Source organism: Sciurus vulgaris, assembly GCF_902686455.1.
Source record: "Sciurus vulgaris genome assembly, chromosome: X".
NCBI classification, from domain to species: Eukaryota; Metazoa; Chordata; class Mammalia; order Rodentia; family Sciuridae; genus Sciurus; species Sciurus vulgaris.
This window is the reverse complement of record NC_136471.1, coordinates 125,592,268-125,846,578: the sequence shown is the minus strand read 5'-3', so window position 1 is coordinate 125,846,578 and position 254,311 is coordinate 125,592,268. Positions and strand designations below refer to the sequence as shown.

At 40.3% G+C, this 254,311-nt stretch overlaps 5 protein-coding genes and 1 long non-coding RNA gene across 15 annotated transcripts in view; 4 read left to right on the top strand and 2 right to left on the bottom strand.

Moving 5' to 3' along the window:
* Nucleotides 1–12,843: 12,843 nt before the first annotated feature.
* CTPS2 (CTP synthase 2) lies at nt 12,844–114,120 on the bottom strand (the record flags this gene model as incomplete). Of its 6 annotated transcripts, none has more annotated exons than XM_079123150.1 (21): nt 12,844–13,775; nt 14,741–14,851; nt 21,017–21,034; nt 26,698–26,842; nt 32,457–32,553; nt 34,387–34,442; nt 45,816–45,912; nt 72,083–72,126; nt 72,217–72,279; nt 75,018–75,112; nt 76,263–76,351; nt 81,780–81,912; nt 87,513–87,664; nt 91,585–91,665; nt 93,105–93,188; nt 93,334–93,450; nt 100,791–100,891; nt 102,851–103,021; nt 106,424–106,459; nt 108,211–108,415; nt 113,847–114,120. In XM_079123150.1, the coding sequence occupies 20 exons, from the start codon at nt 114,063–114,065 to the stop codon at nt 14,782–14,784; spliced, it is 2,073 nt and encodes a 690-aa protein (XP_078979276.1). In that variant the 3' UTR covers nt 12,844–13,775; nt 14,741–14,781. The 6 variants fall into 6 exon arrangements, with proteins under 6 accessions (XP_078979276.1, XP_078979281.1, XP_078979280.1 ...); XM_079123155.1 differs by lacking the exon at nt 113,847–114,120 and adding an exon at nt 113,463–113,828; XM_079123154.1 differs by lacking the exon at nt 113,847–114,120 and adding an exon at nt 109,615–109,638.
* S100G (S100 calcium binding protein G) lies at nt 52,651–59,497 on the top strand. 3 transcript variants are annotated; one of them, XM_079123303.1, is made up of 3 exons: nt 52,651–54,113; nt 54,721–54,864; nt 58,029–59,497. In XM_079123303.1, the coding sequence occupies exons 2-3, from the start codon at nt 54,730–54,732 to the stop codon at nt 58,131–58,133; spliced, it is 240 nt and encodes a 79-aa protein (XP_078979429.1). In that variant the 5' UTR covers nt 52,651–54,113; nt 54,721–54,729; the 3' UTR covers nt 58,134–59,497. The 3 variants fall into 3 exon arrangements, with proteins under 3 accessions (XP_078979429.1, XP_078979428.1, XP_078979427.1); XM_079123302.1 differs by having other exon boundaries at nt 54,643–54,864; XM_079123301.1 differs by having other exon boundaries at nt 52,651–54,864.
* A 5,195-nt stretch (nt 114,121–119,315) lies between the features above and the next one.
* Nucleotides 119,316–147,153, top strand: SYAP1 (synapse associated protein 1). The gene is made up of 9 exons (XM_079123237.1): nt 119,316–119,641; nt 125,171–125,289; nt 126,291–126,357; nt 132,308–132,381; nt 134,501–134,640; nt 141,236–141,384; nt 142,834–142,892; nt 143,343–143,490; nt 145,409–147,153. Exons 1-9 carry the CDS (start codon nt 119,449–119,451, stop codon nt 145,534–145,536), a joined length of 1,077 nt encoding a protein of 358 aa, XP_078979363.1. The 5' UTR covers nt 119,316–119,448; the 3' UTR covers nt 145,537–147,153.
* Nucleotides 147,154–172,467: 25,314 nt separating this feature from the next.
* Nucleotides 172,468–223,747, top strand: TXLNG (taxilin gamma). The gene is made up of 10 exons (XM_079123198.1): nt 172,468–172,626; nt 194,808–195,114; nt 198,411–198,502; nt 204,933–205,103; nt 207,893–208,087; nt 211,593–211,712; nt 213,382–213,456; nt 216,465–216,557; nt 218,881–218,976; nt 220,167–223,747. The coding sequence occupies exons 1-10, from the start codon at nt 172,525–172,527 to the stop codon at nt 220,494–220,496; spliced, it is 1,581 nt and encodes a 526-aa protein (XP_078979324.1). The 5' UTR covers nt 172,468–172,524; the 3' UTR covers nt 220,497–223,747.
* Nucleotides 223,349–249,146, bottom strand: RBBP7 (RB binding protein 7, chromatin remodeling factor). 2 transcript variants are annotated; one of them, XM_079123229.1, is made up of 12 exons: nt 249,035–249,146; nt 247,861–248,005; nt 241,197–241,342; nt 237,169–237,342; nt 236,052–236,167; nt 231,488–231,648; nt 230,531–230,657; nt 230,338–230,415; nt 229,484–229,560; nt 227,180–227,237; nt 224,561–224,671; nt 223,349–223,809 (listed from the first exon to the last, which is right to left on the bottom strand). In XM_079123229.1, exons 1-12 carry the CDS (start codon nt 249,129–249,131, stop codon nt 223,741–223,743), a joined length of 1,359 nt encoding a protein of 452 aa, XP_078979355.1. In that variant the 5' UTR covers nt 249,132–249,146; the 3' UTR covers nt 223,349–223,740. The 2 variants fall into 2 exon arrangements, with proteins under 2 accessions (XP_078979355.1, XP_078979354.1); XM_079123228.1 differs by lacking the exon at nt 249,035–249,146 and adding an exon at nt 248,823–248,973.
* Nucleotides 249,139–254,311, top strand: part of LOC306650879 — a 72,679-nt gene continuing 67,506 nt past the window's right edge. Inside the window, exon 1 of one of the 2 annotated variants that reach the window (XR_013761049.1) lies at nt 249,139–249,252. This is a non-coding gene — a long non-coding RNA (uncharacterized lncRNA). The remainder of the gene's footprint in view (nt 249,253–254,311) is intronic. The other variant, XR_013761050.1, reaches the window with a different exon arrangement.

Genomic DNA, 254,311 nt, shown 5'->3' with positions numbered 1-254,311 from the left:
AAGAAAGAAAGAAAGAAAGAAAAAGAAAGAAAGAAAAAGAAAAGAAAGTAGGTAGTAATAATAGTTGTTATAGAAACTAGTTATCTGGAAAGTCTCCATTTGTCCCTCTAGATCTACTTGTCATCCTTGTCCATCCTGTTCTGTCCCAGATCTTTCATAGAATGCATCAACTTGTTCCCTTGTCCTACAATTTTCAAGTGAGTTCAGCCAATTAGAGGAACCAGAGAGAAAGGTGACATAGAGGCATTTATTGCCCCAGCTCCTCCTCTGTCTGGTGCCCAGGATTATCTATATGTCCCTCTAAGAGATAACCATAGCACCTGTTGTCTTGCCCTTTATATTAGTCAGCATTCTCCAGAAAAAACAGAAGCATAGGAGATTTCATATATATTTCATTTTCATATATATATATATTACATATATATATATAGAGAGAGAGAGAGAGACAGAGAGAGAAAGAGACAGAGACAGAGACACACAGAGAGATTTAGTATAAGGAATTGACTCCCATGATTATGGAGAAGTTCCAAGATCTTCAGTAGTCAAGTTGGAGACCCAGAAAGTCATAGTATGATTCTAGTCTGCATCTGAAGACCTGAGAACCAGAATCAATGCTGTGAATTTCAGCCTGAAAGCCAGTAGGTCTGATATCCAAGACAAGTCAAGATTTCAGTCTGAGTCTAAAATCCAGAAAAGATCCAGCTCATAAACTCAGGCAGGAGGAATTCCCTTTTACTTATTTTTTGTTCTATTCAGGTCTTCTATTGATTGGATGAGGCCTACCCAAATTAGGACCATCTGCTTATCTAGTTTACCAATTCAAATGTTAATCTGATCTAGAAATACACTCATGGACACACAGAGATAGCATTTGGTCAAATGTCTGGGCACCATGTGGTCTAGTCACCCTCTTCTGTATATATAGGTACTCTCTGGGTTCTGGTAACCATTTCATCCCCTTGCCCATTAAAATCTAAAATATTACTTGATAATATTTTATATGTTAAAGGATTGGTCCGCAGGGCTATATTCAGGGGTGCTGTGAACCATTAAGAAGCAGGGCCTAGGGCTGGGGTTGTGGCTTAGTGGTAGAGCACTTGACTAGCTTGTGGTAGGCACTAGGTTCAATTCTCAGCACCTCAGCACCACATAAAAATAAATAAAAACAAAGGTTCATCCACAATTGAAAAAAAAAAAAAAAGAATCATCCTTTGATTAAAAAAAAAAAAAGAAGAAGGCAGGGCCTAGTGGAAGGTCCTTAGGTCATTGTGGCATACCCTTAAAGGGAATAGGGAGAGCCCCATCTCTCCATGTATCTCTGCTTCCTGGTTCTGAAATGAGCTCCTACTACTGTCTTTATCAGAGGCCAAAACAATGGGCTACCTGATCTTGGATTTGAACCTCCAAACTGTGAGCGAAATAAAACTTTTCCCTTTACAAGTTCATTGTCTCAGGTATTTCACTGTAGTAATGCAAAGCTGATTAATATATTACTTCACTGTGCCTTGTTTTCCTGAACCTATATCATCATAAATAGTCCTGTGAGTAACAGTATTCCATTGTCCCACTTAAGTATGATTACACCTGTTTCTTTCTGGACCCCTGATTGATACTCATTTTTAATTTTTAATTATTAGTAGCTATAGTTAAAATTCCTAACATTATAAACTATATGAGTTCATTGGCAAAGAGCTTTTTCAAAAGCAATGCAATCATAGGCCAGTCGAATAATAGAGGAAGCCTTCAGTATACAGTCTCTCCCTCCCTCGCCCTCCAGGAGGAACGTCCAAGTAAAACCAAGGGCAAGAGGCCAGAGGAAACTTCAATTGCTAACACCACAACAGCCATGGTATCTAGTCCAGGATCTTTGAACTATAGTCTGGCCTCAGTGTCTTCTTCAGGACACAGATGGTCACTGACAATGCAACATTTAAAATTCAAAATGTGAAACTCAGAAGAATGAAGCCATCTGGTCCATATTATGTTGTCCAACAATTATAAGTAATGTGAGCTATAAATACAACAGGCAAAAGGAAGCAAACAAGAGACCATTAATCAATACAGACAGTTGGTGTGAAATACAACGACTCAAGGGTATTTACACAAACACAAAAATTCCTTTCTCAGGAACCTCTTTACAAATGATGGGCTAAAACGGGCCTAGATTGAAGTATACAACATGCCCATGCCCTTCAGTCACATAATTTCTCTGAACTAATAAGAACCTATACGAGAATTTCATACAGAGAATGTTGATGTTGACTTTTAAAAATGCACAGTTATACATGAAAGGAAACAGGCTCAGCCATGGGCCTGAATCTAAAGTAATTTCATAAGGTCATATCATGAGGACACTTTAATGGAGAAGACCCTAAGAAACTAATAACTTTTGTCATCAGGCCCACCCACAAAACCTGTAGGAGCTTGAATGAGAAAATAACCAAAATGGATCTACATGGCCAACAGTCTCCTTATATCTTTGATTACCTCCCAGACCCCTCAAACTCAATATATCTAAAATTGAACAAATGCTCTTTCCTTCCCAGTCCAGACCCTCTCGTGTCCTAGACTCCTAACATGAGCAGCTGAATGGATAATGATGCAGTCATATAAGAAAAGAAACCACATTTAAACCACACGGTTGATTTCTCAAAATGGCGAGTAGAGGGGAATGGATTATTTGTTCTCAATTCTTCCTTCCTTCCCCTCCTTTACCAGGGTTTATTATAGGCAGAGAATAAATCCCAACACTCACTTATTTGGAGCTTGGACACTATGACTTGTTTTAGTCAATGGAATTAAAGCAGAGGCCTTAATTGTGCTCACATGGTCTGGCGTGGCCTCCTTTTTGCACTTATGCCATTGGCCTCAAGAAGGATATGCCCTGGATATCTACTAATGATAAAGGGAGCAGACCAGAAACCAACATGCAGCCAGAAGCCATGTCCTACACAGCAAAAACCACCTGCGATCCATAAGTAAGCAATAAACACAGGCCTGGGGATGTGGCTCAGTGGTACAGTGCTTGCCTAGTATGTGCAGGGCCCTGGGTTCAATCCCCAGCACTGCAAAAAAAAATTATTAGGGCTGGGGATATAGCTCAGTTGGCAGAGTGCTTGCCTCACATGTACAAGGCCCTGGGTTCAATCCCCAGCATCACAAAAAGAAATTGCTTATTTAAATTAAAAAAAATAAATGCTTGCTTTTGCAAGCCATTGAGATTTGAGGAATTAATGTGCCATTATTACAGCAAAAACCTGAATAACACAGGTTTCTTCCCTACTTTGGAAAAACAAAACAGTAAGTGTATACAATAATCTCTCCTTAGTAGTTCAGTGCACACATACACATACATCATTACTCCCCTGCACACATTTTGAAAATGCTATCACCTAATAGCACAGTTCTCACAGCCAAAAATGAACAGATCTTTCTACATTTGGAGACAACCCAAATCACAGCCAGTCTCCCAGCCAGCTCCCAACTCAAATATCTCTTTGGTGATATCGTGACTCAGACAGGACAAGACATAGTTTCACCAGATTTTGCAATTTGTGGACTGAATAATATTCAATATACAAAGTGAGGAAAGGGGCTGAAAAAGTGCAATAAAAGAAAAAACAACAACTCAATCATGTTGACTCACTTCCCTGGCAGTGGAGAAAGGTCCTGGGTCAACTCAGGTTATGTCCATTGAATTTCCTTTTCCCAGAGTCCTCTAAGGCCTGGGTACTATACCACCTTAGCAGCCCATTTCCAAAGGGATTAGGACTGACAGACTCTTGGTATGTAAGATCATTGGCCAGCATGTAGTTGGTTAATGAAACTATACATCTGTCTGGTTCTCTGCATTCACATGGACCATCTTGAACCAAAGCTTAGCTCTCTTTCATGAAGCACTTGAGAAAAGCAGAAAGAAGTAGCCTAGTCTGGGAAACATCTGACATTATTTTTTATACTGGGGATTGAACCCAGAGAAGCTCAACCATTGAGCCTCATCCCCAGCCCATTTCTATTTTTTATTTTAGAACAGGGTCTCACTAAGTTGTTAAGGCTGACTTTGAACTTGTGATCCTCCTTCCTCTGCCTCCCAAGTCACCAGGATTACAGATGTGTACCACTGTGGCCAGCAACACCCTGACATTTTTATAGGTGGTAACATTAGGAAATAACCCCTAGTGTGGTTAACATTTTCATCGTGCTTTATTATAGCAAAATGGATGGCTCTACCATTCACTCTACAACTCAACCAACTCCACATTCTACTGTCTTGCTTGCAAAAGCCCTTTTCTAGGTACAAATTTTTTTCTTTGTTCAAAAAATACAGGTTTGTGTAGAAACCTGTACAAACACAAAATAAGGAAATTATACCTAATCTACCAGTCAGATGTAGCACCAATAATATTTTCTTTCAATTGATCCTTTGTTTTATGCAAATAAGTTAATATTGTCTATATTATATATTGTATAATATATTATGTAAATAAGTTATTATACATACTGCAAGTTACTCTATTTTTTCCTAATATTGTAGATATGGTCTACAATTTATGCATTGTTTCCTTTTTCTTTTGTTTCAATTTTACCAGTTTGATCACCTAAAAAGCCAGTACGTTTGTTTTGCATACTTAAAACCTCAGGAATTAGCTATTATAAATGCTCAACAAATGTTAGAATTCCTAGTTCAAGTCTGTTCTCTCAAAATAATGTATGATTAAGAAATTGCTGCAATTACCTATTTGATTATACATTTTCATTCCAGACATGCAGAGTAATTCAAAGAAATTTTCATTTCCTTGGGTGACTTCCTCTTTACTGGTGTTATTTCAGAGAAAGGAATTTTAAGTTCAGTCATTTAACTCTTCCAAGATTGCTTCAGTAACTGTTTAAAGTGAATCAATGTACATTTCAGAGTTCATATTATGCACTGAGACGTTAAATCTCAAACTCTAGTGTACATAAGAATCACCTTATTAAAACAAGGATATCCAAGCCCTGCCTGTGGAATCCCAATTCAGTAAGTCTCAGTATTTGATTTTCCAATTAGTTTCCAAGTGATGGTGACCCTGCTCATCCTCTCTACTATGAGTAACACTGTACTCAAGTACCTGAAGAGGAGAACCCAAAGAAGAAAAATTCTTGCATCCATTCTTCAACCAAACACTTGAGAATCTTCTGGATCAAGTGCACTGTGCTAGGGACAGAAAGCCCTTTTAAGAATTGTATTCTTTTCAGTCAGGTGCAATGGAACACACCTGTAATCCCAGCTACTCAGGAGGCTGAGGCAGGAGGATTGCAAGTTCAAAACCAACCTTAGCAACTTAGTAAGATCCTGTCTTAAAATAAAAAGGATATAGTATGTCCCAGAGGCTTAAAAAATGTATGCTTTTCAGAGAAAAAAGGAGCTATTCATTTTTATTTCAAGCAATATTTATGGAGCACATACTGTGTGTCAGCCATTGTTCCCAACAATGGAGATGTGGTTCACAAACAGTATGAACAGCTTTGATGAGGTCATACAATGAATTAGAGCCCAAAGGAAGGATCAGCCAGTTCAGCCTTGACCAAATTAGGGGACTGTGTGTGAAATCTTCTACAGGAGGGAGACAATGCTTGAGCTTGTGATTTTTTGTGACAATTGTTTGTGATGATGGTATTTACATACTTTTCAATAAACTATCCATCTCATTTCCTTTTGCATAGTTTGACTCCAATTATGCAAGCCCAGCAAAAAAATTAAAAAGCAAAACACAATAATTTGATTGTGCAGATGGTTCCTTTTCTGGCAACAGGATTAGAAAATCTAAAAATCCACTACAAAATACTACTAAATGCTGAATAATGTATTACAAACATCCTTGTAAATGCATTTCTTGGTTTCCAAGAAAATAAAGCTCCAGGATATAGGGAACATTCCTCAACCTTATCTGACAGCAGTCGCTGACACCCTGGTCTAAGTAAGCCAAATGATATGGACAGAGAAACTGAGGTAATGGTAAAGACTTGCCATGGAATGAAGGTCTTTGCAGTTGCTGAGGCTGAGTTAGGAGCTGAGGGGAGGCCTTGCTTTATCAAGCATCCCAGCAAGCTGTGATGTGAGTTCGCCCATGCTGCCTTGCCTCATGCTGTGTACTGGTGCTTGCCAACCCCCCAGTCCTTTGTCTCAGACCTGTTGCTGGGCAGAGTTACTTAGGCATACTTGGTTTGTTTACATTACCTCCATGTATAGTTCACCCATAGGCTGATTCTGTTATGCTTTAACAAGTATGTTAACCTGACTGGATAATGTGCCTATATATGTCCTGTACAATCCTAAGTAAAACTAGATCTGTGCCTTCAGAGCCCAATCTCCAATATCTGAGTGCACTGGGGTAGACATCGTACATCCTCACCCTCAGCAGACCCCCATCTCTGAACATCTACACCAGGGCTCCAAACAGAATATGAACTAAAACTCAAAAAGTAAACACGAGCCGGGTGTGGTGGCACATGCCTGTAATCCCAGTGGCTCAGAAGGCTGAGGCAGGAGGATAGCAAGTTCAAGGCAAACTTCAGCAACTTAGCAAGGCCCTAAGCAAGCTGGTGAGACCCTGTTTCTAAATAAAAAATAAAAAGGGTTGGGAATATAGCTCAGTGGTTAAGTGCCCCTGGATTCAATCCCAGTACCAATAAATAAATGAGTAGCATGAGTTGATACTGCAGCTACCTTCCCAGAGTCAGAAGTGAGAACAAATAAAAGGCTTGTTGTGCCTGTTCCCAAGAGATCTCAAGTCTTAAGGTGCCAGAGCTATTCCTCACAGAAACAGGAAACATGTGTTGGGGTTGGGACCCCAACCTATTTCTGCCTAGAATCAGCCCAAAACACAAACACAAGAGTGAGACAAAGTGGTGACTTTCAGTGAAAAAATAAGTTGGAAAAGTCCACTAGACATTTCTCAGCAAAATTATTTTTAATTTATTTCATATAACTATTTTACATATGATTTATACTTTTATCACTTTGTCTTTGATTAGTATCATAAAATAGAATTTATTAAGGTTAAATAAGCTATGGCAAGAAGGCTTAAAAAGTTTTCAGCAGCCAGATTGGGTCCCTTGTGAAAGGTCACTTCCAGGTGTGTCTCTTGGAGGGGGAAAAGATGCCTTATTAGAAAAAAGGCATTTTCAGTTATGTGATGAGTTTATGTTACCTTATTTATCTACTTCACTATTATATTTGCACCTCAAATGATATATAGTTAAAGAAAATTTCAGGTGCAGGCAATAAATAAAATAACTTGATTGGATGGGTTCCCAATTTGTAGGCATTCTGCATTTTCTCACAGCTGTGGAATCCCAACAGCAGTTTTGCCTTCAAAATAAACCTTTTTCCTAGAGCTTAAATTCTAAATAGTTTAACCCTTAAAGTGCTCTCATAGCTGCCTTCCTGAGTTTCTATGACTGGCATAAAAGTGCAGGTGCAATCAAGGAAGCAAAGAAAACAAAAATACTGTTGAGTTTACCAGACTTACACTGTACACCTAATGTGGTAATTTAAGTTACATGTCACTTTCCCTTTAATGCTCTTTCTAAACTCTTATTTCTGCCTAGAGCCAGAACTGGGTTTTAGGTTAGGCTGTTTCTACAAGACCAGAAAGACACCAAGACAAAATAATTGCTATTCCAAAATTAGCCAATCCATATTGTGTGGCTTCAGATCAAAGAGAAAATGAACTCAAAAAGACCACCATGCCCTGACTGGGTAGCAACTATCATATTGGAGGCTATCTTCTACCTAATTCAGTTCAGTATTTTTCCAGGGCAGCTGTTTTAGTCAGCTTTTTCACTGATATGACTGAGGACTTGACCAGAACAACTGTAGAGGAGGAGAAGTTTATTTGGGGGCTCACAGTTTCAGATGTCTCAATTTGCAGACAGCAGGTTCCATTTCTCAGGGCTCCAGGTGAGGCAGAACATCATGGCAGAAGGGTATGGCAGAGGGAAGCAGCTCACATGGTGATCAGAAAGCAGAGAGGGAGGCTCTACTCTCCAAATACAATACATACCCCATAGCCACGCCTCCAATGAACCACTTCCTCCAGCCACACCCCACCTGCCTCCAGTTAACCACTCAGTTAATCCCATCAGATCAATCCACTGATTAGGTTAGGAATATAACCCAATCATTTCTCCTCCAAACCTTCTTGCATTGCCTCACACATGAGTTTTTGGGGGACACCTCACATTCAAACCATAATAGCAGCCATCTTGGCCAGGTAGTTGGCCCTTGTCTGGGTCACTGTTACCTAAGGATGAAACCCTATCTCTCTCAAATGTAAAGGCATCTGTTCTCCATCAAGGGGAACTTTGGCTACCAGCTTCTCAACAGGTTTTGAGTTTGCAACATACAAAGCAGAAGATAAGGTTATTTTTGACCTTGTATACTTCTAACCAATAAAGAGAAGTTACATTTTATATATATATATATATATATATATATATATATATATATACACACACACACACACTCCATACTGTTGTTACTAAGAATGTATTCTGGATTGGATACTATCTTAGTTTGGGCTGTTGTAACAAAATATCAGAGACTGGGTAGCTTAAACAACAGAAATTTATTTCTCACAGTTCTGGAGGTGTTGAAATCCAAAATCGAAATGCTAGCAGACCTAGTGTCTGATGTGGACTCTTCAGGTTTGCAGATGGCGACCTTCTCCCTGTGTCCTCCACATGGCAGAGAGAGCAATTATCTCTCTCATGTCTCCTCTCATAAAGGCACTAATGCCATCATAAGGGTTCCACATTCACTACCTAATTACTTTCAAAGGTCTCACCTCCAAATACCATCACAATGGGAATTAGGATTCAACATATAAATTGGGGGTGGAGGCACACATATTCAAGTCTACAGCATACACCAAGCTTCCTACTTCTGTGGAACCAGCCACAGAATATGGAGTATGGAATGAGAGTGAGTAAGCTCTTTTTTGCATCAACCAACCCAGATTATATATCAAATGTAAAACAAACTTCCGACAGACATTAAATATCACTTCTAAATTAAGAAGCACATCATTTACATAGACACTTGAAGGATTTTCTGCTCCACAATTACGGTTTGCCTTAACTGACATTTTAAAACAACTTTGATTGGGTCATTAACATCAGAGAATCCCAGCTGGCTACAGGCTTCCTAGGTTACCATTATTCTGTTTGAGATTAGAAAAGAATCATACTAACGTATAGTTATTGACTATCAAGCCAGAACTAGTCAAGAATCAGGACCAGTATAAAAAAGTACCCCCCCAAAATGGGGGGGGTGTAGTGCAATTTGCAAATTTTAAAAGTTCCCATTTTCATATCAGGACTCCATTTCCTTTTGTTCATTCAACAGTTAAATGTCCTGCTATTATTTTTATAGAATCCTGTCATGAAACATGTCACAGTTCCACCATCTATCCAGTTATATCCTTGGTCGAAGCCTGCCAATCATTCTTGTGCACTGCTTCTCTCAGTAACGTAGAAAACCTGACATCCACATGGTCACTTCTTCAGTAAGATGCCATGCCATTATTCTATTCCTCTACTGAAGCACTCCTGAGACTCAGGTATCACTCACGTGTGAATCTCTACCTGTCCCTCATACCAGACCAGACAGGGCTATAAGTCACCTTTTTATTCCACAGTCTAGCCCCATACTGGTAAAATTGACTCAAAAAATTGTGGATATGGCTGCAGGTGTAGCTCAGCTGTAAAGTGTTTGTCTAGTATGTGCAAGATCCTGTGAATTTCAACAATGATAATGATGATGATAATAATAATAAAGTTGGTGAATTGAATTACCCACATGTTTCAACGCTTCTTAATTTAAAAGTTTTATTTTGTTTAGTCCGAATGACCAGAAGGGACAAATTTTCTGATCAAAGGTGACTCTTGTCAGGGAATCTGGCTGTTTTCCGAACTATGTCTGAATCAAGGACAAGATATAGAAGTAAAACACTAGTGATTAGATTTTGTTTATTCTCCTTCAAATGCAGAAAGTACTCATTACCTGAAAATGTTCTTAAGGGGTTTCTGAATGAACCTGCTAAGTAAATTTGCCGTTCAACAATCATAAGGTTGAGAATGGTAGATATGTTAGAATAGCAAACCCAACCAAGCAGTGTCTTTGTTCCCTTCAAGAACACTATTTGAGGCTGGGCATGGTGGTGCATGCCTGTAATACTAGCAACTGGGGAGGCTGAGGCAAGAGGATCACAAGTTCAAGGCCAATACTTAGCAACTTAGTGAGACCCTTGGCAATTTAGCAAGACCCTGTCTTAAAATTGTTTTACAAGATTTTAAAAAGGACTGGGGATGTAACTCAGTGGTAAAAAGTACCCCTGTGTTCAATCCCCAGTACAAAAAAAAAAAAAAAAAAAAAAAAAACATTTTGCCTTTCAGTGAATTCTAAGGAAAAGAGAAGTAATCCCTCTCTCAAAAACCACAAGTAGTGTGATTGGAGTAGGGTACCTTGGGTGCTACTTGAAGCAAGATGACAGATAACCAAACCAAATAGTAGGCCTCATACATGGCCCTACTACACAGGTTTCACCCCCTGAACAGAACTTATGAAGGGTCCCATGTCATACGGCTTACATTAAATAAGTTAGTGGGCTTTTCTTTTGTTAATCTGTCATTGTTATAGAAGCCTCAATCATGAACCTAAATAGTTTTCCTCCCCTCCTCATTTCTGCGTATCTTCCCTCACTTTGCACAGCTGCAGAATCTCAGTGCTGGAGGTAACACTGGTGAGTGCCAATGTCTAGCACCAACCTTAACAGAGGATAGATCTGCATGGAACTAGGACTTATTTCAAAAAACAGTGCAAAGTCAGAAATAAAGTAGCAAAAGTGACCATTAAGATTGGCACTAGATGGCTTGTGAAGAAAAAAACAAAATGAATCTCTTCAGCTTCAGCCCAATCCAAACTTCAGTGTAGTATAGGTTGAGGCTGACAGCAAGCAGATGACAACACAGTCACTGAAACAGCATCACCACCCAACCAACTGCCTTGTCAGGGAAAGTCCATCCCCACTGGGTCTCATACCATCTTGACATACTATGTGACCAGGCACACATTTGGGTAAACCATTTACCCACTTTACCCAGGTAGCCTTCCTTGACTCTCCAGCTTTTCATGGGATCCCATTTTACACTCTCTCACAAGTCCCTTTGTCCTTGTTCTTTGACACTCTCAGCTCCCTGAACACATCACAATTATAATTAGGTACTTATTTCTCTATAGATTTAAAACCTGCCTGCCCCGAAGAGACAGTCAAGTGCAAGAGGTAGGTGGCTCTCCACTACTTCCCGCACCTGACACCATGCCTGGTTCACGCTGGGGGCTTAAGACAAATTTGTTGAATGAATGATTTGTAGTGACTTCCTAGGAGCTCTTGTCCCTCTGTTGCTCTGGTATTCTAAGCAGCCATGCTACAATTGTTCTGCACTTTGCTAGATTCCAAGTTCAAGGAGAGTTTCCAAAAGAGAGAAACCTCATGTACTAACAACAGAGAAGCTAGTTTATTGTTTCTTAAGTGCTCTCTGTTTTGGACCTATTTACATACATCATTGGTTCAAAGCAAAAGCACTTTGTTATAAGTGACTTTAGAAGTCCTAATCATTAAAATTGAAAACTTCCATTTAAGCCAGACTACCCCTTTGTGATATTAAAAGTATCCCCTCTGTGCTTCTATCCCTCTCTCTATGAGACCTATTCTAGCTTTTAACCTGGGCTTTTCATTCAGAGCCTCTTATGATCTTTGAGCTATAATTTTCACAAGTGGGGCCCTGAAGCTCTTTCTTGTTTACCAGAATTGTTCATTTCATTTCCGCATGTATTTGGTAGATGGATTTCCTGTAACATCTTACAAAATAATGCTGTAACACTTTGTATTAAAAAAAAAAAGTTGAAAGGACAATTAAAAAAACAACAAAAAAAATAACAGAGCAGTTGAAATATTTAAATTAGTATCAGAAAGTTAAAATGTAAAAACAGGAAGTACACTAGATGAGAATGTTGTGTATCAGGGTCAGGACTGAGGGAAACGAAAAAGGTATAGGACCGTTTTTGGTTTTTTTGTTTGTTTGTTTTGTTTTGTGTGTGTGTGTGTGTATGTGGTGCTGGGGAATGAACCCAGGGCCTGGTGCATGCAAGGCAGGCACTCTACCAACTGAGCTACATCTCCAGCCCACAGGACTGTTTTTATGTTTAAAGTTGTTTTTAAATTTTTCAATTATCTTAAAATTTGATATTTTGTTCACTGTGGATATTTTTCCTTCAGTGCTGGGTATCAAATCCAAGGTCTTGTACATACTAAGCAAGCACTCTACCACTGAGCTACTTCCTCAGCCCTAATTTTTTATTTGATTTTGATTTTTTTTCAATACTGCATGAAAATATTACTGATTGTTCCTCAAAAGTTAAATAGAAATACTATATAACACAACAATTCCACTCCTGGGTATGTACCCCAAAAGAATTCAAAACAGAGCCGGGCGAGGTGGCACAGGCCTGTAATCCCAGCAGCTCAGGAGGCTCACAAGTTCAAAGCCAGCCTCAGCAACAGTGATGCCCTAAGCAACTCAGTGAGACCCTGTCTCTAAATAAAATACAAACTAGGGCTGCGGAGGTGGTTCAGTGGTTAACTATCCCTGGGTTCCATCCCTGGTACCAAAAACAGAAAACAAAAAAACAGGTGTTCCAAAATATATATGCATGTGAATGTTCATAGCAGCATTATTCACAATAGCCCAAAGGTGGAAACAACCAAAATGTCCATCAACAAATGAATAGGTAGATTGTGGTAGAAATATACAATGGAGTTTTATTCAGTCATAAAAAGGATTGAAGTTCTGATACATGCTACAACATGGATGAACCTTGCCAATATTACAGTAAATCAAAGAAACCAGACACGAAAGGACACATTCTGTATGATTCCACGTGTATGAAATATATGGATAGGAAATATAGGATAGGAAAATTTATACAAATCAAAAAGAGATTGGTGATTGCCAGAGGCTGCGGGGGGATAAGGAGCAGCTGCTGATGGGTACAGGGATTTATTCTGGAGCAATGACAATGTTTTAGAGCTAGATAAAGGTGGTGGTTGCACATTGGTACATGCTACTGCATTATTCACTTTTAAATGATTAATTCTGCTATGTGAATTTCACCTCAATTTAAAACTTTATATATATTACTGGTCTTGATTCCTGAGTTTTTCGGATGTTGTGTCTGAGTTGAGTCCCTTTCTTGCCACTCCAAGTCTTCAACCTGCTAAATTTCACTTTTAACTGGAAATAAGCAGGGTGAGAAATTGAAATAATCTTGGTCCATATATGAAACTGTTGCTGAGTTCCAGGTAACAAAACAAATCATTTTGACTCAAAATTAATTACAGCATGTGCCCTGCCATATTACACAGGGAACACCCAATTACCTGGATCTTTGCTCACTGTCTTGACATCATGATGTGCTGGACAAAACACAAACACACCTTCTCCCCCATTATTGTTGCTAGGAAAAGTTTAATTAATTGTGGAAATTTGTGAATACCAAAGGCCACCTATGGAGGGCAAAGAAAACTACCCCTTTGGTTCTGGTTCATGGAAGTAAACATTGCCAAATTCCCTTTGAGCCTTTATATCCCACATTTGGAGAACAAAGCGATTCTTTATGAGTGTGGTGATTTCTTCAGGTAATTCCTTCATCTTGGCTACAATTACTTCAGAGGCTTAAAAAAAAAAAACACAAGTATGAGCCACATCAAAATAGAATAACACATGTCCTTAAAATACCTCTGGATAGCCTTTACACCATTTTGGCTTGCTCCTAGAGGCCAATATGTTTGAGGCAAACATAAATGGATACACCTTTGCTTCCCCCCATGAACATTCATAGTCTGTCCGTCAGACAAATATGAAGGGAGCTCATGCTAGAACAATAAACTCATGACAAGTTTTCCAAAAGCTTCTGTCACTACTAAAGAGCAGTTTATCCAATTCAAGTCCTGCCATAACCCCTAGGGTACTCCCACACAATATCCACCTCTGAGTACAAATTTAATAATGCTATCCTGGCAGTTATCCTCTCTCATAACACATAATAGAGCCATGGGGAAAATAAGCTGCCCTTGGACACCAAACCCATTTTTGGCATCTCCCTACAAAGAAATAAAATGCTATTTTATTTTATACAAATCCGAGAAAATCTGCTTTTCAGGGAGTGACTCTGACTAGGGATCAGCAAAATGACTTTGTAAATAAAGTTTTATTAGCACACAGCCATGTCCATTCATTTCTGTATTGCCTCTGGCCATGCTCCTACTACAATAGCAGAATTGAGTAGTTGTGACAGAGACTATAAGATCCACAAAGCCTAAGAGACTTACTATCTGGACTGGCCTTACAGGAAAAAGAAAAAAACTGTCAACTCCCAACCTAGATCATTTATTACTCTACCCCCTCAGTTCTCCAGGTACCCAATTATAGGTGTACCTGTAAATTCTTGACCTTGGATGCATTTCATTTCCCCAAATACTAACTCTTGAGAATGCCAGTGGTTGAGTCTATCATATTAACTCTACCAGTCAAATAGAAGCATACTAAGGGAGAAGGATCATGAGACACAAGTCTTGTAATGTTCCCAACCACAGGTGAAAGCTTATAAGATGAACAATATTCAAAGTTTCCATCTTACCCTTTCAGGCAGTTCCCGTTATTCTGAATCATGTATTAGTTTCAGCTGATTTCCAACTCAGCTATCCTTGGCTCTGAAAAGCTGTCATCACTGGCATCGCTGTATCTATCACTAGATCAAAAGAGGAACTAATTTAACAAGGTGTAAAAAACAAAAAAACCCCAGGCAATTATTCAATTTTCAATTCCAAACATTTCCATAATTAACCTCTACTCAGAGAAAATATTAGGAAATATTCTATTATCACTTTCTAGTCACTACATAAAGAGGTCTGTCCAACCACACATAACAGCCTCCTTCTTTGGTCAGAGAAATTGATTACTTGCTTTCATAGAAAATTGGAAGTTACTTATTTGGAAAATTTAGAAAAGCATTTCAATTTAAGATGAAATCTATAAGCTTCTGAAGACCACTGATCACTAGTGAATTTCAACAAAAGTCTTGATTTCCCACCTGTCTCCTTGCCTAATGTTTGCCGTCTACTAGAGTTGTTCTATTAATAAATTGATTGAAATAAAAGCCTGAGTTGATGGACCCTCTTTATTCTCTGTGAAAGTACTCTTGTCCAACTAAGGGCTAAAGTTAAAGCCCTTAGTTGAGCCGCATTTAGTCCTATTCTCACTAACCACAATTTCCTCAAGTGCACAAAATATTAAATGGATGTTTAGAGCTCTTTCACTTTTTGCCCTTCTAATGACATCTGTTCCTTTAGGCAATGAAGGGAGTCCGGGACACACTACTCCAGAATACCACACCTTGGCAGAGCGGCAACATTAAGCTGAAGGATGCTGAGAGCATGTGCTGGAAGGTCTCTTGGACCTTTCCTGTGCTCTGGCCCTGAAGCAGGTCCCCAGTGGAAAGGAGCATCCTTCTCTCAGAAAACACTGAGACAACCCAAATAAATACAATTTTCTCATACTAGACAAAGGTGCCAAAAATATGCAATGGAGAAAAGATAGCCTCTTCAACAAATGGTGCTGGGAGAATTGGAAATCCATATGCAACAGAATGAAACTAAACCCATATCTCTCACCATGCACGAAACTAAACTCAAAATGGATTAAGGACCTCGGAATCAGACCAGAGACCCTGCAGATTATAGAAGAAAAAGTAGGTCCAAATCTTCACCTTGTTGGTCTAGGACCAGACTTCCTTAACAGGACTCCCATAGCACAAGAAATAAAAGCTAGAATCAACCACTGGGATAGATTCAAACTAAAAAGCTTTCTCTCAGCAAAGGAAACTATCAGCAATGCGAAGAAAGAGCCTACAGAGTGGGAGAATATCTTTGCCAATCATACTTCAGATAGAGCACTAATCTCCAGAATCTATAAAGAACTCAAAAAACTCTACTCCAAGAATTCAAACAGTCCAGTCAACAAATGGGCTAAGGAAATGAATAGACACTTCACAGAAGAAGATCTACAAGCAATCAACAAACATATGGAAAAATATTCAACATCTCTAGTAATAAGAGAAATGCAAATCAAAACCACCCTAAGATTCCATCTCACCCCAATTAGAATGGCGATTATCAAGAATACGAGCAACAACAGGTGTTGGCGAGGATGTGGGGAGAAAGGTACACTCATACACTGCTGGTGGGGCTGCAAATTAGTGCAGCCACTATGGAAAGCAGTGTGGAGATTCCTTAGAAAACTTGGAATGGACCCTCCATTTGACCCAGCTATCCCACTCCTTGGCCTATACCCAAAGGACTTAAAATCTGCATACTACAGAAATACAGCCACATCAATGTTCATAGCTGCTCAATTCACAATAGCCAGACTGTGGAACCAACCTAGATGCCCTTCAATTGATGAGTGGATAAAGAAACTGTGGTATATATATACTATGGAATATTACTCAGCCATAAAGAATGATAAAATTATGACATTTGCAGGCAAATGGATGAAATTGGAGAATATCATGCTAAGTGAGATAAGCCAATCTCAAAAAGCCAAAGGACGAATGATATCGCTAATAAGTGGAGGATGACACATAATGGGGGGGAGGGAAGGGTTAGAGTTAGGGTTAGGGAGGGGGGCAAGTATGGAGGAAGGAACTACTGTATAGAGGGTAAAGAGGGGTGGGAGGGGTGGGGGGAAGGGAAAAAATAACAGAATGAATCAAACAACATTGCTCTATGTAAATTTATGATTACACAAATGGTATGCCTTTACGCCATGTACAAACAGAGAAACAACATGTATCCCATTTGTTTACAATAAAAAAAAATCCAGAACATATCAAAACAAATCAAAAAAAATAATAATAATAAAAAAATAAAAAATAAAAAAATTAAAAAAAAAAAAAAAAAAAAGAAAACACTGAGACACAAAGAAGAACCTGGAAAAACTGACCTTGCTAAGTTTCCCCTGGTTCATTACCATGACACTATACTCTTTGCCCTATTCTATTTCTCCATGACTCTCCACTCTTCATTATGTGCTAAAGAAAACACCAGGGGTGCTGGGCAAGATGGCACATGCCTATAATCTCAGTGGCTGGGGAGGCTAAGGCAGGAAGATTATGAGTTCAAAGCCAACCTCAGCAACTTAGCAAAGCCCTAAGCAACTTAGTGAGATCCTGTCTCTAAGTAAAATAAAGAAAAAACAGAAAAAAATGAAAATACTAGGGTTTATCTGTTTGTTTGGGTCTTCATTTCCTTATAAACACTCCATGTCACATAAAACTCATATTAGATAAATGTGTGTGCTTTTCTGTTGTTGATCTATCCTTTGTTATAGGGGCCTCAGCCATGAACCAAGATGGTTAGAGGGAAAGATGGTTTTTCCTCCCCACCAGCCATGTAAAAAGACTAGAGAACAGTAAACACAGCTGCATGTCCCTGATTCCATTAGTCAAATGCCATCCTTTTCTTTTTTCAGCTGCAGGATGACTTTTGCCTCTGTTTAAGGACGTGATTCCTCTCTAGATACAGAGCTGTGCTTGTCTGTGTGCTTGAGATAACAGTAGCTCCTCATTACATGGGAATGTGTCATCTACAGTCAGCACATTCCACAGGGAGCTTGAACTTGGTGGTCATTAGGACTAGACATGCGTGTTAGCATAAGACCCAGGGAACACCAGCAGTACACAAAGTGCTAATGTACTCTCTAAACTCACCTTGAAATCTTATGCACTACAAATCATATTTTCACAATGATTTATGTATCAGCAGCATGAAAGTTTTCCATTCCAACAAACATTCTCATTTGTTCAAGGGTTTTGAGTCACATATAGCATTCAGAATAGAACCCATTATTGACACCTGTCACCATGCTGGGTTCCCTTAGAAATACATCTTCTCCATCAGTTACCTCTGCAATTGAACTTTTGCTCTGAGCCATGGGCTCTGTTTGGGTTTCCTCTTGCTTGGTTTAAAATAAATCAGCACATCAATGAACTCCACTAGAGTTCTACTGATCTGTGGAGATGTCATTGCCAGGAAGTGTTCCATGCATGACCCATCCCTAACCTTGGCCAAGCTTTTGCTGATTGGTAGCAATATAAGTGTGAATTTCATAACAGGTGAAATCCCCCTCACTTATTCTTAAAGGGAACAATCAGAGAAACTCCAACAGGCTAGAAAACAAAGATTTTACTCTCTACATATTGAGTAAATATCAATAAATAGATAAAGCAAATCATAAAAGACCATCTATGTTTTCTGGTTTGCATTCTCACTGTCCTCCCTGACTTTTGGAAAAAAAAGTAGAGGTACAGAGGCATTAAAACAGGGAGAGGAGATAGAAGATTAAGAACAGATAGAAAAACCCAGGGTTGGGTGGTGCACACCTGTAATCGTAGCTACCCTGGAGGCTGAGGCAGAAGGATCTCAAGTTCGAGGTCAGCCTGAGTAACTTAATGAATGGGAACTTATCTCAAAATAAAAGGTAAAAACAGCTGAGGGTGTGGAGCTCAGTGGTAAAGGGCCCCTGGGTACCAAAAAGAAAATAAAAAAGGAAAAGAAAGTGTTGGCAGAAAAAAAAGATATGTTAGATAAGCATTAAAAAAAAATCCTTAAAATCACTAAAGTAGAAAAATACCGCCTAGTTAGATTTCAGTTCAGGAAAATCATTTCTGTCACATAGAAATAATCATTTAAAAGGAAAAAAAAGGTTTAAAATATTTTTTACAAACCTAGCCAAAAATTTGATATAACCTCTCCCTATTCAAATGCATGATCCTTCCTGGTTCTAGGCTTCATTTTGTTGTCACAGAATTAGCGAAGGAAGGGAATTTAGAAGTTGTGAATACAACTCCCTATGGGAAAAGAAATGAAGGCCAAGGGTGTTCAAGTGACTTACCTAGAGCACAGCTTGTTTGAGTTGGGACTAGAATTCCCATACTAACCCAGGCCGCAAGTTCAGGTCTAAGCTGTGCTGCAGTGGGGCAGCAGGGCCCACCAGAGCATGTCACCTGACACTACAAGTGAGAAGAGGCCAAGGACCAAGGGAACTCCATTTTCTCAGGTGTCACATCTTACATACACTTCCTTCCCTATCTCTAAGCCCTGAGAGAAGCAGGGTGGGTTCACATTTTTCCTCTCATATTCCCCCTCACACTGCACATGTTTATTTATTTACATAAATAAATACTATTTATTAACCATGTATCTTTGGACAAGGTAACTTGACTCCTGAGACCCAAGAAAAAGTGGCAAGAAAAAATGACGACTTCACCAAAATGTTATGAGGGCCAAAAGAGAATGTATAAACTTGCTCTGAAAGTTACACAAAAATATAAGTTGCTGCTATTGATAAGGGTTATATATTCATAATGATATCTCCCACAAAACTCATGACATATAAAGAATCAGCAAAAACTGCTAAGTGCATGTTTTTCAGAATTGCTTCCAGTACCAAGTGTAATTCCCTACCCACATTAGCCAATGGACGTGGATGAGTCTGTTTCTAATCTACTGGTTCTCAAGTCTATCTGAAGTCTGTCTGCCCTGAACTCTGCTAATACATCAGAATGGCCCAAACTGAGTATAACAAAATGAGGCTTAGCTTGAATTTATGCATCTCCAATGCTAATGATTGTGTTCACTAATTTCCTTTCACATTTGTTGAGAGACCGGTGGTGGGACGATAAAATAATCCATGACACTCAGGAGCAGAACTACTAGAGCTAGGGGTGTAGTTCAGTGGCAGAGCATTTGCGTGGCATACATGAGGCACACAGAACAAACTTAAAAGAAGTAATAAGCTAGATTTATCTGGGTATATTTTCACTTAATTGGAGACTTACCAGCTCCATCTTAAAACTAACCTATCTTTTTGAGTAATCTCCATACACACACAGACATAGTTTCTCACTGGGAAGAATTATCAGATATTAGAATTAAACTCTATGAAGTGACACAAAATACAGACACTTCACCTATGCCTTGTTACATTTGAGGAGGGGAAAGTTTTAAACCCGAACTGTTCAATACAGTAGCTACAAGCCACAGTGACTATCTAAATGTAGATCAAATAATATTAAAAATTCCATTCCTCACTTGCACTATTCAATTGCTCAATAGCCATATATGATTAGTGACTGCCATACTTAATAACACAGATTATTAAGCATTTCCATCATTCCAAAAACTTTTAATGGATAGTAGTGATTTACAAGGAAATGAATAATGAGTTTTAAAAAACAAACTCCAATCACCATGCAATGGTCCTCACTGTTTGTAAAGGTCTGGTTACCTATAGTTAATTAAAATCATAGCAAATATCTCTCACACATGCACGTGCCCTCCCCAAATAGTAGAAACTCGCCTTTTAAATAAGTATCTCACAGGACCATTTCTCCAAGACAAAATGAAAATCAGCAGCAGTGACTCATAGGAATCCGTACCCTCATGTCACTAGCCTGACTTACAAAACTCCACCACAATGGTCTGCACGTGGTTGAGAGACAAAAGGCTTGTCATAGTCAAGCATATCTGTCATAGTCAAGCGTATCTTTCCTGACTCCTAATAAATCCCCATTATAAGAAAACATATTCCAAGACTCTAGAGAAAAGGTATAGTAATGCCTCATATAACCCACCTTTTGTGCAACCCCAAGGCAGTCATTAAATCACTTCTTCTTCATTAACAGAAGGAGGTGGTTGGAATTTAAAATTTTTTTAATGGCACAGTTAGGATTCCCAGCATGCATGAGTTCCTACAATACTTTCTATCAAAATCCATTTCATGTGAAAAAGCATGTCTTAAAAACACGTTGCCATGCACACAGTTTTCCCCAAAGCATTGTTACTGCTATACTTACTTCCTTCTCAAAGGGCCCCTGGAAGCCATAAAATATAAGAGCAATGAAATAAAAACTTAGTATGCTTTGAATGAGTTTTGCATTTCATAGTAAACAGTAGAATCAACCCAGGCAGGGCATTAAAAGCACAGTACTCTGTATTACTTTGAACTCCACTCTGGCTGGCCCCACATCATCAACGCTGGAGTTAATTATCAGTCAATATATAATCCCCAAGGTAAGGTGCACTCAAATGTGATTTCCTTAAAAATAATTTACCCAAAAAAAAAAATCTCCAGGTATGGAATTGAAGTCAGTTGGGGGGGTAACAGTTTTAAAAGATGTTTAAAACAACTGCTCAAAAGACAGCAAAAAAGAAGCTCTTTTTTGTTTTAATTTTCAATTCTCTTATGCTTGAAATACAAAAAGGGGAGAAAGTAGTATTTCGATAACCATTAAAAGTTCACAAAGCACCATCTCAGCTGTTCCTCACAGCCAGCCCTAAGGGTGAAGAGAGGTAACTTGGACAAAATTTCCCAGTGAGTGATAAAGCCAGAAGTCAAATGCATAGTACTTGCTCTATTTGTTGATACTGTCCCCACAGAAGTAAAATACTTGCACCATATATTGCAATTACAGCCCCAGGCAACATCAACCATGCAGCCTAAAAATGTCAAAAAGCAAGAGGATTCCAAGTTTGAAATGGTGGCAGAAATTGAACATCAGATTCATGCAGGGGAAAACGGCATCTTACTCTGAGTCAGCCCAAATGGGGTAAGCATGCCTTAGAGGGAGAAATGCCACTCTGCCAAAAACAGAGGGCCACTCTTGCCTCCATGCCCACCTGAACCATTCCCATGGGCTGGCATACGGAGAGGATACAGATGGGTCTTCCCCTTTTGCTAAGCAGTTTAGGAATATATATCAAGAGCCAAGAGGCATTAAAACCCTCTGGGGAGTGCAGAGGACTACAGTTGTTTCAAATGGATTTATGTGCATTTTATCCTATAAGCTCAGGAAAGCCATTGAGGGTTTTAAGCTCCAAAATAACGTGGGAAGATCATTCTGATGGCAGAAGATGGATTAGGGGGAGGAAAGCTGGAAGCACAGAGACCAGGTAGGAGGCTATACAGTAGACAGGAGACAAAGGAGATGGAAACTAAGGTAAAAGAATTATAATATCATCATCATCATCATCATCATCATCATCATCATCCCTATTTAAGTGCCCACCATAGACTAGTCTAAATTGTTTTCTTACAATTACATGAGACAGTCTCCCTCCACCATACCAGCAACGTATAATACCAGTACAACCATGCAAATTTGGGACAAATTATACTTAGACACAAGAGGAGAGACATCACCAAACAATTACAATGCTTTATTTAATGGACCACAATTTCCCATGGATTTATTCATTCTAAAAATGGTCTAGCCAGGTACAGTGGTACATGCCTGTAATCCCAGCAGCTCAGGAGGCTAAGGCAGGAGGATCGAAAGTTCAAAGCTAGCCTCTGCAACTTAGTGAGTCCCTGAGCAACTTAGCGACACCCTGTCTTAAAAAATAAAAATTTAAAAGAAAACAAGATGGGGATGTAGCTCAGTAGTTGAGTGCTGCTGCATTCAATCCCTGGTACAAAAAAAAATAAGGTCTAATGGTATAATTAATAAGTTACACTTAGGCAAAAAAAGACTTAGCATAGCAAGGCCTGAGGCTGCCATCTTTAGAAAGTCCAGCAGGGTTGGTCATTGGCTGGTGTCTGTAAATGTGCCTTTCAGAATGTATGGTCCACTACTAATTGATTAAGATCCTTTTGCTGCATCTAGGTTGTTTGTACAAACAATGTGATTTATAGTGAACACAATTTTCCTTCTAAGAGTCTGAAATCTAGGGGGTTGCTATGCAGAGAACCTCTATGTGACCAGACCTCAACAAAATCCCTAAAGACACACTTCTCTGGGCAGAAATGCCATGCATATGTTGCATTCAGTGCTGGAAGGAGGGTCAGCTCAGTGTGACTTATCACAGGAGGGAGGGAGTAAGCACAGGAAACCTGCAAATGGATTTCTCCAGGCTCCACTTACATCTTTTCCCTTACTGAACCCACTGTGCATATTTACTGCATCACTGTAATATTAGCTGTGAGTTCAACAATATTCTGATTCCTTCTTGAGAATCATCAATGTGCAGGTAGTCTTGGGAGATCCTCAAAACCAGACTTGGTTTGATTTTGCCTGTACTTTTGAGTAGCTCACAAAAACATAAAAAATACTACCCTAAAACTATTATGTCCTTGAGCAGACCACTACCCATCTAAAACCAGACAGAACTGGTTTTCATAACTGCTCTTTCTGGAGATTATGGAATGGTTGACAAGTTAGCTCACCAGCTCTAAATTCCAAAAGAATATTTTTACTACAACTTCCCTAGTGCTCAAAGATAAATATTCTCCACTAAGCAGCAAGCAGGGGTTATGGTTCAGGTGTTCTTACTCAAAGTCAAGGACTTTTACACTCTGTATCTTAAAGATATCACTGTCCATGTGCCATACAGTTGAACATCATCAGAGCAAATTTCTGGGAAAGGAAGTCGTTATTTTAGCATTTGTTCTAAGGTCAATTAGAAGCAGTAATCTTGTTTGAAAGAAATTTAGCTCCAACTCAGCTCACATTAGAGTCTAGCCACCAAAGCAGTCATTTGCTTTTCAAAGTACGCTAATCCAATCGAGCTGGGCAGAGAGGAGCTGAAGTCATCCTGGTATCTGTCTCTGGATTAATTCATAGTCACCATTCTTGGTTGGGAAACCCCCTGCAATGTGTCAAGATCAGACTAGACTACATCCATCCTTCCCTGCCACCTGTATTTACTACTTTAACGGGTAATAAACAACCCCTTGTGCTAGGGAGCCAGGGAGACAAAGATAAATAAGATACTGGCTGCCTCTAAGGAATGAGCCAGTTTGTGGCTGATACGTAGGAATTCTCTTGCAACCAAGGAAGCCGGCAATCAGCTGGGATTCCAATTCTATGAGACATACTGCATCCTGTTCAGGAGTCACTAGCAAGCAGAAAGTGCCAGGAAGTGTCCACTGAAGATGGCCAACCTCCATGCAGGAATTGGCAGGCCACAGCACACAGGTGGGCAACCCACACACACCAGACAACATCCATATATTAGTTAATGCTTGCAAACAGCTAGATGGTTATGAGTGAATAATTTCTCCCAGCCACTAATTCACTCCACTGTCACCCCTGCCCCTTTCAAGTGTGACAACCTGAAATAATAGAGACAATAAGGTGGCTGTGAAGAGTCACAGCACACATATGATGCCGGACCACATTGGAATTTTCAATCTGCTGCATAAGCTGTATATCCTGACAACCCAGGAGGGTTCTCATGCAGAACCTTAGCACATAAGCCAGAGAGTGTGGAGCCACTTGGTTGAAGCAGAGAAGAGCCCAGGGTGCCTTCAGCCCACTCCTCATGGCAGCCCAGACTCCAGCTCTGTGGGCAAAGCTTGAAAGAATGCAAGTAGCGATCATTAATTCCATAAGGCATGCCCAGCATGCAAAATATGTAAAACATTCCCATATAAATACACAGGTAAAGGAAATGCTAGAGAGCTGAGAGCTTCTCCCAGCAAACAATGGCATTAATAAGCAGGCTCAAGTAACACGATCTCACACATACACCCATGCATGCAGCCAGGCAGCCCTCAAAAGTTGTTGGCTGGGATGAGGGCTGGCAATGGCAATCTTCTAAACAACACATAGGATTATCATGGTAATAACCCTTCCTAAGTCTATGATATCCTGGTTAGTTCCTTTGATTTTAAATTTTCAACATACATTATTCTTAGATGACAAGAAGTAAAGAGATAAATTCTCCCCTAACTCATATTTAAATGTAATGAAGTTTTCATGAAAATCCCTAAGGAATTTTTTACTTGAACCTGATCTTAACAATCATTTTACAATTCACCCGGAAGAATAGCAAAATCTATTTTTAAAAACTGAACAACAGAAGTAGAGTCGGTGAGGTCTTCCTTTAAAATAATGCTCTGACAGTGAAAAGAACAGTAAAGGTTCAGGTATGAGAAAGAAAATCATCATTTGAACAAAAGAGAACTCTCTGAAATGAAACCAAATTGCCCAACTTACAATTCACAGGGAGCAAAGGGGGAGCCAGATCCCTACCTCAAATGCTTTGCTAAAAAAAAAAAGTCCATAGGGCTGGGGAGATAGCTCAGCTGGTAGAGTGCATGCCTCACCTCACAAGCACAAGGCCCTGAGTTCGATCCCCAGTACCGCAAAAAAAAAAAAAAAAAAAAAAAAAAGTCCATATAGATTATATATTCAAACCATAAAATCAAACCATAATAGTGTAAAAGGAAAACATCTGTGTTATTATTTAAATAATCTTTTCATAGGAAAAGACTTTAGGCATGATACTAAAGATAGAATCCAGAAAAGTAAAAGACTGGGCTACATAAATTTTTATAAAATAGCTAGGCATGGCAGTGCATGCCTGTAATCCCAGTGACTCTGGAGGTTGAAGTGGGAGAATCCCAAGTTGGAGGACAGCCTCAGCAACTTAGCAAGACCCTGTCTCAAAATCAAAAAAGGGTTAGCAATGTAGCTCAGTGATACAGCACCTCTAAATTCAGTCCCCAGTACAAAAAAAAACAAAACTTCTTACACAAATTTTTGCAAAATCACACAAAGCCAGGCACAGTGGTACACACTTATTATCTCTGTGCCTCAGGAGGCTCACAAGTTCAAAGGCAGCCTCAGCAACTTAGCAAGACCCTAAACAACTTAATAAGATCCAGTCTTAAAAATTGAAATTTAAAGAAAAAGGGCTGAGGATGTGGCTCAGTGGTTAAGTATTCCTGGGTTCAATCCCCAGTACCACAAAAAAGTAGAGAGAGGCTGCATAATGTCCTTATTCAAAACTCCTTAGGAAGGATGAAAAGTTCCATTAACAAACCAAAAAAAAAAAACCAAAATCATTTTGTAAAAAAATTTGCATGCAATCTAACAAAGGACTAATTTTCCTTATGTATAAAGAAGTTACCAATCAGTAAGAAAAAGAATACAATAGCAAAAGGGAAAAGGGACAAAGGAACAGAAGAGTTATTCATAAAAAAAGAGCCAAGAAATGAATATGATATTCATAAATACTTATTAGTCAAAGATCAACAAAAGAAAGTCTCATCTTTTCACTAATCAAAATGACAAAGCTTAAGCCAGGCATGGTGGCACACACCTATAATCCCAGAGGCTTGGGAGGCTGAGGCAGGAGAATTGCAAGTTCAAAGCCAGCCTCAGCAACAGCGAGGCACTAAGCAAGTCAGTGAGACCTGACTCTAAATAAAATACAAAATAAGGCTGGGGATGTGGCTCAGTGGTCAAGTGCCCCTGAGTTCAATCCTCGGTATCAAAAAAAAAAAAAGAGAGAGAGAGAGAGAGAGAGACAAAAAATATACGAGATAATAGCCAGTGTCAGCATGATTTGGAAAGCTGGCATATTATTGCTATAAACATGATTAAATTATATTGTGAAGAGAAAAATTTGTTATGGGAGAAAAAAACTGATCCTTTACAAAAAATGATGTAATGACATTCCACATTTTTAGAAACCTAAGATGCTAGTAAATGTGCATCTTGGGTCCTTGCTAGAGCAGTGAGCTGGTTACCTGGAGGACAGTTTGCATCCCTGTTGCAGGTAGGTATTCAGGTTCCCAGTTGCTGCAAGTAAGAGCCCCAAGTATGGAGGGGAAGGCTTCATCGGCCTAGAAGAAAACTCAGGATGGAATTGGACCCCGACAAAATATGGATGATCTGAAATGAGAGCAATCAGGATGTGATTGAAGCAGACAAATATAAGAACTGCTTGAAAGGTCTTCTTATCTTTGAATAAGAAAACTCATTAAATGCTAAGATGATTTTTTAACTTGTCATCACAGTTACTTTCATGATCCATTTCTGGAGAAGAATTCTAAATATAAAGCACAGCTCACTTAATTCAGGATTTTATCTGTGGAAGGTGTTATTAGCAAAGCTAAGTGATAGTTTGTGAGCGCCATGATGAATTGTGCATTCCCAAAGTCAGCCTCCTTCCTGAAGGCCCTCTGCAGACTTGTGTTGGCTCTGCTTCCATGGTACCCCCTCAGACTGTAGGCTAACCCTGGGTCATTCTTTCTCTTAGATGGCTTGAGGCCATTTCCTGTGACAGCTCCTTCCCTGAGGGAAGGGTCCCCTGGGATAAACAAGCACAATGCTAACCCAGTGGGCTGCCCCTGGGAAACAGCAAGGACAACTGCTTTTCTAGTCACAGCTTTCTGCTGGGTATTAATCATAACACCATAAAATGGAACTGGTACTCATATTTCAGTCTATGCCACCTGTCACTTGTGATAAAGTCTCTGAGTGATGAAAGGATGGCCTTTTAACATGTTCATGGTAGATATACCTCAAGGTGGCAAGAGTTCAAGCTCTTTTCTTCTTCCTTATTTGTTTCTGTATTGGGCAAACCTTCACAATGAGCATGTGTCACATTATCATGAACAAAAATTAAGCTATTTTCATAACAAGGGTTGTAAGAACCCCCTATGTGAGTAATTCAAGTTCTCCCTCAGATAATAGGAACAGAAAAGTAGCTTTTCCCAGATATCTGGAATCCTGTTTTGAAATAAAAAGAATTAAGAGGGTGACACTTCCAAATCTGGGTAGAAATTTTCCAGAATTCCATATTCTCCCCCCCCCCCACCACTACCACCAATCACAACTCTAAAATACTATGTTTACTTCCACATCAGGGAGCATATAGATTGAGCATCTCTCTCTAATCCTATAATTACCATTAGAGCACAGTTACTATGCTGTATTTCCAAATTTGAAAAATAATTTCAATTGCTGTATGTATCAAACTGAAGATAATTAAATAAAATGCTTTGTAGGGGGAGTAAAATAACTTCAAAACTTTTAATGAGATGTTTCATCGGGCTAGGGAGAGCTCAGTTGGTAGAGTGCATGGGTTTGATCTCCAGCACCGCAAAAAAAAAAAAAAAAAAAAGAAAGAAAGAAATGAGATGTTTCATCAAGTGGTCTAACAATCTAGTATGGAATCAAAATCACAAATTCCTGTCACCCCAGGAGACCCAAAGCTACTGTACAGTAATAAGGAAATGATGATGGAACAAAAATATCTACTTCCTAAGGTTATCATTTAAAGTTTGGCCCTACAAAATGGTAGCTTCTAGTAACATATGGCTATTTACACTCATTAGAATTAATTGAGTACATTTCAAGTGCTCAGTAGCCACACGTGGCAGTCAACATACTGAACAGGAAAGACTAGTTCTATTACAGCATTAAGTTCTACAGGACAGCTCTGATCCCAGAAAACTCCAGTGCAGAAATAGTCTGTATCTAAGAAGAAGCCTCCCTGAATTAGAAGGACACTCAGGTATGAAAGCTTTGTCACAGGAATAGTACCTGGTCCCAGGAATGCATCACTTTAAGAAAAGAAGAGAAATTGTCCATATTTAGAGAAGAAATTAAGCAATGTAGCTTTATATTTAAATCAGGATAAATTTTATAGCATAATATCTAGGGATGTCTTGGAAAGAAAGCAGACAGTAATTGTGTTTTGTGGCACTACAGATAGAAGCTGAGAAATGGATCATGTCATAGCCAGGGACAGAATATTTGAATAAACGGGTCATTGTTCAATCACTCTATCCAAAAAATTCTCTACACCAATATGAGGAAAAACTAAAAAGTTTTTGTTGTATCAGCCAGATAAAGTACCTTTAAAATAATGTTCTTAGGGGCTGCAAGGTGAGGGGTGGCTCAGTGGTAGAGAACTTGCCTATCATGTGCAAAGCCCTGGGTTCCATCGCCAGCACAGCAAAATAATACCACTAAAAATAATAGTGCTCTTAATGACTTTAAGCCAATTTCTCACATTATAAGAATCTCAAGCTTTGTTGTTCTTCTTAGAACCCTTTAGGAACAGTGGGGATCCCAGAATGTGCTTCATCTTGGGAATCTTCCTTCATAAAATAAATTTCCTTAGTCAGTTTTTAAAAATCAGAAGGTTTTACAGTGGCTCTCATTTTCTTGCCAACCTGCATGAAATTTGAAAGCATCGATGGAAATCTAAATCTTCATGATGAAAGAGGACTCTCAGTATTTGCAGACAATAATAGGAACAAGGTGAATTAAAGAGAATGAGTACTTGAACAAAGTAAACAAAAAGTAATTTGTTTAAGAAATTCTCTGCCCTCTCACATGCTAGAAGGACTTTAGAGGCTTCCACACCAGTGATTCACACTTTAATTCTAAATGATGGCATTATTATCAGAAAGTCTCCTGGAATATATCCTTCCTATTCTAATTCAAAACTCTAGGCAGAGCAAGGTGTGGTGGCGCATGCCTATAATCCCAGCTTGGGAGGCTGAGGCAGGAGGATTGCAAGTTCAAAGCCGGCCTCAGCAACTTAGTGAAGTCCTAAGCAACTTAGCAAGACCCTGTCACAAAATAAAACATAAAAAGGGCTGGGGATGTGGCTCAGTGGCTAAGCAACCCTGTGTTCAATTAGTTAAAGAAAAAAAATTTTAAAAAAACTCTAGGCAGAGATTGATAATCTTAGACTGAGTAGTGTATGAAGATGGAGGCGGAGGCGAGGACCTGGTCTTACTCCAGCCCTGCCAGTGCCTAGCTGGAGGACTCTGGGCATATAACTCTTCTCTTCACTCCAGCCTCCTCTATAAAGTGAGATGAGCATCACTGCTTAGTAAACTACATAGGCATAGGGACTTCCTGATAAAGGGTCCAGTGACAAACATCTAGTGAGTGCACACCAAATGTCCATGGCTTTCCTTCTTCCAGGGTCCAGGTAAAATGCTACCATGTTCAAAGGAGGCTTCTCTGACATCAGTTCCCCTCCTGCCTGGGAATCCTCAAGTACTCAAACAGATTAGAGACAGAAAGGGTAAAGAACAGAAAGGCACTAGAAGTAGAGAACAGTGACATGGGCTGAGATGGGGAAAGAAGTAGTAAGGTTACAAAGACAGTTTGAGAACTAAAACATAGAGATTGAAAGGTGGACTCTAGGATATCATGCTACCATTTTTAGAGTACCACATACATAATTAGCACTCCATAAATAAGAGAAGTTGTTCCAACAAATTAGTGTCACATGCATTGCACCAGTCAGGGCCTTGTCCTTCTCATTAGGAGTTACTAGAGACAGGGAGGGGCTTGAGGAGACTGAGCTGGAGTCACATGCACTGGGACTATGTGGCACAAATGGAAAAGTAGTCTCAAACACTTTTTTTCCAGAAACAGACTACAGGACCCCACAATTGATTCCAGGTTGTAAAGGGGAAGAAGAGATAACGGTCCAACCAGGGTAAAGGTGCCTCCCAGGGACATTTGATGATGTCTGCATATGCTTTGGAATGTCATGACTAAGGGAAAAGGGGTACACTCTACTACTGTCATTGAGTTTTAGAGGCCAGGGATGCTGCTAAATCCCCTAAAGTGTAGAGGACAGTCCCAAAACAAAGCCGATCTTGCTCCAAATGTCCCTGGTGGCCAGGAGAAGAAACCCTGGACAAGAAGACACCTTCACAGGAATAGTCAAGAGAGTGTGAATTTAGTTTAAAATAAGTTAAGATGGAAGTGCCAAGAGAACATCCAGGTAGACAAACGGGGCAAGGAGTCACCTGAAAATTTTGAATTCAAGTTTGTCAAGTGAAGTGCACACGTGCAGGTCTAGACTAGGAGTCGACAAATATATCTGTAAATAACAAGTATTTGAGGCTGTGTTGGTTATAAGGTCTCTTTCCCAACTGCTCATCGCTGCCACTGGAGTATAAAAAGCAACACAGACAAAACATAAAGAAGGAGCATGGCTATTGTCAAGGGTCAAAAAAAAAAAAACAACAACAACAACAAAAAAAAACCCTATCACAAAGCACTCTGAATGGAAGGAGATGGGACAGGCCCAGAAGCCAAAAGGTCACTCTGGCTTTCTCCCACCTTTCTGGTCATAAACTCTGCCTCGCTGTGTTACCCTGCCTGAAAGTAGGTCTGAGACCCTCATTCTAGAGGGATCCTGCCCTACATCTATGGAGAAGGAATGATATACAGAGAGGCCAGGAAGAATCTGAAGACAGGCCTTTTGGGGTTTGTCCCCTCAGCCTATCACCTTAGATCAAAATCTTTTGTCCAATTACATTTTCACGCAACTATCCATGCATCATTGAACCTAAGCATAACAATAGACAGTCTTCCCTGGGTCTTTGGGTCTTTGTTTCTGAAGGTTCTCATGCCATGTACAAGTTTAATTAAATAAATTTATTATGCTTTTCTCTCATTAACCTTTTGTTATAGGAGTGTCCACAATGGGTGAGGAAAAGGTACCACTTTTCTGCCCCTATGCTGTGTTCCAATAAAACCTATTTATGGACACTGAACTTGAATGCCACATAATTATATAATTTTCATTGTCACAAATATTATTCTTTCATTCTTTCTTTTAGCCCTTTAAAAATGTAAAAAAAAAAATTCTTAGCTCATTAGCCACACAAAATAGTCAGCAGGCTGGATTTGGCCCACATGGACTAGAATGTCAAAGAGCCAAGGACAGCTGTGATCATGGGCTCACCATGTCCTTGCAGACCTGCATGTCTTATCAATAATAAATATATGCTTTGTGCCTGTGTTCTCAGGGGTGGCCCAGTCCAGCCACAAACAACTTCTTCAGTGCTCTTCCTCAATAGAAATCCAATCCCTTTGTTTGTGCTTTCTTTGGTCTTACAAAGAAGTCTGGGTGCACTGATTCAAGTTCAGAAGTAAAATGGCTGGCCCGAGCTTGACCATTGAGCATGAGCAGTAGGGAAAGGACAGAAAAGGAGCCAGGCTCTTTATACAATGGCAAGGTGGCCATTCATCCTCAAAGAAGGCAAAGAAGCTTAGTGTCAGTTAACAGTGAGCTGTCTGCTTACACACAGGAGAAACCCCAGAACATGTAGAGGGGGACAGAAAAGAAGCCTATATAATGGTAGACCTATATAATGGTAGACTCGGAAAATACATCATTTTATGGTAGGTTCAGACTAATAGACCTCCAAATCTTTAGGACTAGAAGCCATCAGTTTTTCCTGCACTCCATAGTTGCACATTTCTTTCAAAGGCAAGAGGAACAGGAACAGCAAGAAACTGGATCTCAAATTAGTCTGTGGTTGACAAAAGGCTATTAGCTCATCACAAGGCTTTTCAAAAACAAAGAGCCCATAGACTGGGGCTGTGGTTCAGTGGCACAGTGCTTGCCTAGCACTGGGTTCAATTCTCAGCACTACATAAAAATAAACAAAAAAGTAAAGGCATGCTGTCCATCTACAACTACAAAAAATTTAAAAACAAAAACAAAGAGCCCACTTACTTGCCAGTTCAATGATTTCCATCCTCTGCCCATCAACATCCTGACCAACAAAACTTAGGTCTTTCTGCTCAAATTGGTTAATCAGGTTCGGGTTCACCTGGAAATACAGGAAAGTAAGTGATTTTGTTTTGTTTTTGTATTTCTGTTGTTCTTTATATATATATATCAGGGATTGAACCCAGGGGCCCTTAACCACTGACCCACATTCCCAGCCCTTTTTTATATTTTAGAGACAGGGTCTCCCTGAGTTGCTTAGGGCCTCACAAAGTTGCTGAGACTGGCTTTGAACTCAACTCTCCTGCCTCAGCCTCCTGAGCTCCTGGGATTACAGGCATGCGCCAAGCTAGGAAAGTTAAGTGTAATACAGATAAATCGGTTTATGAAACAATTCTTTATTGTTTGGGTGGATTTTTCCATTTCATGGGTACTCTAGCACTTAATATCTCTACTTAATACACAAAGCCTAATTTTTTTTACAAAGCCTAATTTTAAACTCATGATGAACCTGAGATATTCAGTCTAAAGCTATCACTTCAATGTGGGAGACCCACTTTCTATCACTCAAAGATGAGATTCAAAAAAGTAGGACTATGACACAGATATTCTAACATGGAACCTCAAGGCTAGCTAGTTATAACCTGTACCTGCTTCTTCCTTGAGTGGTGTGTACTTAACTATCTTTCTCCAAATCATAAATTTGTTTGAGGATTGAAACTCCTCTTTTCCTTGGACTTGGGACTCTCTCTGTTCCATTCCAGAAGTCAACCCCAATCTGTCTAAACCAAATAAGATAAACCCATCCCTCTTGGCAGATGAATGTTGCAAAAACCCAGGTTTAAGCCAGGTGCAGTGGTGCCTGTAATCCCAGTGATCAGAAGGCTGAGGCAGGAGGATCACAAGTTCAAGGCCAGTCTGGGCAACTTAGCAAGATCCTAAGCAAATTAGCGAATAAAAAATAAAAAGGGCTGAGGATGTAGCTCAGTGATTACATACCCCTGGTTTCAATCCCCAGTGCCAAAAAAATAAACAAACAAAACCCAGAATTAAACCCACCAGTGGGTTAAAATGGTTATTAATTCACAGACTGGTAAAGTAAACTAAGTTGACCCAATCAGACTGAAGAAAAACTGCATGTCATCTCAGCTGCTGTTGGCAGCCATTTTGCAACTGTGAGGGAGACCAGTCAGAGGGCAAAGCAGACACATAGAAAAGGGTAGGGCCAAGAGAACCAAAGAGATGACAGGAGCCGTGACTATATCACGCCTGTGCACCCAGTCTCTGGACTATCTGTTACTGAGATAGCACGTTCCCTTACTGTTTAGACTGGTCTGGGTGACTAACAGAGATTTCTGCTCATTACAGCCAAAAGCATCATAATTGACATATTAATTAATCCTGGTACAGACAATCCACAGTTCTGGGCACCTGTGCTTCTCATGTGGCAATCTCAACTACTAACTACTCTTAGTCATGTGACACTAAACCACATGCTCAATGTAAGCTGCCAAAGAGGTTCCCAAGTCTAGACTCTACCATCTATATAGGAACTCATCCCTATCCCAAAAGACATTTGGTCGCTCTTTGATCTAATACCCTTCACTCAGACATGGAAAATAAAGGGCAGGGGGTTAAGGAAGGGGACTAGAGGACTTATCTTGCTCTGGAAGAGGGTGGTTGAAGTTAACAGAGAACCTGATATGCCTGTGTGCAGGCTCTGAAAGCTTTTGCCTCTGGAAAGCCAAGGAGAGAAGAGTCTCCCACCCCACCCACCTCCTCGGGAAGTGGGAGGCTGTGGGAAATCTGGCATATCTTCCCTGGCCCTTTGGATGCTTCTGGGCTAGATAATTTCTCCTGAGGGCCTGCTTATAATCACTGGGATTCCTCACATGAAGCATCCATGTTGCACAGTAATTCTGTGTGAAAGGCATACCTCATACCGATGTCTGTGTCTTTCTTCTATAAAAGGAACATCACCATAAAGTTTCCCTGTAAAGATACAACGGTGAGATTAACATTGGTGTAATAAGTTTCAGAAGCACATTCATTGGCACATGTATGAAGGAAGTCTCTCTGATCTCTCTCAGAAGCCTAAGGATGACCATACTCTGAGTGACAATCTAGTTTTTCTTCTCTTCTAGTAGAAGATAGTGATAGCTACTTCAAAACGCTGAAACAGTTCTTAAGTAAGCCATTGTCACTGCATTGCCTAATGCAATTAGGGAATCCTGCTGTGACACTAGGATACAAGCCCACCATGGAATCCAGCAGATTGTAGAGGATCAACCATGGTCCTCCTTTAATACTCCTGCCCAAAGGACTGAAAAACTGAGTAATCTCCATTGCATTGCTTCTGTGTGCATTCACCACAAAGCTCATCTTATAATAAAAGAACAAAATGAGCCAGGCACAGTGGCGCATGCCTGTAATTCCAGCAGCTCAGGAGGCTAAGGCAGGAGGATCTCGAGTTCAAAGCCAGCCTCAGCAACTTAGCGAGACCCTGAGCAACTCAGTGAGACCCTGTCTCTAAATAAAATACAAAATAGGACTGGGGGTGTGGGTCAAAAAATATGACAGCAAAGGACTTGCCCAAACCTCTCCCTACCCCACCCTGCCCTGCTGGGCAGCACAGTCCATTCTGGACCACAGGTTTCTGCACATCTGACCCAATGCTTTCTCCACAATGCCAGCCACTTCTGTTTTCACACAGTACTGGCCACATTAGTTTACACCCCACCTTAAAAACACACTTGTCCTTTAACCCTGAAATTTGACCTCTGGGCTTGGGTGCTTCTCAGTGGTAGAGCACATGCCCACCATTTCCAAGGCCCTGGGTTTGATCCCCAGCACTGCACACACACAAAAGCATCTAGCAGAAGTAGATACACCATGTTGTTATAAGTGGTCCTACAGATGGATTTGTTGAGCCCAAGTGCCATAGTATGTCCCTAAGCATAGGGGTAAATCTCAACAAAATGATAATTTTCTTTCTCTCCCAGTCTTTTTAGAGACAAAATAAAACACAACAGAGATTAACTGTACATAAACTTAAGGTTCACTTAAGAAGTCTCAGCAGAGCTTTAGAGAAAGATAGTTGATACAAGTCCTAGGACCTATAAAAATGCTCCCGATGCAGGCAGCAAGATACCAGTGATGCACATAAGAGGGTTATTAGAAACAAAAGCACTTTACCAAATTATACCATCTTTTTCTCTAGTTTGCTACTGGTTAGAATCTGTCTCATACATAATCTATTTTTAACTCATTAATGACCCTGCCTATACCCACCCTCATGTTATAATCTAGCAACTGAACCCAATTTATTACTGTCTCCTTTTTATTTTTTTGTTTTTATTTGTGGACAATACCAGGGATTGAATCCAAGGGCACTTAACCACGGAGCCACATCCCCAGCCCTTTATATATTTTATTTTGAGACACAATCTCACTAAGTTGCTTAGAACCCTGCTAAGTTGCTGAGGCTGGCTTTGAACTTGTGATCCTCCTGCCTCAGCTTCCCAAGTGACCAGAATGACAGGTGTGCACCATCACACCCAATGCTATCTCCTTTTTAGAACCAAATTTTTCCCATGAAAAAGCTATGCAAATTTAAAGGTGGAAACAATCCAAATGCCCATTGTGGTTGAATGGATAAGCAAAATGTGGTATAGCACGAGGAATGATGGCACACGACTACAATCCCAGTGAAGGCTGAGGCAGGAGGATCACAAGTTCAAAACCAGTCTCAGCAACTTAGCAAGGAGACCCTGTCTGAAAATAAATAATAATAATAATAATATAAAAAGGGTTGGGGACATAACTCAGTGTAAAGCATGCCTAGATTCAATCCTCAGTACAAAAAAATTATTATGGTAAATTTTACTACAATTAAAATTTTTAAAAATAAAAATCACATAGCTTCAATCTTGCCCTGGCTTTTCTTTCTCTTATGTTCCAGAACTGCTCTCTAAAATCCAACAGGTCTGGTCTGCAGGTGCAATCTGAGTAACATCCCCACCCCCTCTGTGACCCCTTGTCCAATTACCTGCTCTTCATCTTCAACAGAGGCCCCCTGCCCAAGACAGAATCCCCCACTTCCTCTCCCACATTCACACCCTTGAAGCTGTCACCCACATGTTGGCAATTCCCATCTGCACCTTCTGAGCCTTATCTTTCACCTGCTTCCACATTTCCTGTTTTCAGGGGGCTGCAGGAAATAATCCACATCCTCTACAGAAGACAAAAATCACTACCTGATGGGCTTCATTACCAAGTTGCACAAACATCTTGTAACTGCTGCACCCAGTGTCTTAATTTGCTTCTCTTTCAGTCCTGTCCAAAACAGTGCCCTATGCAATTAGGCATTTTAGGAGTTCTCTATGCACCTTCAATAATTTGCTGCTGTGTTGTCTAATTCAGAGATCCTAAGAGGTTGCCTTGGGTGCAGGTATTTGGTGTATTGATTTGCATAGTGTTGGCAGATGAATAATTTTTTTTTCTTTTGGCACTAGGGATTTAACCCAGGGGTGCTCAACCACTGAGCCACATCCCCAGTCCTTTTTATGTTTTATTTTGAGACTGGATCTCACCAAGTTGCTTAGGGCCTCGCTAAGTTGCTGAGACTGGCTTTGAACTCACAGTCCTGGCCACATTAGTTTACACCAGTCCTGAGATGCTGGGATTACAGATGTGAGCCACTGCACCTGGCTAATATTTTTAAATTTTAAAAAATGGGAAAGAATTTGATCAAACTATATCATAAGCATTATGAATATGCTACAATAGAACCCACCATTCTGTATAATTAATATGCAGCAAGAAAAAAATTAGCAGAATTAAATAAATATCAAGACATTTCAAATGAAATTCCAGATTTCTAGATTCTCTTAAGTTAGAAGACTGCCAGCAGTGAATCCACAGTTCTTTATGCAACTATCTGTGTAGCAGTTACTCCTTTCGTAGGGAATGTGTTTGTTAATTTGCCCCAGTACCCACCATTCCTTATTGCCTCTCTAACCATGAGCGCAGGGTAGCTGTTGACACCCACTGTGCTTAAGCTGTGTCATCTCACGCCTGGCTGCCTGCATTCCCCACCTGGCCCCACTAGTCCAGCTGCTCAGCCCAGTGTGGATTCAGTGCTTATGTCCCTCCTTAAGCCATGCACACAGGTGTAGACTGGTTTTAGAAGGGGCCCAGGAGTGGAGACTTGACTTTATACACACCTTGTCTCTCTTCCCATAAGACACTCCTACTGAAACTGGTGAACCTTGTCTTGGAGCTCTTGGCAAAAGGTGGCTTTCAGTTCTCAGGGCTGTTTCCTCTTTGATTAAGGTCCAGCGATTTGGTATCATGAGGCGACCAAGAGTCAGCTCAGTGACTTTCTAACAAGTGGTCTGGACAAGGGACTTGATTAGATTCCTTTCTCTCATGTTTGGGTTCTAGGGATGCTGAGATTTATAACTGAACTGCTGCCTGCAATGACTTTAACTCCTGGTGCTTAGAAAGCACAGTCCAGGCCAGCCACTAGCTTTCTTCTTCTTTCCTTCTTTTGGATATTATTATGTCATTTCTCCAATTTTTATAAAACATTTTTTTGTTTTGTTTTCTTTTTTTTTGAACCCAGGGTTGCTTTAACCACTGAGCTACAGCCCCAGTCTTTTTTATTTACTTTTTATTCTGAGACAGGATCTAAGTTGCTGAGGCTGGCCTCAAACTTGCAATCCTCCTGCCTCAGCCTCCTGAGTTGCTGACATTACAGGCATGTGTCACCACAGCTGACAACTCATTTCTTTTCAGTATCTAAATTCCTCCTTTCCCAATTTTATTTTTGTGATCTGCTTTCATCTCAATTTTCAAGAATAAAACATCTTAGTTACAACAATAGAATCTTTGCTTTTGAATCCACATTATAGTTTTTTGTTCTTTTTGTGGCCTTTATCTCATTTTCTTTCTATTCAGTATTCTTAATTCATATTTAGCATCTCTTTTCTTAGCTTCATTAATTCTTCTGATAGTGCATATTGGCAGGAGGGAGAGCCAAGAGACAAGAACAGAGGGACAGAGAGAGAACCTGCAAAATTTAGGGGATCCCTGCTCCCCCCTCCTCACACCAGCCTCTTCTCCCCTCCCACGACTGTAGGAGAACCTCCCCTCTCTTCTGTGGTGCTGGGGACCAAACCCAAGGCCTTGCATATGCTAGGCAAGCACTTAACACTGAGCTACACCCCCAGTGTGACTTGCCCCCATTCTTGGTGCCAGGTTACAAACAAGTCTGCCCTGAGCTTTGAGAGGATCACAGGTCTATATAAGTCCTTCACATTTACCATCCCATCAGTTGCACAGAGTAGTGCCTTCTCTGTGCCAGACAATGGTCTAGGGATTCACACAGAAGAACCCCAGTGAGGCAGGCACTCTTGCTATCCCATTTTTCAGATGTAGAAACTGAGATGCAGTAAGAGTAAGTAGCTACACACAGCTAGTGACTGAGAACTGGGCCCAAGGGACCTCTGGTGAGCAGTATGGCTGCAGGGGCTGAACTCAGAACCAGTGCAGTCATTGCCATTGGTGAAGTGATTAGGAAGTACCAGTCTAGTCCTGGGAATATAAATATCATCTACCAATAGGATCAAAGGAGCTGTGTCCCAGACCTTGGAGCCCCCATATTAACAAATACACTTCAGCAAGTGGTTTCCCCAGGAAAAGGCAAGAAGCAAAGAAGAGAGCCACTCTCTGGGGTGGATCTGGGGTCTGTGGCATACTCCTCTCATGAGTCCCACCACACTCGTTCCTAATTCATGTGTCAGCACAGTGACAAATTCCCATGGTATGGACTTCTAAACCATTTTGTAAATCACTTCATTAACCCAGCAAAGGTTGTGTGTGTGTGTGTGTGTGTGTGTGTGTGTGTGTGTGTGTGTGCGTGCGTGCGTTTTAACTTTCTAATCACACCAGAAATTTGAAGCTGTTTATCTGTAGCAGGGCTTTGATAAGAGGAAAGAAAGCAAAAGCAACTTTTCTAGTCCCTGAAAATTTGTTCTACTTTATCCCCATTTCTTTAGGCTCTTTCAAATTTTAGATTTGACCACTTTGCATTTCCAGGGCCATGAATGTTCCCCAGACCCTTAACACTGGGCCTCACTCAATACCTTCCTAATTGACCTCTTGCTTCTGTTCTTTGAGAACAAAAACCTTTTTCTCTTACAGTAAAGCAGAACCAACCATTTTAGTCAAGTTCTTCTCCTTCAATGAGGAAATGCAGAGAAGGTTCCTGAAATGCACAAAGTCTTTTCTTAAAGCATTTGATTTTCACCTGCCTTGTCCAGATGGCTTCGCTGATCTACACCCTACACTCATGTCACACTCTGGTGGTATCACCCTGAAGAACTCTCCTCGGCCTCTTCTGCGAGCTGCCACCTGCCTGCATCAAGTCTCAGTGGTCCTGTGTGTCTGCCCTGAAGATGAGGGCCATTTTCTCAGAACTCTGACAGGAAATCATCGGTCTTGGTCTCCAGTTGTATAAACTGCACTGGACACCTATGAAGGGGAAAATGGTGTCCACCTTGCTTTTAATGACCCCATGACCCAGTACTGTGCTTAAGGGGTGCCCATCCTATTCCCCCTAGAGTCCTCAGGCCCTCTCTACACCTCTCTTCACCCTTCCACCCCATGATAGTCCCCTATTTCTAAAGGTTAAGGACACTTACCATTTGGGTGCTAGTTTGGAAGGCGTAAGTATTTGGGAGCTTAAGTTAGGTTGATGGTAACCAGCATCCATACTTAATGCACATGAACAAATTGTGCAGTATTCAAACCTTTTCACTGAATGGCCCAGAAAATATGTTCTTTCTAGAACAAATTAAGGCTAGGGTCCGTAACATTTTAGAGGTACCATTAAACATATCATCAAACACACTCTGAATGAACCCCAAACCTTGTCTAAATTTCTTTGTGCTTTATTATGTTCTCATTTCCTGTGCTCAGTTGAGAGCCAAAACCAAAAATTATAAAGTTTAAAAAAACCAAATTCCTCAGTGCACCTCTGCTTCCCCTATCACCTAAGCCTAAGCCCTTCCATCTTGATTTCGTATTCTTCAAAGTATCCCAGTTCACACTTAACTGCTCTGTGTCATTTCTCCCTGCTTTTCAAAAGTTATCTAACGAATCAATCAATTACTGGTGTCACTATAAGAATACATGTCATGTCCTACCACCTAACTTGCCTGATAAAATGTGGGTTTTTTTGCTTCTTTTTTTATTTTTATTTATTTATTTTTTTGGTACTGGAGATTGAATCCAGGGGCACTTAACCACTGAGCTACATCCCCAGCCCTTTTATTTTTTATTTTCAGACAGGTTCTTGCTAAGTTGCTGAGGCTGGCTTTGAATTTATAATCCTCCTGCCTCAGCATCCCAAATCACCAGGATTATAGGCATGTGCCATTGCACCCAGCCCAGATAAAAAGTTTTTAATTGAGGTATAATATCTATGCAATAAAGGGGAAAACATCCAATGAGTCTAACAATTGCAAGATGTGTGTTTTAAGAGTGACATTTTGGAGAGTGATTATAACAGTAGGACTGTGGAGTCAGGGAGCTTGGCTCAGTGGAAGGCTAGAAACTAATGGGGGCAGTATCCCAAGTCCTGTTCTTAACTCTTCCAACCTACCAGGTGCCCCTTTGTCTCTCAACTTTCCACTTGCCCTACCAAAAAATAAAAATGTTGGATCAAATGGCTTCTGGAAGACCTCTTGGTCGTATTCTCTGTCACTAAATAGAAATATGTATGCTGGCAAATACACAACCTGGGAGATGTGGTCACTCAGTTCTCTCTCTTGCTGCCTCTGCCATGTGCTGGTTCTTGGTTCAGACCAAGATTCAGCAACCTGTGGCCCAGCCCACCGCCAAATACAATTCCCCTGTTTTTGTTTGACCCTTGAACTAAGAATGGTTTTTGCATTTTCAAATAGTTGAAAAACTTCAAACGACACAGAAAATTATATGACATTAAATGTCAGTGGTCATAAATAAAGTTTTATTGGTACATAGTCATGCTCATTCATTTACAAGTCATCTATGGCTGCTCTCACACTGCAATAACCTCAGCCACAAATGTTTATTACCCCAGGGTAGTAAATCCCAGGTTTAGGTGATTTAGGTAATGGGCTTTGGCCAGGTAGATCTCTCCCTTCCCATGTTTAAGTGCTAATGAAAACCCTAGGCCTGGGCAGTCTACACACGAGTAAATCAACATTTGGGAGAATAGAGTTTCACTCTGTAGCAGTGAAAAGATATGCAAGATAAAGTACAATCATAAAGGGCTCCTTTTGTTCTTGCTAACAGAACAGGAAGAAAAGTAATAATGCCCCAAGAAAGACTAGGGAAAGCAGGCACCCTAGCAGAGCTAATGTCATTAGGAACTGACTCACCCCTTCTTTCAAACAATCTGGCAGAATTATCAGTCATAAAAGTGTTCATACCCTTCAACTTAATAATCTAACTCCTGGAAATCTAGCCTAAGGAAACATTCAAAGGAACAAAAACATCAACACCATGTCAAGATGTTTGAATCAGCGTTTTTCTAATAAAATGCTGGAACCAATCTGAAATGTTTATCAACAGGAAATGAATCAGTAGGTTAAGAGTACTTAACTCAATTAAATGCTATGTGCCCAGAACCAGGCACATGTCTGTAATCCCAGCTACTCAGAAGGCTTAGGCAGGAGGATCACTTGGGCCCCATCCATTACAGGCCAGCCTGGGCAACATAGCAAGATTCCATCATGAAAAAAAAAAAAACTGGTGATTTGATTCAGTGGTAGAGCACTTGCCTAGCATGTGCAAGGCCCTGGGTTCAATTCCCAACACAAGAAAGAAAGAAAAGAAGGAAGAAAACAGTATATGCTCAAATAATGGACATGAACACCCTCATATGAAAAAGTTCGGCATAATAAATAAAGTTTAGAAAAGACCATGGATATACAAACTTAGGTAAAGGGTCATAGATATACATTTATAAAATTACCTGATTCCTTTTTGTTTTTTTTTTTTTTTGTTTTCAGTACTGGGTGTAGAACCCAGAACCTAGCACATGCTAAGCAAGTGCTTCACCACTGAGCTGTATCCCCAGCCTTCTTTTAAATGTTATTAAGAGACAGGGCCTCACTAAGTTACCCAGACTGATCTTGAACTTGCAATCCTCCTGCCTCAGCCTCCTGAGTACCTAGGATTACAGGTGTGCATCACTGTACACAGTTAAAATATCTAATTTCTAAAGGCCCTTAAACCAGCTTTGACAATTCCACACATATTGTCATTAATCCTTTCACAAGAAAAAGCCTTTGTAAACAAAGACAACACACACAAATGGAACACAGAACAGGAGTGAGCTTCCAGGAACACATTTCTTACAAACAAAGCAAATGATAACTACCAGTACTTTTGTTCAAATCAATTTATACCTATCATCTCCACCTCAGAAAAAGTGAATTTATAGTTTTCATAACCCTTAATTGGCTAACAGATGACTGAAAAAAATTAGGAATTATTCCTGAATATATAAATTATAATCACTCTGGTAATCCAGCCTTTATGTCTAGTAATATCTTCAGGCCTTGGTTCTGTTTCAAGGCAGTCTCTTTGACTAAACAACTCTTTTCCTTCCTGTTTTTTCATTTAATACAGAACATTGTAAGCACTGGCCTATAAATCAAAAAATTTTAGTATCTTTATTTTATTTATTTATTTTTTGTGGTGCTGAGGATTGAACCCAGTGCCTGGCACATGCTAGGCAAGCCTCTACCACTGAGCTACAACCTCAGCCCTCTATAAATCAAATTTAAATTAAAAAAATAAACAGCATCAAAACATCAAGATGCTTTCTATCAAAATTTCAACATTTCTACAAGCAACATAGGCAAATATATTTTGTTCATGCCACCCTTGCAAAAATGTGCTGACTAGAGAAAAGGCCTACCACACAAATTTGCCAACTTGGGAACAGGGGAGATCCTACAAAAGAAATGTGTCATCTTATTAAAAAAAATAAAAATAAGATGCCACAGAAGAAATATGCCCGCTGGAGGCAGAGGAAGCCCACAAAACACTACGGTGCTATTTGGGTTTATATGTCTATGATCCTTAACAGAGCTGTGCACAGTGTTCATATTCTTACCCCCCAACACAACCTTTTCTGGAGACCTATGCAATCCAGTCTCCCATGGGTGGAAAGGCAAAATCCTATCCTTTCTGAGGTCCATAGGTTCATGTATCACTTGCCTTTTGCAAACTAAGAAGCACAGTCTAAACTTAAGGCAATATAATTCAACAAATTATTGCCTGACAACAACCCAAATGTCCATAAGCTGATGAATAAATAAATGAAATGTTATGTACCAACAGAACAGAATATTATTCAGCCATTAAAATGAATGAAGTCCTGACACATGCTACACTGTGGATGTACCCTGAAAACATTGTAGATGAAAGAAGCCAGACACAAAAGACCATCTACCATAGGGTTCCATTTACATGAAATATCCAGAATGGGCAAATCTATAGACAGAAAGTGGATCAGTGGCTTCCAGAGGCTGATGGCATAGGGGTGGTGATGGCTAGGGGTAGAGGCTATTGGAGGTCATGAAACTATTCTAAAATTGACTGTGGTGATGGTTGAAATAAAATAAGAATATAATAAAATCCAGTAAATTGTTCACTACTACCAGATGAGCTGATGGTATGTGAATTATATCTCAATAAAGCTGTTTAAAAAATGTTTTAAACAAACTTTGGTGCCGTATTTAAGATTCACAAAAATCATCAACATTATTTTTATGTCTACTGTAAAGAAAAACAAATATTAAATCAGTCTTATTTTCATCACCTTTAAATATATTAAATACAATGCTCTTTTTAAAAAGCTCGGTACAATTATCACTGAATCTTTTATAGTGGATATAATTTTAGAACATTAATTTTTTTTTCACTAACCCTTTTTTGTCACTTAGGCAACTATCTGAACAAAGTTCCAAAGTATTTGAAAACATCTAAAAGCCAAAGAATTGCTAATACCCACAAAGAGGAAAAGATTCTTATTTTATAAAGAAAAACACTAGTCACTTAAAGAACAGTGCTTGAATCAAACAACATTACCCTATGTAAATTTATGATTACACAAATGGGCCATGTACAAGCAGAGAAACAACATGTATCCCATTTGTTTACAATTAAAAAAAAAGAAAAAAAAAGAACAATGCTTCTTAGCCAAAAAAAGAAAGGTATTCACTTCAAAACTTTTTAAATTTCATTCTTGCCAGGAAGAATTACGTTCCTTAGAACCATTATATTCATCTTTAAAGCAGAAGCTCATATTTCCGGTCTTACTCCTCCTGTTAGTTAAGAAGGCATTTGTCTAAGGTATTCTCTTCTTGTTTGGTTTTGCGGAGCTGGGGATCCAAAGCAAGGCCTTTCATGTGCTAGGCAAGCGCTCTACCACAAAGCACCAGGCCCCTAAGGTATTCTTATAAATTCACAGGAATGACTCTGGATGTCTGAGATCCTTGGGCAAACTTTCCTCCCCCATGCTGGGAATAGTGAGGGAATAGAGGAAGATATATTTAAAATTTTTAAAAAGGGGGCTTAAGGATGTGGCTCAGTGGTAGAGCTCCTCCTGAGTTCAAGTCCCATACTACAAAACAAACAAAACAGAATTTTTTGCCAGTCACCCCAAAATCCCCTGCATGGCTATCCTAATTGCTATCTCCTCCCTCCCCACAAAAGAGCCTTCTACAGCCATCACTTCCTTATTTTGTCTGGTATGGGGGAATGGAAGCCAGGGCCTTGGCACGATAGGCAAGCACTCTCTCTACCACTGAGCCATACTCTCAGCCCAGAAGAAATATACTTCTGAGACATATAACTGCCTTCCTAATTAGGATGTTCATTAATGAGGCACCCAAGGTCAGTCAGATTGGAACAAGGAGCCAGTTTCAATGTAGTAGAGAGAGCTGTGGATTCAAAAGAATTGAGTTTGAATCAGAGCACTCTCCCCAAGTCCAAGTTCATCTCCAAGTACATTGGTAACTCACAAAATAGCTCGCTGAACAAAGTGTCTTGCAGTTCAAATGAGAAGGAGCATTTATGTTGTGTTCTACCAAGGCCTGCCTGGCCACAAAAGAACCTTTCCAGGGACAAGAATGCCCAAAGCAGAGGGGCCAACAAGAGCAGAAGGGACAAGCAAGAGATAGAGTAGAAGGTCCAGAAACTGCTGGAAGACACAGGGCTGAGCCTCCAAAGTGGGCTGATTCCTGGCACAGCCATGAGAACATCGCCCAATGTCTTGTAAAATAAACCACCTAGAAAACTTACTCAATATTGAATTTTCAGTTTTGAAAACAGTTCTTCTTAGTCCCAGTCTCATCGTTCCTCCCAAATTGCCAGGGTTGTGTTCAGGCATGTCAATCACCTTAGAAAACAAAACAAATTCAGTTTTACCATTTTGTAAAATTATCATTTCCCAAATTTCAAGCGGTACTTGTAGAGAAATGGTCACTGGGTCGGCATGTTCCCTAACATATGATATCTGATCAGTTCTTCAATGTTCCTGTTCAAAAGCAGTCATCCTTCACACATGCCTCACACTGTGCTTCCATTTCATCTCTGCTTCTCATCTTTCATTCAAATCACTTGTAAAAAAATTATCAGGGGGCTGGGGTTGTGGCTCAGTGGTAGAGTGCTTGCCTAGCATGTGTGAGGCACTGGGTTTGATTCTCAGTACCACATTCAAATAAATAAATAAAATAAAGGTCAATCAAAACCTAAAAAAATACATATTTATTTAAAAAATTATCAGGAGAATCCTTATGACCTCCTTCCTGCTGTCACTAATTCTGTCAGTTCCAGGCTATGTTCACTTTTCAAGTTCTGGGCCTCTGAGGCCTTCTACTTTGTTATTCATGTCTCTCCCGGGATAAACATCTTCCCATCCATTGCCTAGTATGTTCCCTAAAGACTTTCCATAAGCAAATCTGTTAGTCCTTATAGAAAGGTAAACCAGAAGTGTCTTATTTATAGAAAATCACTGGAAGAATTCCTTTAAAAAAATAATATAGTAATATCCATTCTAGCACATTCTGTGGGTCAGGAACCTAAGTAGCACCCTTGATCTCTCCCTCTCCCTTATATACAATCTATCAAGTCCTGTTGATTTACCACCTCCAGACTCTCTTGTCCTAAATGGAACCATCCTTAACCCTGAGATCAAGGAGCTGTAGCCTAGTCACGGCCCTCTCTGTGCAGCCTCATAGAACCAAGTTCCTTCCCATTCCTGACCTTCTCAGTCTGCGTCTGATAAGTGTTTTGTGTGTGAGACTGGGGTGGCTTTGTTTTTCATCTCCATTGCATTCCTGGTCCCTGACATATATGGATCTGGAACATGGTATACACTGAATGAATGAATGAACTCAGAAAAAATAATTTCAGATTCATCTTTATGGTTATAATACAGAAATTCAGAAAAAAGTGACTTTTAAATTTTTCATCTCTTCTCGTTAGTCTGGTCTCTGTTTTCTGGGTTCACTATGATCTCATTGTTTTGTTTCATTTTTTTTTAAGTTGTTAGAACAGATTACAGTTGGGTCAATTGACATGTGCTAACGGAATTGCTTGGGTTTCCCTTATAAAAACTCCTTTTCCTCCCCCCCCCCACCCTAACCGTCACATATTGCTCTACTGGCATCCCCAACAACCAGAATTTCCTGAGGCAAGAATTTTCTAAGAAAATAACATCTTATCAGTGCCCCTGATAGAACCATTTGAACTCTGTGTCCCAAGCAAGCTCCAGGAGTCACTGAGGAGAAGAGGTGGAGAAAAATCTAGATTGCATCCCGCATTGGATGGAGTGCTCCATTCAGAACTGCTCTTGACCTTGGCATCTCTTCCCTATCTTCTTTGGTTGACTAATTGTGGCTAGATTACGTATTATTGGAGTGAGGTGAGAGAGGGCATTGGCTTCCAGTTTATGAAGCTGAGCTGCTTATGAACACCCAGCCTATGTATTTTCTAGGAAAGAGCAGATAAGACCACACCATCTGCCAAGGACTCACAAGAAGTCCTAAGTGTATTCAGAGTCTCAATTTCTTTTAAGTTCCATTTAAATTCAGACAACCAAAACCATCTTGGCAGACCATGACAATAAACTCCCCCGGCTTCCTGTTAAAAGTGTGCTGTGTGGTGCACACCTGTATTCCCAGCGACTCAGGAGGCTGAGGCAAGAGGATCGTAAGTTCAAGGCCAGACTCAGCAATTTAGTAAGACCCTAAGCAACTTAGTGAGACACTGTCTCAAAATAGAAAATTTAAAAGGGCTTAGGATGTGACTCAGTGGTAAAGCACCCCTGGGTTCAATTTCCAGTACAAAACAAAAGTGTCCAGTGATTCTCCAGTCAATTCACCCACCTTACTTACTTAGCTGGGTCCAAAAACATAGAGTCTTTCAATGTGTGTTCAGTTATTGGGGAGTTTGGTCTTCAAGAAATGCTCTGGTCTGAACCATTGAGAATAGATAAAATTACCCAACTAAGGTCAGGAAACCTATCTTTGTGCTTATTTGGAATGAAGTTAACAGATATCTCCAGACCAGCAAACATTTTCAAAACTGAAGTATGGAGGTGGGGAAGGAAAGAAGGAAAAAGCAGTGGACACGTAGGTCATTAAATACTAAGGCCATTAAATACTCCTACAACATGGGAAAACTTGAAAATTCCTAAAAGAAAAATGTGACAATGTTATTTAGAAACCTGGAGATAAATACCAGGAGAAAGAGCTAGAAGAGTTCCTATTGGAACTGTTGGCTTTGCCCATAATATTATTTAAATGAAAGTAAAAGTTTAAGGCACAAAAAATGAAATGTGTTACTAAGGCCTTACATAAAGATATTAGTTCACACTAGCCACACTGTGTTCAGAAGTAATAAACATGACCTTCTCCCAAAATGAGAACAAAGAAAGAAATCCCAAAGGGTACCAACTGCAACTACAGTGCTGCTCTGATTGCAGTGTGCTAACACAGGAACCAGTGGAGAAGGAAACGAGCAGAAGAGACTGGGGAGAAAGGGAAACAGGTTCTCCTCTCCAAATGAGGCCTTGAATAGCAGCGAAAGGAGAAAAGCAGAGTGAGGATTGACAAGAAAGTTACAGGGAAGGCGGAAACAGGAGGGGTCTCTCTGGGCTTCTCGAGGAGGCTCATCCAGGATGCCCATGATTTGGTCAGAATTTCTCATGTGTTCCTCAAGTATCCTACAAGGATTCCCCAACCCATTCCTTTCCTGCTGTCCATTAGGTTTTTCTGTTCCTTTTTGGGTTTTCAAGTCTTACACAGGCAAAGAACCTCACAGTTATCAAACAACACTACTAGCTCTAAAGATGTGCCTGACAGCCTCTTGTGTTATAAGCAAACTGATTCAGCAAAAAAGAACCGAAGCATCTTTATTTCTTTCATTCCTTCCACAAAAAGCCTCAGCTGGGAGTGGTGGCACACGCCTGGAATTCCAGGGGCTCAGGCAGCTGAGGCAGAAAGATCACGAGTTCAAAGCCAGCCTCAGCAACTTAGTAAGACCCTAAGCAACTTAGTGAGACCCTGTCTCAAAATAAAAAATAAAAGGGCTGGTAGAGCACCCCTGGGTTCAATCCCCAATATCAAAAAAAAAAAAAAAAAAAAAAAAAAGCCTAGGAGACAAGAGAACATCAAAGTTTCAAAAACACCTATTTTGGGCTGGGGATATAGCTCAGTTGGTAGAGTGCTTGCCTTGAAAGCTCAAGGTCCTGGGTTCAAATCCCCGGCACCACAAAAAAAAAAAAAAAAAAAAAAAAAACACCTATTTTATTTTCGTGAGGTGATCAAAGAACAGAACTTCAAATATGCTATACAATTATTCCCAACATTTCCAAAATGACCCAGACTTTGCATCTAAAAAAATTCCTTTCCATTGCAAAAGGATTGTCTTGACCCCTCTAATTTGGCTGAAATACTGACTGTCATCTGTTCTCCAAATATGTTCATTCTTGGAACTGAGCCAAAGAGCATAAGAAAAATAAAGAAGGATCAATAAGTAATAAAACTTTAGATGTAAAACCACCACATGAGGATAAATATGATCCTAACTAACCTTTGCCAAAGTTTTCTACAAACCACAATAAAAGTGTAATGGGTTCAAGTCCTTACTGCACCCAGGTATCTTCAACAGCAAAGTGTAAGGAAGAAAGAAAAAAAAGTGTAAGAAAGTTAAATTCTCTTACAAATGATGCAACTCCTAATGGCAATGTGTATGGGGCCTATCTGACAGAGTTGTGGTCCTTCCCTCCCTTCTTTGCCTTTGGATATTTCACTGAGGGACAATGGGAAAGCTTAACGACTAGCAGACCATTTTCAGTCTCAGGCAAGACACAAAGTGATTTTTTCCGACTTTTTAGTGTGTTCCTCAAGTTTGTTTACAAGGATTCTCCATTCAGTTCCTTCCCTACCATCCATTAGGTTTTTCCTGTCCTTCTTTTCTTTCAAGCCTTACTCTGATTTTGATTCTTTATGAGTCCATATTCAAGTTGTGCCAAAAATATGGGCTAGCCTTATGTCAATGATATGTTACCTAATACTGCTTTGCACAGCTAGCTCCAGCAGCCTCCATCACTACAGATCAAATCTAAACTGCTGGGTGGCACTCAGGTCTCACCTCATACATGAGCCCAGCTAGCTGTGCTCTCCTTACGGATTCTAACATGCTGTCTACCTTGGCTACACTGGTTCAATGCCAAGAGCTCCTCCACTCCTTCCCACTACCCTGTGACTCAAAAACCACCTCTTCAACACTTTTCTGAAGGCACCTTCTCCCTCCCATTCCACTAAAGCCCATGCCTCGGGGGTACTCTCCAGTCCACCTTATTGCTCCACAATTAATACTATTGCTCTGCTCACCCTACCAAATAATCTATAATCTATACATTGTTAACTCATTTTCACTTAGCCCCTGGAGAAGGCTGATTAATGCCTCCCTCCAAAGATGTCCATATCCCAGTCCTTGGAACTGAAGAATCTGTGACCTTACATGGCAAAAGACTTTGCAGATAAGTTAAGGGTCTTGGGCCTTCTTGCTGTGTCATAACATGGCAGAAGGCATCACAGGGGAGAAAGAGATAAAGAGGTTAAATTCATCCTTTATAAGGAACCCACCCCTGAAATAGAAGATTATCCTGGATTACAAGAGTGAATCCAATATAATCAAGTAGGCCCTTAAAAGAAGGAGACAAAAAGGTAAAAATCAGGGAAGGTGACTTAATGACAGGATCAGACAGAGACTAGAAGATGCTACCCTGCTGACTTCGAAGAAGGTGGGTAGAGCCCATGAGTAAGTAGCCTCTGGAAGCTGAAAGAAAACAAGCAAACGGATAGAGCCTCCAGAAGCAACACAGCCCTGCCAACCCACTTTATACTTCTGACCTCCAGGACTGAAAGAATTTGTTTCAAACTACTATGCTTGTGGTAATTTGTTACAGCAGCAACAAGAAGCTAATACGTTATTTAGACGTTTCTGTAGACATCCATTTCATAACTTTGCTGTGAGGATTTCATGATGTCACAGGAGTCGGATGCCTAGGGCAATAGAGTGCCCATGGTAAAAATAAACCCTCAATAAGCATTGGCTATAATCACAAGGCCTCTGGAACTCAATCACTGAGCATGAGCACAGGCAGGCCCAAAGGCAGCAGACTCACAGCCCAGGCAAAGGTTAGAAGTAGAAAAGAAAGTGAACGCTGTCTGAGGGTCTAGGGAAGGTGGGCACCAGGTATGGGGACAGGTAAACTGTCCCTTTTAGGGATAGCTGAAATTTAGTATTCAAGGTCATTTTAAACTTCAAGATAAAGAGATCACATGATAGCATTCCACACCTGTTTTGTTTTGCAATGACTGGATACTAACACTGTACCCTCTTCTCGCATGGCTTTTTCAGGCATTGCATACTGTTGACTTGGAGCAGAATAACATGGCCATGGAAGCTTGTGACACCCTGAGCTTTTAAAATAAATGACTCTGGGTTTTCCTAAGGAAAAGTTAAGTCTGTTCAAAGATCAAGCAATTCAGCAGCAAGGTGATAAATAACCTTTGCCTCTCCATTTTTCCATTACCAACCCTGTACCTGTCATTCTTTCCCCTTCTCGCATTTCAAAATGCACTCTTGTGAACACACCCTGCATTTATCGCTTGTCTCCATATATTTTTAGTTAATGTTTCATGAGACTATCTATTAGTGGATTTTGTGTTTCTGACTGTAGGCTTACCCTCGTGGTTTTAGGTTTATGGGTAAAGAGGTGTCACTGGAAGAAATGAGCAAGCAAAACTGAGAAGACCCACAGGTTGTTTTTCAATTTCGGTTAGCATTTGCTGCTGTATAAGTTCTGACAAGCTGCACCAGGCCCATTTTAATCAGGGGTCTTCCCTTGAAATGAGAGATTTGTAACCTAAGACTGTTAACTGATAAAAGTGCTTCTTAGAATGTGTGTGTATACACACACACACACACATATGTTATATATATAAAATATATATGTATATATATTACATATATATATCATCATATACGCCATGTGTCATGTGTTATATATTATTATGTTATTTGTCATATAATCTATTAAGATTATATAGTTATTGGGCTGAGGAGTGTGGCTCAGTGGTAGTACACTTGCCTAACATGCATGAGGTCCTGGGTTCAGTCCCCAGCACCACAAAAAAATTATCTAGCTATTAAAATCATTTCTTCAATATAGACACTAGAAGAGAAATATAATAACCACCCTATCAACTTTAGCTCACAAGTGATCTTTTGAAAGGACAAATGATCTTAAGATTCTATTTCAGCAATTGGGGAGATCTGAATATGGCCTGTGATAATGGCATTGCAATTATGTGGGAGCATGTCCTTGTGCAGGGGCGGGGGACATATGCAGAAGCATTTAGGGGGTAAGTACATAAATGTTCACAAATGATTCTCAAATGGTTCATGGTGGGGAGGGGTTGGTCCAGGGAAAGAGAAAGCAAACATGGAAATGTTAGCAATTAATGAATCTAGTCAAAAGGTAGATTGGAGTACCAAGACTGTACTATTCTTGGTACTTTTATTGTAGACTTGAAATATTTTTAAAGAGATGTTGGGGGAAAAAAGATAGTTCTTGATACGGTTATTCACAAAAGCCTACTTCCTCCTAAGAGAACAGAGCCTACATGTAAAAACATCAAAATTTTTCTAAAATCGCAATTTAAAAAGCACTGTCAAAATCAGAATATTCTTGTGTAAAATGTTACAACTAAAAACACAATTCCTGTCTTAACTCCGACCAGTGAGTGAACACATATTCTATACTGGTGCAAATCAGAGTTTAATAATCTGCAATAAAAATAATAATATATGCAAGACAGAGAAGACACACAGAATGATAAATACTTAAGACTGGTAGGAAGCTTTTAAGGAACTCAAGATTTCATGTTTGTTCTCCGATGTAAAGAAGGCTCTCGACTTTTAGAGCTGAAAAGAATCAGGAAGAAATACAATCTGATAGTTCAAGCCTCAATTTGTAGGTGATATAATGCAGGTCAGAGAAAATTATACCAGTGTGGAAGTGTACAAGTGTTTAAAAGCTGTTAAGTGCTTTTAAAGTCGACCCAGAACCCCTTCCTGTGACTTATAATCAGTATTAGATCAATGTCCCCTGGAAATGGCCTACTTATTTCATGGAACTCTTTCCAATAGAAATCAATTTTGTCTACAATGTTAAATTCTGGCAGTTCCAAAAAAGTTTGAAGGATTTCCAATTGTATTAGAGTAGGCTGAGGGTTTTCCTAAGTTTGTAGAATGATTCCCAAAATATACTTGGTAAGGAAAAGGCTAATGAAAAATAAAAAGCAGATAATGAGAACAAGGAATAATGAAAAAGTTGAAAAACTGCCGTGTTACTCAGTAATCTTGCTTTGTCAAATAAAACCCCACATTACTAAGTATCTCCTTCCCATTTCTTAAAAGTGTTTCTGAGGCAATACTTCCATTCATTTATTCATGTATTGAAATATTTAAATACCTGTCTTGTTCAAGACATAGGTAAGGACTTTGAGGGCCATACTATAATTTTTTATTAGCTTCATGGTGAAGGGCCATACTCTAATTTTTAAAACTATGTAACATTACCCTTCTGTGATAGCATTTTTTTTCTGGATATGAAGAAAGTAATTTTTTCAAGCCTCAAAATGCAACTAAATTGAAAACAATCCTCCATATTTAACTCAATCTGAAATGTGAACTGTGAGCAAATACCTTCATTCTACACTGGAAAACACACCTAAGGGAGACAAAAATCCAAGCTTGCTCTTGGGACTCTGAACCATTAATCAATTAACTGTTGAGGTGGCCCTATTATTAGATCTTGCCCTTAATTAAGAAGTTCATGCAGACTTAAGCTTAGGTTTCAAAAACCATTAATAATTACCCTTAAATGGCAAACAAAAGGAAAATTTCATAATCAGGGTGGTGTATCTTTAAAGACTATAAAAGTCACAGGATCCTTCTCAACTCTTCACGAGTCTCTGATTCTTCTAGCTGCTGCACTGTCCTGCACTGTCAGGTGACAAGGTTAGTGTGATTTTAGTTCCACCTAGAGCTCCTTCTGCTTGCAGGAATACTTTGCTTCCTTTAAGAATGGTGTTCAAGAAAGTGGTCTGGAGAGAAAGTGGGTCGTGCCATCTAAGGATATTAGAGGCTAGAAGCTGAGGTCAGGGATTCTTCAAGACTGCAGCCCAGAGTACAGACTGCGGACCTGAGAAGGGAATGTCATTAATTACTAAGAAAAATGTTTATCTCCAGGGATTATCTCCTAACAGATGTATTCTAAGATGGATATTTAACATACTATTGAAGTTTGTTTTTTGAAGTGCTGGGGATCAAACCCAGGGCCTTGCACCCATTTATAATTCAAAAGCATTTAAATTTGTGCTAATTTCTGTTATGCACTTAAATTTGCAAGTGCTTTACCACTGAGCTTATTCCTAGCCCTAACATTGTTTTTAAGACCCACTGATAATTACTAGTGTCATTGCCATGTTCCTACCCTGACCCTCTCTTCTTCTCCTCTCCTTTTTCTTATTCTCCCATCTCGACCAAGGGAAAGGCCCAGTAGAACTAAAATTCTGCTGATAACACTCAGAATTTTGGTTAAGTTAGTTTCCTTCCAAACTTACAGGACACCAAAATGAGTTGCAAAAAGTCTCCCGAAGAACTGAAGAGCATTTTTGAAAAATATGCAGCCAAAGAAGGTGATCCAGACCAGTTGTCAAAGGATGAACTGAAGCTATTGATTCAGACTGAACTCCCTACTCTGCTCAAAGTGAGTACAGGTCTACAGAGCCTTTGAATGATCTTCAGATGATGGGAGGGGCCAAGGAGGAAAAGAAACTCTGTGCAGGCACTTCCCCTAAAGTCAAGCAAGCTCCCTGAAAGGGAGGGCACAGCCTTATACCCCTCCCACAGCCTCAGCACAGAACTCTCCATGGTAAATGGGAGCAGTCATTAAGCACTTTGGCCAAGTCACCATGCAAATCCGCTAAGACCTTCGGCCTGGTTTCAGCACCTCTGTGCCAGGCTTTAGGAAAACAAAGAGGACTGCAAAATAATATTTATTGGCCTTGAATGTGCATCATTGTTTTAATGTAGACTCCCTCAACAAAACCAATACTTCCTTGGGGATGTGCTAAGAAAACCCAGCTTCAGGCTGACAAACTGCCCTGTTGGCACCCGCTTATATTTCAAAAGCATTTAAATTTGTGCTAATTTGTGTTATGCACTTAAATTTGTGTTAATGAGGCAACCATGCACTTCTAAACGACTTTCCAGAAGAAACTAAATTTCTTTGGCTATCAAGATTCACATCAAAACCATCCCAGAGTTGACAAAATCAAAATGTATCCAGAGGCAACAGGGGATAGGGAAAGGTTGATTCTCTTTGCTCTGATATACTTTCCTTTTGTTAGAGAAAAAATGATTATGACACTTGCTAAAGATGGTAAGGCAATTACTGGGGGTGAGGGAGGGAAACAGGAAAAGTATGGGGAACACCATGGGGTCTTCAGTGGAAGAGTGAGACCAGTTCAACTTAGGACTCCAACAAGAACAAATGGGGGTTTATAACCAAGGAGAGGGGTGGGGTCAGTAGATGGAAAATACTAATGAAACACCAAGGATAAAGATTTTCTGGTAAAGTGACCTGACAGAATTTTTGCTGAAGGCAGGCCAAGTTAACAAGACGCCCAGGGTAATCAGATCCCAAGGGCTGGGGATTTTCCCTAAACTGACTTAGAAGCTTTCTTGCTAAAACTAGATTCCCAGAGAGGGAAGCTCAAAACCAGGCTCAGTCAAGCAGAAGACTCAGGGGAGGTTGGCTAAGATTTGGTTAGGGATAGAGTCTTTGTCTTTGTCCCTTTGCAACTAAACATAACTGTGCAGCAGTTACATCCAATTCAATCAATATTTAGCTAGAACTTCAGAAGAAGGCATTTGCTTCAAGTATCATTGCTTTCCAGGTTTTAATTGGAAATGTCCCCTTCTGCCACTATGGCAGTTGGAAAGACTTCTGTTTGTAATACTAAAAAAAAAAAAAAAAAAAAAAAAAACACAGCTGAATTCAACATTATAATATGATGTTTCCTCATTTTCTTGAAGTTGAAATATAAAGCAACTTGTGTGCATGTGTGTTGCTGGAAATTGAACCCAGGGTCTTGTGCATGCTAAGCAGGGACTCTAACCTTGAGCTACACCTCCAACTCCTAAAATAACTTTTTTGTGTGTGGTAACACAGATCAAACCCAGGATCTTATGCACACTAAGCATGTGCTCTACTACTGATCGATATACCCAACCCTAAAATAACCTTCAAAAACAGTAAAATCACCAGCAAGGAAAGATGATTCTTAATTAAAAGAAAAAAAACTTTAGAGTTTAGAATTTTTAAGAACCTTAAATTTTTCTAAAAGCAAGAAAAACAACAATCTAACAGGAAAGCCTAGGCAATTAAATGAGTCGTTTTGAAAGGTAAGACTCACCAGACATGGTGGCCCATGTCTGTAATACCAGCTACTCTGGCAGCTGAGGCAGGAGGATTGCAAGTTCAAGGACAGCCTCAGCAACTTAGCAAGACCCTGTCTCAAAATAAAAACTTGAAAGGGTTGGGGATGTGGCTCAATGGTAGAACGCCTCTGGGTTCAATCCCCAGTAGCACAAAGAGGAAAAAAGGTAAGACTGATAAATTTTTCTTTATTTTATGTATTTCCTACAAAAAGTGCATAAGACTATCATAATTTGGAAAAAGGTAGGAAGATTAATAGTAAGTGTTAAAAGTCTCCTTACATATTCCTGGTTATATTTACTAAGGTTTTCCAGCTATACTCTGTTTTATCATCACCTTATATGGTTTAGAATTTAGTAAATGCTTTGTATTTATAAAACGTGTTGAATAACTACCTTAGAGTTTGGCCTTGCAATCCCTCAAAAGGTCAAGTTTCTTTGTAGGACTTTAAAGGATTAAAATACATCTTGCCTGTAGCAATCTGTTGTATAACAAAGTAAATAAACTTGATCTGTCCATTTAAAAATAGTTAATATGGTAAATTTAATGTTTTTAACCACTATTTTATGTATATGTACCTATAGATATAGAGAGACAGCCAGTGTAATTTGAAGCTGACATAAACCATTATTTCAATAGGTTTTCTAAGTATTATTTGGCCACAGATAGTCTCCTACCTAAAATTTCAGCAGTAATGGCTTTAAGATTTGAGTTTTATGGCAGAGACCAAAAAAATGAAGTCTGCTTGGGACACTACAGGAATATCAGTGGTCACAAAGCTTGAACATGACCTCATAGGACATCTCAAGCAGCAGTTCTCAAGCCTGGTCCTGGACCAGCAGCATCAGTTCCACCTGGGAACCTGTTGGAAATATAGATGGTAGGCGCTCCACAGGGTTAGTGAATGACAAACTCTGATCACCATGAAACCAGCCATCTCTGCCTACTAAGGTCAGGAAGCCCATCAGGTGACTCTGATGCATGCTAAAGCATGAGAACTGGTGATCCAAAGTCATCTTGGATAATCCAGAGGCGTGCTGCAGCCCAGAGTTTAGGAAAACCTCAGGTGGTAGCTCTTTACAGGGTTGGGGTCTGGGGTCAATGTCTGAAACCCAAGCCCTCGGCAAACTACTATGCATCCTGGAGAAGTCATCAGCTGTCCTGAACCTCAGTTTTCTTACCTAAAAAGTAGATCTCCCCTATAAGGTGACTGAATTAAAAGAAAAAAAAAAGGTACCTAGTTCTATGACATGGACCAATACTATACCTAAAGCTGGTTTTTCCACACCTAACCATCAGTAGCATGTGACCGGAAACTCACATAGTCTTCTTGGAAAGAAGACCCAGTACCAATAATTTCAGAAAATGTGTAGTAGTATCTGATTCAGCTTTTCCCCCTCTCTAGTCTGATCCTTTTTGTCTAAAACCAGGGTCCAAGCACCATAGACGACCTCTTTAATGAGCTGGACAAGAATGGAGATGGAGAAGTTAGTTTCGAAGAATTCCAAGTCTTAGTGAAAAAGATATCCCAGTGAAGAAGCAAACAAACAGCATCCTGAGCCCAGAATGAAGAGCACCTGGGATTCTATCTGCCATGGAATCCCCATATTTCTGGTTGAATTCCTCACAATTATAATGATCTGGTTGTGAGGTCCATTTACTGTCAATAAAGAAATTCTTAGACATGTCTCCCTTTGTTGAGTACTGACTCTCTTAATAAGTAGATTAAAAAGTAGTCTTAGCCTGACTCATCAGCTTTTAAGATTTTTTAAAATGGAGCTGGAGATGGGGCTAGTGGTAGAGCACTTGCTTGGCATATGCAAAGTCCTGGAGTTGATCCCCAGCACCACACCAAAAGAGAGAGACCCAAAATAATTTTGTGAGCTTACCAAGACCACAAAGATGGTGTCAGGGACTTGAAAAGAATCCTGGAGTGTCAAAGCAAGGCCGTCACTCCATTTTTCCCATGGAATAACTTTGCTCCTTGTCCCCCAACTACTCAATGTTGGCGTCATTTCCAATTTTAACTCTTATTTCATGTTATTCAATAACCAGCAAGGAACGGACTTCAAAAGCAGACACTTGTCTCTGAGTCACCTCCCAGCCCTCATTGTGCTTTTTGAAGGAATGACCCTCAAGGGAACAGAAGGAACACAGGACCAAGAGGCAGTCACTCTGCTCCTGAGAGGTGGCCTCAGGTCTACCAGTCTAACATCTTGGTTCTAGAAAACAACATTCTGAACAATGTTCTTTCAATCTTTTTATTTTTAACTCATGCTGGGAGCCAAAATTGCCAAGCTCCACTTTCTGTAGAATGCATCAGAAAGTTATGGAACCTTCAAAATGTAGAAAATAGTAATAATGAATGTTTTCCAATTGTATAAGCCCTTCAGAAGGTTGCTGTATTATCCTATCCTAAGCTGAGACTCCAGGGTTTTTTTTTTTTTAACCTAATGAACTTAAGCATATACTAGGTGTATCAGTCAAGATGGCTGCTGTCATTTACACACACACACACACACACACACACACACTGCCCCAGTAGCTTAAAGACCCTCAGAGGTGGCCAGTGGAGCACATGCTCATGTTCCTGTCTGCCCAGCAAATGGCTAAGTGGCTGCCTGGCAGGAAAGGGACCTGTCCAAGGGCTGGACAGAGCTAAACTCATCTCTGGTAAGCTCAAGCTCACAAAGAGGAAAGTCCAGGTTGATGTAAGGATCTGTAACAAGGAAGGGCAGGGGAGGCCAATTTGGCCAGGCACAAGAGGAGTAGGTGACAGTGACTTAGAAGGGAGAAGGAGGGAATGCATTTAAATCTGCTTAAATATATGCTAGAAAAAAATCTCTGTAATCACACACTAGAAACTAATACCAATGGTTACATATAAGCACAGGGCTAGGCAGATGGGGACAGGGATAAGATAAGAGAGCAACTTTTCTCTTGATATCTTACTGTATATTTGGATTTATTTTCCAGTGCTGGGGATCAAACCCTGGGCCTCGGGCATGTTAGGCAAGTACTCTACCACTGATCTACATCCCCAGCCTCCTGTATATTTGGATTTTTGAACCATAGAGATGTGTTTCCTATCCAGAAGAATAAATGAAGTCAGGCGTGGTGGAGCATGTCTGTAATCCCAGCTACTCAGGAGGCTGAAGTAGGAGGATCTCAAGTTTGAGACCAGCCTCAGCAACTTGGTGAGCTCCTGTCTCAAAATAAAAATAAAAAGGGCTGGGGGCGTAGCTCAGTAGTAGGATAGTTGCCTAGCATGCAAGAAGCCCTGGGTTCAATCCCAAGTACTGCAAAAGAAAAAAAAGGAATAAATAAAAATTTTCAATTGAAAGAGGACATTTTAAAATCCGGAGTTGATTTTCATTATAAGCTTCTCTGTACTCTCTTATCTGCAATAGTCAGACAATACAAACATTGATCCAGGTACAACGATGCATGCCTGCAACCCCAGCAACTCTGAAAGCTGACGTAGGAGGATCACAAGTTCGAGGCCAGCCTCAGCAACTTCTGAGATACTGTCTCAAAAAATAAAAGGGTTGGAGGTATAGCTCAGTGGTAAAGCACCACTCAGTTAAGTTCCCAGTACCACACACAAAAAACTATCTAAATTTTGAGAGAAGCATATATCTGTAGAGATTTGGAAGGAAAAGATATAATTAAGGAAGTTTCCCCAAAAAACAAAATGGAATTTATTGGAAACCATTTCAAACATTCAGGACATAAGCAGAAAAGATTCTGAGATTCTCAGGAAAATGACTTCTAACCCTTCCACCAAGAAGCAGAAGAGATTTTTATAAATAGTTGAGGGAATATTTAAATACAATTTGTATCATTCTAACTCAACACAGGAGCATTACATTATCATACCCCTAAGCATTTCTAATAACTAATTATATCTAACTGTAGGGAGATCCCTAACAGTCCTAACTACCTCCCCATTTGGAGGCTTTTAGGTTGTTATCATTTCTGATTCTTCTTAGTGTTATAATGATTACACCACTGTCATTTGTAACTCTTCTAAATGTTATAAAGAGTCCTTATTTATATTTCTGTCAACATTTCATATTTCCTTAGGAGGATCTCTGAGAAGCAAATGTCTGTCAGAGGGTGAGGATATGGGTATAGTGTATGAAACAGACTACCCAATTGATTGGCCAATAGGTGCTATGAATTCACATCTTTTATTTGTTGCTGGTTTTGTGTATATGTGTGCATATGTGTGTGTGTGTGTGTGTGTGTGTGTGTGTGTGTGTGTGGTGTGTGTGTGTCCTCTTTGTGATGCTGGGGATTGAACCCAGAGCCTGGCCATGCTAGGAAGGTGTTCTGTCACTGAGCTACATCCCCAGCCTTGTTGCTGGTTCTAATAGAAACTGTCAACCACTTCACCATGAAGTTTACTATTGGCTATTGTTTGCAAAAGATTTTCTTTATCAGTGAGGCATAGTGGCACACACCTGTAATCCCAGCTATTCAAGAGGCAGAGGCAGGAGGATCACAAGTTTGAAACCAGCCTGAGCAAACTTAATGAGACTCTGTCTCAAAATAAAATTTAAAAAGGGTTGGGAATGTAGCTCAGTGGTAGAGCACTTGCTGAGTAGATGCAAGGCCCTGGGTTCAATCCCCTGTACAGAAATTTAAAGAAAAAACAAGGATACTCCTTCCCTTGCTTAGAAAGTGTCAGGGATTGGGGATTCAGCTCAGTGGCAAAGCACAAGGCCCTGAGTTCGGTCTTCAGCATCAGCCCTGAAGAAAAGAAAAAGGAGCACCAGTCTAATCAGGCATGGTGATGCACACCTGTAATCCCAGCAGTTCAGGAGGCTAAGGTAGGAGGACTGCAAGTTCAAGGCCAGCCTCAGCAATTTAGCGAGACCCTAAGCAACTTAGCAAGACCCTGTCTCAAAAGGAAAAAAAAGGCTGGGGATGTGGCTCAGTGGTTAAACACCCCTGGGTTCAATCCCCAGTACCAAAAAAAATAGAAGTACCAATCTCTTCCTAGTATATTATGAGACTGTGATCACTGGGGTGTGGATACTGTAGACTGTCGTTTGCACATCTATGGGGTCTCTATCTTTTGTTCAGTCGATATGTGTTAATTGATCCAATTCCCAGAATAACACAGTCTCCAGTATGATTGATTATTCTCTAATGCTGTTAAATTGAACACTAGAATATTTTAAGATTTTACAGCTTCATTCCTAACTGACATTAGTCCACAGTCCGAGTGCTTGTCACTTGCTGTGTGTACTTCATTAGCTGTGGTATCTAGGGCATGCTAGCTTCCCATTTTAGCATAGGGCCTATGTATCATTTAGCCCCTCCCAGAGTACCATTTCAACTGGGATTTGTAGGAAGCACCAGGAGGGGAGTATACAGGGAAGAGGCAGCAGTGGCCATTCAAAAGAAAAAAAGAACACCCCCAGTAATCACATGGTGTCCATGTACACACACACTGTGCCTCACATGGAAAACCAGGAGTGAGGAACGAAGGGTACACTGGCTTCAGAACATGGAAGTCCTTGGCTACCATGCTAAAGAGTCGGCCCAAGGCCAGAAAGGGAGCAGAAGGTGTAAAAGTCACAGAATGGCATGAATGTGCTTTAAGATGAGGTAGATGACAAATTTGAATTGCTATTATCAAGAATACAAGCAACAATAGGTGTTGGCAAGGATGTGGGGAAAAGGCACACTCATACATGGCTGGTGGTTGCAAATTGGTGCAGCCACTCTGGAAAGCAGTGTGGAGAATCCTCAGAAAACTTGGAATGGACCCACCTTTTGACCCAGTTATCCCATTCCTCGGTTTATACTCAAAGGACTTAAAATCAGCATACTACAGAGATACAGCCACATCAATGTTCATTGCTGCTCAGTTCACAATAGTTAGATTGTGGAACCAACCAAGATGCCCTTCAATTGATGAATGGATAAAGAAAATGTGAATATTATTCATGATGGCATATCATTCAGCTATAAAGAAGAATAAAATTATGGCATTTGCAGGTAAATGGATGGAGTTGGAGAATATCATGCTGAGATAAGCCAATCCCCAAAAAACCAAAGGCCAAATGTTTTCTCTGAGAAGTGGATAATACATAATGGGGGTGAGATGGGTAAGAGAAGAATGGAGGAAGGATGGATTGTGTAGACGGATGAGGGGTGGGGACGGGTGAGGGAAGGAAAGATAATGGAATTAGACAAACATCATTACCCTACATACGATTACGCAAACGGTGTGACCCTACTTCATGTACAACCCAAGAAATGAAAGTTGTACTCCATTTGTGTACAATGAATCAAAAAATAATAATTAAAAAAATTTAAAAGAAAAGATAAGGTGGGTGCCATCAAAAGTCTGCAAGGGTGTGGAAGCCAGGACCATGCAGGGGGCCTTCACAGCAAGTGGGGCAAGAACAGGGGCAAGATATAGGAAACAGACAGGAGAGACACTTTCTCTGATTGACTAAGATTTGCTGGCATGAACAAATTATTGTTTGAAGTTTAATCTTCATAAAGGGTGAAAAATGAAGCCAGCACAGTGGCACATGCCTGTAAATTCAGCAACTTGGGAGGCTGAGGCAGGAGGATTGCAAGTTCAAGGCCAGCCTCAGCAAATTAGCATGACCCCATCTCAAATTTTAAACAGGGCTGGAGCTATAGCTCAGTGGTAAAGTGTCTTGGGTTCAATCCCCAGTACCAAAAAGAGAAGAAAAGGTGAACATGAGTGGAGTGGTAAGTGCATACGTGTTCATGTTGTTAGCCTTCTTGGCCTCAATTCCCAACATTGATCTGATCTCCCACATCACCAGAGTTCACCTATATTTCCCCTTAAATCAACAGTCTAGCATTTTACCAGTCACCTAACTCCACTCCTCACTAGACTACAAGCTCCACCAGGGCAAGAGTCTGATCTGCTCTTTCACTGACGTATTCCCAAGTCTAGATTGGGGCCTGGTAAGTAGAAGGAACTCAGTAGGTATTTTCTGGTTAATTCTTGACTATCTAGTCACTAAATCTTGTTGATTCTCTCCACTCTGCCAGTCAGATCACCAGTTACTGTGACTCCTACTCTGGCCCAGCTCCTTAACTTGAAGATAGAAGCTCCCAGAATCCTCACCCATGTGCTGGAGTCTTTTGTCCCCCTCATCTGACAAGCGCCCATGCCAGGTGAACCTTCCTACAGCACCTGTTCTATGGAAAATCCTGGCATGAGCATGGTATTTGTATAAGATGATGTCCGAGGTGACAGAAACTATCTTATTAGTTCCTTTTTGGCTTCAAGTTAATTTTGACACTGATACTCCTGGACTTCCACAAATCAGCACCAATATCCCTGAATTCCTTATAATCCCTATAGGAGATGTGTGCTTCTGCCAAGTCTCTCACTCGTTCACGGCCAGATCTTGCATATTCCAGCCTAGCACATGTCTCCCCTCCTTTTTATAAAGTTCCCAAGCCTTCAACAATCTTCCCTTCTTATTCCAACCCACAGTATTTTTTCCTGACTGAATTCTTGAGAATGACATAAATGGTCACTCTCTGGTCACTGTCTGGCTGATGGAATGGAAAGAATGATCTACCTGCACTGTCCCAATACCGTGGTCACTAGACACATATGGCCATTGATGTATAAATTAATGAAAATTAAATAAATTTAAAATTCGGTTCCTCAGTCAAACTAGCTACTTATCAAGTGCTCCATATGTGGCTAGTGGTTCCTATATTGGATGACATAGATAGAACATTCCATCATGGCAGAGAGTTCTAGTGGACAATGCTACTAGCATTAAAGAGGGCAGACTCATATACTGCCCATACATTTGGTTATTTGTTTCTCCAGTCTGTCCTAAATCCTCAGCTAGACTGCAAGAGGAATCATAAATGCAGTTCATTTGTAATACACTGTATTTGGGACTTCAGTGAAGCGAACAAGTTCCAAACACAGTGATTTTTTTTTTTTAATAATCTCTTTCCACTAACATTCAATCATTTCTACTGCAAAAAAAATCTTTCAAGAGGTTGAAATACCTATTTCTAAGGCATTTCCTATTGAACTCAAGGTACAAATGCTTTAAAATACTTTAGATTTGAAGTACTCATTTAGTCACTCATTTTTTTATTCACATAATAAATTACCCTTGTGATTCATTAATGGGTGCTCACTCCAAGCTGCACCATCTCCTTTCAAAGAGAAGACTGGGGGCAGGGTGGTGAAGGCCAGGAAAAGATGCCCTGAGCCATTAGGGCAGAGGCCATCATCCTGGAAAGGAGAATGTTCCTTTTTTTTTAAAGCCCTTTTAGGAAATGATTGACAAAAATTATATACATTCAAGATGTACACCTTGAGTTTTCATATACACATAAATTGTGAAATGATTACTAAAATCAAGCTAATATCCATTATCTCATATAGTGGCCATTTGTGTGTGTGTGTGTGAGCGTGCATGTGTGTGGCAAGAACACTTGAGATCTATTAACTATACTCACCAGGGCTGTGCATTGGGTTTTCAGAATTACTCATCTTATAACTGCAAGTTTGTTCCCTTTGACCAACATCTTCCCCATTTCCCGCTCCCTCAGGTCCTGGTAACCACCCTTTCTACTCTGTTTTTATGAGTTCAATTTTTTTTTATATTCCATATGTAAGTGAGATCATGCAGTGTTTGTCTCTGTGTGGGTTATTTCACTTAACATAACGTCCTCCAGATCCATCTACATTGTTGCAAATGGGAGGATTTCAATCTTTTTAAAGACTGAATAAAATTCCATTGCATATATATAGTACATTTTCTTTATCCATTGATGGACATGTAGGTCAATTCTACATCTAGGCTCTTATGATTGATGCTGCAATGAACATGGGAATGCAGACATCTCTTGGACATACTAAGCTCATATCCTTTGGATATATATCAAGAAGGAGGACTGCTAGATCATATGGTAGTTTTTAGTTTTAGTTCTGTTTGGTTTTGATGGGTTTTTATTTGTTTGTTTTTGTTTGGGGGGATTTTTCTTCAGGGGGGCACTAGGGATTGAACCCCTGGCACTCTTCTACTGAGCCACATTCCCCAGTCCTTCTTATTTTATTTCTGAGACAGGACTTTGGTAAATTGCTGAGGCTGGCCTTGAATTTGTGATCCTCCTGCCTCTGCCTCCCAAATAGCTGGGATTACAGGCATGCACCACCGCACCCAGTTATTTTCAATGTTTTGAGGAGTCTCTACACTCTTTTCCATAATGGCTGTACCAATTTACATTTCCATCAACAATGTGCAAGGTTTCCCTTTGAGGAGAATTTTTCTTTCTCCAGGTAGAAGGTGGTTACCTCAGTCTAATATCAACTCAGAACCTAACATCTCCAAAGAAACATTATCGAACAACTATTAGGTTCCAGGACAGGCCCATAAAAGGCTATTTCACCACATTAGAGCTGAATTCTTAATAACTGTTTTTATGAGGTGGGGGTTTAGCCCAAACTCACTTCAAAATAACTTCTATAAGATCTTTTGTCAGTTGAGAAATACTTTAATGTTCACAAGGCAAATTAGTCCCCAGAGTAATAAAAGTTGCCTAAAAGGTAACTCTAAATGGGATCTTGTTTTTAAAAAATATCTCAATTTGCATACCACATAAAGTTGTTGAAAATTAAGGAAGAGGAAAACATTTCAAACACGGTTTTAAATAAAGGCAAAAATGTAATGCATTCATTATGCTTAATGTATAACATCAATTACCCTTCACCTGAATTAACTTTTAATTATAAGTGACTATTTCACAAATCTACCTCAGATATAAAATTAAATTAACTTTGAAAGTTAAGTCATACTTATGATAACCAAAACTGAAATAATCTCAAAAGTCACAGTCTCAAGTATCTATCTGCATCTTATTAAAGTACTTCAAATTTCTTGCTTTTTCTTACCAATACCCCTATCCCAGTATGCACATGTGTGTTGCTGTGTTTTGCAGTTGGAACACCCTGTTTTTGGGATGTTATATCTTATGTAAATTAAGGGGGTTTTGTTGCTGTTTTGGGATTTGTTTGTTGCAGTACTAAGGACTAAGTCCAGGAACACTCTATTGCTGAGCACCGTCCCTAGTCCTTTTTGCTTTGTTTTGTTTTAATTTTAATTTTTTTTGTTTTGAGACAGGGCCTCACTAAGTTGCTTAGGGACTTGCTAAGTTGCTGAGGCTGGCCTCAAACTTGTGATCCTCCTGCCTTAGTCTCCCAAGTCACTGGGATTACAGACTAATGCAACTGCACCTGGCTTGATTATTCTTTTCTTTTTATTTTTGAGCTATCTTTTTCAACAAATGAAGAATAAATGGTTACAGTTAAGCAGATCTACATGTCTAAACATTAGATTGAGATCACTTTTCATTTATTTACCTCAATGCCACAAGTCCACAATGCCATACACTACCCTATAAACGAACAGAAGAGATCTGAAGTCAAAGTCAAGGTCAACCATGTCTGCAACTGATATGGGATTGATATAGATAATGTAAGTCAGCTATGTTCTTCATAATCATCATTTAAAAGGCAGCTCAGACTACTCTGAAGCAATTCTAAAGACCAGAGTTGATATAGAACCTAAACACACTGCAATATCCCGGAACCTGCTATGATAACTTGTGGATCAAGCAGAGAAATGACACAATAAGATAGATTTTACTTACTCTTAGATGCAGTCGACCTTAACCCTTAGGGAACATTACATTCCTTCTTTTATATGTATAAGAGTCACCTCCTCTTAGATCTGTTCTGGGTGCCAGTATCTCTCTGATTTCATAAGCAACCATAACATTTATCATTCATGCCAAAGGAGGTTCACAATGGCCCGAAAAACAGATTTTAGCAGCAAACAAACCCTACAAGAGTCTCCAAATTGCTTACTTTTTTAGCTAGAAGGGCAGAATGACCATGGACCACGAGGTTATTGTGATTTGCTCAAGTAAAGTGGCTTCCCAGGCTTCCTGGTGTTGGTTGCCTTGTGATTCTGCCACCTAAGTCTTTTTCTTTAATAACGCTTCTCACCATCAGTGCGAACACTGGCTCTTAAGGCTATTTTTCTCCAGCAAACTGATTGCAGGCCATAAAGATGTTCAATAGCAATTAGGTTTTATTGTTCTCATCTCACTTATGTGTATAGGAGCCATCGAAATGTAAAATGCACATAGCCTCCGACTTAGCAATTCCCCTTTGAGGAATTCATCCTGCAGATGTGTTCACATGTGGGTGCGGGACACATGTATGCAGAGACTAATTGGCAGCATGATTTAAAGTTAACAAAGCAAGGGGCAAAACCTGAATACAAGATGAATTTTAAAAAAACTGATGTATCCATAAAGCAGGGCAAGCTGGGAAAGATTCATTGTTGTGGGGCAACCAGGACAAAAACCAAGGTGATAACAATGTCTCAAGCTTACTAGCATGGGCGAGTTTTTAAAAGGGAGGACAGGGATCAGGAGTTTTGCTCAATAGTAGGGCACTTGCCCAGCATGTACAAAGTCCTGTGTTCCATCCCCAGCACAGCCAAAAACAAAACAAAACAAAAAGCCAGGGAATATACATTCATACACAATGTGGGTGAGTGATACACACACACACACCTCTGGGCCACAAACAAAAGAAATGGATAAAGGCAGTTGCCTCTGGGGAAGGAAACTGAGGTGACACGGAAGCTAATGAGAGGTAGTTTTATACCAAGGTTTAACTTTTTTTTTATTTACCCTGAGTTTACAATTTTATTAATGAGTGTACACACGTATGCACGTGCATGCACACACACACACAGAATAAAGAATAGTCATCAATGCCAGGTGTGGTAGTGCACACCTGTAATTCAGGCTATTCAAGAGGCTGAGGCAGGAAGATCACAAGATCGAGGTCAACCTCAGCAATTTAGCAAGACACTCTCAAAATTTAAAAAAAAAACAAGGGGGGGGCCCGGTGCTGGAGATGTAGCTCAGAGCACCCTGGGTTCAAGTCCCAGGACCAAAAAAAGGAGGGAAAAAAAGAAAGAAAAGGCATCAAAGAATTAGCTATGCCAAAGTTATCTAACAGTGGCACCTACTGGTGAAATCATATCTTATCTCAAGGTATATCTTTAAGAAAGCCATTGTTTTCCTGGTATAGTTATTTCAGCTATTAGTCAGGAAATGAGTTTATATTAAAGCCTTCATAAGGAACTCTTGCTGGTGTTAGGCCTTCTTTTTTTTTTTTTTTTTTTTTTGCAGTGCCAGGGATCGAACCCAGGGCCTTGCGCTTACAAGGCGAGCACTCTACCAACTGAGCTATCTCCCCAGCCCTGGTGTTAGGCCTTCTGAGCATAAGATTTGAAAGTACCATCTGGCTGGGAAGTTATGGCTCATTATGATTTGAATTCAAAGGTATAAAAAGGCATGAAGAACCAGGACTGGTGCATGCCTATAATCCCAGTGACTAGAGAGCCTGAGGCAGGAGGATTGCAAGTTCAAGGCCAGTCTCAGCAACTTAGTGTGGCCCTAAGCCACTTAGCAAGACCATGTCTTGAAATAAAAAATAAAAAGGGCACAGGATGTGATTCAGTGGTTAAGTGCCCCTGGGGTCAATCCCCGATACAAAGAAAAAAAAAAAAAGGCATGAAGAATATGTCTGTATCCTTCCATGGGGTGATCTCCAGCATATAATGTTAAGTGGAAAAAGCAAAGCAGGAAAATAAACATGGAGAGTTTGCTATCACTGATCTAAGAACAGAGAAGTCATAGGGAGACATATGGGTCTTACTCATATTTTTAAAATGGAAAGATAAACCAAGAAAAACAAAAGAACTAATGGTTGTCATTAGGGAAAGGAGGGAACAGGTACAGAACTAGATTTCTCTAAGTCAGCAATTGTCAACGTGGACAATTCTATGCCTGCCTCCAGGGGACTAGAGGTATTTTCAGTATTGGGGGCAGGGTCCTACTGGCATCTAGTCCCTCACATACAACAAAGAATGATCTGACCCAAAATGTCCACAGTACAAATCATATATCTGAAAAGGAACTTGTATCTAGAATACATAAAGAACAAATTACAACTCAATAATAAAAATTAAAATAGCCCAATTTGAAAATGGGCCAAGGATGTGAATAGACATTTCTCCAAAGAATTCATACAGACGGCCACTAAGTACCTGAAAAAATGCTCCTCATCTTTGGCCATCGGGGAAATGCAAATCAAAGGCACAAAGAAATGCCACTTCACATTCACTGGGATGGTTATGATGGAAAAGACAGACAGTAACAAGTGTTCCCAAGAATGTGGAGAAATTGAGACCCTTGTTCATTACTGGTGGGAAGTAAAATGTTGTAGTCACTTTGGAGAACAGTCTGGAAGTTCCTCAAAGGATTAAATATAGAGTTGCCATATGACCTAGCAATTCCACTCGTGTCATGAAAATAACAACATAACATAACAACTTGTCCATGAATGTTCACAGCAGCATTATCCACAATAGCCAAAAACTGGAAGCAACCCAAATGTCCATCAACAGATGAATGGAAAAATAAATGCATATGTCCATATGATGGAATATTCATTAGTCATAGAAAGAAAAGAAGTGCTGATACATGCTGCCACATAGCCAGACACTGAAAGCATTAAGCTGAGTGAAAGAAGCCAGGCACAAAGGTCACATATGAATTATTCCACTTATGTGAAAGGACTAGAATAGGCAAATCTATAAACATAGAAAGTAGATTAATATTTGCCCATGGCTGGGAGTGGTGGAGGACAGGAGGCTTGGGGATGTCAACTATGTGGTGGGGGGGGGTCCTTTCAGAGTAACGAGAATAGTACAGAATTGATGCTGTGATAGTGACACAGATCAGTGGATATGCTAAAAGACATTGCAGTGGGGCATGACAGTACATGCCTATAATCCTAGTGACTCAGGAGGTTGAGGCAGGAATATCACAAGTTCAAAACCAGCCTCAGCAACTTAATGAAGACCTAAGCAAATGAGCAAGTCCTTGTCTCAAAATAAAAAATAAAAAGGGTTGAGGATGTGGTTCCATGGTTTAGCACCCCTGGGTTCAATTCCCAATACCAAAAAATAAAATTAAATTAAAGACATTGGATGATACATTTCATATCATCGTAGCATGTGATGATATCTCAATAAAGTTATTTTAAAAAACCACAACCCCCTACATCTACATGATGTAGAACCCCGTGATTCTACATCATGTGCAACCAGAAGAATGAGAAGTTATACTCCATTTATATATGATGTGTCAAAATGCATTCTACTGGGGCTAGGGTTGTGGCTCAGTGGTAAAGCGCTCACCTAGCATGCATGAGGCCCTGAGTTCGATCCTCATAAAAATAAAATAAAATAAAGGTATTGTGTCCACCTACAACTAAGAATTAAAAAAGAAGAAAAAATGCATTCTACTGTCATGCATAACTAATTAGAACAAATAAAGAAAAATTACAAATTAAAGAACACACACTCACAACTGGTTTGTGAGTAGCATGTTCTATTAGCGGCGGGTGCTAAGCAGCCAGGACACAGTGGTACGTGCATAGTCAACTAGTGACCAGGCAAACTCAGGCAAGGGCAATCGTGTGGAGCATGCCTTATTAGCAGTGAGTGTGACCAAAGAAGGCAGAGGCAGGGAAAGAGCCAAGGTCAGGAGAGGCTTCTCAGGATGAATAGGAAGTTGCTGATAACCAAATTGTTGTTTTACTTAGATTCTTCATTGATTTTTATTGAGATTCCAGGAGAAGGGGAATCACAAGATGGGAGACATCTCAGGCTACATGTGTTCAAACATCAAACTCAAAGCATGGGAGGAATGGGGATGCCATGGGACAAATGAACAAAGCAGCATGTGACAGGCTTTGGGGCCCAGCCAAGAAGCCTGGACTGAATATTTTAGGGGAAAAGGAACTGGCGGAAGATGAGGCCCAGCAGCAGAATAGTTGTCACTTTTGTTTTAGAAAGATAGATGGCCACCAATGTGGAAAATAGACAGACTGGGGACGAGTCTAGAGACAGGACAGCTCATTTATTTATATTAACTGTTATAAATTGTTGTCACAGTCAATTTAATCCTTTCCTAAACATTAAGCTTGAAAGCTGCTGCAAAGAGAAATCAGTCCAGGATTGTGTCTTTTCTTCAAGGCACAGCTGACACGATACACAACTGTGAACAAAGCAATTTGATGTAGAAATAATAGATAACAATAAATTCATATAAAATTTTAAATGTTCTGGCACTGTGAGGAAAAAAATAATAATTGCCCCTTATGAGTTTCTGGCAAGAGCCAGAAATGAAATGACAGTGACTGGACCCAGAAAGATCAACAGGCTGGGGATGTAGCTCAGTGGTAGAGTGCTTGCCCAGCAGGTGGGAGGCCCTGGGATCCAGTCCTGGTACTGCAAAAATAAAATAAAGTAAAATATCCTGGAGAATATTCCAGAAAGATAAACAAGTCACTTACCATAGGAACTAGGGCATTTGGCTCAAACTCTGTGGAATTAGCATCTGAAAATTAAGAAAAGAGTTCAGTAATTTACCAATATTGCTAAAAATATTTAAGTGATATCTTTTTTAATAAATGTTTATTAGATTTACCTTTCAAATTAAGGCAGTTTCTTGCAAATTCTATCACTGCTAGTTGCATCCCAAGGCAAACTCCTATTTTAAAAAGCACACATATACAGAAAATGAACACATTTTGTATTTATTCACATTTTCTATTCACTAGTATGCTGCCTGTCTCCTCCATCCAGAACACAGACTCCAAGAGAGCAAGACTGCCTGTTTTGTTCCCTGCTGTCCCCTCAGTGCTCAGAACAGTCCCTAGCAGAGTGAGGAGGGGGATTAAACTACCAAGGATCTTCCAAAGGCCCAGAGTTGAGCAAGAAGGCACTGGAGGGCAGAAGAGGAGAGGGCAAAGGTCTAGAAGCTTTCCACATCTCTGTCTAAATCGAGGTAGATGTGTGGGCTGCAGGGCCATCTCAGAGGGCCTGATTTCTTCAGAGAATATTTAACAACAGCAGTTTAAAAGGAAGGCTCCCTGGGCTGGGACTTCACCTCCCTCTTAAGATTTCACAACCAAAACACAGGCGTGGCCTGAGGACAGCCTCAGGCCAGTCAGAGGGCTGGGCTAGGAACTAAGGAGCCTCAGGCTGCTGATCTGCAGCGCAGTTGTGGGGACTGGCTCCTGCACAGTGGGTGTGAGCATGGCAGATAGTAGGGAAGGAGACACAAAATGGAACTGAACAGGGGACTCAATGGCATAAGGCTGAGGCCTGTGTCACCCAAGGCCTGTTGCCACTGGATGCTCCCAAATCCATCTCCACATTTACTATAACCCACCAATTCTCTCCATTAAACAAACACCAAACTTCTATTTTAAAAAGCACATATATAGAGAAAACGAACACATCCCAAAGGTTTGGGATGTGGCTCAGTGGTAGAATACTCTCGCCTAGCATGGGTGAGGCCCGGGTTGCATCCCAGCAGCAAAAATAAATAAATAAATAAATAATAAAAAATAAAATAAATAAAATGCCAAGAAGCATTGCAGATGCTGTTATAGACACACACAAGTTATCCAGGGAATGCAAAGCAGGAAGAAATCAATACAAGGGGCATGCCAGAACAAAAGTCGATAAGCGGGAAACAGCTGAGTGCCTGAGGGACTCCGGAACAAAAGCAGATAGGCAGGAAACAGTTGAGTGCTTGGGGGACTCCAGAAAGTTCCATATGGCTGGAACGTAAAGAGCTGCTGTGTTCAAGAGAAACCTAAAGACTCATAAACCATTCTGTACAGTGAAAATTATCTTAGAAATATTAATCATGTTTAGATGGAAACCAAGCTTAAATAGAAACCTCAAAAGAAAACAATGGCCCAGATCAGCTTAGACCAAGGTAAAATGAAACAGGTATCAAGATAACTAATCTTGTCTATTCTTTGTGAAAAGGGATCCCAAGAGGAGAGAGTCTAGGAAGTTAATCACAGAATTTGCAATGGGAAAAATAGTCTGCTGATAGTAAAAGGCAGCAAAATCTGTCCAATCGGTTCATAAACCTGTCAGAACATCCAAAGTACAGTGGGAAACTGGGCTTCTTCATGCTCCTACCCTCCACCCCCCACCCCACCCCCGCACCCCCGCCCCCGTCAGGATCCGCAGCTGCAGGGCTGCCTTTAGCACATCAACATCCCATTTCATCTGCTTTCCTGGTACAGAGCCATGCTTTGTAATTTGAACAAGAGCATTAAAAACACCCAACTCTATGCTGGGCATGGCATCTACTGTCTCTAGTCCCAGCTACTTGGGAGGACAAGGCAGATTGCTTGAGCCTTGGAATTTGTCTCAAAATAAAAAATAAAAAAGGGCTGGGTATGTGGCTCAGTGGTTAAGCGCCCCTGGGTTCAAACCCTGATACCAAACAAATAAATAAATATAAGACCAGAGGTGTAGGTTGGTGGTAGAGTGCTTGCCTAGCCCTGAGTTCAATCCCCAGCACAAAAAAAAAAAAAAAAAGAACCTGACAATCAATTTTTTTAAGAGTTGTTCCTATGACATTGGTCGTTCTTTCCATATTATCCTTTCAAGAAATGAGCATATACGTTTCAACTGAAACACTTCTTAACAGAAAGATTACTATGGAGTTCCATTGAATGGCTTTTTGCTTGACATGGCAAGAGAACCAATGAGGTGGGAGTCAGAGAAGGTAAGAGCAGTACAGACTTCTCCCAGCCTCTTGCTACCCAGAACTTGCCAGAACAGTGTGGCAAGTTCTCCTAGGGGGACAAACTCTTTCTGTAAAGTATCAGAAAGATTCTGGGCTTTGCAAGCCACAGAGTCTCAAACTGTCATTCTACCACAAAAGCAGCCAATGGACCATATGTAAAACAAACTGGTATAGCAGTATTCCAATATAATTTTATTTACAAAAGTAGAGTCGAATAAGTAATCTTTTTAAGTTTCCTTTCACAATCAGCAAAAAAAAAAAAAATTAGAGCCAAGTGTGGTGGCCCACTCCCATATAATCCCAGCGATTCAGGAGGCTGAAGTAGGAGGATCACAAGTTCAAGGCCGTCCTCAGCAATTTAGGGAGACCCCAGCAACTTAGTAAGATCCTGTCTCAAAATAAAAAATAAAAAGGACTAGGGATATAGCTCAATGGTAAAGCACCCCTGAGTTCAATCCCCAGTACCAAAAACAACAAAACAAAAACAGGCCATGAGACAGCTGTGGCCTGCAAGGTAAGAGTTTGCTAACCCCTATAGCAGAGTATTTGGTGTCTGAATATTCAAATCTAAGTTTGCATCTTCACAATAACAAAATTTATTAAGTGTTACTCCTACTAGGTGTCAAAAATCTAATAAAGTCATAGTTGGTATCAATAAATATGAGTTTTACCTAGAAAGGGAATCTTCTTTGTCCTTGCCCAAGAAATTGCTTGGAGTTTTCCCAGTGTTCCTCTGATTCCAAAGCCTCCAGGCACAAGAATACCACTGAAATCAACATAAGATGAGGGTAAATTTGACCATCCATTATTTTTATTTTTAAAACTTGTGTTTTCAGCCATTCATACTTACTGATTCCAAATTCAAAAGTCACTAGTGGGGCTGGGGTTGTGGCTCAGTGGCAGAGTGCTTGCCTAGCATGTGTCAGGCACTGGGTTTGAGTCTCAGCCCCACATATAAATAAATGAATAAAATAAAGGTCTATCAATATCTTAAAAATTTTTTTAAATCACTAGTGAATATATATATATATACTCAAGATCTATTTTCAGAATGAATTACATGATTTCATATCCTGAACTTTCTTCTTGAAATCCTCTCAATGCTATGAAGAAGTTATGGCAATTTCACATCACTGACCTTGATATATATTTTCTGATAGCTCTTTGTGGTATCTGAACATAGTAACTAGGAATCTTGATTCAATTAAGAATGCAACTGAGGGCCAGCAGGGTTGGCACTCTGAGCCCTAGCCTAGCATAAAGGAAGCCTGGATTTTAATGCTAAGTACTGCAAAAAAAAAAAAGACAAAAGAATGCCACTGGGAGAATATGAACAAAAATAGGTCAGGTTCTTCTCAAAGCCCTGTTGTAAAAATGTTTAGCTCTCTTGCATAACCAGAAAGAGTTAAACTGGTAAAATCAAATTTCAATTGCTAATTAAATAGTAATAATGAAAAAGTCCTGGCTGGAGACCTTGTAGTTAAACCCTTAGATGAAAAGATGAAGCATTCAAGAGAAAAACCAGGAAGATCCTGCTACCTCATGATACAATGCTGCCCCCAAGAGTTCTGTTCATTACTTGTGAAATAAAACCTAGAACCAAAACATGCGGGAAAAAAAGGTTGTCATTCTTGTCCTTTAGCTTTGCGTATGTACTATTCATCTCTGTATCTTTTGGTAGAATCAACATACTTTCCCTCTAATACAGTCTCCCCATCCCCCCAATAAAACCATTTCAGCCACACATGCAGCCAGCGTTAATCTGGCACGTTTCAAAGCAATGCCGGATGCAGCACAACCACCTGCAAAGACCACAAGTATTTTCAATTATCTTTCAAAATGTACAAAAATTAGTAATTGGAGTAAATGAAATAATTAAGGGAAAAGCCATTGTGCAGAAGGTCCCCGGTACTCACTCAGCTTTGCATAGCTTTTGCCAAGCTTCGTGGAACTTCACAGGGTCCTCAATTTTGGTGATCTGCTCCAAATCGATGGAGTCTATGTACTAAAAAAACATCCAACAAATGAAAGGAAGCTTTAAGAAAAATAAGCACTCAAAAATACTAGAACTATCTAATGTTATGACACAATTATTCAATAATTTCAAATGCTGCTCGACTTTTGATGGTGATAAACCCTTCGTAAATTGAAAATATCATAAGTCAAAAATGCATGAACTGCTGGGTCCAGTGGCACATTCCTGTAATCCCAGTGGCTCAGGAGGCTGAGGCAGCAGAATGGCGATTTCAAAGCCAGCCTCAGCAACTTAGTGACACCCTGTCTCTAAATAAAATACAAAAAAAGGGCTGGGGATGTGGCTCAGTGGTAAAGTGCCCCTGAGTTCAATCCCCAGTACCCACCCCCAAAAAGAAAATGCACCAACTGTACCTAATCTAACAAACAGCACAGCTCAGCCCAGCCTTCCTTAAACATGCTCAGAACATTTACATTAGCCGATAGTTAGGCAAAATCATCCAACACAAAGCCATTTTATAATAAAGTGTTGAATAGTTTGTGTAATTTATCGAAAACTATACTGAAAATGAAAAACAGGGTAGTCATGTGGGTGTGCTTTCACCCCATCATAAAGTTGAAAAATTATAAGCGGAACCATCACAAGTCAGAGACTCAGTACGAATTATGCAACCACTGCACTGGGCCCTGGGGATAGAAAAACAAGCTCACTGTTGTGTGGCTCATAATCTTTGCAAAAATGACAAAGCCAATAAACAGACATCTGCACTATAGTGGGATCATGGCTATGATGGGCGAAGAAGAAAATGCTTCAAATAGGAGCCACACCTAATCTAGATAGGGACATTGTAGGAAAAAAGTAAAGGAGTGACGTCATAGAAGATCTCTAGGGAATCCCGGCACAGTGGTACATGCCTACAATCCCAGTGACTCCAGAGACTGAGGCAGAAGGATCTTGAGTTCGAAGCCAGGCTCAGCAACTTAGTAAAGGCCTAAGCAAGTTAGAGAGACCCTGTCTCAAAATAAAAAATAAAAAGGATTGGGGATGTGGCTCAGTGATTAAGGCCCCTGGGTTCAATCTGAGTCCCCAGTACAAAAAAAAAAAATCTCTGGAGAGATGATATCTAAAAATCTAAGCACCAAGAATGAGCGCGCGCACGCGTGTGTGTGTGTGTGTATGTTTGTGTATGTGTGTGTTGGGAGATGACCAAGAAGGTGTGCAGGAGATGAAGGGAGGAAGGGAGAAGGATATGGAATCTCAGAGAAAAGAAAAAGTAGTGACACAAACCCAAATAAATACAATTGTCTCATACTAGACAAAGGTGCCAAAAATATGTAATGGAGAAAAGATAGCCTCTTCAACAAATGGTGCTGGGAAAACTGGAAATCCATATGCAACAGAATGAAACTAAACCCATATCTCTCACCCTGCACAAAACTCAACTCAAAATGGATCAAGGACCTCGGAATCAGACCAGAGACCCTGCATCTTATAGAAGAAAAAGTAGGTCCAAACCTTCACCTTGTTGGCTTAGGATCAGACTTCCTTAACAGGACTCCCATAGCCCAAGAAATAAAAGCAAGAATCAATAACTGGGATAGATTCAAACTAAATAGCTTTCTCTCAGCAAAGGAAACTATCAGCAATGTGAAGAGAGAGCCTACAGAGTGGGAGAATATCTTTGCCACTCATACTTCAGATAAAGCGCTAATTTCCAGAATATATAAAGAACTCAAAAAGCTCTACACCAAGAATACAAATAATCCAATCAACAAATGGGCTAAGGAAATGAGCAGACACTTCACAGAAGAAGGTGTACAAGCAATCAACAGATATATGAAAAAATATTCAACATCTCTAATAATAAGAGAAATGCAAATCAAAACTACCCTAAGATTCCATCTCACCCCAATTAGAATGCCGATTATCAAGAATACAAGCAACAATAGGTGTTGGCGAGGATGTGGGGAAAAGGTACACTCATACATTGCTGGTGGGGTTGCAAATTAATGCAGCCACTCTGAAAAGCAGTATGGAGATTCCTCAGAAAGCTTGGAATGGAACCATCATTTGACCCAGCTATCCCACTCCTTGGCCTATACCCAAAGGACTTAAAATCAGCATACTACAGAGATACAGCCACATCAATGTTCATAGCTGCTCAATTCACCATAGCCAGATTGTGGAACCAACCTAGATGCCCTTCAGTTGATGAATGGATAAAGAAACTGGTATATATATACAATGGAATATTACTCTGCCATGAAGAATGATAAAATTATGGCATTTGCAGGCCAATGGATGATATTGGAGAATATCATGCTAAGTGAGATAAGCCAATCTCAAAAACCCAAAGGAGGAATGATTTCCCTGATAAGCGGATGAGGACACATAATGGGGGATGGGAGGGGTTAGCGTTAGGGTTAGGGTTAGGTTTAGGGTTAGGGATAAGGAGGGTGGTAAGAATGGAGGAAGGAAGGACTGTATAGAGGGAAAAGAGGGATGGGAGGGGTGGGGGGAAGGGAAAAATAACAGAATGAATCAAACAACATTTCCCTATGTAAATGTATGATTTTCAATTTAAAAAAATATTTTAAAAAATACAAAAAAAAAGAAAAAATAGTGATCACTCTGAGACCCTCAAAAAGAGGCTCTACCTCTGCAGAGGAAAGATCTGATTGGTCAGAGGGAAGTAAGTGACGAAGCTGAGATGCCATGACACAGAGTTTACACTTGAAATCACTTGCAATGGACTGAATATTTGTGTCCCCAAAATTCATGTTGAGCCAGGTACAATGGCACATGCCTGTAATCTCAACAACTTGGGAGGCTGAGGCAGGAGAATCCCAAATTCCAGGGCAGCCTCAGCAACTTAGTGAGGCCCTAAGCAACTTAGCAAGACCCTGTCTCAAAATGAAAAATAAATAGGGCTGGGGATGTGGCTCAGTGGCTAAGGCCCCTGGGTTCAATCCCCAGTACCAAAAAGGGGCCAAATTCATACGTTGAAATCCTAACTCCCAATATTATGGTGTTAGGAGGTAGGGCTATTGTGAGGTAACTAGGTCAGGAGAGTGGTGCCCTCATTAATTAGCACCCATATAAGAGAGGCCCTAGAGAGCTTCCTCACCCCTTCCACCAAATGAGGATGTTACCAGAACACAGCCATCTGCAACCTGGAAGAGGCCCCTCACTAGAACCTGACCTACTGGTATCCTGAGGTCGACTCTCAGCCTCCAGAAATATATTTCTGGTTTTCATAAGCCTCCCAGTATTTTTTAGAGCAGCCCAAACAGACTCAGACACCACTGAACAGTCTTAAGTCAGAGGATGACAGGAACAAAGAGAACAGAGAATTTAGAAAACTCACTGGTACAGCATGAAAAATAGAGGGAAGACTGGTGGTTAGAAGCCAGTGAGGAAGATGCTACAGCAGGTTAGGCTGTGAGCTCTATTAAATGGACAATCCCGTATACCAACACCTATGTGCATAACAGTCGCTATGTACCTGTATTATCTCTGTATTTCCTTTATAAAAGTTACTATCTGAATACATCTTAAAATAAAAAACCAATTTAGAGGCTTTATAAAATTTGTGTCATGGTAATTTTTTCTTTTTTCTTCATGGGCTAGGAGACTTGGAGGAGTGGGGTGTGAAATATTCCTTGGAAAGTCAAAAATAAAAAGTGATTAGAGTAGGCATTAGGGGTGTAGCTTAATGGTAGAGCCCATGCTAAGCAAGCACAAGGACCTGAGTTTGAGGCTAAAAAGAAGGGAGAAGGGGCCAGGAATATAGCTCAGTTGGTAGAGTGCTTGCCTCGAATGCACAAGGCCCTGAGTTCAATCCCCAGCACTGCAAAAAATAAATAAATAAATAAATAAATAAGATGATAATTGCTTAAATCATGATATTCCCACATTGCATATTCTTAAGTATAAATGTGCTCTATAGAGAAAGATAGGCAGCAAATTGGTATCGAGGAACAACAGAGAAGTGGAATTCCAGGGAGGTGGAATCTTCTGCGTTCTGTAATTTATGTTTTGTTTAAATGTTTTACAGTGAACATGTATTACTTCTACATTTAAGAAAGACATAGAATATATTCAGGTTATATATAATGACTACACTTCTGCAATTCCATAATAATGATTTTTAAAAACAAATAATCATGATTTATTTGTAGAAAGATGATTTTTATTGATTTATTTTTAAAAACAAATACTCATGATTTAAGTAGAAAGAGCAATACAGGCCAGGCACGGTGGTGCACACCTGTAATCCCAGCAACTCAGGAGGCTGAGGCAGGAGGATTGCAAGTTTAAGGACAACCTCAGTAATGTAGTGAGGCCCTTCAGCAACTTAGCAAGACTGTCTCAAAGTAAAATAAAATAAGAAGAGCTGGGGATGTAGTTCAGTGACAAAGTGCCCCTGGGTTCAATCCCCAGTACAAAAAAGGAAAAAGAGGGAAATGGCATTTTAAAAATCTGGATTCTTGAACTGGTGTTGTGGCTCAGTGGTAGAGCATTTGCCTTGCACATGTGAGGCACTGGGTTCGATCCTCAGCAGCACATAAAACAAATAAATAAATAAAACAAAGGTATTATATCCATGTACAGCTAAAAAATTTGTTTTTTAAATCTGGATTCTATTCCAATGCTAAAGGGAATAGAATATTCTATTATTTTAGAATATTCTATTATTTTCTTGGTAGGCAAATACAACGTGCTTAAATGAGCACAAAGTATATATTTAACTGGTTATGCAAAGTCTAATTTCAGAAACGTGCCTTAAACCTATGTGCAGAAAAAAGCTAGCACAGAAGACCTGACCACTGTCGTTGGAGAAGACTACTTGAAAGATTGACCCTGGGCTGGCATCTGGAAGCCTGGATTTCAGAAGGGTTCCCATCATTCCAAGAACTAATAAGAGTGATTCTTTGTACCTAACATGTTTGTACAAACAACAACATTTATTATGGTTCCCTCCCGCAAGGCTGGAATTCAGGTATGTAGTAGGCAGAGGGTGCCTACAGGACCAACCCTCAGTGAAAACCCTGGGCACGGGCTGGGTGTGCTAGCTCAGGGGTAAAGCACTTACCTAGCATACAAGAGACCATGGGTTCAACTCCCAGCACCCCAGCAAAAAGAAAAAACCTGGGCACTGAGTCTCTGATGAGCATCTGTGGTAGAGAACATTCCACACGTATTGTCCCAAGTCATCACTGGCTCACTCTGTGAGACTCCACTTGGGGAGGCTTGCACCTGATTTACCAAGACCTCTCCCCTTCGTCGATTTTGCTTTGTATTCTTTGGCTGTCCATCTTAACCATGAGTATGACCATACAAGTTCTGGTGAAGCATCAAGCCTGAGGTGGTTATAGGGACCCTTCAACACAACCTTCCCCTTCAGAACACATGAACTGAAGGACTGAAATATCTGGGAGACCTGGCCTGGACTCACCATCAGATTCAACTTGTGGTTGATGGCCAAGGCTGAGTGCTCCAGGGCCTTGAACACAGAGGCGTAGCAGTCCCTGAGTTTGGTATATTTACCAACCAGGGCTATGGAGCATGTTTTCTGTAATCTTTCATACCTGAGAAGAAAGATAAGCTCAAAGTTTATATAAAAGCATGTCATGGAACATCACAAAAAACAGACACTGCTCCAATTTCAAGACACTTAATAAAATCTTTTGTTTTCATGTTTTTTAATTTAAATTTTTATTTTTACAGACTGCATTTTGATTCATTGTACACAAATGGGGTACAACTTTTCATTTCTATGGTTGTGCACAATGTAGATTCACACCATTCATGTAATCATACATATACCTAGGGTAATACTGTCTCATTCTACTGTCTTTCCTTCCCCACCCCCTCCTGCCCCATTTTCCTCTACACCAGCCAAAGTTCCTTCATTCTTCTCTCCACCCCTTGCCACACCCCCTCATTATGTATCATCATCCACTTATCAGAGAAAACATTCAAAGGCACTTAATAAAAATTAAATCTTAGGAGCAGGTAAGACTCATTCTTGATGAACCTGAGTCAAATCTCCCCTCCAAAGCACCAAAATCTCCTCACCAAATTTCAAACTCATAAGAAATGCCAATGTTGGCTTATATAAATAAGCAGGTGCAGACATAAATCTAAGAAAATATATCAGAGGAAATTTTAAAACATTCAAAACAAAAAATTTAAAAAGCTATCCCATAAATAAGAGCTGTTCATAAATTAGTTTATAAGGTGACATTGTATAAGAAAAAGCATTCTGCTTGTCAATAGAGAACATTCTAATATTAATTTTGTAAGGTGACATTGTATAAGAAAGTACATTCAAAATGTCTCCATTTTAAATTCTTGCATTCCCGGCTGGCCCACAAAAGTCTGCCTATTCATGGCATGCCTGAAGAATGTTACTAAGAGAACTATTTAGAATATTACAGGCCATTTAGATCATTTTTATGAGAAAATTCCATTCTATAGAAGATGCTTAATCACAGTTCAACATAAAAAACATAATCCTTTGTGTGGCTTTTTAAAGAAATCTGTCCAAAGAACAAGAAAAGCATGTGACCTGGTATTAAGTAGGTAGAAATGTCATCTTGGGGTTGAAGATATTTGGGGGCTTTGATGTGGCCCTTCCCCAAATACCTTGCAAAAATTCCATGATGGGAAATATTCCTTTTCTATAACACATCCACAAAGAGTGCAAAAGTGATGTGGCCAATCTCATTATGTTGCTTAGGGTCTTGGTAAGTTGATGAGGCTGGCTTTGAACTCGTGATCGTCCTGCCTCAGCCTCCCGAGTTGCTGGAATTACAGGCCTGCACCATGGCACCTGGTTTAGAAAAGTACTTTCTAGGAAGGTGACTGAAGTACCTGGAAAACTGTTAAACCTTGACCTCCCTGCTAAAGTTTATGTTGCTCTGGAGATTCCACAGCAACACACACCTCATGCCACCTCTCCCTAGGGGATTCAGATAACAGAAAGCAAGGTGACAGGGAACCAAGTATCAGCGATACTGATGATGACTTCAGAGGCAGGTGACCCACACCTGGGTCCTGGCAATCACAGCTGCCTCTGCACAGCAGGATGACTGGGCCTCACTCCTCCTCTTTGGAGGAGGGACATCAGCCCTGTCCTGGGAAGGAAGCTGCTCTGGAGACAACAGCCAACTCCTCCTTTGACTCACTCACATCTGGGCTTCCCAGAGAAGGAGGAGTCACTTAGTAGTGGCTGGAACAGGTGAGTCTATGGGTCATACCTCCCAGGTAGGGGGCTGCTGTGCAGGCAATCCCTCATGCTCTCTTTCCCTCGACTTGCCCTTTCCAGAACAGCCAAGCATCACCCTCATGTGCTCCATTCAGTCAACACCACAGCATATAGGCAAGCTTCTGGTACAACTGTGAGCTTCTGCAGGAACAGGAGAGGGAATCCACTTTGCAGGCCTACCCCCACAGGCAGGTCCCCAGACCAAGAGGACTGTTCCACATTGGCCTTGGGCCCCAGGCGAGTTTTCCAATCCAGTTTAAGCAGTGATCCCTGGCTAAAAGCAGCACTGGGCTTCCATCATTGAAGCTGCTCCTTTCACCTCTGCTGGCCTCCCTGTATCTCTCTATAGGCCATAGTCAGGGGGCAGTAGCTAAAGAATGGACACTCTAGTCAGGTGCACTGGCTCATGCCTACAGTCCCAGGTACTTGGGAGGCTGAGGCAGGAGGATCACTTGAGCCCAGGAGTTCAAGTCCAGCCCATCTCTGAGACCCATCTCTCAAAAAAAAAAGAAACAACATGCCAGGTGCCTTGGGGCATGCCTGTAATCCCAGCAGCTCAGGAAGATGAGGCAGGAGGATTGCAAGTTCAAAGCCAGCCTCAGCAACTTAGCAAGGCCCTAAGCAACTCAACGAGACCCTGTCTCTAGATAAAATTAAAAATAGGGCTGGGGATGTGTGTGGCTCAGTGGTTGAGTGCCCCCGAGTTCATTCCCTGGTGTCAAAAAGAAAAAGAAAAAAGAAAGAAAGAATAGGGAATGGTGGTGTAGCTCAGTGGTAGGGCACTTGCCTAGCATGTGTGAGGACCTGGGTTCCATCTCCAGAACAACAAAAAAATGACATTCAACATCACCATTATCAATCAACCAATATCACAGCCCATGTGGAACTGTCAATATCTTCTTCGAGTAAAGACTACAGTAAAGCTAATGGCGCCCACCTAAAGAAATATGTCCCTCAGAACCTATGCATATGACCTTACGTGGGAAAAGGATCTTTGTTGATACAATTAAGTTAAGGATCTCCAGATGAGATCATCTTGGATTAGGGTGGGCCCTATAACCAATGACAAGCATACTTACAAAAGAAGAGAATGGGAGAAGACACAAGGGAAAGGCGATGTAAGCACACAGGCAGAGATTGGAGTAGTGTGGCCATAAGCCAAGGGACACCAAGGATTACAGGAAGCCACTAGAAAGTAGAAGAGGGACAGGGGACAGATACTCTTTCAGAGCTTCCAGAAGGAACCAACCCTATGAATGTCTCGATTTTGGACTTCTGGCCTCCAGGACTATGAGAGAATATATTTCTGTTGTTTTAAGTCACACAGGTTAGGGTACTTTATTACAGCAGCCACAAGAATCTAATACAAAGACCAAACATTTGGCTTTAGAAAGTATAAAAGCATCCAGGCATGGTGGTACACACTGTAATCCCAGCAACTCAGGAGGCTGAGGCAAGAGGATCACAAGTTTGAGGCCAGCCTCAGCAACTTAGATCCTATCTCAAAATAAAAGATTTTAAGACAATGGGGTGGGGTGGTGGGCTGGGGATGTACTTCAGTGGGAAAGAACCCCTGAGCTCAACCCCCAGTAACAAAAATAATGATAATAAAAGAAAGCATAGAAGCATAAAGCTATTTTCAATACAAAAAGTAAAATACTAAAAATTCTAGTGCTAAAGAGGATCAGCTCCAAGCTACTCAGAAAATTCCTACAAAATGACTGATTCCTTAAGCTTTCTGGAGGGCAAAGGCTTAACTGTATCATCATTCATTAGAGTACCTAAGTTCAGAAATTCAGAAATTGCACATTTTTCTTTTTTTTTTTTTTTTTTTTTTGTGGTGCTGAGGATCGAACCCAGGGCCTTGTGCTTGCAAGGCAAGCACTCTACCAACTGAGCTATCTTCCCAGCCCTGCACATTTTTCTTGATTCTACTCGCCCCCAAGAAGTCCAAACCTGTCACTGTCTCTTTGTGGCACCAAATCCGCAGGTATTTGTCACTGCCTGCAGCAACAATTTGCAGGGGTCTTTATGGGTGGTGAACTGGAAACTGAGCTACTTCTATTTCTGAGCTGCTTCCTTCCTTGCTTGCTTGTTTATAGAGGATAGAGGAAAGGAGGCTTACTTGCTTTGAGAGGAGAGAGAGGCTTTGCATAAGAGAGAGACTTTGCTTAAGATAGAGAGACTACACTTTCAGAGATCCATATCTTAGTTTTGCTGCTTCTTAAAGGTGCGTCCTGCATCCTGTGAACTAAGGATGTGTCTATCTGAGGTGCTTCTTAATGATGCGTCCCGCTTACTGCGATCTGTGACCTGCAACCTAAAGATGTGTTCTCAGTTCTCCGCTCTACGATCTGCCTTCCGCCGCTGCCCCTACTCGCTGCTTCTATCTGCTTGCCACTTCTTCTTCTTCCTTTCTGCTAATGGCTTCTCTCCACTTCTTTCTGCTAGCTGCTGCTCTTTACTGTCACACTCTCCTACGGCCCGCTTATATCACCTCCAGGAGGCAGAGTAGGGCCACGCCTCTTATGCAAAGATTAGGCAAGACGCTAGATGTCCGAGCAGGCACAATTAGGAGTACTTGAGAACACATGCGCATGCATTGTGTGCGTGGATAATAAATCACCTGAGTGTGCTCATGTCAATTAATCTCCCTGCTGCCGACAACCTCTGGCTGACTGCCAGGCGCCATTCTGGCGCCGTCTGCATGGCACAGCCTCCAACACAAACCAGTTTGGGTTTTTTTTTTTTAATTTTAAGTGAAAAGAGTGTGAGGGTATAACTCAGTGGCAGAGCACCTGCTTAGCATAAACGAGGCCTAGTTCGATCCCCAGAACCAAAAAATGAAAAAAAAAAAAAAACTTAAGTGAAAGGGCGAGAGAACTTCAATCTACCAAGGTCAGTGATTTTGTTACCATCAAATCATTTTAATCATGGTTGCCAATATCAGCAACCAATACTTGGAGCCTGACTCAATGTGAAGTCCTGTGTTTCCTCTCATTAATTCCCATTAGGTGGGGACTAGTATGCCTCTGATATGTATAGATGGTAGGATGCACCCAGAGAAGTTAAGTAATCTACACAAATTCCCAGCTAGTGAGAGAGAGAGCCAGAGTCTGAATCCAGAACCAAAATATGGAGCTGCACCTACTGCTTCTGACCTAAGCTGCACAAGCAACCAGGCAGCCTGTGACTTGTCACACCTCAATTACCCTGAATAAAAGAAAACAGGGTTATGGGATTTCACTTCCAAATGGATTTCAAATTTAGGCAAACCCTTAAATCAAATTAAAATAGTTACATTAAAGCTAAAACATGTCAGTAATTTTAATAATAATATTAACTAGTTAATAGCTACAAGATTGAACAATACTGGCAATAGCTGAAACTTCCCACGCAAAAGGGTTTTCTTAAGGCAATGTTAGCCAAATCTTAAAAACAAACCAAACAGAACAAAAAGCTTGCAATATTTAAAAGGCATAAAATTTCAAAAAGTAAGGAATAAACTAGCCAGGCATGGTGGTGCGTGCCTATAATCTCAGCTACTGGGGAGGCTGAGGCAAAAGGATCACAAGCTCAAGGCCAGCCTCAGCAATTTAACAAGATCCTGTCTCAAAAGTTGTGCTCCACTCATGTATAATGAATCAAAATGCATTCTGCTGTCACGTGTAACTAATTAGAACAATATTTTTAAAAAGGGCTGGGGATATAGCTCAGTGGTAGAGTGCTCCTGGGATCAATCCCCAGTACTGAGAGAGAGAAACTAATATATAAAAGCCTTCCAGAAGTAACAATATTCCTTCTAGAATCCATATTTCTTCAATTCACTTTGGTTTAAGTACAGCAATGTCAAAGGCTCCAGAAATCTTCAGAGTACAGGAACTATTAAAGATTCTAGAAGTAATTCCTTTCACATACCTGTCAGCCATATTCTTCCACTTGAAAAGCAAATTGCTTGAAGAATCACCAATGGGCAGGTCCAATCGCTCTTTGAAGTACTTAACAATGCCTTGTTCCTCCAAAAGCACGGGCACTCGGTATGTAGAAGAAACATCATGGATACATATGACCTGATCAATGATAATAAAACACCCCGCTTAGATGGATCGCCTCAAATATGCCACAGGAATGAGACAAAATTCAAGAGCCTGCAGTTTATTTATACTGATATAAGAAAATCCAGTAACCTAAATGAGAGAATTAAAACAAGGTGAGTTTGATTTAATTACAAAACTCTTTGAGTTCCTTATTCTACTTCCACAACAATTGGTATCATGGTAAAATTAAAAGTAAAGGGCTGGGGATATGACTCAGCTGGTAGTGTGCTTGCTTTGCATGAACAAGGCCCTGGGTTCTAATCCCCAGCATCACCAAAAAAAAAAAAAAAAAAAGGTAAATATACAGCCATAACCATGGGTTTCACACTGATGGATTAAAACAACCATGGATCAAAAATATTCAGAAAAAATACCTGCATCTGTATTAAACACATACAGACTTTTTTCTTGTCAGTATTCCTAAACAATATTGTGTAAAAACTGTATAGTATTTACATTGTATTTGACATTATAAAAAACCTAGAGATAAAGCATACAAAAGGATGTGGCCAGGCACAAAGGTGGCACATGCCTATAATCCCAGCAGTTTGGGAGGCTGAGGCAGGAGGAACACAAGTTCAAAGGCAGTCTCAGCAACTTAGAAAGACACTATTTCAAATCAAAAATTTAGCTGGGTGCGGTGGCACACACCTGTAATCCCAGCATCTAGGGAGGCTGAGGCAGGAGGATTGTGAGTTCAAAGCCAACTTCAACAATGGTCAGGTGCTAAGCAGCTCAGTGAGACCCCATCTCTAAATAAAATACAAAATAGGGCTGGGGATGTAGCTCAGTGGCTAAGCATCCCTGGATTCAATCTCTGGTACAAAATTAAATTAAATTTAAAAAAAAAAAAAAAAACAGAGGATGTGTGTAAGTTATATGCACCATTTTATATTAAGAACTTGAGCCCCACAGAATTTGGTATCCACAGGGGTCCTGAAACCAATCCCTTGCAAATCATGAAAGACAACTTTATCTGGTCTTTGTCCCCAGTTCCTGGCACAGAGCTTGAAAAGCCCTCAGAATTTCCTGAGTGATAGAGTATTTTATTATGCAACTGAGGTGACTCCTGGTGCCCGTAGATAGCTTCAGGATGAGAATGGTCACCAGAAAAAATGAACCAAGTGATTAGAGGACTGGAACTTTCAGCCACCAGCCTAACCTCTGGGGAGGGAAGAAGAGGGAATGGGGACTGAGTTCAAATGTGGCTAGATATTCAATCATGCTTACACAATAATGCCCCAATAAAAACTCAGGAAGAGCAAAGCTTGGGGGAACTAGCCAGTGGGTGAAAATATACACGTACCAAGAGAGGGACACTCCCTGATTCAGTAAGGACCAAAGCTCCTGGGCCTAGAACTTTCCTAGACCTTGCCCTCTGCATCTTTTCATCTAGCTGTTCATTTTCACCCTATATAATAAAACAAGAACTATAAACACAACACTTTCCTGAGTTCTGTGAGTCATTGTAGAGCACTATCAAAGAAGGGGATCGTGCTAAGTGAAATAAACCAATCCCAAAAAACCAAAGGCAGAATGCTTTCCCTGATAAGTGGATAATGATATATAATGGCGATGGGGGTGAGAGAAGAATGGAGGAACTTTGGATTATGTAGAGGGAAATGAGAGGGAGGAGGGGGTGGGGGTATGAACAATGGTGGAATGAGACAGACATCATTAGCCTATGTACATGTATGATTACACGAATGGTATGAATCTACATCGTGCACAACCACAGAAACAAAAACTTGTACCCCATTTGTGTATGATGAATCAAAATGCAGTCTGTAAAAATAAAAAATAAATAAAAAAAGAAGAGGATCATGGAAGCCCCAAAATTGTAGCTAGCTGGCAGAAGCTCAGTGGCTTGGGAATAATGGAAACTTGTGGCAGATGGGGTGGGGGGCGTCTTGTAAGAGACCGAGTCCTTAAACCTGCGGCGTTTGATGCTTACTCTGGGTAATGAGTGTCAGAATTGACATTGTGCTGCTGTCGGAGACTTGGTATTAAAATGTAGAAGCTTCGTAGATCAATATCCAAGATGCACGGTCCAAGCCACCATCTTCTAAGTGTGTGTTAAAGCAGCAGCATTGAACACGTGCACCTTGTCTTCTAAGTGTGTATACAAACTTTATTTGTTCTTTCATTCATTGTCATTGCTACTGTAGTTGCTTCTGTCTGCAGTCTTGTCCCCTGCTCCCTTCATTTGGGTGAATTTACTAGTGCACATTGACTACAGTAAAATTAATTATACCTGTTAGGAGAGAAGAATACCTTTCAATAGCAGCTGATGTCTGGCTGTGGTTGTTTTCCACATTTACCCTAATGAGCTTTCAACAGCCTCTCAAGTATATCCAAGGGGCTACTTGCAGGCATTTAAGGATCTGCCACATCCTAAATAAATGCCAAGAAATGTTTTGCCAACTCTGAGTTCCGTCTTCCCAAGCCCACAGCTCTAAAGTCAAGGGTTCTTAAGCTGTTTGAAGAGCATCAACTGGATGTTCAAATTACGGGGCCTCACTCCTACATTCACCAATGCAATTCCAAGAGATGAGATATCACCAATATGGGGCTCCATTCCAATCACTAATTAAATCTCTGCCCAGCCACAACTTCCATGGAAGTCATGGGATGTGGAACTATTTACTCATTTCTCCTCCAGGCCAGAGAGAGAGACTTTTCAAATATGGTCACGGGCCACATTCACAGAGAGGCCTGTGGCCCTCTTCATCACCTCCTCAAAGATCCAGATAAAAACACCTTCAAATGCAGATTCATCACTACTCATGAAAAGGCTGCAACTAAGAAGTGGGAAGTTTAGTTACGCATGGTGACACATGTCTGTATTCTCAGTGGCCTCAGGAGGCTGACATGAGGATCACGAGTTTGAGGCCAACCTCAGCAACTTCAAGCAAGACCCTGTCTCAAAATATATACAAAGTACTACCTACCAATAGGATGGGTACTCCAAATAACTGAAAGAAAACAAAAATGGTATGAAAAAAGACAAAGACAGAGAATCATTTATTTTTCAAAATAGTTCCAATTCTGAAGTGTCAACCAGGGGGCTCCTCATCAGCCTGCCTCCTGAGATATAAAAACCCCACTAAATGGTTTTTAGGCCCCAGAGAACTCAGGGCACACATGTAGAAAAGATTTCGACCAAACCTCACCCTTTGCCTGAGCACCATTATACCACTTTATAAACTGTAGCCAGCTCCCATCCCTTGGGCTAGAGCCTTCTGGGAACAAGAGACAGAGATAGGAGAAGGAAAGAGAAAGAAAAACTAATTGTCGCAATACTCAGGTGAAAAGTCCTGCAGAAGAGAGGGCCTAAGCCCAAGTCACAGTACAGTTTATGTAGTAATGCTATGAACTGAAGTCACTGTTCTGATTAGCAGAGAGAGGACAGTTTCAGTGTACTGGGGTGGCTTAGGGTGAGTGAAGCTATAACAGGTACAAAGGAGAAACAAGTGAAAGCAGTAAGTGTCCAGAAGGAAAGACAAGATAAATAAAAGACAATTAGGAGAAGCTGGGAGCAGGGCTGCACACCTGCAACCCTTGCAACTCAGGAGGCTGAAGCAGGAGGATTGCAAGTTGAGGTCAGCCTCAGTAATTTAGCAAGTCTCCCAGCTTTACAGGCTGAGACCCTGTCTCAAGCTAGTGAGAGAACTATGTGAAGATTGCAAGTTAAAAACTTTTGTGCCTATAATTTAAGGAGTGATATCTAAGGAATCAGGAGACTCAAGTTTGTTCACTTAAGAGCTAGGGAGCCATGGTTGAATAAGAGACCCTCAAATGCCCCCCAAAACAATAAAATATTGAACAAGTACAAAATGCTGGCATCAGAAGAAGCACATGCAAGACAAAGAAATCTAAAGAGCAACACCAACCTGTTCAGGGTTTACGTGACAGAACATAGAAATCTTCTCCTTCACGGCCATCTCAATGGGTGTCGAACTTCGGCAGACAATCTGTCAAAGCCAATTATGCACAGGTCAGCAAGTGGGGACTGACTGGGCTGGTCATGTTGCCCTTGATTTTCAGCCTGACAGTGTATTCATTTCTTTATTCTACAAGAGACTTGGTCAGGTATGCAATTGCTCACCTTGGACGTTGCACTGGACTGAGAAATTGGGTTGAGCACTAATATAGGGAAACAATCAAATTCAACACAAATCTACCAGTAAGAGCTCAAAATGTCAGCACATCTCTGATGAACAAAGTCAAGGCTCACAGTGTTGCTTCATTAAATACAAGAAAAGAGCTAGATCAAGGGTTGACAAACCTTTACTCTAAAGGCCCAGATGGGAAATATTTTAAATTGACAGGTCAGGCAGTCACTGTCCTAAGCCTCAGCTGTGCTACTGCAGTGCAGAAGCAGCTATAGACAATATGGAAACAAATGAGTATATGCCAATAAAACTTTATTTACAAGCTGGGTGCAGGAGCACACACCTGTAATCCTAGTGGCTAGGGAGGCTGAGGCAGGAGGATTGCAAGTTCTAAGCCAGCCTCAGCAATTTAGCAAGGACCTAGGCAACTTAGACTCTGTCTCAAAATAAAATAAAAAATAAAATGGGCTGGGGATGTGGTTCAGTGGTTAAGTAGACCTGGGTTCAAACCCTGGTACAAAAAAAAAAAAACTTTATTTACAAAAATAGGCAGCTTAAATTGAGAACTGTTATTTTCAGACCCCTGATCTGGATTATTGGTGATAACCAGATTACATGCTACAAGGCCACATCACTGTTCAGATTAAAAATAACAGCAGTGATAGCCCATTGTATCAGGGTCACAGGAAATCCCAGGATCCCACCTTCATTCTAAAGGATCCAGGAACCATACAAATGGCAAGACCATTGCTCTTGCCCAGTGCCAATCAAATGAGGGCTTGGAGAAGAATAAATGGTCAATTTAAAGATAAGGAGCCAGGCGTGGCACACTCCTGCAATCCCAGTGGCTCAGGAGGCTGAGGTAGAAGGATCACAAGTTCAAAGCCAGCCTCAGCAACTCAGCAAGACCCTAAGCAACTCAGTGAGACCCTGTCTCTAAATAAAATACAAAATAGGGCTGGGGAATATGGTTCAGTGGTTAAGTACCCCTGGGTTCAATTCCTGGTACCTGAAGAAATAAATAAAGAAAGATAAGGAGATAAGCCTTTCCTGGTTCCCAGATACAAAAAGCTTATTGTCATAGGAACCATCTGAGAACTACAGAAAACTAATGATGTTATAGATTAAGGGCTAGGAGTGTAGCTTAGAGACAGAGCATGTGCTGAACGTAAACAAGGCCCCGGGTTCAATCCCCAGCATCAAAAATTTTAAAAAAATCAGTGATGAATGTTATGAAGACATGGAGGTCCTGCTCCAAGAGACCTTAGGGATAAGCTTACCCACTGTGCTTAACTCACCAGATCCGGAGACAGACCCAATCCCCTCAGTGCACGGACACTGTTCTGCGTGGGTTTGGTTTTTTGTTCTCCAGTGGCATTGGGCTAAAAAGGAATGAGTCTGTCAGTACACTGGACATGTAGCTCTTCTGGACAATTAATGGTTCTCCAGTTTCAAATGTGGGACACATAAAATGTCATAGGAATATGGATCAGGGTTGCTGTCCACATACTTATTTGGAAAACCCACCTGTGGGACAAGGCTGACATGGATATTATAGAAATTTTCTCTTTTCGCCTTAAACTGGAATTGTCTGAACGCTTCCACAAAGGGCATTCCTTCAATGTCTCCAATGGTGCCTCCCAGCTGGGAATGGAAAACAAAAATAAGACACAAATGACCCAACATCTCCATGGTACAGAAACTAATCGAAAAATCCCTAATAATCTGAGCACAATGCCAGCTGTGGGGGCGCACGCCTGTAATCCCAGCAGCTCAAGAGGCTGAGGCAGGAGGATCACAAGTTCAAGGCCAGCCTCAGCAACTTAGTTAGGCCCTAAGCAACTTAGCGAGACCCTGTCTCTCAAAATAAAAATAAAAAGGGCCGGGGATGTGCTTCAGTGGTTAAGTTCCCAGGTTTAATTCCCAGTACTGAAAGAAAGAAAGAGCAATAGACCACAGAGTGGGCAAGGTGAGCTACTTTCTATCAGTGGTCCCAATCAGGAGGGAGAACTCAAATCCAGTGACAGTGTGAGAAAAGTGAGAACCACCTGGCTCTGGCTGAATTAGATAATGAGCATTCCCTCTGTCTCTTTCTCCCACATTCTACACACACACACACACACACACACACACACACACACACACACATCAAACACATGTTAACAGTTTCCTTGCAGTGTTGCCACTATTAGAATTAAATCATCTTATTAAAACATGCTGGCTTTCTGAAACAAATAGTACCAAAAGCCCTATGAATGTTCCTCACAGTGTAATCCTTTGATAAATGTCAACTTAATTTACGATGTGGTTCCAATAAAGTTACTTAAAGCATTTCACTTCAGACTAAAATAAAATTCACATTAACTCATACATCCTCTCTGTATTAAATACTTGAAGACTATCACAAGGATTTGAAATTTATTCTCTAGTATTTGAGCTTCTACTACATGTTCAACACTATAAGCAAGGTGTTGGGAAGGATTTGAGACATGTTCCTAAGGAGCTCAGAATTTAACAAGAAAAGCAAGACAGGACTCAAGAATAATTATCAAGAATAAAACTTGAGGACTGGGACTATAACTCAGTGGTAGAGTGCTTGCCTAGTATGTGTGAGGCACTGGGTTCGATCCTCAGCACCACATAAAAATAAATAAAATAAAGGTTAAAAAAAAAGAATAAAATTTGAGCCAGGCACAATGTGCACTCCTGTAATCCCAACAATTGGGAGGCTGAGGCAGGAGGATCTCAAGTTCAAAGCCAGACTCAGCAGATTAGCGAGGCCCCAAGCAACTCAGCAAGACCCTATCTCTAAATAAAATATAAAAATGGGCTGGGGATGTGGCTCAGGGGTTAAGCACCCCTAAGTTCAATCACTAGTACCAAAATAAAAAGAGAATAAAACTTAAACCAGATGTGGAGGCTGAGGCAGAAGGATGGCAAGTTCAAGGCCTGCCTCAGCAACTTAGCAAGCCCCTGTCTCAAAATAAAATTTAAAAGGCTAGGGATGAAGCTCAGTGGTAGGGCACCCCTGGGTTCAATCCCCAGTACCACAAAAGAGAAAAAATAATCATAATAAACTTGAGTACTAAGTGGAATGATGCAGATGTTGGAGGGGGAGGGATCATAGTGAGCCCAGTTCCAGAATTCACTATTGTCTCTGGCTTCAGCTACCTGGATGGATCTGAAATCTTCTAACCCTACCCTCTCTTCCCAGCACTGAGTTTTGAAGCCATCCTGTCCTTGATATGTTGGGTGGCTCAACAATTACTCAAGCTGAATGCTTCCCAAACTAAACTCTTGTCCTACCACCACTTCAAAGCTTGCATCCCTTGGTGCTTCCACAATACAGCTAACAGCATCTCTCCCCACTAACTAGTTCAAGGTAGAAGTCTGGAAGTCACCTTGACCCTTGGTCTTTTCTTCGCCCAATCTAGTCTAGTGGGTCATACAGCAAAACCGCCTGTGAATCTCCCTATGGCTACCACCCTAGACACACCCAGCCAGCATCTTTTGCCAGGATAATTGTAATAATCTAACCAGGGGATGGTAAACTATGGCTCAGTGCCTGCTTTTATAAATAAAGTTTTAATTGCACAAGCTATGCCCATTCTTTTTTGCTTTTGCAGTGCTAGAGATGGAGCCTGGGGCCTCACAAATGCCAGGTAAATGTTCTGCCACTCAACTACACCCCCTTCCCTGCCCATCCCCTCTCATATTGTCTAAGGCTGTTTCACATTAAATGACAGAGTTGAGAGGTTGTGACACAGATTCTCTGACTGCAAAGTTGCAAATATTTACTAGCAGGTGCTTCACAGAAAAAGTTTGCAGACCTCCCATCCTACGACCAAAGCGTTTGTCTCACACCAGGAGAGTGGCCTTTTAAATGTTTAAAATCTGGGGCTAAGAGTGTAGCTCCACAGTTCGAGCACTTGCCTAGTATGTGCAAGGTCCTGGGTTCCATTCTCAGCTTAAATGTACCTCAGTGGCTGGTTGCTTCACTAAAAATAAAATCTCAACTCCTTTATGCACCTGGGAAAGACCTTTCATGATCTGGCCCTTGCACGAGTCTCTCATCTTACCTGTTCCCCTAGCCCTACTATCTGCCCCCCCCACCAGTGTCCTTTTTCATCTACAGCTCGCTCTCTTTTTCCCTTTAGCCAGAAGGGAGATGTGTCCCCTCAGTAAGGTTGACCTTGAGCACCCACCAAAAGCAACCTGCATCCCCACAAGGCCACATGCCCAGTACCCAGCATGCTACACTGGGGGTTAGATTAGTGATTGAAATGGAAAGAAAGGTCTCAAGATTCAACATATGTCCTAAGTAAGTGTTCTAGTTAACTGTTACCAAAACTACAACAGAACCAAACTAAGAAGTCTAAAAACCACCCTGCTGTGGAAGACATGATTCCTTACTAACTTTAATTCAGATATCAAAACATAATTAAAGTTCAAACTTCCTAAGTATGGAAAGAATAGGAATATATGGTCAGGAGTAGATGACACACTCCTCTAATCCCAGCAACTTGGGAGGCTGAGACAGAAGGATCAATCACAAGTTCGAAGCCAGCCTCAGCAACTTAGTGAAGCGCTACCTCAAATTTAAAAAACTAAAAAGGGTTAGGGATTGGGCTGGGGTTGTAGCTCAGTGGTAGAGCACTTGCCTAGTACATGTGAGGCACTAGGCTCAATCCTTAGCACCACATAAAATAAATAAACAGAATAAAGGCATTGTGTTCATCTACAACTAAAAAAGATTTTTTTTTAATTAAAAAGTTCCTCCTCCTCCTCCTCCTCCTTCATTCTTCTTCTTCTTTCTTCTTTCTTCTTTTTTATACAGTGCTGGGGAAAGCACTGAGACCCTCACACATGCTAGGCAAGAGTTCTACCACTAAGCTACACTCCCAGCCCTTTTCTGATTTTTGGTGCAAGTATTCTGGGAGAGAGAGACTACAGAGTCCAAAACTTTAAAACTTTAAACATTCTCCACGCCTGCCCCCTAGTGGCCATTGGTGGTACACCATTTTCTCCATCTACTGGAAAGTTCCCTTTCCTGTGCCTCTGGGTCAAGGTTACCACTGTTGTTCAGAAACCTCCAGTTCCTCTTCTATGGGGTTTCACTTTCCACAGTTTATTACTTTTATTCAGCTACAGTTCAAAAATATTAAACGGAAAACTCTAGAAATAAACAATTCATAATTTTTTAAATTTTTATTATAATATAGTTATAATTTTTCTATTATTAGTCATCATTCTTAATCTTTTATACATTAAAATTTTATTCTAAGTATGTATGTGCAGAAAAAAACATAGTATATACAGGGTTTGATGTTATCTGAGTTTCATATATCTAAGGTAATGTCTTGGGACATATCTGCCACAGGTAAGTGGGGGGATTACTAGATCAAAAATTGTCTTTTTTGTTTTTGTTTTGTATTTGGGATCGAACCCAGGGGTGTTTTACCCCTGAGCCATATCCCCAGCACTTTTAATATTTCATTTTGAGACAGGGTCTCACTAAGTTGCTTAGGGCCTTACTAAATTGCTGAGGCTGCCTCAGCCTCTCAAGTCACTGGGATTACAGGCATGCGCCACCACACCTTGCTCTGAGATTAAAAAATGAAGCAGCAAGCTAAAAAAAAAAAAAAAAAAAATGAAGCAGCAGGGCTGGGGATATAGCTCAGTTGGTAGAGGGCTTGCCTCACAAGCACAAGGCCCTGGGTTTAATCCCCAGTACCAAAAAAAAAAAAAAGAAGCAGCAGCAAATGTATGGATTTTCAAGGCTGATTTTGTCTTTATTGAAGAAGTCACATCTATCCTTGCATCCTTGGCAGCTGTCACCAGGCTAGTCCATATTATGTGCTAAACGAATGGTGGTTAAGATGAATAAGTAAATTCAAGGGCAGAATAAGATAAAACAAAAAATAAATAATAAAGAACCTAGATATGACCAAAAAAGGGAATAATGTGCCAGGTACAGGCCTAAAATATTTGCTGCTTGTTGAGATGGAAACTTCAGTTTGAGATGTCACTGAGGATTCTTTTGGCATGGGTGCAGGGATGGAGGTCTCTCTATATTGCCTAAGCTTGTTGCCAACTACTGGGCACAGATATCCTCTGGTCTTAGCCTCTTGAGCAGCTGGGATTACAGGAACATGCCACTGCACTCACCTTTGTCACTGAGAAATCTTTTTTTTATTTTATTTTATTTTTGTACTAGAGATTAAACCCAGGGGCACTCTACCACTGAGCCACATCCCCAGTCATTTTATTTTTTATTTAGAGACAGGGTCTCACTAAGTTGCTTAGGGCCTCAATAAATTGCTGAGGCTGGCCTTGAGTTTGTGATCCTCCTGCCTCAGCCTCCCAAGACGCTGGATTACAGGCGTGCACCACTGCACCCAGCTGTCACTGAGAATCCCTGATTCTATTATGCTAGTGGAAATTTCAACAATTAAAAGTCTAAATCTGCAGTATACTTCTTTGTAAAAAGAAGACAGGGCTGGGGAGATAGGTCAGCTGGTAGAGTGCTTGCCTTGCAAGCACAAGGCCCTGAGTTCGATCCCCAGTACCACAAAAAAAAAAAGACCAAAAAAGTGAGGTACATTGGCCCCAGAATGAAACATAAAAGTTTAGTTCAAGGAAGATTCTCAAAAACAATATCCAGGGGTTCAGGGTATAGTTCAGTGATAGCATGCTTGCCTAGCATGCACAAGGTTGTGGGTTCCATCCCCAGGACTGCAAAATAAATAATATAAAATTTAAAAGGAAGCATTCTATCTTTCCTCAGGGAAAATTAGGAAGAAAGAAACATGCAATGAAAGAAATTTTGTATAACACTCTACATTATGCATTCATATTATGTTGATTAGTCATACTATTACAATGGTATAATATATAGGTAATATGTGACATACTACATTCCTTTACACTGTTTATCAGCTGCACTACTAACACAATGGATCTTCTACATAGCATATTATCAATCTGCAAAAGCTTATAATGACGATAATAACAGTTAATGTATGCATATATGTTTTGTTTTTGAAATAGAGTCTCGCTATGTTGGTAAGGCTGGCCTTGAACTCACAAACCTGCCTCAGATCTTCCAGGCAACTTGGATTATAGGCATGCACCCAGCTGGCAAGCATAGTGCGTGCGTGTGTGTGTGTGTGTGTGTGTGTGTGTTACTAGGGACTGAAACAAGGGGTGCTATACCACTGAGCTACATCCCCAGTCCTTTTTTTATTTTTCGTTTTGACACAGGGTCTTGCAAAGTTGTCCAGGCTGACCTCAAGCTTGCAATCCTCGTGCCTCAGCCTCCTGAGTAGCTGGGATTACAGGTGTGTGCCATTGCACCTGGCCTGGTTAATGTGTATTTATTGAGCACTTCCTAAATGCCAGACAAGGCCAAGTGCTTTATATTATTGCATTTAATCTTCACAACAATTCTGTCATTATCATCTTGATGTTACAATATTACATTATTATCATATTATTATTGATGAGTACTTTTGAGTGATAAGAAGTAATGTGCTAAAATTCATATAGGCATCCTAATCCTGGCTAATAATTTTTGAGCACTTACTACATCTCTGATACTATTCTAAGCACTAAGTATAGTGATTTAATTTTGAAAACAATGAGTTAAATATTATTATGCCCATTTAGCAGATGAGTTAACTGAGGCATAGAGAAGTTAAGCAAACTTGCCCAACATCATACAGCTGGCAAAGGACCCACTTGGGCTAACTCAAGCAGTCCAGCACCAGACTCTAAACTGCTGAACACATCACTTGCAATTGGTGTGGTGGTACACACCTGTAATCCCAGTTATTCAGGAGGCTGAGACAAGAGGATCACAAGTTTGAGGCCAGCCTCAGCAAATTAGCGAGGCCCTAAGCAACTTAGTGAGACCCTGTCTCAAAGTAAAAACTAAAAATGGTTGGCGATGTGGCTCAGTGGTAAAGCACCCCTGGGTTCAATCCCCAGCACCAAAATAAATAAAATAAAATAAAATTACAAAAGGGCTGGAGATATAGCTCAGAGGTAGAGCACCCCTAGGTTTAATCCCCAGTACCAAAAAACCTCACTTGGGGGGTCACAGCAGAAATTTGAACCTGAGCAATCTGACTCTAGGAATGAAGCTGTCTGACATTCTGTTCCCCTGCTTGATAATTAGATTAAATGACATTTAGATGAAAAGGACATAAATGTAATTCTCACTCTGCACGTGAAGAGGAAAGGAAGAAGGTGAAAGCCATACACAAATGCCAAGTTCAGATACTACTTTCCTTCTTCTACCTCTCTTCCTTTCTTTCATCAGCTGATACTCCCTTCTCTACCATCTGACTTCCCGAACTCAGTCTCTCCAAAAGCACTCCAGGGCTGGGGATATAGCTTAGTTGGTAGAGTGCCTCACAAGCATAAGGCCCTGGGTTCGATCCCCTGCATGGCAAAAAAAAAAAAGAAAAGAAAAGAAAAAAGCACTACAAAGCACAGTACGAATATTTTTCAAATAATATGTACTAGGGGGCTGGGGATATAGCTCAGTTGGTAGAATGCTTGCCTTGCAAGGACAAGGCCCTGGGTTCAATCCCCAGCACCACAAAAAAAAAAAAAAAAAAAGATAATATGTACTAGGATACATTCTGTGGTCCATGAACCAGGCTGTCTGCAAGCTCCTCAAGAAAATGACTGTGCCCATTCCAGGCCCCGGCCCTAACACTGACTTGATGAGTTACTGATCTGTCTCTACATGCAGATCACTGCACAGCCCCCACAGGAGTACATACAATTGTCTGTCTAATGACAATCTTGTGTACTGACTTGTGACCACAAGGGCAGGGACCCCTATGTTGTTCCCCGCCTCATAGCCCAGTGTCCAGACCCAGGAGGCCACCTGTACACATATGTTGAGTGAACAAAGATCAGATGCTTAACGACCCAGCAGGATATAAGTTTATAAAGAAAATTTCCATGCTTGCCTCAATAACGCATATTTGGGGCTCTTCCTTATTACCGTCCACAGGCACCTTGGCTTGATTCATAACCCATTCCTGGATAGCATCAGTAATGTGGGGAACAACTGCAAAAAGAAGTAATAACATAGCTTATTTCACACTCATGAGAAAGGAAAGTACTTTCGATCTCCCAAGTGACCTGAAAGTCACCTGGCAAATTAGACCAGCTGCAGGCCTCATGCTATTATCTTCCTTTACTGAAATGAGCATGTACTCATGCAATTTAGGTTGGGTCACCTAAATGTTAGGCCTTTTCTCTTGAAACTGACCAGTCACAGAGAATAAGACACAGGAAGTAGAAGTGCTATCTTTGATGAAACTAGAAAACACCTCTAATGCCAACTAAGAACTGTGTAAGGAGGGATTATGCTGAGCAAGCTGAATGCTAGACTCCACCGAAAAGGACCCAGCTGGAGCACCAGAGGGGAGGCCACCAAGGTCCACTCCAAGGGCGTGAATGAAGCCTACCCACTGACCAGGAACCCCTGCAGGGTTAAGAGGCCATGGCTGTTAGTGTCAGTGGAAGAGGTCAAAGGGCACATCTCCACCTGCACTTGAAACCCAGGGTTCCAACCAGAGGTGAACGAACAGGTCGAAAGCTGCTCATCTCAGCTTGAAGGAACAAAAAGGTGACACGTACACAGGTTCATAGAGACTCAACCCAACCTCCTAAGTTGATGCAGGAAGTAGAAACGATGACCTCTGGGAGGCTGAGATGAAGGAACACGGAGCTCCACCTGAACCCTTAGGCTCCTTGGTGGAGGGAGAAAGTGGCCTCTGATTGGTGAACTTAGAACCAACCACGTCGCATGAGCACATGGGGTCTGCTGCACTCCACCTGCACCTGGTTGGCTCAGGAGTCAGAGCTCGGGGTCCAGGGTCAGGGTCAGGACCCGGGTCAGGAGCCTTGCTCTCTCCCATCTTTGGGATGTTTCAAGTGTGAGGCAGCAAATCCACCTCCAATGGGTCTTCCCAAGACCTACACTTGGGAAAAAAAATCACCCCAGAAGCACAATTTAGCTGAGGTCTAAGCACATGGCCCCGTGTCAAAGCTGATCTGATCTCCAACTGTCTACTTCTCAACTGGCTTCAACTTGAAAACAATTTAGAGGGGATGGGAGTTTTCACCTTCATAGGAACCAAAGGATACAAAACTCCAGAGGGTGCCAAAGGAGTTCCTTCTAAGACAAAATAGAATCATCCCACCCAGGAAAAGGGTTAGTGAAAAAAATGTCGGGAGTCTGCAGATGCTACTGCCTGGCACTCCAGTTCGATCTTTCCATCCTCCCAGTGCTGCTCTTCTTCAAACAGGCGAGATTGCCATCCATGAAAACATATAAGAAAAATGAAGATGAATATGTTAAATGAAAGACAAAAATATGCATTCCAATTAAAAAAATGACTAAATGGTTCTCCATAGATTTTCTGAACCAAAGCTGAAAGAGAGAGGGAGGGAGGGAGGGACTAAGGAGAACAATGATATTAATTTTTTTTAAAAAAAAGAGAGATGGGGGGCTGGGGAGATAGCTCAGTCGGTAGAGTGCTTGCCTTGTAAGCACAAGGCCCTGGGTTCGATCCCCAGCACCCCAAAAAAAAAAGAGAGAGAGATGGATGCGGTGGCACATGCCTGTAATCCCAGCAACTTGGGAGGCTGAAGCAGGAGGATCATGTGTTCAAAGCCAATCTCAGGAACTTAGCAAGGCCCTAAGCAACTTAGGAGACCCTGTCTCAAAATGAAAAATAAAAAGGGCTGGGGATGTGACTCAGTGGTTAAGCACCCCTGGGTTCAATCAGAGGAGGAGGAGGAGGAGGAGGAAAGAGGAGGAGAAAAGAAACCAACACTGATGAAAATAAAATCAGTAACATGGGAGGAGGGGTAAACTACATTTTTATGGAAAAGGAAAAAAAACAGAGACTTAAAAAGGATTTGAATTATGGAGCTTGGGGCCCGTGACATTTTCGCTCTATTTTTGAGCAGCCTGCTGGTGCTTGGCACACAGGGTTCCATATCGTGTGTGGAATACCTTGAACTGTTCTCCCCAAGTAATCACCACGCCTCTCTTTATTGATCACATGCTGATAGATCTTCCCGGTGGTGATGTTGTTGTCTTTATAAAGATTAATATCCAAGAATCTTTCATAATTTCCAAGATCTAAATCAACTTCTCCACCATCATTTAACACAAATACTTCACCTAGGAAAAAAGGTAATGTAAAAATTGATTACTTTTCAAAGATGGACACATTTTTATTAAAAGCTGGTAAAAACTGTATTTATGTCATATTCTACTATCATCTCTTATTTTGATGGGGAAATTTAAAAATTCAATTCTATCCATGAAAATGCATTAGAGGTGAGCTTGGTGGTGCATGCCTATAATCCTAGCAGCTCCGGAGGCTGAGGCAGGAGGATCATAAATTCAAAGCCAGCCTCAGCAAAAGTGAGACTTTAAGCAACTCAGTGAGACCCTGTCTCTAAATAAAAATACAAAATAGGGCTGAGGAGTGGCTCAGTGGCCAAGTGCCCCTGAATTCAATCCCTGGTGCCCCTCCCCCAAAAATATCAATTTTGAAAACAAACAGTAATTCACTTCAAAACACCTATATCCTGGACTCTGGAATTGGCATAAGAAAATTCTACTTGATTGTCATCTGGTTAAAGCCACAATTAGATGGTTGACAACAAAGCCACAGGTCCATGGCTAGCCCATGGGAAAGCTTGGTGAAATTAGAAAAAAGGCCAGGGTGTGTACAATAAGCCTCCTGCACAAAAGCACTGTGACAAAGAATCTAGATGTAGACTTGGTCACACTACCTTGACTACTGAGTAGTCTCTGGATCTCCACTGTTACTTGAGGGTACTAATTGAGAGTCAGGTGTTCTAAAGCCATCTTGTAAGAACTGAACTTCTCCCTAATCAAGGAACTCATTTACTCCTACTGCTAGATAGTCACAGCAAAAAATGAAGGCTGCTTAGTTGATGAACCTAATCAGAAACCTTTTATATCCTCATTTACATCTTCTTCATAAAATACTTAAGTGTGATCGGGAAGATGAACTGTAAGGATCAAAGAACATGATGAAATTAAAACATATTTATATTTTCCAAATCCCAGTTCAAATTCAAATTATATTTTCAGGGCTGGAGTTGTAGCTCAGTGGTAGAGCACTTACCAAGCATGTGTGAGGCACTAGGCTCTATTCTCAGCACCGCATACAAATAAATAAAAAAATAAATAATGGTCCATCAACAACTAAAAAAAACATTTTTAAAAAGTTAGTCTTAAAAAAATTCTACTTTCTCATCTTCATCAAGAATCACCAATCTATGGAAAAGTAATCCCCTGTGATCTGTGTTTTTAACTTCCAGCACATTCTTTGGAGGGGTGGGATTGGTGGGGGGGACAATCTCTGAAATTTCTTCAATTATTCCAGGTCAAGTTCAGGTTGGCAAAACTCCAGGTATACATCAAAAGTCTCAAATGTCTAAATTATCAAATGTTGAAAGTGTACACCTATTATGTTCCTTGAAAAGAAAGATGAACTATAGATGTTAAGTCTTCAAAAACAGTGTTTTAGATATGTCATTATAATAAAAACTCCAATAGACTTTTTTTTTTTTCCAATAGACTTTATCTTGACAAAGACACTGAGGTTAATTTGGAAGAAAAACAGGTGAGATTACCAAAACAACAACAACAAAAAAATATGCCCTATAAAGAATCTAGTGAGACCAGGCAAAGTGGCACACACCTATAATCCCAGCATCTCAGGAAGCTGAGGCAGGAGAATGGCACATTTGAGGCCTACCTGGGCATTTAGTGATATCCTGTCTCAAAATGAAAAATAAGCATCAGGCAAGGTGGCACACACATGTAATCCCAGCAACTCAGGAGGCTGAGGCAAGAGGATCACAAATTCAAAGCCAGCCTCAGCAATTTAGCAAGGCCCTCGGCAATTTAGTAAGACCTTGTCTCAAAATTAAAAAAAAGGGAGGGTCTAACTTAACTTTTAATTAATTAATTAATTAAAAAATAAAGAAACAGAAAACAAGTAACTCAAAGTCTCCTGACTTAAAAACATATTTATTTTTCCCTCATAGAGGGCTGTGGGTTAGTAGTCTATTCTTTATGTCTCCTTGCTCCAGGACCCAGGATGAATAGAAATTCCTACACAGAGCAAGCTGTTCTCATGGCAGATGGCAGAAGCACAAGAGAGACTGAACCAAATCATGCATCTGCATTTAACATTTCTCCTTCAACAAGGCATGTCACATTTGCTAACGTCTTATAGGGCAAAATAAATCACATCATCAAAGACAATGACCAACCTCCTCCATTTGCCCAGACAAAGGGTGTTTTAATTTTAAGTCTGAAAAGTTCCAAACAAATCAAGAGAAGTTAACCACCCTAAGTGGCCAAAGTCCAATGTTGAGAGGTGGGAAACATACTCCAGAGAAGGATGTTGGGCAATCTATTCAAACAAAAATGCAATCTACTAGACTTGAATAAGTCATTCACAAGATCAAAATCAAAGAAATCTAAATTAAAACAACAAAATATTTTTGTTTGTTTTACTTTCAGGTTAGTAAAGTTTAAAAATAATATTCAGCAAGGAGATAAAGAAATAGACCTGCTATATACTGTTTTGCCTATGGTGCAGATTCACAGTCCTTATCAGAAAATCCTTGGGAACAAGATGAAAGTTGGAATTTGAACTGTTTTGGATTACAGAAATGTAATATAGAACATGTCCCATATATTAGAAAATACCCCATAGTCATTGGCTGTGGTGGCACACGCCGGTAATCCCAGCAACTCGGGAAGTTGACACAGGAGGATTGCAAGTTCAAGGCCAGCCTCAGCAACTTAGCAAGGTCTTCAGCAACTTAGTGAGACCCTGTTTCGAAATAACAAATTAAAAGGGCTGAGGATGTGGCTCAGTGATCAAGTGCCCCTGGATTCAATCCCCAGTACCAAAAAAAAAAAGAAAAAAGAAAAGAAAGAAAGATATCCAAAGGGCTGGGGCGTAGCTCAGTAGTCCAGTGCTTGCCTAGCATGCACAAGGCCCTGAGTTCCATCCCCAGCACCACTAAAAAATAAAAAGAAGAAAAATACCCCATAATCAAATACATTCCAAGTGGAATTAAGTGAAATAAAAGTTATAGCCACAAACATACAGAGTTTTCAGAAATTTTGAAAAAAAAAAAAAAAAGACTAAGCCAGGCATGGTGGCGCACGCCTGTAATCCCAGCAGTGCGAGAGACTAAGGAGAATCTCAAGTTCAAAGTCAGCCTCAACAACTTAGTGAGGCTCTAAGCAACTTAGACCCTGTCTCAAAATAAAAAAATAAAATGGCCTGGGGATGTAGCTCAGTGGTTAAGTGCCCCTGGTTTCAATCCTGAGTAACAAAAAATAAAGATAAAAATAAATTTTAAGTAATAAAAAAGACTATGAATAGCTATAAATTTACAAAGTATTTTAAATTTTCAGAACTTTTCAGACTTCAGAGTTGAAGACAAGGGACAGTGAACCTAAAAACTTTTAGCAATATACATTCTGTGGGCTGGGGCTGTTAACTCAGTGGTAGAGACTTGCCTAGCATGCACGAGGCCCTGGGTTCCATCCCCTGCACTGGAAAAAAAGAACAAAATATGCATTATCTATTAAAAGCCTGAAAAACATCTTTTCTTTTCAAATCAGAACTTATGCACCTAGAAAAATGCATGCTTAAAAATATTAAATCTTAAAGATTTCTGTCATGGTGTTGTTTATAATGTCAATGAATTAGAAATCATTAACTGTTATTATATAGGTTCTGTGCAGTAGAGAATATATGAATTAAGTACAGTACATTAAGTTTTTAAAATTAAATTAAAAGATATTCTAGTGGGACACAGTGGCTCACACTTTTTTTTTTTTTTTTTTTTTTTTTTTTGGTGCTGGGAATTGAACACAGGGCCATGTGTGTGTAAGGCAAGCACTCTACCAACTGAGCTATATCCCCAGGCCAGCCCCCACCTTTAATCCCAGCTACTAGAGAGGCCAAGGTAGAAAGAACAGAAGCTCAAAGTCAGTCTAGGCAATTTAGCAAGACCCTGTCTCAAAATAAAATAAAAAGGGCTGAGGATGTGGCTCAATGGAAGATCACTGCCTAGCATGTGTGAGGCCCAGATTCAATCCCCAGTACTGCAAAAAGAAAAAAAAAAAGATACTATAATTGTAAAATACAATTAAATTCAACATTAAAATGAAAGTTCAAAACCAAGTAAAATTAGCTGGGCATGGTGATGCACCTATAGTCCCAGTTATTTAGGAAGCTGAGGCAGGAGGATTGCTTTAACCCAGGAGTTCAAGGCCAACGTGAGCAACATAATAAGAGCCTGTCCCTGTCCCCACTGCCCCCCAAAAGCAAAACTAATTCACAGTGTCAGAAGATGTGATAGCAGTTATCTTGGGAGTTTAGGAGAGAACAAAGGACACTAAAGAGATTTCTGTTCCTTGATCAGGGGCTGGTTACACAACACGTTCATTTAGTGAAAATTCATCAAATCAGGATTTAGGATTATGCACTTTTCTGCCTGTATGTAAAAAACTTTTTTAAAAAAATACTTCTCTCATATGTGGAAACTAGAGCAAAATAAGAAGCTAAAATGGGGGAACCCCATAAAAACATAAGGGAGATCAGTGGAGTAAAGGAAGGGGATTGAGGGTGAAGGAGGACGGATAGGAAAAGGAAGGAACTGCAGAATGAAATTGACCAAATGATGCTATGCACATAGATGAATATACCACAGTGAATTTCATCCTGATGTATATTTATAAAGCACCAATTTAAAAACCAGTAAATAAATATAAGAAAGACCAGTAGAGTAGAGGAAGGAGAGGAAGAGGAGGGAGGAGGGGAGAGAGAGAGGAACCTCTGGGGACTGAAATGGAGCTACTTATGTTTCATGCATGTATGATTTTGTCAAAATAAACCCCACTTTTATGTATAACTATAATGCACTAATGAAAACATTAAAAAACACTACATAAAGGCTGATACCTTTTTTAGTAATTAATATATACATCAAAATGTCAACATTAATAATAGTTGCCCCGGGCAATAGGAAATGTTAACAGAAATATATGACCTTTGTGATAAAATAAAACAAAGCATAATCCATAGCAGGAGGTACAATGTTTTCCAATAGGGTTGACTAACTTGGAATGTTATCAGCAATCTGAAAGAATGTATCAATGACCGTAAGCATTGACACAGTCACAGGGCCTGACCCAGCAAGCCTACTTGTGGCACTCTGTCCTAAAGAAACTGATCAAAATACAAGAAAGAAATGCATTTATTCCAGTGCTTTATAAAGAAGGAAGTAATCCTTTCATACCGTGTTCGTATGGTGAAAAAGTCCCCGCATCAATGTTAATATAGGGGTCGATTTTGATGGCCGTAACTCGGAGTCCACATGATTTGAGAATCGTCCCAATGCTGCTGGCAATGATTCCTTTGCCAATGCCGGAGATGACCCCACCAGTAACCAGGATATACTTCATTGGCGAAGGAATGGCTGGTTGCCAGCACCCAGATGTAATCTGAGAGACAATAAAATTAATCATCAAGAAAGAGAAACAGTTTCTCAAAGCAACAGAGTGCATTAAACTAGAATTTCAAAAGCAGATAGCATTTTTCTACTTAAACTAAATATGCAAAACTTTTTTATTTTTTTATTTTAGAGAAGGCTGCCAAAAGGATTTATTTTTATTAAGACTTATTCAGATTTTTTAAAATTGGTTTCTTTCGTTCCCATAGAAAGAATTAAGCAAAAAGCTCAATAAAATCAAAGCTTCCAACTTTGACCTTAAAGAAATATATGGATCTCATATCACATGCAACAGAATGTGAGAGTTAAATGCTGTGCTAGACTGCCTGGGTTTGAATCTGGTTTCATCCTCTTGGGCTTCTGACAAGGTTTTCAGTAAATTATAAAATCTCTCTAACTCAGCTTCCTCACCTATGAAATGGAGTAATAATAGCACCTAACTCTGAGAATTTAAATCAAAGATAAAATATATAAGATTTATGATGTGTTGATATGGCTGACAGAATACAAATCTAAATTAGAAAATATTTACTCAGTCAAAAGTATTCAAACAACTGGTGTTTGCAGATATAAAGAAAATCTGAATGTAGAAACCTCTAAAAATTCTTATAAATACCTGTAAATATTAGCATAACTTACCAAAAATTTTAGGCCAATTTTATGCAAAACTTTTTTAAAGAATTTTTTCCATGATACCTTTATTCTATTTATTTTTACAGGGTACCGAGGATTGAACCCAGGGCCTCACACATGCTAGGCAAGTGCTCTACGACACTGAGCTACAGCCTCAGCCCCAATACCCAAATCTTTTGTGTAATGTAGTAGGCTTTTAATTGTTGTCACTATACAGAAAGCTGAAAATACTTTCTGCAAGCAAAGTGGCCGGCTCTGTACCTCCAACTCGTTCATGTGGCCAACCGTATCATAAGAAACCAAATTTCTCTGGAATCAGAGGCATAGTAAAATGTTTACGAGTTCAGACTCTGAAGTCAGATCTATGCAAGCTGTACATAGGTGAGTTATTTATCCTTTCTGTGCCTGCTTCTTCATCTGGAAAATGAAATAAAAATACAGAACCCTTGGAATATTATTTGATGCTAAAAAGAAATGAGTTATCAAGCCATGAAGACATGGAGGAATTTTAAATGCATGTTACTAAGTGAAAGAAGTCAATCAGATAAAGCTACATACCCTATGACTCCAACTATGTGGCATTTTGGAACAGGTAGGACTACAGGGAGAAAAAAAAAGATCAGTGGTTGCCAGGGAGTAAGAGGGAGATAAGGATGAATAGGCAGAACATGAGGGCTTTTGAAGGCAGCGTCACTATTATCTGTGTGATATGATAATGGTGAATACGTGTCACTGTACATTTGTCATGACAAAGATTCTTTGCTTAGCCAAAGAATATTCTGTACACTTTCATGTAAAATCCAGTTTTAGCAAAGACCCTGCCAAGTCCTTTTAGCAAGAACACTCCACCTTCAATATTTGATCATCCTCGATATCTGATCTGACTCCTCATTCCCTACCATCCCCCATGTAATGTCTGATCCTGGTCTGTCTTCAGCAAAAGCACTATTAGGTAGATTTAACCAGAGTTCCTTACTACTGTTATTTTCTTTTTTCCATCCACTGACCACCCATCCCCAACACCCTGCTCCTCAGGTATAAATTCCCCCTTTCCCATTCTATATTTGGAGTTGGACCCAATCTCTCTTCCCAGATGCAAGACCCCATTGCAGTGATTCCTATACCTATTGCCACGGCCTTGAATAAAGTCTTCTTAGAGTGTTTTAACAAGTGTCGTTGAACAATTTTTTTTTCTTTAACAGTTATGGTACGATGGCTCAGAGGATCAGATTCATCATTGGTCCCCTGAGCTTCTTATCCAGGACCCTAAGTGAGAAGCCTTTGTCTTCTTCATTGGTGAGTCAGACTTCAGAACCATTGACTTACTGTTCCTGGATGCTTTCACGCTAAGGTGGCAGAGTTGAGTCTTGTGCCAACAGAGACATTCTGGCCCACAAAGCCAGAAATATGTATTACCTGTCTTTTATCGAAAACATTTTCTGATGTCTGATGTTATGGAGAGGGCATATAGTAACAGCTTAAATTTTGGGACTGGGAGTGTAGCTCAGTAGTAGAGAACCATGATCCAGGTGAGTGAACTAAGCTATCCAAAATATACATATCCCATCCCAAATGTTCTCCCTAACCCTGGGTCTGCCTTACTCTATATGACACAATTGGTCACGTTCAAAACCACTAGCAATCGAACTAACCACCCACTAATCTGATCTATATATTATAGCCGGAATTCTCCTGTAGATCCCAAATGTAACTGATATTCATATCTTTCCACTTGTTGCCCCGTATCTTACTTATCCTACTATTGATCTACAGTCAGACAAACTGGATTCACTTACATCTATGATCCTAGACAAATTCTTTAACTTTTCAAAACTTCATATTCCCCAATTCATGCAATACTCTGGGCTAATGATAGTAGCTACCTTAGAGAATTGTGCAGGAATTTACAGTGTGTTAAGGACTAAATTACGTTCAGAGGTTATTCTTCACATCCACCTATTTACTGATTCCATCAGTGAGCTCACAAGCGTTTACTGAACACCTATTTCATGCTTGATGCGTTCCCAGGTCCTAGGGATGAGGGATGAACAAAAAGTCAAGGTTCTGCCCTCTTGGAGTTTATTTCTCTTGTGAGATTAAGGGGCACATAAACTGTCATACCGTTCAAATGACTTCCTGTTTGTAAAAGTCAGCAAAATCAAAATGTGCCATGAAAGTAATGGTCAAGAAAATTGGAAGACATTCATGTGAAGTCACAGGATGTCTGAGAATTTTTCATATAAGAAAATGCTTACGCTACATGAAAAAAAGCAGAATATAAAATTGAATGAAATTATTATCTCAAATATTCTTTTTCAAATTAAAAAGTCAAGAATGATGGCACATGCATATAAACCCCACCACTCAAGAGGATTGCAAGTTCCAGGTCAGATTAGGAAACGTAGTGAGACCCTGTGTCAAAGTAAAATGAAAAGGGCTGGGGATGTAGTTCAGTGGTAAAGCATGCCTGGGTTCAATCCTCAGTGCCTCAAAAAGGAAGGAAAAGGAGAGAGAGAAAGAGAAAGAGAAAATAAATAAATAAATAAAAAGCACTGGGGATATAACTCAGTGGTACAATAATCCTGGGTTCAATTCCCCGTATAAATAAATAAATAATAAATAAATAAAACTAAGATTAAAGTCCTAATTGTCAAGATCTTAATGTGATAGAAAAAAATACATCATGTTAAATTTTAGTATATTTAGATGATTGGGTTTTAGGGAATTACTAGTTTTCTGTATTTTCAAAAACATAAGATTCCTTTAAAAAAAAAAGACTCCTTTTTAAAGCACATTAAATACTTTAGAGAGTCCTTTTTGAAAACTGTAACTTAATACCAAGAGGTAGACCTAATTCTACTTCTTTTCAACAAACAAGTAAGTTTGAAAGTTTGAAAACTGCAAGGTTGGCTGTTTTATATCACTTCCTCTTATCGGGATGATTTCCGGTATGAAGATCAAGTTTTTCATTTACCCAAATGTGGTGAACAGAATCAAATGTTTATAAAATAGGAAATAGAGTAAGCAGAACTGTCTAATAAAAATACTACACAGTAAGCTGGGTCAGTAATTTAAAATTTTGTAGTAGCCATGTTTAAAAAAGTAAAGCCAAATGAGGTTAATTTTAACAATATATCTTATTTAACCCAATATATTCACAATTATACTCAATAAAAGAATTGAGTTATAAGATTGTTCCTTTTTTGTTTTGTTTTGGCACAGGGGATTCAACTCAGTGGTACTCTATCACTGGGCTACATTTCCAGCACTTTTGTATTTTTTGAGGGGTTTCACTAAATTGCCGGGTCTGGCCTGGAACTTGCAATCTCCTGACTCAGCCTCCCCAGTCACTGGGCGCAGGAGCCCACACCACTGCACCCGGCATGTTACCACCTTTTACTAAGCCTTGGGAAATCAGGTGCGTTTTACTTACAGCATATCTCGATTCAGATTTGCCACCTTTCCACAGTGTTCAATAGCCACATGTGGCCAGTGGCTCCCACATTGGACCAGAAAGGCCCAGAACAACTAACTAAAAAGCACCCAGAGGCACCAAGGTACACCTTCTCAATAACCACCATTTACAAATCAATGTAAGTCAAACACAACAGAGTACTTTCTGAAAGAACCCATTTTATGAAGTTTAGGATTTACTGGCAAAACTAAGCCAAGAACAGCAATCAAAACAGTGCGGGGGTGGGAAGGTGGAGTTACTGGAAAGGGGCACAAGGGAACTTTCTGGGGTGACATAAACGGTCTTAAGTCTACGTTGGGGAGTAGTTACATGGATGTACAATTCGTCAATCTCATCGATCTGCAGACTTAAAACGGGGCATTTTATTGTGTATAAACTATGCATCGATTTCCCCCCACACACAAAAAAAGCTATGTTGTAGCACTAGCATAGTTCGGCACTGAGCAGTAACCAGCTAATACACCGGGAATTCGAGGGTCGTGTTTAACCGGGGTAGTGCGGCCAGGAGGGAACAGAAAGACCTTTTTCCTTGAGCTGATCACCAGCCTCGCCCGATTCCCGCTCGGGGCTTCACTTCCGCCAACGCCATCTCGGGGCTCTGGGGGGTCGGGAGGAATGGGGCTGGGGATGCGGGTGGGTGTGGGGAAAAGTGCGCCCAGGGACGCGCCGCTCCGGACCCCGGACCAGGACTCAGGACTGTCTCTGATCGCCCGGGGCACGAGTGGGCGCCCAGCCCGGCCTCGAAGGTCTGCAAGCGCGAAGTGCAGGACGCGTTCCGCTGCCAGCCGGACTCGGACTCTGCGCCAGGGAAGGCGCGGGCGCCATCGGGAGGGGACAAAGGCGCCCGGTTCTCGTGTGCGCAGGGACTGGGGGCGTAGGGCGGGGGCAGGGAGGCCCTGGGGGTCCGGGAAAGGCCCAGGAGGGGAGTTACCTGCGCAGTGGTGGTGGCGCCTTGCAGGGAGGCTCGTGCGGGCTCCGCCCCGCGGCCAGCCTGGCGCTCACCTGTCGAGCTGGGGAGGGGGCCGCCTCTGGGGTTGTCCGGAGTCGCCACCGGGTACTTCCTGCCGCCCGCACCGGGCCACGGGGTGCGCGAGGCCCTCCTCGCCCACCTTCCCCTCTCCGCCTGGCTGCTGGCCCCGCTGACTCACGCTAGTGAGCTTGTTTGCAGCCGTGTTTTGTGCGATGGTCCAAAACAAGCGCCTAAAAAGTGATTCCTCCGGACACCGGCAGCTCCCGTCACCCCCTGCTCTGGACGCCCTTGGCCCCAGGCCTCACTCAGCCTGGGGCCTGCTCCTCCCTCCCTCCCGCGGCTCACTTTGCACGGACACTTGGGATGTGCGGGTGAACTCCACGGTTCCCGCCGAGCTCCGGTTTCTCCGCCAACCGAGACCATCGATCGGGTCCCCCGGCGAACTTCACTCGTCACGATCCCTAGAACGCGGGAGTTCTCTTTCCTCCTAAGAAGATTTAGAAGGAAAACAAAAGGGGATTTCTGCCCTAGTTGAGCTCTCGGTTTGGTGGGAGCTCTACACATTTATCTATGGGAAGCAGTGAATTTCCATAGAACAACACTTGCTGGGTAGTAAGGAAAAGCGGTGCATGGGGGCGGTGCGGGGTGGGGACAACTAAGACTTTACTGAGTGACTTTTTTTTAAAGGATTTAGAGGATGGTTGGTACTAGAAAAGGAGGTGTCCACAAAAACCGTAAACGAACCGCTGAAGGAGAAAGATTAACTGAACATGGAAGAGCTTGAAGTAAGCCAAAGATTTAGGAAAGTCGTCAAATTTTTAATAACCAGTTGTGAGACACTAGCGCGACAAGTTAGGCAATTGTCATTGAAAACCTAGTGGAGTTTAGACATTATAATTGTGAGTTGGGCGGGGGCGGGGGGTACATGCCAGTAATCCCAGCTATTATCTAATCCCAGCTACTCTCAGAGGTCAAAGCTTTAGGAAGGCTGAGGCAAGAGGATCAAATTCGAGGCCAGTCTAAGCAAGTCAGCAAGACCCTGTCTAGAAATAAAATTTAAAAAGGACTTGACACATACTTCAGTGGTAGAGCTTGACCTCCTGTGCACAAGCCTCTAGGTTCAATTCCCAGGACAAGCATAGCAGGAACAAATAACAACAATAATAATAATTGTGTATTGATATCCACTTAAAATTTTGCAACATATCTGTATCTATCCGAACATAAAGATATGACTGATAAGACCAGAGTTTGCTGGTAGAGTCCAGTAGGGCAAGAGGGAGGTGCAGAAGTAGACAGCACTGGAAGGATGCAATTGTAGTAATGGATGAAGGGTCTAGTCCTAGAGGACAGCAACTGAAACCAGCAGAGAACTGATGGGCTGGGAGAAAGGCCCAAAGAGAGAACTGGAGGACTGGCTAGTTGGCAGGAGTGTGTACTGGAAGCAAAGACTTCAAAGAGGAAGCAATTCCAGGAGCCAGTGGCAGTGGCGCATGCCCATAGTCCCAGCGATTCAGGAGACTGAGGCAGGAGGATTACAAGTTCCAGACCAGTCTCAGCAATATAGAGAGACCCTAAGCAACTCTGAGCCCCTGTCTCCAAATAAAATACCCAATGGGCTAGGGCTCAGTGATTAAGTGCTCTTGGGTTCAATCCCTGATATAGAAGATGAGACATAAAGAGGTGGCTGCTGAAATGGAATAGAAGATGACACAGGGATGCCAGGAATAAAGTCTAGGGCCCCCATGCCCTCTTGCTGAGCATGGGGGAAGGTGGCAGAAGGATGGTGAACCAAGCTTACTCCATTGAGATCAAGGAACTTCTGGAGGATGTGGGGGGGTCCCCTGGAGTTGGCAGATGACTACAATTAAGAATGTGGCATAGGGCTGGGGAGATAGCTCAGTTGGTAGAGTGCTTGCCTTGCATGCACAAGGCCCTGGGTTCAATCCCCCGCACCGCAAAAAAAAAAAAAAAGAAGAAGAATGTGGCATAGCAAAAGCTAATGAATTTCTAAGCTAAACAGTGTTTATCCCCTGCCCCAGGATGAAAGAGCAGTGTTGTGGAAGAAACAGGAGGACCTTGGGTACTGAGTTCCTCTCCTGGGAAAATAAGCAGAGACATCATTTAGCAGGGTATCCTTGGGGGAGACCCCAGGTATCCACAGGGGTGGGGTGAGTAAAATAAAAGAGATCACCTTGTAAAAAGGCTGGAGGCATGGAGGAGCTGGTTAATGAAACAAGCCTTACAGAGTACAGGGTGGAAAGGATGCTTTTGAAAGGGGTTGATGTGGATAATAATACCTTATACCTGTGGTGTTTGTGAGGTTTCCTTCCACATTTCAGAACTTCACTTCCTGTTTACAACCAAGATGGATATTATGATACCCTTTCTGGAATGAGGAACCTGAGGCTCAGAAATGTGAAATGTCTTGACCAAAGTATATCAGTCAATATGAGTGACAAATCATCAATGTCAAATGTCTGTCCCCACAGCCAGAGTCTTCATCACAGGACACAGGACCTGATCCAGTTCTCTTATTACATTAATCTATAAGGCTAGTGGATGAAAGATACTTTGCAAATACAAAGGGGCTATTATGATAACTATTGCATCTGGAGTTTAGAAATTCTAACCGTGAACTGGGAAGGGGGCACAAGCCTCTTCTCATGAAAAACATGAACAGAAAAACATTTGGTAAGGGTGCAGACTGAGGCGCTGGGGATGTGGCTCAGTGGTATAGCCTTGGTTAGGATGCAGAAAAAAGAGCACAGATGACTAGATGCAGTGGCACATGCCTATAGTACCAGACTCAGGAGGCCGAGGCAGGAGGATCATAAATTCGAGGCCTGTCTGGGCAATTTAGCAAAACTCTGTCTCAAAATAAAAAATAAAAAGGGCTGGGGATATAGCTCAATGGTAGAGTGCCCCTGGGTTTAATTCCCAGGCTGGAAGGAGGGGGCAGATTGACTGAATTGTATGTGATAAGGGTGTGTCCTCATTGGATAGGTATCTATTCATGGCCTACTACCCACATGACATTGTACTGGACTCTCAAGATGATTTTTTAAAAAAAGAAGCCAGTGTGGTGGGCGCACCTGTAATTCCAGCGACTCAGGAGGCTGAGGCAAGAGGATTGTGAATTCAAAGCCAGCCTCAGCTATTTATTGAGGGTCTCAGTAAGGCCCTCAAATTATTTAGACACCCCGTCTCTAAATAAAATACAAAAAGGCTAGAGTATGGCTCAGTGGTTAAGTGCCCCTGGTCATATATATATGACCCATATCCCCAGTTCGTTTTTATTTTTTATTTTGAGAGAGATCTCCCTAAATTTCTTAGGGCCTCACTAAATTGCTGAGCTGGCTTTGAATTTGTGATCCTCCTGCCTTGGCCGCCAAACCACTGGGATTACAGGCATGCGCTACTCTGCCAGGCCCAGAGGAGAAATCTTGAGGGGTCAAAAAGACAAATAAAATGTCAAGATTATTCACCCACTGGATGGCTGAGGTAGACCTGAGATCCTAGGATTTCGATTCAAATTCCAGACTTTCCAATCATACTTAAATATCCTTTTCTGAAACATGTCTACTGCTTCAGGTTTTCATTGCCTTAATAAAGCCTACAGAGGCCTTGTTCCTAAGACATTTCCTGACTTTCAAAGCTGAATCGATACTGAAACCTTAAAAACAAGTAGGAATGAACTGAACACTGAAAAAAATGATTAAAATGGCCAGATGTGGTGGCACACGCCCGTAATCCCAGCAATTCCAGAGGCTGAGGCAGGAGGATTGCAAATTTGAGGCTAGTCTCAGCAATTTAGTGAGGCCCTAAGTAATTTAATGAGAGATCCTGTTTCAAAATAAAAAATAAAATGGTATGGGGATGTAGCTCAGTGGTAATGTGCTCCCTGCTTCAATCCCTGGTACCAAAAAAGAAAAAGTTAAAATGGCACCTTTTGCTGGGCACAGTGGTGCACACTTATAATCCCAGTGCTTGGGGAGACTAAGGCAGGAGGATCGTAAATTCAAAGTCAGCCTCAGTAATTTAGCAAGACTCCATCTGGGCTGGGGACATGGCTCAGTGGTTAAATAGCCCTGGTTCAATCCCTGGCCAAAACCCACCAAACAAACAAAAACCTGGCAGTTTTTATGTTATATATATTTTACCATTATTTTAACAATTAATAGTGTGACATATCAAAAATACATAACATTGAGTGATACACTTATATGTATTTTTTTAATTGTTAATGGACCTTTATTTCCTTTATTTATTTATATGTGGTGCTGAAAATTGAACCCAGTGCCTCACACATGCTAGGCAAGTGCTCTACCACTGAGCTACAGCCCAGCCCATGAATGATACACTTTAAACACATGAATTATATGTCAATAAAGCTGTTTGAGGGAGGAAAAACCTGGTTGGGCTTGCTAAGCTAAAGTCCTGGACCTAAATAAAATGTAAATATAGCTCAGTTTGGAAAAACCGAACAGCAACAAAACCAGAATTATAATCAGTCCCCTCGTTTATCTCAGGGGTCAATGGAACTGTCCTACTAATGTCAAAATGGTGGGGGGAAAAGGAATCATCCGCATCGGTCCAGAAGAGGTTGCTGGAGTCTGTGCTTGGGAAATGTGTTCATGAACGCCCTGCCAGTTTTTTGTTTTACATGCTCTTATGGCAAGATTTTTTTTTAACATATAGAACAGCAGACATAATCATCCAGCATCAATAATTACCAACCCATGGCCAGACTAGTCTAATCTATAGTCCTGTCCATTTGTCCCCATCTTGCATTTGTTTGATGTAAATTCCATACATGGTATTATTTCTTTGGTCAACTTTTCAGTATGACTCTAAAATATGAAAACTTTAAGAACATACACATATAATACCATTACCACTTTTGTTTGTTTGGTACTGGGGATTGAACCCCGGGCATTTTACCACTGAACTACATCCCCAGTTCTTTTATTTTTTACTTTGAGAAAGGGTGTAAGTTGCTGAGGCCTCGCTAAGTTGCCATCCTCCCCCAGGCTCCGTAGTCACTGGGATTACAGGCATGTGCCACTAAAACTTTTTAAAATTTCACAATCCCTTGATTTCATCAATTATCCAGTGTCCAAATTTGCAATTATGACTATCATAATCTTTTTTCAAAGTTTCTTCTGAATTAGGATCCCAATAAAATGCACAAGTAGCCTCTGCTTTCTCTGTAAATTGGATTTAGAAGCCTTGGGTTAGGATAGTGATGCCTGAGTCGTTTACTATCTTTCCTATTCCCATTCCCCACACGACCAATGTAATTCTACATCATGAACAACCAGAAGAATTAGAAGTTATACCCCATATATGTATAATATGTCAAAATACATTCTACTGTCTTGTATGACTAATTAGAACAAATAAAAATATCTTGGAAAAGCTTTAAAAAAATAAAAACGGCAGCAGCCTTGGCTTAGTTTTGACTTGGGTTCAGGGGAGGCTAAAGATACTCATTTCCGCGGGGGCCCGGTCCAGCTGGACCTGAAAAGGCGAGGCCATGTCACCAGCCAAACTGCTTAGAGGCAATCATCAAATGAACTAGGTAGGGATGTGACAAAAAAAAGCTGTCCAAACACCCAGACTGGTCACCTACAAAGCCGGGAAGGAGGGAAAGGGGCGGAGCGGGGCGGGGCTACTCGGGGAAAGCCCTTTGTCCTTTTTTCACGCTTGCAACCAATATGTCACAATCGACGCGGGGCGAGGGGGCGGAGCCTTTGGACGGAAATGAGGCATGCGCGTCCGCCGGTAGCGTCGTCACAAAGGGGGGTGATAGTAGATGGGCGGCACCAGCGTCTCTGCGACTTCCGGCCATTTCCCAGGGTGTCTCACAGGGTCCAGTCACTAGCCGGCAGTTCCCGCGGGGGTCTCGGGTGATCAGGACCGCGGCCGCGGCCCCGCGGGCGGGATGTTCCGAGGGCTGAGTAGTTGGTTTGGCTTGCAGCAGCCCGCGGCGGAGGACGAGCCATCCCAAGCAGAGGGGCAGTCCGCGGGAGACGCTCCGCCCGATCAGCCCTCGGAGACGGTGGCGGAGTCCACCGAGGAAGAGCAGCAGTTAGCGGGGGACCAGGAGTTCCTTCACCAGGCCAGAGGCCTCAGCAGTGAGTCTCTCGCGACCCCGGGACTGAAAAGGGGGTGGGAGGTGTCCCTGGAGTGCGGGCCCAGCTGGCGGCGGGAAAGGGGCCTGGAGGAAGGTGAATTTGCCGATCTGTCCTCTTCGAGATGCGAGAGATTGGTGAGAATCTGCGCAAAGCAGATTCATCTAGCAGTCAAGTCCTGTCCCTGAAGTTCCTGGTGACATGCCATTCTGCAAAGGTTTTTTTGTTTTTGTTTTTGTTTTTTTAATCACACTTTTGTTTTACTTTGTTTTTTTTGTTGTACTTGGCATCGAACTTAGATCGATCCTTCTGCAAGCTAGTCAAGCACTCTATCACTGAGCTGCGACTCCAGCTCTCTGCAAAGTTTTTTAAACATTGGCAGTGAAGCCGTCTGGTCCTACGTCTTTGGGTTTTCCAAAGACTGTTTTGTTCAACAAGTCACCTTTCACCTTTACCCCACCACCCCAGGGAGCGTTGACGGACTGGAGTTGGTTGAAAAAAATGCTTTTTTGCCCTTAGGGTAGGACGTGTTATCTCAAGTAAATTGACAGTTACTGAATGCCTCAGTCCTGGTCAGTCATCTTAAGTGCAGTGGGACCTTTTTCTTGAGGTGGGAAAAGAGAGGTCAATTGTCTGCTGAATGCAAGTTGCAGTACTAGATGTTTTATGAACAATATCTCATTTCATCTCTTAACCCATTAATTCCCATTTTTTCAATTCTTCACAGATATTCAAATACTATTTCCAAGTTACTGTAAGTGATATGTTTGTTGCTCAGTTTAAGTTTTACAGGTGTTCCACATCTGGGATGGTGGAACAAATGTTTTTAAAGGGGCTGGGGATATAGCTAAGTTCCTAGAGTGCTTGCCTGTCAAGCACAAGGCCCTTAATTCAATCCCAGCACCGCCACAAAAAAAAATGTTTTTAACACACCCAGTGAGTTGGGGGAACAAGCCCAGAGCTACTGGATCGAAGTTATGCTGATAGTAAGTGGTTAAGGTGGAATTTTTTTTTTTTTTTTTTTTTTTTTTTTTTTTTTTTTTTTGTGGTGCTGGGGATCGAACCCAGGGCCTTGTGCTTGCGAGGCAGGCACTCTACCAACTGAGCTATATCCCCAGCCCAAGGTGGAATTTTAGATCTGCCTAATTTCAAAGCCCGAACTCTTTGGAATTTACAGTGTAATTGCTGGGTGGAGGGAACAAAAGGCATGAAGAATATAAATGCATGCTGTAGTGATTCTGATTCTGAAGAAACCTTCAAGAAGCATAGGCTTGACTAGAGCAGAGAGGTTCTATTAGGTGATTGGGATCGATAAGAGTGGGACAAAGTTATGAACTATGTACTGTAGCATATATGTATTTACATGATTTTATAGGAAATAGAACCGTTTTCATGTCACAAGGGGATTATCAAAGTTGATTTCTTAAAACTTACAGCTTTACTGCCAATTTGAAACCTCATATTTCTATTTAAAATAAAGACCTCTGAACAGTTTTTAATAAATGTCTTTTGGGGGGCTGGGGGTGTGGCCTCAGGGTGGAACACTTGCCTAGCATTTATTTATTTATTTATTTTTTTTTTTGCGGTGCTGGGGATCGAACCCAGGGCCTTGTGCTTGCAAGGCAAGCACTCTACCAACTGAGCTATCTCCCTAGCCCCTTGCCTAGCATTTATGAAGCCATGGGCTCAATCTCCAGCATCACAAGGAAAGGGGAAGAAATGTGTTTTTGATAGGGATGAATACTCTGGAGCTAATGTTGCCATCTTTCTTTCCTCACCAGGTTCTCTTGATATTTGAGGAGACTGAGGTTAGATGAAAGTACCCATCTACTCACATTATTTGTGATTTGAAAATTTCAGAATAAATGAAAACTCTTGCTTCTAAAATTTAGGTGGTTCTAGGATGGTGTAAAGGGTCTACTTTATACACAAACGTTGAAGAAATAAGATAGATGATCAGATATTTTTTATTTCTACATATTGATCCTAAAGAGGTGTATTATCTTTAAGCAGATCATCTGTATTTTGAAAACTGAAATTAAACATCTCTGAGCCTGACTCCCCATGAGTAGATTAGACTCTTTAGTCTTCTGAAATCTACACGGAGTCTCCTAGGAACCTCATTTGTTCTGCACATTTTATTTAATGCCTGCCTTCCAAAACTGGACCTTTGGTGCTTTCTGGTTGGTGGTGATCTATTTATAAGTTTAGGCCACTCACCAGTTACCAGTGGTAGACATCCAAGCTACACTCCTCTCCCTTACCCCAAACCAAACCTGATCCTTGGATCCTTGCCCCCTCCCATCAGTTTATGACCTCCTATGGTCACTGTCTTCAAAAGAGGAAACAGTAGGGCAACTCACTTAAGAATTCCTCCTTTCAGCTGGTGGTTTATGCCTATAATCCCAGTGAGTCAGGAGGCTGAGGGAGGAGGATCACAAGTTCAGAGCAATTTAGCAAGGCCCTAAGCAACTCAGTGAGACCTGTCTCTAAATAAAATACAAAAAAGGGCTAGGGGTGTGACTCAGTGGTTAAGTGCCCCTAGGTTCAATCCATGGTACCAAAAAAAATAGTAAGAATTCCTTTCTTCCCCTGAAAGTCACCAAGCCCCAAAGTAACTTCAGTGCAGATTGGTTGGTTGGTATTCGTTAGCCAACCAAATCAGAAGATTATCTGGTCTCCCAAAAAGCAAAGTAACAACAAATACCCTGTATCTCTGGGAGTGTTAAATATCAGAGTCATTCACATGGTTTATTTTTTTGAAAAATTTTTTAGTTGTTGATGGACCTATATTTTATTTATGTATATGCAGTGCTGAGAATGAAACTCAGTGCCTCACACATGCGAATCAAGTGCTCTGCCACTGAGCTACAATCCCAGCCCATTCACGCACTTTATATTCTTGGAAAGGTGGCCAATATTTTCAAGCTATGGCTTTTTCAGGACTGTCTCTATGCGACCAGTCTGTGCCCAGAAATGGAGGTCTGGCCACCTCTTCCAATTGCTCTTTTGAGGATTGCTATTGCAATGAAACTTTGTAGATTAAGGCATCCTCCCTTTTTTTCTATAAAGAAAATACACTCAAGTTCCAAATGCCTGACTTGCAAACTAAGAAGGCTCCACAAGTTAATGTGTACATTGGAAAGTATGTTTGTGCTTTCATGTAGAAGTAGACTATCTGATCAATTTCCAGTGACCACAGTTCTGATGACAGAGTCAGATACACAGTACAAATCGTCATGAGCTTCGATCCCATGGCTTCTGCACAATAGCCTTTAGAATTGGGAATTTTAGTTCAAAAAAGAAAAATCATAGGAACATTGCTTTAGAAATGGTTTTCGTTTTGTAAGATGTCAGATCTAAAACTGACAGGTAAAAATGTCATGAGAAATGAGAATTTTCTAATTACATGTGGGTAACAGTAATAATTGGCTGCCCTTCAAAGTCCCCCAAACCACCCCAGTTCAGTGATTGGTTAGGAGGGATCATAGCCCTGATTTATCACAGTGAAGAAGGCAAAGTCAGCAGAAGGAAAAGGTGCATGAGGCAAAGTCCAGGGGAAGCCAGGCCCAGTGAAGTCACAGGATGAGCTTAATTCCTCCAGCAGTGAGTTGTGACATTGTGTGTGAAATGTTCTCTACCAGGGAAGCTCGTTAGAGAATGAGTGCCCAGGGTTTTTATGGAGGGTTGGCCCACAGGCACCCTATGTCTACCATGGGTGAACCCTAATATTCACACGAACAGTACAGTGAGCTACTCTTACCAGTTTGGGAAATGGTGGAAACCCTCCCAAAATCCAAGTTCCCAAACACTAGCTGATAGCCAACCTTGAAAGCAGGCCTTTTGGGGGATGGAGGTAAAACTCAATGGTAGAGCTTGTGCATGGCCCTGGGTTTGATCCCCAGAACCACCCGTGCGTGTGTACACACACACACACAAAGGCCTTTCCAAATACAGTGGTCTTGGGCCTGTGCAGTTTAATGAATAATCTTATTCCTCTTGTTGTCTTTGATTCCTTTATTTATTTATTTAGGCTGAGAAATTCCTAGAAGGTGAGCCTCAGTGTGATTAGTCAACTGCCCAGGTAGTCACTAAAATGTGAGAATTGAGATTATGCTGAAAGACCAGTTTTTAAATGAAATTTCTCCCTTAGATTAAAATGACAGTTTAAATTCAAAATGGATTTCTGAGGGAAAAATAATTTTTTGGTACCAGGGATTGAACTCAGGGGTGCTTTTCCACTAAGCCACATCCCCAGTCCTTTGTATTTAGTTTTATTGAACACTGAGACAAGGTCTCACTAAGTTTCTGAGGCTGGCCTTGAACTTGCAATCCTCCTCCTTCAGCCTCCCAAATTGCTGGGATTACAGGAACATACCACCTCACCCAGCTCTGAGAAAATCTTGAAAGGAATCCTGTTCTTTCAGAACTTTTTTTCTCTTATTGATCTGCAAAGAATAGTTTTACATAATAGCATGACTATCTGCACATTTTATCATACCATTTTGTGTATTAGACTATTTGTAACAAAAAGAAATGATCATTGTAACCAAAGAAATGATGATCTCCCTAAAGCTCAGCATTTATTAGGTCCATCCATTCAACAAGTACTTACTGGTCACCCAGTGGGGTTACAGTGGTGAATCAGACAGCTTCAGTCTCTGCCCTGAAAGGGCTTAGGATGGTCCTTTAACTAAGAAGACATTCATCAAGTTATTAATAGAGTGTTGTGGATATTGTTGTCCCCCCAAAAAAAAGATGCCAAGGGGGGGATGGGACCTGGGGTGCTTTACAATTTATATCCATAGCCCTTTTTATTTTTTATATTGAGACAGGATATTGCTAAGTTGCTTAGATTCTCACTAAGTTGCTAATGCTAACCTTGAACTTGTGATCTTCCTGCCTTAACTTCCCGAGCCACTGGGATTACAAGCATGTACACTGCACCTGGCTTTTATAAAATCTCTATTTAAGGGAGAAACATACAATATCCGTGGGTCCACATCTGTTGATTTAACCAACCATGGATCGAAAATAGTTGCAATTGTGTCTATACTAAACGTGTATAGACTTATTGTTGCCTAAGAAGTATAGTATAACAACTTTATTTAAGCATTTCTATTGTATTAGGTATTATAAGTAATCTAGATATATAACAGGATTATATGGGAATGTGCATAAGATATATATGAATGCAATGTGATGTACATCTGTAATCCCAGCAGCTCGGGAGGCTGAGGCAGGAGGATCATGAGTTCAAGGCCAACCTCAGCAACTTGGCAAGGCCCTAAGCAACTCAGTGAGGCCCTATCTCTAAGTGTTAAAAAGGGCTGGGGATGTTGCTCAGTGGTTAGTGCACCTGGGTTCAATCCTTCGTATCAAAAATAATAATGATCAGAGGGACTTTAGTATTCACAGATATTGATATCCAAGCAGGTCCTAGAACAGAGCCCTCCCTCCCCCAGATACCAAGGGACACCTTTACAGTAGCCATTGTACTTGAATAAAACAGATTCTTTTTATCCTTTACAGACTATCTATTTAATTTTGCAAGTGCTGCCACCAAAAAGATAACTGAATCAGTTGCTGAAACAGCACAAACAATCAAGAGATCTGTAGAAGAAGGAAAAATAGATGACATCATTGAAAAGGTACATTTAAATATCTTTTGGAAGTAGAAGTGTGTGAAATTCATTTCAGCTAAGACAGTCGGTCCCCTCTTATGAACTTTTTTTAAACCCAAGGCAGGATATCATATTTTAATAAAAATCTTGATTGTTGAGATTCTTGGTCTTGTCTCCTTGTACAGTAAGTAACTGAGGTATTAATTACTTTGGTTATAAATAGCTTTGGTTTTTATTTTAATGTAATCAAAATGCATTAATACTGTTGAATTATAGTAAACTTTTCATGTCATGAGTTTAATTATAAACTATGACTACTTCATGGTCTATTTATGCCTTTGTATAATTTAGTTGTTCTTTTAAAGTCCAAGTCCATTAGGAACAGCTTTGTTAAGACTCTTAAGGAGCGAGTTTGTTCATTTTTTTCCACCGCTAATGTGTAAGCCTAGGGAATTTCATTTATGTTGGTAATGATTTGAACTAAATAGGTCATCAGTTAAGACTTAGATATGTTGTTAGATACTTTTGTTGTATGTACTCTATTAGAATGAGATTCAACATGTCCTTTGTTGTTTTAAGTTCAGTTCCATTTTTGAATTTGAAGAGATAATGTGTCATAATGTAGGTTTTATATTCAAAATTGAAAAACATTGAAGGATCCACTCGTGTTGGGAAAATGGAGAAGTATCACATTTTTAGCCTTTTTATTCAAAGAAAATGAACAAAATATCTCCATGAGACTTCAAAATCTTGAATGTAAATTGTTATCTAACAGAAAACTTTTCAACGTATTTTGAGCCACATGCAGTGGTGCACACCTGTAATCCTAGCAATTTGGGAGGCTGAGGCAGGAGGATAGTAAGTTGAAGGCCAGCCTCAGCAACTTAGATGCCCTAAGTAACTTAATGAGACCATTTCTTAAAATAAAAATGGCTGGGGTTGTGGTTCAGTAGTAAAGCTCCTCTGAGTTCAATACCTAGTACCAAAAAAAAAAAGTAATTTGATTCTTTATGTATTCTTCTTAACAGACAATTATAGGAGATTTTCAGAAGGAACAGAAAAAATTTGTCGAGGAGCAGCATACAAAGAAATCTGGTATGGTATAGTTTTATCTTACTTAACCTGCCAAGTTTTATTAAACACCTATTATGTACTGGAACCACACCAAGGCTATGAGATTACAAAAATGTGTTGAGACTGGGGATGTAGCTGAGTGGTAAAATATGTTTTCAGTGCACACAATGCCCTGGGTTCATTCCCAGCCTCAAAAAAAAAAAAAAAAAAGTGTATGTGACAGCCCCCATCCTATGGAATGCAGAGACTAGTAGGGAAACAAACTGATAAGCATTTTCCGGTTTAAAGAAAGGGAGTAAACTGTTCCTGGTGACTAGAACAGTATGCGAGGTCAGCCTGTAACAGCCCCTCTAGGAAGTTGGCTCTGTAGGGGTGAGTAAGCTTTCTCTTCTCATGCATACCACCTGCCCATCACAGTGAACGCTGTGTACCTAATGGGCACTTAACAAGTCTTGGTGCCATTCATGTTGGCTTTAGAAGAAACAGAGTAGCTTTCTGGAGAGCCACTGCACCTGCAGACAGCGCCATGAAGAGTCATGGGATTTCTTTACTGACAAACACCTGCTGAACAGTTTGCAGTTATAAAGTCTCAGAGTGCCTACTTTTACCCTGTACAAACCCCAAACCAACCTCCTGTATTTGAGTCTGGCAAAAGTAGCATAAATTCAGTTGGAGTTTTGCCACAGTTCAACCTATGATAAGTTCCCACCAGGTAGTATTGTGCCTAGGTGAATTCAAAAGTGTGAAGCAGGGGCTAATGCTGTAACTCAGTGGTAGAGCACTTGCCTAGCACATGCGAGGCACTGGGTTCGATCCTCAGCACCATATATAAATAAATAAAATAAAAGGCATTGTGTCCATCTACAACTAAAAATATATATAAAAGTTAAAAAATAAAATGGGAAGCAGCTGGGCACAGTGGCACATGCCTATAATCCCAGTGGGTTAGGAAGCTGAAGCAGGGGGATCACAAGTTCAAAGCTACCCTCAGCAACTTAGCAAGATCCTAAGCAATTTAGAAAGACTCTGTCTCTAAATAAAACATAACAAGGGCTGGGGATATGGCTCAGTCGTTAAGCACCCTTGGGTTCAATCCTCAGTACCCCCCCAAAAAAAGTGCGAAGCAGCTCTTTTGGACAAATAAACTACACGTTACCATAACTTGGTGATTAAATGGAATCTATAAAACTGATTCTGAGCCAGTGTGGTGGCACATGCCTATAATCCCAGTGGCTCGGGAGGCTGAGGCAGGAGGATTGAGAGTTCAAAGTCAGCCTCAGCAAAAGTGAGGCACTAAGCTACTCAGTGAGACCTTGTCTCTAAATAAAATAGGTCTGGGGATGTGGCTCAGTGGTCGAGTGCCCCTGAGTTCAATCCCCAGTACCCCCTCAAAACAAAAAACAAAAACTGATTCTGGCAGGCTGCTTACTGTAGGAGCTAGTGCCTCTGTGGTAGGAACTGTGAGGGAATGGGACTGAAAGGTTTGGAGGCGATTTCAGTTTTGAGGTGCCCATTAGATATCCTGGTGGGAGAATAGAGTACAGAGGTAGAGAAGGGAACACAAGTGGTTTATCTGAAGAAAATGTGGTCCCTTAGTTGAACTAGCCACGTTTCAGGTGTTCAGTAACCACACATGGCTAATGACTTCCTTTATTTATTTATTTATTTTTTTGGTACTAGAGTTTTACCCGGGGGCACTTTATCACTGTTCCCTTTTTTTTTATTTGAAGGTAGGGTCTCACTAAGTTGTTTAGGGCTTCCCTAAGTTGCAAAGGCTGGCCCTGAACTTGAGATCTTCCTCAAGCCTCCCAAGTCACTGGGATTACAAGCATGTGCCACCCGACCCAGCAGAAAGCTAATGACTTCTATATGGACCCTGCACATTGAGAACATTTCCATTATTATAGAAAGCCATACTCATCAGTGCAACTTTAAATTAAATGATCTGGGTCCTGTAGTCATTCGCTGTCTGAAGCATAGAATAGAATTCAGTCTAGCAATGCAGATTAATGGTCAGGTCACATAAAAATATATGAGCTCCTCAGTGAAGAGTGTGTAAAGCATGAAGGGAGATGAGAAGATCCACAGTATTCAGGGAGGAGAGGAAGGGAAGGAATTGACAGTTATCCAGTGCCTGCTAAGTAGCAGGCACTTTGTATATAGCATCTCATTTAATGAAAGCTACAGTCAGCAAAATTAGTAATTTGCTGACGGTCACTCAGCTGGTAAATGACAAAACTAAAATCTCCCATCAAAACCAGTGCGCAACCAGACATGGTGGTGTGTACACCTGTAATCCCAGTAACTGAGATAGGCTGAGACAGAAGGATTGCAAGTTCACAGCCAGCCTTAGCAACTTAGCAAGACCCTATCTCAAAATTAAAAGGGCTAGGGATATAGCTTAGTGGCAAAGCACCCCTTGCTTGAGACCCTAGTACTCCCTGCCTCACAAGAAAAAAGCCCAGGAGCTAAGGGTATAGCTTAGTGATAGAATGCATGCTGAGCATGCATAAAGCCCTGGGTTTGATTGCCCAGCACTACAAAAAATAATAATTCCAGGGCCCATTTACCCAAAAGAAAAGAACGCTAGGCAAGACACATAATGGGGGAGAATTTCCAGGAGAGTATAGTCAGCAGTGTGAGATGGGCCGAGAGGTCCAGTTACAGTGACCATGAGAGAAGGACTGTGCAGGGCTGGCAGTGTGGCTCAGTGATAGAGCACTTGTCTAGCCTGGGAAAGGCCCTGGGTTCCGTCCCCAGCACCACCAAAAACAAGCACTGTGGAGATGTTTCTCCTGCATTTGTTCTTTTCATGGTCACGACACCCAAACAAGTATTTCCATTACCATTTTCCAGAAGTGTGTGAGGAACATATCTTGGGTGCTGTACTCTAATTGTTTTCTCTGAAGTATGAAAGTATATTTATATTATCTTAAAATTAACAGAATGTAGCCATGTGTGGTGGCACATGCCTGTAATCCCAGTGGCTCGGGAAACTAAGGCAGGAGGATTGTGAGTTCAAAGCCAGTCTCAGCAATTTAGCAAGGCCCTAAACAACTTAGCAAGACCCTGTATAAAAATAAAAAATAGAAAAGGACTGGGGGTGTGGCTCAGTGGTTGAGTGCCCCTGGGTTCAATCCCTGGTACCAAAACAATTAACAGAATGTGGGTGATTTTTGCCTCCATTTGCTGGTTAGGATCAACCAAAGAATGAACCATGTGTTCATCTCTCCAGCCATCCATGTGACCATCCACACTTACACAGAACTTTTCTCCCACTTGGTACGTGATAGGATGTGCCTTCCATTTGTCTCTTGCAGTAAAAATTGTTATTTCTACAAAAATATTCCAAGACAGCATTCATTTTCCCAAGAGCCTGTCCTGATCACCCCTTGGTCTTCAAAACCTCTTTTGAAGTACCTGCTAGGTCACCAAACTTATGTTTCCTTCAGCTATAGCTGCCCTACCTGCCAGGTCCTCCTTGTTGGTGGCTTTGTGGTGATGCAGGCAGTTTTCTCCAGAGTCACTCTTTTGACTATGCATTTCGCAAAATTTGCTCTCCCCCACCCTTTTTTGTCTTTTTTTGGGAATTAGGGGTCGAACCCAGGGCTTTGTAAATGCAAGGCAGATGCTTTACCACTGAACTACATCCCAGCCTTCCCCCTGCCTTTTTCTTTTTCTTTTTTTTTCCTCCATGCTGGGGATGGAACCCAGGGCCTTGTGCTTGTGAGGCAAGCACTCTACCAACTGAGCTACATCCCCAGCCCCACACCCCTCTTTTAAAATAAAAGTTCACCTTTGTATTGAACCGTTACAGTAGGTGTTTTGTAGAGCCCCTTCCTTTAGTAAAGGAGGATCGTCAGATCAGATTCTTCTTTCTTTACTTCTGCTTGCTTCTGCCCAGTAGGGCAGCAGAGGTGGAGGGGTGAAGTCTCCTGAGATTGTGGCACCAGCTACTGCAGCGGGTCTGCCAGGTCCTGCATGCAAATGAGGCTCCTGATGTTGACATTGGCCAGAGTCTTTGCAAACAAGCCAGGCTGAAAAGGTTCAACATTTATCCCAGCTGCTTCAGTGAGGGCTCGAGCAATCCCCCATGACGGTCACCTCCTTGGAGTGCACAATGAGGGCAGCGTAGAGGCAGGCACTCCAGCCCGCGATTGCCTTTCCACCTTGAAATGGATTTCCCTGGGTCTGTCATGTGTTGTACAACTGGTAGTACTAGAATCTGATCCAGGCCAGAGGGGGGATTAGGTGGAGTTTGTGCCCTGGGCAGTTGCCATCCTAATCTTGCCATTGGGGCCTGCTGAATGCAGGGCATTAAAGGCCCCCTACCTGTATAACTTCTATTCTGATCTCCCAATTCAACACCATTGCCTCTTTTCCTCTCTGCCTGCTCCTGGCTTCCTGTGTATACCTGTTTCTGGTATATACCAACCTTCTCCAGCTGCACACTGCTCAGGCGGAAGAGCTCCTCAGATGAGCATCCACTCTGAACACCCTCACCCCCATCCATTATAGATCTCCCCTTCCTCCTAGTCTAAGATGGGGCTCCCAGGTCACTTTACAGAACACACTTAGGAAACCTTACAAGATACACCTCTTCAGGGAGTTGCCATTTGTTGTCTGGCATTGAATTTACAGAGCTGGACTCTCTATTTGATAGGCCCTGAAACACTTGGGCTGCCTGTGTGTCATTTTGGTATTCCTGGCATTTAGCTTCTAACTGCTCATTGAGGATGTGATCCCAGTCCTATTATTTATTGCCTTTGATTTGTCATTTTTTTAATTTATATTCACTCCCAAAAACCCTTTCTCATTCTCAGTCACATATCTTGTTTTGTTTTTGGTTTTGATTTTGAGACAGGGTCTTGCTAAGTTGCCCAGGCTGGCATCAAACTCCTGGATCCTCCTGCCTTGGCCTCCCAAGTAACTGAGACAACAAGCATGCATGACCCTGCCCAGTCTGAGCACTCACTTAGAGCCAGTCCTCCTCACCTTTTGTCATAAATCAATTACAGTGACTTTCTAAAAATCTTTGCATTTGGAAAAAAATTTCAATTTACAGAAAAGTTGAAAGAATAAAAATAGTACAAAGAACACCCAGTTGCCAGTATCAGGAGTGTTTTAAGCACAAGGCCCCGGGTTTAATCCCTAGCACCAAAAAAAAAAAAGAGTGTTTAAAGTTTTATTCTATGTGTCTTGTCATCTGTGTAGTGTCTTCTAGCTCTTGCTTTGTCTCTGTGTCTTTTTTTCTTGTTCCCTTCAGTATTCTCTTCCAAAGAACTAGGGATATTCTTTCGTAATTATAGTATAGTGATTGGCATTAGGAAATTTAGCATTCATACAATGCTTTTTCATCCATTACTTTTGTCAGTTGACCCAATAATAGCCTTCATAACATTTTCCCCCTCAGCCCGGAATCCAATTGAGGACAAGATATTGTCTTCTTTGACATGTCACTTAACTTCTTTTAATCTGGAACATTCCAGTAGCCTTTCTTTGTCCTTTATGACATTAATGTTTTTGAAGAATACTGCTCCTCCTCCTTTTACATTCAGGCTTTATATAATATGTCTTCATCATTAGATTCATATTATGAGTTTTTGGCCAGAATATCATATATGTGGTGGTGTGTTCTCAGGATATCACATCTGAAGGTCTACAGTGTTGTTCTCCCACCTTGTTGGTGACATTGATTTTGATCACCAAGTTAAGGTATTGTCCAGTTTCTCCACTGTATCATTCAAGTAGAATTATTTTTTACCAAATTCATAAAGTTTTACCAAATGCATAAAACTCATAAATTAAGTCTGGATATTACAATGAATGTTCATGTTTTGGAACTTACTGCTAAATTGCTATTTTAAGTAGTCATGTAGAAACATACTCATTCTTTGAAACTGTAGATCACAGTGGAACCATTATAACCTATTTTATTCTCCTTTCTTCTTCGCCATTAAAAACTATATAGAAGCAGCTGTGCCCCCATGGGTCGACAGTAATGATGAAGAAACAATTCAACAACAAATCTTGGCCTTGTCAGCTGTAAGTTTCTTGGGATACCCTGAATATAATGTACTTACTTTCTGTTGTGGTGCATCTCTTTAGATACGATTTATCCTTAACTGAATTTTTTCTTCTGCAGTTTTTTAAACATTTTGAGATGTTAGAAATGTACACATCAACTGTTGCTATTATTTTTTATTAACTTCCTAGATTTTGGCTTTTTACTTGTTGGATCGCACTTGGGATTGAATCCAGGGCTACTACATGCTAGATAAGTGCTCTGCCACTGAACTACATTGTCAGCCCATTTTACTAACTTTTGATTAGTTTATCCTTAAGGTTTTTTTTTTTTCTGTAATGTAAAAGTATGGCCTATTATGTGAAAATTATTTCAGCCTTATAAAGTCTCTTAGTCCAGCATGGTGGCACATGCCTATAATCCCAGTAACTTGGGAGACTGACCAGAAGAATGGGGCAGAAGAATCCCAAGTTCGGGGGCTGGGGAGATAGCTCAGTCGGTAGAGTGCTTGCCTTGCATGCACAAGGCCATGGGTTCGATCTCCAGCACTGCAAAAAAAAAAAGAAGAAGAAGAATCCCAAGTTCAAGGCTAGCCTCATGAACATAATGAGACCCTATCTCAAAATAAAAAATCTTTTAAACCAGTTGCAATGGTGGATGCCTGTAATCCTAGCAGCTTAGGAGGCTGAGGTAGGAGTACCACAAGTTCAAGGCCTGCCTTGGCAATTTAGAAGGGCCCTAAGCAACTTAGTGAGACCCTGTCTCAAAATAACAAGGACTCGGTTGGGGAGATAGCTCAGATGGTAGCGTGCTTGCCTCGCAAGCACAAGGCCCTGGGTTCAATCCCTAGCACCATAAAACAAAACAAAATAAAACAAAAAAAATAACAAGGGCTGGGGATGTGGCTCACTAGTTAAGTGGGGTCAATCCCCAGTACCAAAAAAAAAATCAGTTTCTGGCAGGGCAAGGAAAAGCTGAGGGGAGCCAGTTACTTTCCTTTCCTCCTCTCTCTGCTGCATACACCCTAATACAATGCCTTTGTATCAGAAACTTGCAGGAGGACCAGGGGTGTAGTTGAGTGGTAGAGCATGTACCTAGCATGCTCAAGACCCTGTGTTTGATCCCCAGCACCAAAAAATTTTAAATATAAAAGAAATTAGTAGGAGGCAAGTGTGATCTGTTGAAAGGATTGTGTGAAAAGTTGGAAGCACTAACTTTCAAGTTAGTAATCCTAAGGTGGCAGGATCTTGGTGTCTCACCATCCCTGTGGTTGTGTCCCACCCTATGGCATTGTTCATCTTGCAGAGTCAAGTGATTTTCCTGGATTCAAGTGGCCAGAACCTGTACCATGTGTAGACAGCACATTGAGTTTGAAACTCTGCTGAAGCAGGACTCTACCTGGGAGTGGCAGACTTGGAGTTCTGGCTGTGCCACTCAGTCGACCATATGCCTGACTTTGGATAGGCCACTTTTGCTTCCCTAACCCTTTTTCCTCATGTTGGTGCTTGCTTCCTTAGCAAATAGGCCCAAAAAGTGTGTAAGTGTTGAATGAGGATTTGTACTCTGAGAAGAAGAATCACTGTGTCTATCAGTGGTTAAAAAGGGCTGAGAATAAAACATAAATAAAAACCTTTTCTAAAGAAGAAAATAAATAAAAAGGGCTGGCGTGTAACTCAGTGGTAGAACACTTATCTGGAATGTGTGAGGCCCTGGGTTTCATCTGCAGCACAGCTAAAAAAAAAAATGAGATGGGTTGTGGACTTCACTTTTCCCACATGACCACATGGCTAGCTGACTCTGCAACTTTGGGTTAGAGGATTTACACTCGTTTTCACATACCTAAAGGTACCCACTAAAACAAACGTGTGTCTGTATGATTTCAAAATATGTGCTTTCAGCCAGTCACATGATCGAATTGCCTGGCCTCCCAAGAGGCTCTCTCCAGGTGAGTGTTAAAAAATCCATGAAAGGATCTCTTGTTCTCCAGTCTCTCTTAAGTGGGCAGGTCAGTGATAACTTAGAGGACTTTGTGGCTGAAGGCTCTAGGTGGAATTCAATATTTGTCCAATCCATGAACGTTGTGACCTATTAATTGCATTTTGTGGTTTTCCCCCATATTTTTGTCTCTTTTCATCAAAGGACAAGAGGAATTTCCTTCGCGACCCTCCAGCCGGTGTGCAGTTTAATTTCGACTTTGACCAGATGTACCCCGTTGCCCTGGTCATGCTCCAAGAGGACGAGCTGTTGAGCAAGATGAGATTCGCCCTGGTCCCTAAACTGTAAGCACTGTTCTCAAACTAGAGTGGCGCTGCTCACACAGCTCTGACTTCCGTTTCCTGATGGCCATAGTTATGTTTACAGTGACAGGGAAGAATCATCAAAGAAAGGGCCAGGACAGTCTCAAGATTATCCGCCCATAAAATGATCCCTGCATCCCTTCACAGCTCCCCACTGGCAGGGTGCCATAGGCTCCAAACCCAGGGCCAACTTGGCAGGAAGTTTGTGGTGAGGATAGGATGTCCTCTTATCCCAATTAGAAGGTAGAACACATTTTCCTTCAGAAACTACAAATATGCCTGTGTCTCCTCAAATAAAATTCAGGTCTACAAAGCTCATCAGGACCTTTGCCATTTGGAAGAACAGGCCCCTTCCTTCAAGCCAAGGATGCTTTCTTTTAGGCTCTGCTCTCCAGCAGCTATGTTCTTGTCCTTTCTTGTAGTGTTTCCTCCTCAGAAGGCCTTTCCCTAATCAGAAAATCCCCGCTGTTGCTTCAGCTCCAACGCTAACCAGCATGTGTTCTCAGGCCTTCCCTGGAGGCCCTGCCAGCAGGGGGCATCCTTCTCCTCTGCAGCTTCCTTTCACTTTTGTGTTGTGTTTCCTTTCCTTTTCCTTTTCTAGTTCATTCCCTTGTGTTGAATCTGTCATGTGCATTTGGTTTTTTGTTGTTGTTTCTTTGTTTTGTTTTGTTTGTTTGGGTTTTTGTTTTTGGTACCAGAAATTGAACCCGGGGCAGCTTAACCGCTGAACCACATGCCCAGCCCTTTTTTATTTTTTATTTTGAGACAGGGCCTCACTGAATCGTTGAGGCTGACTTTGAACTTGCAATCTTCCTACCTCAGCCTTCCAAGCCACTGGGATTTCAGGAGTGCACTGTGGTACCCATCTTCTATCATGTTTAATAATACTGAGATTTGCTTGTTTTGTTGTTTTTTTGGTTTTGTTTTTGACAGTACTTGGGATTGAGCCCAGGGATGCTCTACCACTGAGCTACAGCCCTAGCCAGTCCTTTTCATTTTTTAAGACAGGATCTACTAAGTTGTTGAGCCTGGCCTTGAACTTGCATTCTTCCTACCTCAGTCTCCTGAGTAGGTGGGATCACAGGTACTTGTAGTACTCTTATCCTTGTTCTTGGATGCAGGCACTTCCTCTTCCTTGAGACATGAATTACGGTTTTCTGGATGTACTCTTTCTCCTACACAGTTATTCTCAGAATCTCTGTGCTTGTTTTGGGCTCTGTTGTTTCTGTTGCAGCCCTGCTTTTACCCATCCTTCTGTAGTCATGGCACCACCCTGAAAGGGTGCTTGCATACTCCATGTTGGACAGGCCTTACCGGTGGTGATGGCTCAGTAGCTGTAAAAGAGTGGCTTCCCCCTAGAGGCCTCTGCAGCCTCCTGGCTGACTGTAGACAGGACAACAGAAACGGCCTGGGAACTTCCATCCAATAAACAGGCCCACTTCTCGCTGACTGCGCACGCCCTCCTCTGTGGGCAGGACAGCACAGCTTTCTCTGGTCAACAAAGTAGGTTACTATTTGCCTGTTGACTTTTCAGCTTCCACCATCCCTCGCTCTCCTCTTCTCGTTGTCCTTGTGGGATTATTCTGTTTAATTCCTTTTCTGTTATTTCCATGGCATTTTCCAAGGGAGTTGAGACGAGCACATGTTTGTCTTGCTCTGTTTAGCTGGCCACATAGGGATTTTGACAAATATTGCCTAGCCTTTGGCTCCACACAGCAGCACAGGTCTTTTGTCTCTGAGAACATCACTTTGGAAATGTTCTTCCAGATGTGAAAAGCCACTTATATAGAATCTTTTTTTCTTTCTGCTTTTTCTTTTTCTTTATAGTGAAACTCTTCTCTCCACCGTTATTAACATATTGACGGTGAATTTCTACAGCTTTACCCTACCCTCCCAAAAGAAAAAAATGTTTTATGACCAAAATTTTATTACAAATCTCATCTATAGATCTGTCTAAAATACCTACTTTTAGTTATTAATATAAAGAAAATGAGCTATCTAATGTGTTTTTAAAATATTTTTTAGTTGTAGATGGATGCAGTAATTTTATTTCATATATTTATCTTTATGTGGTGCTGAGGATTGAACCCAGTGCCTCACATGTGCTAGGCAAGTGCTCTACCACTGAGCCACAACCCCAGCCCCATCTAATGTTTTATTGCATATGCTCACAAAACCTTAGGAATTCACTTTTTGTGGGTTTTTTTGTTTTTGCAGTTCTGAGGATTGAATCCAGGGCCTCTATTGCTGAAGCATATGACCAGCCTTTTTCTAATTTTTTTTTTTTTTCAGTGCTGGGGATTGAACCCAGGGCCCTGTGCTTTCATGGCAAGCACTCTACCAACTGAGCTATATCCCCAGCCCCTCTAATTTTATTTTTATTTAATCTTGCTTTGTTGCCCAGGCTGGCCTTAAACTTGCAATAGTTCTGCCTCAGACCCCCAAGTAGCTGGCATTATAGGCATGTGCCACTGCACCCAGCGGGCATTGACTTGTAAACCATTCATATATATAATGTGTATATGAGCGCATATCTGTTTGGAGCTTTTCATCTTATAATTTGAGATCATGCCTAGTCTGTATAACTGTCTCTGAAGGAAGAGTAGCAAGGCTGTGGAGTCCATGTGGGCTTCATAACCTTCAGGCTCCATCAACCTCAAGATCATCCCATTCAAAATCACCCTGGGCCATGTGCTGGGCTCCCTGCCTTAATTCTCATCAAGTATCATCAAGCACTGAGTTGGTGGGACATACAGCCCAGGGTACTCTGGGCAGGGATATAGCCTCCACAGTTTTGGTTCTTGACCATTTGGATCCTCTCTGCTGACAGTAATTTTAGTTTTTTCTCTGTGGTACTGGGGATTGAACTCAAGAGTACTCTACCACTAAGCTATATCTCCAGCCCCTTTGTAGTTTTTATTTTGAAACGGGGTGTCTCTAAGTTGCCCAGGCTTGTCTTGAACTTGTGATCCTCATGCCTCAGCCTTCCAGGTTGCTGGGATTAAAGACGTGCCCAGCTGAAGGGTTGTTTTTGTTAATCTAGAGAGCAAACAGTGCCCATGAGTCACCATGGAGACATAGTACACCCAAGGTTCATGTTGGGTATTTCATGGAGCTCAGAACTAAGAGGAATTTAGGTAACCCACTACCTCCTGGGAAGGACCAGGTCACTTTTGTATGATTCTGATGTTATGGTTTAAGATCCTGGGGCTTGTCGGGGTAAACAGACCCAATGCTTAGTTCCCCAGGGTATTTCTCTGTATCCCCCTCACCATACAGGTGATTTGCTTCCAAATAACTTTTTTTTTTTTAGTTTTTATTTTGAGACAGGGTCTTGCTAAGTTGCTTAGGTTAGGGCCTCACTAAGTTGCTGAGGCTGGCTTCAAACTTGCAATCCTCCTGCCTTAGCTTCTCCAGTCGCTGAGATTACAGGTGCACCTGTACACCCATACCTTTGAATTGTCAGTGTCCACATTAAAATAAGGTCTCGGGAGAGAATATGATGTTACCTAATTACAGAAGACTTATCCTGTGCCCCCCCCCTTTTTTTTTTCAGTACTGGGGATCGAACTCGGGGCCTTATACTTTTGAGGCAAGCACTCTACCAGCTGAGCTATCTCCCCAGCCCCCTGTGCCCTTTCTAATGCAGGTCACGATTTCATTACCTCTCCCCACCACCCTACCCCTACTTTGTGTTACTGAGGATTAAGCCCAGGAACACTTTACCACTGAGCCCTTTTATTTTTTTATTTTCAGACAGGGTCTCTTTCAGTTGCCCAGACTGACCTCATACTTGAATCCTCCTGCTTCAGTCTCCTGAGTTGCTGGGATTATAGCCCTGCCTGTACCACTGGGCCTGGCTTCATTAGCTCTTATGGCAACTGCAACATACTGTTGCTTGCTCAGTTAAACTTTCGGTCAGCTATAACCCATTATAAAGTGCTGTTGAACCAGATCTGCATTTTGCTGAACTACTTCCAAAAGATGTTATGAGAAAAGGAGAGTTGTGAGCTAGGAACTGTGGTGTGTGCCTGTCATCCTAGCTGCTCAAGAGACTGAGGCAGTATGATGACTTGAACTCAGAAGTTTGAGGCCAGCTTGGGCAACATGGTGAGACTGATCTCTCTTAAAAATAAATAGGGGCTGGGGTTATGGCTCAGTGGTAGAGTACTCACCTAGCATGCATGAAGCCCTGGGTTTGATCCTCAGCACCACATAAAAGTAAAATAAAGGTATTGTGTCCACCTACAACCAAAACAAAAGTAAATAGATAAATCAATAAATAGAAAGGACTAGGGGTATAGCTCAGTGGTGGAGCACTTGCCTAGCATGCATGAGGCCCTGGGTTCAATCACCAGCACTGCAAAATAATAGCAAAGAAAGAAAGAAAAAGAGTCATGTAGCCACATGGGTTTGGGAAATGCTTGGTACATAGTAAGAACTTCACAAGCTGGGCAGGGTGGCACTCACTTTTGTAATCCCGGTAACTTAGGAGCCTGAGGCAGGAGGATCGCCAACTCAAGGCCAGCCTGGGCAACTTAGCAAGACCCTGTCTTAAAATAAATCGAAAAGGACTAGGGCTGTAACTCAGTGCACCTGGGTTCAATCTCCAGTACCAAAAAGAATTTAACAAGAATTATTCCTGTGACCATCTTTGATGGCAGACAACTTGTCTTATGCATCCCTGCATCCTTCCAGCACCTAATATGAGGCTTGATACTTGTGGCACTGGATAATTATTGGTGGAATTCATAAAAGAAAAGATGGCCATATCTTGCAGCAGAGTCCATCTTGTTACCTGGCCTACCTTGTGTAGATTATCCTGCATTTTGTCCCTGTCACTAAAAAACTAGTTTCCTGGCCCAGCTCCACCATTCACAGTTGTGATAACCATAATATCATTGCATTTTTTTCAGTGCTCAGGATTGAACCAGGGTTTGTACATGATAAACAAGCTCTCTGTCTCTGAGCTAAATCCTGCATGTGACCAAGCTTCCATTTTCACCTCCATCCCCTCCTCTGCTCAGGCACCTCTCTCTCCCTGCTTGAATCTTACTCTATTCCAGGTCACTCACCGTAGGCACTTAGCTTACCCAACTTGGGAGCCAACACCCCATGCCACGCAGTTCTAATATGTGGCCAAGTTTGAGAGCCACTGACAATTCTCAGGTAATTTTATTAACCACTCCCCAAAGGGCCTGGGGGTGTAGCTCGGTAGTAGAGCATTTGCCTAACATGGGTGAGGCCATGGGTTTGATCCCCAGCACCAGGAGCTGGGGTGGGGGGCTGCAGTAACTTCTGCAATCATCTCCTACCACTTTGCTAACTCTTACTGGTTGCTAGTTAATTAGCAAGCTGCCAACCACTTTCTTTCATAAGGAACAACACCCACGATGCTTTCTTACTGCTTGAAAGCATTTAATCCTCTTGGAAACAGCTAATGATTGGTGGAGTCCTGGCTCTGCTTCCAGTCCCCAGGCTTGGTCACATTGCCTCACAACAATTCTGTTTCCCTCTACCAAGGGCAGTGCTGGTGTCCTTAACCCATTAAGTCCCAAGATTTCAGCAGCACAGGTGCATTAAAATAGGTTAATACTTGTTGCTCAATTTAAGTTTTTGTAGGTGTTCCACATCTGGGACAATGGGACAGAATGAGTTAAAATACAAAGAAGTCAGGTATGATAGGGCCCGCCTGTAATCCCAGCAGCTTGAGAAGCTGAGGCAGGAGGATCATAAGTTTAAGGCCAGCCTTGGCAACTTAGTAAGACCCTGTCTCAAAATAAAATTTAAAAATGAAATGGATGGATGATGTAGTTTAGTAGTAGAGCACTTACCTAGCATGCACTAGGCTCCATCCCCAGTACCTTAAAAAAAAAAAAGAAAGAAAATGCTGGGCTTCATTGGTGTTATATAACTTGTTTTTTGCCACTAAGGAGGAGATAGCTGTTCTGTTTATTTTGTTGTTCAGCTTTGAGTTGTAACAGCAAATGAGAATTTCCTTTGAACCATGCTCAAATTTAAAAGTGCTCCTAAAGAGGGGGAGGGGAGGTTAGGATATCATAAAGATAAAGGGAAGATCAGTAATGCAGAAGAGGGAGACCAAGGCAGAGCGGAGGGATGGGTAAGAGGAGGCAATGCAGAATGAAGCCTTAAAATCATGTTTTGTGTATATATAAATACACCACAGGGAACTTCACCTCTACACATAGGTAGGAAGAACCAATCAAATATAAATAGATGAGTGAAAGTAAGTCTAGTAGAGGAAGGAGGACTGGGAAGGGGAGGGAAAGGGGTGGTGGTCATGAACTGAAATTGAATTCCATGCGTGTATGAGTTTGGCAGGATGAACCCAACTACTTTGTATAACTACATAAAACTAATTTAAAATAAAATAAAAATTCTCCAAAACTCATCTATTCCAGGGTCTGGGGTGTAACTCAGCCATAGAGCACTTGCCTGGCATGCATAAGGCCCTGGAAAGAAAAGAAAAAAGAATCATCTATTTGGGTCTTCTCTGCAACAAATAGCCCCTACATGCACCTGCATTCTTACCTGCATTGTTATCTGTCTTTAAAAGGGTGAAGGAAGAAGTGTTTTGGAGGAACTACTTTTACCGCGTCTCCCTGATTAAGCAGTCAGCTCAGCTCACTGCCCTGGCCGCCCAGCAGCAGGCTTCAGGAAAAGAGGAGAAGAGCAACAACCGAGAGAATGATTTGCCTCTGACAGGTATGTTCTAGGGACAAGACTTCACTCCAGAAAAAGAGAACTACTGTAAAAAAAATTCTTAGAGATGCTAATGAGCTTGTCATCTTCTGTGTACCAGAAATGTTGACATCACTGTAGAGAAAGATTCTTTTTCTTTCCAGAGGAGATTTTCATTCTTGTTGCCCTCTCTCTGAGCCAGCTCACACATATCTTCCCCAGGCTTTCCATTACTTTGCTCTCTCCTTCCTCATTCTTTTTTTTTTTTTATTTCTCTCTCCAACACTGATCATCCTCCTCACATCTCTATTCTTTCCCTTTACCATGTTCTACTTCCTGACCTTCTCTCTCTCAGTCCCTCTCCTTCTCTTGGTTTCTCAGACTGTCATTCAACCTGGTTTCCTCAGTATGTGTGATCTGTAGAGCGGAGCAAAGCTCCATTGTGCCCCAAGTTACAAGTGTCCTGCTCCAAGCTAGGTTCTAGTCAATTAAACTTTTGATGCTTTCTTCTTGTGACACGTTAGCCCTGGTTGTGGGAGAAAGGGTCTTATTATATCAACAAGTATTTGCAACTGTTTGTTCTCTTATACTAATTAAAATAAGGAATGTGGGTGCTGAGGATGTGGCTCAGTGGTAGCGCACTTACCCAGCATGCATGAGGCCCTGGGTTCAATCCCCAGTATTGCAGAAAATGTACTTTGTTGCAATATTCTAAATTTTTTATGAGTACCTGCTGTGAATGGTAGGTACAAATTGCACCTGGACATTCATCCCACAAGAAGTGGGGTAATTTAGTTTGCAGAATTTTAAATGATGAAGGAAAACAGCATGTTCTAGGGTTAGGGTTGTACAGACTATTGGAAAGACTCTGAAACCGCATTTAGGGTCAGGTAAATGTAATAAAGTTGCTCCACACAGTGTGATTTGTTGTTTCACATATATGTATTAATATGCATCCCAATGGTCTATCATTTTTTCAGCACTTCTTTATATTAGTTTTGCTGGAAAATACTGTTTTACCAAATACTGCCTGTGTAACAAAATGGACTTAAGACAGTATTCAGTAAAGACTATCTATCTTTAAGGTTTTAAGATAGAAATGAGGCCCATGAGAAAGAGAATACTGTGACTGAATATTGGCAACAGGGAAACTTGATAAACAACTTTCATTCTCATTATCCTCAAAGAGCAGAATTAATTTTGCTAGCACTGAAGTCCAAAATTATTTCCTACTGGAAATTTTTATATAAAGGGCATTCAATATGGTAACATTAAAATATCCCCCAAAAGCAGGACTTTGAGATAGTTGCTCATGGCTCTTTCTTGTAATAACTTACAAAAAGCTGAAAATATAGAATATCATTTCTGAAAAATCTTTAGTATCATTATACTTGTGGATATTTTAGCAGTTATTGTAATATGTATTCAGAACTGAATCAAGCAATTATTGTCTCTTTTATTCTCACTTCTTAGAGGCAGTACGGCCCAAAACGCCACCTGTCGTAATCAAATCTCAGCTTAAAACTCAAGAGGTAATACAGTTTTATGTTGTACCTAGTAGTTGATGTCTGAAAATGAAGTAACTGAGTTAACAATCTCTGATACCACTTAAAACTACTTAGGAGTGTGGGTCTTATCTGTTTCTAAGATAAGGAGTCCAGTACTAGAATAGTCAAGGACCTACAACTAACACTAGGTGATTTGCTGGCATAAATTATTCTAGATGTGCTCAGCAGGGATTAGAGGAAATGGTCAGAGTGATCCAGACTGTGAGGAGGAATAATAGCCTCGGGTGGTAACTCATTTAGTTACCAAGCAACTGTGCAAGTTAGAAGGTTGGAGAGCAGTGATCACTGTCTTCCACCTAGCAGAGAAGAGAACAAAAACCAGGCTGTATTCAACTGAGACAACTGTAGACCAGAATTCTAGTACATTAAAGTCACTAAGTAAATAATTTCAAGAACTCTTGTGTTGCATTTCAGGATGAGGAGGAAATTTCTACTAGTCCAGGCGTTTCTGAGTTTGTCAGTGATGCCTTCGATGCCTGTAACTTAAATCAGGAAGATTTAAGGAAAGAAATGGAGCAACTTGTGCTTGACAAAAAAGAAGAGGAGACAGCTGTACTGGAAGGTAAAAAAATAAATGAATAAAAAAGAAAGAAACCTTGTTCTTTTCCTTAAATCCAAAATTTACTGCTTATCTTAAAGCTGCTATACAGCCAGACATGGCAACATGCACTTGTAATCCCAGATACATGGAAAACTGGGGTAGAAGAATTGGTTCAAAGCCAGCCTGGGCAATTTAGTTATACCCCATCTCAATATATATATATTTGGGGATGTGGCTCAGTGGTTAAATGCCTCTGGGTTCAATCCTTGGTACCAAAAATAAAAAATAAAATAAAAAACAATACCCTACTTCAGAAACCAAAAGAGAGAGGGAAAGCCAATGTAGAAAACTATAATGTAAATTTGGCATCAAAGTTGATTTTTGGAGGACTGGGGCCATGGCTCAGTGGTAGAGCACTTGCCTAGCATGTGCAAAGCCCTGGTTTCCATTCCCAGCCCCACAAAAAAAAGAAAAATTTGATTCTCAGTGGCATTCTGTACCCTTTTTCATCAGGACTTGCTGCTCCAATTCAAGAATTGTAAATAAAGCCAATTAAAATCTGCAGAAAAGAGGTTCAGGGTATAGCTCAGTGATAGAGCACCTGCCTAGCATCAATGAAACCCTGGGTTTAATGCCCAGCACTGCAAAAAAGTATATATCTCTGTTCCTACCAAAAGATAGATACTAGCAAACATGACCAGACCTTATTTCCCTCTGCCCTTAAGCACTCCCAAAAGCAGATCAAAGGATTTGGGAGTTTGGTTTGATATTAAAGCTCACCTGGTGAAACCCCCAAGTTCAGGGCCAGGTTCACCAACTTATTTTGAGAGACTGTATCAAAATAAAAAATAAGAAGGGCTGGAGATGTAGCTTAGTGGTAAAATGCTCCTGTGGTCAATCCCCAGTACCACCAAAAAAACAAAGATAAAAAGGATTGAGTTAATCATTATCAAATGAGTTTAGCTGGGTGCAGTGGCATACACCTGTAATCCTGAGTCACTGGCTGACACAGGAGGATGACAAGTTCAAGAGCAGCCTCAGCAAGTTAGCAAGACACTTTCTCAAAATAAAAAATTAAAAGGACACTGAATGTAGGTCAGTGGTAAAGTGCCCCTGGGTTTAATCTCCAGTACCAAAAGAGAAAAGAAAAAAAAAGCAAATGAAGAGTTTACTGAGAATTTTTCAGATTTACAAGATATTCAAGACAGTTGGAAGAGTGCTTGCCTTGCAAGCACAAGGCTCTGGGTTCAATCCCCAGCACCGCCAAAAAAAAAAAAAAAAGATATCCAAGAGGCCAGCAGCTCCCCCAGTTGTTCAGAGCACCAGCTAGAAAAGTGGCCTAGAACTGTGAACCTGAACCCTATTTGCTTACCCTCTCAAAGGAACTCTGGGGACAGAATTGAGAAGGAAGGAGAGAGGGGGCGTGGCCAAGGTAAGTAAGTGGGCAAGTGAAAACCTGCACTCCAGAGCCAGTCCACTTCCTGTCTGGTTTTTGATAAAAGAAGGGTGGGTGCTAGCCACCACAGAAGGAAGGAGTGCATGAGCCCATGTGTTGTAGGCAGTAGCAAGAGAAAACTACACGGCTTCTTTTAATGGGTAATGACACTAGTAGCAGAAGTCCCCAGGGAGGCAGGCAGGAGCTGATATCTTTGTTTACACATTAATAAATGTTTCTAATTACATTGTTCTTTGATCACTGTTAAAGTTGTTGTTTTCTGAGCACATAGAGTAAAGAAGTCTGAGACACTGGGCTGGGGAGCTAGCCCAGTGGTAGAGAGTTTACCTAGCTTTTGCGAGGCCCTTGGGTTCTATCCCCAGAGCCACAGAAATATATTACCATGGCTAGGACTTGCATAGGTAATTAAAGTTGCCAGAATTGTTACCACCAGCATTGAGTTCATCGAGAATCTTTGTTTTCCTTCTCCTTTGTTCCTTATAGAAGATTCTGCTGACTGGGAGAAGGAACTACAACAGGAGCTTCAAGAATATGAAGTGGTGACAGAATCAGAGAAGCGGGATGAAAATTGGGATAAAGAAATAGAGAAGATGCTCCAGGAAGAAAACTAGCTGCCTCCTGAAATTAAAAAAAAATTTAATAATAATCCTTAACATTCTGCAAACTGACATGAAATTCTAAATCTTAAATGATTGATAAGTCAGAAGACACGAGAGTGTAACTTTATGAAATTCCAAATTATTCTTTTTTCAAGCTGCAACTTGTCTCTTCTACTTAAAAAAGTATATAGAACAGTTATTCTAACAATCAAGAAAAGGGATGTTTTATGTAGCATTTCTTTAATATAAATTGAATTAGAGATGTTCTTATAAGCAGTAGGGAATATCTTTGCCACAGAAACACAAGTAAAATTTTAGGGTTATGTTTTCCATGAGGTCAGAAATATAATTTATTCTTCAGTCATGGTTTTCAAAACATTCATATTCCTCATTGCATTTTTGATACATGATGTTAAAGTACTTAATGGATTGATTACTATTGAAATGACCAAATTATACCAAAGAACTTAAGAGGAAGCACTTTCAGGATTATCTCCTTGCTAGGTATTTTCTAAAATTCCATCTGAAAACCAATAGGTAAAATAGTGAATTTGACTTTAATTATATACATCATACAATTTGACATTAAGGTAAACTATAACGGGGCACAGAGGGGACTCCTGTAATCCCAGTGACTGAGGAGACCAAGGCAGGAGAACCTCAAATTTGAGGCCAGCATGGGCAATGTAGCAAGACCTGTCTCAAAAAATAAAAAGGACTGGAGATGTAGCTCAGTGATAGACTGCCTAGGCTCTGGGTTTGATCACCAGCAAAGCAATTTTTAAAAAAAGAATCTCAGCATGGTGGGAAGCCCTTGTAATTCCAGTTACTTGGGAAACTGAGATAGTAGGATTGCAAATTTGGGGCCAGCCTGAGCAGCTTAGTGAGAACCTCTCAAAATAAAAAGAACTGGAGTGGTAGAGACATTGCCTAGCATGTGTGAGTTCCGGGATTCAATTCCCAGGACCAAAACAACAAAACACTGGGCAAATATATTTGTCAAATATTTGTTTTTTCAGTGGGCACTATGGTACACACCTGTAATCCCAGTGCCTTGGGAGGCTGAGACAGGAGGATCACGAATTCAAAACCAGCCTCAACAACTTAGCGAGACCCTGTCTCAAAAGAAAAAAGGCTGGGAATATGGCTCATTGGTGAAGCAGCTCTATGCTCAATCCCTGGTACCAAAACAAAAAAAAAAAAAAAAAGTTTAAAGTTTTTTCCTTGGGCCTCTTCTTTTTTAAAAAAACTATACCACAAATTTCACTTCATGGTCTTCATGGTTTTTGTAGACAGTGGAGCCTTCTGTCCTTTTGTATTAATCACATTCAGAAGCCCATTTACCTTAAAGTCTGTTGCTGTTTAATGGTCACTACATGTATATGTTCTAAGCTTTGTCTTAATTACACTGTCAGTCTTTATGGAATTGTGTTCTCGAGTACAACTCTAGAACTCATTGATTAAACCTTGTATTCTGCTATACCAGCAGGTGCATGTTTGTAGAATATGATTTTTTTAAAGGAGCAAGGTGGTTGAACATTAGAAAACTTGCTGAGCATTTGTGTCCCAAACCACCTGTATTTTTCAGGCAACCTTTATTTCATAAAAGGGAATAAAATCAAGACATTTCTTTATAAGAAAAATGTACATATTGATGTTCTTGGACCCATCAAATTTAGTCTCTGGTCCTCTAGCAAAGGTATAATCAATAAGACAATTGGGAATGGATCTTAAGCATTACTCTTGTGTTCAGTTTGAGTTAGGCACATCAGATAGTGTCATTTGGGTTACAGCAGTAAACTCATGTATGCTATAAAGACATCAACTTCATTTTCAAAAGATTTCCACTTATAGTGCTATGGTTGCTTATTTGAGTTTGAGTTCACAAATGACTGGCAACTTCTGAAGTAACCCTATTGAAGGCAAATTTTTAATTTTGTTTTTTAATAATTCACTGCAAAGAAAAAAAACATGTCAGATGTTTTTAAGCAGCTGAAAAAATCCTAGATAATAAGCACATCTGGTCATGACAGTGCCTAGTTCTTAGTATATACACTAAAATGCTTACCGATGAATTTTAAGACACTTATCAAAACAAAAAAAAAAGATCACATCTGATTTGGAATATTTGATTTGCCTCCTTTGACTGCTTTTGATATTAAAATATAATCCCAGTAACTTCAGAGGCTGAGGCCGGAAGATCACAAGTTCCAGGCCAGCCTAGGCAACTTAGTGAGACCCTGTCTCAAAATAAAAAAGGGCTGGGGATGTGGCTCAGTGGGCAAGTGTCCCTGTATTCAATCCCCAGTACCAAGAAAAAAAATTTTAAACCAGGGCTCTGAGTGTGTTTCTATAATTTAAATTGGATGTGGTTGTTCTTTCTGTTAATGAGATTCCCCACCCATTCTTAAGTAAAGAAACATTTTTCAGTTATGAAAATGAGGCATATTCAATCTTAGCAAATTTTCTTTTAAGCTTTTTAAAATACAACTGAAGTCTGGCAGACATGGTGGCACAGGCCTGTTATCCCAGCTACTCTGAAGACTGAAGCAAAAGGATTACAAGTTCCAGGCCAGTGTCCTCAATTTAGCAAGATCCTGTCTCAAAAACAAAGAGGGTGGGGATATAGCTCAATGGTAGAAGACTCACCTAGCATGTTCCAAAGCCAGAAGTTAAATCCCCAGGACCAAAAACTGTATAATATAAACTCAAAGAAATTCTGATATGACTTACAGTTTACACTCAATTTTATTAAGGGAAAGATGGGCCATTTTAGTGAATAATTACTTCCACAAATTTTATAAAAAGAAAAGGACTGGAGGCATGGCTTAGTGGTATAGCCTAGCATGTTGAGATCCTAGATTCCATTCCCAAACCACAAAACACAATAGAAAACTACAAAATATATGTTATAGTACCACCAAATGATGGGGCTGAGAAAACTAAGGAGGTAGCTGGGAGCCTTGGCGCACACCTGTAATCCCAGCAACTCAGGAGCATCACAAATTAAGAGGACAGCCTCAGCAATTTAGCAAAACCCTTTACAGTTTAGTGAGAACCTCTCTCAAGCAAAGGGGACTGGGAGCATAGCTCAGTTGGTAGGGTGCTTACCTAGCATGCACAAGGCTCTGGGTTCAATACCCCACACCACCCAAAAAAAAAAACACCCACTAAAAGGGGTAGACTGGCCATTATTGCTCAAGGGTAGAGCAATTAACCAGAGTTCAATACCCCAGCACCACAGAAACATGTAAAATAAGGCTTAGAATAGAGTTCAGTATAAAGTATAAAGCATCCCTGGGTTCAATCCCCATTACTGAAAAAAGAAAACTAAGGAGTCATGACAGATGACAAACATACATGAAACTTTAATCACATGTTACGTAGTTCTCACAAATCATCAAAACTCTTTTTTTTCCAAGCCCAACCCTCAGCCACTGTCTGCCTCACACCAAATTATCTGGTTTTCACATTAAGGAATTAAGCCATCTATAATTTCAGTGGTTAAATTATGATTTTTTACAGCATTTGTTCAATCCTGATTTATTTCCAAAATGAAAACTTATGTTCCACTTTGTCCTGAATAAGCAAACATTGCTTTTAAAAAAAAAAAAATTTTGTAGCTGTAGATGGACAGCATGTCTTTATTTATTTATTTATTTATTTTAGTGTGGTACTGAGGATGGAAAGGGCCTCACACATGCTAGGCAAGCACTCTGCCAGTTCAAGCAAACATTGCTTTTAGTGGCAAAATGTAAGTTATAATGATTGTTCCTGAATAACTAAAAATTCTATTTTGGAAGAGAGAACCTGTAAATATTTCAAAGGTATCCAGTATGTAGGTGTGATGAGCGAGCTATTCAATTAACAGACCAAACACATTTGTGTCTTTCCACATTATCAGAATTTACTAACAATAAATTCATAGGCTACATCTGCAGTGGCAGCTCAGCAAATATTCATAGGTCACCTGATAATCATAAGGCAGTGATCACAGTTTCTTTTATTCCAATCTTAACTACTAATATTTATAACACTCAAGTCATACATCATACTTTACACAAATTTTATATATACATTTTGTGTGTGTGTGTGTGTGTGTTTGTGTGTGTGTGTGTTTTACACAGAAAGGCTAAGAAAGGGTTAAGTCAGTCACAGGATTTGGAGGCCACACTAAGAGCCTAGGCCAAGAGTAACTCATGGTATACCACTGCTTCAGAAAATGAAATAACTCAACTAGGCACAGTCTGATAACTGCTGTTCTATTCATCACGGAGTAACTCAGGGCAGGGCCATAGCCAGATCTCTGCAGTAGGCCCCAATGTTAGATTTGAGATAATATTGAGTCTTTTCAAAATATTTTTTTGTTCTGGATGGACACGATACCTTTTTATATTATTAATTTTTTCATGTGGTACTGAGGATTGAACCCAGGTCCTCACATGTGCTAGGCAAGTGCTCTACCACTGAGCTACACTCCCAGCCCAATATTGAGTTTTAATAACACATTTTATTTTCAATGTAGCCTTCTACTCCAGTCCAATGAATTGTCCTTCATAATAAAACAGCATCCTTGGGCTGAGGATGTAGCTCAATGGTAGATCACCTGCCTAGCATGCTTGAGGCCCTGGGGTTACATCCCCAGTGCTGTCATGCGCATAAACACACACAGACATCTGGCGCACACCTGCAATCCCGGTGGTTCAGGAGGCAGAGGCAGGAGGATCCCAAGTTTGTGGCCAGCCTCAGCAATTCAGCAACACCTTCAGCAACTTAGCAAGACCCTATCTCAAAATAAAAAATAAAAAGGACTGGGGATGGGCTACGGTTGTGACTCAGTGAGAGAGCACTTGCCTAGCACATGTGAGGCACTGGGTTCAATCCTCAGCACCACACAAAAATAAATAAATAAAATAAAGGTATTGTGTCTGTCTACAGCTAAAAATAATTTTGGGGAAAGAAAAAAGGACTGGGGATGTAGCTCAAGTGCTAAAGCTCTCATGGGTTCAATACCCAATATCACCCCCTCCCCACCAAAAAAAATCATTTCACCCCAGAGAGTCCATGGATCTTGTACTGAAAAGCTATTGTGGGATTTCTCTTCCATAATGCGCAGTTCTCTGTCTTGGTCTTTCCTGACGACCTTGATGAGCTATGGGTAACTGTGTTTTCTGCTACAAAGAGCTAAAACATTAAGTTGGCCAGCTTCTATGATGTTTATATAGAGAGAATAGATCAATTCACCAAAATAGAAGATTTTGTTGACTCCTACTATAGTGATACACTATAATCCTGAAAGTAGTCATTAAGCACATAATACTCTGTACCATTGCTACACTTAGACAATGCAAAAATCTGGATACAGCAATGACCAAGTCACTCTGCATTTTTTTTTTCCTGCAGTATTGGTAAAGCACATCTGCATTCAATCCCCAGTACACAAGGGGGAGGGAGGAAAGATGAAGAGGAAAAGGTATAAATTCATAAATGACAAAAATAGAAAAGCTGACAACAGCAGCCAAGTGATGACAAGAACATTTTCATGCTTCAGAAGCCAGGAAAGGCTTGGGAATTCTACAGGCAGCTACTTCTGAAAGTCTAAGGAAAAACTGGTATCATAGTAAGCAACTTGCAGTTTCTGCCACAGTCTAAAACTAAAAATTAAGATTGAGTGATATAAGCATATTATTATAAGATATGGAAGCAAATAGATGAAACTGACAAAAAGTTTTAAATGGTGATTCCAGGGAAGTATAGGAAGTCCAGGGAAGGGAAGGTTATAGGATATCTGGTTTGTTTTTTTTTTTGGTCCTGGTATTGAACTCAGGGGTGCTTAACCAGTGAGCCACATATCCAGCCCTTTTTTGTACTTTATTTAGAGACTCACTAAGTTACTGAGGGCTTTGGCTAAATTGCTGAGGTTGGCTTTGAACTCGCAATCCTCCTGCCTCAGCTTCCTGAGCTGCTGGGATTACAAGTCTGAGCCACCATGCCTAGCTAGAATTCTCCAATTTTGTAATTTGACTTCTAAATACATGCATCATTCAGATTTTTTTTAAAGAAACACCACCTTTTTTTTTTTTTTTTTTTTTTGGCAGTACTAAAGATTGAAACCAGAGCTCCTCTACCACTGGGCTACACCCCAGATCATTTTCATTTTTTATTTTGAAACAGGGTCTCACTTAGTTGCCCAAGCTAGCCTAAACTTGTGATTCTCCTGTCTCAGCCTCCTGAATTGCTAGGATTACAGGAGTGTGCTACCACACATGAGAAAAAATACCTACTTTTGACAGGGGTATGGGGGAAATGGCTTAAAAACATTCCTGATGGGGATGTAAAATTGTTAAATATTTCCAAATGGAAGTTGGGTAATTTGGATCAAAATGTTAAATATACAGAACATTTAATCCATCAGTTTTACTTTTGGAATTTATTCAAAGGAATTAATTGAACAAACACTGCTTTGATGGTAAAGTAAAAAAATTGGGAACTAAGCACATGTCTTATGCCATAATCTTTTTTTTTTTTATGGTACAGGGGATTGAACCCAGGGGCACTTAACCACTGAGTCACATCCCCAGCCCTTTTAATTTTTAATTTAGAGTCAGGGTCTCACTAAGTTGGTTAGGGCCTCAATAAGTTGCTGAAGCTGACTTTGAACTTGTGATGCTCCTGCCTCAATCTCCCAGGCTGCTGGGATTACAGGTGCGCGCCACCTTGACTGGCTCCCATAAATTTGATTTGAACAAATGATGACTTAGCTATATAATGAAATTGTATACAAATATTTTAAGTAATGGATTTCACACCCACCAATGGTCAAAAATATAATTAAAATCTGAAACTAGCAAAAAGTTAAGTACATGAAACAGCAGGCAAGTTGGAGAAAGTGTAGAGTGACATCGTGTCTTTGGGAAAAGTCAAAACTGACATTACTTAAATGAAAAGTTGAATATGTCCCTCTCTCTGACCTGTCCTAGGGAGCACAAAATAGTATAACCACTTTTGAAAATAATTACCATTACTTAGGAAAGAGAAAGAGAAATGTATCCTAAGGCATATGCCATTAGGTAAACTGTGCAATAATATCCATAATACTGGTGTTCTAATGACTTCAGGCTGCACCCAATCCAAATGTCCATCAACAATAGACTGGAATTATAATGATACTACAGAGAGAAAAAAAAACAAGAGCATGAAAAAATAAGGTGCAGTGGTGAATACCTGTAATCCCAGCAGCTCAGGAGGCTGAGGCAGGAAGATGAGTTCAAAGCCAGCCTCAGCAACTTAGCAAGGCCCTAAGCAACTCAGTGAGACCCTGTCTCTAAGTAAAATACAAAATAGGGCTGGGGATGTGGCTCAGAGGTCGAATGCCCCTGGCTTCAATCCCCAGTACCAAAAAACAAACAAACAACACAACAACAACAACAAGGAAAAAAAAAAAAAAAAAACCAACTACACATAGTGATGTGAATGAACCTAGGACTCACAAATAAAAAGTTGAGCAGAAAAAGTAAGACAGAATGCCCCACATACATAAAATTCAAATACAGGTTAAACTAAGCTATGTGAAAAATTTAACCCACAGAGAGATAATTACCATCAACCTGTGATACCACATAGCTAGGAAAAAAATAGGAGAAACTATATCAGAAACCCATGAAAACGAAAAGAAAAAAAAAAAATAACAAGGACACATAAACCCTCCCCCCGCCAAAAAAAATCTCAAATTTCCAGATAAGTGTCTAATTTATTCATTTCCACAACAAACCTGCAGTAATGCAGTAACTGGTAACAGGGAGGAAAAAAAAAAAAAAAAAAAAAAAAACAGAAAAAAGTGCTATAGGTCTGGAAAGACAATTGCCAGGTAATGGCTACTCATGGTACACTGTGGGTGAATCCTAGCTCAAATGCTCGCAGCAGTTCTTTCAGGTACATGTGTAAAAAATGGTCTCATTCTTCAAAATCATACATTAAAAGAAACCTACAGCTTTTAACTTGAAAATCAATTGCCTGCAGTGCTCCATGGTTATGCAAATGAGAAGCTGAGTCTTTGCCCTTCAGATTAACGCTGTAGCTCCCGAGCAAGCTTGAGGCCTACAGGAAAGGGAAAGGCTTAGTTCTGAGTCTGGGAAACTGAGGATTTGTTTCATTGTAGAGAACTGCTTGTGGGCTGGGGAGATAGCTTGTGATTTCTTTTGAATAAGGGATTTTGTTGAGCACTTAAAATGATGGAGCTCTGGGACTAGGAATGTAGTTAAATGGCAGGGCATGTGCTTAACATGCACAGGACCACTGGTTCAATACCCACAACCTAAAAAAATAAGAAGAAGAAGAAAAGATGATGCTCTTCATTTGACATGAGAAGATTCATAATACAATGTGGAATTAAATATAAAAGGCAAGGTACAAAAATATATTTAATATGATTATACAATTATACTTGATTATATTATTTCCTCCAAATATGCAGATGTATGTATGTTCTGGGCATGTATATGCATAGAAAAATAGATGTGGAAGGCTTACATCAAAATGTTAACAGCAGTTATCTTTTTTATTGAGGGGGGGACTGGGGATTGAACCCAGGGGTACTTAACCACTGATCCCACATGATGCACATCCCCATCCCTTTTGATTTTTTTTTTTTTTTTTTTTTTTTTTTTTTTGGTACTGGGGATCGAACCCAGGGCCTTGTACTTGCAAGGCAAGCACTCTACCAACTGAGCTATCTCCCCAGCCCCGCTTTTGATTTTTTATTTTGAGACAGGGTTTTGCCAAGTTGCTTGGGGCCTTACTAAATTGCTGAGACTGGCCTGGAACTTGTGATCAGTTTCCCAAATTGCTGAGATTACAGGCATGTACCACCATGCCCAACCAGTTATACCTTTTTATTATACTGTATATACCTTTTTTCAAACTGTATGTTCTTTGACTGGGGATGTAGCTCAGTGGCAGAGCAGTTGCCTAGCATGCATGAGGCCCTAGTTTCCATCTAGAGCACAACACATACATACACTAGTTAAATAAGAAAAAGAATGTATACATAAGACACTATATGACTAAGTTGTGCATAATATTCACACGGAAATAATGTAAGACACCTTAAATTAGCAAAACGATGGGGGCTGGGGGTGTAACTCAGTGGTAGCTTGCATGTGAAAGACCCTGGGTTCAATGCCAGCATCAAATAAAAAGAATTTTTAAAAAATGAAAATCAGAGCAAGATGGTTCTAGGTGAAGTGTGTGTGTGTGTGTGTGTGTGTGTGTGTGTGTGTGTGTGTATACACATGGGTGTGGTGTGAGAGGGTCAGCATAAAAGCACCAGAGCTTTTCCCCATTCTTTTCTTCCTTTCTTTTTTTGTTTTTGTTTTTTAGTTTGTTTTTATTTTCAGTCAGTCTGGTACGTTGCTGAGGCTGGCCTCAAATTTGGAATCCTCCTGCCTCAGTCTCCCACATTGCTGGGATTATAGGCATGTGCCAGGGTGCCTGGCTATATGAATAATTTTCTATGATTTCAGAATAAGTTTGATGGTATGTGACAGAAAATCCAACATTACAGTGGTCTAAAGTGGAGGCTTATTTCTATCTAACATCGATAAAATCCAGAGGAAGGTGAAGCAGGGTTGGTTGGGCTGCTCCAAGAAGTAGCTAGGGATGCTGGTGCCTTCCAGTCCTCAGCTCCCTAAGGGTGCTATTTATCTGCCTACCCAGCAGCAAAATGGAGGAAAGGCCCCAGAGGCAAATGGCACCATCTGCTGTCCTGTAAGGAGGAAGCAGTTACTATACTTCACTTGCCTTCCCTTGCCCAGGACTTTGCCACTTAGCTAATACAGCTCCAGTCAGGGAAGGATGGGAAATATAGTCTTATTCTGGACATCCATGTGTCCAAATAATACTTTGGGAGTGTTTTGCTAAGGAAGAGGGAAGAACTGATCTCAGAGTTGAAAACCAGAAGTCTCTACCTGGCGTGTTGGTGCACACCTGTAATCCCAGCAGCTCAGGGGCTGAGGCAGGAAGATCACAAGTTCAAAGCCAGCCTCAGTAACTGAGCCAGACCATTTCTCAAAATAAAATATAAAAAAGGGCTGTGGATCTGGCTCAGTGATTGAGTGCCCCTGGGTTCAATCCTGGTACAAAACAAACAAACGAAAAAAAACCTAGAAGTCTCTACCATGATCTAAAAGTGAAATAAGCTGAGTTTTTTTTTAGGGGGAGGGAGTACTGGGGATTGAACCCAGAGGCACTTAACCATTGAACAACATCCCCAGCCCTTTTTATGTTTATTGCTGAGGCGGCTTTGAACTCATTCCACCTGCCTCAGCCTTGAGTCCCTGGGATTACGGGTGCGCATCACCGCACCTAGCACAAAACAGATTTTTAAAAAGCCTAGTAGGGTAGGTGCAGTGGTGCACACCTGTAATCCCAGATACTCAGGAGGCAAGAGGATTGCAGATTCGAAGCCCGTCTGGGCAACAAAGTGAAACCGAATCTCAAAATAAAACCAAGTCTAGGTATGGTGGGGTGCAGTGGAGCTTACCTGTAATCTCAGCGACTCAGGCTGGGGCAAGAGGATCAAAAGTTCAAGGCCAACCTCTACGATTTACAATTTAATGGAACCCTTAGCAATTTAGGAGACACCCTGACTCAAATAAATGAATAGGACTGGGGATGTGGCTCAGTGGTAAAGCACCCTGGGTTCATTTCCCAGTACCAAAGTAATAAAAATTGGAAATATGCTTTCAAGTGCAAGGCCCTGGGTTCAATTCCAACACAGCCAAAAAAAAAAAAAAGTGAAAATGTGGAAATGTGGTTCAGTGGTAGAGCCCAACTGTTTTAGCCCCAGCACTGAAAAACAGAACTTTGTCAGTTAGCCCCAAAATCTCCCATACTTGCACTGACTGTCCCAAATACAGCTCCCTTCCTCCCCACAAAGGCTACCCTGATTTATACAGTCTCACTTCTTTGTGTTTTCCTTTTCTCTTTCTTTTTTTTTTTTTTTTTTTTTTTTTTGTGGGGAAAGTACCAGGAATTGAACCCAGTGGTGTTCGACTATTGAGCCACATCTGCAGCACTTTATTTTATTTAGACAAAGGATCTTGCTAAGTTGCTTAGTACCTCACTAAATTGTTGAGGCCGATTTGAACTCATAATCCTCCTACCTCAGCCTCCAGAGCTGCTGGGATTATAGGTGTGGGCCACTGTGCCCGCCCCAACTAAGTTTTGATTGCTTCTGCACAAGCACAGGTAAGTGATAGTTCAAGGCCAGCCTCTACAATTCCTCTTTGTGTAGACATAAAATGGCAGTTGGATGCTAGGGTCCTTTGTTGCTCAGCTCCATATTCACTCATTCATAGGGTTTGAGGGTTGGAAGATTGCGATAATCTGATTTTTGGGCAGGACTGGGAATTGAACCTAGTCTTGTACACGCCAGGCAAGCACTGTACCACTGAGCTATACAACCAACCCTTTTTATTATATTTATTTAAACAAATTTTTTTTGGTACTGGGGATTGAACCCAGGGGTACTTTACCACTGAGCTATACCCACATTCTTTTTTATTTGTTATTTGTTATTTTATAGTTGTAGATGGACACAATACCTTTATTTTATTTATTTGTTTGTTTGTTTGTTTATTTATTTATTTATTTTTATGTGGTGCTGAGGATCAAACCCAGATGCCTCACATATGCTAGTCAAGTGCTCTACCACGGAGCTACAACCCCAGCCCCCTCCCTTTTTATTTTTTATTTTGAGATAGGGTCTTGCTTAGGGCCTCACTAAATTGCTGAGACTGGTCTGGAACTTTTGATCCTTCTGCCTCAGCCTCCTGAGTAACTGGGATTACAGGACTGGCCACTCTGCCCAGCTATTTATTTTGGTATTGAACCCCGGGGGCACTGAGCTGCATCCCCAATCCTTTTTGCTTTTATTTTTTTTTTATTAGTACTGAAGATTGAACCCAAGGGTGCTTTACCACTGACCAACATCTCCAGTCCCTTTTGCTTTTTATTTTGAGCCAGGATTTCACTAAGTGGCTGAGCGTCTCAATAAATGCTGAGGTTGGCTTCGAACTTGTGATACTCCTGCCTCAACCTCTCAAATATCTGGAATTACAGGGAAGGTCACATTGTGATATTCTAATTCTAAATGCTTAAAATGATAAATTTTCTGGGAGAGATTGTGCATGCCTATAATCCCAGTCATTCGAGAAGCTGAGCCAGGAGGATTGCAAATTTGAGGCCAGCATCAGAAACTAATCAATTTAACCAGACCCTGTCTCGAAAATTAAAAAGGGCTAGGGATGTAGCTCAGTCATTAAGTCCCTATGGGTTCAATTTCAAGTCCCCCCCAAAAATTGTTGTTTTTAAATAAAATGAAATGGTAAATTTTACCACCAGAAAAAATAAAAAATGCATATTTATGCACACATGCTATCCATTGGTATATATAGAAAACAAAACTGCAAGGTAATACCAGGAAGTGTTAATAATGACCGTCTTGGTGGGTTGGGTGATCATTTTTGACTTTTTATATCTATCTGAAAGGTTTTCATTCAGAATAGATTGTTTTTATAGTATGAAACATCAGTAAGGCGGTTATTTTTTTGTTTGGTTGATATTGTTTTTTTCTGGCACTGAGGATTGAATACAGGGGTGAATTACCACTGAGCCACATCCCCAACCCCTTTTATTTTTTGAGGCAGAGTTTTGCTAAATTGCTGAGGACCTGGCCAAATTGCTGAGGGCTGGCCTCGAATTTGCGATCCTACTGCCTCAGACTCCATGTGTCCCTGGGATTGTAGGCATGTATGACAGATAAAAACAAGTAGAAAGAAGAAGATAATGATGGCAGAAATTAATTAATGAGCAGAAGCCAAAGTTAGCCTCAGTGACTCAAGGAGGGAGTGATCAAGAAAGAAGAGAAAGAAGGTTTAATAATATTGGGAATAATAAATGTCACTGTCACTACTGACTGCCTTTCCAATATTAATGATATTATCTCTGTATATCTCCATGACATTATGCTGAGTGAAAGAAGCCAGACACAAAAGGTCACATATTGCATGATTCCATTTATATGAAATATTCAGAATAGGTAAATCCATAGAGACAGAATGATGATTGGTGGTTGCCAGGGACTGGGGGAAGGGGAATAGGAAGAAACTGCTTAATGAGTTTTATTTTGGAATGATGGAAATGTTTTGGAACTAGACAGAGGTGGTAGTGACACATTCTGAATGTACTAAATGCCACTGAATTGTTCACTGTAAAATGGTTAATTTTGTGCTATGTGAATTTCAACTCAATAAATTTAAAAACGGATATGATTCCATACATAAGTATACATCTACAATAATAAATACACATATATGTATATGTGTATACTCTAGATATTCTTGAGATAATTGGGTAAATTTTAAAACGCACTGGATATTGGATAATATTATGTATTATTTTTAGAAATAACATTGGTGGGGGTTGCTGAGCTGTAGCTCAGTGGTAGAGCACTTGCCTAGCATGTGTGAGGCACTGGGTTCAATTCTCAGCACCACATATAAATAAATGAATAAAATAAAGGTCTATCAACATCTAAAAAACATTTTTTTTAATTAAAAAAAAGAAATAACATTGGTGGAATGGTGGTGTTTGCCCAGTGACAGAAAATACACAAGGCCTCAGCACAAAAAAGGAAAAGGAAGACTGGGGACATAGCTCAGTTGGTAGAGTGCTTGCCGCATATGCACAAGGCCCTGGGTTCAATCCCCAGCACCACACACACACACACACACACACACACACACACTAGCATTGGTGATGTCATTTATCTCATTTGAACCATTCAGAAACCACCTCTGGTGGGCTGATGCTATAGCTCAGTGCTAGAGCGCTTACCTAGCATGTGTGAGGCACTGGGTTTGATCCTCAGCACCACATAAAAATTAAAACACAAAATAAAATAAAAATTCACTGACAACTAGAAGACATTTTTTTTAAAAAAGAAAGAAAGAAACCCCCTCTGGGACTTTCCCCTAATTACTTCATGATCCAGTCACTGATGCTGAAGCCTGGCCTGGACTGAGAGAGTCCAGGACCCCCTAAGGCTAGAAGGCGACCACCTGTGCTGGTCAGGAAGCTTCTGTCTCAGTCTCAACGCTGGCTGTTCTCCAGGCTCTGTTCTGTGATGCCAGGACTGGAACTCTGCCTTATTTTCTTTGTTAACGGTTACCAGTTTAGGTTCCGCTATTATGAGACACTACAGAGAGAGACAGGAAGGCAGGAGAAGGAACATGGAACTTGTTTCTGGGTTTTGAGGGCAAAACTCAGTAACTGTCTCCAGCAACCCATAGTTGGTGGATGCAGTGGATCCCATGTGCAGCTTCCCCCAAGCTCCCAGAGCCCTCAGAGACCTCAGGGTTGACAGTGCCTTGGTCTCACAGGTCTGGGTCCCAGACAGCAAGTCTCTCTTCAAGCTGTCAGTCTGAATCACTTCAACCTCTCTTCATTTTTCCTCCAATTCTAAAGGTGATAATTGTTTCTAGCAATTGCCATTTTAGTATTCCTTTTTGCCTTCTCAATATATGAGTTAATTTTTTTCCCACCACTGGGGATTTAAACCCAGGGGCACTCTACCCTGAACTACATCCCCAGCCCTTTCTTTGGTACTGGGGATTGAACGCAGGGGTGCTTTTACTACTGAGCTACATCCCCAGTCCTTTTTATTTTTTATTTTAGTCAGGGTCTCACTAAGTGACAGTCTTTCTAAGTTGCTGAAACTGGTGTCAAACTTGTGATTCTCCTGGCTCAGCCTCCTGAGTCCCTGGGATTATAGGCATGTGCAATTTTTTGTACTAAATATTATCTGTAAAAAGAACTCATTGTCTTTTGACAGGTTCTTGACTGATGCATACCCTATAGACGGTTATTTATTATATTTGCTTTAGAGGTTTTGTATGCCTTTTGTGTGTCTTAAGTATTTCATTCTAATATATTATTTTTATTTTATTTTATTTTTTTTGGTGCTCCGAATTGAACCCAGGGCCTTTCACATGCTAGGCAAGTGCTCTAACATTGAGCTACATCCCTAGCCCTCACTTTATCATTTTATTTATTTATTTGTTTGTTTGTTTGTTTATTGGTACCAGGGATTGAACCAGGGGTGCTTAACCACTGAGCCCTTTATTTTTATTTTTGAGAGCAGGTCTTGCTAAATTGCTTAGGGACTGCTAAATTGCTGAGGCTGGCTTTGAACTTGCAATCCTCCTGCCTCAGCCTCCCGAGTCACTGGGATTACAGGAATGCAGCACCACTTCTGCCTCTATCATTTTAATTACCAATAAAAATGTATTTCTTTTTTTATAATTTTTTTTTATTTTTACAGACTGCATTTTGATTCATTGTACACAAATGGGGTACAACTTTTCATTTCTATGGTTGGATACAATGTAGATTCACACCATTCATGTAATCATACATATACACAGGGTAATAGTGTCTGTCTCAGTCTACTATCTTTCCTTCCCCCCCACCCCACCCCCCACCCCATTTTCCTCTAAACCATCCAAAGTTCCTTCATTCTTCTCTTCCCCGGCACCCCACCTCATTATGTATCCTCATCCACTTATCGGAGAAAACATTCAGCCTTTGGGTTTTTGGGCTTGGCCTATCTCACTTAACATGATATTCTCCAACTTCATCCATTTACCAGCAAATGTCATAATTTTATTCTTCTTTATGGCTGAGTAATATTCCATTGTGTATATATACCACAGTTTCTTTATCCATTCATCAACTGAAGGGCATCTCAGTTGGTTCCATGATCTAGCTATTGTGAATTGAGCTGCTACGAACAGGGATGTGGCTGTATCACTGTAGTATGCTGATTTTAAGTCCTTTGGGTATAAACCGAGGAGTGGGATAGCTGGGTCAAATGGTGGGTGTATTCCAAGTTTTCTAAGGACTCTCCATACTGCTTTCCAGAGTGGCTGCACCAATTTGCAACTCCATCAGCAATGTATGAGTGTGCCTTTTCCCCCACATTCATGCCAACACTTACTATTGCTTGTGTTCTTGATAATAGCCATTCTAATTGGAGTTAGATGAAATCTTAGGGTGGTTTTAATTTGCATTTCTCTAATTACTAGACATGATGGGCACTTTTTCATATATTTGTTGATCACCTGTATATCTTCTTCTGTGAAGTGTCTGCCCAGTTCCTTAGCCCATTTATTGATTGGGTTCTTTGTGTTTTTGGTGTAGTTAAGTTCTTTATGAACTTTGGAGATAAGTGCTCTGTCTGAAGTGTGTGTGGAAAAAGATTTTCTCCCACTCTATAGGCTCTCTTTTCACATTATTGATTGTTTCCTTTGCTGAGAAAAAACTTTTTAGTTTGAGTCTATCCCCTTTATTGATTCTTGCTTTTATTTCTTGCGCTATGGGGGTCTTTTAAGGAAGTCTGGTCCTAAGCCAACGTGATGGAGATTTGGGCCTACTTTGTCTTCTATATGGTGAAGGGTCTCAGGTCTAATTCCTAGATCCTTGATCCATTTTGAGTTGAGTTTTGTACAGGGTGAGAGATAGGAGTTTAATTTCACTTACTGCATATGAATTTCCAGTTTTGCCAGCACCCTATGTTGAAGAGGCTTATCTTTTCTCCATTGTATGTTTTTGGCACCTTTGTCTAGTATGAGATAACTGTACTTATGTGGGTTTGTCTCTGTGTCTTCTATTTTGTGCCATTCATTGGTCTACCTATTTTGGTGCCAATACCATGCTGTTTTTGTTACTCTTGCTCTATAGTCGAGTCTAAGGTCTGGTATTGTGATACCTCCTGCATCACTCTTCATGCCCAGGATTGCTTTGGCTATTTTGGGTCTTTTGTTCTTCCAGATGAATTTTATGATTGCTTTCTCTATTTTAATTGGAATTGCATTAAATCTGTATAGTGCGTTTGGAAGTATGGCCATTTTGACAATATTAATTCTGTCTATCCAAGAGCATGGTAGATCTTTCCATCTTCTAAGATCTTCTTCAATTTCTTTCTTTAATGTTCTGTAGTTTTCATTGTAGAGATCTTTCACCTCTTTGGTTAGATTGATTCCAAGTATTTTATTTTTTTGAGGCTATTGTGAATGGAGTTGTTTTCCTCATTTCCCTTTCAGATGTTTCATCACTTATATATAAAAATGCTTTAGATTTATGCATGTATTTCTAGGAATAAATCTGACAAAAGATATACACACAATGTAAGGGACATTAAAGAGCAAAATAAATGGTAAGATTTATATTGTATTCATTGATGAGAAGACAAAAATATTCCCCAAGATGCCAGTTCTTTCCAAATGAGATCTTGGAGAAAGCCCTGGAATCCGCTTTTTTGTTTTGTTTTGTCTTTTGGTATAGGAGATTGAACCCAGAGGCACTTTATCACTGAGCTACATCCCCAGCCCTTTTTTAAATTTTGAGGCAAGGACTCACTAAATTGGTGAGGCTGGCCTCAAACTTGAACTTGGGTTTCTCCTGCCTCAGCCTCCAGAGTTGCTGGGGTCATAGGTGTGCTCTACTGTACCTGGAAGGTCCTGGAATCTGTATTTTCTTATCTCAGGATAATTTGAAATTGTTGTTCTCAGAATAATTGTAGAAAAAAGCTGAAGAAGGATAATATTTCAAGTCAGAAATATTTTGTCAAGGAAAACTTGATATTCTATATCATGATTTTCGATAAAGCCTAAAGATGTGCATTTTTGCATTTTTCCTTTCCCACATCTTTATTATTTTTAAATTATTATTATTATTATTATTATACAGTATTGGGAACTGAACTCAGTGGTGCTCTACCAGTGAATTATATCTCCTGCTCTTTTTTTTTTTTTTCTTAGCAGTGCTTGGGATTGAACCCAGGGCCTTGTGCTTACAAGGCAAGCATGCTACCAACTAAGCTATATCCCCAGCCCCTCCTGCTCTTTTTATATTTTATTTTTGAGACAGGTCTCACTAAATTGTCAGGGCTGGACTCAAAATTGTTATCCTCCTGGACTAAGGCTGTTATTTAGTGGTGGAGTTGCTTATCTAGCATCTGTGAGGCTCTGGGTTCAATCCTTAGCACGACATTAAAATAAGTAAATAAAATAAAGGTATTCTGTCTATCTGTGACCAAAGAAAAAATTTCTAAAAAATTGTGATCTTCCTGCTTCAGCCTCCCAAGTCACTGGGATTACAAATTTGTGCCACCATGCCATTGTCTTTATATACAAATATAGTTTCCATTACCTTGAATGTTGGGAATTACAGCCAAGACTTGGGGGAATAAATCAGAACAAAATTAATCAATGGCAACACTCTGAAATACACAATATATGTGCAGTATTTTTACTTTTCGCTTTTTTTGTTGTTGGTACCAGGGACTGAACCCAGGCATGCTTAACCCTGAGTGACCACTGACCCAGCTCTTTTTATATTTTTTAAAATTTTGAGACAGAGTCTCACTAAATTGCCTCACTAAGTTGCTGAGGCTGGCCTTGAACTTGTGACCCTTCTGCCTCAGCCTCCTGAAAGGCTGGGATTACAGGAATTTGCCACCACACCTGGCCTCTTTTTATTTTTTTCATTGCTGGGAATCAAACCCAGGGCCTTGTGTGTGCTATGCAAGTATCAGTGAGGTACATCCCCAGCCCTGTATAAGTGCAGTATTTGGATTTTTCCAATGCATATTTTATTTTTATATATATATTTAGTTGTGGATGAACTTTATTTTTATTTTATTTATATGCTGTACTGAGAAACAAACCCAGTGCCTCACATGTACTCTAGGCAAGGGCTCTACCACTGAGACACATCCCTAGTCCCACAGTGCACATTTTTTCTACCAGTATTTGTACCTAAAAAGAGTTTGTAGGTGTCTTCTTCCTGTTAGGGCTGTACTCCAGTGTATGCCAATCTAGGATTGTATTCCACAGCCTGCCGTCAATATGCCTGAGTAATCTGGGCATAAAGTATAATCATTTTCTAAATCTTCCAGTGTCTGCCAGAAAGGTGGACATCTACAGCAATTGGCCAAGTTCCTATAAGGAGTAAAAACAGGATTAGCTCAGAAAGATAATATTGGGTAATCAAACAATAAGTTCTTTGTTCTATGAAAAGGCAAATAGTCCTATCACTATCTATAACCCCAATAATACTAACACAAGAAACATAAAATTCAACTCTCTCTCTCTTTCTTTTTTTTTGGTACTGGGGATGAAAGTCACATCTCCAGCCCTTTTTCATTTTTCAATTTTTTATTTTGAGACAGAGTCTTGCCAAGTTGCTGAGATTGGCTTTGAGGAATTTTCATTCCTCCTGCTTCAGTCTCCCATGTAGCTGGGATTATAGGCATGTGTTATCACACATGGTTATATGCCCAGTTTTTAATAAAGTGCTCAGACTATAGTAGGTGCTCAGTAAATGTTCTGCTTTTATGGCCCTGAGGACCTTGTGCATGCTAGACTGGTGAGCCACATCCCCGGTGCTCAGTAAAAGTTTAATCGATGAATGGAAACTCTGTTTCCACCAAGTTTGTCCTGGAGGATTCTTGGTCCAGTGGCTTCCTGAAGTCTTCATAGTGTTGCAGAGGAACATCTGTCCTGAGAAAGCTATGTCATTAACATAGACCAAACACTTCTCTTTCTACAATGTCAGAATTTATTAATTAACAATAAATTCACAAACCATATCATTTTCATCAGTTGCAAATCATTTGAGTACTGGTGGATCATAAACTGGGCAATCACGTTCTTTTATTCCAGTCTTACCTACTAATACTAGTACTATAATACTCAAGTCACATGTCCCGCTTTACACAAGTTTATATTTACGTATCTATCTGTACATATTATATATTAACCCTTTCTTAGCCTTTCTGTAATATATATGTATTTATATTTACGTATTTATTATATATAAATGAATATTTGCATATTTATAAATAATACATTTACATTATTTATAAATAATATATTTATTATTTGTAGTATACATGTATGTATATATTTTACAGAAGGGTTAAGAAAGGGTTAAGGCAGCCAGAGGGATTCTGGAGGTTGAATGGAGAGCCCCCGCAGAGAGCAGATAGAAATGCAAAAGAGTCCCTGCAGGTGGTCAGATAAGGTTAAGAACCTGCCAAGTGCTGGTGCAGTGGAGCAGGTCTGTAATCCCAGTGCCTCTGGGGGCTGAGGCTGGAGCACAGAAAGTTGCAGGCCAGCCTGGGCAACTTAGGGAGACCCTATCTCAAAATTGAAAATAAGAAGGGCTGGGGTTGTAGCTGAAAGGTAGAGCGCCTGCCCCTGTAGTCAGTCCCCAGTACCACACATAGAAAATAAGAGCCAGTCAAAGAGCTTGCTCAGGATGGGGAGCTGTCAGAATGGGGAGGGCGGGCAGAGAGTGGAGAGGTCAGAGGTTCATCCCCTGTTAACCCCCTTCACCAGATGGTCTGATGACAGGTTGATGTGTCTCTGTAAAGTCTTGGGGCGCTTCTGCTCTATGGGTTTCAGGTGAGGGGGTAACATCTGGTGAGGTTGCTAAGCCCACCACCAGCCTGGTTTCTCTGACATGGATTAACACACCCATGCGTCCACGCATCTCTGATTTAATTTGATAAGTTCACAGGTGGTCATTTTTATTAGCACAATTAATTTATCAATGTGTGCTTTATGCTTGTGCTGTACAGATGGTGGTTGTTTACTTGTACAAACAAAGCGTAGGGTCATTCAACCTTGGCACTTGTATTCAAAATAGAGTAACTCATGGCAAGCTACTGCTTCTCAAAATGAAATAACTCACAGCTAGGCACAGTCTGAAAACTACTGTTCTATTCATCATGGAGTAACTCAGGGCAGGGCACAGCCTGCTCTCCACTTCACTTCCAGGAGGTTCTTCAAGAGGTCACAGGAAGGGATATCACCTTGGGGAATTGAGGGCTTGGCCCTCATCTGAGCAGACTCAGAAAACAGATTACCAGTGCATTTTATCTCTTTGGAGGATCTTTCCTCTTTCACAGAGCTTTCTCTGTGCCTGGCATTTTGCTAAGCACTGGTGTTCCAGCCCTCATTTTCTTTACCACATGGCTGGGGATAGAGTCAATTAGACAAGCCACTGCATTGAAGAGTGGGACTAGTCCGGCACAAGAAGTACAGTATGCTCAGTATGCATAACCTAGGGTACTTTAGAGGCCTGTGGGGCTTCTTGGGGGAGAAATTCAGGTTATACTTTCTCCCAGAGGCAGGTGTTCATTACCCAAGCATTCAGGTCTGAAATATAAAGTCAAAATGTCCCTTTATTAACAACCAGCAATGTAGCCAGTGCACACCTGTAATCCCAGCATCCCAGTGACTTGGGGGGCTAAGGTAGGAGGATCAAAAGTTCAAGGCCAGCCTCAGCAACTTAGTGAGGCACTACACAACTTAGTAACCCGGTCTCAAAATAACAGATAAAAAGGGCTGGGGATGTGGCTCAGTAGTTAAGTGCCCCTGAGTTCAATCCCTAGTACCAAAACAACAAGAACAAACAAACAAATGAGCAATATAAGTGTCTCACAAAATAAACACATCCATCTCTACATTCTCTCTCTATGGTCAAATCCACACAGGGAGCCTGATCACAATGCAAAGATTGATAAGTATGAAATCAAAAAAATTTTACTGATCAAAGGCATTAGGTTAGTATAACCAGAACCCTCACTCCCACACTAGGAATAGTCTTGTAAATGAGGCCATTATTTCTGGATGTTCTCTTTTTGACCAATGTTATCTATTTTCCAAACAATGCTTGGATGGACTCTGGCAGCCTGGCCTCCCTAAAGTGTTTCTCCTTAAGTTTCCAGATTTTCTGTCTTTTGATGGTCATATTGCTTCTTTAGACATGTCAACCTCTTTGATCATATTCTAGGGTATAATGAGGTCTATTATTTACTGCCAGCAAAGACAGCACAAGAAGGGGTAGAGCAGTGTGTTGTTTTGGGGGTTACAGCCTGATGTGATGACACACTCCTATAATCCCAGCTACTCAGGAGGCTGAGACAGGAGATTGCAAGTTTGAGGACAGCCTGGGCAATTTAGCAAGTCCTGGTCTCAAAATAATATAAAAAGGGCTGGATATATAGTTCAGTGGTAGAGTGCTCCTATGTTCAATACCCTGTACTGTATACTACTACTACTACTACTACTAATAATAATAATAATAATAATAATAATGTAAAATAAAATAAATCAAAAATAAAAAGGAATGGGGAGTAACCCAGTGGGAGAGTGCCTCTGGGTTCAATCCTTAGTACTGAAAAAAGAAAGAGGTTTTTAGAGAGAGAGAAAAGAAATGGGTTTTTAAAAATTTATTACTATTATTATTTTGGTACTGGGGATGGAACTTAGGGGAACTTTACCACTGAACTATACCCCCAGTCCTTTTTATTTTATTTGATTTTAAATTCTTTTTTGTAGCTGTAGATGGACAGCATTCCTTTATTTTGCTTATTTTTATGTGGTGCTAAGGATCAAACCTAGTGCCTCACCATGCTCGGCAAGTACTCTGCCACTGAGTACTTTTTATTTTGAATCAGGGTCTCGCTATGTTGCTGAGGTTGGCCTCGAAATTGCCGACCTCCTGTGTTGCTGGGATTACAGGTGTGCCCCACTTTGCCCACCAAGAAATGGGTTTTCATTCGTGAAATAGATAGCTTGCTAGCCAGTATACTGGGCATCAGAAATGGGCTCATATTGGTGAAACTGGTGACATTCAAGGTATGTCACCTTTGCATTAATACCGTATAAGAGCCTAGAAAGTTTGAAGCCTGTTCTCTTTGGGATAATATTCTAAACTAAAGGTTTAGAATGGTCCTAATGGTCCTGTGTCCAGTTTTCATTTCTGTGGTTTCCATTTGTCCCAATACTGGCCAAAAAGACCACAGAATCCTGTCTCTGTAATATTGGTGAGTCTCTCTTGAGTGCCTTGTATTCTGGGCGGGGGGTAGTGGGGCTTGATCCCAGGGGTGCTTAACCACTGAGTCACATCCTCAGCCCTAGAGTGCCTTGTATTTTGTTAAAATGATGGTTGGATCATCTAAAAGGCCAGAGAGCTGGGGCATCCTGGGTTTTTAATCACACAAATAATTCTGTGCCTGCTTGCTCAAGACTTTAGAAAACATTTGAACATATGGACCCATATTCAGACCTATATCCACAGCCCTTAGGAAGCCTGGAGAGAATACCCCTTACCCAATAAGGAACTGTTGTTCTTGTGGCCTTTACCCTACTGGCAAGCGCAATTCTTAACAGATAATAAATACTTCCTGGAGCAAAGGTGAGAATAATCAGTGTGGACAGAACATGGTTCCTCTTAAAGACTTGGAAATTTTAAAAATATGGTAGCCTTTCAAGACCTATAATGTAACCCCAACCATAGATCCCAGCATAGATAAACAAAGTGCTTTACAAAGTCTTGGGCTAAGGTTTGACAGAGTGCCTAATCTCTCTTAAGGCACTTGAGATAAAAAGTCTAAAGAAAATTAGCAGGACCTTGTCTCAAAACAAAAAATAAAAAAGGGCTGGGGATGTAGCTCAGTGGTAAAGTGCCCCTGGATTAAATGATTAAGTCCTCAAAAAAAAAAAAAAAAAAAAAAAAACTAAAGAAAAAGAGGTCGGGCAAGGTGGCACATGCCTGTAATCCCAGGCTAAGGCTAAGGCTAAGGCAGGAGGATTGTAAGTTCAAAGCCAGCCTCAGCAAGAGCAAGGTGTTAAGCAACTCAGTAGACCCTGTCTGTAAATAAAACACAAAATAGGGCTGGGAATATGGTTCAGTGGTCCAGTGGTCCAGTGCCCTTGAGTTCAATCTCCAGTACCCTCCCCCCACCAAAAAAAAGAAAAATGGGTCTATCAAAAATCAGGTTAGTCTGACAGTCTGACCTGGGAAAGAAAGTAATCTAAGACTAGAGAACCAGGTAGTAACTATTCTTTCAGACAGCTTCGGAAGATACATATAATTTCTCCCAGAATATTCTTTAGAAGGAAAATCAAGTCCTGCTCATATTCAAGAGTGCAACTCACATTGCACCTTTAGAAATTGGAAGAACTTGTGGACAGATTGAAAAACCATCAAAATGTATGTTACAGATGTTTGAGAAATAGTCTTCTAAAATTCATATTTCTGGCAGGACCAGTTATAGCTGTGTTCCTCTTGAGCAACCAGTTTGTTTTTATTTTGTGATGCTGTGAATCAATCTGTAAATTTTGTTTTCCTCTTTCTCAGCTGTTGAGAAGCTCAAAATAAAAATTTGGCTCACCTCCCGCTTGTGCATAAGACTTTTTTTTTTTTTGGTACTAGGGATTGAACCCAGGGGTGCTTTACCTCTGAGCTACACCCCCAGTCCTTTCTCACTTTTTGAGACAGAGGTCTTACTAAGTTGCTGAGGCTGGCCTTGAACTTGTGATCCTCTTGCCTCAGCCTCCCAAGTTTCTGAGATTACAGGTGTGTACCACCACACCTGGCTCAGGCTTTTGTGGAAGGAATGCAAGAAACAAAGATGTTTAGCATGTGTTTTATGGATTCAACTCACTATGACCTCACCTTATTTTCCTATTCTTTCATTTTAGTATCATTTATCTGTATGTTTACACATTATATATATGGCAGAATTTATATTGATACAGTATGTTATAGCATATTATGTATGTGATTCACCCCAAATCCAAATCCCTTCTGAGATGAGGATGTGTGTAAATAAATACAATGAGAAACTTCATTTTGCTTAAGACTTGAGGTCACTGGCAGAGTTTTTATATATACATAATATATATATAAGATATATATATTTAAAAAATATATACATATATATAAATTAAAGATTGAATTCTTGTTTTTTTTGTTTTGTTTTGTTTTTTTGTTTTTTGGTGCTGGGGATTGAACCCAGGGCCTTGTGCATGCGAGGCAGGCACTGTATCAACTGAGCTATATCCCCAACCCTTAAAGACTGAATTCTTTGAGAATGAAATATTCTTGTCTTACACAATAGATAATAAAAAGGAATAACTCATAAGTACTATTTACCACAGATGAAAAGAGAAAGCCTGTGCAAAATGCAGCAGACAATACATCTCTAACATATTGGAAAGGCTGATTCCAGGACAACACTACTCAGAAAGGTATAACAAAATGGTATATGTGTGAAAACTGAAAAATATCTTGCTTACAGTGTGCAAAATGTTTTCCCAAATCTGATAGAGTCCATAAATCTCTGCACTCATAATATACTTAAAATAATTTAACCACGACTATAGGGACTACAGAAAATGATACTTTGTGTATATACCTGGTCTCTCTAATTGCTTCCTTATGTGTTGTTTTCTTTTTTTCTTTTTGATACTGGGAATTGAACCCAGAGGCACTTTACCACTGAATCATATCCCCAGTTCTTTTAAAAATTTTTATTTTGAGACAGGGTCTCACTAAATTGCTTAGGGCCTTGCTACCTTGCTGAGACTGGCCTCGAACCTGCTATCCTCCTAACTCAGCCTCCACGGTAACTGAGATTACAGTCATGTGCTAGCCTGCCCAGCGTTCTAAGGCTGTTTTAAATAATGCTTATAATTTTAGTAACTACCTGGTATTCTATTGTGCTGTAATTTAACTACAGTGCATTTGTCACTCAATTCCCTGAAGAATTGCACTGCTGATAATTTATTCTGTTTCTCACTGGGGCTTTTTCCTTTAAGATGAGACATGGTGCCTGAGACCATAGCTTTATATAGTCTGGGTATGGGTTCATTTTCAGCTGTCACCTATGTCTGAAAGTATGCTTTCGTTTTGAAATCTCAAAGCTGCACTGAGGTGCTCTGCCCTTGAAATGAAATAATGGTACTTATTTCAAATTAAAAAAGGAATTAAATTAATGGATGGAATTTCCCCAATATTTAAATTTACTCTCATGCATGTTATTGAAAATTTGATGCCTGTTTCCACTGTCTTGTGTTCAACTCTAATAAACAATGGCATAGGATTTACGCAAATTTTCATAAGGAATTATTTGAGACAATATGTCAGGATTTCATGATGATCAGTGACTTTCAGCTCAGGTATTGGAAACCTGGTTCCATCAGAGGGAAACGGAATGTTCCTGAGGTACATCCCCCTCATCATATCAAGAAAAATGACCGATTCAGCAAACCGAGTCGGTTGAAAAATTAAGTAACGAAACGAATGGCGGAGAAAGCAGGAGGCGTTCAACACGAATTAAGCTGCAACGAAGTACAGGAACTATGCTAGAAGCAGGGGCGGTTCAGCCAAGGTGTATAGGACGCGGCCCCGACACCAACGGTAAACCGTGGTGAGAACTCTGGTGGAGGGGCTGGGCTCGCAGAAAATATCCGAGCCTGAAGCCTTTAATTCTGAAGCCATTACGTCTCCCGCCTTGAAAATTGCCAAGTATCCCTTTTATCCCCAAATCGTCGCGCTCAATTCCGAAGAACAGCAACAAAATGAAAAACACAATCAGGTGTCCCTGATTCTGTCCCTTCTCAAACATTGAAATATTTTAAAACTTTTCCTGTAGGATAATAAGGAACACTTTCCGGTACCGAGACCTTGCCCCTAGAAACTACAAGTCCCAGTAGGCTGCACGCGCAGCACAGTGGGCGTTCCGCTCTTCTCAGAACACCGCATTATGCTCCAATCGCGATCCAGGCCTGACAGCCGTGGCCGCGCAGCCTGCTAAGGCTCATAGTGGGCTGCGGAGTCCCTTTTCTAGTCCGCGCAGTCGCGCGCGGCCTCCGTCCGCCCTTCGGCCCTTGCAGAAGCCCAGCCCAGGATTTAATGCACCCCACCCCCATCTCACCGCTTTCCCTCGGGGGCCAACCTCCTCCGGTCACGTGGCAAGCTTCCCACGCGGCAATTGGCCGTGGCGTTCGGGGGCGGGGCGCAAGGCCCTGCGAGGTTCCGTGCCCCTTGTGGGGCCGCTTGTTTGGCTGCTGCCGTCACCTCATGGCGACGCGGTTAGAGGAGGCAGCGCGGGGAAGAGGCGGCGGCGCGGAGGAGGCTGTTGAGGCCGGACGGGGCGGACGGCGACGTAGCCCGCGGCAGAAGGTCAGTCAGGGGGACGCCCTCGTTGTTGATGGGCCAGGGGGATGTTCGGTTATTTTGAGGGGTTCACCGCTTCACTCTCCCGGGTTACCTTTAGCCATGGGACGAACATCCGGCTTTTTTCCCTCCTGGGGGTGACGACAGTGGGAGCAGGTGGGGGGGTGGGACCGGGATGGATGGGGTGGGAAGAGACGTTGGTCGGGGTTTGGGGACGCGCCGCGGGGGGGATGAGGGAGGGCAGCGTTCACCCGGGTCTGAGGGGGAAGGGGTGTGAGGCGGGGGCGCGCCAGGTGTGACAGCCACGTGCGGCCGGCACCTCAGGGCCCCGAACGCCAGGTGTTTTCTCTCCCAGCCCTTGCGGTCACGGTGCTTCTATCTCTGGGCGCCGCCGTCCGGGGGCTCTGTGTGGTTGCGGGCTCGCCCTCTTTGCGTCCGGCAGGTGCGCAGGGGCGCGCTGCGGGGTGTTCTCGGGCCGCTCAGGCGAGGCTGTTGCGCAGTAAGATAACCGCGCGGGAGCCGGGGCTGCGCTTCGCCCCCCTTCCCCCGCCCCCCTGCGCTCCCCGCCACTGCGCGGGCGGGCGGGCGGTGAGCACCGCGGGGCTTGGGTGGGGGGGCGCCTGGTCCCTGGGACCCGGGGCACGGGGCTAGCCCCTGTGCTCCACCGGCCTGGCGACCGCACGTGGGACCAAAAATGGGGAGGTGATGCTAGAGGACCTAGGTCCTGCAGAGTTGGGAGCAAGCATCGTCTTCCCAGTCCTGCTATTCACTCACCGCCCCCCTGCTTTCTTTCTTTTCTTTTTTCTTTTTTTTTTTTTTTTCTCTTTTCTTTTCTTTTTCTTTTAATTTGGTAAGCGGAAACTTGAGCGCTTCCCTGACCCTGGCCTTCGGTCTTTCTTAATCCGGGAGACAGGCTGGACCGTTCTTGCCTTACTTGACTCACGTCAAGGAGTTTTCAATGTCTCCCTGGATACAAGAAAATCTAGACCTCTTTCAGAATGGGAGAATTCCACTTGTTCTGGAGCTTAGTGGGTGGAGTTTGAAAAACATTGCACAACGATTAGGGTACAGGGCTTTCAGGACCCAGGAACAGAGAATTGCGTGGAATGGGGCTGGGAAGGTTGAAACCCCGTCTCTTTTTCTTTGCAGGTGAACATATTGAAACGTTCAACTTGTTGGACGTCCTGCTTGATCACTCAGGGCTATTTAATATATATGACATAATTATGTATTTGACTAATCTTAAAAATCACTCCTCTATGAAATTTCGTAATAATATTTTTCTAATGCGATTCATGAACTTCAAAAGGGAGAACAAAGGTCCGGTTTACATTTGAGCAGTGTGGAGGATTGGCTTTTTGGGGCCTGTTTTCTAAAGTCAGGTATTTTCATGTCTTTGCATGAGGGTGTTACTACTTCTCAATTTCTTCTCTTTGTGTTCCAAAAGAAAGATCCAGTGCTTGGCTTGTAGGATTGAGAAAGAAGCTGTGGATTCAATGTACTTTAGGGATTCTATGCTGTCACTTTGGACACTTGACTTATTCCCCGAGGGTGGGAAACCAGTCTCAGTGTTTGATTTCATAGGTTCCCAGGGGATAACTCTGATAAAAAGCCACTGCAATTGAGGACATAAGTGCCCTTTTATACCACTGGGTTAAGGACAAAAAGTCATTGAATTAGGAACTGAGGCTCAATCAGCTAGCGTTTTAAACGACAAAGATAGGAGGTAATGACTCTGAGGTACTGAGTTCTGGTTAACAGCTGGATACGAAAAGTCATGTATTTCTGCTCTTATTTTAGTTTACTTTGTAGTCCTTCTCTTTACTCATGCTTTTCTGGGAAACTCTCCTTTTCAGTTTTTCAACTGACTATAACATGGAATTGAAATCACGGTTAAATATTAATTTTTATAAAAAATGGGTGAATACTTTTTATCTGCAAAACTCATTTTTGGTTACTCCTTATGTTCCTTTTAAAAATTTTTCTCTAGGTCACTAACTTGGGAAAGTATTCCTTAATTCTGACTTGACCTCCACCCTCTTTTTCAGGAAGCAGAAATGATGTTTAATGAATTGAGTTTTTAAAACACTGAAGAAATTAAAAGAAAAATGACTGTTTTGTCATTATTTGGTTACATTATGGGACTTGAAATGAGGAAAATTGGAGATGGGCTTTGTTTATTCCTGGTTGTTTGAACCCTTTACCTACTCATTTTTGGTGGTGGTGGGGTCAGTTTGGGACTGCTAGACTGGCCTTGAACTGCTGGGTTCAAGTACCTAGTCACTCTTGCACTGGGCAGTTAATTTTGGCATTGTTTCATAACTATATCTATTTGAATGATCTGTTGAAATAACTAGGGGTTTATTGAGGAATTGTTTTAAACTATGCTGGTATGGTAGCCACTAGCCACATGTGACTATTTACATTTGTTAAATAAAATTTAAAATTGTTTTCCTCAGTCATACTAGTCAAATTTCAGGCATTTCAGTAGCCAGTGTGGCTAGTGGCTACTGTATCAGAGCAGATCTAGAATAAATCCATCAAATAAAGTTATATTGGGCAGCGCATTGGTCTAAAAAAATGAGTGTACATTATTGAGCATTGCAGGCATTTTATTTATTTTTTTACTTATTATTTATTAATTTTTTTTGCAGTTCTGGGGATTGAAACCAGGGGCATTGTACCACTGAGCTATGTCCCCAACCCTTTTTATTTTTTAGTTCTTATTTATTTTTTTTTAATTTCGAGAAAGGATCTCAATTTGCTCAGGCTGGCCTTGAACTTGTGATCCTCTCGTCTCAGTCTCCTGAGTATCTGGGATTACAGGCGTGTGCCACCATACCCAGCACCACATTAACTCTTTGAGTATCACTCAGATGCTGTGGAAAAGGCTGGGCAGCTGTCATTGCCCTCATTTACTGATGACAAACTGCTCAGTGAGGTCAAGTGATTTGCCCAAGGGGTAAAGCCGAGTCTGGAACCCAATACCCTTTCATCTGCACTACAGTAATGAGTAGTATAGTAGTGGGTAAATAGTATGGATTTTAGAGTCAAGACTCTTGGCTCTCTGCCACTTACTAGCTGTGCAACCTTGGGCAGGTTGCTCAATCTTTTAAGTCTCATTTGTATTGTCTGTAAAGTGGGGATGATGCTAACACCTACCACATTAAGATTTTTGTGAAGAATAAGTCACCTTTTTTCCCCCAATACAGGCTAGGCAAGCCCTGTACCATGGATCTACACCCCAGCGCCCTTTTGTGAATAATAAGAGTTGATGTGACATTTGGCACAGTGCAGGGCACATAGAATTTTGCAGTTTGGAGGGGAGCGTGTATAAGAGGTATCTTTCAGGGTGCTATTAATTTTTGTGAATCCATCTTTAACCTTTGTATTCTTCCCTGTTCCTATAATCTCTCTATGGTAAACATAATGAGGAGGTTGGATAAGAACATGAAGTAGGAAGAAACCATTTTATTAATCTTGTTTTTTTTCCCGTTTGTCAGCTTGATGAACTTCCACTTTTCTGGCACAGATACTAAGTAATAAGAAGTAAAGTAACCTTCTATTTACAATATTGTTTTTAACTGTATGGCCATGCTTTGGTAAATTTCATTTTTTATGGGAGTCTAACAGGAAAAGCAAAGAGACCAGATACAGCACAGTCTCTATTAATAAAACATTTCTGTATTGTAATATTGTCATATTTATTTGTTATGTTATTGGAAGATTTTTTTGTCATTTATATCGGTCTTGACTAGAGAAGTTTTATTTAGGAAACTGTATGTCAAATACAGATGACATAAAATGGTGTGTATGATTTGCTTTTATGGGATTTCTTTGTCTTCCCCCTCCCCTGCTGGGGATTGAATCGAGGGTGTTGTACATGCTGGGCAATTACTCTATCACTGCCCTAAATCCCTAGCCCCTTTGTGGGATTCTTTACAGGATTCAGTATAAGAGGTTTCTTTTAAATAGATATGCTGTTCAGATTTTATACTTTTCAGACTTATATTTCAAAGGAAAGAAATTTGCTCAAATTTCGTTTGTTTCATGCACCGTTAGGCAATTTAAATGTGCCTAACTCTGGCAGAGTAGGTGGTACTCTGGGTATAGATAAGGCATTTGAGACTCAGCCCAAGGCAGATTTGCTTAAATAATAGCTCATAGTCAGTGAAGTTTGCCTAGAGTTGATATATAATTGTGTAATTGATAGTGTAGTGGATGACCCCTACTGCATGGGAATTTTCTGCTTACCTAGTAAGTTTTAAATCTAAGAGCCCCAAGAAATCCCTTTGCCTCCTCTTTTCCTTCCTGACTCCTTCCCAATTTCCTTTTTGTTAAGTTCTAACATGAGTATGAATAACATTTAGTTAATATAATGAATGTATCCATGTTTAAAATTTGTGAAGTACAGCTGGTGATGTGACCCAGTGGAAGATTGCTTAACTAACTTCCATGAGGCCCTGGGTTCCATCCCCAGCACCACAAAAACAAACAAAAAATGTGTAATGTATACAAGTGTTTAATATAGAAGTTATTTATTTATTTGTTGGTGATGCTGGGAATGGAACTCAGGGCCTTGCACATGCTAGGCAAGTGCTGTACCACTGAGCCACACCCCTAGCCCAAATTTAATGTAGTACTCATCAGCATTGAAAATTAGATACATTTAAAAGTTTTTCCAGGTGGGACATTTCCAGAAGAAGTTAAAAATAGGTCAGTGACCTCTAAGATCCATTCAGACCCAGAGAGTGTATTTTTATGATTTAATTTACTTACTAGTTGAAATTCTGTTGGCACTTATAACCACTTAAATTTTATTACTTGAAGAAAAAGATAAATAAAATGACCAATGATGTTTTTCTGTACCATTAAAATAATTTTATTAGCTTTTATTGCTTTGAGTGTTGATTTGTATTTTTTCTTTGTATTTTTTGTATTTTCTCTTTGTATTTTTTGTATTTGTATTTTTTCCTGGGGATTGAACCCAGGGCCATATACCTGTTGGCAAGCCTTCTACCACTGAGCTAAGCACCCCAGCCCCTGTTGATTTGTATTCTATGTTTCATTTCCAAAGTGTCCCCAGAATGACCTTCTTTATCCTCCAGTTCCCACCCTTATAGTCTGCTATGGGTAATGTTTACTTGCAAAACCACCGCTTTTTCATTTTTATTCTTTCTCTACTCTTAGAAAGGTCAGGGTAGAATGACTCTGTGAGAAAATATGCTAGTAGTTTAATTGACATTTTTAAAAAATTATTTCAGTTGTAGATAACTTTATTTATTTTTATGTGGTGCTGAGGATTGCACCCAGTGCCTCACATGTGCTAGGCAGATGCTTTACCACTGAGCTACAACCCCAGCCCCTAGATGAACATGTCTTTAAAAGAATCTTTTGGACTGAAATGTGGGTCATATTAAAAGTAAAAAAGTCTTTTGTGAAATATCTGTATTACAATATAACAGATCTTCTGTGCAGTAGTAGTGTATATTCATTATGTCTAATCTTCTTGCAACTATGGAATGTAGCGACTGTATATCCCAGTGGTCACACAGGTGGTGGTAAGTGATACATTTTAAAGTTTGGGTTCTTCGAGCTCTATAGGCATCATCCATATTCCATATATCTTGTACTCTCTTCACAATTTTTTTGTTTTAGTTGTAGGTGGACACAATACCTTTTATTTTTATGCTGAGGGATCAAACCCAGGGCCTCATGTATACTAGGCAAGTGCTCTACCATTGAGCCACAACCCCAGCCCCCACTCTTTTTCTTTAATGGTGCTGGGGATGGAACTCGGGGCCTCCTGTGCGATAGGCAAGTGTTCTGCCACTGATCTGTGTCCCTAGCCCAACACATTTCTTGAGGATAGTAAAGGTCAAAAATATTCATGTGGGCAAAACTTTGTGGTAAGTAAAACAAGTAAGATTTTGGTAAATGAAAACCAATTATGAAGGTGGGGTTGGGTGATTGGGGGTATGGAAATCTGTTGTGATCCAGAGACCAGGGAAAATTTGAACCTTATAGGCTTCATACCTTTTGTTCACTTAGACCCTAGGATGGCCTTAAGATATATGATTTACAAGATCTGCTTTGTAGGTAACTCCCTGCAAAGGTACCTCCAAGTGCAATTTGGATAAACTGAAAGGTCAAGAGACCCTTTTTAACTTCTCTGAAGTCTACACAGCATGGCGTTAACAAAGAACTGAAGTGGTCTCGGTAAATAGAATAAGTAAAAAGAAGGCTTGGTGTTTGTTTCAAACATGCGTTGGGATTGGTACATGTGCTGGAGAAGGGTGACTTCATACATTTGGAACAAGGATGTTCCATTTAGGTAACCCATAAAAGTAGAGGACCATTTTATATCTAGGAGTCTGTGACTTGAAGATGCTAATTGTGTGACTTAGCCCCTGCCCCTCTGCAAAATAGGTCAGGCCCAAGCATATGGCAGTGGCTTTGGGCATTAAAATCTTTGGATTTCTGGCTCCTTTTGCTGTCAGGGTAGGTATTTTGGACTAAAACAGCTATCTTCTAGATCACTGAGAATCACTGAATTACAATTTTAGAACTACAGAGTGATTTCTCAATTCTCAGAGTCCAGCACTCTTAATTTTTAGAAAAGAGATAGCCACAGAAGTTAAATGTGAAGTTAATGTAGTCATCTTCTTATTAAAAGGCAATTGATGTATGCAGTCTAATATAGATATTACCAGCAAACACACACAGTATTAGCAACTACTACTACCAGAGAGATCATGAGGATCAAAAAGCGGTGTCCTGACTAGACCTTTTCCACTGTTGCTCCTTCTTGCCTTCTTCACTAGTGGAGGAAATTGGGTTCCCTCATCCCTTGGTTTAGTACTGACTTGCTCCTCTTTTCTTCTCATTTACCTGTTAATGCTTCCTTCCATGCTTTTGATGATGATTCTGGATCCTTTTGCTGCCAACAGTTTTGGGACCACTAGAACTTATCTTGCCTCCAATTTAGGTCCCTCCTCAGAACTCCCATCATTGTATTGGCTTTACTCATTTGTTTATTTTTGTAGTAACAACTTTTTTGAGAAATAATTCATATACCATACAATCGATCCACTGAAAGTATACCATTCAGTGGTTTTTATTTTTATTTTTGTGGTACTGTGGATTGAACTCCAGAGGTGCACTACCACTGAGCTACCTCCACAGCCATTTCAATTTTTTAAAAATTTATTTTTTATTTTTGGAGGAGTACTGAGGATTTAACCCAGGGGCAATTTACCATTGAGCTACATCCCCAACCCTTTTTATTTTTTATTTTGAGACATGGTCTCACTAAGTTGCTTAGGACCTCTCTAAGTTGCTGAGGTTGACCTTGAATTTGCAATCCTCCTGTCTCAGCCTCCTCAGCCACTGGGATTATAGACATGTGCCACCACACCTGGTTAATTTTTTTTTTTTAAGACAGGGTCTTTCTAAGTTGTCTAGGCTGGTTTCAAACTTGGAATCCTCCCGCCCCAGCCTCCTGAGTAGCTGGGATTACAGGCATGCACCACCACACCTGGCACACTTACTTTTTAATATAACTTGGGGAAGATCAAATCTTTGGAATGTTACAGAGAAAGATGAAAATCCATTCTCTAATTTCTCTGTCTTGGGTCTATGACAATGGGACATAGTTCGGTACTTAAAATTACCTGACTGCTGAGGCTATCATACTTGCCTAGAAGATAGTTTTGAGGCTAGAGGAAGTATATAAAGCATTGTTACAGAGGCTTCTGAGTGAGCCAGAGCAATGTAGGTGAAGGAGAATGTTAATACCAGTTCTCCCTCACCACCTGTTTAGATTACACTGATTGGTACACCTGTCACTTGACAAAAATGAGAAAAGGAGGCCTGTTTGTTAAATATAGTTGAGGAAGAAGGAGGTGTTGCTCTTCTTCCTGTTCTCTGACTTAAAGTTTACAGTGATCCTAGGGCACATTCCCTAGGGATGGAGCTGCCTGGTTATTACTGTCAGGAAGAGGACATCCCTCTGTGGTCATGGTTTGAGCTGATCTTCTAGTTTCTCTCTATCCCTGTTCCCACCACAACCAGGATAGCAATTCCCAAACTTTTTGGTTTGAGGATCATTTTACACACCTGAGAATCCTGAGGAACTTGTGTTCCTGTGGACTAAACCTAATAATGTTTACCATTTTAGAAATTAAGTCAAAAAATTCAAAATTGTTATTCATGTTTCAAAGGAACTGATATTGTTACAAGTTATCTATTACTATGTAACAAATCACCCCAAAGCTTAGTGGCTTGAAACATTTATGATCTTAGAGTTTCTTTCCGTGGCTCAGGATTCTAAGTATGGCTTGCCCGGGTTCTCTGCTTCAGGGTCTCTCATGGACTGCAGTCATCTGATGGCTTGACTGGGAAGTATCCACTTCCTAGCTCACTCGTGGTTGTTGGCAGGATCCAGTTCCTTGTGGTCTATTGGACTGAGGCCTCAGTTCCTCATGAGCTGTTGGCTGGAGGCCTTCCTTGGTTCTTTGCCACATGGACCTTTCCATAAGCCTCTCAAAACATGGCAACTGACTTCAATAGAGGAAGCAAAGGAGAGTGCCAGCATGAGAGAGGAGGAAGTCACAGTCTTTTCTTTTTTGGTACTGAGATTGAACCAGGAGCACTTTACCCTGAGCTATATCCTCAGCACTTTTTTATTTTTTATTTTGAGATGGGGTCTTGCAAAGTTTGCCCAGTTGGCCTCAAACTTAGGATCCTCCTACCTCAGCCTTAGAGTTGCTGGGATTACAGGCCTGCACCACTGCACCTGGCGCAGTCTTTTATTTTATAATCACAGAAGTGTGATATACCTTTACTTTTGCCTAATTCTCTCTGTTTTTTGTTTTGTTGTTTTTGAGGTAGGATCTCACCATATTGCACAAGCTGGCCTGGAATTTGTGATCCTCCTGCCTCAGCTTCCCAAGTGGCTGGGATTTACAGGCATATGTCACCACACCATCTAATTCTTTCTTTATTAGAAGTCATTTATTAAGTTCAGACCACCCTCAAGGGAAAGTGATTATACCAGGCTGTGAATACCAGGAGGATCATTGAGATCATTGGGAGCCATGACAGAAACTGCCTACCATACATGTTAGCATAAGTAACTTTAATAATATAGTGAATTTTCCAAAATAAAAGTGGTGTTCTTTTACATTTTTGCAGTTCTCTTTAATGAATGACTGATAGAAGACAGTTGAATTCTCATATCTGCATCTGCATTTAATCTGTTGTAATGTGCCATTTTAGTTAAAGTATATGAAGACAATCTAGATTCAAGTGTATATGTAGCCAAAACAGGGAGCATTATTGTAATAGTTTTTTTTTTTTTTCATAATTGTGGGAATTCTTTGATGGGTCTGTCCTGCACAGTTCCTTATTTTGTATTGCTGGGGATGGAACCTGGGACCTCATGTATTCCAAGCATGTGTGCAACCACTGAGCTACACCCCAAGCCCTGCCTTGCACATTCAATGGGTCTTTTTTTCCCATGCATTATTTTGTAATATTCATTAGTCATTTGGAAAATACTAGTTTACCAGATTGTGTTGATCTTCTAAATGTTGACACATTTTGTTAAACAATATTAAAAAAACATTGCATTAGTTAATCAGTCATTCCTGATTTCATCAGAAAAGTGTTTTTAAGAATTGGGAAGCTAACCAGGCATGGTGGTGCAGGCCTGTAGTTCCAGTGATGTGGCAGGCTGAGGCAGGAGGATCACAAATTCAAGGCCAGCCTAAGTAACTTAGTGAGACCCTATCTCAAAATAAAATGAAAAGGACAGGGAATGTAGCTCAGTGGTAGAGCATGCCTGGGTTCAATCCATACTACCATGAAAATGAGAAAGGAAGTTGTTAAGCACTTGGTGGAACATAGAACGTGGTTTTCAAAAATCGGTGGGTTTGTTTTTTTTTTTTTTTTGCTCGAAAGCTAAAATTTTATTGTTGGCAACAAATACTATTGGTTGCTTGCCTTGAAGTTACAGGCTCTTTTTGTATATTTTGGAGAAAATGTCTGCCAAATGCCCAAGCCTGAACAAACAACCATAGTTTATCTTTAAAACACAATGACAAAAGCACAAGATGTTATGTGAAGAGTGGCTAGTTGTACTCCCCATTCAAACAACTGCACTTGGGCCTTTCCTAAAGACCACCAGAATAGAATTTGTGTGTACTTTTATTCCTTAACACAGAACTAAAACATGGCTACTTAAGGACTGAGGTTTAATTTGTGTGTGTGTGTGTGTGTGTGTGTGTGTGTGTGTGTGTGTGTACTGTAGTACTGAAGATTAAACCCAGGGGCACTTGACCACTGATCTACATCCCCAGCCCTTTTTATTTTTTATTTTGAGACAGGATCTCACTAAGATGATGAGACTGGCCTCAAACTTGTGATCCTCCTGAGTTGCCGGGATTACAGGCGTGCTCCATCACCCCTGGATCTAATTAATACTTTTATATGGCTTAATCATAGGCATTTTAAAGTGAAAATGACTTTTTTCTCCCTGTGAGTACATGGTGGTAAGGAAGACCAGCACTTCTATTGTACTTTAGGGCCACTGCCATGATTTGTTCTAAGGAGCCAGCATGTTTCTCATTACAACTTCTGCACTGTCAGTGAAATTCTCAACACCAAAAAATACAAGTGACATTTTCTTATTATGAAAATAATTTTTGATCTTGCAGACTACCTGGAGCAGTCCACCAACAATACTTTGAGAACCACTGTCTAGCCCCATGCCCCCTGGGTTTTTTCAGAAGTGGGGTCTGCTTTTCCCTGCTCCCTCCTTCCATAGGCTATTCTGTTAGAGAATAGGCTGATTTTTCTTGGGCCTATTCAACACCTATTTTTAACTTTACATGTGGTTCTTTAGGACATCCCCTGTAGAAGCATCTACGTCCATGCAAGGCTCCATAAATACAGGTTTCAATGTCTTTTCCTCTTACTTCCTATTCTGCTCCCTAGTATCTTTATCTGCATACCGTCAATACTCTCACCATCTTGGAATTGTAAGGCTAAATTAATGTATTTCAAATATCTGGTACACAGCAGTTAGTGATATTTTCCTTTTTTCTTTCACTCACAACTTAGTCTTGGGCAAGGCGTGGTGGCTCATGCCTGTAATCCTGGTGACTCAGGAGGCTGAGACAGGAGGATGGCAAGTTGGAAGCCCTAAGCAACTTAGTGGGATTACAGTCATGTGCCACTGCGCCCAGCCAGTAGACTAATTTATAGGGAGCCTACCTTTTCCCCAAAGATAATGTCTTCTTTAGAGCTGTAATGGATTAACTCTATTTGTTCATTGGAAGAAAAGAGCCTAGCTTGCTTACCAATTAATCTACAATTGTTTTTGAACTCTCCTTTTGAAGTCCATGTTTTACACTTATTCCATGGTCCTTAATGTTAGCATTTCCCATGGGCCCTTTGGGGTTCTTGTAACTGTGATAAAATTTTTCCAGAGCTTTGAGCAAAGTCAGAGTAACTGGGTTCAGATCAGACCCAGTGTATTCAGGGTGGTATGGCTGTAGCTTCCTGGGTTCATATCTTGGTCTAACAGTTGTGTAGTCTTGGGCAAGTTATGTATCTCTGTTAATAGTGAATCTGAGTCTGCTTACTCTAAGTCGACTTGGTCATATTTTCTGCTGGCATAGAGAGCAAGGTGAAGGGAAAAGATGACATGGAATGAGATAAGACCTTACCATCTTCAGATTTCAGGCTTGGGGTGGTAGTAGAATAATGAACATGTGTAATACTATAATGTCAAAACCTCAACTGAGATGGTCTTTTGTTTTTAATAAAAGTATTACATTCAAAAAATAAAAAATTACATTTGAGCCAAGAATTGTAAAAAATGAGTCTTTCTTCATTTCTAATTTCTAGGCTTACACTGTAAAGTTTACAATTTTGGCCATATCCTTAAGGGAAAATTTTATGTACTGGCTTATATATGAATGAATATATGAATATTTTTGGCTTATATATGAATGAATATGAATATTTTTTGGATGCTTGCTGACGTTTGAACCTAGGGCCTCATGCATGTTAAGCACGTACTATACCACTGAGCTACTTACCCCCAACCCCCTGCCTGTTTTTATTTATACTGATGTGCTCATCTTGTACTGGCTGTGTGTGCCTTTTTTCCTACTTGTATGTTGGAGCTCTGTACATATTGACATGGAATCTAATTCTTTTGGAAAGGGCGATTTTTTTTTTGTCCTGAAGATCAAACCTATTTTCTTGAATACCTGAATAGTTCTGCCTTTTATGGATGAGCATTATTTAATCAGATTTCTACTAGTGGATAGTTAGGTCCTTTCCAGATTTTTCATGGTTCTAAGCAGTAGTTTGGTGAATAGCTTTTTGCATTTAAATCAGAATATCTATGGAGTAAACTCCCAGGTGGTAGAATTGCTGGGCAAAAGTGAGTATGTGGTCAAACATTGGTAGAAATTGTTAAATACTTCTATAAAACCCACTTTACCAATTTAGATTCCACTAGGAGCTTACTGAGTGACTTTTTGCCCACACTGGGGTTTGCTTTGTGGTGATCATTTTTATTTATTCATTTATTTTTTCAGTACTGGGGATTAAATCCAGGGGCACTTGACCATTCAGCTATATCCCTAGCCATTTTTTAATTTTTTGATACAGGATCTTGCTAAATGCCAAGGCTGGTCTCAAATTTGTGATCCTTCTGCCTCAGCCTCTCTAGTAGCTGGGATTACAGGTGTGCGTTGATACTCCCAACTATGTTGTTATTTTAATTTCCCTTAAAATCTGGCAGGTAAAGCTGGGGTTGTGACTCAGTGGTACAGTGCTTGCCTAGCACATGTGAGGCACTGAGTTTGATCTTCAGTACCACATTAAAAAAATAAAGGTATTATGTTGATCTACAACTAAAAAAATATTTTAAAAAATCTGGCAGGAAAAAGATGATATCTTACTTTGATTTGCATTTTAATTTATATTTCTTTCATTATGAGCAAAGTTGAAAATGTTTTTCTATATTGGGCATTTTTAGTTCTTTAATTGTGACTTGCTTGTTCATAAACCCTTGAAAATTGGGCCTCTGTCTCATTTGTAATTGGGCCTCTGTCTCATTTGTAAGGACTCCTGTGCTCTTTGGGCTAGTCTGAAGTTTTCAGTTATTATTTACCATTGATTTTCCTCTCCTTTTCTTTTTTCTTTTTTCAACATTATTGCTTTCTTTAGAGAGGACCTCCCCATACCAAGTTCATGAAAAAATTTTAGTTCGGGAATTGAACCCAGGGCCTCCCACATGATAGGAAGCATTCTACCACTGAGCTATACACCCAAGCTGATTTAAAATATTTATTTATTTAGGTACTGGTATTGAACCCAGGATTGCTTTACTACTGAGTAACATCCCCAGCCCTTTTTATTTTTAATTTTGAGACAGGGTTTTGCTGAGTTGGTGAGAGCCCCACTAAGTTGCTAAGGCTGCCCTCAACCTTGGGATCTTCCCTTCCTGCCTCAGCCTCCTGAGTAGCTGAGATTATCAGTGTACACCACCGTGCCTGGCTATTTAGTATTTCTTCTAGTTCTTTGTGATTATCATTTTCGTGTTTCAATCTTGGTATATCTGCGGGGGGGGGGGGGAATGAGACAGATAGGGTACCATTTTGTCCTCTCCCCCATGCTTTAGGAGATACTGCAAATAATTTATTTCCTATACAAACTTGAAATGTTACCATTCTTAAAGTAACAAATTCCCATGAATGGGTCTGTATGGTCTGCTTTTGAAAACAGTGTTATATAATTAGGATGTCTCAGACAAGTATTTCATGACTGAAATACTAATAAGATCTCACCTTTGGGTGTTCATATTTTAAGAGATGAAGAATTTATCTTAAAGAATATAGGCATATTGTAGAAACTTGTACACCAGAATCTAATTATATGCTAGCTTTCAGTAATGTATCATTTTATCTGTTAAAAATAAAAACCCTTTAATTTCATTTAATTCCTTTGTCCTAACATGGTAAAATAGTCTACTATTTAAGGATGCATTGAGTTATGTAATAAGTACTTTAAAGACTTCCATCCAAAATGGTTTAAAAAGGTTTTGCGATAGATGATTGATAAAGTATTAACTGTAGGGAAAACTTTACTATCTAGAATAATTCTTTGTGAGATTAAAATAGCTTTATTATATAGACTTCTAAATGACATATAAAGCTAGTCATTTTTGTAAATTAAGTACATGAGAATGTAATTTTCATAATAGGTTTGTTTATAAAACTTTGTACTAGAAATGTAAAAAACTGTCAACATTCTGGAAGAGTTTAGGAGGGAGGTTCATATTAAAAATAATAAGGCCAGGTGTGGTGGTTCATGCCTGTAATCCCAGTGTCTCGGGAGGCTGAGGCAGGAAGATTGAGAGTTCAGAGCCAACCTCAGCTAAAAATCGAGGTCCTCAGCAATTCAGTAAGACCCTATTTCTGAACACGAGTACAAAATAGGGCTGGGGATATGGTTTGGTTCAGTGGTCGAGTGCCCCTGAGTTCAATCCTTGGTACCCCCAAATAATAATAAGACCAATAGCTGATGACCTGAGAATTATAAGTTTTGTTTTTGATAATCTTTCACTATTTCCTGGTCTGGTTCTGCCTTCTCTGGCCCACACCAGGCAGTGCAAATATGGTTGCACATATGTTCTTGTCTTTACTTTCCCAGTTAGTAGTTAACAGCTGTTACGGTAAATTACTTGAAACAGGGTTGGAGAGTTTTTAGAGATAATTTAGTTTATCCTAAAACACAAATTTTAAAAAAACCCCTCAATCCTTTAAATAATTACTTCAAATTATTTAAAGACATCCCTACGCCAAAATTAGACCTGTCTCGCCTCCTTAAATCTCCCAGAGTTAATCACTGCTAAAAATTCTACAGTAATTTCCCAATTTTTTCCCTAAATGTATACTGGTATATGTAGCATGCTATATATTTTTAGACATTTCATTTCTTAGATTCATTTTGTAACTGCATTGGTGATCTGTTAGACTTTGGACTTTTCTTTCATTTTCCAAGGCCTTTTTTTTTTTTTGGTACCTGGAATTGAACCCAGGGACAATTTATCACTGAGCCACATTCCCAACCCTTTTTATGTATTTATTTATTTTTTATTTTGAGACAGGGTCTTGCTAAATTACTTAGCGCCTTGCTAAATTGCTGAGCCTGGCCTTGGACTTGCAAGCTTGCATCAGCTTCCCAAGCTGCTAGAATTACATTCATGTGCCACCGTGCCCAGTACCTGCAGTCTTTTAATTTCCATGCAATCTTAGTTTTGAAAAGCTATTACAAGTAGTCTATGAATAGAATACTTCCTTCCTTATGTTCATTTGCAAAAGTTTCCATGATAGTTATTCTTTGCTCTTACAATTTATTGTTGGTAAACTGGTGGCTACCCATTTTGAAGGCATTTCTTGGTAAGGTAGGGAGTCATTTTAGCTCCAAGTATGGATACAATGGAAGGAAGATTGTGAAATGTATCCTTTGACCAGAGGGTAGTGGCTGGGCTGGGGGTGTGTTGAAGGCTCCAGTCAACACAACACAATGGTGTGTTTCTCTAGTGTTGTTCTTTTTCTAAGTATTTTTTAAGTTGTTGATGGACCTTTAATTAATTTATTTATATGTGGTGCTAAGATGTGAACCCAGTGCCTCATACATACTAGGCAAGGGCTCTACCACTGAGCTATACCCCATCCCTCTCTAGTGTTTTTAAAGGTTCTACTACTCATAAGTACAGACGTGATAGACATGAAAATTTAATAGTTCCTGTTTCATGATTTGGTTTATGAAAGGTTTCTATTATAAATCCATCTGGCTGGGAACTGTGGTGTTGCTAACCCATAATCCTAGCTACTTGGGAGATTGAGGCAGGAGGATGGCAAGTTCGAGGCCAGCTTCAGCAACTTGGCGAGACCCTGTCTGAAAATAAACATTTAAAAAAGGGGAGGCTGGGGCTGTAGCTCAGTAGCAGAGCACTTGCCTAGCATGTGTGAGACACTGGGTTTGATCCTTAGCACCACATAAAATAAAAATAAATTAATTAATAAAATATAAGATAATTTTTTGGGGGGTGGTGCTGGAGATTTGAACCCAGGGCCTTGTGCTTGTGAGGCAAGCACTAAGGTTAAAGATGTAGCTCTGTAGCAGAATGCTTACCAGGTATGTGTGAGGCTCTGGATTCAACCCCTAGTACCACAGAATAAATAAATAAAAATTTAAAAGCTCTTGTAAAGGTAACCTGTAGTACCTCAATTTACTCAGCGAGTCCATTATTAATTGACAGTTAGGGTATTTCTGATTTTTTGCTACCACAAATAATGCTGCATAAATATCCTTATATCCTTTCACAAGTGTATTGGCTAATCTATAGGAAAAATTGGTAAGAAGCAACTTTATTTTGTCAAAGCATAGGTGGTTTGATGATTTTTCCACAGCATATTATTATGAAAAGATTTCAGACATACAGCCAAAGTTGAAAGAATTTAATAGTAATTATCCATTTTGCCACCACCCAGATTCTACCATTGACGTTTTACTATACTTTTTTAGTTATCCATCTATCTCTTCACCTAGAAGGCATTTTAAGTGTATGAGTGCTGAGTTTTACAAATGCATGCAGTTCTGTAACCTACAGAACCATGGAGATATAGATCTTTACCCATGTAGAACCTTCCCTTGTGCCTTTTCCCAGACAGTCCCTCCCCTACTGGACTCCTTAAGTGGTTAAGCCAACTTTTCCTCCCACCAGGAATGCTTGAGAGTCCTATACCCTCGCCTATGTCATCCAAGTTTTTTTTTTTTTGGTGTGTCTGTGTGTGTGTGTATGAAAAATGATATAATTTTAAATTGCATTTCTCTTATTTTGAGTAAAATTTGGCATGTTTATAAGTTGTTTGTATTTTGTTTTTATGAATTCTTGCTTTATGTCCTTTGCCTATTTGGGGATGTTGTAGGTCTTAGCATTTTTTATTGCATTTGGGTATCCATTTATGATAATAGAAAATTAATTCCAGAGCCAAAAGCAGTGGCACAGACCTGTAATCCCAAACACTGGGGAATCTAAAGCAGAAGGAACACAAGTTGAAGGCCAGCATGGGCAGCTTAGAGACCTTGTCTCGAAATAAAAAATAAGACTGCAGGAGTATCTCAGTGGTAGTGCTTGTCTAGGATATATGTGAGGCCCTGCATTCAATCCTCAGTACTAAAAAAAAAAAAAAAAGATTAATTTTTATCCATGTGCTTAGAATTGTCAATAAATCGTACACAAGATATGTTCTGTGATGCTTTCCAAGTGGCCTGTTATTAGTCCAAGTAGTTTTCTTTTTGGATTTTTTTATTATAGACATAATAAAAATTAATTGTAATAAAACTAGAAAATACAGTGAAGCAAAAAGAGGTACCACCCGTAAAATTATACCATTTAAAATAACACTATTATTTAGATATATTTCCTTCCAACATTTTTCCTGTGTATGTGTATAAAATATATGACACATACTATTTTTTTATATGTTCTTATATGCATATTTTGGAAGCATCTCTCCCTGTTTTTAAATAGACTTCAGTAAGATGGCTGAGCCAGGGCAAGGATGTTTATACAGAAGTAGGCAGAGGGTAGTTATGAAGCAGTAGATCGTTGTGGTTAGGAGTGTGAACTTGGAAGCTTAAATTGCCAGGGTTTAGATCTTTGCCCTACAATTTACTGTGACCTTTGGCTATACACTTTACGTTGCCAGTTTGTTTGTGAAATGGAGATCATAATAGTACCTACTTTGTGGCATTGTGAGAATTAAATTAGCTAATGTAGGAAAGAACTTACAGTGGTGACTGTATGTGGCATTTGTTGCACAAATGTTAGCTACTACTGCTACTGTCAATATGAGACTATAGTGAAGAAAAAGCATATAAAATGGATATTGGAGAGGGAAGACAGGAGGAAATTTTATTGGCCATATGATACAGAATTCTCTGAAGAGATAAGGGCTGAGAAACCATTTGTAATTTAAATACATTTTTTATCTGTTCAATTTATTTATACATGACAGCAGAATGCATTTTGATTCCTTGTCCACATAATGAAGTTTTTGACCTAAAAATTTGCTTCATATCCTGTAGCCTAGGACAGGATCTCAAGTAGATTAAAAATGAATAGTCCTTGCATTAGAAAAATTGGAGCCCGCTCTTTCCCTCCCTCCCTTTCTTCCTTTCCTTCTCTCCCTTCCTTCCTTCCTTTCTCTCTTTTTCTTTTTATCCATCCATCCATCCATCCCTTCCTTCCTTCCTTCTTTCTTTCTTTCCTTCTTCCTTTCTTCCTTTCTTCTTCTTTTGATAGTAGCAGTTGAACTGAAGGGTCCTTTATCACTGAACCACATCCCTAGTCCTTTTTATTTTGAGACAGGGTTTTGCTAAGTTTTCCAGACTGGCCTTGAACTTGATTCTCCTGCCTGGGCCTTCACAGTTGCTGTGATTACAGGTGTGTACCTCCATGCCTGGCTGGGACCTGCTATTTCAAGCATATTTGTACACTATGGTTTGAATCAAGCCCAGCTAGAACTGGGCTCATTCAAAAATAAAGATTTTATAGAGCCAAAGCCTTTCATTAGCAAATGTGAAAAATACCAAAGTACTGCTGCATGAAAATTAGTTGCATAGGAAGGAAGGGAAATGTGATATTGTTTGCTTTAATGATAAAAAATAATACTGGTGTTTTCTATAATGTGTGAGAGGAGTTCAGAGGTAGAAGGACTGTCTGGAAGAAACTAAACAGTAAGAAATAGTAAGTACAAACAGGAAATGGTGACATTAAGTTAGAAGGAAAACATGAGATGTGATGTTAGTGCAGTGTTGATTAATATCCTTATGCTAAATGCCACCAGGTATAATTTTGAATTAGGTGATTGTTTTTGGCCTTTCTCAAGTCTTTAAAAACTGTCTTTATTCTACATATGGTAATAGTAACTAACTTTATATGCCTTTAATCTGATAGCAAGAGGAACTTTTAATTAAATTTTAAGACATTTTGAGATAGGTGAATATGTTGTGCCTTTTTTCTGAGGGGATGGGAAATCAGTAATTGGAGAAAATATTTGACAGTTGTATATCTGAGAAGAGACTAGTTACATAAAGAACTCTCACAACCCAATAGTAAAATAACAACCCAGTTAAAAAATAGGCAGTAGTACTCTTGACCAGTGTGTAAATTGCAATTCATATATTCAGAAAAGCATACAATTCAGAAATATTTGGGCTTTTAATCAACTTTCATAAAGTGAACATCCGAACATGTGTGTTTTCCCATCTAGATTGAGAAATGGAATATTACCAAGCACCCAGAAGGCCCTACTCCTGATGATATCTTCCTCTGATTTCTAGTGCTATTGATTAGGTTGGCCTGTTTTTATACGTTTTTTTATACGTAAGTGACTTTCTAAAGTATGAACTCTTCTGGTACTCTTCTTACAAGTTCAGGTCTGTGAGACTTGTGTGGTACTGTATCTCATTCTTACTGCTGGATAGTGTGAATATACTACAGTTTATCCATTCTTCTGTTGATAGAAATGTGGGTTGATTCCATCTTAGGGCCATTATGAATAGTGTTGCTTTAAACATTCTTGGCCTTCGGGTGCACGGATGTACACACTTGGGTAGAATCCTGGGAGTAGAGTTAACTGGGTTAGAAGGTATCCATTTGCCAAAGAGCTTTTCAATTGACGGTGCCAATTTGTTCTTCCAAAAGCATAGAACTTGATTCATCAGACTAGGAAAGATCAGGTTTTAGTTTTCTTGACCCCTCCCTTCTCTCCATCACCTTTTACTCTAATACTTTAAATTATTTTTAGTTCTTACTTTGGATATGTTACAACTTGAAATAACAAATCTCTGCTCTCATTAATTTTTAGAAATATTTTTAGTTGTAGATGGACACAATACCTTTATTTTATTTGTTTATTTTTATGTGGTGCTGAGGATTGAACCCAGTGCTTCACACGTGTTGGGCAAGCACTCTACCACTGAACCACAACCCCGGCCCTCTCATTAATTTTTTTTTTTGGGTGCTGGGGATCAAACCCAGGGCCTTGTGCTTGCAAGGCAAGCACTCTACCGACTGAGCTATCTCCCCAGCCCCCTCGTTAATTTTTGAAACTAACTTTTGTCCAGCTTTGGTAAGAGGTGGATATTAGATACCATCTACTTCAGTGGTATTATTCTGAAAGGAAGAAACTCTCACTCTCATTCAGAGAGGAAATGTACAGAATTTACATTGTGCCACATCATATGACCAAGTAGTGCTAACAAGGGGAAAGTCCACATAAGTAAATATTGTTGATAATATGATAGAATAGAGAATGAATAAAATAACTGATTCAAGGGGAAAAAACCTTAAGGTGTCACTAAGTTGCTGAGACTAGTCTTGAACTTGTGATTCTCCTGCCTCAGTCCCTTGAGCCTCTGGGATTACAGGTGTGCGCCACTGTCACCACACCTAGCTCCTTTTTTATTTTAATTTTAAGATAAGGTCTCACTAAGTTGCCCAGGCCGGCCTTAAACTTGTGATCCTTCTGTCTCAACCTCCCAAGTAACTGGGATTATAGGTGCACACCACCACACCTGGCCAGCCTCAAAATTTCTATTGTTTGCAGGGTGTGGTGGTGCACGCCTGTAATCCCGGCAATTTGGGAGTCTGAGGCAGGAGGATCACAAGTTCAAAGCCAGCCTCAGCAACTTAGCAAGACTCGGTCTCACTGTCTCAAAGGCTAGGAATGTGGCTCATTGGTTGGGCACCTCTGGGTTCAATCAACAGTACCAAAAAATTTTTTTTCCTGTGATTTAACATGAGAGAAGTTTAGTGTTTGTTCACCTATTAGTCTAGTATAGGGTTTCTTTGCAGGGAGTTTGACTTTCCTATATGGGATTTAGGGGCCCAAGGCTGCTTTCATTTTTTTGTCTCTGCCATCCTGTACCATCCTGGAGACATGGATTCAGCCAGAGAAGGGAAGGAGGGATGGTAGAAAAAGAACATGTGCATCTGAGAATGAGTCAAGTTGCAGAAGTGACAGTCATTGCTTCTGTTCACATTCTATTGGTGGGAGTTTCACGCAGGAGCCCTACCTAAATGGTGAGTGGCTGGGTATGTGTCTCATAGTGCCAGCTCCAGAGGATGGTGTAGGAGTTATCTTTTGGTGGGTGGCTAGCTAGTCATCCCTGCCATCCTGTCTCTTTGAGAATAAGACCAGAATAATTAATGTTCATTGACTTGGAGACAATTTCATATCAGTGAAGGTGCTGGTTATTTTTAAATGATGAATTTTTATAGGGAAATAACTTCAGATTTATAACTAAATGGTATTTTTTTTGAACCTTGGATTGAACTCAGGGGCACTTGACCACTAAGTCACATCCCCAGCCCTATTTTGTATTTTATTTAGAGACAGGGTCTCACTGAATTGCTTAGCACCTCACTTTTGCTGAGGTTGGCTTTGAACTCACGATCCTCCTGCCTCAGCCTCCTGAGCTGCTGGGATTACAGGCATGTGCCACCATGCCCGATGGTATTTTTTTGTTTGTTTTACCTCTTTTGGTAGTACTTAGTGGTATGATTTGTTTTAACTTTATTATTTTGTTTTATTTATTCTGGTGTCAGGGATCCAACCCAAGACATGCTAGGCATGCACTCTGTCACTGAGCTATATGCCCAGTCTTTTTTTTTTTTTCTTTTTGCAGTGCTGGAAATTGAACCGAGGGCTTTGATGCTTGCATGGCAAGCACTCTACCAATTGAGCTATATCCCCAGCATCCCCAGTCCTTTTTATTTTGTATTTTGAAGCAAAGTCTCACTAAGTTTCTGAGGGTCTCATTAGGTTTCTAAGGTTGTCCTTGAACTTGTGATCCTCCTGCCTCAGCCTTCTTAGTCACTGGGACAACAGTTGTGTATCATCACGGCTGGACTTTTTTAAACTTATCTCAGTGAAACATAGAAACTGCTTATTTACATTGATTTTACAAACCACTGAGAAAAAAATGCTGTCAAGCTATGATGTGTCTGTCATTGGTTGTAAATATGGATTACATTTAATTTAACTTTTCCATCTTTTTTTTTTTTTTCTCTTTCCACTTTCCTCTAGTTTGAAATTAGCACAATGGAAGAAACTGGAATTTGTGGGCTAGGGGTGAAAGCTGATATGTTGTGTAACTCTCAATCAAATGATATTCTTCAACATCAAGACTCCAAATGTGGTGGCACAAGTAACAAGCATTCACTGGAAGAGGATGAAGGCAGCAGTGATTTTATAACAAAGAACAGGAATTTGGTGAGCTCCGCTTACCGTGCCCAAGAGTCAAGAGAGGAAATTCCTGGACGAGAAGCTCGAACAGATCCCCCTGATGGTCAGCAAGAGTCAGAGTGCAGCAGGAACAAAGAAAAAACCTTAGGTAATAATCTCTGCTCAGTGGTTGCACATTTTCACATATTGCTCATTTCAGTCATATTTTCCGTAGCACAGTGACCATGAGTATGACCCATTTGGAGATGTTTAGCTAATATACCTACTGGTGAGGTCAGTCTGCACATCTGCTGCAGTTATGTTAAGGAGGCAAAAATAGCAGAGTAGAAAGCTTAGTTATTTCTCTAAAAAATCAAGAGTTCACTTTCTTGGGCTGCAGTTGTAGCTCAGTGGTAGAGCACTTGCCTAGCACATGTGAGGCACTGGGTTCGATCCTTAGCACCACATAAAAATAAATAAATGAAGTAAAGGTATTGTATCCATCTATAACAATAACAGTAATAGAGAGTGTTAGCTTTCTTGAAAAAATTTGGGGCCAGCTTGACTGAAGTGGTATTTGACTTGCCTTTTTTATATGTAGTCTGGCCAAAAATGTAAAACTATATTTATTTGATCAGTTTATTTAATGATAAGGAACAAAACTTAAGAGACAACATAATGTTATCTGTAGTTCAGAAAGCTCGTCAACTAGCTTTCAAGGGTATGTTTTCTCTCTCTGCTATGTAGCTTGCAATTTAGACCAAGAATGTGATAGGCTAAATCTCATGAAGGAAATTTGAAAACCCCTTTTATTTTAGTCTTAGTGGTTGTCCCTTAGTGGTTGTTGTTGTTGTTTGGTATTGGGGATTGAACCCAGGAGTGCTTTACCTCTTAGCTGTATCTCCAGTCCTTTTTTATTTTTTATTTTGAGACAGAGTCTCCCAAAGTGGCTGAGGGTCTTGCTATTGCTAAGTCTTGCCTTGAACTTGGAATCCTCCAACCTCAGGCTCCCAAGTTGCTGGGATTACAGGCTTGTGTCACTTTGTCTGGCAAGAATATGAAAATAATTTTAATTACTTACAAATAAGACATAATTTCTTAAATCGATAGCCCTGATTACATGTGCAAAAGCATGTATAAGTTCCAGATAATGTTATCATGTAACCAAGCAATTCTACATCTAGATATGTAGCCAAGAGGATTGAAAGCATGCACACAAAAGCTTTTACACAAATGTTCACAGCAGCATTATTCATAACTGCCCAAAATTGGGAATAACCCAAAAGTCTATTGAGTAATTAATGGATAAACAAAGTGTGGTCTATCTGTACTATGGAATATTACTCAGCCATAAAAAGAATGAAGCATTGATACATCATACTACATGAATCAACCTCATAAAACATTTTGTAAAGTGAAAGAAGCCAGACAGAAAAATCGATAATTGTATGATTCCATTTTATATGACATGTCCAGAATTGGCAAATCCCTGCATGGAGATAGGAAATCAATTTATGGTTGCAAAGGCTGATGAGGATAGAGGAATGAGGAGTGACTGCTAATGGGTGTGGGTTTCTTTTTAGGGTAATGCAAGTGTTCTGGAATTAGATAGTGGAGATGGTTATACAACCTTGTGAGTATACTAAATTGTACACTTAAAAAGTGAATTGTATCTGGGCACTGTGGTGAGAGCCTATAGTCCCAGCTAATCTGGAAGCTGAGTAAGGCAGGAGGATTGCTTAAGCCTGGGAGATCAAGGCCAGTCTGGAACTTTAGAGACCCCATCTCTAAAAATGAAAAATAAATAAACAAAAAATGAATTTTATGGTATGTAAATTATGTCAAAAAAGATAGTTTTCAAATCTTCGTAAAAGTATAAGTGACATTATCATTATTTCTGACCATACTCAGTAGTCATGTTTAATTGTCTCAGTGTTCTTATTGACCAAGTTTTTGTTTGTTTGTTTGAGACAGGGTCTTACTATGTTGCTCAGGCTGGCCCCAAAGTCCTGAGCTCAGGGAATCCTCCCACCTCATCTTCCTGATTAGCTGGGATCATAGGCCCTTGCCACCATCCCTGGCCTGAAAAATATTCCTTTTCCTTTTTTCTCTTCTCTTCTCTTCTCTTCTCTTCTCTTCTCTTCTCTTCTCTTCTCTTCTCTTCTCTTCTCTTCTCTTCTCTTCTCTTCTCTTCTCTTCTCTTCTCTTCTCTTCTCTTCTCTTCTCTTCTCTTCTCTTCTCTCTTTCTCTTCTTCTCCCAACGCTGAGGATTAAACCTAGGGTTTCCTGTATGGTAATCCAGTGCTCTATCACTGACGTGTATACCCCAGCCCAAAAGTATTCTTTCTTGAAATCAGCCTGCTTTTTCCCCCATACCAGATGCCGAAGTTCATTTGTTCGTTCTTTTCTTTCACAGTCCTGGGGATCTATATCCCTCTCCCATTTTTTATGTTGAAACAGGGTCTCACTATGTTGATGAGGCTGGCCTCATTTTGATCCTCCTGCCTCAGCCTCTGGAGTCTCAGGGTTTATAGGCATTCCCCACTGTGCATGGCACCAAAGTCATTTTAAGATATGTATTATAATGTAATATCTTACATGTAAAAATAAATATTAAAAAAATAAAAATGGTCCCTACCACCCAGTTTAAGAAATAAAATGTTATCACTTATTTTGAAGCACCATTTGTTCTATGACCATACTACTATGAACATTCCAGATCTCTTCTGAGACACTGAGACACCATTTGTCCCCTCCTTTCTCAGCTAACTGCTTCTCCCTGCCAAAGTCCTTAAAATACTGTTGTTAAGCCCTTTGTCCCAAGGGAAGAGCTATTGTGTGCTTCTATTTGCACTAACCTTGGCTAACACAAGGAATATACTTAGTAAATCACTAGAAAATAAGTTATTTAATTGCTCACAGGAAAAGATACGTGTCACCAGTAATTATATGCGTTTTAGATAGACAAAGCATAGTGCCAACTGAAACTCCCTTTGAACTTGCTTCTGTAGTTGTATTTGGTTAGGAGGAAGCACTTAAAAATATTCTGTGCCCTTTGTAATTTGCCCTTTGTCTTAACTTGGACATCAGTGGTTAGGGGAATTTTTAAGCTTTCAACAAGTGTTCTTAGAAATAGCAGTGTTAATGAGTGAGTGAAGAAATTTGGGGTGTGGATGGGGAGTAGAGGGGAGCCTGCTAATCCAGAATTTAAAAATAGCTTTTTTTTTGTGGTACTGGGGTTCAAACCCAGTGCGTTGTGTTTGCTGGGCAGTCACTTTACCACTGAGCCACACCCTTAGTCTCCAAAATAGTTTTCTTAATTGAGCTGGTAAATATCTTATTCCCAGTTGTAGATATGTTACTTTACTTTGGATATGAAAACATGGCAAGTGTTAGTAGAATTAGCAGGTTAGATTTGATCTTCTTCTTCTTCCGGGACTTATTTCTTATCTTGTTAATTATCAGGAAAAGAAGTTTTATTACTGATGCAAGCCCTAAACACCCTTTCAACCCCAGAGGAGAAGCTGGCAGCTCTCTGTAAGAAATATGCTGATCTTGTGAGTATTAAATCAAGGGTTAGAGGGCCATATGAAATAGAGCAAAATGTGTGCCTTGATAAGCTTTTTAAAATATAATTTTGCTTTGACTTCATTATTTAAAAAATTTTTTAGTTGTAGATGGACCTTTATTTCATTTATTTATATGTAGTGCTGAGAATCAAACCCAGTGCCTCAGACATGCTAGGCAAGTGCTCTACCACTGAACCACAGTTGCAGCCTACCTCTTTAAAAAATTTTTTTTTTAGTTGTCAGTGGACATTTATTTTATTTATTTATTTTTATGTAGTGCTGAGAATTGAACCCAGTGCCTCACACATGCTAGGCAAGCGCTCTGCCACTGAGCTGCAACCTCAGCCCTTGCTTTAACTTTAAAGGTAAAACTGTGTTTTATTCTAAATTGGAAGGAGAGAATTTGATTTCTTGGGGCTTTTTGTTGATTGCCTCTAATTTCATTTTGTGAGTTCATAGATGGAGAACATTATAGTGCTAAGCTGTGGCATAGATTTTTGTTGTTGTTGTTTTTGAGATGGGGGTCTCATTACTGTTTCCTAGGTTGGTCTGAAACTCCAGAGCTCAAGTGATCATTTTGCCTCAGCTTCTCCCAGAGCTGGGAGTACAGGCCCATGTCACCATGCCCAGCTAGCATAGATTTTCTAAAGCTCAGTTTTAGAGTTCTAAGTTAGCCTTTTCATTGCTGTGTTGAGGTGCTGGGGTATAGTGGTTCCTGTATTTAACTTTTCCTAATGGAATTCTAGAGACGAAGGTTATAACCATTTGGATTGAAATTGTGGTTTAGATGAAATGGTCTCTGAGATGAAATGGTCTCAGGGAATATTTATTTAGCATGTACTGTGTGTCAACTATTCTTTTTTCCATCTTCCAAGGAAATCAACCTCATCAAAGAGTTCGTTCTGCATTTGTGTATTTCAAATAGCGTTAATTATCATTTTGGAAAGCAGTCTCAACATGGAGACCCTGCCATCCCAATTTAATTGAAGAATTGGAAAGTCATCGAACCTTTTGATGGAAGGGTCGTGGGAAACTTTTATAATTAATGGTTCTAATATAAATGCTACAATTGTTGCCTTTTGAGAAATATTTAGGTGAATTATCATTAAAATTTGTATACATTTTAATCTCCTTTTAGCAGCTATTCCAATATTATAAGCTATTACTTTTTGTCAATGACCAGCTCAAAGAAATAAATTTTTTTCACCATTTTTATTGACATGTTACAGTTGTATATAATGGTGGGATTTTTTGTTATGTATTTGTATATGCACACCAATATAATTTAATATATTTAATATGTACACAATATAATTTGGCTACTATCATTCCCAAATTTTTTCCCTTTCCTTCCATCCTCCCTTGCCCTGGTCCCTTTACTCTGTTCTACTGATCTCCCTTCAATTTTCATGAGATTCCTCCCTCCACCTTAAAGATATGAATTCTGTTTATTGATTACTTAATGAATGACTTACTTTCCCTTAGTTTATAGAGTGGTCCAGGCCTACCCTGCTTGGCTGACATTCCACAGTCTGGCACCTTCTACTATTTGGAACAGTAGGAAATTCTGCATCAGTGAAAGTGGCCCAGAAAAGTCACAAATGCAAAGTTGGCAGAAAACACAATGTGGTGGATCGCTGGCTTCAGGAAAGGAATGCTTCTATTTGCTGTGGAAGCCAGTCCCTGTTATTGCCATTCACATGGGAAGAATCATGCAAGAAGTGGTAGGAAAAGACAACAAAAAAAGGCAAAAGAAAGAAATGGGTAGAAGGATAAAAATCAGAAAAAGCAGTATAGAAGTGTAGCTATTTGGCCAGTGACATGAGAGTAGCAGCCTGCTATGAGTGGATTCAGAGAAAAAAGAGCATATAGTCATCTGGGATGGTTCTTCTCTTTTTTCTTTTTTCTTTTTGGTACGAGGGATTGAACTCAGGGGCACTTTAGTACTGAGCCACATCACCAGACATTTTTTGTTGATTTTTTTTTAGTTGTAGATGGACACAATACTTTTATTTAATTAATTAATTTTTATGTGGTGCTGAGGATTGAACCCAGTGCCTCACATGTGCTAGGCAAGAGCTCTATCACTGAGCTACAGCCTCAGCCACATCCCCAGCCATTTTAAAAAATATTTTAACTAGAGACAGGGTCTCACTGAGTTGCTCAGTGCCTTGCTAAGTTGCTGAGGCTGACTTTGAACTCATGATCCTCCTGTCTTAGCCTCCTGAGCCACTGGCATTTCCTACTGCGCAGGACTGGGATATTTCTTTTCAAATGTACACAAATGTCTACAACTATACCACCCTGAATGCAAACAAATCATTGGGACTTTTGTTAAAATACACACTCTGATTCACTAGGTCTGGGTCAGGCCTGAGATTCTGCACTTTCACAAGCCCCAGGATGACGATGATGCTGCCAGACCTTGGATTATACTCGAAATAGCAAGGTTCTAGGGCGTTTTTGTGTGTGACTTTTGTTGTCATCCTTGTGTGCATATGGTTATTGTTAAGCATTGGTACTAATTGCTGTATTAGTTTTAGGATGTGACACGTTGAAGACTTGCCTAGTGAGTAATCTCTCTTTGCCATAGATTTGTGCTAAACATGAAAGATGAATATTTGGCATTTTCAGAAAAAAATTTAAATCTTTATTTCTTAAAACAGCACTCATTTCATTTAAAAGGTAGAGTGTATAGGTTACATAGCAGTGAGACCACTTAAGGCATTAGCCTTTTCTCAAGGATTATTCCAGTAGTTTCCCATTTGCCGTGACTATCCCTGTCTTTTGGTGATGGATCATCTTGTATCATCCCTTCTCATTACACTGGTGCATAGAACTATTATGTGGAGCAGGTGGAATGGAGTTCTTGCCCTATAATTGGGATCATCCATTGGGGAGAACTGGTGGCCAGCCATGTTCACCAGATCTCACGGGCTCAGGAAATCATAGCATTTTGTTTTTAAGTGTGGATACCATTAACTTGATCCCTAAGTACTTTGTAATGCTATTTTACATTCAACAGTCAGTGTATGTAGATAAATATAGTGTAATAATAAATGAAATTGGGTAAGTACATCCTCCTATTACTCTTTTTGTCAGAAGTATATTGGTGGGCTGGGGATATAGCTCAGTTGGTAGAGGGCCTGTCTCACATGCACAAGACCCTGGGTTCAATCCCCAGCACCACACAAAAAAAGTAGTATATTGGCTATTCTTGGCTCTTTACTCTGTAAATTTTGAATTCATCTTAGTGGTTCCATTGGGGGAAAGAACTAGTTTGGATTTTTTTCCTTGATGGTGCATTGCTATGTGCCAGGGGCTTGTTTGAACTTCTGAGCTCAGGTGATCTTCCATTTGAGATTTTGGAGAGCATTTCATGGGATCTACGGATGCATTTGGGGATTTGGAGGAATCTTGCCATCCTTAACTTGTTTGTTTGTTTGTTTGTTTGTTTTTTTGTAGTAGTAGGTTTTGAGCCAATCCTTTTTATTTCAAGATATGGTCTCACTAAATTGCTGAGGCTGTCTTTGAACTTGTGATCTTCCTTCCTTAGCCTCCTGAGTAGCTGGGATTCTTATAATGTTAATGAAACTTTAAAAGGCATTATCCTTATGGGAAAAATAAAAGTGGTTCCTTATGTACCATATACAATTTCAAATGGATTAAGGGCTTAAATGTCAAAAGTAAGGTTTAAAAAGTTTAGATATTATTTAGATTTATTAATAGGTAAATATTTTCCCAATTTTGGGTTAAGGAATGATTCCTCACCACAAGGGAGGTACTGTCAGAGAAAAGATTGCACAAATTGGCTTTATTGAAATTCAGACTTCTTATCAGAAGATACCTTTAAAGAAAGAAGATGTTACAAACTGAGGATAACATATTTCCAATAATACAATACCAAGCAAAGACTTAGTATCAATATACCCAAAAGAATACCTACAAATGAATAGTGAAATCACAAATAACCCAGACGATATTAAAGAGGCATTTTATAGAAGTGGAAAAACAAAGGTGCAAAGATAAATTAAAATCACATAAGCACATGAAGAGATGTTTTATCTTTATATAGTGATCAGGGAGATGCAGATTCAAACCACAGTAAGATGCCAGTTTATGTCCATTGTAGTGGCATAAATTAAAGATTTGATAATACTATGATTTAGATAGGATTCAAAGATCTGCATGATCTCTTACATATTCCTTAGGGAAATATAAATTTGCCAGCTATTCTGGAAAACAGTTTGACAATATCATATGAAACTGAACATTCAGAAATCATTGCCTAGCAACCCTGCTTCTCGTTTTGTACCCAAAAGAAATTCCTGTGTGTGTATACCAGGAAACACATCTGAGAGTGTTCATACTGCTGCGACTGATAACAAAACCTGAAAACAGTGCTAATGCCCATTGATCAGGGGAGGGATTGATGAAGTAATGAAATGTGTATTGGGGTTTGGGGTGGGGGTGGGGTGGCTTTTTGTGCTTGTCTGTGTTTGGTGGTGCTGGGGATTGAACTTAGGGCTTTATGCATGCTATGTATGCAAGAGTTCTGCCATTGAGCTAAAAGTGGAGATTATGTAACCTATGGGCCAAATCCACCCCAAAGTCTGTTTTTACACTACCTACAAGTTAAGAAGGTATTCATTTGTGGGGGGGAGACTGAAGGTTGAACCTAGAGGTGCTGACCCAGCACTGAACTACATCCAGGGTCTTGCTGAATTGCTTAGGGCCTCAATAAGTTGCTGAGGCTGACTTTGAACTTGTGATCTTCCTGTTTCAGCCTCCCAAGCTGCTGGAATTACCGGCGTGCACCACAGTGCCTGGCTTGGTTTTGTATTTTTAAAGTGTTTAATATGTGGCCTGCCTTAAATATTTGCTTGGTGGCCCTATGTAGAAAAAAAAAATTGCTAATTCCCTATCTATAGCTCCATGCCCTCAGTGTGGATTAGTCTTAGAAATAGTTGAAACATGTGTTAAGACAGTCACTATTAGCCATGTGTGACTACTTAATTTTAATATAAATCAGAAATGATAAAATTCAGTTCCTCGGTTCTACTAGTCACCACATGGTCAAAACAACTAAAATAAAAAAGATTTCTTAGTAGTATATATGATGAAATGAAGTAACATTAAAAAGGAAGTAACATTATTTTTATTAAAAATAAAAAAGATTTCTTAGTAGTATATATGATGAAATGAAGTAACATTAAAAAGGAAAGCAAAGGAATGTGAACACAGGATTTAGGACTGGGGTGACATTGTCAGGGTGGACTGGGAAGCTACTTACCCAGGGACTGTCTCAGGCACTGTAAGCTGAACCTGCACTGCCACCCACAGTCCATAGGAAGATGACTTTACACCTTTATTTTTCAAAAGTAATGACTTTCCTGCAGAAATTCCAGCAAAGTTGTTTTAAATATCTATAAACTTATCACCTGTAAGGATGCTAGATGTTTTGATAGACCACAAGATGGCACTCTTGCCCTTGAAATTGTGACTCAGCATCATTTTCTTCTTCAGTAAAAGCTGTACCAAAAGGTCAGTGAGGCTGCCATCTTCTCTGCCAGTGTTGATTTAACCTTGAAATAGATTCATTTGCCTCAAACCTAAAATTGCAGCAATTCCTTTCACTCAGAGTGCTACTTTTATTGAGTTCTAAATTCTGATGATCGTTTCAGTACAATAGTCTATGGGTATTATTTTAGAAAAATAATTCAGTGTTGATTCCTAAAACATTAGCTTTTTTAAAAAAATAAGAGAATAAAGAGATAACTGGGTGTGGTGGTGCACATCTGTAATTCCAGCTACTCAGGAGGTTAAAGCAGAAGCATCACAAGTTCCAGGCCAAGCTGGCTAACTTACCCTGCTTTGAAGTAAAATTTTTAAAAAGGGCTTGCACTCCTCCTGCCTCAGCCTCTGGAGTCGCTGGCATTATAGGTATGCACTGTGTCTGGTGGAATTTGGGGCAATCTAATGTCTCTGACAGATCATGTACTTCTTTTATAAAACTTAGATAATAAAGCTAAACTGGATAATAAAATGTCATTGTAAAAATTAAGTATATCTAAGCCCCCCCCCCAAAAAAAAAGAGATCAAGATCATTTTTTCTGGTCACCCTAAATTTGCTTACTTTCACATTGCAATTTGAAAAGAAATGAGGTTGGGACTGTTGTGTGGCATGAAACTATTTAAATAAAATATACTGCAGTGTCTGAAATTTTGGGGGTAGGGGACTGCTGGGGTTCAAACCTAGGGCCTCACATGTTGGGCAGGTGCTTTACCACTGAGCTACATCCTTATCCCCTCATATGTGGCTTTTTGAAGAGTACATAGCTCTCACTATGATTCTCCAAGCCATAATGCTGAGTTTTTTTGCTGTACTTCCTAAATGTCAAGTCCTTGTTAATTTTAGCTGGAGGAGAGCAGGAATGTTCAGAAGCAAATGAAGATTCTGCAGAAGAAGCAAGCCCAGATCGTGAAAGAGAAAGTTCACTTGCAGAGTGAACACAGCAAGGCTATCTTGGCAAGAAGCAAACTGGAGTCTCTCTGCAGGGAACTTCAGCGTCATAACAAGACCTTAAAGGTTAGTTGGTTCATTTTCCTGTCTTTCAGGAGGGACTTACGCAGCTGGTTTTATAATCACCTTGTACCTATTTGAAATAAATCCATGTCTCTGCTTGGAGACAGAAATACTACCTTCTTTCTGCTTTGCTTGGACTGATGCCATATGTGAGGTCAGTGCAATGTAGACCAACATTTCTTTTTCATTTTTTTTTTTTAGTTGTTGATGAACCTTTATTTTATTCATTTATTTTATGTGGTGCTGAGACTTGAACCCAGTGCCTCACACATGGTAGGCAAGTGCTCTACCACTGAGCCACAACCTCAGCCCTTAGACCAACATTTCTACATGAGTTTTGGTTTGCCGTTCAAGGGAGCACTCCTTAGTTCCTCATACTTGGTCAAAAGGAGCCTACATGAGATTAATGTTTATATACCCATGGATGTATTGCTTAAAGCCAGGCTTAAGAAGCTCAGAGTTGCCTGTTTTCTGCTGAGTACTGATGTAGTTGATCACTGTGTATGCAAAGTTGCCATGAAATGACAAACTATTTGAAGATATTTGAGTAGTGTGTCTGAGGGGAGAACTGTCAAGCTCTCAAGTAGACATCAAGGCTGGGTTGCCTAAATGCCCTGGCCCACCCCCAGCTATTGGTTGCTAAGTACTTTCAGAGTAGCATTGGCCAATTATAAAGGAAGAGTGAGCAGGGACCCAGAGATGAATTGATATCACAGGTGAAGAGGAAAAGAGCAGCGTCACAGAAAGGAATTTGTCTCTTATAATGGAACAGACCTGTCTGTGTGTACAGTGCAGTAGGACTTTGAGCAGAATCGTCAGTAAAATACCCTTCCTGCAACAACTCCCCAAGGCCCCAGGTATAGGAGCACTCAAAAAATGAATCTTCTGCCAGGCAGAAGTGCAGCCTGTAATCCCAGCAGCTTGAGAGGCTAAGGCAGGAGGATCCCAAGGTCAAAGCCAACCTCAGCAATTTAGTGAGGCTCTAAACAACTCAGTGAGACCCTGTCTCTAAATAAGATATAAAAAGGGCTGGGGATGTGACTCAGTGGTTAAGGGCCCCTGGGTTCAATTCCTGATGCCACAGAAAGGAATCTTCTGATGTGGGAGCCATTGATTTCTTTGCTTTTGAATCCTTGGATTTAGATCTTAAGATAGGTGGTAGTTTTTCCCTGTAACAAATCATTTTGAAGCAAGGGAATGGTGGTGCTCGCCTTTAACTTGGGAGGCTGAGGCAGGAGAATGGTGAGTTTGGGGTCAGTCTCAGCAACTTAGCAAGACCTTGTCTCAAAACAGGGTGGGGTGGTGATGCTGGGGGTGTGGCTCTGTGGTAGAGGGCCACTGGGTTCAGTCTCCAGTACAAAAACAAAAGCATTTTGAGTGGACTTCTGGTAACTCTTCAGACATGTAAAGGTCTTTTGACACTTCTATCCTACCAAGAGTTGAAAGTAAGCTATTTATTTTTATTTTATTTTGTTTTTTTGCAGTTGGAGGGAATGAACCCAGGGCCTTACGCATGGTAGACAAGTGCTGTACCACTGAACCATAACCCCAGCCCTAAAGTAGGCTGGGATTACTTTTTAATTTTCTTGTGTGCATTACAGTTTTACATAATAACAGGATTCATTGGGATTCATTGTGATATATTCATACATGTGCAGTTCAGTTTGGTCTATTTCATTGCCTCTTACCCCTCTCCTCTCCTCTCTTCCTTCCCCAGATCCCCTTCTACTAGCCTCTTGTATTTTGGTGAGGTCCCTCTTCTTTTTTTCTCTTTAGCTTTCACATACAAGAGAAAACATGCCCCTTGACTTTCTGAGTCTGGCTAATCTCACTTAGCATGATATTCTCTGCTTTCATCTATTTTCCTGCAAATGACATAATTTCATTCTTATAGCTGACTCAAACTCCATTATGTATATGTACCACATTTTCTTTATTCAGTCATCTGTCAATGGGTACCTAGTTTGGTTCCATAATTTAGCTATTGTGAATTGTGCTGCTGTAAACACAGGATACATGTATCGCTATAGTATGCTGACTTTAATTCAAAATTAGGATAAATACTGAGGAGTGGTATAGCTGGGTCATATGATGGCTCCATGCCGTGTTTTGAGGAACATCCATACTGATCTCCATAGTAGTTGTACTAATTGACAGTCCACCAACAGTGTATAAGTGTTCTTTTCCCTGTGTTCTCACCAGCATTTATTTGTATTATTTGTATTATTTTTGCGGGGGGGTACCAGGGGGAAACATGGTACAGGGGCACTTAACCACTGAGCCACATCCTGAGCCCTTTTTATATTTTACTGGGGCCTTGCTAAGCTGCTGAAGCTGGCTTTGAACTTACAGTCCTCCTGCCTCAGCCTCTGGAGGTTCTGGGATTACAGGTGTGTACCACCCCGCCCAGCTGTTATTTGTATTATTATTATTTTTTGGTACTGGGGATTGAACTCAGGGGCACTCAAACACTGAGCCACATCCCCAGCCCTATTTTGTATTTTTGTTTAGAGACAGGGTCTCAGTGAGTTGCTTAGCACCTCAATTTTGCCAAGGCTGGCTTTGAACTCGCGATACTCCTGCCTCAGACTCCCAAGCTGCTGAGATTACAGGCATGCACCACTGTGCCCAGCGTATCTTGCTATTAAATGAGAATCTTCTGGTCATAAGTAAGGAGGTAGACTTAGAGCTCATAAGCAACATTTCAGAGTAACAAAAATTAACTCACATCACCACCTTTTGTGAGTATCTTATCTATAGATCTATTAACAGAAATTATTTTGGATACTAAGGAGGAAAATATGCAGCAGGCACGAGAGGAAGAAGAACGCCGTAAAGAAGCAACGGCACATTTCCAGATTACTTTAAATGAAATCCAGGCCCAGCTGGAACAACATGACATACACAATGCCAAACTTCGCCAGGAGAACATCGAACTGGGAGAGAAGCTGAAGAAGCTCATTGAGCAGTATGCACTGAGGGAAGAGGTAAAGGCGCACTCGGTTGGTTTAGACAGCTTGTCACAAATATCACCATTCACAACTACAGAAAAACTGCCATCACAGAATGTTTTACAGCTTATAGTGGTAGTCATTTATTTTCTAGTAAAGGATCAGGAACTATACAGCCTGGAGGCTTAATTGGGATTATTACTGAATGGCCCAGAAACCCATGGATTTAGTGATTTTTTTTTTTTTTTTGGAAACATGTTAAATACTACTTACCTTCCACATAATACTGGAAAATGGTAGTTTTCACATAAAGATGATTTTCCTTATCCAGATGAATAATGGGTATTTGGCCCCCAAAATGGCTTGTATCTTAGACATTTGTGATAATCTATCTATACAATATCAATTACCAGTGTATTACATGGTCCTACATTTCAGATTTTTTTTAAGCCAGGGTCTTGCTATGTTTCCTAAACTGGTCTTGAACTCCCAGGCTCAAATGATCCTTCTGCCTCAGCCTTCCAAGTAACTGGGACTACAGGCCTGCACCACTATGTCCAGTTTCAGAGTTTTTAAAAAAATGTTCCAGGTTATTGTTTTGCAGTGTTGGAGATTGAACCCAGGTCCTTGAATATGCTAGGAAGTACTCTACTACTAAGCCATCCCCCAAGCCCTTTATTTTACTTTTTATTTTTGGTGCTGGGATCCACCCAGGACCTCGTGCATGCTAAGCAGGTGTGTGGTTTTTTTGTTTTAGTTTTTAATTTTTTTTATTTTTACAGACTGCATTTTGATTCATTGTACACAAATGGGGTGCAACTTTTCACTTCTATGGTTGTGCACAATGTAGATTCACACAATTTGTGTAATCATACATGTACATATCTGTCAGTCTACTATCTTTCCTTCCCCCACCCCCTCCAACCCCATTTCCCTCTGCATAGTCCAAAGTGCCTTAAGCAGGTGTTTTACCAGGGATATATATATATATATATATATATATATATATATATATATATATATATATATATATATCAGCCCCATGATGTTTTTTTAAATGAGGGTTTTATACTTTTTAGGAGAAAAAAGGAACCTATTTCTAATCCCTCAGACATACATCCATTCAAGTAATGTTTACTGGAATGGTCCAGGATATAGAACTTGCTCATTTGCTTCCACTTAAGACATTTGCAGTTACTTTGTTAGTCTGGAAGTTCATAGGTGGTGACCAGTTTAGTTCATGGTGCATTCTATGCCTTTAAATTTAGTAAAATGATGTGCCTTCATATGTGTTATATCCCTTACACAAATAAATTCAAATGGCTGACTCAGATTGACAATAAAAAAGATTGTGTCATCTGTTACTTTATCCAGTTTTCAATTAAACTTTATAGTTTTACATACAGCCTTTCAAAAACTTTTAGTTGTGAACCTGGGCACAGTGCACATACCTGTAATCCCAGTGACTCAGGAGGCAGAAAGATCACAAGTTCAAGGCCAGCCTTGACCACTTAGTGACATCCTAGGTAAAATAAAACAATAGGGCTGGGGATGTAGCTCAGCAGTAAAGTGCCCTAGGTTCAATCCCCAGTATAAAACAACAACAAAAAAACATCAAAAACATTAGTTTTTTTTTTAAAGATTTTATTTTATTTATTATTATTATTTTAATTTTTTTTGTAGTACTAGGGATTGACTCCAGGACTTTGCACATGCTAAACAAGCACTCTGCCACTTGAGCTATATCCCCATCCCATTTAAAAAAACATATATGCACATATACATATATATATTAGTTGTTGATGGACCTTTATTTTTTATTTATTTATATGCGGTGCTGAGAATCAAACCCAGTGCCTCACATATGCCAGGCAAGCACTCTGCCACTGAGCTAAAGCCCCAGCCCCCCATTTTATTTTTGACAGGGTGTCACTTAGTTGCCTAGACTGGTGTTTAACTTGGAATCTTCCTGCCTCATCTTCCCTGGTAATTGGGATTACAGGCAAGCACTATCACATCTGGCAAAAAGATTTTCATTGTTATCATTCTCACCAAATTTTACTTTTTTAAAAAATACTATTATGGAAAATAAAAAACCTTAAAAAACAGAATATATCACCTGGTTTGAGCCTATGGAACTACTCCTCTGCATTATTTTAAAGCAAATCTAGGTTGTCCTACCATTCCATTAGTGGCTTTTTTTCCCCTCCCTGCATTACTACTAGGCATCAGCCCCAGGGAGGGCCTTGTGCATGCTGAGCAAGCACTCTGCCACTCAGCCACTTCCCCAACCTAGGATTCTTTTTTTTTTTTTTTTTTCGTGCTCTGGATTGAACCCAGGGCCTTGTGCATGCAAGGCAAGCACTCTACCAACTGAGCTATATCCCCAGCCCTAGAATTCATTTTAAAGATAACTACAATATCATTTTCATAATTAAAAAGTCAACAATCATTTAATATTATACCTAGTCACTGTTCAGAGTTTTCTGCTTATCTTTTTATTATCTCCCCAAAATTATTTGAATGGAGATCCAAATAAAGTCCATCTATTTTACTGGCTCATATGTCTCAAGTCTCTAAAATATCTTTTTTATTCCTGTGGTGTGTTTATTGAAGATAATTTTGTCTGAGAGGTTAATTTTCTCGATTTATGCCTTGATATTTTTCAAATGAATTGTTTTATTATTAAATATGACAGTCTACCTCATCACAGATGTAGCATATTTTAAAATTATGTATATTTAAATCACATTACTTGTCTTACTTTGAATATTATCAGATGCTTTCTTTGCTCAGGATATAATTAATAGTGATTAAATCATTTATAGGTGATGATAAATCATCTGCTGCGCTCTTCTCAATACTTAGGCAACCAACTAGCATTTCCTCTCACATAGGGCATTACAACTGAAAGAGTACTATTTTTCTAGCTTCTCTGAGCAGGCATGTTCTGATGACATAAATACCACATGAAAATTCTGTTTGGAAATACTAATGAGCTTTAACCAAATGTTTAATATGTTTTGAGTACCAACGTGTTATATGATTCCACCATTGCATTTATGGTCACAGCTCTGCAAGGTGAGTGTGGTTATCCTGAAGCTCAGACATGGGTTAATTCAAAGGAACACGAATTTGCCCAGGGCCACACACCACCCAGACTTGACCTTGACCATATATGCTGCCTCCAGCTGAGAAATCTGGGAAAACTTGATGGAAAAAAGGAATTAAGTGCATGACATATGGGTTTAATAGTGTGATCTCCTTATCTGTCTTTGTCTTGATGTAGTTTGAGATTTATTTTCAGTGTAGGGCAGAACAGGTAGTACACAGGTCATGATGGGGCTGGCTTCCAGACAGCGCTTCTCTAGGGAGGGACCACTTGTAAGGTATATTGAGCAGCACTTCTGCAAGCACAGGGACAGAAAGACCTCTGTGGTCATATGAGCAGGAGAGCAGGGTGTTGTAACTGGTGTTACAGGTCCTCCCCACTGTGTTCCTTTCCTCATGAAGTGATGAAGGAATTTTACTTTTCCTGTAGCATATTGATAAAGTATTCAAACATAAGGAACTGCAACAACAGCTTGTGGACGCCAAACTTCAGCAAACAACACAGCTGATAAAAGAAGCTGATGAAAAGCATCAGAGAGAGAGAGAGTTCGTAAGTTCTATTTCTTAAAAAAAGTTATTGCCAAAATTGTAACCAAAGCCATTTAAAACATTTAAACTTAACATTGCATTTAATGTTGTACTTAGGCCATGCCAGTTGTTTTTTTTCCCTCTAGAAATTTTATTTTCTTCTTTATTTTTATTTTTGTGTGTTTGTATATGTGGTTACTGCAGTTCTAACCCAAGGCCTCATGCATGCTGGGCAAGCGCTATACCACTGAGGCACATCTCCAGCCCTTTTTTTGTTTTTATTTTTCGAACCAGGGTCTCACTAAGTTGTTGAGGTTGGCCTCCAACTTGCAATTCTCTTGCCTCAGCCTTTGGAGTAGGTGGGATTACAAGCATCAATCACTGTACATGACTTTATTTTTACTTTTACACCAAAAATATACTAGAGAGATCAGACCAAGTTATCGGAAAGACCTGCATGTGTTTGATTTTTCTGTACTTAAAATATTTATTTCATTTCTTATCAGGTTCAAGAATTGTGGTAATGTTTTTGCACATTAAATTTCATATTATTGAAATCAAACAAGTCTTCTGTATACAGTCACATTTTGTTTTTAAATAAGCAGTTTGAAACTGGAGAAACCATTTGTTTACTTACTCAGAGGAAAATTTTTTATAAGATTTTAGTAGAATTCTCTATACCCTAATCACTTGGCATTATTCTGAGTGGATGCTCACTTTATTGTGGCCTGTCAGTATTTATGAGTACGGTGGCATTTCATTGGGTATATATTGATCATATGCAAATTCAATGAAATGTGCTTATACAAAAAAGTAATATAAGTAAGGAATGATCATAGTAATGTGAACTGGTCATCCAGCATTTACTCAAGCAGCCCAGGCCTCAAGGTAAGTGTGTTATGAAGACATTTCTCCAATGGCCCTCATGACGTCAATACAGAATGCTGAGCATGAGTCTAGGGTTTACAGATACGTTTTTAACATGGCTTGGTTTTTTCCACATTAACTGACAGTGGTATGTCCAATGCTGAGTTGAAGAAATATTTATGATTCCCAAAGTTGGCATGTAAATTTTGCACATATTGCAGGTATGTACTGTCTGGTTGATTCACTAGGACTTTTCAAGGCTTCTTTGGACTGACATTTTATTTCATGGACTGCATTTCACAACTGAGTATTGTATAACTTCACTATATAATTGTCTTGAAAACTCAAGTATAGAAGTGAAAGGTCCTGTTTTTCCCTCCCCTGTATATTAAAAATATGCTCAGAAATCAGGTCTCAGATTTTGTGGTTGTGCTCCACACTCTTTATCAGGTCTCATCTGGCCTCTTGGAAGCAAAGGGGCTTTCCCAGTCATGAGAATGACGTTGAGACACCTCGTTGTGTTTTCTCCTAATGCTAGACACGTAATTATTTTCACCTAAAATACAGTTTAACCGGGAGTCTTGTAAATCTTTTCAGGTCTCCAGGGTACTTTTTCTACTCATGCAGTAAAAGGTTATTCCTATACCCTAAAGTGTTAACAGGTAGAACGAATGGAGACATAGGTAAATTACAACTGATCAAACACAGTGTTCCTTGTTGATTTGTGCTAATACAGTGAGAACAGGATGAGGCCTGACATTTGACATTTGTAGTTATGTGTGTAATTACTATTAGTGTTTTGCCAGAATGTTTCTGTTTTCTAGTTATTAAAAGAAGCAACAGAATCAAGGCACAAATATGAACAAATGAAACAGCAAGAAGTACAACTGAAACAGCAGGTAACTTGACAGCAGGGGAGAGAGTTTAAGAAAAATCTATGGGTTGTTTGCTACATACCTTGAATCTCTTCTAAGGTAGTTTGCTTGTTCCTAGCCCAAGCTACCAAAACTCAGGAAGAGATCACATGTCCTTGGTAGTTTCCTCCTCAGGGTTACCAGCTCATCCCAGTTTACTAAGAACTTGCCTGGTTTTAGTCCTGAAAATTCCATGTTCCACTTGCCTCCCTACCTATACCCACTGTCTCAGGTCAACTGGGATGGTTGGCCACCCTATCTTGTGTCCCCTTTCCAAGATTCCAGATACTTGTCTCCCTTTCTGAGTCTGCTCCCGTGTGTATCATTCTAATTTTCCACTAAAGGAACATTGATAAATCTCCAGATTTTACTTTTTTTGTACCAGGTTGAATTATATGAAATTGCAGACCTACAAAATGGCAATTTTATATAGTTTAATCTCGTCTCTAGAATTTTGTGCAATGAGCACACGTGCTGTTTTACAAACCATTCACGACCACATAGTTCCACTCCCAGGTAGTCTTGTGGTGGTGTTTTTAATCAGGGCCCTTCCTCCTTTTCAGTCCAGATCCTGTAAATGTGTCCTATTGTCATCTCTGGTTGTCTTGTGGCATCAGAGTAGCAGGTGCCACCACCTTACTCCAAGAAGAGGTACAAGGAACACTTTTGTGTCTTCATAAATTAGGTACATCTGTAATTCACCCCTTTTCAGTTAACTGTATTACATTCTGTTGAAGAAAGTGTTGTTTATTATATAGATTTCTTTGATGTAACACTCTAGTTCTAAAATACACTGAACATTAAGACTGGGATAAATCTCCATGACCATCTCCTTTAGGCACTATTTTTAACTATTATTAACTTCCTGTAAAGCTAACTTTTGGGAGGTGGTGTCAGGGATTGAACCCAGGGGTGCTTAACCACTGAGCTACATTCCTAGACCTTTTTCATTTCTTATTTTGAGGCAGAGTCTTACCAAACTGTTTAGGGCCTCACTAAGTTGCTGAGGTTAGCCTCAAACTTGGCATTCCTCCTGCTTCAGCCTCCTGAGTTGCTAGGATTACAGACATGGGTCACTGCACCCATCAAGCTAACATATCTTAAGAGTAAAAATTCAAGAGGTGTCAGATACAAGTCTTTGGAATGTTTCCTTCTCAGTTATGATCATGCCAGAATGCTGCAAGGAGATTGGAACCCCTTACTTACCAACCCTGTCCTTTGAGTTGTCCATGTAAATTGAGCCAAGAATTAATGTAGAGAAAAGGTATGGCCCCCGAAGATGTTCTTGAATTTGGGAGTCAGAGATAATGATGGGGTCATCTGAGGGCCCCTTCACTAAGGCCATAGGCCAGCTCTGAATTTTTTGTAGTCACCAGTGTAGCTTTTGTTGTCTGTGATCTGTGCCACCAAGTCCTCTTTCTCAATTGTTACTTTCTTTTGCCATCCTTTTTTTTTTTGCTACCTAAATGTAGCTGTCCTTCCCAAGTCTGTCTATCTGTTCTTACCATGTCATCTCTCAGCATTTGTTGATGATGCTCAGTCTTGTTGCTATGCTCTGGCCCACTGTTTTGTAATTCAGCCATGTAAGTCCAGGTGTGATGGTAGTTGCCATTTATTCACTGCTCACTGTTCACCAGCACTGGACTCTCAGATGGAACAGTCATTACCTGGATGTTCCACTTTAAATAATGGACCACACTAAAACTGCTTCTAATCTCCTTCAAGAGCTAGAACTGCTCCCTAGCGTGAGCACTACTGGTATTTCTGACTCCACGTGTCAGTGTTTGCTTCCTCTCCCTCTGCTCCTAAATCTTGCTCGTTCTCCAGTTCCTTCTGCATTTCTGTTCCTGTTCTTCCTCTCCTCCTGGCCCATGGACATGCCTTTTTGCAGACATGGTTTGCCTATCTTCCTTTTGTTGCTTTAGCGGTACTGGAACCAAGTTTTCAGCCTGCTGCTGCCTCCCACATACAGCAGCTCCTACTTCCAAGTGCTTCCATGTGGCCCACCCCACCCCGTAACTGTGGGAGGGCTGGGTTCCATCATACTCCACTCCCTGCCCCTCACATCCTGTGAGGTGGTACTCTTTAGTATTCTTAATGAAGTGCTGCTTATGTGCTTTCTTGGCCTCTGATGAACTTCTTGATTCCCCTGCTTAGTGTATTTTGTGATCTCCATCAAGACACTATTCCTCTGGGTCTTTTTCTGGAAATAATGCAGTGACATTAGGTAGTCTCTGGAGCATTCCCTCCTAGCCTAAAGTAAGTCCTTCAGCGCACCCTTGAAGCCTCACCCAGGCCTCCTCCACATGAAGCTTTCCTTCTCTTTCTGACCTTTACTGGGTACCTTTCCCTCCCATTGCTCTGAATGCCTGTTCTAGGAGGAGAAAAAGGTGACTGCATTTTATATTCTGCTTGCTTCCTTGCTTTTTCTCTGCTTGAACACAAATTCTTTGAAGGTAGGAGTTAAAGAGAAAAATTGGTGTTTCAGTCTTGGGTTTTCTCTTAACTGTACTGCTGAATTCTTTCTTGCCAACCAAACCAATTCTTGGACTTCTCTTGCATTTTCCTGCGTGCATTCATTAGAAAGATCCTTGAGAGCAAGCTACGAACTATGAAGGTGGTATTCTAAAAGAACACTCTTCCCAAGAATGGTTTTCAAATGTCAGGAGGAGATGGTTCATAAAGCATTACAGGTCTATGAATTTATAGCTATACCACATCCTTCAGGTTTCATTATCATCAATGGAATGGAACTAGTAAATTTTTCTGTATTTGAAACATATTATAATAATGACAACACAATTTCTTGAGTTTTAATGCATTTCTGAGAGTTGTTAGAGCTTTAGCTATCTATCTGGTATCCAAGGACTGGGTGAGTATTTGTTCATTTCTAACAAGTAACTTGACATTTAACTACATATTGTTTTGGAAGTTTGGGGATTTGAACTGTTTACCTAGAATCATATTTACCTGGTTTTATTTTTTTTCTGTAGCTTTCTCTTTATATGGATAAGTTTGAAGAATTCCAGACTACTATGGCAAAAAGCAATGAACTGTTTACAACCTTCAGACAAGAAATGGAAAAGGTATTTGTATATTTTTAGTAGACTGTTATATCAAAGGCAGTTAATTTATATAAACTCTTTGAAGCATGAATACTACTTGGGTGGGTTTATGTTATTATGGTACTCTCTTCATTTTATCTTTCCTGATTTTCCAGTGGCATATTTGGTCATTTTGCACTCAATGGTACCCCAAGAAGCTAATGATTTCTCCACTCTTGGAATTCTTTGTTACAATGAATTCGTCTATTAAATACAATTTGTCACTAGAAATAAGGTGGGGGTCTTTTTTTTTATCACTTCAGAGGATCACTCCCCAGGCCTTGTACAAAGTTCTGTCCTTAGAAATTATTTAAGATATCTGTATGCCCAGAAGAGAAATTATGTATTTTGGTTTGTTGAGAATACACACACACAAATTAGTGTTTCTGTTCTTTTAAGCTTGTCTTTCGAATCTTAATTCTTTCTCTAACCAAACCAATTCTTTGGCTTCTTTTGCATTTTCCTGCCTGCATTAAGAGATCCTTGATGTCAAGCTAAGGATAACCATATATATCCATATATATTCCTCCATTCTCATTTTACTTGGCAAGTTCCCCTTAAATTGGGAGGGTTTTTTGTTGTTTTTCTTTTTTAAAGAAGGGTCTTGCCATTTTGCCCAGGCTGGCTTTGAATTCCTGAACTCAAACAGTCCTACTGCCTTGGCCTCCTGAGTAGCTGGGGCTACAGGTGCACATTTCCATACTTGGTTAAATTTGGGGAGTTTTAGTTTTATTTTTTTGTTTTTGTGGTGCTATGGATTGAACCCAGGGCCTTGTGCATGCTAGGCAAATGCTGTACCACTGAGTTATGTCTTCAACCCGTAAATTGGGGAATTTTTAAAAAATGTTGTTTAGAAGTGCAGTGATACCTGGCACTTTCTAAGTATTCAGTAGATGCTAGGTCTATTATTTGATCTTACACAGGGGTTGAGTGTGGGTGCTCTGGCCTAATGCTTACATCATGTAATGTGTAACTGTGGACAAGTTTACCCTTTGCCTTTAGATTCTTTCACTTTTAAAAAATGGCTAAAGAAATAGGCCTACCCTTCATAAAATAGAATATTTCAGACAGTGGATGGCATTAACATGTGCTCAATAACCCTGAGCTGAACGGTGCTCACATTACCATCTTGAGATATTTTTAGACCTAGTAATCTGGAGAATTCCATGAGCAGATGAGTTCTGCCTGCCAGTCCTTTCAGTTGATGCTCTAATCGAGGCAGACCTGTCAGGCACAGTCCAAGTATTATTTGGGCTCCAGCATGTGCTTACTCTTGAGGTGTAACAGAGTTAAAGATAGGGACTCCTTAAATTTGCTATCATCCTGGAGAATACTCTGGAATTGTTAGTGGCTATAGGGAATCCTGTGAGTCAGTGCTTAACCCAGATCTTCCATGAGCTCTTTCCATGGCCTTTGTCCCAGTTTGCCTTGTGTTACTGTTTTGTGGGTCATGACCTAAGGCATAGCACATTGGCTCTGTCTTATCCTTGTTTCCCTTAACAGCGCCTGGCTTAGTGCCCTTAGTTGGATCTGAGCTGGTGTGTAGTCAGTAATAGGTAAAGGAATATTGAGATGTGGCTGATTGACAGAAAAAGATCAGTTTCATTCTCTATTTCTGAAAATCAAGTTCTTTTAGCAGAGGTTTAAGAACATTCCTCTAATATTTGGACCTACTTTATCTTCAGCAAAGTCTGAGGTAAAACAGTATTGTGAGTTGTGAGGATGACCAGAGTGTAAGGCTGGACTATTTTTTTCCCCACTGGAATCTTATCTAAATGGTGCTGACTATAGTTCTGAACTGATAGGAGATTGGATGTTCTGGTATAGCACCAATTCTTAAATCTTTTGTGGGGCTGAAAGTCTGTCTTTCCAAGAATCTCAAGAATTGATTTAAAGGGCAGGAACCTCACGAACATGGACTCCCCCCACCACCCCCCACCACCCACACACATCTTGGGGAATAAGAAGTCATGTCTCTTGCTATCCTGAGGTGGATTGGAAGCTGTACTCAACTGAGAGTTCAAAGCATGGTCCCCAACAGCTTCCTCAGTTTACTGCTGTCTCTGAAATTTAGGGGATTAAATTTGTTTTTCTCTTATGAAACCCCCACTTTGTTTCCATCTTAAGAGCTTCTGAGGTCAGCTCTGCTACTGACAGCTATTTCTATAAAGGCACACACAGCTGTCTGCTGGGCAAGGCAGATGCAGTGATGGGGGAGGGAGTGACATTAAAACATTTCTTGTGTAACAAGTAGAGATAAGAAATGGAATTTAGAATTTAAATTTGGAATTGTGTTGATTCACAGATGACAAAGAAAATTAAAAAACTGGAAAAAGAAACAATAATATGGCGTACCAAATGGGAAAACAATAATAAAGCACTTCTGCAAATGGCTGAAGAGGTGAGATGGTTTCCTACAACTAAGGTGGTTTTTTTTTTTATTTTTTATTTTTGGTACTAGGGATGATTCAACCCAGAGGCACTTAACCAGAGCCAAATCCCCAGCCCTTTTTTATATTTTATTTGGAGACAGGGTCTCCCTGAGTTGCTTAGGGCCTTTCTCAGTTGCTGAGGCTGGCTTTGAACTCGGGATCCTCCTGCCTCAGCCTCTCAAGCTGCTGGGATTACAGGTGTGACCACAGCACCCGGCGACTAAAGTATATTCTTCAACATAGGAACTCATTAAGTTCAGGCGTCTATCAGGGCAAGAGACATATGTGATGTCTTTCCTGACGGGGGACAGATATAGGGCTCTGAGAGAGATTGAGCTTCTTACCAACCAGTTAATTTGCCCAGTCTTGTGTTAGCTGCTAAGTGTCTAGATTTTGCTTTCTTCTATAGCATTGATTTCTTAAACTTGAGTCTGCACAAATCCCTGCTATAAAATCAGGATTGCTAGAACCCAGCCAGAGACCCTGTCCCACTAGGTCTGGGATGGGCCAGGACACCTGTTTTTCTAACAAGCATCCAGGCAATGCTGATGCCAGTCCAGGGACTAGGCCCTTCACCTTGGGAAGCCATAGGACTTCCAGCGAGATCCTGCAAGCAAAACACCAAGCGCCTCTTTCTGCCTTGATGTAGTTTTCAGAAAAGCAACAAAGTACTTTTTGCCAGTTTTATAAGGTAACATGTATTGTTTGCAATCACTAAATTTCACATTTTAGAAACTTGACTAATATAAAACATTTCACAAGAAATAGGACATCAGCACATGTATACAAGTCTTATATGAGACATTTTGTTTTTAATTAGACTAGTTTTCTGCTAGTCTTTGTGATGTCAGGAATTTCTTTAACAGTTCACAATACAAAATGTTTTAGAAAGTAGATTGTCTATTTTAAAGAAGTGTGTCAGAGAGGGACTCTGTCATCTTAGAACAGTATTGCTAAGTATCATTCATATACTTAGATGTGTATGCAGTGAAGGTAGCTAGCTAGAATCTCAGAAAGTACCTGAAGAAACTGAACATGTTCAATAGGTGATAAAATAGGTAGTTTACAGTGTGGCTCACAGCTCATTTTTTGGGGGGGTGTGTATACAAAATCCTAATTTGTATTTAAAGAGGTTATGGAAATTTCATCTTTCTTACAGAAAACTGTCCGTGACAAAGAGTACAAGGCCTTTCAAATAAAACTGGAACGCTTAGAGAAGCTGTGTAGGGCTCTTCAGACGGAAAGGAATGAGCTGAATGAGAAAGTGGAGGTCCTGAAAGAGCAGGTCTCTGTCAGAGCTGCAGACGGGGACTTGGTGCCACCTGTGCTGCAGCCCTGCACCACCCTCGATCCTCACCAGAAGCTGAACACTTCCTCAAGAGCCCCGGGAGGACACCTGGAAGCCGAGGCCAAGGCGGCAGATGAGAGAAGTGCTGCACAAAAGCCCTCTTCCCCAGGCTCTGCTCCAGGCATTGAGTCTGTTGACTAAAGTGAAGTGTGATTACTGTATTGAGAGATATATTTTGTGTATAACTTTCTCTGTTAGTAGTAACTATTGGTTTTGTGGTGAAAATTTTCTTACTTTTTCTACCATATCTGTATTTTCTTAGAACTACTGGACTTATGTGGTACAGGAGGCTGCTTAGCAGTTTTGAATAGTTTTATTCTATAAATTTCCCTCAGCTGTGTTGCACATCTGCCTCATTTTCCCCCCTTCATTGGAATGCATGTGTTATTGCCTTGTCCTTTCTCTTCCCTGCTTCTTGCACAGAATTTTTCTAATTAAAATTTCACTCAAGACGGGGCCAACCATTACAAAGGAACTCTGTTTGGATAATGGTTCCTTGATGTGAAAACTATTAATTTAAACATCTTGGCCCCCATTAATGCTACTAAAAAAATATCAAGATGATTAGTTTTGTCTAATAGCCCATTTAAATGCCAAGTAAAAAAATAAATCACTAGTGTTGGGTCAGAAATAAGTATAGCATACTTGATTCAAATTAGCTTTTTGATAATATTTATATCATTTGACAAACTGAGATGGCCACAAGCCTTTACTTCTAGGTTTTGGCAGAATATGTACATAAAGATGTCATTTGTGAACAAAGTAGAATATGTAGGCAAAGCATCGGACAAACAGGTTTAATGTATATGTGACTAAAAAGTCATATTGCTTTGATTTCAGGGTAGAACCCACACATGGAATTTGGACCACTTGGTGCTCACTGTAGAGCAAGGTGGTTTCTATTCGATTTGGGATTTAGGTACATATTCTCCACTTCTTCAGAAAGCCCATTAATTTAAAAACTGCTGGTCACATTTGCAGGCCCTTATCAATCTAAGATAAGGAGGCTGAATTAACGTGGTCCTTTCACTAGGCACAAGTTCATTCATTACCTTCTGGCTATGTAAAGGTTGGTGTTCAGTTTTATAGGTATCCCACCAGCAAAGCACTCTAGGTATTTTTAAAAGGCAATTTAAGCTATGGACAGCAGTAACTAAAACCATTTCTATTTCTAAACACACTGGAACCAGCATTTTTACCTTGGGAAAACTTGGCAGAGTGTTACATAGTCAGGATTGTAACTTATGCTTTCCCTCATTTCTTGTTCCTTTGTTTGTTACTGTCATTTTTTTTCCCAAAGAAAAAAACACAGTATTAAGGTCTCTACACTTGGAATGGGGGAAAATTTGAAATTAAGCACATAACTTTTGCTTTAGTTCTTTAACTTCCCTTTGTTTTCTTCAATGTTGAATGTGGTTCAGTTATGCAAATGACTAATCAGGCTGCACTGATGCAAGTCTTGACTGGTATAATTTGCATTGAAATACTTTATGAAATAAAAAAGGTTCTACTAGAACTGATGTTAGCACATTCCACTGACACTTGTTAAACTGCTTACTGGACTGAATAAACTCCGTTTTGTCCAGTTAAAAGGGTTTTCTCTTTGTTAAGTTTTACTTGTAAAGTCCTGTCACATTCATGGTCTAAACTGGGTTGAGAGAATTGAAAATTGTCCAACAGATAGGAAACAGTGCCTGGAGTAGAGGATTATATCTAAGCTTCTACCATCAGTTATGCTAATCAAGGGGCCATATAGTGGAAGAAATCCACCAAGTAGGTCATCTAATTACTCTGTCAAAATGAGTTGGAAGTACAAATAACACCCTCCAACAGCCTCTTATAAATAACCCCCTTCAGCTACTAAATAAAATACTGGACTCATTCCCCTCCCCCCAGGGGAAATGAAGACATATATCAGAACTATAATATAATCTATCTTAAAATTAGTACTAATGATCGCATTTCACAAGAACTCCGCTGGATGTACAGCTCTTAACATTTTATCAAGCCATGTGTGTAGCTCACCACGTTTTTTTGTGGTGGTTGTCCTGTGTGGAAGACTGTAAATCTTGGACCTGTTGCATATCTTCAAGGGCTTTATAAAGCAATGTGATTAACAGTACTTGGCCTGCTGCTTTTGGCTTACACATATTTTTAGCTAGATGCTATCATTATGTTAAAAGGATATAGATTCTGTCTGGGATGCATTCAGAATCTTTCCCTTACCCTGTGAATAAACAAACAAATGGGGCCCTCTGAGGACACCCTCCCCTAAAGTGATCACCTCACCAGCCCAGTGTTGTGGCTTTGTAGCACGCCCTGTATCTATCATATTCTAGAACACTGTAATGCTACTAGGCTGGCCCAGAAAAGGTTTTAAATGTTGATTCACAATTGCATTTGTTGCACCACCATGGAATCTTGATGTATATTATTTATAGTGGCAGTAGACCCCAACGTGTAGCGGAAACTTGGGTCTTGGATAATGGACCATTTCATCCTCAGACTTGTAGAAGTACATTTCTTGGTCTTGAGACCAGTATTTTAGTTATGTATGCAACTGCCTTTATCACACCTGGTTATCACAATTCAATTCTCAGGTGTTGCAGAAAAATCTACCTCTTTCAGACTGTAGATGGAAATAACTGTGAAAAAATGATGCAGATATCTTCTAGTTTGTGCTAAACACACTGCTTTATTTTTACAGCCCACGTCTTTCATGAGGATACGAATTGTTAAGAGGCAGTCTTGTTTTGCTTTTCAAAGACATTTTGTAGAGATTTTTCACTAATGTGAATCTGATTTTATCTACTCGATTCTGTATAGATTAAGTAAATATGTATGATAAATTTAACAGCTTCTGTGTATTTTGTTACCCATATGGCATTCATTCTATAGAACACACCAAAGGTATGATTTTACCCATTTCTACTCAAGAAGGGGATATGTGCATACACACAAACCCACCCCCAGCTTCTAAAAGAACAACACAATTTTTATTTTAAAACTTTATTTCTGCAAAGCCAATCAAGAAGTGTTGGAAGGAAAAAGTGTAAAAGTTATCCTTGCATATTCAGGAACAGCAAGCACTTAGTTTGAGAAAATGAGGACTTAAAACAGTTGAATCAAAGGCAGTACCCTGCTACTTGTATTTTAAAACAATGGTGATATTCTTTCTTAAGCAACATTCTTTTCTTCCCTAACAGCTACAATATGATACAGTACGCAACAGCTCACTTGAAAGTGCTAGAATCAGAATCAGAGGGTAAAGAACGCCATAAGCCATCCACTTACATTTTCTACTATACAATGCCTTTTTGGCGCTTGATAAATCAAGCATTCATGTAGCATTACATTCAACAGAAACATGTCTCATACTTTGGGTTTAAGATCCTTGTCCCTCCAGTTCCGATGTTGTGACATCTGACTCTTCATCATTGTAAATATTTTCAGCCTGGGGATAACAATCAAATAAATTCACAGGTAAAACTCCCCAAGGGTTTCACAAAATCATCTAAAAATATAACTTAATCTGTCAATCCCAATTTTAGGATCCACTATCAATATGTTTCAGTGTTGGAAATGAAATGATAAATTCTTATAGTATTTGTTGATTAGTTCCATTTTTGCATTTTTCCAAAGACTTTGATAAGGAAACTGTCTGCTAGTATGTAATTCCATATACAACACCCCTAGCCACCCATGTAGTATTTGGTCATTGTTCATGAAAGGTGTGCTGTGAAAGCACATTTAAGCATCACTTATGAGTGATGGCCCTGATGTTTTATGAAAGGCTTAGTTAACAACTCAGCACCTTAGAAATGGCAAAACATTTAATACTCAGAGAGCTTGTTATCATTTGAACACTTCAACATTTTCCTGATATCCTTTATGCCTATCACACAGCACAGACACTGCAGATAGCAGCGATGTCAAGACCCCAGTGGACAGAGTGCAGCAATAATGCAAAGCAGCAGATGCTGTATGTGTCTGCATCTGTTTATACAGACATGCACAGATTTCTCCTGACCTGAAAGGTGCTACAGATAGCAGACAAAATACCACTATGGTACCAAGATTATTGTTAAAGCAGAAGTTCTTCAAACTGTTTCCTTTCCATGAGCACTTAGTACAATATGCACCTGAATACATTAAGTATTCCTATTTCATTATATCACTAGGAAAAAATAAGCATTTTAGCTCACCATTTGCCATATCTGCATGATATTGTCCTCGGACACTGAGCAAATGACCCAAGGTTCATTGGGGTTCCAACTGAAGTCCGAAATCTTGGCAGTGTGTCCTCCATGAATGAACTGTTAATAAGAAAGTGTTGTGGTTTCATACCTTATCATTTTGATCCTAATACTTGGATTTTAATTTAAAATAGTTTTTAAAGCATCAGTCTTTCACTGGGGATGTAGCTCAATGGTGGAGAGCTTGCCTAGCATGCACAAGGTCCTGGGATCAATCACCAATACCAGTGTACAACAACAAGAAAAATAAAACCAAAAAGAACACCAGCCTTGAAATTTGGAGGGGCACTGACCCACAGTGTAGAGTTGGGAGTACAGGCTTTGGAAGCTATATTTTGCATATCTAAGTTGTAGACAGGATGCTTCACCTGTATGTTCTTTGGCCTATGTCCCCTAAGAACATTTTTCTATGTTACAACAATGCCATTTCCATACCAAATACAATGAACATAAATCCAGCATTTAGAATTAGGTGATGCAAATTAAGGTGGGCGGGGATTGTGGCTCATTGGTAGAGCACTCTTGTAGCATGAAAGGCACTGGGTTCAATCCTCAGCACCATAAAAACATAAAATGAAGTTACTGTGTCCATCTACAACTAAAAAAAATAAAGTACCTAAGGTAATATATTTCCAGTGTGCCAGGTCACATACTCTTTCCTATACTAGCCTACCTGAAGAGTCTCCTGATTCTTCTCCGGCTCCGTCTGTCTCCCTTCTCCTTTACTAAAATAAAGGCACAGCTCTTACCCCTCTCAATCTTCCCAAGGCACACTGGGCCAAAAGGGAGAAACTCTTGGCACTCTGCAACTCCAGAGTCCCTTGTAAGGTCCAAACTATGACAGCTTTGCTACAAAATGCTGAAGGGGGGTCTTATTTCCTGTAAGAGATAACCTCATGGAAAAGCAATGTGCCTTTTATTATCTCTGAAACAAGATTCAAAGGAACCAGTTCTTCCCAATGATAAAAATATTAATACAGTGTTTAGAACTGGGAAGTCAGTCTTCTCTCTCAAAGTAAGTTAACTTACTCTGACAATGATATCTCCGCTGATTAGGTTATATCTAATGTTACTGTTCTACCTATTCATTTTATCTGCATAAATGAGGGTAAAGAGCTTTTCAAAATATTCCTAAGGGGTACACAAGTGAAAAATTTTAAGACCACAGGCTTGGAATATATATACAGGAGTCATCCAATCAAGATACTGTTTTTAAAATTATAGTTAATATGTAGTTCACTATTTTTAAATGCCCCTTGACTAAAGAAAGGTTTTCTTGAGAAGAGCAAAATCCTAGTGGATTTCTTTCAAGGACCATGAAAATTTGTTGCAGAGTCAAAATACAAAGTAATACGCTTTTCTCTCAGCATCAAAAAAATTATCTGGAAACCTTGAAAATATACCAAATAATCAGTCACAAAAGACCATATTCCACTTATGTAGCCAAATCTTACACAAACAAAAAGCAGATCTGGGGTGGGGGGGGTGTGAACAAGGCCATGGGGGAAGAATTGGGGTATGAGAGCTACAGAGTTATTTTTCTTCAGGGACAAAAATGTTCTAGAATTGATTTGTGATGATGGTTGTACAATTCACATTATGTGAATTATCTCAATAAAGTTGTTACCAAAACAAAGAAGTGAAAATAGTTAGACCAAAAAGAAAAAAAATTGGAACAATGCTCTTTCAAGACAGTACCTTAAAAACAGACTTTTCAGAATAAGTCACCACATAAAGAATAAAAGCATTCAGATGCTACTACCATCAGGCTATGGATTCATTTATTGAGAAATACTCTTCTTTTATGCAGCAGCACTACAAACACTAAATATACTGGTTCGTCTGAGGCTTATTCAGGTGCTTTGCTGATTTCTTCCCAGAGCCTCAGGGCATGGGAACCAGTTGGCTAAAAAAGAAAAGGAGCTAGGGATATTGGTAAAAGTTGGGACTTAGTGAGCAACTTCTGTGTGTCAGGCTTACTGTCAAGGGCCTTCTTTACCTTTTAAAACTTGAAGTACAAGTATGCCAAAAATTAGTACTGGCAGTAAGGGATGAATAAAACATATGCTACAGAGTGATGAATGATTATCTGCCAAATGACTGGAGGGAGACAAATGTTGAATTCAGAGCAAGGGCAAAGTACCATGGCTAAGTCTGGCAATACCTCATAGGAAAATGACTTGAACTTAAAAATCGGGTCATTAAAATTTTCCATACTGTTTGAAAGTATTAAGTATTTCTAAAAGGAAAGCAGGGGTATCACCCCTTCCAAAAAACCCTTAGAAAATATACCTTAAACCCTATTTTACAGGAGTAATTACTATACCCTATTTTACAGGAGCTCAAACCTCTATGTCACTGAAACATTCATAAAAACCTACTAAGCTCTGTTTACTATTTTCAATAAATATCAAAGTTCAATGCTACAACCTCTAGGACTTCCATTTTGAAATCATCTGCAAGAGCTAGAATTTGAAGTTGTGACTCATTCTTGAGAGAAATGGATCAAAGACGAATAATTCAATATGCATATAACATTTAATTTTGTGTAAGAAAGCTAATGCATACCAGGAGTTCTGGAGGCCCATCTTCTGCATCTTCTGCTGATTGTTCTTCTCCAATTTTACTATTAAGAAAGAACACAATGCCTTCATTATTGAAAATTTCTGTAGCATAAATATATATGAAACCAGTATCAGCCCAGAAAGTTCACCCTGAAGTGTGCTGTCTCCCTCTCAATCAGAGATTTTATATTAATTATTTGGTGGGAGGATAGGATATTTACTTTCTGGGAATGGGTTATAGATGTTCATAATTGAAGCTGCAGAATGTTCAAAATGAACACTGACCATATTAGAATTAAAAGGTGAAACATTTAATATCTACAAAGAATGTATATTCTTCACATTCTTAAAGCCTTTATTCTTTTTTTGGTATGGGGACTGAAGTCATGGGTGCTTTACCACTGAGCTACATCTCCAGACCTTTTTATTTATTATGAGACAGGACCTTGCTAAGTTGCTGAGGCTGGCTTTGACCTTGTGCTCCTCCCGCCTCAGCCTCCTGAGGTTCTAGGATTATAGGCAAGTGCCACGATGGTCAGAATTGAATTCTGAACATCCTTGTATTCCAGGAGTGAAATATAATTACACATCAGTACTCTGGATGTTTCTAAAGATAACAGCAACAAAACATTATGAAATATATAAAATGGTGCAAAAAATGGTACTGGGAACTGAATCCAAGATCCTGTGCATGCTAGGCAAGCACTCTACCTCTGAGCTACACCAGAGTCCAAAAGGAAAGATTTTTAAGGTGTTTTTATTCTCATAAAAATTTCAATTTGCCAAGCACAGTGGCATGCGCCTATAAACCCAACACTTGGGAAGTTGAGGTAGAAGGACTGCCAAGTTCAAGGTCAGCCTCAGCAACTTATCAAGACCACACCTAGAGATAAAAAAAAAAAAAAAAATCAAAAAGTAGGCTGGGGACATAATTCAGTTGGTAGAGTGCCGGCCTCGCAAGTACAAGGTCCTGGGTTCAATCCCCAGCACTGCAAAACAAAACTAACTAAATTAATTAATTAATTAAAAAATTGGAATTTGTCTCCTGTCAGGAGTTGCTAATAACATTTTATTACCAATTTTTACCTAATTTTAATATTAAACAAACTGTAAGTGAATCATAAGAAAAAATTATACACAATGCCTGTAAATCACTGATACCTTCACAATTTAGTTGCCTCGGCATCAGACTTCCAAACATTGCCATACAACTTCATATAACCACTATGGTTTTAGGTTCATAATTTTACTGGTAAAGTAGTCTTAAAACAAAGGAATACACTCAAATGTCTTAGATTTTCTATATATTCAAACATCTATCATGATGTGAGTTTGTACCATAAGAACCTCGAACATCAGATGTTTTAAATTTTATATACAAGTATTTCATTCACAATGTCTTCCATATACTGAAAAATGGGTCCACTGTGTCTGTAATTAAAGGCAGTCTTGGTTCACTGTTTTAAAAATATTTATCTTATTTTTTAATTTTTATGTGGTGCTGAGGGTTGAACCCAGTGCCTCACATGTGCTAAGCAAGCACTCTACCACCGAGTCCCAGCCCCAGCCCGAGTCTTGGTTATTAAATACTGAATTTAGTCCACTTCAAAGCAATATGCTTAATACAAGTTACTTTGGTAACTTTGATTGAAACTTAAGATGGCAACATCTTACAGAGAGGTATATAACTTTTACTAAAGGGCTCAAATACCTCAGCCTAAAATTCTTTTTTCATAAATTTCATTTGTTCCTTTTAGATATGTGACAATAGTGCATTTTAACATATTATATATATAGAGTTCAGCCTAAATTTCTTAGACAAGCAACTCTGAAGTCAAGGAAATTTAAGAACTGGAGAAACTATGCAATGAGCCCCAAGAGAATGTAAGCTCTCTGACAGCATGGTCTGTCTCTGTCTCCTTCACAAAGATCTCCCCAAGTGGTTATAGAACGTACATCAGGAACTCATATCTGTGGAATGAGTCAATAAAAAGTACAGGAGAGCAAGATGGCATAAAAACTGTAAGAACAGCCTTGCTGGTGTACTCTGAGATTCAATGAGAAATGATCATCCATCACTTTTACTCCTTTGTATAGTAAGAGTGTTTTAAATACAATTAATCTGGATGCAAAAACACAACTACTTCATGGTTGATATCAACCATAACTACAGGAATTTATTTTATGGTACATTGCTGATTTTGCTTCTATTTTACAGAACAAAGATCAAGAAAGTACTTAAAAGTTACTTTGTAATCTGCCACATTAGTACAGTTATACAGTATCTTGTCACCAGATTCTGAATTACCTTAAATCCCACACATTCAGGCGGCGATCAGTACCACTTGAAGCCAGAATAGTTTCATTATGTGGAGACCAGTGGACCTAACAAAAGATATTTTGAAAATGTATTTAAAGGACGCTCTGTTCCTGGTTTTGTGACTACTGTTCTAAACCAGAGTATTTTCCCATCTCACGATGTTTCTACTTCTTGGACTAGAGACTTTGCCTCCTGTCCCAGATTTTCCCTAGTACTGAGAATACAGCTAGGGAGCCCCAATAAACTTGTTCAGTTCCATAAGCACCCCAAGCCTTTATACTTTTCAATGAAGTGCATCCTAACCTATACAAATCTCTATGTTAAACACATATATGATACTTTTTCACTAGTGGACCTGCCACACTGGTACACCTATCTGAAAAATCCTTGGACTTTTTTTTTTTTTAAGAGGTGGGGATTGCCAGGGATTGAACTCAGGGGCACTAGACCACTGAACCACATCCCCAGCCCTATTTTGTATTTTATTTAGAGACGGGGTCTCACTTAGTTCCTTAGTGTCTCACCATTGCTGAGGCTGGCTTTGAACTTGTGATCCTCCTGCCTCAGTCTCCCGAGCTGCTGGGATTACAGGCATGCGCCACTACATCTGGCAGATTTCACTTTTTAAACAAATCCCACTTGCAAGCTTTTTCCTTCTACTTCTGAACTAAGGGTCTCTCAAAAAGCTCAAGTTATTTCCCACTAGTGTACATATTACACAGTGGAATCAAGAGACTTTGGGGAAAAATTATCTCATGCCCACCACATAAAAAAAAAATGAAAACTTTTTGTTATGAAGTTACTAAAACCTGACATATAGACACCATAAAATTGTCACATACCTGGAAAATTTCATCCTTATGAGATTCAAAGGTATGGAGTTTTAATTTTAGGTTACGCAGGTCCCACAAAGCTACAGTCTAAAAAATAAAAAGTGAATTCATTTCTGTGATTTACCTAAGACCATTCAAATATCTAATTAAAGCACAGAACAACTGAGTTTTATAAACAACAAATACACAAAAACTTTGAAACCTTATCTGCAGAGCCAGTTGCTAGAATGAACTCGCTGTAGGGATTGAAGGAGAGGCAGTTGACCTCTGCGGTATGCGCATCCACCAAGTGGCTGGGTTTAGAAGTGGTATTGGACCTGGTGTCCCATCTAAAATACAAAGGTATAAGACATACAGCACCCAAGGAGGTGAGCCTTCCAAACCTCTCACACATTCATGTTGGATCCAGACAAAGCCATTCCACTCTGCTGTAAGATCTGCTCACTCCTGAACAAAAACACCATCACACAGAGTTTGCAATCTGGATTGTGACCATACATTCTAAACCTAGAGCTATTATTTCTGGATCTTCTTTTATTAGATTCCTGTCTCAATGACTATTTCAAGCATACGTAAGACTGTAGAGAGTAACAATTTGATACCTACAATTGGCCTTGTCAAATTTCAGTATTTTACCATATTTGTCTCAGACAGCAGCAGTTTATGAGACGAGAAGTATTCCAGGGCTGGGGATATAGCTCAGTGGTAAAAGCACTTTTCTACCATGTGTGAGGCCCTCAGTTGGAACTCCAGTACTGTGCCCCCCACCAAAAAAAAAAAAAAAAAAAAAAGAAAGCACCCTAGGTGGTTGAATTCAGCCTACAGCCATAATCCTGATGGGATCACTCTCTTCTCTGACCTCCAGGTGAAGAAATTCTGGGTCCCAATTTTAATATAATTTTTGGTAGTGCTAATACTACCAAGCATTTTCCTTCTCGTTATTTTTCATTTTTAAACAATAAACTGTTTATTCAAATCAAATAGTAAATCTTATGTAAAAGGCAATTATATACATGCAATTCATTGTATATCTATTGTACCTCACCTAAAGCTATTTTTTAAGACAATAACGTAACTTAAAAGACTCAAACCAGTCTACCACAATCACTGATGGTCATTCAGATCACCTATCAAGGTCCCACTGAACATTCCACCTTACATCATAAGTTTCTGATCATCAGCAACAGATCCAAACAATGACTCATGCAGGAGATGCCAGGCCACATCCTCTACAACAGCTGAGTGGCCAGTAAAGATCGCTTTAGCATCCACAATTTTGCCTTCCTTTGGTCCTGCATTTATATCCCACAGGCAGACAGTCTGAGGGAGAAAGAAAAAATGAAAAGCTATAAGACAATGTTTTTAAAGGTTAACGTCTTATTTAAAAATCTTGATTAAAATCAAACCTTATAAGTTTGAAATGCACATGAGGGAAAGGTAATAGAAACAAACAGTATGTTGGTGCAGACTCCATGATGTAAGTTACAGAGTGAAAGGAAAGTAGACTGTGGGGGGATGGGGGCGCTGAGTATGGTGGGAGGCAAGGAATGGACACTTATGTTGTAGTTTCCATCTATGTACATTCAAACATTCAAGTATTTACAATTCATGGAGATGACACAACAAACCAGAGCCAGGAGCTTGGTGTCTATTGTGAGGAGGAGTGCACATCTTAAAAATTCCTACTGGGAATGGAAAATTGGGAATAACAACTAAAAGTGGCCTCTTAAAAAATAAAGCCTTTGGATATGTTTCTCATTTCATGGCAGAAACAACAATAGACATCAAGAGGTGTGACAGTGGAATGATCCTGGGCCAGAAAGCTCACAAAAGTTGAGGCCTGCAGACAGATCTCTAAGGTGTGCTCCTCCAAACTTTAGTAGAGTCCAAGGAGAAATCATGGGGCCTTACTCACTTCTTAAAGACCACAGCAGTCATAAAATTCCATGGCTTTGTGATCAAGGTTTTCTCTTGACATTTCATCACAAAGAGTTAAGAGCAATGTATTGTTTTTATAAAAAAAAAATTTAAGCTATAAGGCAATGATTCACATTCAATGGTCTAAAATGTAAGTATTTTTTTCTTTCTGCAGTGCTGGGCAACTAGCACCTTGTCATCAGCTATGCAAGTACTCTACCACTGAGTCCCAGGCCCAAGTAATCCTTTAAGGTATAATTCTACCAACACTGGTATTGGCCTCATCTCTTTTTCCTCATTCTTTTTGTTGTACTGGGTATTGAACCCAGGGGTGTACTACCTCTGAGCCATGTCTCTACCCCTTTTTATTTTATTTTTTTAAGATAAGGTCTTGCTCAGTTGCCAAAACTGACCTTGAACTTGTGATCCTCCTGCCTCAGTCTCCTGTGTAACTAGGATTACAGGTGTGTACTACCAGCCCTGCAGGCCTTATCGCTATTACTCTCTTTCTTGGTACTGGGGATTGAACCCATGGGTGAGCTTTTACAGAGCAATATCCCCACTCTTTTAAATTTTTTTTATTTAGAGACAGGATCTCCCTAAGTTGCTTAGGGCCTCACTAAGTTGCTGAGGCTGGCCTTGAAGCTCCTCCCTTCCTCAGTATCCCAGTTCTCTGGGATTTACTGGGGCATTCCAACTGAAGCACCTCATCTTCTTATTTCATTTTATTTATTTTAAATTTCATTATCTCCTTTTAAAACCACTTTTTGTTTTGTATTTCTGTGAATCACACATGCTAATGAAGTATTTTATCACTGTGCTATGCCCCCAGCCCCTTAATTCACTTTCTTATATGAAGGGGTTGCTTTAACAAAGCTGTTTCCCAGTTATAGCTATTTTCCAAGTAACAACATTTCTTTACATAATACATGTGGCCTTAGTCTCTACTGTTACCTAGACACTCTAGCACACAACTTATATACACCAAAGAGAAAGGAATGTGTAGAAAGCTCCTATCATCCACTCCTGCTCCCTACCTCAGAAAGAGCCTGGGAAGCCAGGCAGGATGGCACAGGACTGTAATCCCAAAGACCTGGGAGGTTGAGGCAGGAGGATTGCAAGTTCAAAGCCAGCCTCAGCAACTTAACAAGGCCCTAAGTAACTTAGACCCTGTCACACAATAAAAAAATAGAAGAGACTGGGGATGTGCCTCAGTGGTTAAACAACCGTGGGAAAATAATCTAACAGGAAAAAAAAAAAAAAAAAAAAACACAAAGAGCCTGAGAAGATGAATACTATGCCTGGCACTTGGGGAGCCCTTGGTAAATGACAAATATTAGTATTACTAAAAATACTCAGTCTCAGTCTGGTATTTTTAAAGGGTACTAGTTATTAGGTTATTGATTTGGCTCACTTTCCCTATTTGAGGAACTGCCCCACATACACTTAAGAGTGAAGCAGAGAACTTAGTTTCAGAAAACCAAGGCAGATTCTTGTTTCTGTGGCTTCCCTGGAAGCTAGGTTATAGTAATATGACACAGGTTCCATTGGTCCCCCAGGACTTTGAATTGTGAACAGCAATGAAGACAACGTTCTGATGACATGGGTATGGGGAAAGCAACTGCCACTTTTCAGGGTGGCAAGAGTGACATCTTCACTGGCCTGATTTAGGATGTGGATCTGCCCTCTCTTTTTCAGGGCAGTTTTCTAAACCTCATTCTCTAGCCATCACAGCAATTCTGTGAGCTACCCTATCCGACGCCCTTCCGATAAATTCCTTTTCTGCTGAATAAGCCACAGTTGGTTTTGGCTGCGTGCAACTAAAGAATTTTGACTGAAGCAATTCTCTATTTTTGATATTTTGAACATCTTGAAAAAATGGTGATCAACAAAAATATAAAGGTCTGACACATGATAGGCCTTTCTAGGCACAGGGATGTATTCAAGAAGGTGGTAAGGAACCTGCTCTCCTGAAGCTGACGTGAAACACTAACTGTGGCCAAATTACATGAACTCTGAAAAGCCCGACAAATTTAACTTTTACTTGGAATCATACCAAATGCCTTTTGCCTACTGTCAGGGATCCACAGCAGAAGATATGGGGCTGTTAGTGTTGAGAATGCTATAAATATTGATCTATGATAAACTATCACAATCACTTTGCATTTGGGTGATACTTTTTAATTATTAATTATAGCTGGGCATGGTGGCATACACCGGTAATCTCAGTGACTCTGGAGGATGGCAAGTTTGAGGCCACCCTCAGCAACTTAGTGAGCCCTAAGCAACACAGGGAGGCCCTGTCTCAAAATAAAAAATAAAAAAGGGATGAGGATGTGGCTCAGTAGTACCTCTGGGTTCAATCCCCAGTACCAAAAAAAAAAAAAAAGCAAAGGATTTGAAAACATTTTGTCCAAAAGAGATATACAAATAGCCAATAAGCACAAAATGATGCTCAATATCATTAGTCATCAGAGAAATACAAATCAAAACCACAATGAGATACTATTTTATACTCACTGGGATGGCTATAAACAAAAATGTGGGGGCTGGGGAGATAGTTCAGTTGGTAGAGTGCTTGCCTCACAAACACAAGGCCCTGGGTTCAATCCCTAGCAAAACACACACACACACACAAAGGTGTTGGTGGGGATGTGGAAAAAAGGGAAAATTTATGTTTTTGGTGGAAATATAAAATGGGCAGCAACTCTGGAATAGTTTGGCAGTTCATCCAAGTTAAACATAGTATTACTATATGAACCAGCAATTCCATTCCTAGGTAATTACCCTTACCCAAGAGAAATGAAAACATATGTATACAAAACTGGCACACAAAAATTCACATCACTCAAAATAGTCCAAAATTGGAAAAGCCAAATATCTACCAATTGATACACCACCATTTGCTTACATGGTAAGCAATATAAAAAATACATTGATATTGTAAGCAAATGGTGGTATATATCCAATGGAATATTATTCAGCTGTAAAAAGAAATGAAATACAAATGTTACCTAAAAATATGTGAAATAAACTGACAGAAAAGACTACATATCATGAGATTCCATTAATATGAAATATCAAGAATAGGCAATAAAAGGGCACGATGTGGTGGTGCATGCCTGTAGTCCCAGCTACTCTAGAAGATGGGCAGGAGGGCCACCACAACTTCTTGGCTACCTGGGTCAACACAGTGAGAACCACTCACAAAGGGAAAAAAAAAAGAGAATAGACCATAACAGACCATAGTATAGACACAGAAAATTAGTGTCATCGGTTGTACAATTTTTGAATATACTAAAATCCACTGAATTGTACACATTAAGAAATGAATACTTTACTCTCACCCTGTAAATGCCTAACAGTTACCATTATAAAGGCCTAGAGATCCTCTTTTAAATAATGGGAGGCGTCCCATTTTACTCCATTCTAAGACTGGTTCAAAAAAGCTTTGCAAGGGGCTGGGGATGCAGCTCAGTAGTAGAGTAGCATGTGCCAGGCTCTAGGTTCAATCCCCAGCAGTGAAAACAGAAAAAAAAAAAAAAAAAAAAAGAATTAGCCAGGCAAGGCGGTTGTACCCAGGAGTTTGGGCCACTGAGCAAGACCCTGTCTGGGTGGTGGTGGGAATTATGAAGTCCTAAAGCTCGTGTCTGAAAATCAATGCTTTAAAACCTGGGAAATGTTATAATAATCAAATGTTATCTTAGAAAACTTTTTCTCTATAAAAAAGGGGATCCTTCAGTATAAAACTGTCTTGTGACACTAACTGTGTATATAAGGCAGATTAGGAAGAATACATTTCTCACATGGTCATCAGATGCACTGAGGAGATGTCCACTCAAATTTGAATTCCAGGATAGACCATATCCTTCCTTTTGGTGACCTCTTAACCTAAGATCAGGATTACATTCTCCACTTGGATCTACGAAAAAAATACATTAAATTACTATCTATTTATTAGAATTGGTGAGAACAAATCTTTACTCCTTTGCTGGGTGAGCCATAATAACAATTCCACATAAACAAGGATTTGGTCTGACCCAGAATTGCTTTGAAAAGCTGTTACTCTCTGCATCATATTAAATATTCTATGCAAACTGAGCCTCATGACAGTTAATTTAATGGCTAGTTTCTATCTCCAACATGGAAATACTGAAAAGCAGTACAGCTATCTCATAAATTTGTGTAGTGGCACAAACCCCATCCCCAACTCCTGCATCTGAGTCAATTTTTAGAAATACTTTTAACAGAGCGGGTCTGGTTACTCAGTCCTCACATGTCTCTAGGGTAGCCTGCAACCATGAATGACCCTTGGCTAACTCCTGAGAATGTGACCTTCAGAGAGTTCTTTATGTCAATGTGATGAAGTTGTGTATTCCCAGAGCAGTGGGGCATGCTGTAGTGACTTGTCAAGACTTGTAGGACTGTTCAGCAAGAATTCATGATGTATCTGGCTTCACTGTCGGGGTCCTGAATTTTCATTACCATCATTAGTCACAGAACATGATGCGCCTATGTGACTAGACCTCCATTAAAAACCCCAGACCCTGAGACTCAAACAGGCTTCCTTGGGCACAGTTATTTAGCACATGTTGTCATGGTTTGCTGCTAAGAAAAATTAGGTTCTTTATAGTCCCAGAGAGGAAGGACTTAGAAGCCCAGGCTTGCAACTTCACCTGATATGTATCTTTTTCCTCCTGCCTTGCTCCGGATCCTTTGTCATAATAAACCTCAGATGTAAGTATAACTTCCTTTTAGGTTCTTTTGGCAAATCACTGAACTTGAAGATGATTATGGGACCTTCCAAACAATTTTTAAACTTACAAATACTATAGAGCATACTACTTTGAATAATCTGAAAAACATTACCATTTTGAATCAAGAAAAAAGCTCAAGTAATGGCCTGACCTTATTATCACCTACCTGGTTTAGCAGGATGTTTTGTATAATCAAAAACCAACACATCAGAAGATGGTGTTTTTGTAGCAATGATATGAGGGTTCTGCGGCATGTAACGAGCACGGTTTACTTCTCCTTCATGATTAATTTTAATTTCACATTCAATTTTTCCGGTTACAGAACCAAAGCCACCAAATTCTAATGTGCAAAGAAAGAAACACATACACCTAAGATTAAAACTCACAAGTCTCTGTTTAATCAACCCAACAGATTTTACCATGACAGAATACTATAATGCAAACTGATGAGACAGAGAGAAAACCCAAAAATACACGTCCACCTGCTACTTGAATTTATTCTCAAAGCTCATTTGCACTGGAAAATATCAGTAGCTGCCTTATGTTCCACCTTGGATTTAAAACAATTAAAAATAGCCTCTTTCAATTGTGAAGACTATATGGTTATTCACAAAAATTTTAAATAACCACATAATAAACAGGCCAACAGTTCTCATAATTCAAATTTAACACATTTGGAACTGTCAATTCCTCAAAACAGAATTGAAACAGCAAATTACAGGTATTTATGAATGTCAAAATGAACCCCACTATTTCATATAACAATAATGCACTAATCAAAAAAGAAAATAGGAAAGGTTTTACCCTGAATATGAACACCCATTCAATCTAAAGTCAGAAACTTTCTCATATCAGAAACCCATGCTGACTAACTCCCACCTGTCCCTAAGACACATATACATGGTTCAACTACTTGTGTAGTGCCAAAAATTAAAACAAGGAGGTAGGACTGGGGTTGTGACTCAGTGGTAGAGCTCTTGCCAAGCACATGTGAGGCACTGGGTTTGATCCTCTGCACAAAAAAAAAAAAAAAAAAAAAAAAAAAGTTAAAGGCCTTGTAAAGTAACTAAACTGCATAAAAAATAAGAAAACTTCTGAAAAGTAGCAAGATGTTAGCAGAAAGAATACAAGTAGAGGACATATAAACAGATAAAGCAAATGAGAACATTTTCTTTTTTGTGCTCCTAGATAAAAACTTGAATTCCTTGTTGACACTTCAAAAGTTAGCAGGCCTTATATCACAATTTTGTTATTTCTTTCTGATTGTTATTGCTTCTTTCCTTGCACATTCCTTTTTAGCTCACCCTGTGTCTTGGGTCAAGGACCAGTAACTCCAATGCCTAATGGAGTCATGCAGGTAAGAAGTGAAAACAGACAGGGGCCTGGAAAAAAACCAAGGAGTAAGCCATTTCTCAGTTCTAGCCAGTTCTCTTTCTCCCCCCCTCCCCCCAAGTGACACTGGGGATTGAACTCAGGAGTGTTCTGCCTCAGAGCTACATTCCCAATCCTTGTTTTTACATTTTGAGACAGGGTCTTGCTAAGTTAGTCAGGCCTTGAACTTGCAATCCTTCTACCTCAGGCTCCTGAGTAGCTGGGAATGCAGGTGTGCACTACTGCCTGGCTAGCCAACTCTTGCTATGTGAGAATGTTTTGTAAACATTGGCTCCTGCATCTTAATATCAGCATCTAGCAATTTGTCTCTGAGGCGAACACATTTCCCTCTCAGCACTTTTACTTTCTATCTTGTAAGTTGAAGTGTTCTTCAACATTCCCAACTATCCCCTTCTACCTACACATGAAGCTGAGGCAGAATTGCTTGAGCCCAGAAGTTCAAAACTCCATTAAAAACCAACCAACCCACCCCATCCTTACCTTCTGAGACTCTGCTCCAAAGCTGTCCCTCCTTCCTGACTTTAAACATCCCATCCCCATGGACTCCAGTGGCTTTAACCTTTCTACTACAAAGGCATTCAGGTTTCCCAATTCATTTTTTCCCCTTCACTGAGTTATATCCCAAGCCCTTTCTGTATTTTATTTTGAGATAGGCCCCAAATTGCTTAAGGCCTCGTTAGGTTGCTGAGGTTGGCTTTGAACTTGCAATCCTCCTGTCTCAGACTCCTTAGCCTCTGGCACTACAGGTGTGTGCCATCCCACCCAGCTCCCAATTCCTTTATTTAAAACAACATGAACAGGTCTCCTTTAAAAAAATTAGGAGCTGGACATGATGGCGCATGTGGGTAGTCCCAGCTACTCAGGAAGCTGAGGCAGGAGGATCCACTGTGTTCAAGATCAGCCTGGGCTACAAAGCAAAACTGTCTCAAAAAATATACATAAAAATAAAATAAATTTAGGTGTTGAGGTATGTTTTACTTTGAACACAAGAGCTTTGTTTTCTTCAATAAAAATGTTTGAAAAATATTATCAATGATAATAATATCCATTTAAAAATACCATGATTGAAAATAAAGCTGTTAATTGACTTGTCATTTGTTAAAATGTAATAATTGGAAATATAACTTTAATAATTGAATATATCCATATGTTACCCGCAGAGGCTTTTTAAGATAAACTTTATCAGGGTCTGAACCCAGGGCTTCACACATGCTAAATCTCTACCATTAAACTTCACCTCCAGACCTTTTATTTTGAGGGTCTCTAGGATACCCAGGCTGGCCTTAGACTTGCAATCATTCTGCATTGGCCTACTGAGTAACTGCAATTACAGGTATGTGCCACCATGCCTGGCTGAGACTAATTATTAAACTGAAAGGCCGGTAAGTATTTCAGAGCTAAAAGCTATTTTAAAATTTCTGATTTTAGCTATTTACAGAAATAATGCATCAGAGGTTGTAGGAGACTGCATTATAAATCTTGATATAGACAACCTGGGTAAACCTGGGTAAAAATGTAAAAAAACAAAGTCTTTTAAGTTGACAATGAATATGCAACACAATCAGCTATTTCAGTATACTAGATAATGTAATACTTTATGTTCAATAAGAAAGTTGTAAAGCAAATATTTAAAAAATGTTAATATCATAAAAGCCTGAGGCAGTGAAGAATTAACCCAGCAAGTTTGGTTACTTAGCCATCACACCTGGGGGACACCTCTGAGGGACATCAGGACCATTACTGACCTTTGGCCAACTCCTGGGAACGTGGACCTCAGAATGTTCTCTACATAACTGATAGATTGATGATTTTTTGGTGTACACCTGGAGCAATGAACCATGCCGTACCAGTTTGTCAGGGACGCTTTGCACAAATATCAAGATTGATGATATGCACTTGCTTTCATTACTGGGGTCCTGACCTTTAGTTGTAAGGGCTGGTTGCCAGCAGGATATGCGTACGCAAACAGAACTACAAGAAAGCCTTAGACCCTGAGACCTAAATAGCCTTCCTTGGGCTGAGATATTCCACACATGTTCCTATAGCTTGCTGCCAAAAAGAAAACATATCCTGTGTGGCCTTGGATGAGACTTGTGCCAGACCTCCTTGAACTCACCAATGCATATCTTGTTCCTGCTGCTTTTGTTCTGTATTCTTTACTGTAACAAACTTTAGCAACAAGTATAATGTGCTGCTGAGGTTTCTGAGTACTTCTAGTGAAATTATCAAACTTGGGGTAGTTGTGGTAATACCAAAACCAGGGAAGTGTTATTTAAAAAGGAAAGTTATGGGCTATGGCTAAGTTAGAGCATGTGCCTTGTATGCTTGACCCCTGGGTTTGACCCTCACCATAAACAACAAATAGAAATCAATCCTTTAAAAAAAAAGTCAAAAGAACCCCAAACTAAACCTACCACTGTGCCTCTCCCCATACAAAAAAAAATCACTATTAACTCTTTGACACATATGCCTGATTTTTTCTATGCATATCAACACATATTACTTTCACCAAAATGTAGTATAATTACACATAAGTTATTCATTTTATTATTGTAGACAACATTCCATACCTGTGCATATGAAGTTTTCTCATTCTTATTAATTGCTGAATATTATTTCAAACATACCATAATGTGTTAACCAATTTCCCACAAACCAATATCTGGTTTGCTAGGTTCTATAGGATAAAGTCCTAGAAGTTACAACGCTGAGCTAAAAGCTAATAGTACAAATTTTGAACAGCATGTTTTGAAAGAGGCACACTCTCTTTGACAACAATATTGGAATATATGTTATACCTACCACCCTTGTCACTGTCACAATGGGAAGCATCAAATTGTGCATCATCATTTGGAATATGAACTCGAGCCACCACCAGATGATTCTGCTCATCAGACGTATGAGTCCCCAACACTAGCCAATGAAGGGCATAATCTTTTCCTTCCGGTCTGTTCAAGAAAGAAAATTAATCATGCTAATCCTACAAGAAATCTTCAGTTGCTAACAATTTCAGTCTAGTTCCCACAAAATACATTAAAATTTCCTTAATGAACACACACTAAACATCCACTTAGTACTCCCCACCCCACCGTCTTCATCAACTTTATAATTCCCACATTAATAAATGTAAAGAAATATTCTAACCACAACAAGCAGAGGTTTTTTTTTCCCCCCTTTTCTTTCTTATTTTGAGACAGTCTTCATAAGATGCTTAGGGCCTAGCTAAAATTGCTAAGGCTGGTCTCAAACTTGCAAAACTCCTGCCTCAGCTTCGTGAGTTGCTGGGATTACAGGCATGCACCACTGTACCAGGCCAGCTTCTTAAACAGTCATCCTTTTCTTCCCTTAACTGTTAATGTAAATAGCATTCTGGAAGGCAGACTCAACTCAGTAAATGACAAAAAACCTCTACAAAGTAGTCCATCACTGATCCCCATATTCATATACCCTGATTTCCTGCCTAAAATATATCTTCTGCCCACAGTCCTAAATAATATACTAGATATTTCTGATTTCCCAAGAAACAAGGCAGAACAGACAAAATAAAGTGTTGAGTCAGCAAAACTGGGTTTAAATCCTGGGTCAAACTAAAAATTAGCTACATACAATTGCTTAAATCAAAACCTCCCTGGAGCTTTGGTTTCTTCACCTAAAAAAATAGGTTATAAATGAAAATGCTATGATGTCGAAAAACTCTTATTTGTCTTTATGACCGCTACAGTTTATCAGTTTTACCAAGGGGTTTTTGTTATCTTGTTCGATGGACACTCACCTTGAAGATGAAGAACTTGCCAGTGCCTCTTGGCACCTTGGTCCAAGCAGTGATTTTTCCATTGGTATCTACCAACATTGCATTACCATTTGTATTATCTAGAATAGCAACTTTCAACTGTGCTCCAAGGTTCCACCTCAGTAAGGAAGACCAAGAAATATGATTCTAGGCCCCAATACTAGACAAGCCAGTTACTGTCTGTTCCTAAATTTCAGTTGTACAAAGGAATCAGTTTTAAAAAAAGGTTTGGAGGTTACATCTAGGCATCAAAGTTAGTAATAGATTAAGAACTACAAAATTTAATTTTACCAAGTTAAGATGTGTCTTATGGTAAAAAAAAGAACACACACAATGCCAAAAGCAAAACAGGTAGCCATGGCTAAGCAATAGTAATCTGTTTGGTGGCGGGGGAACCACCAAACAACACTGAATTTAGTTGACTCATGCACAGTGGGCCAAGAATATGATGGTGACTATCAAGAAAGGAAATTAATTCCATCTTGGATAGTCTTTATGTGGGGGGTGGTAATGTGCATAAGCCCACTTATTTTTCACTGGCAAACCACACTTAGAAAATCAGGCTCTAAACAAAGTACTTTAGGAGGACTTGGTAAAATGAAACCTTTACAAGGAATGCCAGTTTTAAAATGAAAGAGAGATATATAACTCCTAAGAAATATTTGAAAAGAAATAGGAATGTTTGAAAGGAGGCACCACAGAGCAAAGTTAGGGGTGACATAAATGACTTTTTGGGTGAGGGGAAAAATAACAAAGTATCTTGCTTTTTGTGAGGTTAAGCAGGAAAACTAAGACCAATAGGTAAAAGTGACAAGTAGACAGACTAGTTTATCACTGGACCTAAGGAGTACAGTCCCAAGTGAATGGAAGGAAAAAATTCTTCTTTAATCAATTATTCTAGTTACTACCAACTTTATTATCATAAGCAATCTTTCTTTTTACTACAAATCCTTTCACCTCTATTATTAAAACACAGTCTATCTTCCTAAACTAATCAAAACAACATTTTCCTCTAATACTGGACACACATTAAAGGTTACAGAAGCACTAATGGTAAAAGATTCTATCCATCTTCAGTACTAGAATCCTTTGACCCAGTAACTGCTGCTAGGAAATTCACCCAATAATCAGAAAAATGTGCTCTTCTACAAGTTTACTCTCAGCAGCACTGTTTGGGAAGCAAGACTACAAACCACCTACACATCATTAATAATGCACTAGTGACAAAAAACTATATCCATAAGTAGAATTCTTGGTGTCCTTAAGAAGAAGAGAGTATAGCTGAGTATGGTAGCACATGCCTGTAATTCCAGCAGCTTAGGAGACTGAGGCAGGATGATAGAGAGTTCAAAGTCAGCCTCAGCAACTTAGAACCTAAATAATTTAGGGAGACTCTGTCTCAAAATAAAACATAAAAAGGGCTGGGGATGTTGCTCAGTGGCCAAGTGCCCCTAAGTTTGATCCCTGGTATACCCCCCCCACCCAAAAAAGCACCCCAGGTTCAATCCCCACTACCAAAAAAAAAAAAAAAAAAAAAAAAAAAAAAAAAGGGGTATAGCTAAGCATGTTGGTAGGAATAAGTCTTTCCAATATGTCCAATATTCACTCTAAGAAGTCAAGTGAGGGCTAGAGTTGTGGCTCAGTGGTAGAGCACTTGCCTAGCACATGTGAGGCTATGGGTTCCACCCTCAGCATCACATATAAGTAAATAAATATAAAAAAGTAAAAGATCCATTGACAACTAAAAAATATTTAAAAAAAAAGAAGCGAACAACTTGCTACCTTAAAAGATTAAGATACACCTATGTACTACTATGTGCTGGTAGGATAGATAAAAAATTTAAAACAATACTGGGAGCCAGGCACAGTGGTGCATGCCTGTAACCCCAGTGGCTAGGGAGGTTGAGGCAGGAGGATCACAAGTTCAAAGCCAGACTCAAGAACAGCGAGGCACTGAACAATTCAGTGAGACACTGTCTCTAAATAAAATACAAAATAGGACTGGGGATGTGGCTCAGTGGCCAAGAGCCCCTAAGTTCAATCCAAGAAAGAAAGAAAGAAGAAAGAAAGAAAGAAAGAAAGAAAGAAAGAGAGAGAGAGAGAGAGAGAGAGAGAGAGAGAGAGAGAGAGAGAGAGAGAGAGAGAGAGAGAAAGAAAGAAAGAAAGAAAGAAAGAAAGAAAGAAAGAAAGAAAGAAAGAAAGAAAGAAAGAAAGAAAGAAAGAAAGAAAGAAAATAATGCTGGGCACAGTGGTACACACCTGTAATCAGTGACTCAGGAGGCTGAGGCAGGAGGATCCCGAGTCCAAAGCCAGCCTCAGTAATTTAGCAAGGCCCTATCTCAAACAATAAGCGGCTGGGGATGTAGCTCAGTGGTAAAGCATACCTAGGTTAATAACCAATACCAAAAAATTAAACATTTCCTAAGTTTCTAAGTGTTAACATAAAAGCAATCCATCTGGGTTAAAAGAAACATACAGAACTATAAATTGAGCATCCCTAATCTGAAAATAGAAAATGTTCCTCATGTGAATGGCTGCAGTCAAAACATAGGTGCATAAAAAATACTGCATAAAATTTTCAGAAAAATTACCTTCAGCTATATGTATATAAAATACAAATCAAGGGCTGGGGATATAGCTCAGTTGGTAGAGTGCCTGCCTTGCAAGCACAAGGCCCTGGGTTCAATCCCCAGCACCACCAAAAAAAAAAAAAAAAAAAAAAAAATACAAATCAATCTCACGTTTTGACTTGGATCCCATTCCCAGGATATCTTATAAATATATGCAACTACTCCAAAATCCAAACACTTCTGGTTCCAAGCATTTCAGATAAAGGATACTTGGCCTGCATTGTTTTTTAAAACCTTAAGAAAAATATTTTAGGTAACATTTTAAAATCTTGAGTAAATACTGTTCACTGAAATCCAAGTAGTCATTTCAACTCTTACAAAATACTTCTGAACAGGAAGAGGTGGGAGAATCAAGTCACCACTTAATGTGTTCTTATGCTGTGCAAGGCGCTTTAACATGCAAGATTTTATTTGATTCCTTCTAGTATACTAACAATACCTCCACTTACACACCAGAAAACTCACATAGACTGAACAATTTGCCCTAGTTCAAATAGATAGTAATATGTAGGGGCAGAATTTAAACCCAGGTGTCTGACCTCAAAGCCCGTTTTTTACTATTATGATACAATAGGTCAAAGAGATCCAAAAAAGATAAATTAAGTAGCTAACAAAATTTAAATCTGCTTAAAAGGAAGACAAAAAGAGGCAAATGCACAGAAACCTCCAAACCAGAACCTGAATACCCTGAGTATCACATACTCATTCCTTTTTTTTTTTTTTTTTTTGCAGTACTGGGGATTGAACTCAGGGGCGCTGTCTCATCAAACTACATCCCTAGCCTAGCTCTTTTCTTTTTGAGATAGGATCTCACCAAATTGCTGGTCTCAAACTTGGAATCCTCCTGCCTCAATCTCCTGGGTAGCCAGGATTATTGCACACCGCAATGGGCTTCAATCTATTTTTAAATCTGTTCTAAAGTAGCTGTAAAGCTAGGCGTGATGGTGCTTGCCTGTAATCCCAGCGGCTTGGGAGGCTGAGGCAGGAGGATTCAAAGTTCAAAGCCAGCCTCAAGAATTTAGCAAGGCCTTAAGCAACTTAGGGAGACTGTCTCAAAAGTAAAACAAGGGGCTGGGGATGTGGCTCAGTGGTAGAGCACTTGCCTAGCACATGTGAGGCACTGGGTTCAATCCTCAGCACCACATTAAAAAAAATACATATAAAGTCAAAAAATTTTAAAATTAAAAAAAAGTAAAACAATAAAAAGGGCTTAGGATGTAACTTAGTGGTTAAGCAAGCCTGAATTCAATCCCTGGGACCCCAAGGGGAGGGGGAAAAAAAAGAAAAAGGAAAAGGAAAAAAAAGCAAACAAGCAGTTATAAAAAAGTAAATGCTCAGTGCTGGGGGTATAGTTCAGCAGCAGAGCATGGCATGCACAAGGCCCAGGGTATGATGCCCAGCACCAAAATGTGCCTAGAAGTTTCCATTATTTAGTACAAAACTCTTCCCACATTTACAATTATATTTAGATTTTTCAAAACCGCAAAGGAAGTCCCATCTGTATGTAAGCCAACGTTTGTATATGGAATCTGGCCATTATAAAAGTAAATTTATATAAAACTAGCTTACTCTTATTTTTATAACTTGCTGCAAAATCCTCTTTTGAATTGGTATGATTTAATCCTTGTTATAGGTTCATAATATGCAAATCTAATAATGCCCCCCCACAGGGGGGATCCGATCCAGGGCCTCCCACATGCTAGTCCAGCACTATACCACTTAGTCACACCCCCAATGCCAAATTCAATATTTAAAAAAAAAATTTTTAGATGCTGATAGACCTTTATTTATATGTGGTGCTGAGAACTGAACCCAGTGCCTCACACATACCAGGCAAGTGCTCCACCACTGAGCCACAACCCCAGCCCTAAATTCAATACTTTGTTTTTGTACTGGCCCTTTATCACTGAACTACTGTCCAATTCTTTTTTTTTTTTTTTTTTTTTTTAATTTTGAGCCAGGGTCTAGCTAAATTGTTTAGGCCTCAAATTTTTGATCCTCTCCTGCCTCAGAGTTGCTGGGATAACAGGGGTGGGTGTGCCACCACTCCCCACAATTCAATACATTTTTAAAGGTATGTGGCCAAGTTCCTACTAGAGAAGTTGCAAGTCTATGAGAAAGTAGTCCAATGCCAGCACTGCCTCAATTCTGGAGCCAACCGGTTTGGATTGGTTAAGCCCAGATTGTAAACTGGAGGTTTTTAAGTTCAGATGTGTAAACCAAGGTTCTAAAACCCAGGTTTGTAAGCCTGAGCAACCACTTACCAGCTCTAAGATTTGGGGTATGGTACTTAACCGCTCAGCCACTTTCCTCATCAGTAAATCAAGGATAAAAGGTACATGCATCATAGTACTGTTATGCAGATTAAACCAAATAACAGAACATAAAATTCCTCAGATGTGTCTGGTCCTGTTATACGTGCTCAATAAATGTCACCAATTATTGTCAGAGATATTTTAGAACTAGCTGAAAAACTATGAAAATTAACAGCAATCTCAAACTATTCCATGGTATAAATCAATGACATTTTCTTTTGGTTAACTGCTGTCAATTTTTTTCCCTTTGCCAATTAAAACGTATTCATCTTGGGTATCATCTACAGGTGTGCTGGTTTTGCAAAAATTTAGGAAGCCATATGCTCACAATTTGTGCACTTTATTTATGCTATTTTCCCCTATAGCTGGTATGTCAAGCAAGGGCTCTACCACTGAGCTACACCCCTAACCCTTTTCATTATGTATGGTATTTTTCAATAGTTTTAAAGATATGCATTAGTCTGGGGTCCAGGGTGATGCTGATCACTGAAGTCCAAGTCATGTCAATCATATTCAGTATCTTCCTAAAAACATCTCACAACAGGTTTTCTCTCCCACTACCACCACTTTAATGCTAGAAATCATCTAATAAATCATCAAATTTTGAAAATAAAAACCACCTGCCACCTCATCCAAGGGCATGCTTATGTTCTATGTATAAAATGCCAAATCTAGAAAATTCAAAACGACAGTTAAATATATGCAAAACAAAAGTTGCCAGAAACCCTTACTTAGTCACTTCAGGAAGCCACTGAACCGTAAGACTGGGCCACTGAAGAGCATGGGTCATAACCAGGTCATACAGAAACGGTGTATTCTTCTTCCAGATTTTATATTCTTCATTGATGACACGCTCCTCCACAGTATCTTCAAACACTGAAATTTGGAGAAAGCCCACACGATTAAGTGGCTGAGAGCGATGGAAGTCAAATCCATACACAGATAAGTGGAGGTCACCTCGAGATGGCCACACCTTATCTCCTTTCTTTTACCTATAACGTGGACGCGAACAACTAACTGTTCTTTCAAAATGTGGAGAGAATACTAACCAGGAAGCTCATTTTTTCCACTTTCGAGATCAATACCTGCGGCATAAACCGAATTGGGTCAATAATTGTAAGGACTGCGAGATTGTTTAGCATGTTGCAGCTGTTCACACCTGTTCTAAGATGACGACCTGTGTGTAGAGGGGCCTCCACAACCCACTCAGAAAGAGAAATCCACGTGTAGCAGAAACCCATAGGCCCGCTTCCTGGATCCCCCGCCAGAAGAGGCCCCAACTCGCACAACGCCACTGCTGGCAGCCGTAGGCCAGCAGGCTCCACAACCCCCCGACAAGGGCCGCGACCCCAAGGCGGACTACGAGCACGCGCGGAAGGAGCCGCCGTGCTTGTTTCCCAAGGGGTGACCGCCTCCGCCCCGAGGCTGAGGGCGCCGAAGGGAGCGAACGGGGGGGGGGCGGAAAGAGGGGGGGCCTAGTCTTCGTCCCCGTGCCCGGCTCCGGAAGTGCTCGGAGCCCTCCGTGAGGCCGCCCCGTCCCGCGCAGGCCCCTCGAGGCGCGCGCCCAGTCTCGCGCCCGGCCCCGCCCCCTGCTCCTCACGCCAATTCGCGCCTTTCGCCGGCGCGTGCCGCGGCCTCTCGCGCCCGCCGCCCCCCGCAGCCCCGGCGCGCGCCGCCCCGCAGGGCCTCTTACTCTCTTTACTCGCCATCTTGCGTCGGGTCGTTCGCCCCTCGTTGCCTCCCGGACTCCTCTCGCTAGCCAAGAGCAGCCCGATCGCTGGCGCTCCTGCTTTTCCCAGGCGCGTCACGCACTCCTAGCTCTGGAAGCCTGAGCTTCGTCTTGCTGACTGGGTGCTCCCCAGGCACTGCGTTCCTCTCTCCCGCCTCTTCCCCGCTCGCGGGTACCGAGGTCTGAGGCGCTCTTCTCTCTCTCTCCAAACTTGGAACGAGACTTTTCAACCCGCGCCTCCCAGCCCGCCCAGGCAGCTGAGCGCAGGCGCATCCGCCCTGGGAAAAATGAGAGGCGGTGGAGAGGCGGGCCTGGGAGCCAACGGCTCGGCCGCCTCCACCAATGGTGTGCGACGGGCGGGCTTCATGCGCCATTCGGAGGCGGGTTTTTGGAGGTAGGTGGGGCGTTCCGCGGCAGGAAGTTGGCAAGGCGCAGGCGCGAGGACTCGCCCGGCGCTCCCAGGGCCGGTCGCGGGGGCGGGTGGGGGTGCGCGGGGGTGGGGCGAATGGAGGCGCGGCGGGCCGGCTGCGCGGGGGCCGCTATCCCTGGGCTGGCTAGCCCTGGGGCCCGCGGGGCGTGGTTGCTCGAAGCAGCAACAGCAGCGGTGGGATTGGGAGGGGGCAGGGAGGCTGCCGCCGCTTAGCCAAGCAAAATCTCAGAGCGATAGAGGAAAATGGTTCCTATTCTCGAGAGATTACAGTGCCCTCAAAGTCTTCCCCATAGTCACTGACGCGCAATTCTCTGCACCCTGCAACTGTTCCCATCCAGACGACCGGCCTTTCCTGGGGCCCAGTCAGGCCAAGGCGATGTTTGAGGCAAAGGGGACCTTTTGCAGAGGCCGTGGGCGTTTTCTGCCTTTAGCCGCCAGGCCTCCCTTGTTAGGCTCAATGTGCGGCCTATGGTGGTACAGGCCTCCAGGCCGCTGATAGCCTAAAGCCGACTTGAATTACATTTTAGTTTGTTCACACGTTTGGGTCTTTAAAATGTTGGTTTGCGGCCTTTTTGCTTCAAGGATTTTGTGCCTGCACTGGCGTTCCTTTCGGCCAGGGCCCTGGTCCCTGCTGAGTCATTCTTTTCACCTGCAGGGGTTCCAGGGCGACCCCACCCCAAGCTGGAAAGAGAGCTAGTTTGGGCTGATGGGGACGGTTTACCTGGGTCCTGCTCTGCCCAGAAGCTTAGCTCCTGAGGATGCGGGGCGGGGCGGGGGGAGGTGAGGAGAAATGGGGCAGCAAGACCAAAAGGGGAATAGGAGAAAATGAGGGGCAGACCAGAGGGGATGAGGTGGTGTTAGGAGGCCGAGGTGCCTACGTGCAAAGGGAGCCGCAGTCTGCGTCCAGACCCGGAGAGCTTCCCCTTGGAAAAGCACCCCCCGGAACATTTGCTGCTTTGACACCTTTCCAAGTGCCTTCATGCTCAAAAGCAGTTGTGCAGATGCCGCTGTGATGCCCACTTTTTTGATCGGGAAACAAGCCTAGACCTTCCCCTAGTTGGTGGCAGAACCAGTAATGTTCCCCAACAGAAAAACTTACTGTCTTGTGTCTCTGGTTACCCCTACAGTACAATCCATTATTCTAAAGCCCTCCTTCCATGTTAGGTCCTGGAATCCTGTTAGTGACTAACGTTGAGGGGGTGGCTGGAGAGGGAAAAGAGTTACAAGGGTGTTTCAGCGTACAGTCCTCATACTCTAGAACACTGGTTGGCAAACTTTTTCTAAAAGGTGCCAGATAGGAAATATTTTAGGTTTGGGGGCAACTAGTTGATTCTGCTGTGTTGTAGCGCAAAGGCAGCCATAGACAATGTGAAAAACCTGGCCACGTTCCAGAAAACTATAGACACTGAAATTTGAGCTTCACAGATCACAATATAGTCTCTTGATTTTTTTTCATCCACTCGAAAACGTACAAATCATTCTCAGCTCAAGGGCCATACAAAAAACACGTGGGTTAGATTTAGCTGAAGTTCTGTGGTTTGTCCACCTTGTTCTAGAATAATTGTCTTACAGTTCTGCTTCAAAGAGAACTTCATGTGCTCAGCAAGAAAAGGCTTGGGAGGTGATTTCCTATCTCCCTTTAATATAGTCTACTCATTTCTGATAGGTACACATAATTTCCAAAACATATTAAATGGTTAAAGGACTGAGAAGAAATCTTCCCAGACAATATGGCTTTAAATTCTTTATACTATCTACCTCCCTGAGGGCCAGAGAAGAAAATATGTATGGAGCAGATATTTTGAGAATTTCTCTTTTTTTTTGGTGGGGGCAGGTCCGGGGGATTGAACCTAGGGGCCCTTAACCACTGAGCCACGCCCTCAACCCTTTTTACATTTTATCTAGAGACAGGGTCTCTCTAAGTTGCTTGGGGCCACGCTAAATTGCTGAACCTAGCTTTGAACTCAAAATCGGCCTGCCTCAGCCTCCCAAGCCACTGGAATTACAGGCCTGTGCCACCATGCCCAGCTATTTGGGGAATTTATGAGAATATTCATGTACTATCATACACTTAATCTGAAAATATGTAAAGAATATTTTGTTAGCTTTGGATTTTTTGTTGCTATTGAATTTGTCAATTCTGTTTCTATAACTTTTAGTTTTTTTCCCATCAGATGCTTTTTAGTGTAAAAATATAATACCAAATCTCTGTCTTGAATTGCTTAATAGTTCAGTTTTGTTTGCATTTCTCTCTTTGGCTCTGGTCTCAATCTTTTTTTTTTTTTTTTTTTGGCACTTTTTCTGTGCTTGTCTCTTTGTCTCTCCTGTACTCTGCTAAGTCTACTAATCAAGTAAGGCACAAATATGTGCACACAAGAGGCAAGGATTATCTTAACCAAGAGAGGCCCTGTTGAGGTACCTTTGCCCAAGACTGCTTACCTCAAAGTTGCTATAGCACTACCCACCACTTGCTCCAAGCCTGATGGTGTTTTGCAGATTAGTGCACAGTGCATATAAACAAACAAGTTACACAAATAAATGCTCATCTTTAATATGTGTTATGCACTCTGGTATTTTATTTTTAAAAATACAGACCACTCTAAACTGCTTTCACGGTTGTATTTTGTTACAACTTGAAGTTCAGAAAACATTAGGATGTTTTAAAAACCTTTAACCGTCCCTGATCACCCTTTATGAGATAGTAGCATGTCTTCATCTGCCTGTACAGGTAATTGCTTTCCATCCCCTTTATTTTCTTATTTTTCTTTTGTTTTTCATAACATTTACTACCACCTGACTGCAAATTTTTTTAAGGCAAGATTTTAGTTTTGTGCCCACTGCACATGGACCAATGCTTATCAGATGAGGAAGCTGAGGCAGGATGGTGATGTTTCTTGCTAAGGTCACATAGCAAATGAGTATTTGAAGTAGAATTTGAATTCAGTCTTGTATTAAATAGCATATGTGGTAGAACAAACTACTAAAAGAAACAGGAGAAAGAAAGAATACCGGACACGGCTGCACAGTGACTCTGTTCATTAGCAACTGTGTTTCACTTGCTCTAGGGCAAAAATCTTAGGCATCCAAAAAAGATTTTTCTGGGGGCTGGAATTGTAGCTCAGTGGTGGAGCACTTGCCTAGCATGTGTGAGGCACTGGGTTCCATCCTCAGCACCACATAAAAATAAATAAATAAAATAAAGATATTGTGTCTATTTACAACTAAAAAAAAAAAATAAAACAAAAACCAAGATTTTTCTAAGAGTATCTATTGTGTACCAAGCAGTGTTCTGGGAACTGGAGATTCCTAGATGAATAAGACACAGAGAGATCCTGCTATTTGATACATTTCTTTCTTTTTATTGTTTTTGGTACTGGGGATTGAACCCAGGGGTGCTTAACCACTGAGCCACATCCCCAGCCCCTTTTTTTATATTTTGTTTAGAGACAGGGTCTCTCTGAGTTGTTTAGAGTGTTGCTAAATTGCTGAGGCTGGCTTTGAACTTGTGATCCTCCTGCCTCAGCCTCCCAAGTCACTGGGATTACAGTCATGTGCCACCAGGCCCGACTGATACATTTATTTTGTTTTTCTAGAAAAACAAAGTTCATTACAGAAAAATTTGCAAATTATACACACAAAAGAAGAGTATAAGGAATACCAGTTTTGTTTCAGATCCAATTGTTTTCATCCAAATCATTAGGAGAAAATGCAAATATACTAAACTGTTAATAGCCATTGTCTCTTGGTACTGGTATATGGAAAATGGTTATTTCTTCCTAGATTGCCCTATTTAAAAAATTTATGCAATGGACACACATTACTTTTGTAAACCAAAAATGCCATACATTTTAGAAAAAATATATAAGGAAAATATATGAGGAGTAATACAAATGAGAAGAGTTGTCTTCATGTGGTAGAATTCTAAGTACTTAAATACTGTTAAATGTGCAAGGAGTTTGAAGAAAAATTATTATAATAGAAAATACACTGTACTTGTTTGGACTTTTTAATTTACTATTGTAATATTAAGTAAAGTGAAGTAATTGTTTTGTATTTATAATCACATTAATATTTAACTTTTGTGAAGTGTTCCTCTGGATTTTAAAAGGCCAACTTACCCTTCATGCTAGCTGTTAATGTCAAGCCACACAAACTCCACATTGGTGACAGTGAATAAAGGAAGTGACCTAGGCTAGAATCACTGGGGCTTAGACTGAGAATCACTGGGGCGTAGTAAATAAATATTTGTCAAATGAAAACTAGTGAGAAACTTCAACTGGGTTTGTCCAAACCCAGAGGCAGTAATGAGAGAGCTTTATATGTAAAACCTCCTTTTGCTGGGCATAATGGCACACACCTATAATCCCAGGTACTCAAGGATGAGGCGAGAGGATGGCAAGTTCAAGGCCAGCTTCAGTAACTCAGTGAGACCCTGTCTCAAAATAAAAAATAAAAAGGACTGGGGATGTAGGTCAGTGATAGAGCATTCCTGAGTTCAATCCTCAGTTCTGAAAAAAACCTTCCTTAATTTTATTTTTAATTGACAAATGACAATTGTATATGTTCATGGAGTACAACATGGTGCTTTGATATATTTACACTATAGAATGATAAATCAAGCTAGTTAACAAATCCATCATATCAGATACTTTTATGTGATGAAAATATTTAAAATCTTCTAGCAATTTTGAAATATAACATGCATTGCTATTTATTTTAGTCACTATTCTGCGTAGTAGATCACTAAAGCTTATTTCTCCTAACTGTAGAACCTTTTAAAAATATTGCAGTGAGCTTTCTACCCTAAGCACATTGTATACAGGACATTCTTTTTTCTCTTTTTCTGTGGGGGTTGGGAGACTGGCAGTCAAACCCAGACCTTCCGCTTATGATAGGCAAGTACTCTACCACTGAGAGCGCCATCCCCAGGCCAATGCATTCTTTTCATTCTTTTTTTTTTTTTTTTTTTTTTTTTTTTTTTTTTTTTTTTGCATTACTGAGGATTGAACCATTGAACCTAGGG

Coding starts and splice junctions, on each gene's coding strand:
- TXLNG (XM_079123198.1), top strand. CDS start 172,525: ATGGCGACGCGGTTAGAGGAGGCAGCGCGGGGAAGAGGCGGCGGCGCG. Junction 211,713..213,381: donor ATCAGAGAGAGAGAGAGTTC/GTAAGTTCTATT, acceptor TCTGTTTTCTAG/TTATTAAAAGAAGCAACAGA. Junction 213,457..216,464: donor AAGTACAACTGAAACAGCAG/GTAACTTGACAG, acceptor TTTTTTCTGTAG/CTTTCTCTTTATATGGATAA.
- RBBP7 (XM_079123229.1), bottom strand. CDS start 249,131: ATGCGCCTGCGCTCAGCTGCCTGGGCGGGCTGGGAGGCGCGGGTTGAA. Junction 231,649..236,051: donor TCAGTGCATCTGATGACCAT/GTGAGAAATGTA, acceptor TTTCTCCCTCAG/ACTGTCTGCCTGTGGGATAT. Junction 223,810..224,560: donor TCATGCAGATATGGCAAATG/GTGAGCTAAAAT, acceptor TGTTATCCCCAG/GCTGAAAATATTTACAATGA.
- SYAP1 (XM_079123237.1), top strand. CDS start 119,449: ATGTTCCGAGGGCTGAGTAGTTGGTTTGGCTTGCAGCAGCCCGCGGCG. Junction 125,290..126,290: donor TAGATGACATCATTGAAAAG/GTACATTTAAAT, acceptor TCTTCTTAACAG/ACAATTATAGGAGATTTTCA. Junction 142,893..143,342: donor CTCAGCTTAAAACTCAAGAG/GTAATACAGTTT, acceptor GTTGCATTTCAG/GATGAGGAGGAAATTTCTAC.
- S100G (XM_079123303.1), top strand. CDS start 54,730: ATGAGTTGCAAAAAGTCTCCCGAAGAACTGAAGAGCATTTTTGAAAAA. Junction 54,865..58,028: donor AACTCCCTACTCTGCTCAAA/GTGAGTACAGGT, acceptor GTCTAAAACCAG/GGTCCAAGCACCATAGACGA.